Source organism: Vanacampus margaritifer, chromosome 5 (genome assembly GCF_051991255.1).
Source record: "Vanacampus margaritifer isolate UIUO_Vmar chromosome 5, RoL_Vmar_1.0, whole genome shotgun sequence".
Taxonomy (NCBI): Eukaryota; Metazoa; Chordata; class Actinopteri; order Syngnathiformes; family Syngnathidae; genus Vanacampus; species Vanacampus margaritifer.
The window spans coordinates 21,675,667-21,945,695 of NC_135436.1; the positions used below are offsets into that span (position 1 = coordinate 21,675,667).

General features: G+C 39.9%; 9 protein-coding genes and 1 non-coding gene across 20 annotated transcripts; 5 read left to right on the forward strand and 5 right to left on the reverse strand.

The window, feature by feature from the left end:
* The first annotated feature begins 313 nt into the window (after positions 1 to 313).
* Positions 314 to 125,060, forward strand: dscaml1 (Down syndrome cell adhesion molecule like 1). 3 transcript variants are annotated; one of them, XM_077566385.1, is made up of 35 exons: positions 314 to 625; positions 13,894 to 14,214; positions 25,733 to 25,879; positions 77,710 to 77,856; positions 77,944 to 78,222; positions 80,801 to 81,076; positions 81,157 to 81,456; positions 85,755 to 85,897; positions 86,163 to 86,292; positions 88,796 to 89,074; positions 89,213 to 89,341; positions 90,527 to 90,706; positions 93,485 to 93,690; positions 95,457 to 95,553; positions 95,628 to 95,756; positions 95,836 to 96,003; positions 96,084 to 96,154; positions 96,996 to 97,236; positions 100,364 to 100,510; positions 101,736 to 101,891; positions 104,390 to 104,529; positions 108,024 to 108,177; positions 111,287 to 111,404; positions 111,483 to 111,646; positions 111,741 to 111,839; positions 112,273 to 112,461; positions 113,461 to 113,589; positions 113,664 to 113,822; positions 113,917 to 114,072; positions 115,448 to 115,478; positions 115,580 to 115,698; positions 115,802 to 115,954; positions 116,152 to 116,346; positions 117,625 to 117,933; positions 119,846 to 125,060. In XM_077566385.1, exons 1-35 carry the CDS (start codon positions 583 to 585, stop codon positions 120,412 to 120,414), a joined length of 6,273 nt encoding a protein of 2,090 aa, XP_077422511.1. In that variant the 5' UTR covers positions 314 to 582; the 3' UTR covers positions 120,415 to 125,060. The 3 variants fall into 3 exon arrangements, 2 of the variants coding, with proteins under 2 accessions (XP_077422511.1, XP_077422512.1); XM_077566386.1 differs by having other exon boundaries at positions 115,802 to 115,876; XR_013294212.1 differs by lacking the exons at positions 88,796 to 89,074; positions 89,213 to 89,341; positions 90,527 to 90,706; ... (21 more) ...; positions 117,625 to 117,933; positions 119,846 to 125,060 and having other exon boundaries at positions 81,157 to 81,449.
* On the forward strand, positions 118,739 to 118,811 carry trnam-cau (transfer RNA methionine (anticodon CAU)). The gene has a single exon. It is a non-coding gene; the product is annotated as a tRNA-Met (tRNA).
* A 532-nt stretch (positions 125,061 to 125,592) lies between the features above and the next one.
* On the forward strand, positions 125,593 to 157,799 carry LOC144052383 (prolactin-releasing peptide receptor). Of its 2 annotated transcripts, XM_077566387.1 has the most exons (5): positions 125,593 to 125,974; positions 126,227 to 126,318; positions 149,871 to 150,339; positions 151,697 to 152,094; positions 153,589 to 157,799. In XM_077566387.1, exons 3-5 carry the CDS (start codon positions 149,877 to 149,879, stop codon positions 153,808 to 153,810), a joined length of 1,083 nt encoding a protein of 360 aa, XP_077422513.1. In that variant the 5' UTR covers positions 125,593 to 125,974; positions 126,227 to 126,318; positions 149,871 to 149,876; the 3' UTR covers positions 153,811 to 157,799. The 2 variants fall into 2 exon arrangements, with proteins under 2 accessions (XP_077422513.1, XP_077422514.1); XM_077566388.1 differs by lacking the exons at positions 125,593 to 125,974; positions 126,227 to 126,318 and adding an exon at positions 146,447 to 146,653.
* On the reverse strand, positions 126,320 to 132,273 carry LOC144052384 (uncharacterized). The gene is made up of 4 exons (XM_077566389.1): positions 132,030 to 132,273; positions 130,881 to 130,994; positions 127,900 to 127,942; positions 126,320 to 127,542 (listed from the first exon to the last, which is right to left on the reverse strand). Exons 1-4 carry the CDS (start codon positions 132,081 to 132,083, stop codon positions 127,400 to 127,402), a joined length of 354 nt encoding a protein of 117 aa, XP_077422515.1. The 5' UTR covers positions 132,084 to 132,273; the 3' UTR covers positions 126,320 to 127,399.
* gvin1l2 (GTPase, very large interferon inducible 1-like 2) lies at positions 133,180 to 144,451 on the forward strand. Of its 3 annotated transcripts, none has more exons than XM_077566382.1 (4): positions 133,180 to 133,325; positions 133,404 to 133,562; positions 134,402 to 141,518; positions 141,608 to 144,451. In XM_077566382.1, the coding sequence occupies exons 2-4, from the start codon at positions 133,520 to 133,522 to the stop codon at positions 141,750 to 141,752; spliced, it is 7,305 nt and encodes a 2,434-aa protein (XP_077422508.1). In that variant the 5' UTR covers positions 133,180 to 133,325; positions 133,404 to 133,519; the 3' UTR covers positions 141,753 to 144,451. The 3 variants fall into 3 exon arrangements, with proteins under 3 accessions (XP_077422508.1, XP_077422509.1, XP_077422510.1); XM_077566383.1 differs by having other exon boundaries at positions 133,439 to 133,562; XM_077566384.1 differs by having other exon boundaries at positions 133,203 to 133,325; positions 133,461 to 133,562.
* Positions 157,800 to 161,471: 3,672 nt separating the features above from the next.
* On the reverse strand, positions 161,472 to 168,368 carry gpr184 (G protein-coupled receptor 184). Its single transcript, XM_077564992.1, has 2 exons — positions 168,188 to 168,368; positions 161,472 to 164,352 (listed from the first exon to the last, which is right to left on the reverse strand). The coding sequence occupies exon 2, from the start codon at positions 164,345 to 164,347 to the stop codon at positions 163,340 to 163,342; it is 1,008 nt and encodes a 335-aa protein (XP_077421118.1). The 5' UTR covers positions 164,348 to 164,352; positions 168,188 to 168,368; the 3' UTR covers positions 161,472 to 163,339.
* Positions 168,369 to 178,465: 10,097 nt separating this feature from the next.
* On the reverse strand, positions 178,466 to 209,027 carry prkd2 (protein kinase D2). Of its 3 annotated transcripts, none has more exons than XM_077566396.1 (19): positions 208,208 to 209,027; positions 190,516 to 190,654; positions 190,312 to 190,443; positions 190,014 to 190,189; positions 189,192 to 189,375; positions 188,646 to 188,717; positions 188,486 to 188,503; positions 188,212 to 188,362; positions 188,013 to 188,124; positions 187,244 to 187,321; positions 186,863 to 187,175; positions 185,288 to 185,340; positions 185,107 to 185,179; positions 184,860 to 184,966; positions 183,386 to 183,547; positions 183,101 to 183,199; positions 182,442 to 182,709; positions 182,277 to 182,362; positions 178,466 to 180,974 (listed from the first exon to the last, which is right to left on the reverse strand). In XM_077566396.1, the coding sequence occupies exons 1-19, from the start codon at positions 208,526 to 208,528 to the stop codon at positions 180,750 to 180,752; spliced, it is 2,769 nt and encodes a 922-aa protein (XP_077422522.1). In that variant the 5' UTR covers positions 208,529 to 209,027; the 3' UTR covers positions 178,466 to 180,749. The 3 variants fall into 3 exon arrangements, with proteins under 3 accessions (XP_077422522.1, XP_077422521.1, XP_077422523.1); XM_077566395.1 differs by having other exon boundaries at positions 189,993 to 190,189; XM_077566397.1 differs by lacking the exon at positions 208,208 to 209,027 and adding an exon at positions 196,608 to 196,967 and having other exon boundaries at positions 189,993 to 190,189.
* An 813-nt stretch (positions 209,028 to 209,840) lies between these two features.
* On the reverse strand, positions 209,841 to 236,045 carry strn4 (striatin, calmodulin binding protein 4). The gene is made up of 18 exons (XM_077567014.1): positions 235,554 to 236,045; positions 226,115 to 226,218; positions 225,849 to 225,925; positions 225,622 to 225,700; positions 223,772 to 223,957; positions 222,680 to 222,857; positions 221,066 to 221,222; positions 220,515 to 220,610; positions 220,188 to 220,306; positions 219,906 to 220,081; positions 218,007 to 218,054; positions 217,698 to 217,819; positions 217,447 to 217,614; positions 217,229 to 217,369; positions 217,043 to 217,141; positions 216,867 to 216,953; positions 215,296 to 215,485; positions 209,841 to 214,094 (listed from the first exon to the last, which is right to left on the reverse strand). The coding sequence occupies exons 1-17, from the start codon at positions 235,866 to 235,868 to the stop codon at positions 215,316 to 215,318; spliced, it is 2,322 nt and encodes a 773-aa protein (XP_077423140.1). The 5' UTR covers positions 235,869 to 236,045; the 3' UTR covers positions 209,841 to 214,094; positions 215,296 to 215,315.
* Positions 224,201 to 242,137, forward strand: fkrp (fukutin related protein). 4 transcript variants are annotated; one of them, XM_077567015.1, is made up of 4 exons: positions 224,201 to 224,280; positions 229,118 to 229,272; positions 236,837 to 236,987; positions 238,296 to 242,137. In XM_077567015.1, the coding sequence occupies exon 4, from the start codon at positions 238,390 to 238,392 to the stop codon at positions 239,983 to 239,985; it is 1,596 nt and encodes a 531-aa protein (XP_077423141.1). In that variant the 5' UTR covers positions 224,201 to 224,280; positions 229,118 to 229,272; positions 236,837 to 236,987; positions 238,296 to 238,389; the 3' UTR covers positions 239,986 to 242,137. The 4 variants fall into 4 exon arrangements, 2 of the variants coding, with proteins under 2 accessions (XP_077423141.1, XP_077423142.1); XM_077567016.1 differs by lacking the exons at positions 224,201 to 224,280; positions 229,118 to 229,272 and adding an exon at positions 235,985 to 236,397; XR_013294274.1 differs by lacking the exons at positions 224,201 to 224,280; positions 229,118 to 229,272 and having other exon boundaries at positions 236,407 to 236,987; positions 238,296 to 240,146; positions 240,232 to 242,137.
* slc1a5 (solute carrier family 1 member 5) lies at positions 242,033 to 251,860 on the reverse strand. The gene is made up of 8 exons (XM_077567017.1): positions 251,189 to 251,860; positions 247,514 to 247,556; positions 246,654 to 246,713; positions 246,400 to 246,566; positions 246,009 to 246,242; positions 245,522 to 245,716; positions 245,298 to 245,432; positions 242,033 to 244,082 (listed from the first exon to the last, which is right to left on the reverse strand). Exons 1-8 carry the CDS (start codon positions 251,725 to 251,727, stop codon positions 243,881 to 243,883), a joined length of 1,575 nt encoding a protein of 524 aa, XP_077423143.1. The 5' UTR covers positions 251,728 to 251,860; the 3' UTR covers positions 242,033 to 243,880.
* Between the last annotated feature and the right edge of the window lie 18,169 nt (positions 251,861 to 270,029).

Below are 270,029 nucleotides of genomic sequence, written 5' to 3' on the forward strand. Positions count from 1 at the left end.
AGTTTGTATTTTCCAACCCAAATGGAGACAGTGGGACTCGAACCCGTACCTGCTCTGGATCGGGAACCAAATGGATCCTGGGCTTCCATTGTGCGCCCCACATAGGGTAAAAGTGTGAATGTGATGATTTTAGACAGACAGCAACAACTTCAACATGATTTGTATAGCCGTCACTTTGGAGTAAAGCATGCGTCGCGCGCGCGCGCGCGCGCGCGCGCCACGCCGCTTTTTACGCGCGTTTGCGTTCCATCCGCGATGCGCGCGTCTGCTTCGCCACATCTTGATTAGGACACCGGGGGTGGGGCGACCGCGCTCCGTCCCGGTAAGGGGAGGAGAGAACAGGCGGCAGAGGCGGTACTTTCTCCGCGCTTGGTTTGGCGGCGCCGGAGAGTGTGCGGGGACCAGGGCTGGAGAGACCTGCCGGGGGGAGGAAGCATCATCAAGATACCTGCAGTCCAGTCCAGCGCGGAGCCAGCCTCGCCTGCCTGGCAGACCTGCTGCGCCGTGCGCTCTTTTTTTTTTGGGGGAGTGGGGGGGTGGGACTGCACCACATTCCTGTGAACTATAACTGCTTCGAATGGCATGTGGCTTGTAACTTTACTTCTGCTGTATTCTTTGCAAGAAGGTAGGCAATGGGAATGGATTCTGTCTCTTAAGTGTCTACTCCGCACGCTGCATCTTTTCCGCGCATGCTGAAGTTAATGATCACTTTGATAAATGAGGCTGATCTGCGTTGACGAAACACAACAAAACGCATTGAATTTTGGGGAGAGGCTGGTAACTTTTCTTGGTGTTGCACGGCTGCTCGGGTGCCTCTTGCAGGTTTTCGGGTGACGTTGATTTGCTCGACGATATGAAGTCCAGAGGGTGCGAGAAGCAAGTTAAGAACACAAAAATCAATATGCACTTGGTTTGGAGGAGTGCGTAAAATGACCAAATGGAGTGAAAAAAAAAAGAAGCGCATCTCGTTCATTTGGATGTCAAAAGACAAGGTCCATTTGCATTTTTTTTTGCTTGGTGAATACGAGAGGGTATCGTCAATATGGAGGCTGTGAATAAGCAGGGGCAGGATAAGCATCACCCGGATGGCGCACGGTTTGATTGTCCACCCCTGCTCCGCTGTGCCCTCACTTTGGGGGTGTTTACGCACGAGCGTCCAATTGACCTTAAAGGCCTAATGTTTTTTTTTGTTTGCTTGTTTGTACTTTTAATTTCAATCTTATCTCTCTGGGGGGAAAAATGGGAGAAAAAGGTGGAGTGCTCCTTGAGCAATTATTTTCAACATTAAAACGTCATCTGAACAGTTTTCAATAAGTACAAAATGGTGCGTAAAAGCCCCGATTGTGTGTGCGCGTCCATGCATGCAGCAACAGCGTAGGGTCATGGCGATTTGATGGGGAGATGTGTGAGCTATAGGAGAATTAAAGAATTTTGTGAGATAATATGCTCAGAAAGACACTTTTAAGGTGATGCTTTGTTAACATTGTATTTTATTGATTAACAAGCGAACAGGAGGAGTGCGTGCATGCAGATGCAGTCGTTATCTGCCCTGCACTAATTATTCATCCTCCATTTTCTGTGGCTCCAGATTCCACTGATTGGCTTCGCTCTGAATGCTGCAGATGGGAGATTCATGCTTTTTGCTCGTCTTTAAAAACAAAAAAAATGTCATTTTGAAGCGATCGAGGCCTCCGGAGGCGTGTATAAGCTCGTGGAAAAAGGAGCCACATGTTAAATGCTTTTGTTTTTAAACGCTCGCCTCGTATTTGAATACATTGAATTTCGGATTGGCATTCGGGAAAAAAAAATAAAAATAAAATTGTTGTTTGCAGTCTAAATGGGCGCAGAAAGCGTGTTTTGTGGTTAAGGTTCTCATGGCCTTGGCAGTGCCCTCTGCCACGCAGGCTGCGGAGTTGTTTGTTTCTCTTTATTGGATTACAAGGTGTGTTTGGATCATACACATTGTACATCAGCCCCGTCCCGTGACTGGCCGAGATGTACATCGTGCGTGTGTGTGTGTGTGTGTGTGTGTGTGTGTGTGTGCGGAGCAAGGCTGGGGGCGTCAAACAGCCACCGGAGCGGAAAGGGTGCCTGAGATGGGAGAGATGAAGATAACGCAGTGGGAAACAAACTTCCATGTCAGTTGTTGTTTTTTTCCAGCGCCATGTTCCACTCATTTTGCACGATTCCACACCCTGCAGCATCACAGGTGCATTATGTGCGCGTGTGGTTCCTGTTTGATTAACTTATTAATGAGGAGCAAATGCAGATCTATGAATGCATGCATCAGTACTGCATGCGTATTTTTTTTTGTTGTTGCTGGGCCGCGCCTATAGAAGAATGGCACACACACTTTCTGCTTGCCTCTAAATCTCCTTTTTAAATAATATACATTCAATATTTATTTTTGATCTCATCCACATTCATAAACGTTTAAGGTGATCTTAAAAAAAAAGAAGCCTATTTAGACACGCTTGCATGCGTTCGGGCCTGGAAGGCCACACTATAAGCCTCAATTTTATATTTAAGATGTTAAAGTGCACTTACAATAAAAAATTGTGCGCTGTGGATTCTGAGGCCGCCTATATAAACAACACTTTGGAATAAAAATGGCCTGCTGTGACTAGATGGAGGTGTGTGCGTGTGTCTGTGTATATGGGGTAAGCTGCTCTTTGTAATTATTTAATCAATTGACAAGACTCAGTAGACCTTGTGAATGATTAACTGTTTTATAATAATCATTTCCGCACATTCCTTTTTAGTCTACATTTATAAGACAATTAAAACTTATTTATATCACTTCTGCTGCAATGTATCATCATCGCCCATCTAGTTCCCCTATTCGTGCATGCGGATTCAAAGTGGACCTGCGGTGTTTTCCACGCATGCGTGTTCACATGCGGAGTTGGAAAACACTTAATTGGAGATGAGTCACGTCGTGTTGGCTCGCCTCTTGACAACGGACCCTTTCTCGTGCCGCACTGTTGCAACTCTATTGGTTTTCAACGTATACAATAACAAACGTTACTATTACTAGATTGGAAAATAATTCGTGCCGTGACACGTTAAATTACTTATGAGGTCACACGAGAACATGACAAAGGCCCATTGTATAACTCCTGCAGATGTCAGCTTCCACTCGGGGGGAGAGAGAGAGGGGGGGGAGAGAGAGAGAGAGAGAAAGGGGGTGAGAGAGAGGGGGAGAGAGAGAGAGGGGGGCGAGAGAGAGAGGGGGGCGAGAGAGAGAGGGGGAGAGAGAGGGGGGAGAGAGAGAGAGAGAGAGGGAGGAGAGAGAGAGAGCGGGAGAGAGAGAGAGCGGGGGAGAGAGAGAGTGGGGGAGAGATAGAGTGGGGGAGAGAGAGAGAGGGGGGAGAGAGAGTGTGGGAGAGAGAGAGAGAGGGGGGAAGAGAGAGAGAGGGGGAGAGAGAGAGTGGGGGAGAGATAGAGTGGGGGAGAGAGAGAGAGGGGGGAGAGAGAGTGTGGGAGAGAGAGAGAGAGGGGGGAAGAGAGAGAGAGGGGGAGAGAGGGGGGAAGAGAGAGAGAGAGGGGGGAGAGGGGGAGAGAGAGAGAGGGGGCAAGAGAGGGAGAGAGGGGGAGAGGGGGAGGGAGGGAGGGAGAGAGAGGGAGAGAGAGAGAGAGAGGGAGAGAAAGAGGGAGAGAGAGAGAGAGAGAGGGGGAGAGAGAGAGAGAGACAAAGGAAAACAAAAACAAAAAAGCTCTAGTGGACGTGTCACTCTCAGGTTAACTCATCACTCAGTCGTCTCAGCTTTCTTGGTCAAGTGTTGGCTGGCTGCGTTTGGCAGCTGAATGGTGTCGAAAACGCACGCGCTGTCCAGCTGACCGTGCCAACCCGTCTCATACTCAGTCTGAACATTTTGTTTGTCTTGAAACAAAATGAGCACAAACTGAGACTGATTTCAGGCAACACACAATCAGATGATAGTGAATTTGGTTAATTTAGCACGTGGGGTTAATCAAACCTGAGACAAATTGCTGTGGCATAACCGGCATTGCTGTGCGTCACTATGACTAAATTATTGTGAGGCAAAATGAATGACAAATCTTTTCCACACATGAAAACATTATTGAAATGTAACATCGGGCTTTATCTTCATGACATAACACTGGGCGGATGCGGGTTAGGCTAGATGTTTTTTGTGCTGCACCGCTGTGGGAGTGGTCACATCCGACTTCAATTGTGGCTTCTTTCATTTCCGTGCTGCCCTGTGGGAAGTTAAAAAATGCAAAACAATGATTCTGAGGGTGTGATTCCTACTGTTCTCATATTTATGAATGAAATACGTTGCATTAGACCTGCTGTCTATTCTGCGCTACCGTAAGACATGATCCAGTTAAGCGTAGGTTTTATATCGACTTCCTGCCCACCAAAATGTCACTCCGCCAAGATCTATTTGGCAATGGAATTTCGGAACTTCTGAATAATCTAAGTGGGCCAATCACAAAAAGGAGTCATGCTATTATCACCAATTTCCCACGCACTTAGCATGAGTTAAACCAACGGCAACGTGGCTTTCATGCACCTGCTAGCATCGCCAAAATGATCAGAGTGATAGATTTTTTTCTGCAATTTATGAACATGCTTCTTCCGCTAACACTTCCAATTCCATCACTTCAAACTTGATTTGATGCTTGAGGTGCTTTCCCAAATCCATGACAAAAAAAATCAGAGCAAACTAAACTTTTTAAAAATAATTTTGCACCTGTTGCCAATTACGGCACAATTTTAGTAGGTCATGTGCAACCCTACTCCCCGAAACATATCTTACTTTATCATCCACCATTTATTGTGACCACAAGCGTGCGTGTGACGTAGTATCGGTCAAAACGTGTGACGTATATCCGGTCTTGTAGTCGCTTATTCCCAAAACCTGTTTCCATCGCCAAAATACGCATTTTCCTATTTTCGATACGCTTCAAAAACAACCCCCTCTAGGCGTAATTTTTTTTTTGGGGGGGGGTGGGGGTGGATTTTGAACCTTTTTTTTGTTTAATTTCTGGCGTTTCCATTTAGTTTCTTTAAATAATTAAAATAGGTGGATGGAAACCATGAAGATCTTCATGATGTCAGGCAGTCCAAACCACCCGGTCTCGGTCGGCTGCCCTGCTTGTTTTCACCCACAAGTGTAACAGGTTGCATCCTTTTCCTCTGGAGATTGACACATCTTGACAAACATCTAACAATCACGCCACCTCTTTGTGTTTTCCCGTTCCGCTCACCGGGAAGCGATTTATGGCCGCATCTCTGACAGCGCTCTGGGGGAATAATAATAATAAAAAATAGAATATACGCCTCTACAAATCTGACATTCTTCAGCGGCAGAAATCATCCTTTTGAAGTGGGAGTTGTGAATTTTTTAAATGCTGAACTGGCTGCCTAATGTTTTACTGACACTGCATAAAGTGTTTACAGGGGTTGTTTACCACCCTCTGCATGTGTGTGTGTGTGTGTGTGTGTGTGTGTGTCTGCGTCTAATAAATCTCGCCATGAAGGGAAATGGCACATTGTGAGATATGATTTCCAGCATTGCCAACCAACCCTAATATATATCTATATCTGCAGCTATTGTGTTGTCAATGAGCACCTCCTCCACCCTTTTCGAACATTTTTTTTTTTTTTGCGGGATGACTTAAATGCATGATCTATTATTTAGCTCGCATGCTTTTTGTGTGCATTTAATTATTGTTACATGCTTCACCACAAAAGGAAACTGACTTTCCTGTGTGTGAATATGCGCATTCAAAATGTTTTTTCTCGTACTTGTGTACATTTGAAGGCAATCCAAAGTGAGCAGGAGGGATTTCTTGCACAGTTTCCCAACGCACGTGATGAATCTCACTCTATATGTGCATGTGTGTGTGTGCGTGAATGCATGCAGATGAGACAGAAAAAAAAAGGCTGCATTATGCATAACGGCTCACCATAGGCAATATCCTTGCTTCTCCAGCATACATATTCATAGTCCATTTTCATAACCACTGCAAAAACAGAGGGGGGGGAAAGTGCAAATATATTTGAACTCACAGTGAACAAATGGAGAAAAAGTAGAGTAAGGGTTAAAAAATGGTGTCCCAGCGGGTTCCTCACCTCTAACGAGCCTGACCTTCTTTATTGTAATCATGGCATCCATGCTTGAAGAAAACAATCAAAATACAGTTCGTGAGTGTTCCTCCTTTTAACGGGGGAGGTGTGATGGAAGTCCACGGGCAATGGAAGGACACGTGAGGTCAAGTGTGAAACAGTAGTATGATTATCGTCCTTAGGATCAAAATATGGAAAATGTGACCTTAAACCTGAAAAGCAGTCAAAAAAACACTGCAAACTTTCTATACCCTATCGTTACTACAGGGAGTATCGAATTTTCGCGTAAGTCGGATTTCACCATTTAAGTCGCCATTTACATCAAAATACTTTGTATAAAAAACAAAAAGACATTAAAAAAATAAAAATAAATAAGAGGCCCTACTTAGTGTTACTGCTTAGAGGTGGATGGAAAAGCCAAAGATACTCCCGGTCACAAACATAGACAAGTGCTAGCGCTACCAGCTAAGCAGAAACACTGGGGACAAAATGGCGGATGAGGGACAAAATGGCGGATGAAGGACAAAATGGCGGCGGAGGCGCGGCCGTCGTAAAGTCGAAATGTCGTAGGTCGAGTGTGTTGTAACTCGAGGACTCCCTGTAATGAGTCAAGAAGGCTAGCAAGGGTTAAACTATTTCCAATTTTTGTAGTCGATGCTAAGGTGATGATAGTTGAGTTGATTTTAAATAACGCCGGGCGACAAACATTTCGGTGGCAAGAAAGTATTGAAGGCTGAATCTGAAAATGATATTGTCTTTCTCAATTGGCTCTATCTTTTTTTTTTTAATAGATATTCTATATATTTTGTCATTTTCAGACTCAGCAGACCAAAATTAGCCAGACCATTAAAATATTGTTGCCACTAAAATGTTTTTTTTTGTTGGCCAGTGTAATCAATGACGTCATTGATATTTTTTAAAGTAGTTGGCAAACCGCTGTGCTAGATATAAGCTCGCTTACTCACTCTCCCGTTGTCCCGGGTTTGCACAGGCCCAACCCCTGAATCGTTCATCCAATCACATTCAGACACTTCCGTTCATCCGTTATCATTAGGACACCTTCGCTGCCTTGCAGACAGTCAGAAATTTGAAAACTCTAACACCATTACCTGTAACACACCCGTTGGGACGCTACCTGCTAAAGTTTATGATAATGTTATGAATGAAAAAAATGTATTGTAGCAAACATGGAGTTGTTCGATCCAGGGTAAGAAACCCTGGTCCTCGAGAACCACTGGTCCTGCCTGTTTTCCATGTCTCCCTCCACCAGAACACCTGATTCGATGAACAGGATTGTTATCAGGCTTCGACGAAGCTGTGAGCTGATCATTTGAGTCAGCTGTGTTGGAGGAGGGAGACATCGAAAACAGGCAGGACAGTGCCTCTCGTGGACCAGGGTTTCCTGCCCCTGGGTTAGATGGATTGTTGCTAGAATTTTATAAGACCTGACAGTGTGTGTAACCGTGAAGATGTGATTTGTGATTGGATGAGTGAGTCAGGGGGCGGGGCCAGCGAAAGGAAGAAGAAGATCGTGAATGTGTCTGATGGATGAAGGCTGGCAGTTGAGCGAAACTCCATGTTTTTTTTCCCGGCAACTTGTAATCTTCATTTTCACAAAAAAGATATTACAAATCGACCACAACTTGTCTTTGTTAACACTATAGTTTATTGTTTGTCTTTTTTTTTACTGTAATAGGAAGGCATTTGGTTAATTCCCTGACAGCTGATATCACAATTTATGATGCTGCATCAAACTCATCGTGCTTTAAAAAAAAAAAAAAAAAATATATCTGTAGATAGAAGTAACCATGCTTCCGATCCACAGACTAGAGGCACTGCTGCCAAGAGTTCGATTCTATTTCAATTTTATCCGATTTGATTGACTTCAATTAAATCCAATATCGATTAATTATGGCACATGAATTATTCTTAAATTTCTAATTGTACATGATACAAATTCCTTAAATATTAAATTCCAAAGCAAATTTTGCGGAGATAGTAACTGGTCAAATGATGTAGTTTATTAAAAGTATTTTCTTACATTTATGAAAGACCTGACTTATTGTACTTTAAGACAATTGAAAACCTTTTTTAATTTATGTTTACAATTATTGAATTAGATAATGACAATATTTTCATCTCATCCTTACTGATATCAATGTTTGCGTAACACTTAGTGATTATTATAATACGTTACTTTCATTAAATTCATGTGAACAGTAAATTTCAAGAAAACAGTAAGATACAAAAAACGGCCTTTAAGATTCTATTTTTTTAAGAATTTATGGGAAAAGGAGATACAGACGCTCCCCACCTTACGAACGAGTTACGTTCCGGACGATCGTTCGTAAGGTGAATTTGTTCGTAAGTTGCTTCAGTGCTATATTTTGTATTATAATTTATGTTTAAAGCCTATATAAGTATATTGAAGGTTTATATAAGTATGTTTAAGGCTTGTACAAGTAACCTGCATTGGTTTGTACTGAAAAAAACTTTTAATAAAATGGAGAGAATACGTACAGTAGGGACACACACACAGTATGTACATGTACGTAATAAGATAAATAAAATGAAGTTTAACTTACTTTTGGAAGATGTACTCGATGCTTAAGGAGATGATGGAGGAGGAGGAAGAGGAGGATTTTATATCATGAGAGATTCTTCGTCGTCGCTGGAATCGGCTTCAAAAGTTATTTCCTGCTTCATGGGGACCGGCGTTTTCTTCCTCCTCCTCCTCGCCACGTTGCTCAGCCTCCAATGAGCTCTCACAGCGCCAAGCGTCGGTATTAGCGGCGGAAAGAAGCACTACGCGCAATACAAAATCGAACTTACAGCATTTCTTTCCGAACATTTTTCGACATACTGTACGCGCAGAAATGTTCGTATGTACCGTTGTTCGCAACTCGAATGTTCGTAAGTAGGGGAGCGTCTGTATATAAAATAATCGATTAATTGTTTTATGAATCAATATCGGGTTTGAAAAAGACAATTGATTCAATATCGATTATTCGATTTTTTAAAACCCAGCCCTACTGGCGATGATCCACTAAGCTATAACTGTCACTATAGAGGCGACTAGTTGCTTTAACCCCTTTGGCTTTTGGTTCCCACTGAATAAAAACATTTCAATCTTACTAAATCAGGATTGGTGTAAATGGCGGACGCCGGATACAACCTGGCAGTGAATGTTGATAGTTATCTGGTTTGTTGTCTATCGAAGGTGAATAATCGCACTGGCCGTGGGAAGCTGAGTATATCACACTAGAGACACATGAGTCACTGTCGCACCCCTTGATGAGAAAAGCATAGAGGAGTGTTGGCTTCATGTCTGACCCAAACTCCAATCCGCCATTCTGTTTTTATTTGATGTTTTTGAAAGTTGACTGCGAGGAGGCACGTGGTTTATGTTATCATTATGTTGGCACTTTCCCTGGAGGCCGTAATCTGCGGAGGCCTCCTTTCCGTGTGTGAACTCACTGACCTGGATTCATAGCGTAGGACAAAGTGATTAGCTTTGCCCATCATAAGCTGTTGCTTTGTGGAGGTTTTTGCCCTTCGCTTAAGCGTCCCGCTTTTCTATTTTGGGCTATTTTGGACGACATCACCGGATGGTTTATGGTTTGTTTAGATTTGAGCAGATTAAAGCGTTTGAAAGCATATCATGCCTAAGTGCAGCGGCTGGACAAATCTGAGGGAGTTTATCCGGTTTGAAAAATGAATTACAGGCTTCATAGCCGGGTTAAATCGTTTTTCTCATTATAAAATTTAGGGAGAAGCAGGTCACGGGGGTCATCTCTTAAAAGTTGCCACATTTGATTCTTCTAATGCCCAAATGGTTTTGTAAAATAGTTATGTTGTTTTAAAAATATTGCTATGTTTCTTGAAATGTTATTTAAAGTTCATTTGAGTACTCATAGTTCGAGGTTGAGGGTTCGAATCCGGGCTCTGGTCTTCCTGTGAGGAGTAAAAACTGCCCATACTGATGAGTTAATTAAAGCTGCCAAAAAATGGGTTACCAGGTTATAAGGTTAGCAATGGTTAAAACATTTTTTTTTTTACTGCCAATATTTTGAATGTTACATTAAATTTACTTTAATTTGAGTACTCAACACAACTGTCAAAAGTGGTGACCAGCTTCAGCTCCGCAGATCCCAAAACCAATCTTCACCTCAATCTGCTGTGTCAAAAATAATTAACCCAACTTTGGGGAAAAGTAACCCAATCTGCGCACAAAAAGAAAAAAAAGTCAATGAAACGGGCTGGGCTGTGTCTTCCTCAACCACAAGTGCCTTGGAGTGCTCTCCGTGGTGCTGAAATTGCAGATGAGCTGTACTGCTAATTTCAGTGGGTGGCGACTGGCGAAGGAACGATGACGTTGGCCCTCGCACCCGTACGCACGTTTGCCGTCTCACTCATTGCAAATTACAGCCCTACACATGAACTCTTCAATATTTACACATCCCAACACCTTTACAAGTAAGGGCCTCATCCCAACAAGTCTCATCAACCATATCCCGTTCCGCTTGACACCTGCGCATGCGTGGGGAGGTTGGACCCCGGGGCCTCTGGTGATTACTGACTGGATAGATTCTGTGTGTGGCAAATGTGTAAAAGGAGATTATGTGGGTTTAGCACTCTGCGTCTGGCATGCAAATTTATCACTAACGATAGAATGGCGGGAAAGTACGAGCAGTAGATTTGTGAATGGATTTAATCATAATGTTGGGACTTCATTTATTAAAACAAAGACCGATTTGGTTTTGGGACTTGAGCCATATTGAGTATAAAAAAAAAAAATCGACCAACTTTTCCCACGTGTTCGAAAGATTTTACTATGCTGCTCGTTAGATTTTTGATTCCACCTGGAGACCTTGTGTCACCTTATCAGCTCCTTCCAACCACTCGTGTCCAAGTTGTCTCGTCAGTTGTATTTAGTTGCCTGTTTTCTTTCGGCCTTCGTCGGTTCATGTTTCCCCAAGTCTTGTCATGTTTCCTATTATGGTGGCTGGTGAGTTTATTCCCAATTTTGGGTTGGTATTTAGAATTCAGTTTTTTAATTATTATTATTATTTTTTTTTACATTTGTTTGTGTAGTATTTTCAATTATTCCAAAGTGCTTTTGTTTTCAGTTTTTCCTTTTAGTTATTTAAATATTTTTTGAATTTACTCCTGTTCCCTCCCTGGTCTCCACATTCCACAATGCAAACCTTTAAAAGTAACAGTTTTACTTCTCCCCTCAAAATAAATATTAAAAACAACAACAACAAAAACATATTCAGTTGAACTCTTCAGGTTTTAAGTCACACATTAAAATTTTATTTTTTTTTTTATCTTGATCTAATTTTTTTTTTTATATCACAAGAACTTGACATTTGAACAGGGGGGTGTAGACTTTTAACTCATTCACTGCCATTGACGCTATACACGTAAAAAAAAAAACCCATTTGAACTATTTCTATTAGTTTAACATTTTTTTCCACTTTTGCTAACAAAAGTATGAAAACCTAGATTTTTTTTTATTGTACATTCAGAACAGATTTGGGATTAATCGTTAGTTAACTAGTGAAGTCATGTGATTAATTACAATAAAAAAATGTTAATTAAAAAAATATATAAAAATAAGGCGCGTCCGACGGTTAAGATTTGTAATCGTAATTAATCGCATGACTACAATGGTTGACTCACGATTAATTACAATTTTTATATCTGTTATAAATGTACAATACCATTTTTTTCTAGGTTTACATAAAAATGAAATGAAATGGAAAAAAAAGAATAGAAATAGTTCACATGAATTTTTGACGTCTATAGTCGTCAATGGCAGTGAATGAGTTAATATCCAATGTACGCATCTGAAGAGTCAGTCATCATAAAACATATTGACATTGGTTCTTTAATGCATACAGGAGATGATGGAAAATCTTCTTAAAGTGTCGATACGTCACAACTGTCATAAAATGGAAATACAAGGTTTTCATCAAATAGTGACAGTCAGATGTGTGGAACATATGTCTCTCGTACCAAAACCATTCATCCTCGTTCTCGCTATCAAGATCTTCAGCCTTTCACTTAATCACTGGTTATTAATGACACCCTTTGAGGGTGACGAGCTTTTCGAAATTAGCACCTAAATGACATGATATAGAGTCTTTCAATCTCCATTGACGCGTTTCAGCCGGCACCCTATTCTCTCCCGAGACATTGAGAATTAAAGAGATAGTGCTAATCCAGGCATTGTTGTCACAATCCAGGAAAAAGAGATTCATTTAATTCAGTATCATGGTCTGAGGGGAGAGAATTTGCTGGCTCCGGGGAGGGGGGGGGCTCCCGGCATCTTGTTCTGGCCCCCAGCCAAGCTTAGCTCAGCATCTGCTTGGCATCCAAGGCACCCCCACCTTACTTGCGAGGTTTGGGGCCAGTTTTCAAGAAGCGGATTTCCTAAGTGGACACCTAATATTTTGGATATTTAACTCTTTGACTGCCAATAACGTTTAGTAAAATCCTATGGAGGAGTGCCAAAGACGTTAAAAGACGTTTTTTTTTTTCAAATCAGAGGTGGAACTAACCATTTTCTATTGTTGATTACTCAAAAACGGAATAAGGTAGAAACAAACTTTCTTTTCTGATGAAAGATGAGAGTCCAATCTTTCATTTGGTAGTATGTGTGTTTCCATAGTCCAAACACATAAATTTCTGTGGACCTTGAAAGATCAGTCAAAAATGCTTAAATCGGCTGGCACCCCCCGGCATCCCTTTTCTGAAAACGTCTGGCAGTCAAAGAGTTAAAGAAATGCATAAGGAGATAAATGAAGGCAATTTGGCGCAAAGGTGGCCCTAGATGCCGGTGAACATGATATCTATTATATATGTCCTGAAAAGTACGTGTTAGGTCGAATCTATTTTTAAGGCTTGTTCTGTGATAGCACTTTATTGTGTATTTAATATTCAATGTATCCCAGTCGCACTTTATGCTTTGCCATCGTTGAATTTCCGCTGGGGGATTGAGGAATGTATTCACAACTTCAAAATGGCCCTTGTGGGTGAAGATCAAATATTAAGTAAATAAATAAATAAATGAAAAAATAGCCCCTCTGCATGCAGAGTGGTCAATCCAACAATATCTTTGTCATTGTTGAAGAATTTGAACAGACTTCATTCAAAAATCCGGCCAGGATTAATTTCAGTTTTGAATACTAGCAAGACAAAAGTCATTTTATTGTCTGCAAGCTTTGCTTGAAACATGCAACAAGCAATATGACCAAGCCCTCTCCTGTGTTTTTATCCTGGTATAATGTTTGCTGAACATAAAATGCCAAGTGAGTTGAAAAGGTCACACCAGCAAAATAACAAGTCGCCATTGGGAATACTTTTAAACCTACTGTCAAAATGAAGATGAACACAAGAGAATAAATTGTGCACTGTGAGCAGGTATTGCTAAATATTTGCAGCTCTTTTGTGGTTTGTTCTCTGAATGCTGTGCACGTTTCAACGACATTATCGTTCCCATCCTAAGTGGAAGTGTGGTAGTGACATTAGTACTGTGCGCTATCTGTTCCACCTCACTTTGCAGTGATGCACAATTTACATTTACTAACCTATATTGAGAAAAAGTGATTCCTACAAACGAAAATTTCAATATCATACAATGCAATCCATACAAACTACAACCACACAAAAAACCTCTCTGACAGTGTTAAAATCAAATCTTTTTTCATGATTTTTGGCAATCAGTCCGAAATTGCTTAATCCCTGCAAACTCGTAATGCGCGTGTCCCTTTCTGTCGTCCAAACAGTCAACAGTGAGGATGTTGTCTCTACGCGGCTGTACTTTGTGAACGCCTCCCTGCAGCGGGTGACCTTCTCCAGCTCCGTGGGGGTGTCCCTGCCCTGCCCTGCGGGCGGCGCCCCCCATGCCGTCCTGCGATGGTACCTGGCCGCCGGAGACGACATTTACGACGTGCCCCACATCCGCCACGTGCACGCCAACGGCACCCTCCAGCTCTACCCCTTCTCGCCCTCCGCCTATAACAGCATCATCCACGACAACGAGTACTTTTGCACCGCCGAGAACCAGGCGGGAAAAATCCGCAGCCCCAGCATTCACATCAAATCAGGTAAGGCTGGAAACTATGAATAATGACATCGATCGTCATTTGAATGCCTTTTAAGGAGTTAAAGCTGCTTAAGGCAGAAAATTGTATTTCAAATCGCTACTGCCACCTGTGGTCAAAAAATGAAACTACACAAACCCTTTTTCACATACTCAGTGCACACATGATGTCCCATCCGCAGACATTGGGCGGGAAATTCAAACCCAAACTGAAAACTTGCAGAATAAAAATTATTATTTTTATTTTTTTTAAGTAAAAAAAAAAAAAAAAAAAATAAATAAATATATATATATATATATATATATATATATATATATATATATATATATATATATATATATATATATATATATATATAATGCATGGCAGGTTAATTGAACACTCCAAATTGTCCCTAGGTGTGAATGTGAGTGTGGTTGTTCGTCTCTGTGTGCCCTGCGATTGGCTGGCAACCAGTTCAGGGTGTACCCCGCCTACTGCCCGAAGCCAGCTGGGATAGGCTCCAGCACCCCCGCGACCCTAGTGAGGAAAAGCGGCCAAGAAAATGGATGGATGGATGGATATATATATATATACTCCACAAACATTAAATTCAAAATTTTGAAGAGGCAGTAACTGGTTAAATGATTTATTTATTAATATAATTTTAAAATATTCTATATTGTCCTGTGGCCGAAAAATGAAACTACACAAACCCTTTTCCACATACTCAGTGCACACATATGATGTCCCATCCGCAGACATTGGGCGGGAAATTCAAACCCAAACTGAAAACTATTCAGAAACTTGCAGAATAAATTAGTATTATTTTTTTTTAAGTAAAAAAAAAAAATATAAAAAAAAAAAAATAATATATATATATATATATATATATATATATATATATATATATATATATATACTCCACAAACATTAAATTCAAAATTTTGCAGAGGCAGTAACGGGTTAAATGATTTATTTATTAATATAATTTTAAAATATTCTATATTGTCCTGTGGCCGAAAAATGAAACTACACAAACCCTTTTTCACGAACACAATGTGCACATGATGTCCCATCCGCAGACATTGGGCGGGAAATTCAAACCCAAACTGAAAACTATTGGTCAGAGGCTTGCAGAATAAAAATAAATAAATAAATACAAATAAAAATTAAAAAAAGTTAAAATAAATAAATATATACATATATATATGACTGCAAAGCTAATAATTTGGTAGTGTACCACACTGGTTAGCACCCCAAAAAATTCAAAGTAGCCACCACAGCTTTGGATAAATATCCTAAAATAATGCATATCATTCTAAAATGCATATCATACTAAAATCAACCAAACTTTTGTGCTTGCTATAAAAGTGGGTGCTGCTGACCTGTCTGCACTCGCTGTCAAGGTCATAGCTAGAGAGGGAAGGTGTTACTTTTCACATACGCACACGCACACACACACGCACACACAAACACTAACTCATGCCAGCATGCCTCCTGCCTCCCAGTCTCCCAGTCTCTCCATCTGTCCACCGACTGGAAAGTCCCCTTACCACACACACTCACGCACACACACACACACACACACAAACTCTCATATACGCACACAGAGAGCCATTTTCGTCAATCTGGCTCTTGGTGTGTCGCTGCCAGCTCTTTGTCGGGGTGTTTTGGCAAGGACAGTTTGAAAGAGTCAGCTGCAGACATGGAATAATGCGAGCACAATCACGACAACAAAAAAAAAAAGCTAAATAATTTGGACTGTGTTGATGAGTCCTGCCTGAAAAGGCATTCAGCACGTTAGACCTGCCACAAAAAGCACGTACAGTAAAAACACGGCCATATGTTCCCAAGAGACGTGTGTGGACAGTCCCTTTTTGTGTGACCTTCTCGCAAACCTTCATGTTGGGATGACCTTCCCTCGCCCAAAAATAATTGCAACAATTAATCAATTCATTGCAGAGATGACCGCATCTTCACAGCTTCGTAAGCAAGAACATGAGCGTGCACCTCATTACCTCCATACACACACACACACACACACACACATGCGGTTGCCATGGGAGACCTTAGTGCTTAGGTGTGGCTGGCCCCGCCTCAGGTGAGACGGCAGACTGACAAAGCCCCCCTCTCGTTGTCACATCTCTGGCCATCCCTCCACACTCTTTCTCAACATTGGTCCAATAATAGCACAAGCACCTAGCACTTGAAATGTTACTATGCGGACTCCCATTTATCATGAATTTGAATATACTTGGTTAATTCGGAAAATAGTCACAGCCTCTTTTTTTTTTTTTTTTACCTTACTAAATATATAAGGTTAGAAACTTTCCAATACAGATGAATCTGTTAACCACATCCCTTGGAAACATGATATTTAAAATCGAGCAAACCTAGATTGTTTTATTTCTATTTCAACATTTATCAGTTATATATGAAACAGAAAAGGGATGGGCGGCTATCTTTTTTTTTTTCTAGAGAGAGCTCAGTATTGTTCATTCTGTAATCTTACCGATTGGACATGTCATCATCATTTTTTCTTTTTTTTCTCTTTTTCTTTTTTTTGGAAGTGCATGTGCGGGTGTGAGTGTGTACTCATTAATTCAAACTAAAACCTATTAAAAATCCCAGACCGTTCACCTAAACCGAATACTTCAGAATCCAGCTAGAGTCGTGAGGTTGTCAGGAGACCCGAGGAAGGATCAAAGAAAAGAAAGGAAAGTGAAATCCGGCACCGACCAGACATCACCTACTACCCACCGGATGGGCGGCTATCATAATGGCTACCCTTTTTGGCTGTGTTAGCCTCATGGAGCCTTTCCAAAAATTTAAGCACATGCGAACCTTAAAGAGGATTAGGGAGGACATTTTTACAAACCGTAATCACTTGTCAGTGACGGAATTATCAGAGTATGAGAGAGGGGAAAATCTATTTCCCATTAACGTGAAGATTCAGGAGATTAATCGTTGGTGTAACAGCCTTGCAGAGTCAGTAGCTGCAGGACTAAGGCAACGTTTTGAGGCTTGGGCTACTAAATCCCACGCTTTTGAGCCAAGGTTCGAGGATCATTTGGACACCCTACACCTTCTTACAGGCACTTGATACAATGAAATAAGGACACCTGTTCAGCAAATTGATCAAATTTCCCTTTGTCCCGACCCAAATACACACCTCCTCGGGTCGGGCGGGCTGAGGCCAAGACAGCAGGTGTTGCGATCGTTTTTCCTCTCCATCTGTCCTCCTCGTCTCGTCTGCTGCTGACATTTATTTACTAATACAGTAAGCAATGGCTATAGTGGCCTGGGAATGACACACAATGACATCGGCCGCTTTCCTGTTCACTGACTAAACTAAAAGAAGCCATTCATTTCTCTGCACATTTCATTATTATTTGCCGTCTCTCTTTCCTGTGTTTTTGCCGCTCTCTTTATGAATAAGTAAATGCAGTATTTGGTTTCCCCGGCGTTAATTATTGAAGCGACAGTGATACAGGACTTGCCTCCCAGTGCGCCCCGTGCGCCACAGCCATGTTTTAGCTGGTTCCTAGGCAACCGGGCCGCATATAGTCAGGCATCAGTAACATCCTAATGATTCTGCGGTGCGTACGATGAGGGGGAGTGCAATTTACACACAAATCAGCCAGGTCGCCATTTGCATCTTTGCATTCGTTTATATCACACGCTTGCAGCTGGTGTACGACAGCGCTTTGACATACTGACGAAAAACAAGGAAGTCCATTGCTCGGTTGACATTGACTGGTGGCCGGTGTCATTGCAGCAAAACATTTACAAGCTGTGGAGCTGATTTTAAACACTCCATGATGGGGCTCAGCGGGGATTGTGGATTTTTTCCTGCTATTGACGAGCGGCAGCAGGGTCAATCAGGGAGTAAATAAATGATTGAAAGGATTAGCCGTACCGCGGCAGCCCGGGCTACTCAGTCGATCGGCGCTATTGATCGGCAGGTAGATGGTATCAGTGAAAGGCAGTGGCAGCTTGAGATGAAGAGCTGGCCTCAAGACTTGATTGCAATTATATGTCCTTTAGCTTTGAATTGTTTACAAATGAGGCGCACATTAGTGGCTCCCGTGTCGGGCGACTTAAAGCAAAAAAGTGTGTTACAGCTGCATTTCATTTAGGGCTATACTCTCATGTGCTTAAATGGTAAGTCAACCCCCAAAATTTTTTCCCCAATAATATATTCTATGCAGCCCCACTAGTCTAAATATGGTATTCTGATTAATATTGCGTTTGTGGAATATGAGTTAAGCAGCAAAATCCAACAGTTTCTATCAGTATCAGAAGGCGGCCATTTTGCCACTTGCTGTCGACTCAAGATGACATCAATGTTGCTCAGGTCTCGGGTAACAACCAATCACAGCGCAGCTTCAGAAAACAGGTGAGCTCTGATTGGCCGTTGCCTGAGCCCTGAGCAACATTGATTTATTTTTTATTTTTTTCAGGAGAGCTCAGTATTGTTCATTCGATTTGACATCATCATTGCTCTCCTTTTTTTAAAAAACAAATAAATTAAAAACAAATTAATAAAAATGTTTTTTTTTAAATATATATATACATATATATACATATACACACATATATATATATATACATATTTTTTTGTATGTGGGTGAGCATGTGCATGTGCGTGCGTGCGTTTGTGCGTGTGTGTATTCATCAGTTCACCTAAAGCCCATTAAAAAAAATCCCATACTAATAATATAATATAATAATAAATTGCCAAATGCCGTCAGTTGTTGTTAGGTCACCTAGCAAACACAAGTTTGGAGATAAAGGTATCCTACAGTCCAAAATAGTGGAAAGTTTTTCTAAGACTTTAGTCCAGAAATACATAACCGGAGTACATAACCATAAAGCATGAACATAAGTGTCTGTAGTTTTTTGTAAACATTGGAGACAAATGTCGGAGTCTGAGAGTCCCATTTTCTTAATCATATATTGAGTAATGTATGTTCTGTGAATAATTTTATATTGGATAAGTTGTAAATTTGTGTGTTTTGTCATTTTAAATGCGTTTTCACAAACTTGAATCCAAAAGTCAGGTTCCGGTGCTATAGACAAGTCTGTCTCCCATTTCGAGATGGGTAAAGACATTTCATCAGTATACGAAAGTAACTTATATATTTTTGAAAGTTTTTTTGTTGTTGTCGGAGAAAGCTTGTTAATATCTTTAGCTAAAACAGGCGGTTGGAGCGTACCCTGAAGTGTTGGAATTTTTTTCTTTATCATATTTTTAACTTGTAGATAATGTAAAAAATTTCCGTTTTTTATATTGTATTTTTGGAGCAAGGATGTATATGATATAAACATATTATCTGAGAAGAGATGGTGGAGATGTGTAATTCCTTTCTGCTCCCACACACCTAAATGAAACGGTTGGTTGTTAAGTTGAAAGTCGGGGTTATGCCATAGGAGAGAAAGTCCACAGGGCTCCACTTGGGCTTTTGTCAATTCTAGTGCCTTCCACCAGGCAGTCACGGTGGCGGAAATCATTCGGTTTTTAAAACAATTATGACGCTTAATCGATGTTGTAATAAAGAGTAAATCTCGAAGTCTGAGGTTATTACAATCCTTCTGTTCTAGTTCCAACCAACAGTTAGTGTCTCTGTTGGTGATGTCACCTTCAGTCGACGGCAAGTGGCAAAATGGCCGCCCCCCTGAGATGGATTTTTGATGAACCTCCAAACAATCATTTAGTCATAAACACGTGGATTTCAATCACATGACAAGTTTCCGCAAAGTTCCACGTTCCATGATTTAAAGGCAGCTTACAATTGAAATAAGGCACGCCTGTCATTTCCTGTATAAACTGTATAAACAAACACTTGGGTGGCCAGATTTTCATTAAAAACGGGACGGTTGAATACAGTAAACATCGAATACATTTCACCAAATTTAATCGGTAGTCAATCGCTATGACAACTATGTGATTGACATACACATGGCATATAAACGGGACGGTGGGACAGGACCTGCGTAATATCAGGACAAAACAACGAAGGTGGAGGAATTCGGGACTATCCCGGCCAAAACGGGGACGTCTGGTCACCCTAACAAATATAGCCCTTGCTTAGTCATGTTGGATTGTGGATCCATTACAAGTTCTCCGAGTTGACATTAGGCACACAAAAGTAGGCAGGGTTAAAGTAGGAGGTAAAAGGGTGCTGTTACTTTGCGATGAAAGACTCTTTAACATTTGGCAAGGACATTGCCTTTGGTTCCACTGGGTTCCAGTGACAATGGTAGCTGGCATAAAGCATTATTAATGACCAAGGAAACTGGCCTTCAGGCTAGGCGTTAATTATATCACTGGAGAGATGGGGGAGAGCGTGAACACACCGGAGGGCGGAGCATCTCACTGCATTGTGTGTGTGTGTGTGTGTGATTTGCATTGTTAAGCCATTACTGTCCTCATTTTGGAGGGAGGCCGAGCTGGTTGAATAGCAGTGATGGATTGGGATGCCAGCTACACTCGCCAGCATCAGCCTTTCTTGGGCGCATTTCATTTTTGTAATTGTGTTTTCCTTTTCCTACACATTACTCATCATACTCCTTTTTTTTTTGTCTATTGTCAAAATTGTAGAAGGCAAAATATCATTGACCCTTATGCATGCCTTTATATGAATGGCTGGTTGGCAAAGACAGTTTGAATTGAAGAAAAGAGCGTTCATTTAGCTTCAAGCTAGCATCCACCTGTTTGTTCCTTAATTAAAATTATGAAGACAACCTTTCTGAAACTGGGAAGTACTTTTTGAGTATCGATTAATGCGAAGGGCGTCTAGTTTCATACACACTTCTGGAATAACACAATTGTTCAAATTATTTAGAGTAACTTCTCCTCATCGTCGTCACGCCCTATAGCTTATCTCCATGCATGCTATATTTTGGTCATGCGCTACACTACTGACCATTTATTTATTTATTTATTCATTCATTTGTTTTTCAATAGTCATTTCCAATTTTAAAAAAACATACTGTAAATGTGATTAAAAAATAATAGCAATTATTATTATTAATTATTGGTAATGGTAAGTGGCACATAAATTATTATTATTTTTTAATTAAGAATAGCATCATACAAAATTACTCCATCTCAGTCAGTGGTGATCTATTTGTGAGTATTTAAATTAGAGCTGTCAAAGTATTATTTAAAAAAAAAAATCTGATTAATCACATTTTAGAATTTTGATTAATCACGATTAATCGCTTAAGGCTTTTTAATCAACATTTTTTCCCCGACAAATTTGAAGAGCACCGGTTATGTGTTAATTCTTTTGACATTTAATGTTATGAGGAAGTTTTCAAAATGTTTTGATCCACTGCACATGCTTATCCTCTTTTTCGAATCAGTTAATCACTTGCATAATTTAAAATAAAAAAAATATATGACCCCAATATTTTGACATGAACAAATATTCTAAATGTGATACACAAACATTTATTAAATGCTTGCAATTATGTTTATCGCTCAAACACAACTTGTGCTACCTTAAACGTAGCCATCCGCTGTCAAGCTAAAGGATAATCTATGGTCAAAATTAATAGTGCGATTAATCTGCATTAGTTCATGATTAATGCAATAATTTTTTTGTGATTAATTAATCAGTTAACGTTTTAACTTTGAACTAATTTAAATACGTTCAAACATACTCGCGGTTCCGTTTGAACATAATAGCAAATACGTTTGAACGTACTTGTAGGCTGAATGCTAGTCAATAGCCTGTTGCATTATGGGAAAAATGCCACACTTAAATCATGCACTGCAGATAAAACAATAAATCATAAAAGTTACACGTTTTTTTAAAACTTAATTTTCGAATGTATTGGTATAATAAGGGTGCTAAATGCTAAAGACACGTTTTTTTCCCACTCATGCATGAGCAAGTAATGACCTGTGGCATTATGGGAAAATATGCTTTTTGTAGCATTTAGCATTTGCGAACATATCTAAATACGTTTGATCACAGGAAGGCCGTAGATGAGATTCAAACCCGGAACCTCAGAACTGTGCAGCAGACAGGCTTACCACGATACATCACCACGCTGCTGCAAAATAATCCATAAATTCAACATAGTTCATCAAATTTACAGACAAATATCCGCTCTGATTTCCAACATCTCGGAATGTGACAGCGTTAACTGCCGGAGATGATTTGCTCAGCTACCGGCTACCGTTTTCATCATTAAGCCACGTCTTAATCACCGCCACCCTGGCACCGACTCACCGCCCCACGCTCGCCGTGCCATGTGCAGGCCGCGTGTTTGTGATGCCTGGCGCCTGCATGTGACAGTCGCAGCGGCCGCGAGCCACGCCGCGCTCCTCGCCGTCTCTGCGCATCTGCGCCGTTGTTCGTTGAAAGGCTAAAGGCCACTCACTGCGCATCCCCTTCAACGCAGCTCCCAGTCAGCCCGCCTTACAATCACAGCGACTTCAGACCAGCTCCTTTGTTTACAAGACCTACATTATGTTTTTCTTATGACAAACCTGAACTCTCCTTTTCATTTTTTTTAAAAATTCATTTTTAATAATGGTTTTCAGAGCTGATATAAAATTATACATAGTTGTTTTGTTGTTTACTAAGCAAAGATAATTACATAGGACACATTAAAGAAAAGGTCCATCTTCCCCGCTTATTCTTCTTTTTCAAAAATTTTTTTTTGACATGCATCATAGCCATACATAAAACTAGGGGTTTCAGGCGATTCAAAATATTAATCGTAATTAATGTCATGAATTCAATAGTCAAAACTCACGATTAATCTCCAATTTTATATCTGTTCTAAATGTACAATTAAATGTACAACAAAATATTTTTTAAGTTTTCATACTCTTGATAACATAAAAGTTAAAAAAAAGTTTGACTAATTGAAATATGGCTGCATCTTTTAGTCATTCACACAGTCATTTCCTAAAATTTAGTTAAAATTAAAAAGATTTAATGTACTGTAAAAAAAAACAAAAAAAAACGCAGAATGTGATATTGATTTGTGTTGAGGTAATTTCCCTGCCACTAGATGGCATAATTGCATTTGTAAGACATTAGCAACAGTTCAGTGCATTTTACTTTTCATATTAATAGCTATCTAGGGCAGCACGGTGGCTGACTGGTTAGCACGTCCGCCTCCCAGTGCAGAGGACGTGAGATCGAGTCCGGGCTTCGGCCTTCCTGGGTGGAGTTTGCATGTTCTCCCCGTGCTTGCGTGGGTTTTCACCGGGTACTCCGGTTTCCTCCCACATTCCAAAGACATGCATGGCAGGTTAATTGAACACTCCAAATTGTCCATAGGTGTGATTGTGAGTATGGTTGTTCGTCTCTGTGTGCCCTGCGATTGGCTGGCAACCAGTTCAGGGTGTACCCCGCCTACTGCCCGAAGCCAGCTGGGATAGGCTCCAGCACCCCCGCGACCCTAGTGAGGAAAAGCGGTCAAGAAAATGGATGGATGGATGGATAGCTATCTAATCTTTCTGCACATTTTTTATATTGTAAAATACGACTTGACCCCAGTTTCCACAAATATATGCATTATTATTATATACATTTATTACTGCAAAATTTTGACATGGACGTGTCTGCTGCGTCACGACTGGAATTCCCCCAGTACATACTTTCCAAGTAAGGGGCGGTTATTAATCACGCGTTAAAAAAAATTAATGGCGTTTAAGGGACTTTAAATTAACTCAAAATGAACACACTACTTTTGGCCCCCCTGCATAAAACCTATCCAGACTGAAGGACTGCATGATCCAAGTAGACCAAGAGAAGCTTATCCATGCTTTTATCGCCAATAGACTCAACTATTGTAATTGTCTACTGACTGGACTCTCGCAAAAGAGAATCAGATAGTTGAAGCTTATTCAGAACGCTGCAGCTCGGGTTCCGACCAAAACAAAAAGATCAGAACATCAAATCAATCCAGTCCTAAAGGCTTTGCACTGGCTGCCTGTCAGCTGTGGAATAGATGTCAAAATTCTGCTACGGTCGATAAATCACTGAATGATTTGGGTCCTGAATACATTAAATAAATGCTGATTAACGAGAAACCCAGTAGGACTCTGAGATCTGCAGACTTGGGTCAATTAGTGGAACCCAGAGTTGAAAGTAAACATGGTGAAGCTGCATTTAGATGTTGTGCTGCACACAAATGGAATAAGCTGCCGTTATCATTTCTTTTTAACTCGCTGGTCGTGATTGGGAATTCGCCCAAAAAAAAAAAAAAATCCTGATCATGTAAAGCAAGGGTGGCCAAACTCGGCCCTGCTTTGGATGTTTCCGTTCTCCAACACGCCTGATATATGATCATCTTATCAGCAAGCTCTGCATAAGCCTGATAACAATCCTGCTGATTGGAATCAGCTTGTGTTGGAAGAGGGAAACCTCCAAAACCGGCAGGACTGCGTCCCTCGAGGACCGGAGTTTGACACCTATGATGTAAAGCAAGGGTGGCCAAACTCGGCCTTGTGGGGCCGGAGTCCTGCAGGTTTTGGATGTTTCCGTTCTCCAACACGCCTGATATATGATCATCTTATCAACAAGCTCTGCATAAGCCTGATAACGATCCTGCTGATTGGAATCAGCTTGTGTTGGAAGAGGGAAACCTCCAAAACCGGCAGGACTGCGTCCCTCGAGGACCGGAGTTTGACACCTATGATGTAAAGCAAGGGTGGCCAAACTCGGCCTTGTGGGGCCGGAGTCCTGCAGGTTTTGGATGTTTCCGTTCTCCAACACGCCTGATATATGATCATCTTATCAGCAAGCTGTGCATAAGCTTGATAACGATCCTGCTGATTGGAATCAGCTTGTGTTGGAAGAGGGAAACCTCCAAAACCGGCAGGACTGCGTCCCTCGAGGACCGGAGTTTGACACCTATGATGTAAAGCAAGGGTGGCCAAACTCGGCCTTGTGGGGCCGGAGTCCTGCAGGTTTTGGATGTTTCCGTTCTCCAACACGCCTGATATATGATCATCTTATCAGCAAGCTGTGCATAAGCTTGATAACGATCCTGCTGATTGGAATCAGCTTGTGTTGGAAGAGGGAAACCTCCAAAACCGGCAGGACTGCGTCCCTCGAGGACCAGAGTTTGACACCTATGATGTAAAGCAAGGGTGACCAAACTCGGCCCTCTGGGGCCAGAGTCCTGCAGGTTTTGGATGTTTCCCTTCTCCAACACACCTGATTCATATAATTCTATAAACAGCTCTTCAGCAAGCGCTGCATAAGCCTGATTAACGATCCTGTTTATTGGAATCAGGAGTATTGGAATTTCCCACCCCTGATCAGGAAGCCTACAATTTAAAAAAAAAAAATGTATGCCCATTTTTGTTAAGTTAATCCCAACATAATCAGATTTTCCCTTTTTGACTGTAGAATTCATTTTTGTTTGCACATTAAATCACACTTGACTTGACCTTATGCGCTATATAAATAAAGCTGCCGTTCCTATATTGATGTGAATAACCTCACTGTTAGAACGATCACATTTAATGGCTATTCTGTTCTCTCCCCTTTTCCCGCACTAGTGTTCCGGGAGCCCTACACAGTCCGTGTGGCTGACCAGCGCTCCATGCGAGGTAATGTCGCCGTGTTCAAGTGCCTCATCCCCTCTGCCGTCCAAGAGTACGTCAGCGTGGTGTCCTGGGAGAAAGACACCGTGTCCATTGTCCCAGGTAAGGAGCGGATACCGTTTTTTTTTTTGTTTTTACAATATGCTCGGTGTATTTGATCAACATTCAAATGCCGGTGGAGTCAAACAGTGTTTGAGAGTTGGATCAGCAATTTACAAAATAGGATTTTACATCAAACCCTGTCATGGAAATGAGCTGTTCAACACATTTTGGCTGCTGTAATGAATTTTAGTAGGAAGATGGAGGGAAGGATTTAAAAAATGAACAACTCGGTCCAAAAGAAGATGAAATGGCTTTTGCCTGCTCGCTAACTGACACCGCTGTTGTTAACAGCCGTTTTCCGGGGATAAATCAGGATGTATTCTGTGTGTGTGTGTGAGAGAGAGAGAAAGAGAGATAGGACTTGTGTGTGTTGTGTGGCCCCGAAGGGGAGTGTAATTTGATGAGTGATGGACCCTTTTAGCTGCTCATCACAGTCACACAAAGCGAGCATACGCACCCTCGCCCTCCGCCGGACGATAACCGCGGAAAGGCCTCCTACACTGCGCGTGAGTGTGTGTGTGTGTACATGCTTAGCAGTTAACATTTGCTCCGCGGAGCGATGGCAAATTGTTGGGTGTCAGATGAGACTGTTTAGGTCAGACGATATGTTGCACTCCTGCTGCCCTTTATCTCTATCGCTGATACCGAGCATCCCTTTCATCTCTCATTAATGTGTGTGTTTGAGTGTGTGCTGGTTGTGTCTTTCACTTTAAGCACTCATTGATCTAGCACAACTGTAGTGTGTGTGTGTGTGTGTGCGTGTGTGTGTGTACATGTATGTGTGTGTGTGTGTGTGGCCTGAGGGGGTTTTCCAGTCTGGATCGATAAAGCTTGCTGTTGGATTCCCCTCTCTCTTGTCACGGATCCCTCAGTGTGAGAATGGTGAGACCCTCTCTTGTGTGTGTATTTGTGTGTGTGTGTGTGTGTGTGTGTGTGAATGTGTGTGTTTGTGTTTCAGAGCCGCTGCATCATGGCCCCGTGTGTGGTAAGAGCTCAGTGGGAGTGTGTTATTGATCAGCTGTTGGACGTATTCACTACGATGAACAAGCAAGAACATTATACGTGTGCGTGGACACACACACACGATTTATATGGATCTCCAACTAAGCTGATCAGTGTGTCCCTAAGCGTTGTCGTAAAATGTTGTATGGTAATTTGCATTGCATGTAACCATAATGAATTAGAGTGGAATAGTAATGTATTACCAAGAAGAATATGATCAATATAATCACGCCTATTCAAGCATTAAATCTTCCCATGAGACAATCTTGTAAGGTAACATTTACTTGACATTATGGAAAACAAATGAAAACCAAAAGAAAGATTCGAGTCTCGTCTGTCATCAAGGAAAAAAAGTATATTTGTATCTGTTTCTGTTTTGAAGCAATTAGCATTAGCATTAGCATTAGCATTAGACTATAGCTAAGCTTCATCATCATTATTATTATTATAAACCTGTTGAAAACACTGAGGAAAAGAGCTTGTTGCAACATGGCCCTGGTTGATCTCTTTTACTCTGCTGCCATCTGCTGGCCATTTTTTTGTAATAACTACCATTGCTTAAGCGACCTCTTCAGGTCAGAGGCTGTATCAAAGCCTTCTGTATGCTCTAGCATAAAAAATAGGGGCGTGCCCAAAAAAATCGATTCTCATAAGAATCGCGATTCTCATTTAGTACGATTCAGAATCGATTTTAAATGTCCCAAAATCTATTTTATTTAAATTATTTGTTACTGTCTTGCCTTTGTCTGTGTGTGTCTTTATTTGGAGCGCTGTTCATGTTGTACCCGATTTGGCCACTTAGGGGCAGTGTGGTTCCACGCGATCTAATACACTGTTAAGTTGTAGCCACATTAGAGAGTAGAAGGAAAAAGTCACAATCAAGTTATTCCAATAAAAGTTGTTTTGTTGCAGTGTGGAGCAGTCCTTTTGAGTGATAAAAGTGCAGCGTGTAGCGCGCTAATTAGCATTAGCGAGTCAGACTGGAGTAGATCATGAAGATTTTTTACACATCCATAATTTGAAGCAGAAATCATTGCCAATCCAATCATTTTGAATCAAAAATCGCGCTTAATCAAAAATCGATTCTGAATCGAATCGCAGGCCCAAAAATCGGAATCGAATCGTGAGACATTCAAAGATTCCCACGTCTAATTAAAAAATCATAAAAATAAAAAATGTATACGTTTTTTGGGACCATAGCGATATTTAAAATAGAACGTGTTTATACGTTTTTTGGGAGCTAATGAGTCGTTGCATCCCGAGTCATTAATTTTGCTGAATGTAATCAAGGTGATTTAGTCATATGCCTTTCCCTACACACAGCACTTTAAAATCTTGAAGAAAGTCTTCCCGGAAGAGTGGAATCTATATTCTCGTCTTTGTACATGTCTGTCTCCATGCAGGATGACAAGCGTTATCAATGACAGGGAGGTTCTCTTCTCTGTTCTCCGTCCATCTTTGACCCTCCCATATTTGTCTCTTGTACAGCATGATGGCCTGTGTCAGCACTTTGTCGAACACACAGAGCGAGACGATCACATGACTCCCCCCCCCCCCCCCGCCACGCACCTCGCATCCATCCATCAAGAGCAGCTTTGTGTTTTTCGCTCGCGCCCGAGATGCTCCGCCGGCTTGCCATCCATTAAGAGGTCCGTGTATGCCAAGGTGCGGACTTGACGGGATGACACGCGTCGCACGAACGGCCGTGTTGGTCAATAAAGTTGACTTTGAATGGGCTTTGATGAAGAGGCAGGCGGGTGTTTGCTGACAGCTGCCCTCACTGCCAGACGACCCCGCCTGGGTGTCGTGTCACTTTTTGACAGCCAAATCTGTTTGCGTTGGAGAGTTCACAGAGCAGAGTGTGTGTGTGACTTGGGGGGGGGGGGGGGGTCGACAGGCTTTCGGCGTGGGCTCGCTATCCCTGTTGCTACTCCCTCGCCGTGTCCATGTGATTTGATTGCATCCTCGCACTGTAGTTAGAAAATGGTCATCTGTGTGCTCGTCAGCTGGAAAGTGTTGACGGATGTGCCAGAAGGAACTGTGTTTGTCAGAGTGTGTGCGTGTCACTTATTTATTAGTAACCATCTTCAACTTTAAAATGAGCGTGAGTTTCATCTGGTCACCATGGTAACGGGTGCGAACTGGCAGGAGGAATGAGGAAGGTGTGAGGATGCATCACTGCTTGATTTGTATTAGTGCTTCACCACAGCACACGCGCACGCACACACATAAATACTGTCGGGGAAAGATATGTTTTTAATAGGAATGTTCGATACCCCGTTTTTCCCCATACAGATACTAGTAGGAGTATTGAAATCTTGAGTAGCCACCGATACCAGGTCCTGATATTACTAGTACTTTTGATACATCAAATTTCCATTAAATTAATGACAGTTGATTTTAAAGAAAGACCTATACAGTATACCCCAATATAGCATTTTTCCTAAAAAATGCATGAAATTAATTGCTATTTTTTAAAATCTTTTTTTGACACATTTTGCACACACAACATTTTTATGAATTTAAATAAATAAAATGAAACAAAGAAAAAGTCCCAATCAAAATATGCGATTGTACAGCTGCATTCAACCGACACTGGTATCGGCCCCCACGCAACTACCCGATACCTCGAAATAAGACTGGTATGGTGTGTTTGTATTGCACTTTTACTAGGCACAAATTTAATCCTGCATTGATGATTATGAAGAGGATGCTGATTAACGGATACAAGGGAGTGTTATAAAACTGCACCTCATGCGTCCTTATCAGTCCACGCTGGCTACATGACACGTGAGAACTCGCAGCTTATAATATGAATTATTCTCTTTTTCAATTATCACTTGCGGTTTTATCAACATCATGTAAATTGTTCCGGCAGTAATGGGGGTCTCCTAGGCAAGAACATGACAAACCTTTAAATGAGCTATTTTTAAAATCATGGCTAGCACAAATTTTGTGCCGAATATTAGGAACAACCTACAGCGCGGTACCTTGACCTTTGAGTGACCCGAGATATGAGCTGTCGCTTGTTTGATAGTTATTTTTGCTTTGACTTGCAAACAACAATTTAAGAAATGAGCGCTAGATGGTAGCAATGAACTCAACAAGCGGCGGTTTGACAGATTGCCAACAGTTCTTCAAGAAAAGAGGCTTTAAGCTTGTTTAATGACACTCCGAGTTGAGGTTTATTGTCAAATTGGACAAAAAACAAAACAAACAAACAACAAAAAATATATATATATATTTGTATTTTAGGGAACTATAAGACTGCTATTTTCTTAAAAAATCATGTTATAAAAATGTTGGCTGTATTAGCATTTCCATTTCTTTTAATGGCAATATTAATAGTATATCTAAGTCAAAAGTTTTGTTTTATATTTAAAACAAAAATGGGGATACACATCCTATTATTTCATATGAAGAGATCTAATTTAACTCATTCACTGCCATTGACGGCTATAGACGTCAAAAATTCATTTGAACTATTTCTATTAGAACCTAGAATCTTTTTTTTATTGTACATTTTGAACAGATATAAAATTTGGGATTAATCGTGAGTTAACTAGTGAAGTCATGCGATTAATTACGATTAAAAAAAATTATTGCCTGACGCCCCTAATTTTTAATAATCTTTTCTTTAAAAAAAAGATATATATATTTTTTAAATTACTTTGGAAAAAAAGAAAAGAAAGAAGAAAAGATTGTTGTGTCAGGCGATTAAATTTTTTCGTAATTAATCGCATGACTTCACTAGTTAACTCACGATTAATCACACATTTTATATCTGTACTAAATGTACAATACTTTTTTCCTAAGTTTTCATACTCTTGGTAATAAAAGTGGAAAAAATGTTAAACTAATAGAAATAGTTTAAATGAATTTTTGACATCTATAGCCGTCAGTGGCAGTTAATTGCTTGATTTGAGTCTTTAGTTATGGGATCCAAAACTCTTGATTCCATTGAATAAATACATTCTAAGGCATTTTAAATAGCACATTCATGGCGTGACACTTTTCCTCGAGAGGTAAACAAAAAGGAAGTTCCTCTATACGAATTACTAGTAAAAGAATAGCCTTAAATTGTTGGTCATGAAAAACGAATTAATCCATTAAAATAAATTAAAGAAGAATTGAGAGTGAACATCTTTCCTTCGCCTCCCAAAATCAGCTCTGGAAGATACCAAGCGGCGGCGTCAACTGATGGTTATGTAGATGGATTGATTTTGGTTAAGTTATGGACTCCACATCAGCATTGATTGGCTGATGTAGTGAGGAGAGAGTTGTGGGTGCGAACAGTGCAGCAAAGTGTGGCTGCTGTGCGCGTGTTTCTGCATTCATTGATCGGGCTTGTTTAATCCTCTGCGCACACGCACTCACACGCGTAAACACACACACACACACACACAGCCTCTGTCCCAGTCTCCATTTTGTGGCCACCCTGCAGAATCCCCATGTACTCTCACTTTCCACGCTTTTTTAACTCCAACCGTCCCCTTTCAGTATTGAACCCCCACTTCGAGATGCACTTATTAGACGATAAAGTGACAAAGCATCATCTTTTCCCTTCCGCTCCGTCAAACGCGAACGTTAACAACGGATAGGCGAGGAAAAAATGGCAGAATAGGCATAAAAAAAAAGGACAAAGTGGCAGGAAAGCGTGCTACGTGCTAAATTATGCAGGTGGCAAAGTGGGCATAGAATGGAAAGATGATGGACTGACTGCCGTTTGAGGAAGAGACCATGAAGAGAGGGGTGTGTACTTTGTGTGCATGTGTGCAGTTTGCAGTCCCCAGCCTCCCCCCAAGGGAGAACGAGGCAGCTTGGGGCTTGAAAGGGACTGTCCTGTCATTAAAGATGCATCCGACAAGAGCCTCATGCCCACCGCAAAGCAGCCCATCCTCCTTTGGAGCTTCTCCATTTATCTGTGCTACTGTTTGACCAGTAAGCATTTCCGTGTGTTTGTCTTTAGGATGGGAGCAGTTTGTTCCTCGCCTCGGTCGCGGGGACGAGGGCAGTCGGGTTGCTGTGGATGGGAAATGGGCGGTGTTTACTTATTGATGTGTGATTACGGGATGTGGTGTGTGTGTGTGTGTGTGTGTGTGAACCTGGCAGTGATGCGTGTTAGGTGGGTTATTTATTCAGCACTCCTGTTTGGATGTTTTACAGCGAGAACAGGTGCAGAGCGACTCTGAGTGCGCTCTGTTTGAGTGTGTGTGTGTGTGTGTGTGTGTGCGTGTGCATGTGTGTGTGGGAAGCATAGACTGCTGTCCAGCCACTGATCAGGCCGCAGTTTCTATTTGTGTTGAAAGGTTGAGTTGTCGCTCCCAAAGTCAGATTGATGGATAAAGGAGCAGATGCGTCGCTACTGGACATAGATACAGATGAGGGCTGTCACTATCGAATCTTTTAAAAATCGATTTTCCTATCGATTAATCATTCAAATGGATAGAACTATTCATTATTTGTTCTTTTGTGCATGAGCTTTATTAAACACCAATAAAATTAGCCTACGCTAATTGCTAAACTGTTAGCAATCGTGATTAGACTTAGCGTGCTAGCGAATACTATTTAACTCATTCAAACCCAAAAATGTGTAAATACATTTTTTTAATACTTTGTCCTTCACTCCCAAAAACGTATTTATACTTTTTAATGGTTTTTTTTTTCATGCTTCGATGCAGCTTCTGACATGAAGAGGTGGCGTAAAGCTATGGTATCTATACAAAAAAAACGTCCAGAAGGTGGCAGCAGAGTATAAGAGATCAGCCGGGGCCGTGTTGCAACCAGCTTTTTTTGCTGAAAAAGACAGAAATATCCTTTTTTTTCCTGATGAAAGAAGAGACTTTAATCTTTCTTTTGTTAGGTCCCATGGTTTTATAGCAATAGAACACAATATTCCGTGGACCTTGCAAAATCAGTCAAAATCCAGTAAAACAGCCGGGAGCGAAGGGGGTGGCTTCAGTGAAAATGGCTGGGAGTGAATGAGTTAAGGTAAACAAACACTAACTGTCATTTTGTTCACACATAAATCATTATATCTACGAGTTAAATTGAGTGGACATAACTACTAATTATTTATGACCTGTGCATGTGAATTATTAGACACTAACAAAATGAGCCTATGCTAAATGTCAGCAATCGCGATTAGCATTAGCGCGATTAGCATTAGCGCGCTAGCGGATACCATTCAATATAAACAAACAATAACTGTCATTTAGTTCACACATACTTTATTATATCTACGATTAGAAATGAGTGGATGTAATGACAAATTATTTATTCTTTTGTGCATGAGAATTATTAAACACTAACAAAATGAGCCTATGCTAAACGTTAGTAATCGTGATTAGCATTAGCGCGCTAAGCGGTTACCATTCAATGTAAGCTCATCAAACCCCTGGGGTTCAATCGAACCCAGGTTAAGAACCACTGGCTTAATATATTGGGCAATTTTGACTGACATGTAGAACATAGGATCGTATAAGATTGTAATCTTTAAGTGAGTTGATTTTTGTGAAATTTTGCACGAAATTAATTCTTGCTCTTAATACTGGTTTACCATTCAGCAGTTTTGTGCCATCTTTGAATGGGATTTTTTTTTATGTAAGAGAGCCCTTTGTCCTGAGAAAGTATCAGAGTAAAATCAGAGCATGTGGTTATTTTTTTGTTTGCTTCAAAAACTTTGTAGCTAAGCAGCGGATCTTTTGTACACGTGTGAGCATCAAAATACTCTTCTCTGCATTGGTTCAATAAAAAAAAGACAAACAAAGCTTTTATCCTTATTTAAAATGACGTATTTGTCCTATCTATTTGAAAATGCTTGGTCCTATAGTATGTGCCCCCCCCCCCATCGTTTTAATCTACCCACCCCTGATGTAATCTGATTACTTTTAGTGTCATAAAGGAGAATGCATTAATATATGTAACTTATCGACAGATACCCGAAGACAACAGGACATTATAAATTGGCATATACATGTATGCAGATAGATGGCTAGATGGGAACATGGATGTTTTGTGCGCAGACTAAAATGGCGAAAGCGATGGAGCGAGATAAGGGAGAGGAAGTGCGTGGAGGGGGGGGGGGGGTGTGTCTGTGCACGAGCAGAATTTCAATGGCACTCCAATCATGCAGGCAGTCTCGTTAGCCCAGGGAACATTTGCATAGTGCTTCGGCGAATTCATTTGGCCTTACTCGGAGAAGATGGCTCCCTTTCCTCTCTGCTAGTTAGTAATTCATTAGCAGCACACGGTCAAGGTGTGTACGGACGAGGGTGTGCGGCAGAGGCCGCCGACCGTCTAAAAGCCTTCCGTTTGTTACCGACCTGCCCGCAGATAGAAGATTACAGGACGCTGCCCTTGTTGATTATTACTGCTTGTGTTTGTGCGCTAATGCTAGTAGCGTAAACACACGCTAGCCCAATCTCTGTCAGATATTTCGCCAAGTATGCAGCCGACGTCGTGCATTGCTCATCGGCCGCCACGATGTCCTCGGCGACGCCCTCTTCCTCAGCCTCACTGCATGTACCACAGCTGCACAGTCCACGCCCCTCCCTCCTCATCCTTCTTAAGCCTTAGGAGCTAATTAGAGCAAAAATACATGATTGGGGGGGCTTCTCAAATCCATCATTAATGGATCATGACTCGCCGAAAAAAAAAACGTCACTTGTAAAAAAGGGGGGTGGTTGAGGGTGAGAGTGCATCAAGGATTGGAGGACACAGTCAAAAAATGAAGATGGCGTACATAATGTAATATAAAAGAGAGGAAATTGTGTTATTATAATTATCCACCCAGCAATCTCATGTTGCGTGGCAGAGCACAACCAATATGGCGGCGATGTGTGCGCGCCACGGCCGTTCGTGTAAACGAGCGTTCACCGGCGTCTCGACGATTTTCCGTCACCGTGTTTGGATGCGTCAAGTGACCTTTACAGGGCTGCTCTTTTGGACAGTGTTAACAGCCATACGCATTATCTGGACATCTAGGGACTAAATTTAGCTTGATATTAACAAGGGGGTTCTGTAAAAGTCTACACACCCCATGAGAAAATATCAGGTTTTTGCAATAGATCAAAAATGAGATCAAGATCAGTTAGTTAGTTTTCACAATCTATCAAACTGGCATATTTTGAAGAGGGCAAGTAAAAACAAATAATTGAGATGTGTTTGCATAAGTGTGCACACCCTCTTATAACCTGTTATGTGGCTTTATTAAAAAATATACTATTATAACTATATCTAACTACATATAACTAATATATTTACTGTCAAACTCAGGTTAAATGTGAGTCAGCCCACAACTGCCGCCATTTTAAGTGTCTCTGACTAGGGAGGTTCTAATAAGCTTTTCTTGACATTTATTTCCTTTCTACTAAAAAGCTGACATTTTTGTTTTAACACTAACTGGTATTAAAACTGTTCATAAATCCCTCCACTTTGAAAAAGGCCGTAGTTCCATCAGAAGAAAAATAACTATGATTAGATTAGATTGGATTTTAGTTGGGTTGTGTACAACAGGAGTCATTTGTAAAAACAAAAATTTTATGGTTCCAAAAGTTTTTAGGTGATTTTATTTTTTTGACATAATTACTCGAAATGCATTGTCATAGACAACCACTGCCCAGTAGGCATCCAACAAGTGCTCGTATTTACGGACAATTTGTCATGAATTTCTCATGAGAACATTTTGCTCTGTGTCTGTACATGAATCCATTTGTCTCTGAATTTTCAGTTTTGAGACTCTATGCATGAGCATTGTTGTTTTGACTTTAAACCTGGGAATCCCCCCCCCCCCCCACACACACACACACCATTTTTTTTATTATCCTTATGTCACATGATTAATAAATCTTTTTTTCCTCCACGCATCATCTCAACAGCTTCGCTGGGCTGAATGCAGTTCTTACTGTATATATCATACAACTGTATATCATCATTGAACTACAGTAAGATGGTCAAGCAAGGTGAAGCTGTAATATAAAAAAGTTGACTTACAAACAAATCATTTATTTACTTGCCCTCTAAGTGAATTTTTAACAAATCGAAGAAAATAATCTTTTTTTGTTCTGCCTTTTGCTCATACATGTATTTGTGCGTGTTTGGATTTTGCTGCGCTGTGGGGGAGGGGCAATATGAGAGCTATCCTGTTCCAACACATCCCCTCTGGAGCGCACTTAATGACCCGTGACCTGAAGATGTGCATGCTAGCGAGGGAGAAATGGGGGAGGAGGAGGCGTACAGGTAGCAGACGAAGAGGTGCAGAGTGGGAGGTGGGCGACGAACAGATGAAAAACCAAGCAAATACAGCACAATGTATTTGCTAGTGGCCCCTTACCTGACTTGCCTCGCTCGCTCTTACCGTGTTGCGCTTTGACATCCAACATGGTCTCATCTTTGGGCCCCGCCCTACTCTCTCATGACCACTTGTCCTGACCTCAGCAATTTAAACTGCATAGCTGCCTTGCACGTATGTGTGTTTGTGTGTGTGTGTGAAAGAGAGGCCTCTTTGACCTCCCCTGCGAGCAATGGCATCTCTATGCTTTATTAATAGCTAATCAATGGGCTCTCTGGGATATATAGGCTGCCCTGAGGACTCACACGTGCACACACACACACACACATACACGTGAATAGTTGTTAACTGCAAACAGCTCTAATCTAGTGCACCGTTTCAGGTTTACAGTCATAGTCAAAACAGGAAGTTTTGCTCCAATGCTGCTGGTCTCGGTCAGAAAAACGTGAATTGAGCAACTCTTCTAGCGCATCGACAGTTTGTAGATTTTTTATTATTATTTTTTTTCCCCATAGAGCTCAGTATTGTTCATTCGGAGTGTGAGTGTGTACTCATTAATTCACCTAAAACCTATTAAAAATCCCAGACCGTTCCCCTAAACCGAATACTTCAGAATCCAGCTAGAGTCGTGAGGTTGTCAGGAGACCCGAGGAAGGATCAAAGAAAAGAAAGGAAAGTGAAATCCAGCACCGACCAGACATCACCTACTACCCACCGGGTTACCAACCAGAATCTTTCACCAACCCCTCAGTTTGTAGATTAAACTGTCTTTTGAAGGCACCTCATTGGCGTATAGGAGACTTTTTGTGTTTCTCACTTAACATACAGTACTTCTATTCCCCCTCCTCTCTGCTTTCTCTCGCTCTCCCTCCGTACATTGGTTCTTGCTATTTGGGAAATGCTTTGTTCGTGTGCATCGCCAGTGTCTTGCAATGCCCAGGGCAAAGCAAATTTTTCTATTCCTCTCCTCTCTTCCTCACTGGAGACCTTGTTTGAAAATAACGATTTGAGCTTCAGACGTGTCTCGGGACAACAAATCTTTTTTGTGTGTGTGTGTGGAAGGTATAGTCCCTATCTTTTATTGAAGAATTTTACTGTATTTTGTCATGTTCATTCAAATCAAATTAAAACTGTATGATACAATTACTTTGGAGTCTTTTGTTGAGTGTTAATATTATCAGCCCTTTTTAAATTTAATTTCCCATTTTAGTCTTTATTTTAGTCCAAAAAAAACACTTTTTTTTGTCTAGTTTTAGTCAGCAAAAACTGTCAACATTTCAGTCTAGTTTAAGGCAGGACAATCATTTTTGCCCTTTTATATTTTTCACTAGATTTTTTTTTCTCCATTAAAACTAAAATGCATCCATATAATCATGCCTATTCTTTCTCCCGGGCTTTGTGCAAAGTGCACATTGGCTATTAAAACTCATTCACTGCCAGTAACGCCTATAAACGTCAAAAATTCATTTTAACTATTTCTATTAGTTTAACATTTTTTTTTTCCACTTTTGTTAACAAGAGTATGAAAACCTAGACATTTTTTTAAAAATAATATATATATTTTTTTAAAGAAAAGATTATTAAAAATGAGAAGGGTCAGGCGATTAAATATTTTTTATTGTAATTAATCGCATGACTTCAATAGTTAACTCACGATTAATCACACATTTTACATCTGTTCTAAATGTACAATAATTTTTTTCTAGGTTTTCATATTCTTGTGAACAAAAGTGGATTTTTTTTTCAACTAATAGAAATAGTTAAAATGATTTTTTTTACGTCTATAGCCGTCAATGGCAGTGAATGAGTTAATGCTTTACTTTTAACCTTTCAACATAAATCTACCTCCCGAATAGTCTGCTGTCATGTTTTTCTTTGTTTGAACTGACATACAACGCATTAGCTTTATTGTCGGTTAACACAATGTAAACGGTTTAATATTGTTGCGAAGTTACCGCTACCATCTTGGTAGCTACTGTTTGCTAATATCAAAAGGTAACGAGGCACAGCAAAGAAAACATCGTATTGCACCAGCATTATTTGGGGAAATAATGTGAAAACATGGCGTTCCCTTTTTGTTTCACCAGCATTCACATCCAACTGACCTTTGACTGGGAATATGTGTTTGTTTAGCGTGCCTCCGTGTTTGCGAGGAAAAGAGAAAACGGCAAGTGAGCTGAGATTTATTTATTTTTTCATATCCCAGCTTAGCTGACTAAGGCTCCCAGAAGACAAAGGATGGGAGGGTGCGCAGAGGGGAAAAAAAAAGGATGTAATTTGAATCTCATATACATTTCAGTTGAAAGTCATTGCAGCCTTGATGCCTTCTCGTTGGATTTGCGCACACAGGCGCGCATGCACGCACGCACGGACAAAGCTCTTGTGTACAAGCGCGGGGCTGACAGTTGAGTGCTTGCACTACAGATCATTCATCCTTGTTGACTACATCGCTTTCTGCCAAGTAGAAAAATACAATGTATGTCAGATGCAGCCACTCCACGAGATAAAATGCACTGGAGCGGCTTTGCTCACTTAAACACCTCCTATCACAACATTAGAAGCACTTCAGCACAAAGAATGGAAAAGGAAAAAAAAAAAAAAGCATAATGGCGCACTCTAACCTGATTCGCATTGGCACATTTTCCTCCTGTCCCCTATTTTTCTTGCTAGGAGAAATTGACTGCTGGGCTGGTCATAACATGTCACTATACTGCCACTATTTACATCGTACGTAGAATTAAAAACATTCATTAAGACGTTTAAAAGTCTTTCAGTTATACTGTAATCCAGAACCACATCTCTATAGTACAATGGGAGGGCAAAATATAAATAGAAGGTGCCTTACACACATTTTTATTCAACAGTGCCCCTCATCAACCGCCCCCATTCTCTGTGACAGCCACCCAACGCCACATTTGCTATCTGTGACTGTTGTGTGCGTGCGTCTGCATAAACAGTGAGCTCTTCTCTTTTGCAGGCTGACAAGTGAGTGCCTTGTTTATTTCTGTTGAGGGGCAAAACAGACGGGTATTTATTCCATTGCTCCCCTCCCTGCTTTTACAACCCCCCCCCCCTTTCCATCCTTTTCATATACAAACACAGAGTGATTGCTGAGATTTATGTGGCATTGTGCCAATATTGCATCCAGGTGAGCTTGTTTGACTTGTGAAACTGGGCGGGGGGAGCGAAATGCTCCCAGAAGACTGATATGTGATTTGGGGTTCCCTCAAGGATTGTTTGTTGCCTTCTTCCAATAAAAATGGGATGCCTATTTAAAAGCGGTCTTAAACATTGATGGCGTCTTTATTCTAAAACCAATACATTGTGCCTCACTAAGTCTTCACCAACATATAGAAAATATTGTAACCTGGATTGTAAAAATAACAGCATTATAATGGATCTTCCAAACGGAACAATTCTGCCCCACAGTTTAGAGGTAAAGGGTTTCAGTTTTTTTATTAGCCCTTTTCTTTTTTTCCCTTTTCTTTAAGACTACCCTCAAAAATTGTTGTTAAAGGGGAAGTCAACCCAAACACATTTTCCTTGAGAATAATATGTAATTAGTATTAGTGGAATATGAGTTAAGCAGCAAAATCCAGCCGTTTTTATCAATATCAGAAGACGCCCATTTTGCCACTTGTTGTCAAGTGAAAATGACATCACAGTTGCCCAGGTCTCAGGTGACAACCAATCACAGCTGAGCTTCAGAAAACAGGTGAGCTGTGATTGGTCGTTGCCTAAGCCCTCAGCAACTGTGATGTCATCTTCAGTCGACAGCAAGTGGCAAAATGGCCGCCCCCTGAGATGGATAAAAACGGCTAGATTTTACTTTTATAACTCATTTTCCCCAAATGTAATATTAATCAGAATGTCATGTTTAGACTAGTGAGGTCTTAAATAACATAAGGTTGACTTCCCCTTTAAGAAAACATAAGATTAGAAAAAGCATACACCACCAGAACTTCTGTGCTTTGACTCACAGTCTTAGGACTGCCGCAGTCCGAGCAATGTGGCCAAATGTGACTAGACAATTGCAACAAAAAAATCAGTTGCAAATAATAATACGGTAATTAAATTGCATGATATTGGCCTAAAAGGCACGGGCCCACCGGACGTCTACCCCGTATGGCTAGTCCAGCCCCGACGGTCGGCCACTCTTTAAAACTAGTTTCAGCATTTTCACCTTTTACAGTGGTAAACCTCTTCTCATCTTTGCATCGTGTCTTCATCATTGAGGTTAAAAAGGGCTTTATTTAAAAATAGCTTAGGTAAAGGCCCACTGCATTTGACGTTCTGCCATGTAGGAGTCGCCTACCTATTTTTTTTTTTCCACATGGTTGACACACCTGATCAGGGTTGGGTGTAATTGTGGCATCCGTTGGCAGCGGACATAAGTGTGTGTTTGCACTCCAGAAGTCGACGGCGCGTAGCAGCGTTCCACTAATAGGAAGAGTGGCGCTGCATATACGCAATGTGTTGCTGTGCAGGAGAAACCATTCTGCCTTCTACTCATCCGTGTGTATGTGTGTGCGAGATTCTTTGAAGCTAATGTATGTGTGCATGAGTTTGCACATTTATGCATACACATGCATGGTTGTTCATCTCTGCTTATTTATGCACACACACACACACACACACACACACACAGTTTAATCCATGTGTGTGTCTGAAAACATATGACGATGAAAGATAAGTGATGAGAGGAAGTTGTCAGGAAAGAGTGATAGTGAGAGTGAAAACAGAGGCGTATACTCTCCAGAGAGATGCACAAGAGGACCAAAGACGCATCGTGCCACCATAAGTATGTTTAAATTTTGAAAAGGCACTTAAGAGGGACAGCGCAGAAATGCATATTTCTCAAATAGGTTTGGGGAAGGTACATGTGGGAAAAGCTTTTTTTTTTTTGGGGTGGGTGGAAGAAGCAAAAAGATGTCCAAGAGCAGATTCGAGGAGAGACGTAAAGTGAGTGGAGGAGATGCGGGATCCGTTAATGGAGGTGTTTTTTGCTTCACTAATTTTAGGGCCCATTTAACAGAATGCGCCTCGCCCGTTCGCCCACCGTCTCCCTCACCCCTCCGTCTCACCCACTCCCCCGCCTTCCTTGCATCTTCAGTTAATTTAATGAAGGGTTGCCCGATTGCTTTTAGCATTAATATTCCAATACCAAGTGATGTAAATAATGAATGCAAGCCACCTCCTATTCTCTGTCTCCCCCCCCCCCCCCCATCCCAATGATGTTGAGCCCCATCTGTCGTCTCCGCGGTGGCACAGAGCACTCCCCAAGGAGGAGAAGCAAATGTGGGATAAGAGGGCAGGGAGGGAAGGCATGTTGGGACTGAGCTTCCCAACATACTGTACGCAACCTGATTGGGAGGCTTTTTTTCTGTCTAATGGTGACGTTTACCTTGAACAATTTTGAACAATTTTGTTGAACCTTCTGGCAATGGAAGAGCATTTATTTGTTCTTTCTGTCACTATATGTCACTGGCATAAATAGATATATATATTTAAAAAAAAGGTATAGTTGTAATGAATCAATAATTTCCAGCAAATTCATGGAAATTGGCTCATTTCCTGTGGCCCTACTCTGATCCCACAATCATAAACGCACAGTGATACGAGTGACCCGACTTTTGGAGTTTTTCAACATAAGAGCCAAATTTTTGGTTTTATGTGGAAAAAATATATATATATTTTTTTTAATGAGTTCAAATGAACTCAACTCATTTCACAACAAGCAGATGTTAGGCAGATAGTGACCAATTCTAAAAAATAAAAAATAAAACGCAAAATACCATAGATGGAATCACAAGTAGCATCAATGTCAAGTGAGTATCACATATAGACAGATATAACAATACATGCAGGCATATATTCTTTATCCTCTGTGTTGAAATCCTAATATTACTACAGATTACTGTACTGAGGAGCTGTGACAGTCTCCAAAAAAATCTTCAAAAGTTCTTTACAGTGTATTTAATTATTGTACATTTTCACAAAGTGCTAGTTTTTTTTAATTCAAATCACATTGCAAAAAAAATTTTGGGGTGGAAGGCTGGAACGGATTCATGGATGTCATTTGTATCGTGCAGGTGCTGCCTTTGAATCATTGTTCCATAGGAGCCTCACAGAAATGCAAAATAATAGTTCAATACTGTGATGAGAAGCTTCTTCAAAGATACTCGCAGAGCTGGTGGTGCCTGCACGGTTCAGTCTGCAGGCCTCTCGCAAACTAGTAATGAGCAGAGCTAATTAATTTAGGCTCTGCCACCAGATGGCTTAAGCCGCATGGCAGCAGCCGAGGGAGGTGCTCCTCTTTCCTCTCGCTCACCCTCTCTTTTGCTTTGAAGGCATCTGTCCATCTCGCCAGCCGTATTTTGGGAAGTGTTCGGCGACACCGTAGCTGTCGGAAGGCGCAACATTTGATCGATCATCAGCAAGCCTCGACGGGTCTCCCGGGGAGGCTTTCAGGTTGTTAAACAATTACGCGCACACAAGGTGGTCACCTCGACCTTCCACGCCAAGACGGAATGTCCGCGTGTGTTTGTTCCACTCGAGACGTGAGCGGATGGTTTTGTTATTCTTGGTGACATTTGTCTGCGGCTTCAATCACTCGCTACGCACACGCTGACACAGCACTGTCAGCCGGCCGCTAACCACTTAAATCTGTTTCTCTTACAATGCCGCCACAATGAGACCACTCCGGTGTTTCTGCAACCCAAGCCATTTCGGACTAGTTTCCTTGAGTACTTGAGTGGGAAAACACATTAAAGTTTTACCACGGCACAGAAAAAAAGAAGAAATAATGAAAAAAGGAGAGACATGACTGTACTGTTGCACGCCACCAAGTCTCTTTAGGCCTCATTTCCACAAATATTGTCTGAGGCATTTACTCAACTGCAGACAGAGGAGGCATCTATTTTATTATATTTTTAAATATAGTGCAACCTATATTCAACTGACCCGCAAGCAGCGGACCTCGGATTCAATAGAGAAAAATAGTGTCCAGTCCGCTCAAAATGCTGCTTTGTACAGAAGTCTGATAGTTACACAAATGGCCGCAATTAGCCATTTATGATGCACCACTAACAGACAGAGGTTGGTAAAAGTGTTTTGCTCTCTCTTCTCATAGATAAAAAGACAAGAAAACTAGAGCAGGCTAAAATAAATAAATAAATAAATAAATAAATAAAGCGTCTATGTTGCAACCATGCTAGCGATTCTTCAAAGGTAGGGGAAAGCATGGATGTTAGCTTAGCATCGTTGTAAGCATGTAGCTCAAAAGAGCGTGTTGTTATCAATGGTTGTGTTTTTTTTTGTTTTCTTGGTTTTTATTCAGGCACTCGCTCTTTTGAACATGCTAATTCTGGTACAGTACACAGTATTTTTTATTTTTTGGTAAACCCCATATCTATGGCATCTCATCGTAATAGAGGTGAAAAAAGGAAGTGCTAATGTTGTGGCTCGCGGATGTGACCAGATGCATGGCATTTATTTGTGAATAAATTAGATTTGTACTGTATTGTTTTTAGGGATACAATGAAAAAAAAACATTATTTTTTTTACTGTATTGGGTGTTTTAGACGAAAAAGAGTACTTCAATGTAACAGGAAATTGTCTCTAACAGCCGACCCCTTGCCCATATTAGTCCATTAAATCAAGGTTCCACTGTATTTATACTACAATTGGCATCAAGTGAAACTGGAATTTAAAACAAAAATAAAAAGTGGAAAAAATGCAACATAAGGGGAACAATCAAAACGTAAATAATGCACCGCAAAATCATCATTAAAGCCAATGCTACTTACACTTTAAAAACAGTGGTGTCAAAATAACCCAACTATGGGTAAAAAATGGACCAATCCTCTACTTGGGTCGATTTGACCCAACTTTGAGTCAAGAAATGTTTTTTTTTTTAGCGTAAAACAACCAATAAATATCGGTCATATCCTTTACTTGGGTCAAAACATTTTTGCGTCATTTTGTATAAAACAACCCAGAAAGTTGGGACATTGACCTACAAAGTGGATCGGTCCATTTTTGATCCATAATTGTGTTACTTTTGACCCAACTGTTTTTGGAGATCATCTGCGCAGCAAACTCGTTAACAACAGGTGGCTAGACACGCTTACACGTTTTGGTGCTGCTGTTTTTGTTGGCAATTGATAGCTTATTTTTCTCAGCCACACAGAATGACGAAAGGCTGCAGAATAAAAATGGAGAGAGTAGAGGACACAGGACTGTTGTGAGCGAGTGTTTTGCACAATAGTGATCATTATCTTAGCTGTTGAGTGCACACAGCACTTGGCAGTGTAGGGTTCGATGGGGGCGTGGAGGAGGGATGGGTTGGCAAGGGGGATAGGCAGTAGTCATAGCAGTAATACAATCATAGTCTTTTGTGTGAGCGAGAGCAGAGGGCGGCTCAGTGTCAGCTGTTATTGAGTGTTTATCCCCTAACGCCCCCTTCGAGCGCACACACACGCACGCACACGCACACACGCACAACGTATAGCCACATCACACATAAAATTGTTCCATTCTTGCATTCATTCTCAGCCACTTGCACATGTCAAATCCCCCACTAACCCATCAGTCACAGCTGAATAATGTGCAGTATTCAAATCAAAACACGGGTTTGCGTTAGCGTTGCGTTAACCAATGTTCATGCTAGCGTTTTTTTTTTGGTTGCCCCTGTTACCTAATGCAATCTTCAAAATTCAAAAACATTTCTAGAGTTTCTATGGTTTCAAATTGTAAACTTTTGGAGAAGCATCGCTATCAAGTCATTGCCTTAAAGGAGGGATATTTCCATCGTTGCCTCAAATTCATTTTTAAGACTGGAAGGCATGGGTGCTTTTATTGTGCCTTAAAGCAACAGGTGGGTGTCTCTTTGACCCTAACAACTCTTAAAACAATTTGTCTGCCACACTAACCTATAATATGATAAACTGGCGGCGGCATCTGTGTCATTTCTATGATCACCCAATTTGATCTATTTCATATTGTAGACATAGCCGCCCGCCAGCCACTCCCAAGACACAAAAATACAGAAATATATAATGTATTGTGCTTTACGATAATACTTAAAGTGGAAGTCAACCTTAAACATTTCTTGACAATAATATGCTATATGTGACATCACAAGTGTAAACATGAAATTCCGATTAATATTACATTTGTACATTATGAGTTAAGCAGCAAAATCCGGCCGTTTTTATCCATCTCAGGGGGGCGGCCATTTTGCCACTTGCTGTCGAGTGAGAATGACAGGCTATGACCAATCACAGCTCAGCTTCAGAAAACAGGTGAGCTGTGATTGGTCATTGCCTGAGACCTGAGCCACATTGATGTCATCTTCAGTCGACAGCAAGTGGCAAAATGGCCGCCCTCTGAGATGGCTGGATTTTTGCTGCTTAACTCATATTCCACTAACACAATATCAACCAGAATCCCATATTTAGGCTAGTGGAGCTGCATAGAATATACTATTGTCAAAAAAAATTGGGGGTTGACTTCCCCTTTATCAATTTACTATTTCATATGTACCAATGGATGAAATAATGACGCTTTTACAAGCATTGCGCGTCTTGCCGGGTCCATTCAAGTGACTAACCAGGAGCCATGTCTTTGAATTCATTATACAGTATGCACACTTTCCTCTTTAAAGATACCACACACTGCACAATATCAATCAAGGAACATGCAGGTTGCTACAGACGGGTAAATATGGTTAAGTGTCATTGTAAAATTGATGTGTACTGTATATACTTTTTTAATGTTTTGATCGAGGCCAACTGTTTATCACTCGCTTGAACCCGGGAATTGATCTTCCTTTTGTGTGAAAGCTTCTGTGTATTTGATGGGCTATAATTTGCCATGTTGTCAAACTGTGCAACTGGGATTCATATATTGAATCATTGGAAAATCAGCGGCCCGGACTTGGCCACTGGCAGAACCCGAGCGTGATCCGAGTGTGGAGCGGACACTTGCAGAGTTCAAATGATCCTACCTGCAATCATAAACACACACTGATACGGGTGACCCGACTTTTGGAGTTTTTCAACATAAGAGCCAAATTTTTGGTTTGATGTGATTGTCAAAAATTTTCGATGAGTGCAAATGAACTCAACTCACTTCACAACAAGCAGATGTTAGGCAGATAGTGACCAATTAAAAAAAAAAGAAAGAAGAAGGATGAAACGTCATTTAGCCAAATGCTAACAAACAACACAAAATACCATAGATGGAATCACAAGTAGCATCAATGTCATGTGAGTATCACATATAGACAGATATAACAATACATACAGGCATATATTCTTTATCCTCTGTGTTGAAATACTAATATTACTACAGATTACTGTACTGAAGAGCTGTGACCGACTCCAAATTTGCAGAGTTCAAATGATCCTACCTGCACTGTTAATGGAGGGGCAACAGAGGTCAAGCGAGGCCTGGGCAGAGCAGGGCCAGGCTGTTTTGGACCTGTAACAGAATAGTGCCATACGTCTCCGAGCTGGCATGGGAGGACCTTGAGATCGCCCTGGAAGAGCTGGACAAAGTGCGGGTCGAACACACATTTGTTGCATGGCGGCCTATTCAGGTCGTATAAATAATGCTTGACCTGGCCTTGAACTCTGAGCCAGAGAGAACAATCAGGAAACATCTCAGCCTTGACCTTCCACTACATAACCACACAGAAGCACCTCAGCCCCCCTTGGCCATCCTTCTTTCCACTCGGATTCTCTCTCCTGACCCTCTCTCATTTTCATTTCACCCCCCCCCCCCCCTTCATCTCAGCTCTACTGGGACCGGACCCGCTATTCCTCAGTGATAAATAAATGTTTCGCTTTGTCTGCTCATTAATAATGCAAACTTACTTTAAGTGCTGCGTTGGGGTGGGGGGCGGCTTCCATTCTTCGTCTTCCCACTATGTTATTCCCGTTCCCGGTTCTCCATCCCGTCGTCTGATAGAGGCAGAACGGGACAAACATAAAAAAGCACTCTGAATCTCCGCCGCTCTCCGCGAAGACTACCTGTGGCTTTGTGTGAGGTTTCGTCGAAGCAACAGGAGGCAAAGAAGACAACATGAATCTCATTCTTTATAAGATAAGAGTTTATAATAAGGGATCCGTTGCTTGGATTGTCGAAAAGAAGATGCCAAATGTTTATTGATGCAAAACTTCGGTTCTTATCACTTGATGCCAAAGAATCTTCCAACCTGGCGGACAAGTTGGGAAAGGGAAAAATTGTTTTATTTGATCACAGGTAATATAACATACAGACGCTCCCCAACTTACGAACGAGTTACGTTCCGAGCGATCGTTCGTAAGGTGAATTTGTTCGTAAGTTGCTTCAGTGCTATATTTTGTATTATAATTTATGTTTAAAGAGAATACGTACAGTACTGTACTACGTATGTTAGGGAGAGAGAGCGAGAGACACACACAGTATGTACATGTACGTAATAAGATAAATAAAATGAAGTTCAACTTACTTTTGGAAGATGTACTCGATGCTTAAGGAGATGATGGAGGAGGAGGAAGAGGAGGATTTTATATCATGAGAGGTTCTTCGTCGTCGCTGGAATGGGCTTCAAAAGTTACTTCTAAGAAGTTGAGGGTCGAGGAGAAGAAGATTAGGGTTGATGAGTATCTTCCTTGGAGGATTTACTAGAAACTGGCCGAAAGAAGCGATCTAACGACGATTGCACAGTTTTCTTCTTTTTTCATCATAAATGATGCGGTAGTACTGTATGGCATCATTCAATTGATTTGCAACCTTTGTGCAACGTTCAATATTTGGGTCTTGCTGCTCGAAGAGTGCGATGGCTTTATCTATGAGCGACAGGCGTTTCTTCTTCTTCCTCCTCCTCGACACGTTGCTGAGCCTCCAATGCTGGGTGAGCTCTCACTGCGCCAAGCGGCGGTATTAGCGGCGGAAAGAAGCACTACTACTACTACTAAAAGGCGCGCATACAAAATCGAACTTACAGCATCTCTTTCCGAACATTTTTCAACATACTGTACGCGCAGACATGTTCGTATGTACCGTTGTTCGTAACTCGAATGTTCGTAAGTAGGGGAGCGTCTGTACTCTTATACAAATCAAAACTTCTGAGGGTCATTCGGCTGTTTTAGTCGCTGATTACATTTTAAACACGAGCGGTCTTTTGGCCTTGGAGGAGTTCTGCATTCTTCAAGTGCCTTTTATTTCTCCTCATGTTTCTCCACGGTGATGAATCAAGGCAGCAGAATTCTCTGCGTGGGAGGATGTACATTTATTTTTCAGCCATTTCCTTACCTTTTCACTGTCAATTCTTCTTTTACAGGTCTAATTTAAATCATTTGTTTGTTACTGTTTCATGCCTCTGCTGTGGAGGTGCTGCAGGTAGGATGTTGCGTATTCCACTTAATGGTAGTAAATTAACGTTGCAAGGACCAAGTAGAAAGAACAGCATACCACCAATGAAGCGAGAAAAGAATTCCACCCCGCTGAGTTGTCCTCGGTCCTCTTCTGCTCTTCGGTTGTGTTAATTTGCCCACTGTATTCAATTTGATAATAAAACATTCCACTCCATGCTTTCTATCAAGGTGTTGCAAAACAACCAAAAAACGTACTTACAAAAAACTCCTATCATTTTATTAAAGGGACTACTGGTGACCTAATCATTTTTTTTTTTTTAAACGACTGTTTATGTCAATATTCAAAACAAAATGTATATTGCAAAAAAAAATAATTCTTTAGAATCGTAGGTCTAGTAATCACTAATTATATTGCATGGCTGTAGTCTCACTTTACTAGAGCTGCCATGTTTTGCCGCCATCTTCCTGCCACGGATGCCCAAAGGACAACTTCGCGAAAGTAGTTAGCTCAAGTATTGCATCGAGTGTCGGACCCAATGGGTCGACCGCCGCTTACTTTCCACAGCTGGCGCCTGCTGGTGGTCGTCACTAACCCCGGGATTACACCGCATGCGTGTCCGTTGCGTCTCCACTCCGCTTCAGCCATGTCGTGCCGGGGCTCGCCGCATGGATAGACCTATTTTGGATTTGGATTTCACTTTCCACTGGATTTCACTTTCCTTTCATGGATTTCACTTTCCTTTCTTTTCTTTGGTCCTTCCTCGGGTCTCCTGACGGCCTCACGACTCTGGCTGGAAGTGTTCGGTGTAGGTCAACGGTATGGGATTTTTTAATAGGTTTTAGGTGAACTAATGAATACACGCACACTCGCACGCACACACACACACGCACGCATACTCACCCACATACAAAAAAAAAAAAAAAGGAGCGCAATGATGATAACATGTCAAATCGGTAAAATTACCGAAAGAACAATACTGAGCTCTCCAGGGGGGGGAAAAAAAAGACCTATTTTCTATTTTTGTCGGACGACGCATCCGTCAAATGGCAAACTAGGAACAGGAAGACCGACACAGTTTCAAAATAAATAATTCCGGTTACTTTTCAGAATAAAATATTCGCCAGATTCTATTTCGCAATCATGTCAGCGAAACATTATAATGCTTAACGCACTGCAGCAAACATATCCCTAACCCTAACCCTAACCCGAGGAAAGATTTATAATGGTGGTGGATTATATATGACATGGCATCTCTTTTTTACTTAGACAACCTATAAATTGATGCTGTAATGAACGTCGTAGTAGAAGCTGTGGGAGTGGACGATTGAGTTCAATCAAAGGAAGTCCACCTCTCTTTCTGCTTCTCTGTTTGAGCACAGACTTTGTGTGTTTGTCATTGTTTTTTAATGCCACCTTATCACGTGCGATCACGCCAGACACGGCGGGAAGTTGTCAGCGACGGAGCTGCCGGACGGCAGCTGTGCGCAGCCGGTGAGTTTTGGCCATAAAATTGACGTGTCCGGAGCACGCAGTCGAGACGCAGCGGAGCGGAGCCGCAACGCACACGCATGCGGTGTAACTCCCGTGATTGGGGCCCGTCGCTTGTCACTTCCTGCTTTGCTCTCACAAGCTTTTACTAGCTTTTTTTCTTTTTTTTTTACTAGCTCCTCCCGCTAGCTGTTCTTGTTAGCCACTCCAGCCTATGGCTCTGACTAACTCTCGCTAGCCACTCTTGTTAGCTGCTCCGGCTAATTCTAGGCTAGCTCGGTCTTTCGTCGTCACTCGACGGGCTTCACGACGTTGCTCGTCGAGATGCTCGTTTGCTAACGCAAAATAATAATTGGTGTTAGGCTTGTGAAATGTCGTCTCTGCTGCTGCTGCATGCTCTTAATGCTATTCTTTGACCACTAAGTGGCGCTAAGGATCACTGAATATCCCTTTAAATGTATCGCTGTGCTTCTACTGTATATCCATAAAGAGTTTTAAAAAAATCGCATTTCCTCTGAGAATAGTAGGACAATATTAACTTGAGCGTGTATTTGTTAAATGTAACTTGACAGTCTAAAATGCCTCGGAGAATGTGTCAGCATTTGCCAACACAGACGCTAGCATATGTGCATGTGTGACTGATCGCGTGTGTGTGTGTGTCATTGCGGTTTCTGGGGAAGGGGCTGCTGTGTATGTAATGTGATTTGCGGGGTATGCTACGTGTCACAGCAAAAATCGTTGCATGGAGCCGTCGGGCGTGAGTGAGTGTTTGTGTGAGGGACAGGCCGCCTCGTATCACTATCGCTCACCCAGACGTGGAAAGACACGGATGTCGCTTCACACTGACGCTCGTCTGACTTCACTGTCCGAAAGTCTTCCGCCGCTCTGGGCAGATATTTGTGCTCTCGTGTGTCGTAGACTCACATCGAATCAAAGTGTGGCACCCAAACACTGGCCTAAAGCCCGTTTCCAGATTTCTTTGTGTAATTCCTTCTGTTTCTTTTCACTCTCTTGCTTCAGAATCTGTCTCGGTCCCTCTGGCAATTTCGATGCCTCGTAAAATGTAAAAGGTGAGCGAGCGGACCGGCGTGGCTTTATTTCCGGTTGTTGCAAGGCTACTTAAACTTTGATCGTGTGTGAATGTCAGGTTTTTGCGGTTGAAAGAAATCAATAAAATCTGAATCGTATCCACTTAAACGTGAATGATTTATTCCCCCAATGTGTGAGCCATTTTGTACAGTATAGCCACACTCGTTTTTTCTTACTCAGAACCGCAACCTGTACAACGTATGCGTTGTACAGGTTGCGGTATGGCAACGCTTGCTGCTCTGCTCGAGTACTATCATAGATACAATAAAAGAGAAAGTCAAGTTGAGGCCCGAAGAAACAAATTGAAAGCCGTAGATGTGCAGGTCAAGGTAAGGGATTCAAGCTCTGAAGAAATAACGAAAAATGATGACATTGGAAAATAATATAGCTTATACCAAGTTGTTGAAGTAGCCAATGAAAAAAACTACTCAATACTGAGAAACTAGTGAGTAACCTTTGATTTTTTTTTTTTTTAGTCATGGCATGAACTTCAAATGGACAAAAATATAAAACACACATTTAAATCTTCATATATTACCCAACAATATCGCTTTAACTGAAACAATAATAAAATAGACTAAATCATCTTATTTTTCTTTCTTTTTTTACGTAGCACAAGTTAAAGCTACTTCAACCACAATACATTTGTCTTTACACTTGTGAATGAGTATAATGGGCTCATCAAGCAGAGATTAGGAAGCAAGTTTGACATGGAGTTCTTGTAAATTCAAATGAACATTCATTTTGACCTGCTTCAAACTGATATCATTGTTTGAGGTTTAAAAAAAGACGGGATATAGTTGGCAGGCTCAAACAAACTACATTAAACCCGTCTCCATCATAGGTTCCACGTTTGCAGTTTCTTCTTCTAAGGCCTTGTTTATGTTGGGTGTAATTCCCCTTTCAACCACTAGATTATGGCACACCTATTTAGTTTGAGACGATAATTTTGAAAGAAGAAGACCAAAACAGGAAGTACTGCATTTCTGCCTAGTTTTTGTTGAAAATTATTGAAGGTCATCTGCTGTAATCCTGCATTTTACATATTGTTAGATAAGTTTGTTTGGAAAAAAAAACAGGATTAGTTTACTGTAAACAAACAGAGGAATCAGTGAATTGTTAGAAATTCAATATTTTTGTGTTATCTCTTGCTCTTTGTCAACATTTTATGTTTAATGTCTTTGTATCATTTTAAATGTTTAAAGACCTTTAAAAAAAAAAGTGCTGTAAATACTGCCAAAACATGCCTATTAAGCATTTAAATAGGATAGGATAGGATTGCTTTGGTTCTTATTTATGATTAAATCTTTCCACACACTTCATTCATACATCTGTATAATATACTGACATCTCAGAAGTAAGAATGTTGGCGCGGTGGGGATAAATAAAGTTCTTGTTATCCCATTGCTGTTGCGCACACATGATGGGATATTTCATTTTGGCGACAAAGATGGGAATTCTCGAGTTGCAAGTTTTGTATAAATTGTCCACTTGGAAGACAAGATGCTCTGCAGATCAATGCGGAGTAGTAAAGTCAACGGAACTGATCATTCGACTGACCTGTTGACTAATCGGTTCAACCCTTATGAGCCACAAACCGCGGGTCATCACATATATAGGCACGTTGTTTACCTTAATGAACCAATGTAATGACGGTCAAGCCAAAGTGTCTCTATTTGCAAAGAGACACAAATGCGCAATAATTGCCATCCTCTGCCTTCTGGGCCAACCTGCAGGCATTATTAGGGACTGAGTCACAAAAGTGTTGATGTGCAGAAATATTCATAATTCTCTGCTCCAATTCTGTTGCATGAATTCTGTCAGCAATGTTCTTATGGTTTAAGTCACGGCACAGGCACGCACGCACGCACGCACGCACGCACACGCAGTCAGCCGTCATGGTCTGCCAGCACTCACTTGTAATCCCTCAGACAAATTACAACGTCCTCTCCTCCCTCCCTCCCTCCCTCCCTCCCTCTTTGCAGCTGCAATTGGATTTGGATAAAGATGGCTTTTCCTTTTCTTCTCCATTCTTCCCCGCTTCAGCTAAAGAGGGATCTGCCCGGGGAGATTACACGCACACACTCACACTGCAGCGCGGCGGCGGCGACGTCGCATTTGAGGAAAAACATCTTCACTAACATCCTCTGCCTCCCTCCTGTCCCCCCCCCCCCTCTTCACTCTCCACTATAGCGAAAAGCTCCATAGCCTCGAGGTCAAGAGCCTCTATTGCCTTGGCTGTCTTTCACTGAATCACCTCTTCTTTTCTCCCACACATTTCTTCTCTACTACTACGACTACTACTGCTACTACTACATGATGTTGTATACCATCTCACTCACTCTACCACTCAAACTCCTTGTTATTGTCAACGGCGCTCATTGGGGTCAAAGGCCTCGCCACAATGCGATGTTGACTCTGAGCCTCCCCACGGAGCGCTCAGGAAAATGTCCTCCTGCTTCTCCCGAGATGTTCACTGCTGAACCCATGTATGATAATATCAAATCATCTATGTTGTCATTGTAGGCAGACTAACAGATATGAAAGATAATGGGATCTTCTGTATAACAAAGGTTATGTAATGTTTAATACTGTGGCCTCATGAGAAAGCCCCTGCTTTGATCCCAAAGCAGTCTTGCATGTCTTCCTTTCCATGTCTATTAAAAGCGATAAATTGTGATTTTTTTTTTGTCAAATATCAATATACACATATCACAAATATATTGTCATGCAATTGATAAGTGACTAGTAAAAGATGTCGTCCACCTTTTTTGGCACCCCTTGCTCTGTCCCTATACAGAATAAGTGGCATTGAAAATGGAAAAATTTATATAAAGGGGAAGTCAACCTTAAACATTTCTTGACAATAATATGTTATATGTGACCTCACTAGTCTAAACGTGACATTTTAATTAATATTACATAATATTGGTAGAAAATGAGTTATGTACTATTACTACTACAATGTACTATTTTAGCGTTGGACGATGCCTTTCGTCTTGTAAGTGTAGAGCTGCTTGCAAACGCTCGCCATTGCCCGTTCCCTCCTCCATCTAGCTCCATCTAACGTCTTCTACTGCCGCGTCAATGCTTCCCAACCACGGAGTCACCACCCTCATCTTCATCATCGATGATGATCATCGTCGTCAACAATGTGCTCTTTCAGCGATGATTTTGGTCTTTGAAAAAAACGGCTCGGGCGTGAGCTCCTCGCGACCGGCCGCCATTTTTCCTTTGTCTTCCATTCTCATCTCCTGCTCGACGCTCTAGCTCCGCCTCTACTGACGCCCACCCGATCTTGTCAAAAGAGAGTCATCGCTGCCCTCTAGGGGCCAAAAATAGTCATTAGGCACAACAGACCGGCTGGAAACTTTCACCACAGCTCCGGAAGCCTTGCCCGCACCCGTTTCCCAAAAAAAAAAATAAAAAAATTGGATGACGTCTTTAGACGTCATTGGCAGTGCTCCGTAGGTTTTTACTTGACGTCTATAAACGTCAATGGCAGTGAAAGAGTTAAAACCTGCACAATGCAATTGAAAAAAATGGGAGGAAAAGTAAAAATAAACCCAATGTGGTGTGTGCACACCCTTATAACTGGGGATGTGTCTGTGTTAAGCCCTTTTCACACTGCATTTAGCAGAGCGCCTTTGTCACACCCATTTGTTGTGTGTGTGGTGAGGGGCAGGGATTTCAGAATGGAGCATTGCTGGGTGGCATCACTGGCATGGATGGCGTCTGCTGCCACGGCAAGTCGTCTCAAATTAGAAAATGTTCTATTCGAGAGTGGAGGCGGCGGGGTCGGAGTGTCATTTTGGCAGGCTTATTTACAAATAACGGCATGATTAAACTATCCAAGTTCTCGCCAAACCTCTGCTGCTCATGTCCTCCATAAAATGAGCAACAATGGATGATACATCTTGCCGAAGCTGCTATGCTATCTCTTCCAAATAAGGGCACGCTAGAAACCGGTAATTTCGCGTTGTCATGCATCTCCTTCACACTGAGCAAGTGCAGTGTGAAAAGGGATTTGAAGATGAACCAATCACTTTCAAACTCATGTCAAATATGGCACCATTAAGAGCCTCTGGGAAACCCCAAATAAAGTTTAGTTGTTCTAGCGGGCTTTTTATGACAGCGTGGATCAGTGGTAGCGTGTTTGTCTCCCACCCCATCGGTTGTGGGTTCGATCCCATGCCTTTGTGACAAAGTTGAAGTATTCTTGAGCAAGATACTGAACCCCCAGTTGCTCCTGATGCTGCGTCATGTGTAAGTCGAATGTAAAGCGCTTTGAGGGTCTTGTAAGGTGGAAAAGCGCTATATACTGTAAATGAAGTACCATATATTATCCTCTATAGCAGTTATACTGCATAGTCCTACTTTGGTGGATCGGTTCCCATGCTTCTGTTAGCCACTAGACACCATAGGCTCTTTATTTGTGCGGAACATGCTGTGGGATTTTGCTGGCGTAACATAAAGAAGAAGGAGAGCCCATCAGGATGAAATAGATGTGCAGCACCGTGTGTGTAATATGATGAATGCAACCTCAGGGACTAATGTTGTGTGTGTGCGTGTTTTAGGGCTGCTGGTGCGGCTGAATTATTGAAGAGCGGAGGCAGCAGCTGCTCTTTAACCCTGAACCCCCAGACAAGACAACAATCAATATTTAAGCAGAGATGTCATGATACACCGCACACGTGCGCCCACCACACACATATACGCGCATACGATGGCATTCATACGAGAAGCCGCGCAGGCGCTGTCAGCGTGCGTGTGATAAATGGAGTGTGTTTTTCCGCGCATCAGGGGAGTTTGCAACGTGCGCAGCGTAGCCAGAGAAAACACTTTGGTGTGTTTGTCAAGTCGGACCTTGTGTTGTGAACCTGTGGTCAGCAAGCTTAGGTGCTGTCAATGCAAACATGCGACATTACATGCACGCAAACACAAGCCGGGTGTCTTTTCCGCGTCTCCGCTCTGTTCCCCGTCTCAGCCTTCCCTGGGCCACCAGCACTGGTAATGGGGAGGGACCTGTCAGCTCACTTAATGCAGCTAATGTTTGCCTACGCCTGGGGACACGAGCACAGCAAACGCACACGGTCCTGACACACACAGCGCTCCACTCTCCGCCACTGTCACCCACTCTGTCACATTCCCTCTCTTCTGCAAGCCCGCAGCCGCCCCACCCGCTCCGCACCCCCCAATGAATCTCCTCCAGCTTCTTCTACCTCCCTTCAACTCTCTTTGCATTTCTCTGATTTGTGTTTTTGCTTCCACACAGGGTGAGCTTCCATAGGCCACATCCATTATAAATGCCTCTAAAACAATAATGCAGCATTGAACCTTTTCGGTGCTTTATTTGTACCATGGAGCAAGACAAGGGGGACATTTTGTATTTAGACTACATACAGCACATACAATGGATTCTAGATACTAACACAAGAGATTTTATCTTTGTACTTACTCAATTCTCCCTTTCACAAAGACAATTGAGCTGGTTTTGTCCCAATTTTGCCCCTTTGTGACCAAAGACATCAAACGCCCAATTTATGTCTTATAAGTTTGTCCTGTATGAATATCTTTTGGTCTGGAGTGTGTTAAAGGGGAAGTCAACCTTAAACATTTCTTGACCTCACTAGTCTAAACGTGGCATTCTGATTAATATTACATATGTGGATTATGAATTATGAAGCAAAATCCAGCCGTTTTTATCCATCTCAGGGGGCGGCCATTTTGCCACTTGTTGTCAACTAAGGATGACATCACAGTTACTCAGGGCTCAGGCAACAACCAATCACAGCTCACCTGTTTTCGGAAGATGAGCAGTGATTGGTTGTTACCTGAGACCTGAGCAACTGTGACGTCATTTTCACTCGACAGCAAGTGGCAAAATGGCCGCCTTCTGATATTGATTACAAAAACGACTGGATTTTGCTGTTTAACTCATATTCCACTAACTCAATATTAACCAAAATTTCATATTTAGACTAATTAGGCTGCATGGAATATATAAAAATTTTGGGGTGCTGACTTCCCCTTTATTGTCCTGTTAAAAGGACCTGAAATGGGTCGGGGCAGACAATCTTAAATATTAAGTACCCCATTGTCATTGACGTTTTTCTGCAAGTCACACTATGCCTCAATAGACGTTCCGGCGTTTTCTATTGCATGTCTCTGGCACATATAGCTATTTGTTGAGGAAAAAGTAGACTCAATTTTAGATTCGCTAAAACCAAGTCTATGCAGTGACGCATGTCGACATCATCCACAAGTGGAGATCTTGCGGTTCTTTTAACAGTAAATGCATTTTGCGTGTGCCGATCTCCTGTATGGACTCCAGCGAGTCCTTCTACCATGTAGCACTGAATTTAAATGGTTTAATGAGGGGAGCCGCTTCCATTGGCCGGGACTCGACAACCACAAAGTCGCACATCAGTGCAAACACGCACTAGTCTGGCAAAATAGCAAAAGAAAGAAAACTCCACTCAGGCTACATTTAGACTGCTTTGGAATCTATTCAGATTTGAAAAATCTTTGCGTGTACCAGGTCTTAACATTTTCCAAATTAGAGTTGCCACTACTAAGACGTGCCACCCTTTTAGTGTTTGCAATAAAATGAATACCATCTTTTCTAGGCTTCAACACTTTGCTTCACACTAATAAATAAGACTGTAGGCGAGCCCTTGTAACCCAACATAAACAAATATGAGTGAATGGCGAGTACAGGAATTTGCAACAAGGTCAGCCAGGGAAGCTTGATCAAAATAAATAGCTTATAGAAACAGAAAATACCTGCTTTCTGTCCCTCTTTGCCCCCCTCCCTCGCTCCTTTCTCCATCCTCCTCCACTCCCCACTGCTGTCTTCTACTGAATATCAGCCAGGCACATCAGAAGGCGGAATCTCTCTTTTTTTTTTGTCTCATCTTTTGTCTCTCTTTCTATCGTCATTTCTGCTCCTTCCTCCCCCTTTCACCTGATTTCCTCATATGTCATCCTCCCTTCCTCCTTGCATCCCTCCTTCTCTCTTCTCTCTCATTATGCTGATTTTCAGTGCCGGCTTCAGTTGTTGGCCCATTAAAATTGAGCAGCAAACATTGCCTTCCTCCAGCTTCGTGAGATGTGCCTCGACTCGGATACTACCGCTAAGTGACATATAGAAGTTAACCTGATTCTGTGCTCATGTCATCATGGCATACACTGGATGGCCTTGACAAATGCCAATTGATTTCCAAAGTGCCATATCATGCCTTATTAGACCTCTCGTTGTAAAGGGAAGTGTGGGCATTGACGAGATGAGGTGCACATTTGAGACAAGCCACTTTTGCCATTACTTGAAGTACTGTATACTGTATGTATACAGTGGTGCCGCTATATTATGTATGTATACCTGGAAAACACATCGCTGACTCCTCAGTCACACTATAGTCAATTTCATATTTTTTCACAAATCTATAATATTGGTCAGTCCACACGTGTGTATTTATTTTTATTTATTTATTTTTTTACAAATTATTGACCAATCTAAAGTGTTAAAACAGGCTTGCTCTCTTTGATGACGCAATGTTAATGATTAAACAAACATGCCATTTTGGGGGTCTCCTGAAAAGTGACTATTTTGGAGGTACAAGGTTTATATTAGTAACATAATTAAATAGAATGTAAAGACCAATCTCAGGCATTGACCCCAGCGAGTCAAGCTCTGCTTCTGTGCACTCCGGTTGCCCTGATTTTAATGGGAATGAGGGGTGCCACTTCGATCGGCCAAGACTCGGCTGTGTTCCATCCCACAACGGCGCATTTACGCTGGGCACAAAACAGAGTCCAAATTGTTTAGTAAATTATTGAAGTCAATAAATAAAGTATCTTTCATATTAATTCATGCTTCATTTGCATTCTTTTTTATTGTTATAAAGATTAACTAATGGATTGTGTTTGTTTAAAAAGTAAATTAGTATATTAAATGTGATTCTATAAACCATGATATATTGATAAGTAAATTGGAGCGTTATGGTATTAGGGATACAGCCGTGAATTGGATCAGAAGTTATTTACAAGAAAGACGACAGCTTGTGGAGTTGGGGGAATTTAAATCAAAATGTTTGGACATGATATGTGGTGTCCCTCAGGGGTCAGTGTTGCGGCCAAAACTGTTTATATTGTATATTAATGATTTGTGCAATGTGTTATTTGCAAATGACACAACTATTTTAGTTTCTGGTGAGAAAATGCATCTTATTATGGGACTGCTGAAAGCAGCACATATTACTCTCCACCCTAGAAAATCCCCAGATTTTTCCGCAAAAATGCGGCCTGTACCGTAGATCGCACCGGGACAAATGAGGTATCAAACGATGCGGCTCGATCTGACTCGGTGCGGCATTACTTTTCTAGGAATTCCGAGTTACCATGGCGACGCAATTCCCCAAAAACTCCCAAAAAACTCCCATAGGAAATGAATGGAGAAAGGGGGGACAAATTACAGATCAAGCACCTTTTTCCAAGACACGCTGCGCGCGCATACATTGTCCGTCCGATATGAATTTTAGCTCATTTTGTAGCAATTTTTCCCATCTTTAGCTCAGTGTCGAAATTTATTTTAAGGAATGAAAGCTCTCCCCCCTGTGCGGGTTCAAAGACAGTGAGTGAAATAGCCTTCTATTACACTCTGTGGAGCAATTAGGCTTTGAGTGGCAGGAACCAAAAAAATATATTTCCAAAAGTCAAAAGTTTCACTTCAACTCGTCACCATGGCCACAATCTTTGCTCACTAGACATCAAATTCTCACATTTTGTAGTGACAAGTCTCTTCTTTCAGACAAACTAACTTTTATTTGGCTAAGGTGTCATTTAGTACCTTTATTTTCACTTTAAGCGAGGAGAAGTCGGACTAACTCGCCTATCTTTTCCATGTTAAATTCGCCTCCTTTTTCCCTCTTCATTTTGGATAAATCATAAGTTTTCAACCTGCTCTCATTTGGTCATTTTTCATCCGATTAAAAAAGTGAGAACATGCTCGCGTTCCCCAAACCCTTGCCGTTCTATCGAGCTATTCTATTTCTTGAATCTGCATCTTGAACCGTTAAGTCGTGAGAGGCTTTTGTTCGAGGTGTGCGTCTCTCATACAATATCAATGGAATGTGGGTGCGTGACGTCTCCAAGTCAAATGTGTGTGCGTGAAAAGTGCATTTTTCTTAAAGGGACAGTGAGATACTTTTAGTTGATGTTGATTATGGTTAACTTCCACATTTCTTGACCAATTCCAGTCATTTGAATTTTAAACTGTTCAGCTCATTTACAAGAGTCAGCAGTCCCATTCAAAATTTCCGCGGGAATTTTTCTCGTTTTGGATACAATTACCTCAGAATTTAAGAAAGTAAAAACATGGCTTGATACATGAGTTATCAATAAATTTAAACAAGACAAAATTAGTTGTGCTTGGTAATGTTAAAATAAGGAACTGCACAATATTGCAAATTTAAGGTGTAGATATAGAAAGAGTAAATGAGATTGAATTCCTGGGGGTCAAAACTAGATTATTTTTCAAAATCATCCAGCAGTTTGTGAAGTTTATAGTCACCCACTTGCATGCACTCACTGGCTAATTTTAGCTAGTCCAAAAATATAGTGTATCATAATTCTTGATCCTCATGTCACTTAACACCTGTTTAAAATTGTTGGGAGGGGGGGGGGGATGTATAACTTTTGTATATCTTTTCATGCGTCATCGGATAATCTCTTGTTTTGATGCAATGAAATGAACATGAGATGAAGGTGGCAACTCTCAGCCCACAAATCTGAGCTGTCATCCTTTCCGAAGCAGAAATCTGATTTTCGAGCATTCGGACGACTTGGGCTTTGTGCTCTTGTCTCCGTGCTTGCTGCTTGTATAAGGAGGCAGAGCATTAGCCACGTTACGACAGATGTCACCGTCCTCTGTGGAACTGCGCTCATCCATTATATAAACGCCACCATTCTTCACTCCCAACACCCATAATTGTTTCTCCTCACAGCAACCGCACCCTCTGCATCCTTGCTTTCATGATAACTTTGATTCACGTTTGCTTGTGCTCCAGTAAGGCCCGTTGCTAAATTGTTTGTTCAGACACAGGCGGCCATCTGTAACGGTAAAGTGGATGCGCGACGTTTGCCGAAAGCCGCGGCAAAACAAAGCCCGGAGACAGTGAAGGAGACATGGTGTTTGCTCACCGTGTTTATCTACACGAGTCCCTCATCGGGCCGCCACGGGACGCTGGATCATCTGACATGACCTCAAAACACGCCTGACTGGCCGCTCTGTGCGTATGCAAGCGTACGCGGGCGTACATGTATAAGCAACGGAGCGTTTGTGCTTGGCTGCATGTGTGACTCTACATATGCTAAGTATGTTTGTATGGGGGACAAAAAAATTCCCTGTCGAGGGATTGTTTGCGGCAGCGTCATCGCCGTCTCCTTCTTACTTCTCTCCAGCGTTGTTACTCTCCTCCAATTAGCCCTCTCGTCGCTTTTTGCGTCCCCTCCCCCTTGCTCTGCCTTTGACATTGGGCTAAAGTGGGACAGAGTGTAGCGGGGCAGTGAGGCAGAAGAGACATAGAAACAGTCAGGCAGGAAGGAAGGCAAATCTGCTGCTACGCCTTTGAGTGTCCCCCTATAACCCCCCCACCCCCTACCCCCCTTTCCTCCACAGGCCCTCCTAGACCCTCAGGCCTCGCCTTCCTCGTCTGTAGCTGCTTTTAGCATGTCACCACTGCTCCACTTTCAATCGGCAACATCTGTGTCTGGAGCCCCTTCACTCCCCATCATCCCTCATTACATTCTGCATCTTCGACTCCCCCCCCACCCTTCATCCTCTTTTTGGGTCTGTGTCACCAAGATGCCCAGCAACAGTGGCGAGGGCGCTTCACGGCCTTGGCGAGCCAGGGGAAGGAAACGCAGTACGGACAACGCGTCCTCGCTTCCCCTCCCCTGCCTCTCTGGCGTCCGTCCGCCCGCCACGCAAGGTGCAGCCATGCGAGCGCCGGCCGCGCTCCCCGGTGACCCCGCGCTCTCCGACACTGTGTACGTGTCACCGTGGCGCTGCTAACATGCTGTGGCACATCATGGCAACATGGCGTTGCAAAAGAGCGAGGGCGAGTGAGCCGGCGCGGCAAGCAGCATTGGCAGGGTTCCCATGCATGCTTGAAAATGTTGGCGTCAGTGTGTAAAAATGTGTGAACGTGTAACTTTTTCAGAACTAATGGCTGTAAACGGTCAGTGAGGCTTAAAACGGTGAGGTCATAACTTTTTCCACCTTGGTCTAAACAGTCAAATATGCGTAAAAAATAAAACCTCTCTAAATACAGTTGGGTCAAAAATAACCCAAATTGGGTCAAAAAGGCACCAACTCAACCTTTTGGAATATTTAATTAACCCAAAAAGTTGGGTCAAATGAATAACCCACAAATTAACCCAAAAATGGGGTTGCTTTGTGGATTATTAATTTTATTTTACTAAATTTTCTGGGTTAAATAATTCAAAAAGTTGGGTAATTTTTCTCCCCATTCAATTGGGTTATTCAATTTACCTAAAAAGTTGGGTCAAATGGGTTATCTACCCATTAAAAAAACCAACAACAACAATTTAGGTTGCTTTGTGGGTTATCATTCAATTTGACCCAACGTTTTGTAATAAATAACTCAAAAAGCAACCAAAATGAGTACATTTTTGACCAAATTCAGTTGGGATGTTCAATTATCTCAAAATGTTTGGTCAAATGAATAACCCACAAAGCAAGCACACAAAAAAAGGTTGCTTTGTGGAATATAGGTTTTAATGATTTTACTTAAATGATTTTATTAATTTAATTTGTTTGTTTCATTTTTTTTGCCTCAGCTCGCTTCACACTATTCGGCAGGGTTTGCAATATAGTCACATTTTAAGGCACTGCGAAAGGTTATAGATGATGTTAGAAAAGATACGTCAACACCACACTGCATATTGCTTATGCCTGACTTTACAACTAGATGGATTTGATCACAGTAGCGCAAGAAATCTTGTTTTCAGAAGATTTTCCCAGAGCACTGTGCCTTTCTCTACATAATGAATGACAAACATACAAAAAACAGACCTGTGCGTGGAATTACCAGTGCGTTGCTTTGTTTTGTATCCCCCCCCCCCCCCCCACACACACACACACAGCTGAATTAAGGTCACTCTGTAAGGAACATTTGCCGTGTGTGTGCATTGTGTGTTCATAATGCATTATCTATGTCCCGTTAGCCTTCTCATGACTGGCGAGCGTGTCTATATTTATAATCTATGAGGCTAAATAATTAAAAGCAAAAGCGACACAATAAACTGCATGTTGACAAGTCTGAAAAATATGTTTGTGTGTGTATCGGGGGGGGGGGGCATTTTTTGGGTGGTGGTGTGTTTGTGGGACTTAAATAGGATACAATGCACACTGACAAGCTTAAGACAAGAGGATAGAAGGCAAAGAGGATTAGTTTTTTTGTCACTCTTGCTGCTCTTGTACTTTCAGCACATTTTCACTGCAGCGCAAAATATTCAACTAGATCCATCCCTGTTTTCAATATTTATGTACCTCCCAATTAAGGTCACTTGTGACACTTTTAACTGGAATGCACGAAGGGTAGACTGGAAATCAAAACAGATGACCAGATTTTTCATGCTAATTTGCAGATAAATCTATGCACCTCTACAAATGAACACTACCGACGTCACACATTTAGTTAGCTAATACATAAACCGTTAACTCCTTCTTTTTTTTTTATAATGCCACCACAATAGTGTACCAGTGGTAGCAAATGTCGTGACAACAAAATGATTGTGACTGGGGTAGTGTAGTGACGGAAACGCGACGGATTTCTGTCCTGGCTGCTCAGTACAATACAGCTTAGTCAACAATCATAATAGCAGACGAATGAAAGGGAAAACACTGGGGAAAAGCTGCATTTAATATTAATGTGAAGAGACTCGCAAACACAAAGCAGTAATCTCTGATCGAGGGACGTGTCATTAAGAGTGAGGACAAATCTTCAAGTAGTAATCTTCTTTTATACTTTCCACACATCCATACAAGTTAAAATAGAAAACATATTTGTAACTATAGATTTTTAATCTCTTTTTCCCATAAATTCATTAAAAAAAATTAATTTTAATGGCCATTTTTTTGTATTTTGAAATTTACTGTTCACATGAATTTACAAGTATTTTCTTACATCTATAAAAGACCTGACTTATTGCACTTTAAGACAAATCAAAATCTTTTTAATTTATATTTGCAATTATTCAATTAGAATTATGAAAATATTTTCATCTCATTCATGCTGATGTCAATGTTTGTGTAAAGCTTAAGTGATTATATCACGTTACTTTCATTAACAAGCTAAAATTACAATTATGAATTTAATGTTTGTGGAGTTTTGATCATGTCCTTGATATTTAAGAAGAATTGATGCTCCATAATTAATCAATATCGGAGTGAAGTGAATCAAATTGAATGGGAAGAATCGAAATTGAATCAAAATGAACTCTTGTGAATTGAAATTGAATCGATTGTGGAAATTAGAATCAATACCCATCCCTATTTATAACCATTAGTAGTTAGTTAGTAATTAGTAGTTTTACGGCAGTGCCATTTTGACGATGGAACACATTAAAAAAATGTTTTACAATATTTCCTATGAGAAACTGGTTTTGAAATCTGATCCAATCAATCAATCATTAATCTGGACATGAACTTGTTTGACTTTTGTATTTTGTATTTCTCTCTCATTACTAATGATGATAAGACCATGAGTGGTTTTCTAGTTTTCCCTGATCACGCATAACTTTTTGTGTTAGCCATGGTTGCTCTGACTCCCACTCCGCCCCACTGTTATGTGGTGTTCCACATGGTTCCGTTTTGGGGCCCCAGTTGTTTTCACTGTATTTGCTGTCCCCGGTTCCCTGACAGACCTATGTCCCGCTATGCATTTTAAGATTTTGTTGTTGTTTCTTTCCTGTAAATGGTGTCACCCCACCTTACCTCTCGGAGCTCCTCCACCCCTACACATCTGCCCGGTTCCACAAGTCAGTGGGCCAGATGCTACTATAGGTACCGAGGACCACGCGGAGGCTCAGAGAACAGTCCCTCTCTTTGGAATGACCTCACGCTAAATGCTAGGCAATCCTTCTCTCTGTCCATTGAAGAGGAATAAAAAATATTTGTCCTCTTTGCGTGTTCCAAAACTTGAAGACAGATTTAATGTAAGAAAAAACACCTTTGCAAAAATGATTTTTTAATCTAACAGAGATCTCTGGACATCGTGACAGTCTCCAATTCATCACTTAACAGGTGGAATTCAGAGCGCCGAATGTGCCTCTTCCGCGTGTAAAATGGCTTCTTATAGTTAAAACCGACCACCTCTCTTTCATTTGTAGACAAAACATACTCTCTGGGTACTTTTCCATGAGCGGTGGCAAAAACAGAGTCAGGGGTGCGTGTTCGAAACAGATTCTGTTCTCAAGGACCAAATGTGTTTTCCCACAGAGAAGGAACTTCTAGACCAAATAATATGTCCCAGCTTAAGGTCAAATTATACTGAGTTCAACACTACTTGCTATCCACGTCCACAAAACATTTAGACAAGGTTAATATAAAGAATTAAAATGTTAACAATGTATAACAATGGTTAATATATGAAATGAAGTATTAAAAATGTTAATAATATCTAACACCATTTTTAAAAATCTGCACATTTTTGTTATTTGGCTTCAGCATCAGATCAAATCTATTGAAAATACTTTTCCTTTTCACTCCACTATACAATTAACCTCATGCTTTTCCATTACAATTTATTGTCGCTTTCTGTCCTAGGAATCATCTGAAAATGACACGATCGGGACAGTTCTAGTTTTTTAGGGTTGAAAATTGTGTGTGGACAGGAAAGAATATTCAGTCCCGTGTGAGAGGACCGAGGGAACTCACATATTAGAACAGGAGTCATATCCCAACCAAAAGAGGAAACAAGTTGAATGTATTGTCATTTATTCTTGCCGGGTCTCTTCTGTTCACAACCTCTTTATTAACCTCCATCCACCATTTTTACAGAACCTCTTCCGAGACCTCATGCAGGCCTTTGTCCGCCCTTGAGAGAAAGAAAGTGGCGGTAATATCACAGTCCTTGTGGCTCTTTCTCTGCTGACTTGTTCCCGGCAGCATTCGTCTATTATAGACTGCTTTGAATGTGAATAGAGGGGAGATAGGAGCAAGTGTTCATTTCATACCAGAGCGAGAGACAGAGCAACGGAAGAGGAGGAGGAGGAGGACGCTTGAAGCTCGTTGTCACGAGGTGTCGTTTTCCTTTTGTCAAACGCGCCACTCCTTCACACCCCTACAACAGAAAAGATGAATGCAAAATAAGAAAATGATAGCAAGGGACTGCTATTGATTTGACACGCGGGGTTCATTTTCATTCATCTGTCCTTGTAATTGGCTGTTAATATTGTGGGTTGGTTACTGGGAGAGGGCATGGACGGGGACTGACCAACTAATCGAAATCAAATCTACATCACAGTGTGTAGTATGCTGTAATTTGAACAAAAAAAAAAAAACTTCATATAGTAAATTTTGGAAAAAGACCTTGAAAAAAATATTGCATATTAAAGGGGACATCAACTTTAAGCATTTCTTGACAATAATATGTTATATGTGACCTCACTAGTCTTAATATAACATTCTGAATATGAGTTATGAAGCAAAATCCAGCTGTTTTTCTCCATCACAGGGGGCGGCCATTTTGCCACTTACTGTCGACTGAAAATGACATCAATGTTGCTCAGGGCTCAGGCAACGGCCAATCACAGCTCCCCTGTTTTCTGAAGCCGAGCTGTGATTGGTTGTTATCTGAGACCTGAGCAACATTGATGTCATCGTCAGTCGACAGCAAGTGGCAAAATGGCTGCCCTCTGAGATGGATAAAAATGTCTGGATTTTGCTGCTTAACTCGTGTTCCACTTACGAAATGTTAACCAGAATACCGTATTTAGACTAGTGGTGCTGCATAGAACATATTATTGTCCCAAAAATGGGTCGACTTCCCTTTTAAATTCACAATTGCAATTTGCAAGAATAAAACGATCCAAATCGTTCAGCCCCAGCATTGGAATATGAGTGTAATTTATTAGAATCCAACATTTTGTTTATTAATCTCACCCTTACCGACGCGTCATCTGAATTCACAAGCAAGCACACTTGGAGGGTGAAGGTGTTGATTACATGTTGGGTTTGAATGAACTCACCGTTGCGCAAGTTATTTTTCATCAAGTATGCGTGGGTGGGTGGTTGCGTGTGTGCGTGCACATACATGATGCAAGGAGGGGGGGTTAAATATGAGCAGCACAAATGAAATAGCTTTTAGGCCTTCCTAGCGCCTACTTGAAATCAGCCATAATGGACCGTTGGTAATTACCAAGTAAATTAACCAGCAGAAGGAGTGGAGTAGTAGGAGGAGAAAGCACAGCATGACAACATACTTTCTCTTACTGTGCCATATAATGCCGTGACAAGCTCCAAAGTCAAATACACATCGCTTCGGTGATGCTGGTTGACATTTGGTCCAAGCTTAAAGTGCCACCATCATAAAACCTGTATTGGTAGGGCTGTGCCTTGGTTGAGGGTTTTGGTGCTGATGGTGGCATAAAAGCCGGAGGTAAAAACGAGTGTCTCAAAAAGAACATTTTACAAAAAACAAAAAGGGAAATAGTATATATAATCAAAATACGACATTAACAGAAACCAGCAAATCTAAATTTAAAGGATCATAGAAACACAAGGAATGTCAATTACAAGCCACTAATGCTGCATTCGAGCAACGTGGGAAGTCAGACTTTTCTGATTTTAAACCAGGAAGTGGGTACGGTAACGCCTGCTTGAACTCGGAAATCTCACTTAACGAAGTAGAGGGAAAAAAAGTACTTTGATGCAATGGCGACCATTATGGAAACACATACCTTGACTGGTCAAACACAATTTACCCGAGTATAAAACGACATAGCTTTTGACTTCACGTAACACAACGTACGTGACAGTATGCCGAAAGTTTGCTGGAGGTCATCCACCATTTTGGTTATTTACTTTCGTCTCTTTCAGGCCGGAACTGGGAAACGCCAACTGAGATAAATCCGACTTCCGACCTTGCTCGAATGCAGCATAAGATCCAACAAAAGTTGGGTTTCCATCCAAATGTTTTGAATTTTTTAAGCAAATTTACTAAAAATGCACAAAACGGACATGCGACTTATGCCCGTATCCATATTGAGAGGGGACTCCGCCGCTGTAGGTGGCGGTATACACCATAGAGGTGTGATCCGCCAGTAATTTAAAAGAAGAAGAACGATAACAGGATGCGACTGCGCCGTGCGATGACATCGTATGAGTTTGCTTTTGTAATTCTTAATAAACCGTAGCGTTGCTTTGCTGTTTTCCATCTGAAATTGCATTAATATTCGCTTCTTTAATTAATTTCAAAAAGATTTATGTTTCGTCGTCCCCATAAACATACCTTATTTCTTATCGTCCGACATTGCTTTGTGACTACAAACGTCTTGGCAGCGTTTACTCGCAAAACCTGTTTCTATAGCCAAAATTCGCATTTTCCTTCAAAATGTAACCCCTCCATTCGTAAAAAAAACAGTTTTGGGAATTTTTGACCCTTTTTCTAATTTCTAGCGTTTCCATTCAATTTTATTTTCGCATTCCTTGAAATTTCTAATAAAAATGGGTGGATGGAAACCCAAATAATGAACGACAGAAATTAAGTAAATAAATACAAGCAAACTGACAAAATAACGAGGTGCACCTGGACAACACGAGTGGCTGGAAGGAGCTGATTGGTTGACACAGAAAACACACAAAAACACAGATTATAAATTATTTAATCGATTTGGATCGAGGCATGCTGTTGACTCTGGGAGTTTTTTTTAATCATCATCAGCTTTTTTCAGTGTCGCTGCGATTCCAGTTAACTATGAAATTTTTAACCACAGTACCAAAAATGCTTAACAGTCAGTGAATGTCTTTATGTGGCAGTCTGAAGCAACGTCGTTGCTGTCTGTGGTGCTGAATGGCTGCGGACCTTGAATGTGTTGACGAGTGCTCCAATTGCCCCGCATGCCGCTTTACTCATTCACTTATTCTGAATCAAAGTTTGATACTTTTAAATTAATTAGAAATGTTAAAAACGCAGTAACATCTGCAGGCATTTAGGTTTTCAGAAGTGTCTATTCATGTAAATAGAGAAAATGTATCAAAGATTAGTCTCAGTGAGAACACTTTTATGCAAATGCGCAAATTAACAATAATTTAACTGAACACTCTTTTTGGTGGTGTTAATTGATTATTGTGTGCACAAAATGCGTTTATTAAGTCAAATACATCATTCAATTGTTTACATACTTCCCCAGTTTATATTTGTTGTTTTTATGCTCTCCTTGTGTCTCCTTGTGTGATTTCTTGGAGGTGAGAGTACGATCAGATTTAAAGGCTCTGCCTGGTGTGTTTTAAAAAGATTTCAGGGGCCTGTGGAGGGCTACAAAGCATAATAAGAAAAGCTCCCAAATAAACAAAACAATGAGTCTCAATGCAGCATTCCCACACTGTTCCGTGGATGCTTTTAGTCACGAGAATATTCCAGTGCCAGTGCTTTTCTATTCTGCTGTTGATCCTGCTGTTATTTTACATTTCCGTCACCACATGGAGCAAATTGAATGTAACCTGCCTTGTTTTTCTCGCTTTCTCCGTTGCCTCATTCATATCGGTTTGCATCCGGACTTTAAGCCAGTGCGAAATGACCTGTTTCTCTAACAGATTGTGCATGTTGTTAGTGAGCATGTTGTACGTGATATGCTAGGATAGCGATCTTTTACTTTTCTTACTAAACTACATGTTCAAACACTCAAAAGTGATTGTGTGTACTCTTACCAACAAGTTTAAAAGTGGTGAAGAAGAGGGTTTTGCGCTTTAGGTGACTTTTTTTCACCATTGAAAATGTACAAGTTGGGACTGATGGTATTGGAAGTGTCAGTGGAAGAGGCAAACAAACATAATGCTGTGTTAAAGACAATAAATGGATCGTTACGATATTTATGGGGAAGCCAGCAACAGCATATTTTATTTTATGGCAATTTTATGTATCTGTCCCTGGGACCTGGGGGAGCACGCCATACCTGGAAAACTGTTTTGAGAGAGGCCAGCACTACTGGTCACACAGTGCACAGTTGCCATATGACATGACGCCTTCTTGTGACTGTCTCCAATTCAGCCCTGAGATGAATGGTTCTCAAAACTCAAAAATTTAAATTTTCATGGCCAACATTTAAAAAAAAAAAAAGTAGTGCAGTAACGTTTTCTAAGAATACAATACAGCTCTACTGTGATTCAAAATGATTCACTCAAAATGTAATGCTCATAATAGAACTAATAAAAACTTTACCATTTAAACAGACTGGATACATAATTACAAATAAAAATGCTCTCATATTATATCCAATGGTTGTTTTGGACCAAACCACCAACTCAATCAAAACTAATCATGAATTTAATTAAATGCAAGAAGAGTGGTTATTTACAGCCGTAGCGTGAATATTACCTAATCCCTACCCAGGTAGTAGCTCTCACTTTCAAAAATGCTGGTAAGTAAAACATGACTTCCTCTTGCGTGATTTTGCTTAATTCCTAATTAATTAGCCTTTGTTTAATTACTAAACAATACAAAATAAACTACAATAATCCGTTTATAAACCATAGTCAAAAAGCTTTTGCAGCAAACTCTATCGCAATATAAATTTGTATCCGATTAATCGATGGAATGATCGATAGAATCCTCAATTTTGGAATTTTTCCAGACCTGCAGCCTAATTCTCGTGTACCATCCATCTGGTTGCGTGAGAATGTTCTGAACCGCTGTTTACATGTCACGGTCATATTCAGCAGAAAGCAAAAAAGAGGGCGAATAAATAAGGACCGCTGCCTGCTGATGGTTGCCGCGTCTTGTTGAGTGGAACTTGTGCACTACAATTTGTTAAAAACACTCTGAAAATGTGGATTGTGACTATATTGCGTGCTAAAATCCAAAACTTTGCACATCATTTTTTTTTATGAATAGCCAAAGCATAAAGATGCTCTAATCTCCTTTGTTGTCTCTAATCCAGGCCTACTAATCAATTACCGAGCAATTCAGCAGTTTCTCTCCCCTCCTTGGACGTCCGTCACCATTATTTAAACGGCCGATTCTGTTTGTACCTCTAACGAAGGGTACTCTGTCGCACACACTCTGTCGCCGTGCACGTGATACGCACACTGGCACAAATAGTGCCATGCCGCGCCACCGCAGCGCCCCCCACCCAGCTGTTGTCATGCGAGTGTGTGGGCCCTAGCAACAGCGAGTGAGCGAACAAAAAAAAAAAAAAAACGCGAGATCCTGACGAAAGCAGGGAAATGGGTAAAAGAGAGGCAGAGAAAAAAAAAAAACGCTTGATGATGGGAAGCAGGAGGAAGGGAGGGGCTTGGGGGCCTTAGAGCATTAATAAGTGATGAGTCCAACAGTGTGAATTGCTGTTAGTTAGTATTGCTGCAGCGCCGCCTTCATTTGCATGGCAGCCCCCCCCTTCCTCACTCCCGACTTACGCCATTTCCTCTCCCTTTTTCCCTCGCTCGCCTTTTCATCTATTTTAGTCTTCCGTCCCTCGACTAGTTTGTATGTGAAAATAAATATATATTTTCCTCTTAATTTCTTTGGCTGCAGCCCTTGCTGGCAATTATTCATCGCTTCCTTTATTAACGTGAACATTTTCTACTTCCGCCTCGTGTCGCACCCTCGCCTTGGCAGTAACTCTTTTTTTTTTCTTTTTTCTTGGAGAGCTCAGTATTGTTCATTCGGTAATTTTACCGATTTGACATGTCATCATCATTGTTCTCTTTTTTTTTTTTCTTTCTTGCAGTAACTCTTTGAAAATGGCAGATATAGTAATCTATATTTAGCAGAATCTGTTTTTTTTTTCTCTCCCACAAATCTGCCCTCACCTATTTAAAAAAAACCGAGTTGTTTGGTCTCCCACTGAGAACTTTGGGGGAGACAAGCGATGCTTCAGGGCTCCCCAATCCATTTTTCCTCTCCCTGTCTTTCCGTCTCAGTATTTGCATGTGTGTGTGCACATACATAAACACACACACACACACACACACATCCAGCGGGGGCTTCTCTCTGCACTTGGCTTGACTCACCGCCTCGGGCCAATCAGCTGAACCAAACTCCATTACTTACACACCCACCTACTGAAGAAGAACAGACGAGAAGGGAAACAGGCAGAGATTGAAAGAGGTGGAGGGCAAAGGGGAGGATTGGTGAAGAGATGTTAGGAAGAAAAGACAAATTGTGATAAGAGAGGAGGAGGAGGAGGTCAGGAAATAAGGAGGATGTGAGGGCATGCTGGGATGAACCTCAAAATTCCCTTTCCGACCCCCCTGGTAGAATGTGAAATAATTAGAGGAAAGCAGACTGTGACGCATCGGCTTACAAAGATGCGTTCAACAACAACAACAACAACAACAATCCCGGAGGCGTTGGCAGACTAGACGGGAATTGATTTCGTCTCCCACGAGGAGATGAGAGCAAGACGTGGAGGAATCTCTTTCGCCCGTATGCCGATCTCGGGCCTGCAACCCCCCGTCTTCCCTCTCTGTCTCTCTCTTTCTCCATACCCTCTGTCACTCCTGGCGGTGTTTTGCTCTTTATCTCCCCTTCATCAATCTCCATCTGCTGCCCGCCTTACCTGTAAAAACGCCTCCTGCGGTGTATGGGAGGCAAATGTCAAATATAGGATACAAGAGAGGTGAATGGTCGTCAATGAAGTCACCACAGGCCACAATAACAATAAAGAGGTCGACTAACACGAGCTGGATCTACATTCTGCCTTTACAAAGATAACAATCATATGTGTGGGAATCTCAATATTCATTGATCATAAGATTAGAGTTTTTCATCTCAAAATAGATGTTTTTCCCTCTAACAATAGAAAATATTTGCATAGGCTACAACATGGCTTTAATACTCTCTTAAACAATTTATGAACTATGATTTTCATTGTATTTTGCTCGCACCACTATGTGCTGACTCCACTAAAGATTTGTTGGCTAACGGGTAAAAATTGAGCAAACAGAAAGTGTGCACGTTGATAAGATTTGAGCGTCCGTCATTCGGAAATCATCAACGCCCTTCCGTCATCGTTGTTGAAGAAAAGGATCTTTTTCTTCCGCGTGTTCGTTTTCTTTCGGGTAGTGAGAATGTTGGTTATCCGAATGCAGGCTGGAGATCGATGAACAGTCACTTCGAAGCTTTTATTTCTACAGAATATTCCGGGCACAAGCGAGTTCCCAGACAATAGCTGCAGCCTCTCGCAAGTGCGAAGTTACAGCGGACTCACAACATTCTTATACTATCTTGAAGGGCGGTACCACAAAAGCCCCCAGCCCACCCGGAGTTCACCAGACATGAGATAAGACTTTTTCAGACATCATTCAATACACATTGACTTCAACCACAGACAAATGGTCTATTGTTGTGGAAATAGAGGAGCCCCCCCCAGACAAACCGACACCCGGCATAAGATAAGTTTTACAAAAAAATCATACTAACACAACCGAAGGACCCCTTAGCGGTCTAACAATGTGCCTGACGTAAAATAAACCAACAGAGCACTAACCTAATGCTTTAACGTAGCAATAATTCCGACTTTACAACAGGAGGAAACGCAACATCCTTTGTGAATAGGACGTTAAGACGGAGCAAACTGCGGGTGCAAATGAAATGTACGTTTTTGAATAATGATTGTAACCCACCGCACATCACGCGATGCAGACAAACCCAATTTAAATTGGACCATCACCAAAAGATGGCATCTCACACCCGCACATTGAGTGATTTGATCTATGGATATGGATCTATAAATAGCCAACCTGAACAGGCTTTTGAGGCTGCACCCTACAGTACAATGCACTTTTATTAAAACATGAAAAAAGATAAATTAGCAGTAAAGGAAAAAGTTTTTGCATTTTCTCTTCTAAGAAGTTCACATGTATGGACACCTCCGTTATGTCGACCAATCTCTGCAGGAAAACAGTAAAACATTTAGAGCCCATTAATATCTTCAATAAATGACAAAGCATCAATTGAATGATCGTTATTTGATTAAGGCTCTAGTTTCTAATCGTGTTTTTATCAAGTTTACACAAGTACAAATGCGTACAGACATTAGACGGATCACAGTAGTGTTTCCTCAAACACTTTGTCCTCATTAATCTGTCCTCTAGCTCTTTTTCTTTCTCCCTTCCCATTCTTCCCCATCTTTGAATTTCCCACTCGTCCCCTCCTCCTGCCGCCCTCACGGCCTGTCTTTCTCTCCGCAGGCATGTTGTGACAGGGTGTAGCAGTGTGTTATACAGAGTTGCACTCGCCAAGTGCGCATTATCCTGTAAGGCTTAATACCCTGGTTGGAATAAAAGGGCAGGCTTGGAAATTACACCTTACGTCTTTTTAGTCACATAGAAACGGGGAGGTGTGTGTGCGTGCGATATCTATCCATCCATTTTTCTATCTAATCTAATCTAATCTAATCTATATCCACAATCTTAAAACTGTTTGGTCAAAACAACAAAAATACTTGAGTCAATTTGACCCAACTTTCTGTTGTCTGTTGAAAAATTATCTACTACAGCGTTGCCACAATTACTCTGAAAAAGTAACTTAGTTACTTTACTGATTACTTTTTTCTTTTTTTTAAGTAACTTGGTTAATTTACTGATTACTTCATTATACAAGTAATTTTGATTACAAATTACTTTATGAATTACTTTTAGCAGTTGCCTATCCCAGCTGACTTTGAACAAGAGGTGGTACAACCTGGACTGGTATCGCAAGCCAATTGTAGGGCACAACATTCACACTGATAGACTTATTTAGAGCATGACGTGTAATAATGTACACGTATGTGAATGTGTGCGAGTGTGTGTGTGTGTGTGTTCAAATAAGTAGCAGTGTGCGTATGTCATGCACTATATTTCCAGTCAGTCAGTCCACCTGTGTTCTACCAGTCTTGTCTCATAAAGAGACATGGGAACATACAAAGCAAACAACAGCAAGCATACACACACACACACACACACACACATATTCACGCACTTTGCGGTCATATCGGCGTAACCAAACAATGTGCAACTTACAAGGAAGCCTGAAGTGTGCACTGTCTAAAATAACCCTTTGGGGTTGTGTTGGAATAAAAAAGCAGCCAGGCAAGCGTAAAGAATCAAACACTTAAATTCACTCTCCTCATCTTTTCCCCACTGTTGCTCTCTCGCTTTCCCTCCTCCTCCATTTCACATACACACACACACACACACACACACACACTCTTCTCCTTTCTTTTTATTGACATGTGAATGAATCACGGCCAGAACTGGAATGAAAATGACACTAATCTGCAGTTACCGTAATACACACACACTCACACACATCAATTATTAACACCTACAATGACTCCCCTGGTCTCTTTTCCTTCTCTTTCTCATCTATCTTTCTCTGCGGTGCAGATCTCTCTGGATGGATGGGACATGTTAAAAGCTCTCATGTGTTTAGCTAAGTGCTGTGGTAGGCTCTTTTACATGATTTTTTTTTTTTATTATTCCTTTTGAAATCTGTTTCTCAAGAGTTTTCCAAGAGTCTTACAAAGGAGATGTTAGCGGCAAAAATCCCTCAAGAGCCACAAGTTCAGTATCCTTCATAATGTGGTTTGTGCAAAATAGACTTGTTTTTGCTTTCAGAGGATTCGTCTATTTCTGCTGTCTGAATGTAATAATAGATTTAATGCAACTTAATTAGTGTGTCCTGTTGAGAGTGAATGGAGGTGGGCAGCTTGACTGTTGCCATAGTGAGGATGTTGTTCATTCATGAGTCATACACCCATGATGATGCCACTCCCATGTAAGCTCACATTATCCCTCATCAGTTATTTGTATAAAAAAAAAAAATCTATATATATATATATAATAAATAACAAATACAAAAAATAAAAAATATATAAAAATAAAATAAAAAATAAAAATAAAATATAAATTAATAAATGTGTAAAATATTAAAATACATTCATACTACATTAAACAAAATATAGAGCAAGACATACAAATCTATAGTTTGCTGGCTTCCATCCACCTGGGATGACTTTGAACTTGATTCTGGAATGTGTTGGTGGAAAATGTTGTCCATTCATTTTGAGGAACATTTGGAGGTCTTAGTTTCCTGTTGCGGCTGCTGGCTCACAATTCCTTTTATGCTTCATGCAAAAAGGTTTGATGAGGTCATGTTTTTCAACATCAAACTCTTTCAAGTATGCAAACATGGGACTTGGTGGTTTACTGGGGCCCTGTCATGCTGGAACAGAAAAAGGGCCTTCCTCACATTGCTCGCACAAAATGTCTTTTGAATTGCGAATTCGGGAGGAAAACGCATATTTTGCTCAACTCCTGATTGATTAAAAAGAGAAAGATTGCAGTGTTAAAACTGCTAGCAAAATTTGAATATAGCTTCACTTCATTAGCCCCTCACCCTCCCGGGTGTCTGACATTTGAGTGCCCCTCAAAAATGTATACTAGCCGATTGTACAAAGGAATAGTCTGAAATAATCACAAAGAACACATATCCAGCTTCACCAGAATAACAGAGCTAGCATGACCAAGCTAGCAGTAACACTGTAAACAAACAGACTTTAATTCATTGGTAGCATGACTTATTCGTAATGGAGTTGTATGCGCAGTCTAACTGTGTGCATGGGTGGTGTTTTCTTTCTTTTCTTACTTTGCCAGACTAGTGCAGATAGAAGAGGAAATTTTCACTGTTCATTTGCCATTGTGAGGGAATGCAGCCGACTCCCGGCCAACCGAAGCCGCTCCCCTCATTTAAATTCAGTGCAAGGAGAGGCATGTGGTCTTCATGCCAGAAGGACTTAGTGGAGTCTATATAAGAATATATATATATAGGAAACCAGTGCACACATTTTAAAGAGGTTAATATTCCGGCGTCATACTGTTTTCGATTGGTTGTTTTTTCTCATGTGGCATGGTTTAAAAAAAAAATAAAATAGAGCTACAAGATGTGCTCAGGAATTACTGAATTTGTCACAAATCATTTTACTAATGTACAACTGTGAGGTCATACTGACCGTTGTAATTAATTTATTAAGAAATCTGGCTGCATACTTGTGTATTAGCAGTTCTGACCACATGATTAAAATAGTCATATTTCTTTGTCTGATGTGGCGCTAGGCATTTGGGGGCCCCATGAAAATCACTTTGGACCCCAATTTGAAAATACTAATGCCTTGGGCCCCTGTCAGTTATAGACGCTTAGATTTGTCTTCACTCACTTCCCCTTATCGTCCCTTTGTACCTTGTGTAGACCAATATTGTGTGCTTACTGAAAATACTTTTAAATCCATGTACAAGTTAAGCCATGGAAAATATAATACTCAAAAATATTATGTATCCTCCCCTCCTCTCTCCTGTCTACCTCAGGTAACCGTTTCTTCTTGACCTCATTTGGAGCTCTGTATATCTCAGAGGTGCAGAAGGAAGACGCTCTGTCCACCTACCGCTGTATCACAAAGCACAAGTACAGTGGCGAGACTCGGCAGAGCAATGGAGCCAGGCTCTCTGTTATGGGTATGCTACGTTTTCAGAAATCACATCTCATACAGAATCGACACATGAGTACCTTGCATTAGTTGTGTTTCTGCTTCACTCCTTCAGACCCTACGGAGTCCACCCCGTCAGTGCTGGACAATTTCCAGTCCGGTGAGGTGAAGATAGGGCACAGTGTGGAGCTGCCCTGCATCGCATCTGGCTACCCAAACCCCACCATCAGATGGTTAAAGGATGGGCGGCCGCTGCCGGCGGACTCCCGCTGGACACGCCGCATCACGGGCCTCACCATTTCGGATTTGAGACTGGAAGACAGCGGCAACTACATCTGCGAGGTCACCAACAGCTTTGGCTCCAAGGAGGTGACCGGTCACCTTAACGTCATAGGTGGGTAACACCAAAATAGCATTTTTAAGCCCCCCCTCTGGAACACTTAAATTCATTTCTTGGTGACCAATCAAAGAGCTTTGTATAAAGATTGACTTTTAAGTGGCTCAGTAGTTACACAAACAGTGACCAAAATGCCGTCCGATGACAGCAGAGAGGTGTGCAGGAATGTCGCATTTAAAGCGACAGCGTGTAAAATTTAGTGCCATCTAGTGGTGAACTAATAGAATGCAGTGGCCTAAGCTCGAAGCATTTTGAAGCATGTTGCCTCAGATAGAACACACTTCACCAGCCTACCAATTAGTACATTTGTAAAGTTCTTCTCCTTCAGGTAGCCGTAGAAGAAAGATGTCAGCCTCCTGTAAGACACGGCACAAACTAAGCACCCTCAACAAAAATATAAATGCAACACGTTTGTTTTTGCTTCCATTTTTTATTAGATGAACTCAAAGATCTAAACTTCCACATACATTTCTCTCAAATATTGTTCACAAACCAGTGAGCACGTCTCCTTTGCCGAGATCATTTCTCCCACCTCACACGTGTGCCATATCAAGATGCTGATTAGACAACATGATTAGTGCACAGGTGTGCCTTAGACTTCCCACAATAAAAGGCCACTCTGAAAGGTGCAGTTTTGTTTTACTTAGACCACCCCGCCCCGCCCCCCCCCCAACAAAACAAGACTGCATCTTTCAGAGTGGCCTTTTATTGTGGGCAGTCTAAGGCACAGCTGTGCACTAATCATGGTGTCTAATCAGCATCTTGATATGCCACACCTGTGAGGTGGCATGGATTATCTCGGCAAAGGAGAAGTGCTCACTATCAAAGATTTAGACTAGTTTGTGAGAAATGATATTTTGTATGTGGAAGAAGTTTTAGATCTTTGAGTTCATCTAATAAAAAATAGGAACAAAAACAAGTGTTGCATTTATATTTTTGTTCACTATAATATAATTAGTGATTATATAGACCTGCGATTAAAAGCGTATGTTGATGTGATAGAACTTTTTTGGGCATATTATGAAAATGTATAGTTTTTTAAAAATGTATTAACATTGAAAAATCACAAAAGAAATTTAATCATAACGTGAGAAGCTGATATAGCTTTCACACTTGTAGAGAAGTCAGGAGGGCAGTGGGGGTTGCGAAGTAGGCATGGGAAAGTCAATGGACATTGGGCACAAGGCACATCACGACACAGCCCACAAACATGCAGCGACGCGGCATATAGAAGCTCGGACGCACACACAAGCACACACAAGCTATAAGCCTATGAAGAGAATCATCTTGTGTCATTTGCAACCAGACACACACACATTCAAGAGCCCAGAGCACCTAACACCAGCTGCTTTATTGTTCACTGACATTTTCTCCCCCTTTATGTCACTCTGTCTGATTTTCATTGTGGTTTAGCATACACACACACACACACACACGTAACGTAAAAGATCAGCTCAGTGTGATATCGTCTTTTGCATTGTAATCGTCAAAATGATACAAATTATTGGTGAGCGGTACCAAAAGTATACTTTTTTTTTTTTTTTTTTTTACATGTTACAACACTAGACAAAGATAATGACATTTAAACATTCCCTCCCAGAAAAAAAAAGCAAATGGATTTTTGCCAAGAATTCTTTCTGTTGTAATGTTCATTACAGACGCTCCCCACCTTACGAACGAGTTACGTTCCGGACGATCGTTCTTAAGGTGAATTTGTTCGTAAGTTGCTTCAGTGCTATATTTTGTATTATAATTTATGTTTAAAGCCTATATAAGTATATTGAAGGTTTATATAAGTATGTTTAAGGCATGTACAACCTGCATTGGTTTGTACTGAAAAAAACTTAATAAAATGGAGAGAATACGTACAGTACTGTACTGTACTACGTATGTGAGAGAGAGCGAGACACACACACACAGTATGTACATGTACGTAATAAGATAAATAAAATGAAGTTTAACTTACTTTTGGAAGATGTACTCGATGCTTAAGGAGATGATGGAGGAGGAGGAAGAGGAGGATTTTATATCATGAGAGATTCTTCGTCGTCGCTGGAATCGGCTTCAAAAGTTATTTCCTGCTTCATGGGGACCGGCGTTTTCTTCCTCCTCCTCCTCGCCACGTTGCTCAGCCTCCAATGAGCTCTCACAGCGCCAATCGTCGGTATTAGCGGCGGAAAGAAGCACTACGCGCAATACAAAATCTAACTTACAGAATTTCTTTCCAAACATTTTTCGACATACTGTACGCGCAGAAATGTTCGTATGTACCGTTGTTCGCAACTCGAATGTTCGTAAGTAGGGGAGCGTCTGTATTTTAATTTTTTTATTAACTGGCTGATTAATCAATTATCATAATCTTGCTGTTCCTAGTAATGGACTCGACATTGGCCTAAAAAAAAAAGAGTCAATTTTGATCAGGCCCTTGTGATAAGCTAAACTCCACTTTACCTGCCAGCCAGAAATATGGACTGACTCTCTACTGCACCGGGTTATTTATAAAGATAATATTCAGAATAAGACAGAAAACAAATTCTGAATACTCTTTCCATCTCCATGCATCTTTCATCTTTAGAGCCCCTGCGGGTCACCTTGTCCCCCAAGAATCTCAAGACGGGCATCAGCAGCACGGTCATACTGTCTTGCGCCGTCCAGGGTTCTCCCCACTATACCGTGTCGTGGTACCGTAACACAGAGCCCGTCTTGCCCGACCAGCACTTCTCCATCCAAGGTGCTCACAACGAGACCTTGTTCATTTCGGCGGCCCAGAAAAGACACTCAGGCGCTTACCAGTGCTTTGCCACGCGCAAGGCCCAGACTGCCCAGGACTTTTCCATCATACTGCTGGAAGGTGAGTTTCATCAAAAGCATCAAAGTGTTCGGATATTGAGAAATGGACACATTATACTGGAATGAATCGCTTTCCCTCAGATGGTACTCCGCGAATTGTGGCCTCCTTCAGTGAGAAGGTGGTCGTCCCAGGGGAGCCATTCTCCCTGATGTGCACCGCCAAAGGAGCACCACCGCCGACCATCACCTGGACCCTGGACGATGAGCCGGTGGCTCGCGACCTGTCCCGCGTGCGAGCCAGTCAGTACACGCACTCCGACGGGAGCACCGTGAGCTACGTCAATGTCAGCAACCCGCAGATTCGCGACGGAGGATTGTATCGGTGCGCCGCACGAAACTCGGCCGGTAGCGCCGAGTACCAAGCGCGCATAAACGTAAGAGGTGCCTGTCTACTTTTCAATATCAGTCATACTCAAGGCTTCACACAGCCTCACCCCTACCCTCTCCCCGACCAATATCCTTGTCCTTTTACCCTTTAATTTATTTACCCTTCTCTCTCTTTATATGTTTTCTCTCGATTCCTGTTGTCTCACCTCAAGTGACCGCTTTATCACTAAAATATCACTTCCTGAAGTTTGTTTCTGGTGGAAACCCTTGGTTAGACCAATGATTACTAATCATTGAGATCATTGGGTGTCGGGCTGCAAGTAACAATTATCTTAATTACCAATTAATCTCTTGATTATTTTGGTGATTAATCATTGATTAGAATTTCAAAAAAACATATTTTAATTGTATTCACTTTATTCAAAAACGGCACATTTTGACACTCAAAAAAATAAAAAGACTATGCTATATTTTTTTTTTTGTTAACCATAAGTACAAGTCTGTTATAGGTTGATAAAGCAATTTTTAAGTTAATTAGAACCTCTCTAATCAGACAACTTAATTTGTTTTTGTTTTTTTTTTCTCTTTCAGGAGAGCTCAGTATTGTTCATTCGATTTGACATCATCATTGCTCTCCTTTTTTATAAAAAAAAAACAAATAAATTAAAAAAAAATTAATAAATGTTTTTTTTTATATATATATACATATATACACATATACACACATATATATATATATATATATTTTTTTTTTTTTTTTTTTTTGTATGTGGGTGAGTATGTGTATGTGCGTGTGTGTGTGCGTGCGTGCGTGCGAGCGTGTGTGTATTCATCAGTTCACCTAAAGCCCATTAAAAAAAATCCCATACTAATAATATAATATAATAATAAATTGCCAAATGCAGAAACATCAATGTAAGTTATCACGATGTAGTGGCTCTCACTAACAGACAGAATTAAGTAACCAGAATTAGGTTAAAAAATTCTATATAATTTGTTGTAAAATGCTCTCGAATACCTTTAATAGCTCTCAAGCTATTTTTAACACTTATGTTAATAATTTTGTGAAAATAACAGACCACATGGACAACAGACCATTAGTATCAATTTCTGAATGAGATTGACAATATTAGGACATACAAGTCAACAGTGACAATATAAAACTTTGTTCGGGTCCTTCAGCCGAGTATTTTGGTATTTTATTTATTAAAAATACTATTTATTTTAAAGTATTTTACTACATGGCATAAAAACACCCAATATAGTGCAAAATTATATTATTATTTTTTAATTTTTTTGTAGACTAAAAATGCCCAGCACAATACATCATTTATTTATTTATTTTATTTTTTTAAGTTTTAAACCATTTGACTGCTAACATAGCCGCCCCATATGTCCGTGCATTGCCTTCAATGGCAACACTGCCACCGCCAACATGGCCGCCACATTGACGCGTGTTTTAGCTTGCCCGAGACTACTTAAAATCTATTTAATGTATTCCAAGATGGATGGAGCGTAGTTTAACATTTAACAGTTTGTAAGAAAGGAAGAAGAGCATGAAGCAGATGGTTTGTCTTGTAGATGGATGTGATGAGAAAAGAGTAGTGTCTGTGTGTGGATCGAGTGATGGTAAATTCTGGTGACAGGACCGGTCCTGTCAGGATGATGACTGACCCTGATGGAAACGGCTGCATCGCTGTCTCACTCTCAGTGTCCTGTTCACTCTTTCTCGCGCTCGTGCTTTTCTATCATCCATTGGTGGAATGTGCCAGTGTGACAGGAGAGGGGTTTTTTTTCCAAAGAGACGTGCCGTAAAAATCTCTGCAGTGACAATGAATAGCATTGCTAGAGCGTTTTAGCCGTATGAGCAACAGAAAATGACACACATATGCATAGACTTACGAAAACAAGTGGTGCTTTCCCACTCACAGAAATTGGATCCACTCGACTTATCCCATTCATGTTGGGGGGCAACAGCTACAGCCACGTGAAAGTTCACGTGGATATACTGTATATCTCTATGTGTTTTTGTGAGTGTGTGTCTGCGTGCTCGCGAGACGGTGCTGCTGAATAATACATCTTTGGCTCGTCAAAGCTGCGACTTCAAAGCTCAGCACACACTGAGAAATGGAGACGAGTAAGCGAGGGGGGGGGGGGTTGCGAGGCAGGGCGGCGTCTAAGAGAGGTGGAAAGAGAGACAAAAACAAAGATGTACATGAGATGAACTGAGAGAAGAGAAGGTCAGCCAACAGGTGAAGGATGATTGAGGGTTGCCCGCTGTTGCCTTCTATTGACTTGAGACACATTTTCTCTCTCTGAATTGTTCACCGGTTTGAGTCTCACTATCTTTGTCTCATATTGTTGGAACAATAGGCAGCCGCGGACATTCTTTGTCACAACCACTTACCACTTTCAGCTGTAGGTACGCTTGCTCTATGTAATTTGTTCCAATACAGGCGTTCTATTGAAAGTTCAGGCTCACTGCCAGAAGAGGTTATAATCTCAGCAATCTTTACATCAAGTGTTTGTGAAGACTGTGTTGGGAAATCAGTTCATTTCACCCTGTATAAATGTGACTGTGATTATATACAGCAGAATTTAGGGGTGGGGCAGTACAGATTACCCTAATGCGGGGTGGTACAAGCCAGTGCAAGGCCAGACCCAAGCCTAGGTAAATGCAGAGGGTTGTGTCAGGATGGGCATCCATCTTAAAACTTAACTTAAAAAGAGAAGAGGAAAGTACAGAGCCGAGACCTGTAAGTGAGGATTTTGAATGTTAAAAGTATGACCAAAAAAAAAGCTAGGGAGTTGGATGACATGATGATTAGGAGAAATGTATATACTGTGTGTTGTGTGTTCAGTAGTCAAGGTGGAGAGGCAGTAAGGCTAGAAGTTTAGGGGCAGGGTTCAAAATTTTTACCGTGGTGTAGATGGGAAGAGAAATGAAGTAGGGGTTATCTTGAAGGAAGTGTCTGTCCTGAAAGTGAAAAGATGGTCAGATCGAGTAATGAGGCTAAAATCGAGGGTGTTATGTTTAATGTAATTAGTGGTTATGCCCTGCAGGTAGGATGTGAACTAGAAGGGTAAGAGAAAGTCTGGATGGAGCAATACGAAGTAGTTCCGAGCATCCCGGGCGGGGGAGAGACTCTGGATTGGTGCAGATTGTAACGGACAAGTTGGGTGAAGGAAACAGGGGTGATGAACAAGTAACTGATACATTTGGAATCCAGGGAAAGGAACAAGGTGGTGCACTTGGACAAAAGGATGGGAATGGCAGTAGTGAAAAACTTTCTTTCAGAAGAGGCACGAACACAGGGTGAGCTACAAGGGCGGAGGTAGAAGCATGCAGCGAGATTACATCTTGTCCTGACTGTGTCATCTGAAGGAGGTTTCTGTAAATTAGTGGTTGGGGAGAGTGTTGCTGGACAGCATAGGATGGTAGTGTGTAAGGTAACTCTGTTGGAGGAGTTGAATATAAAAAGGAAAAAGGAAGAGCAAAGAACCCTCTGGTGGAAGATGAAAACGGAAGGAAGGCTGAGACACTACAGCCAAAGAGATCCGAGAGACGGGTCGGAAGTACTTGGAATGTCTTCTGGTAGGAAAGGGTTACAGGAGACTTGGTGATCGAACTAGAAGAACAGGAAAGCATACATGGAAAGAGGTTAGCTAAGAAGTGAGACAGCGAGATGCTACGTAGCGCAAAGGCAGATTTGGCAAAGGCCAAAAAAAGATTCATATGATGACATGTAAACCATGTTGGACAGTAAAGACGATGAGTAAGATCTTTACAAGTTGGCCAGACAAAGAGTAGAGATGGAAAGAGTGCACCGGGTTATGGTGATTAAGGATAGAGACAGATACGTGTTAACTGGTGCAAGCATAGTACTGGAAAGAATACTTTGAGGAGTTGATGAATGAGGAAAATGAGAGAGACATAAGAGTAAAAGAGGCAGTTATAGTGGACCAGGAACGAACAATGTTTGGTAAAAAAGAAGTTAGAAGGGCACTAAACAGGATGGAAAAGGGAAATGCGGTTGGTCCTGATGGTATACCTGTGGTGTTATGGAAGCATCTAGGAGAAGCGTAGGTATTATCGAGGAATCGAGTTGATGAGAACCGTCAAGATCATTCGAATTCCTTTCTTTCTCTTCTTATCCCCCTTGTCCATCCCTTACCCACAACCCAATCACCCGCCCCTGTAACTCCTTCCCTCCAAAAATTCCACAGCTAGGTTCGGCACCATCAACTAATGATCTTCTTTTCCTCTCTTTTCTTCTTCTTCTGGTCAAACCTCTCTCTTTTTTCCGTCTCTTTCTCTATCTCCTTGCCCTTGCTTAATTTCTTTTGGTCAGGCAATCCAAAGATTCGTCCGTTGAAGAACATCACGGCTGTGGCAGGACGCAGCTCTTTTGTAAACTGCAGAGTGATCGGCTATCCGTATTACTCCATCAACTGGTACAAGGAGGGCCTTCTGCTCCCTGATAACCATCGTCAGGTGAAGTCAGCCGCATTCACCTCAGATTTCAAGACCAACTTTGGTTTCACAGCAAAGATGTTCAGTGTCCGGTCACAGTTCTGTTATGTCTTGCGCAAGACAAAGAGCAATTAAGACATTAACGTCATATTTGTACTTTTGAGCTATGGTGAACTGATCACAAATCTTATTTTCTAATATTACAGATTCTATCGTGTTTTTTGGATGGAGTGCAAGTTCTGCCTGTCTTTGGCCCTGACTGTTACTATTATGTAACCCTTTGCAGGTGGTGTTTGAAAATGGCACTCTGAAGCTTACTGATGTCCAGAAGGGGATGGACGAGGGGGCGTACATCTGCAGTGTGCTCATACAACCTCAGTTGTTCATCAAGCAGACTGTGTATGTCACAGTCAAAGGTAAGTCACGCCATTCCAATCAAGTTCTCTACTTCAGTGGTCACCTACCACACCGGTTACACTTTATTTTTTGCTTAACTTTTTTGTTATTATCACTATTTAATGTGGTATAGTGATATATGTTACCTTTGTTTTCCTTCTACAATAATATCACTGCAGCTTACTGAGCCCCACATGGTAGTATGGTAGTTTTAAAAGCCTTCCGTGCCTGCATGACCGTATTTTACTGCCCACCAATGGGTAAAATTTTGCATTAATTTAGCCCAAATTTAGCCACTATGTGACTTTGTCACTGCGCCAGTACAAGTTTCCTTAATAAGAATAAAATCAACACATCCTTGCTTTTTTAAATTTAATATTCAATATGTTGAGTTTTATCCATTGAAACAACGGGTGTCAAACATTTTTTTGTTGCGGGCAAGATTGTAGTTAGGGTTTACTTCGGAGGGCCATTATGATTGTGAACTCAAACGATTGATTGGCTCGTATTACATAAACACAACAAAGTGATGAATAGCTAGTTTTGAAATCAGACGTATTTTAGAAAGAAACATGAATTTGATGCAGTCAATTTGCTTGTGTGGGTAACATAAAATGATGTAGAGGGCCGGATCGGGCCCCCGGGCCATGAGTTTGACCCCTGCTGCTTAAACTGCTCAAACATCGTTGTTCTTTTCACCGCGCTACACACATTTATTTATTTTTCAGTGCGAGTCAAGTTAAATCCTTCCATAAGAAACGATTGACGAAGCGAGAAAGCAAAAAAAAAAAATCAACAGCAAAACAAATCAAACTTTATTTATACTTATTATTTATACTTTTCATAAATAAAAATGCAACTCAAAGTGCTGTACAATTAAAACATCCAATATCCAACCAAAACAAAGCCTCCTCTTAAAAATATCAACAGTATCTGCTGATCTGATGTCCTCTGGCATGCAATTTATTCCATAGTTGTTAACCATAAATTTTCAATTTGATTAAATACTGGGGAGAAAAACAAAAACACAACGCTACGCAGAAATAACATTTTCTTAAGACTTAAATAATAAAACCCAGGGACAATATTTTAAGCTATTTTCCTTACTAAAAAAAAATGATGTTTTTTTTAGGGGGGGCTGGAACGGATTAATGACATTTCCAGTCCTTTCAATGTGTAAAGATAATTTGAGTTACAAATGTTTTTGGCGCATTTGCGGTCGCTTGTATCACAAGGTATCTGTGTTTAAGAACTCTCCGAATTTTCCAACCCTACTTTTCAATATTGGAAAATTCATAAGGTTGTAGCTCAAAAGAGCAAAGGGAACAATGATTAGTAAGAAGCAATGTGTCTGTAGAGCAGAAAGGTTGTGAGTAAAGCAAGAAGAGAAGAAAGCGTGTATGCATTGCCTCTAATAACCCCTGATTAAGGGGCGGAGAGGCCTAGTGTGCTCTCGCATCCACTCAGCAATTACATGGGGCCCGAGTGCTATTGAATAGGATTTGTGCCAGAGCATGCCAAACACATGTGTACATGTGTGGCGGATGTGTTTGGATTCTACCTGTCACCTTGCGTGTTTATTCACTTTGCCCTCTCTGCAGCACCCGCCTTGTTGTGCACGTATTATGCGTCCTATCTCGACGCTATCGGCCGTGTTGAAAAATAGCGGCGCCGCGTGTTTGCGTACGTGCGTTTGCAAAGTGCGGCCGTGCGAATGTGTGCTCGTCATGTCTCTGATTTAATTAGATGAATTTTAATGAGGTCCAGATTAAATCCCCCAGATGTCTCAGCCGTAACCCCCACCGCCGCCACCCTCCCCAACTCTGAATCACCTCCATCGGTCTCCATAGCAACACCATTCTCCCCCTGTGGATGGGGCCCTAATTAGAGCAGCTATTACGGGTTGGCTTTATCAGGGCAGGGCGGGTTGGAGTGGAGAGGTCGGCGGGGGGCACAGGCGCAGTGGCTAGTGGGCGTAGATTGGCAGGCGAAAAATGGTTTGGAAGCTTTCGGGTAGACTAAAAACGGGTGAGCGGTTTGACATTAGTAAAGGTGAATTTATTAACTACCGGTATGTTTATTTTTTTTGTCTTCTATCTCTCTGGCTTCCCCGCTTGGTTCTCATGCAACCTCTACCCCACACACCCCGCACACTGCTGACTCTCCACCTCGTGTCCTTTCAATGCCCTCACATCTCCAAATCGGCACGTCTCTCCCCATCACATCGTCTCTCTATCCTCCATCCTTCACTTATTCATATCTGACTTTGAATCTCTGTCTTCACCTCTTACTCACCCTGCTCATTTAAACAACCATCAAAACTGTTTGATTCTCCTCTTCCCTTTATTTCCATTACTCCGTTTGTCTGTCGTCTCCCACTCCCCTGCCCTGTATTTCAACCCTGTTGCCTGTCCTTGCATTGTCTCAACGCCGCTCTGTTTTCATCACACGCCGCCGTCACTATCATACGTCATGTCACTATTTCTCTCCCCCCTCGCATTCATTCACCGTAACCCCGCCCAGTTCCTCCGCTGATCCAGCCGTTTGACTTTCCGCCGACCTCCATCGGCAAGCTGATGTACATCGCTTGCGTGGTGGCGTCCGGAGACATGCCCATCCGCATCACGTGGCGCAAGGACGGCCAGGAGATCGTGCCCTCGTCGGGCATCACCATCGACACCAAGGAGTTCATGAGCTCCCTGCAGATCTCAAAGGTGTCGCTGAAGCACAACGGCAACTACACCTGCATCGCCGGCAACGACGCTGCCACTGTGAGCACTGAGAGGCAGCTGACTGTCACAGGTGGGAAGAAGAAGAAGAAGAAGTAGAAGCAATACATGATCTCATTCTTTGACATGCATTTCATAAAAGAAAAGAAAAACGTTTGACTTCATTGATATTGATAAATGATGGACCGAAAACTGTATTTATTCCCTGTAGTGCCTCCTCGTTTTGTGGTGCAACCCAACAACCAGGACGGAATTTACGGGAAGTCGGGTATTCTAAACTGCTCAGTTGATGGATACCCTCCTCCCAAAGTCATGTGGAAGCACGGCAAAAGTGCATTAGGTACAAAATCACGTTCTTACCTTTCTTAGGCAATCACTGCCCACAACATGAGACACACCTGACAACATTTTAGGAGGTTAAATACAAGAACACTATCAAAAAGGTTGTCTTGTAAAGACAATTATGCTCACATTTGACTGACAGGACAGAGAGAGTTTATTTAATGTATTTGTTATTATCGTTTGCTTTCAGAGGGTGCTTGTGCAAGTGTACCTGAATAATGTATTCTACTTTTCACCCTGGGTCTGTCTTACGCTAAAATAGGAAAATGTAATTAGCGAGAAGAAAATCACAATATTCAATATAATTTAAGGGCACAATCAATCTAGTAGTTGAAACTGTATTTTGGGGACAGTTTCCACCTATTTTAGGGGCTAGACTTTCTCAAAATAATTTCAATTTGTGTGCTGAAAAAAGCAATGCAATTGACCAGCCGTATTAACAGAAAAAAGCAATTTCTGGAGAAATTATGCGTGAATGCTGAAAAACTGAATGAACAAATATGGAAACATGGAATGATATTGAAATATGTGGAATAATATGAAAGGATGTGCAGAGATATTTATGAAAATTGTTCAATATGTTGGGAAAATTTTGGAATGATATTGAATTATATTTGAAGACAGAATGATGTGGAATTATTTTGAATTATATGGAATGCTACTGTTGCAAAATGTGCAATATATTGGTGATTTTTTTATTTTTATTTTGGTGTACGGACATTTTCAGTATGTTCAATGTTATTCCCAGGGTGAATCGGATGTGGTGAACATTGAGAAATTTGAAAATGTGAATTTGTTGTTGAGTGTGCCATTGGAAATGAATTCTGAATGTTTTGATGATGTTGAATTGCGGGAAAACTGAGAACCTTTTCAATGAGAAAAGTAATACAATGGATTATATTGAGGTTAGAATGGTGAGAATCGGTTGAGAAATGTGCAAGTAGAAGCACATCAAATAGGTTGGAATAGCATCCGTGAATGCTCCCAGCATTCACAAATTTTAACAAGCATTGATATCACTTGCAATACAATTCCTAATTTCAAATTTTCACTAGTCAAATATCCTGTGCATACCACTCTTCCCATCTATTTCCAGACAGTTAAGTGGCATTCTACTCATGACTGGTCCCAGCGTTCTAACCTACCGCATATCAATTTCTCTCTCTTCTGTATTTTGGCTCAGCGGGTATCGGTAACCCACAGCAGTACCACCCTGTGCCTCTGACGGGCCGAATACAGATCATGAACAACGGCTCGCTGCTCATCCGCCACGTCCTGGAGGAGGATCGCGGCTTCTACCTATGTCAAGCCTCCAACGGGGTGGGCTCCGATATCAGCAAGAGCATGGCGCTCACTGTTAAAAGTGAGTAATTCAACTCTTATTGAATAATAGCCACAAAAGTACCCTTAGAAGACCACCGCAACACCCATGATCTGGTAGAAACCTCTCTCTCTCTCCAATAGAAAAATACTCTTGTTTTTTTGTATTTTAAATTTTAAATTTTAAATTTTAAATTTTAAATTTTAAATTTTAAATTTTAAATTTTAAATTTTAAATTTTAATTTTAATTTTTTTATTTTTTTTTTTAATTTATTTATTTATTTTATATATATATATATATATATATTTTTTTTTTTTGATTTTTTTTTTTTTTTTTGATTTTTAATGCTGTCAAGACTTAAAACTGAAGCCTGATAAAATACTGATAGGTAATTGTATGGCTATTAAAAAATAAAAAAGTAGCCCACGAGGGATCATCATCATTGCTCTCTCTTTTTTTTAATTAAAAAAAATAATGATAAATATATATATATATTTTTTTTTTTTTTGGATAAAATGATAAAAATATATATATATATATATATATATATATATATATATATTTTTTTTTTTTTGATAAAATGATTAAAAAAAAAATATATATATATATATATATATATATATATATATATATATATATATATATATATATTTTTTTTTTTATCATTATTTTTTTTAATTAAAAAAAAAAGAGAGAGCAATGATGATGACATGTCAAATCGGTAAAATTACCGAATGAACAATACTGAGCTCTCCAGAAAAAATTAAATAAAAAATACTCTGCATCACCTCTCAATCCCTCGTGGGCTACTTTTTTTTTTTTTTTTTAATAGCCATACAATTACCTATCAGTATTTTATCAGGCTTCAGTTTTAAGTCTTGACAGCATTAAAAATCAAAATGACTGATGGATATAAAGAACATCTCAAGTATGAAATACTGCAGATGCGATAAGTCTCCTGACAATATGAATCGTTCCCACTGTTTTATATACAGCCAAGTGTCGCCTTGAGATACGAGTGACTCGAAGTACAACTTTTTCAACTTCAACCTGTTTAGTGAATTGCATGTGTATTTAGATAGCTCAGTTTGGCTCAGTGCTAACAAATAGCATTTACAAATCAAAATCAACAAAACAAATCAAACTTGTATCTCAAGGCACCACTGTCATTATAACCTTTTGTTGGAGTTTGTATACACACCACAAGAGAACCTGTCATTAACGGGAAAGTCTATGTAAATGTCACTCTCAAAACCTCATTCACGTGGTGTGGACATTTTTCCCCCCTAGATTCTTATTTGGATTTATGAGGCAGCCTGTATAGACAAACAAGTAGGAGGAAGCCTGTGAAAACGGGCTAATTTAAACCTTGGTGTGTGTGTGGGCACAAGTGCATATTGGATAGGTTGTGAGAATGTCGAGCAAGTGAGCAATTGATCCCCCGAACCCTCGGGATCTGTCTACAGACAATCAAAACCACTTTAAGCTTAATCATTATCTGCAATCAATGGCGCGGCCTGCCCTCTCTGTCAGTAACTGCCCGCGTGATGAAAAAGCACGGCGGAGAGTCCTGGAGGGTGACGCGCACACGCCGCGCACGAGCCGGCGTTATGAAGTGAACGAGAGAGCGATATTAGCTTCATCACGGTGACCTTACCTAGCAAAATAGATGTTAAGGGATCATTGCTGGCACGTTTGACACAAGTGTACGAATACTTTCAGTAAGGGGTCTGTTGGACATTATTAACATTTTAATTCTTTATTTCATATATTAACCATGTTGAAATTTTTATAGATGTGAAGTAGGTCAAATAGTGTTGAACTCAGTATAATTTGACCTTAACCTAAGCTGGTACACATTGTTTGGTCTAGAAGTTCCTTCTCAGTGTTCTGTGCGAAAACACATTCTGTTCGAGAGAGGGAGCGCGCACTCCTACAACTATACTACATTAGGGGCTGTCGATTTAAACTTGTTTGTGAGATTTTGTTATGGGAAGAAGTACGAGAGGTGCCCTGAAAGTATATTTTGTCTAGAGATGAATACAGCTGCAGTCTGTGTACGAAAATAATATTATGTAACATATTGAGTGAAAACCAATCTGTTTTACTCATTCTTACTAGGAGGAGAAGGGGCGTTTTACTTCCAAAACTCGATACTATAAAAAGCCCTCTCTCCCAAGGGAGGGGGCACATGGGCACTTTTTAAATTCCACCTTTTACGTGATGTAAATTGTTTCCGTGACCGGAGAATTCTCTGTTTAATAAATCATCCTTGCAAGGTGTTTTTTCTTACAAGAAATCTGTCTTCAAGTTTTTGGAACATGCAAAAGAGGACAAATAATTAGCCTCTTTCAGGTCACCACCACCCCCCCACCCTCCTCTTGCTTTACTTGTGGTATTAGTGTTATTGATTGAACCGTTCCTCTCCTCTGCCTCCCTCAATTTTGTCTGTTTGGTTCAGCTGCGAGAGAGGAAAACGAGGCGAGGGTGAGATGAATAAGTGATGAAAACAAAACAGCCGAACCTTCCTCCTCGGGTCGATATTGTGTGTGCGGGAAGATTGAGCGCGCCAGTGATTTTGTGTACAGAGGAAGGCGGAGTGTATCGCTTTTGCCTCTTCATTCACCTAGACCTCCATGTTAACTATCGGAGAATGAGAGAGGAGGTTTATTGACTTTACCTCATTGACCGTCGCTCTTCATGGCGGCAACTTGGCCACTCTCGACTCCACCTCCGCTCCTTCACCTCCTTTTAAACCCTGCTTATTATCCACTCACGTTTTAATCCCGCCCTCCCCCACCCCACCCACCCCGCTCCAGTCCCAGCCATGATCACAAGTCACCCCAACACCACCATGGCCAAGAAGGGTCACGTTAAGGAGCTGAACTGCACAGCCAGGGGAGAATGGCCCATCATCATTCGCTGGGAGAGAGGCGACACGGTCATCGACCCCGACCGCAACCCCCGCTACTCCATTACCACCAGCCCCAATGAAAAGACGGACGAGGTGTTGTCCACTCTCAAGGTAAGAAACAACAGGCCTTTCAAAGAGCTCGACTGATGAAAGCAGACAGCGGCGACTTTATGACTCTGACTTGACAAATTGTTGCACTTTGTTTCCACAAGTCAAGGTGCAAGTTGCAGAAACAACACACAGTCGCTTTAAGTGTTTTCTTGAAGTAGGAGAATATAGTTTCAAAAATAACTAGCATTTGCAATTCCCTTCGCGATTGCGTGCGTGCGCGCGCGGAGAGATGATGTTGCTGGGGTGATGTGCCAAAGAAAGAAATGAATTGCCAAATATAACTAATATTCTTCAAATACAATGTGAGTGTCCTCCCTAGAGGCTGTGACACTGATTGAGGGCTTTTTAAGTGTGAGGCTTTTTACATTGCGTCTATCTATAGAGCGCTAAATTGCGTTTGTGGCACTGTTGGTGGGCGTGTAGCACGATCTATTACCAGGATTACGATCTTTTATTTTGATCCCAAATAATGGGTGTGAAATTGCGTGTCCGCTCACAACAAAATTGTGCGTGCTGTTGGCAACAGGTGTAAAAAGGGTGGAGCCAACCGTATTTAAAAGAGGGTTTCGCGCTTTATGTAGTTCTGGTGGTTTTCAACATTTTGGAAGAGCGCCGCAACGGCAAAGTTAAGTAATGGAATTAAAAGTGTTACTAGAAAAAGAAACAATCATGTGGGAAAATTTTGGGGAAGCCGGCAACCAACGTGGTAAAATGAGTATCAATTGGATGTACTATTAACTCATTGACTGCCATTGACGGCTATAGACCTCAAAAAAATTCATTTAAACTATTGCTATTAGTTTCACATTTTTTTCCACTTTTGTTAGCAAGAGTATGAAAACCTAGAAAAAAAATTGTACATTTAGAACAGATATAAAATTTGTGATTAATCGTGAGTTAACTATTGAAGTCATGCGATTAATTACAATTAAAAAAAATGTAATCGTCTTGACACCCCTAATTTTTTAATAATATTTCTTTCTTTTTCTTTTTAATTAGGGGCATCAGGCGATTACATTTTTTAATTGTAATTAATTACATGACTTCACTAGTTAACTCAAGCGTACTCGCACATTTTATATCTATTCTAAATGTACAATACATTTTTTCTAGGTTTTCATACTTTCACCACTGGTCACATGACATGCAGTCAATAAACCTTTCAAAATATACACGTCTTACTTGATTTCAATCTTTTTTGGGCTTCCTGCATCAACCCTCTACATAGTTTCATGGAAATCGATGAAGTGCAAAAATGTGCAATGTGTGAGTGAAAAGTGTGGAATTTTTTGGGGTTTGTGCGAATGTTGAAAACTTGAAAATCATTCGCATGGTGAACTCAATGAACTTAACATTTCAATGTTGAATGGGAAGGAATTGTTGAATATGTCATTGGAAATGAATTGGGAATTTGTGGGTCAAAAATAGAGATCGAGATTTTGCATGGGTGAAACATAAGGGGGAAAAAAAGGAAGAAGGAAAAAAAAAGGAAATCGATGAAGTCATTTTTGCATAATCCTGCTCGCTAACAAGTGAGCAGTGATGAGAAAACGACCTCTTGGCAGGTACATTTTTGTAACTTTTTTTTGTGTGACTGAAAATGAGAGCAAAACAATCAATATTAATTATTGATGCTGAGGTGTACCTTTTTCACATTGCAGCATTTTTCCAGACAAAAAAATGACCAACAGACCTTTGCAATAGCATTTAACCATCATTAGCTCCTTAAAGATGACTGTCTAATTTGCCTACTCGTCTACTTGTAGCTAAAACCAGCTGAGCGGGAGGACTCGGTCTTCTTCTCCTGTCACGCCATCAACTCGTACGGCGAAGGACGAGGCCTCATTCAGCTCACTGTGCAAGGTACTTATACTCGTCTTTACACAGCTGAAAATCAATACCTCCACTTGTTCCATTCACACCGCTTAATCCTTCAGAGCCCCCAGACCCTCCGGAGCTGGAGGTGCGGGAAGTGAAAGATCGCAGTATGAACCTGAGATGGACGCAGAGGTTTGACGGCAACAGCGTCATCACCTCGTATGACATCGAGTATAAGAACAAGACGGGTATGTGCAACAACCACAAACAGAGACGATTGGTTGATTCTTGAGAATTGAAAGGAAACCGTTGCCACCTTTTTGACAGATACCTGGGAGCTGAAGCACGCCACACGAAACATTTCCCCCACCAACAATCAGGCAAACATTGTGGACCTCCACCCGGCCTCCGTCTACAGCATCCGCATGTACTCCTACAACGCAATCGGCAAAAGCGAGGCCAGTAAGGAGCTCACCATCAGCACGGAGGAAGCTCGTAAGTACATCGCCACATGTGAGAAAAGATAGCATTTCGGTTTGGCTGGATGACAAATGGTAAACTGTCCGATTTTGCAGAGCCTGATGGTCCCCCCATGGATGTGATCCTGCAGCCGGTGACTTCCCAGAGTATTAGGGTTACTTGGAAGGTAATGAATGATCTTTGCTGCAGAGGTGGCAAAAGTACTCACACACTGTACTAAAAAGTAAAATAAATAAAAACAGTACAGACTCATTAATTTGTGCTACATTACCTAAGAAGGATTGCGCAACATCAGATTTGTTTTCAATAGTCACTCTTGTGATCTTGAATTGTAGGAAGACTGTGAATGTTTGGAATAAGAAAAGTAATAGTAATAGTAAAATTACCGAAATCGGTAAAATTTCCGAAATCGGTAAAATTACCGAAATCGGTAAAATTACCGAAATCGGTAAAATTACCGAATGAACAATACTGAGCTCTCCAGGAAAAAAAAAAGAAAGAAAGAAAAGTAATAGCCCACGAAGCGTGTATTTTTTGGAAACACGTTGAAGTTGGTGTCGATATAGCTAAAGGTTGAAAACCGGCAGAATAAGAAAAAATCTAATTAACAGAGCTGAGGTCCAGATTCAAATTATTAATGTTGCTGCTGTGTATTGGTCACCAAAATATCAATCAATCAATCAATCAAAATCTCAGCCGAAGTTGACTTGACCTCTCTCTATTTAGGTCGTTTTTTTACGTTTGTGTTTTGTGGAGGTTAAAAAAAAAAAAAGAAAAAAGAGCCTATGTTGTCCAAGTAATGAGTAGAAAATATAGAAGTAAATATCCATCAGAAAAAGTAGCGCTGTGGCGTTCATCTTGTCAACTTTTCAACCAGACAAAGAATAAACTGTCAGTCTCGAAACAAGAAACTCCAGACTTACCCACCCGAAAAATATCCATTCACTACTGACAACATCGTTACTGCTTTGAAAATACGTCGAGACTGATCTCATTCCATCCCGCAGTCTCCCAGGAAGGAGCTGCAAAACGGAGTGATCCGGGGTTACCAGATCGGCTACAGAGAGAACGGCCCGGGCAGCAACGGCCAATACAGCATTGTGGAGATGAAGGCCACGGGAGACAATGAGGTGTACACGCTGGACAACCTGAAGAAGTTTGCCCAGTACGGCGTGGTGGTCCAGGCCTTCAACAGAGCTGGCACCGGGCCGTCCAGCTCCGAGATCAACGCCACCACACTTGAAGACGGTAAGGAGCAGTCAGTCAGTCAGTGGCCACAACATTAGGTACACATACTTGCTGCCACATGTCAAAAAATGTCTAATGTTAGAAGTCATTCCGTTTTGTTCAAGGTCAACTTATTGAGCGGGTGGAGAAGCGAAACACCTCTCTGTATCAAACAATACACGTCTGCACCATGGCAATAAAAAAAAGGAAATGTTTGTTTTTTTCAAGTGTAAAAAAAGGGCCACTTTAGTGACCAGCTGCCGCAATTGATGCTTTTCAAACAGCACGGCGCCGCGCGAGCGAGCGCAAGAGCAAACTTGTCACCCATCCGCCAGCTTTGATTCACATTCACTGCACGTTCTGCGTCGCTTTTCTCGCCGCCCGAACTCTCCATCTTTTTTTTTTTTTTTACTCGAAAACCATCGCCTTCGCTCTATTCTTACAAGAATGAACGCTGTAATCCAAAGCGTTCGTACCCTGGCGGTGCACAAAGGAGTGTGATGATAAAGAGCCGGGTGATTAGATGGAAAGAAACAACTACAACTGATCTTATTGATGTTTTTTTTTTTTTAACAAGGCCAAATGTTTGCTCATTTTAGATGTGCCAGCTACTCTTTAGTGAACTGATTCCCTTTTGTTTGCCGATCAGACAAAGTTGTGTTACTCAAAAACAGTCGTGTAACTGATTAATAATTGAGATGTTTCAATACAACAATTATTGTAATGGAGCAAATACCACAGCATATGAGAGGGCTTTTTTCAAACTGACTGAGTTTTTCCTGGCTCAACTTTAGGTACAGGTCATAAACGTGTGGGAAAATGTTTTCTTGTCCAATGAAACCAAGGTCACATTTTTGGCCATAATTCCAAAAGTATGTTTGACGCATTAATAACACTGCTCATCACCAAGAGAATAGCATACCTGCAGTTAAGCATGATGGGGTCAGCATCATGTTTATGGCTGTTTTTCTTCACCTGAAACAGTCAGCCTTCCGCTAGAAAGCAAAAACATGTCAGGGAAAGCCTACAAGACCATCTGAACTCATTATAATTTCAGTTGTTTAGTTGTTTTTTTTTTTCGTTTGAGTTGTACAGATTATAAATCACAGTGGGAAACGTTTTTGAAAAGATTTATCTTGTTCTCTGTTTTTTTTTTTGGGGATACCACAAAAACCTGCCATTTGAGCAGGGGTGTGTATACTTTTTATATACACTGTGCTTGCCATCCGACACATCGGGAGTAGGAAAGCTCTTCACTTCCAACACGTGACTTCCAACTGTTTTTTTTGTTGTTTTTTTTGGAGACTTCCAACTGTTTCTGATTTAGAACCATTTCCTTAAAGTCGTGAAATTAGGCGGCCTCATTTTAGAGGGAGGGGCTAAAAAAAATGATAAGCATTGGTACTCTTTTCACCTACTAAACAAAACGTATTTATGTTAAAATACCATTCATAGTGTGTTGCTTATTGTCTTCAAAACGTTTTTTTTTTTTCCTTTCTCCCAAAACGGGCTTTGCACAATATCTGTCATCACTGCCTGCCGTCCTTTCCCCATGCAAACAGACATCCACCCATTTATGCACACGCCGAGAACAGTTGGCTGAGCCCCAATTGGTCCAGAGCAGGCAGATCCCTCCAGCGCTTCCCTGTGGCTGTCACCGTGGCGACAGTGATATTGACGGCCATTATGATAATAGTGATAACAACAAGCATACTAAAAATAATTATAATTACCCTGTCTGTCCGTCCGTCTTTCCCGCGGCCTGTTTCCTGCTGCAATTATCCGCAGCTGAGCGCTTTTGTTTCCCTGCACTTCTTTTCATCTTTTTCTGCCCTTCCTCTGCTTTTAACTCTCTTCCTCCCCTTCCTCTTTTCTTCCTCCAACCTCCCCTCCTCCTTGCAGTCCAAAAAAATGCCTTACGTTTTGTTACTTATCCCCCATTTTAGTTGTCTTATTAATGATCCAACAAATAAGCACATGTCCTCATTTCTACCTGCAAAGTGAGAAGCGACGCATCCTAATTATTTACACTTGTAGCCCAAAGGTCTTTTTCATGCAAGGCCCAGTTTCCTCACTTCCTCCGTCCTCCTCCCCACCTCCGCCCTCCACGCCAGCTGCCCAGAATAACGGCCCTGGCGGACTTGGCCCAATCTGGTGTCTTTCAGTCGGCTCTCTTCCTCTCTTCCTGCTCCTCGCAACCCCCGTGCACAAGTTGACTTCTGTTCGCCGACGACACTGCGCGTTATTCAAAGCCTGAAAAGTCAATGCTTCAGAGGCGACACCTGGATGAGTGAGAACAGGGCGAGGCTTGTGCAGAGAGGGAAGCTCCGATACATTTTTGCAAGGCCGTTGAATCGCCACTGGCTTGCAGCGGAAACGCCCATTAGGGCTTCGCTAATTAACCTTCAATGGGCCACTCGTTACGCACTCCTGATTTACTGTCAAACCTTGGCCAAGACTTCCTTTCAGTTTTCATTAAGATTATATTCTGCTGTACTGTATTAAGGGGACCATCCAGAATTGTACTTGTATATATATATATATTAGGGGTGTTAGAAAAAATCAATTCGGCAATATATCACGATATTACAGCGCGCAATTCTCGAATCGATTCGATATGCGGCCGAATCGATTTTTAAACATAATTTTTCTTTATGGGAATATTCAACAAAACGTCTTACTTAGGGTTAGGATTCTCACATTAAGCATGGAAGAATGTTATATTAATGGAACATTAAGCCTTAATATTTTATTTCAGTGCTGTTCAAACATGAAACAGGCTGAATTTACAGATAAATAAATAAAATTTTCATACAAATCTTACAGTCTTACATGTACAGGTTTACTGATTAGCATTTTCTAAATTTGAGTAAAAAAAAAAAAAAATCGCAATAATCAATTTATAGATTTGTATCGGGATTAATCGGCATCGAATCGAATCGTGACCTATGAATCGTGATATGAATCAAATCGCCAGGTACTAGGCAATTCACACCCCTAATATATATATATATATATATAATATATATATATATATATATATATATATATATATTATATATATATACACAGGTTATTCCCAATTATTGGCTTTGAAATTAAACTTAAGAAGCATGAGTTATTTAACGTGTTCCTACTGTGTTCTCAGTCCCCAGCCAACCTCCTCAGAATGTACGTGCCATCTCTGTCACCTCGGATGAGGCCGTCATCTCTTGGGCCGAACCCCCCAGGATGACCCTGCACGGCGTTCTGAAGGGCTACCGTGTTGTCTTTTGGGCCGTCTTTCCCGACGGAGGTCTGTTGGCTGCTTCTGTTTAAACCAGTGCAAGGAACTGTTTCTTTAGTTTAGATAGCTAGTTGTGTTGGACTAGAATTGCTCAATTCTATATTTATAGAGCACTTTGTTTTCTTAAAACCAGCAGTTGACCAATCATGTTGTGATTGGTCACGCTGTGATTGGTCAACTGCTGGTCACATGTCATATGGACACCATCTTGTTACCCTGCTGAAACCGAGTTGGCCAAACTCTCTCTATATATGACTCTGCTAGTTAATTGTACCACCTGCCACCTATAGGACGATCTTTTTTTTTTTGTTGTTTTGTTTCTGGAATAGAGAGATAAACAAAGGTACGGAAGCGTATTGCATTCACTTGGAGAAAAAAAAACGATTTTTCTGACTCATTTTTTAGAGAGCTTTGTTTTTTTGAGTATTTTTTTTTAATTGTCTTTTTTTTTCGGAATATTTGTTTCTGTTTTACTGATTTTTTTTTTCTGCCAAAAAATATTGAGAAAAACAGGCTGAAAAAAATTATTGAGAAAAACAGGCTGAAAAAAAATATTCAGAAAAACAGGAGGAAAAAATACTCAGGAAAACATTTTAAAAAATTTAAAAAAAAAAAGTTCCAAAAAACAGAAAAAAAATTATTCCAAAAAACAGAAAAAAAATGTGCTCTGTTTTTCGGAGTAATTTATTTTATTTTTTTTACCTCTGAACTCCAAGTGACTTGTTGCAGACTCGCTAATAGCGGAAGCGGACACTTTCCCACATAACTCCATATGCAATAAGATGGTCATGTTTACTTACTGGCTCTCAAAAAAGGAATGAATGAGTATATTGTATTGTGGTTTGTTCTCTAATCTCTGAGGGGAAACCCTTTAAAAAAATATTCAGAAAAAACAGAGAAAAATATTCAGAAAAACAGAAAAATAATTTTATAAAACAGGGAAAAATTACTCAGAAAAACAGCGGATTTTTTTTTAAATAAAAAAAATACTCAAAAAAACAGGGGGAAAATATTCAATAAAATAGAAAATAAATACTCAAAAAAACTCCCCCCAAAAATAAGTTAAAAAAAAACAGGACTTTTTTTTTTCAAGTGAATGCAATACCCTTCCGTACAAAGGTACATGATTTGCAGAGAATAATTTTCGTACCAATTAAGTGACATTAGATCATTTTCCATGCCTCTGATCTCTTGTCGGGAATCAATGCCTAAGTATGCGCTGTGCGTTCTTCAGAATGGGGTGAAATGCAGAACATCACCACAACCAAGGAGCAGGTGGAGCTCAGGAACCTGGAGAAGTTCACCAACTACAGCATCCAAGTGCTGGCCTACACTCAGGCTGGCGATGGCGTGCGCAGCAACGTGTTGTACATCCAGACCCGCGAAGACTGTGAGTCTACTCTCCATGTATTTTATCTTCACACACACGCGGAGGGAGCAATTTTATCCAAGGGTTTAAGACGTTTCAGCTGCGGTGTGGGAGGCCCAATTCGTGCGGAGGGGTAGCGGCTCTTTGTAAGGCTGAGGTAGCTGATTAAAACCTCTTTGCGCTCTGATGTGCCATTACCAGTGCTAATGAGAATTAAGAAGCCAAAAAGCGTGTGTGGTTTGCTCGTATGTGCGTGTGTGTGATGAGCCTAAGGGTGTGGAATCTGTGCATGTTGGAGGGAGGGGGTTGTTTAGTGTGTGTGTTTGTATGAGCGTATTTCCCAGCTTTGGCGTGCACGTGTGAGAAAAGGCGCTATTGTTTGCCGGCAAGTCTCGCCCGACACGCCGTACAAGAGAGAGATTAATTCTTTATAGCTTAGAGGGAGAATTAATTTTGTGCTTACACTGGTGGGTTGTGGATTACATCCGGATCCGCCTCTGCGCTCTCTCCCCGCGGCCCCCGACAAGAGAGGAGGCAGACAGGGGTAGAAGCGATTTTTAAGAAGTGCCATTTCAGAAAAAAAAGCCTTTATTCTTCTCTTCCTATCGCCTCTTTTTGTTGTGTGTGAGCCTCACTGCAGTTGCTCTTCAAATGTGTGCCCGTCCGCGCGAGTGTGTGTTTATCACATCTCGGCCGAGCGGCTGTTTTTTTTCCCGCTGATGTGGGCCGACACGGTGTCCAGGGGCAAACTCTTCACATACGTTCAACGTTATCTTTCTGATCCCTTTTGCCCTCAGTGCTCTGTGCGGCATATGGGAAAGTGTTTACAGTGGAGTTGTGCAAACAAAGCAATTGTCAGGCCGCTTCCCTCCGCCGTCAAAGCAGAGATGACAATGATTCACGACCGCCTTCTGCGGGCGTCGCTTTCTTTTTTTTTTTTTTTTTTTTTTTTTTTTTACATGGCCGTTCTTGTTGCAACGCTTTGGGCGCTTTATGGTCATCTTTGAGCCCTCGAATCCATTTTTGGTGACTGTTTTTCGCAGTAATTAGCCTACACCATCAACATGTCGACTCACTCTAATGTCTTAGATTAGGGGTCACCACTCCCCAAGGACCATATGAGTAGTCCGCGGGCCTAAAAGATTCGAAAAGTTCTAAAAAGAGAGCACCGGTGATGGCACATTTTAGTATATCCGTTTCCTACTTATTGTGAGAAATCATTCATATGATCTCCGTCTTTGTATAATGAGTAGCATTAAATACTAATGATGACTAGGGATGGGCAAGTAACAATGCCAGCTATTGGCAGACATTACCAATATCAGCCCCCTCTTCTAGACATTTTACGATCAGGAACTGGAAATTAGAAATTAAAAGAATACAAAATTGCCATTACCGGTAATTTAATTCATTTTAAGGAAAAATGCTATACTGGGAAATTGTATGTATCAAAAGTACTAGTGGTATCAGTCCTTGGTATCGGTATCGGTGACTGGTATCGGTCTGAAAAAAAAAAAAACGGTATCGAACATCCCTAATAATAGCATTACTAAAGGTAATTTGAGCTTCTTTTTTTATTAATCACGTAAGTCTGTATCAAACTGGTAGCCTTTTGCATTAATCAGTTCCCCAAGAAGTAGCTCTCAGTAGAGGTGACCAAAATAATTTTACTATTTTAACTCATTCACTGCCATTGACGGCTATAGACGTCAAAAATTAATTTGAACTATTTCTATTAGTTTAATTTTTTTCCACTTTTGTTGACAAGAGTATGAAAAAAAGTAGTAGTAGTGAAAAAAATACTGTACCTAATTTTTTTTATTGTACATTTTGAACAGATATAAAATTTGTGATTAATCGTGAGTTAACTAGTGAAGTCATGCGATTATTTACGAAAAAATAATAATCGCCTGACGCTCCTAATTCTTACTAATCTTTTCTTCTTTCTTTCTTTCTTTCTTTCTTTTTTAAAGTAATTTAAAAAAAAATGTTTTAATAATCATATTTAAAAAATATATATTTTTAAGAAAAATTAGGGGCTTCAGGTAATTAAATTTTTTAATCATAATTAATCGCATGACCACTAGTTAACTCACGATTAATCACAAATTTTATATCTGTTCAAAATGTACAATAAAAAAAAATTCTAGGTTTTCATACTCTTGTTAACAAAAGTGGGAAAAAATGTTAAACTAATAGAAATAGTTCATGATAAAATGACGGTGGGCCAGATCTGGATCTCAGTTTAAAAAAATGCTTGTCTAATTTCCTCAAACAGTGGCCTTGTCTAATTAATCACCGTGTACATGTAAATTTAATAGCACTAGAATATTACTAGAAAATTGTAATTGTACAAATAAAGGCATCCGCTATTTAATGCCTGACAAGCTCTACAATTAAGTAAATACATGATTTTGGATAATACAAATGTATCAAAATTGTTGCTGTCAAATGGGTTAATCTGTCCACGTTGGTATTCGTATTTGTATCATCATTCACTCGTTCTGTCTATGATGCAGACCCCGGCCCCCCAGCTGGCATCAAAGCTGTGCCCTCCTCCGCCAGCAGTGTTGTGGTATCCTGGTTACCTCCTCATAAACCAAATGGAATCATCCGCAAGTACACCATCTACTGCTTGAACCCTGGATCAGGCCAACCGGTGAGTTCAAAGGGGGTGCATGCACTGATTTGGAAGTGAACAAAAGAGATCATGTTTGGAACATGACATACGTTGGAGGAAGAATCACATGTATTTTAAATTCATCTTTTCTTTCTGTGCGTAATTTATACAATGCCGAGATAAAGGTGAAATTGATTCAATTCAAATGTGCATGGATGGTGTGCGCACTCGTGCACTTTTTGCTGCAGTCTCAGCACGAGGCGTGTGTGTGAAATGAGCTCCACTCGTACCGCAGTGTGTGCGCGTGCGAGCTCACCCTCCCGCCTTATTTGCATATCTGCGTCTCATCACGTTGCCAGGACAACCTCATCTGTTCATCAAGCGGCGCGGCAACGCACACGCACGCTCTCGCACATGCGACACGTCTATCTATCTATCTATCTATCTATCTATCTATCTATCTATCATCCATCCATCCATCCATCCATCCGTCCATCCATCCATCCATCCATCCATCCATCCATCCATCCATCCATCCATCTATCTATCTATCTATCTATCTATCTATCTATCTATCTATCTATCTATCTATCTATCTATCTATCTATCTATCTCTCCATTCATGCGTCCATCTGAAGCCCCCATGCAGAGTTCAGGATGATTACTATGTAAATGAGTGCGACTGGAGAGGAGGAAGGAAGGAAAAGGGATGGGAGGGGGGTTTGCATACACGCCGCGCGGGGAGTACTTTTGTTCTTCTTTTCATTATCTGGCTCTATTGTTCCCTAGATCGCCACTATCTCCCCGCCTAAGGAATATTTTAATATCCGTTTCAGCAACACACGCTCGCACGCGCCCCCCAATCCGACCCCTCAACCCGCCCCCACTGCCGTTTTTGACAAGTACAGTTTGCGTCCTGAACTGCATCCATTCATGACTCCCGCTGCTGGTAACTCGCTTCTACTCCATCCAGCTACGAGTGTGGAGACGGATACACAGAAAGGAGAGTCATTAAAGTAAATGTGAGTCAGCAAGCGGTTAGAAAGCGCAAAATAAGTACGTTTGTGTGGTTGGGTGGGGTGGGGTGGGCTTCGGGGGGGTAACTGTACAGGCAAATGGATGCAAGCAGAGGCTGAAAAAGGGATGGCAGATGACGAACACAGACTAAGGAATAGAAACATGCCCGTTTAGGTTCCGCTACTCGCTACACGTGAACAACATCATGAATGAACCTGCCGGAATAAAAATAAGCCGGCAAGCACAATTTTTTTGACCACATCAAAAACAACCGGACCGCCGAAAATGTAAATTCATGCCAAACTGGTGGGTTTAGTGATATTTAGATGGTCACCGCAGCAAATGACTACAAAATAATCCGAAATGGCACTATTAACTTTATAAAACATAGTTATATCATGCTTAAATAGAATGATAAGAATTAAACATTTTTGCATTATGATTAATTCATTGCAACTCATTTTCCTGTTGCGACTTGGCCACCTGGGGGCAGTATAAAACAGTCATGAAAACGCAAAGACGACTTTCAAAACTACTGTAAATGTCTCAGTAAACTGCAGTAACAATAGTAATTTTATTTATATACATATATAGTATTATAATGTTCTGAAGTGTTCGGTTTAGGTGAACGGTATGGGATTTTTTTAATAAGTTTTAGGTGAACTAATGAATACGCACGCACACATGCACATACACATGCTCACCCACATACAAAATAAAATAAAAAAATATGTGTGTGTGTATATATATATATATATATTTAAAAAATAAAATAAAAAAAGAGAGAGAGAGCAATGATGATGACATGTCAAATCGGTAAAATTACCGAAGGAACAATACTGAGCTCTCCAGAGAAAAAAAGAAAAAGAAAAAAAAATTGTATTATAATGTCTGTCTAAATGTGTTGATGCAGTTTATGGTCATATATCTGTAACTTTGTGACCATTGATGCCATTCATTAACCCCCATTTTGTGTTATCATCAAGCTAGCAAACTTCTTAGCATTATGTGATCTTTTCAAATACACGTCATTCTCTTTTTTTTTTATGTTTAATTTGACAGTAATTCAACCAGGAGTCGCATTAAATAACCTCTGCATGTTGTGCCAAATATAAAAATTTGCTTGTATCTGAGCAAATTCCTAAATCTTATCATTTGTATCTCAAGGCACCGGTAAAAGAAGGAATAATTGTTGAGGATCTAAGGAGCGACTGCCAGTCATTGTGTGTATGCATACAGAGTCAGTATGTGTGTTTTGAGAACACGGTGATGTGACTAGACAGCAGACACATGGCTGGGTTAAACACGCTGCAATTACGTATCCAGCTTCAGGTCATGTATGCCGTGTATGCGTGTGTTTTCACTATCATTCACTATGTGGGCTCAAGTGTGGATTTTTTTTTTTATTCTGCGTGTGTGTTGTGGCTGGGCTGCTTTAGATTGGCCTCATTAGCGTATGACATATCGCTCATTCTTTTTCTCCATTGCCTTCATCTGTTTTCACCCTGCCTTGGGAGCCAACACACAGTTGAATTATGCCCCCCCCCCCCAAAAAAAAAACCTCAGTATACCTTCCTCAACCCTCTTTGGGTTTTTTTTCGAGGGGAGACTTGAGGGCTTGTTTCACATTAAACGGATGTTCACTGAGTCCTTCACATTACTTCTGCCTCTCTAGTAAAGTGACAGTCTGACCCAGTGTTTGGAACCCCCTGGATTTTACTCACTGATTTTGTTACCACGACAACATGAAATGATACGCTTCTCTCTTTTAACCGGAAAAAAAACCCGAAAGGTTGAAAATAACTGCTGGTAAAATACAATATCTTCCTATTTTATAATTTAGTACCCCGGTAATTGTTTTAAACCTTCAAGTGCATCTTTCTCAAAATATACAGTAAACTTACTGTATATGCTATTAGCCTACATAAGGACCACATTCTAAGAGTGGTATCATTACCAAATGTTGGAAATGGTGTCAGTTGCAGCTGTGTACAACTGAAAACATCATATTGACAGCTGTTCTTCTTTTCTTTTTTTTTAATCAAGTGTGATTTTGTGCAGTTTTATTACAATAAACAAAATCCAAGCTTGTGGTTAACTGGCTAACTTCAATCAATTATTATATTTACCTAACAATTATGAATGGTTTCTTTAAAAGTAAAGTGCCGTATAGAAATAAATCCTATAGTATAACCATTTGTGTCTGGATTTCTTGCCATAGTTTGGCTCTCATCATTAGATCCACATCGTTTTTTAACTGTGATGTCGTACATTGGCGGTCTGTCTTGAATTAGGGTGAACCCACTTGTAATGTGCATTACCGCCACCTATAGGACTGGAGTGGTGCAGCATGAATTAAGCGACTAAACTGACCATGTTTAGGTCCGTGTGACCTTAACAGATGTCTTTTCTGTAATGTTACTATTCCAGTTATAGATTCCGTTAGCGCCGGTGTACTTAGGTGACAGTATCTGTCTTACGTCCTCTCTGTGTCCTCTCCTCTCATGTCTCCTCAGATGCCCAGTGAATACGAAGCCAACCCGGAGCTCGTCTTCTACCGCATCAGTCACCTCAACCACAGGCAGCAATACTTGATCTGGGCTGCGGCCGTCACCACTGCAGGACGCGGAAACTTTAGTGACAAGGTCACCGTTGAGCCTGCCGCCAAGGGTGAGGTTCCGCTGTGAGATAGCGGTAGATGTTAGATGACTTGACTTGCCCACTGGGTTGGCGGGCGAATATAGTAGAGCAACTCTTCAGTGTGCCATTCATCAAAATATGAGCATATGACACTCAATATTATTCATTCCATCTCTATAATGGGGCCTAGATTGATGGATTCAAGTTTGTGAAAATGCATTTAAAATGACAAAACACACAAATTTACAACTTATCCAATATAAAATTATTCACAGAACATACATTACTCAATGTATGATGAAGAAAATGGGACTCTCAGACTCCGACATTTGTCTCCAATGCTTACAAAACACTACAGACACTTATGTTCATGCTTTATGGTTATGTACTCCGGTTATGTATTTCTGGACTAAAGTCTTAGAAAAACTTTCCGCTATTTTGGACTGTAGGATACCTTTATCTCCAAACTTGTGTTTGCTAGGTGACCTAACAACAACTGACTTACCACATAAACAATTTCAATCTACACTTGTAGCCCTTACTATCGCTAAAAAAACAATTCTTGTTAACTGGAAAAATAAACAAACTCTGAATATCGACCAATGGTCTAACCTCCTCATAAATCACATTTTAATGGAAAAAATATCTGCCTCAAATAAAAACCAAATATCAAAATTTATAGAAACATGGTCTACGTATATAGAATTTTTTAACCTAATTCTGGTTACTTAATTCTGTCTGTTAGCGAGAGCCACTACATCGTGATAACTTACATTGATGTTTCTGCATTTGGCAATTTATTATTATATTATATTATTAGTATGGGATTTTTTTTAATGGGCTTTAGGTGAACTGATGAATACACACACGCTCGCACGCACGCACGCACACACGCACATACACATTATCACCCACATACAAAAAAAATATATATATATATATATTATATATTATTATATATATGTGTGTATATGTATATATATGTATATATATTTAGAAAATATATATATATACAGTATATATATATATTAAATTTTTTTAATTTATTTGTTTTTAAAAAAAAAGGAGAGCAATGATGATGTCAAATCGAATGAACAATACTGAGCTCTGAGAAATAAAATAAAAAAAAATATATATATATATATATATATAATGGGGCCTAGAGTGTTTTTTTTAATATAAAAATTGTCACTTGAGATATGAACTTCATAACAAGTAGCATTGGCAGATAGTGAACAATTCTTCAAAAAGAGGCTTCAAGCTGTTTTATAGCCACCCCCAGTTGTTGTGTACACTCAAACTAAATATAAAACAAAGACACTAGATATTGTGTACGTCAAACAACCACATAACTTTGCCTCAGTTAGCTTAATGCTAACACACAATGTAAAACCCCATAGACAGGCAAACCAATAGCATCAATGTTGTGTATAGCACTTTAAGCAACAGGTATTTGAACACAAATTGCAACACATGTAGACAGATAATATAACAATACTCACAGGCATATATTATTTATCTTTTGTGAAAAAAATCACTAGTCAATTGTATCTGTGCGTCCATTTTGTACTGCTCGTTCGTGGCCAAAGCATGCGCACCGGCAATCGCATAAAGGGGGCAGAAACAGAATAACAGCATTTCTTTCATTTCAGTGTGAAAAGTTAATGTGAAATATGTTTTTTTTTGTTACAAGTGGTCATGGTTATTTATTGGCAGAAGCCTGCCATTAACCATCACCTCAAAGAGCTGAGTCACATTCCCGGCAATCTTTTTCTTCACAGCACTTCCCCTTAATGTTTGTTGTGTGTTACTGCCTGTTTTCATGCAGCAAAGCAAGGTGCTCTATTGATTTCCAGGGTCAGAGGGCACCAGATAAACTGCTCTGAACTGAGGGAGGTGATTGCATGAGGTTAGGCGAAGAGAAAATGGCATGACAGGAGAAGACTTAGCTAATACACCAGACAACGAAGAGGAAAATCAGGCAAAAATAGTGGAGTTGGAATTAATAAGCATTACTGTCTGCTATGGTGCTTTTTTTCTGTTTGGTTTTTGATTGGTGGGTTTTAAAGGTTTGATAGTATGCATGTGTGTGATCGGCAGCTGTTAATGGCAGCATCCTCAGGCTTGCCCACTCGATACTTCATTCAACCAGAACATAAGTGCACTAGAGTGCTGGCGTTAAGAAGCCTAGCCAGGGAAAATAAGTGGGAGGGTGACGACGAGGCCCCCGATTGGATGCAACCCCCTCTCCACTATATCCTCAAAGCTCATTCTTTGTCACGTCCTGTATTATTCACATTCTGTACTTTGCCGGGCAATGTCATTTGTTAGGGTTTAGCACAAGGTATCAGCCATCACATATAGTCTGGGGAGACATATTTTAATCAATTTATTCACCACATAACTCCCAAGACATTTTTGTGCTTCCAACTAAGAGCAGTTTAAGGAAGGACCTTTTTTCAGTTACAAAATGACTGTGATGTTCTTTGCTTAGGTTGGTGTGGAAGATTACACAGCCATCTTGACCTCAAATATTTTTGGAATGAACTCAAGACATAACATCTCCGGTGTCAATAATTGGTTAGAAATTAGAATTAATTTGATCATGAAAATAATCACATATTTCACGTAAACTTTTTTTTTTTTTTAATCACTCCGCCATCAACTATAAATGACATTATGTCCTTATGGACAAATCAAATGTGACCCTTGGGCACAAAAGTTTGCTCACCCCTTACAATAAAGAAGATGATAATACTGATGAGTACGATGATTTGATTTCTACAATGATTCAGAGGGTTAGATTGACACTGTTGTCATGTTTAAGAATGGAATATGATGACTTCCACCACACATATTCAAAATCATGTTACACTCCATGCACCACAACTTAGACCTGCTCCTAACTGGTCTAAAGTGTAGTCTACATCCTGTCACCAAATTGTCAGGCGTGTAAAAAAAATTATAAAATACCCTAGGAACACCTAGCATGGTGCACCGCGATCTGCCAAATTTTCAAACACTCGTACCTAGAGCTGCCCCCACACGAAAATCAAGACGCGCCAGTTTTTACACCGAGGGCTGTGTACGAAAATAAAGCCTATAGAGTGATCATGTCTACTTGTCCATATTCTTTCAGCCCCTGCTAAGATCCTATCATTTGACGGTACGGTGACCACTCCATGGATGAAAGAGGTACGGCTGCCCTGCAACTCTGTAGGCGATCCGACACCAACCATAAAATGGACCAAAGACAGGTGAGAAACGAGACTGAATTCAATCATTGGCACTTCAATTAGAAGAATGGTGTAATGGTGGACGTTTCTCCCGGGCAGTGAGAACACGGCCATCCCCGTGTCTCTGGATGGACAGCGTCTCATCATGGCCAACGGTACACTGGTGCTGCGCACGGTCAAAGCTGAAGATTCTGGCTATTACACCTGCACGGCCACTAACACGCTGGGCTTTGACACCATCATCGTCAATCTTTTAGTGCAAGGTGGCAAACTGACAGCATCTGCTTGTTATTATCTGACGGGGGGAGATGGGAGAAGTTTAACGTGAACTATTAATTGCGTTTGTTTTATGTTCAGTTCCCCCAGACCAGCCTCGTCTCACTGTGTCCACCACCTCCACTTCCTCCATCACTCTGGCCTGGATACCAGGAGATAATGGCGGCAGCTCTATCAGGGGTATGCCGGTCTTTTTTTTGTTTTTATATATAATGTCAAATTTGTTGGAAAAGATCTACATAATATGGTGAAGAGCGATGGAGGTAAACAAGTGAAAATGAAATAGGCAGACATTCATGTGAATATTTACCGGAGTGTTCGGTGAAAGTTTTCTAGCTGATTTTACGTTATCTATTTAAAAAAAAAAAACATATTGATTAGCCTCATTAGCAAAAATTCTTTGTAAGCAGTATCCCACTCGAGGTTTTTCATTAACCTCTGAAAACTAGGCCGTCCTTCAAACTGAGCTTTGTTTGTGGTGATTCAGACAGACTAATACTGCCCCCTAGTGGAATGTAGATGTACCCGTGATGAAAGCCAGAGGATGCTCAAAAGTTAGTCAGTGAACGAATGCAATAGATTGATGCAATGCAATATGTTTTTGTGTGTGCAGGTTTTGTGCTGCAGTACTCTGTGGACAACACAGAGGAGTGGAAAGACGTGTTCATCAGCTCCACCGAGCGCTCCTTTAAATTGGACAACCTGCGCTGCGGCACCTGGTACAAAGTCAAGCTGGCCGCAAAGAACAGCGTTGGAGCGGGACTCATCAGCGAGATCATCGAGGCCAAAACTCACGGCCGAGGTGAGATGCGCCACAAAGAACAGAAAAACATTAATCAAGTGTGTTCTAATCAGCCATTCCTTCTGACCAATAATTAAATTATATAGGGGGGGGGGGGATGATTTAATCTAATCTTGATAGACCAAATCTAGAAAAATAAGTCATTTGGTAAAAATGAGTTGTGTATAAAATTTTTCTTCTGTTTTCATGATCATGTTGAACATGTTGCAAATGTTCCTGGAATTGTGGTCTACCCTGTCATTAAAGGTGACTTCCCCTTTAAGAAACCTCTAATGCAGTAGTTAATTACAGCTTAATATGTCCACGCTGTCATAGGTAGTGAAATTGATATTAAAAAAAATATATACATTTATCAATTCTAAATGCCAAAAAGTCACACAGTCAGCTTGCTAACTGATGCGTGTTGCTAAGTGAAACTCTGCCATGTGCTCATTAAAGAGGTTGTCATTAAATGCTAAGATTAGCCAAAAATGTCCACCCTGACAGAAAGCTCACATACAGTATTTTGTGTATGTGGGAGTTGGACCACAATACATTACAAACTTCAGCAACAATGAAATGTTAAAATCCTTCATATTGACCCCAGCTTTCATATTGCAAGAACTGCGAATTACAGTTTTTTGTAACACAAAAGAATATAAATTGCACACAATCTTATATTACTTTAGTGTGCAATTTAAAAGAAAAGTTTCCTTTAACTCAAAATCGGACAAGGAAATGAATATTTATGAACTAAACTGTAAGTGGCTGATTTCAAACTATAAATTCATGCAAATTATTTGGAAATAATATCATGAAGGCACTAGTCTTGCAGTAAACAAATGCTTCTCAGTAGGACTGAACAATTAATTGATTTTATTGTAGCAATGGAGTAGAATGCAATTTTTAAATCGCAAAGGCTGCAATTTTGCCTTGAAAAAATAATCGCATTTTAAATCTTGAGGGGAAAAGTTATTTTTCCTGCCCTCCATAAACGCCGGCGATAATGATGATTTCCAGAGCCGCAGTTCAACAAGGACCAACCCGTGTTTACCCACATCAACTCCAGCCACGCCCGCCTCAACCTGCAGGGCTGGGCCAGCGGCGGCTGTCCAATCGGCGCCGTGACACTCGAGTTTCGCCCCAAAGGTGAGCCAGTTACATCCATGTGGAAAACAACTAAATCTGATGGAAAATGCCTCAACACGGCCGCCTTGCTTAAGGTACGTGGGCGTGGCAGAACGTGCGCACCAACGCCACCAAGGACGTGTTCCTGGCCGAGCTACGTGAGGCCACCTGGTACGAGCTGAAGATGAAAGCCTGTAACAGTGCTGGCTGCGGCAATCAGAGCTCCCAGTTTGCCACGCTGGATTATAACGGCAGTGAGTTGACTGGCCTGCAACATTGATGCATTGATTTTGGCCCTCAACCAATCAACTGTCTGCTTTGATGGTCATCCCTGCTTTTTATGCTCAGGCACAATTCCTCCAATTAAGTCGCCCTTGGGAAAGAACAACGACGTCAAGAAGCTGTTTTCTATCGGCTGCCCGGTGATCCTGGTCACTCTTGGCGTGGCGCTCCTCTTCATCGTTCGCAAGAAACGCAAAGAAAAGAGGCTGAAGAGACTGCGAGGTGAGATGGGACGACGTAAACTAGGACGTTCTAGTGTGATGAGTTGGCAGTAAGAACAAAGCAGCCTGAAGCTTGAGCTGACTTCAAACAGATTTTGGAATCACGTTTTACCTCTGCCAAGGAGGTTATTTGGTTTGTTTGTTTTGTGTTTTGGGTACGACTTCCTGTCTAGAGTTGTTGTTGTTTTATTCTTGCGCCCACTTATTTTAAGACTCCCAAATCATAAAATCTATTTTTTTTTTTAAATACTGGAGGAAACTTCAGATCTGGTTGATTTAAAATGCTGGATGAGAGGCTCACATATGAGCCTGCAACTTCAATTTAACATGAAAAGTCCCTTTGAACCTTATGCGCCATCCATAGAATAGGTTCCATTTGCTTGTTGCAACTCTCTCAAAATGTATTTTAATTTATGTCTCTTTTCAACTATAAATCTGGTAATATATGTATTAAACTACTCAAAATATATATATGTTTCCCTCCATTGTTGTTTCATTTTGAGATTGAGGAATAATATTACTTATTTTTTTCAGAGGGGTTAATGTGTGAGGATAACAGGACTGAGTGGAGACCCAGTGACAGCATGAATAGTTTTTTTGTTTAGTTTTTTAGGTTGGGATAAACACATATGTAAAAATAATAAAAATTTAAGCCCATGCGTGTCCCACTTAAGGGCCAACATTGGCAACCAGAAGAACCCTGACATGAAATCAGCATTCGCCAGCATCGCAAACAATAATCCCTCAGTGGGATACAGGCTTTCAGAACTTAAATTATGAAATTATTATAGTTCATGGCAAAGTCTAATTTTAGAACACTGGGATTGGCAACAATTTTACACTGTTAAATAAATATTTGCAGCCAGATCAGTGCTTCTCAATTATTTTTTGTTACAACCCCCCAGGAAGAAGAAAATGTCCACCGAGCCTATAAATAGTATAATTTGTCTGTAAAATTGTTTTAAGTACACCTCTGCAGAGGAGCTAATACTCCTTGCGCACTCTTTGACAATTAGAGCACCACTGACACCTACTGTATTGGAGGTGTAATTACACATTATTATAGTACGGCCAAAAAAAACCAACATCTTCTCTGAGGTCACATCATTCATCCATCCATTATTTTATTGTACTTGTCCTAATTAAGATCACGAGTGAGCTTGAGCCAGTTCGAGCTCACTTTGACCCTGGACTGGTAATCAGTCAATCTCGATATACGAAAAAAAAGAAAAGAAAAAAAGACGCCTGCAAAATTATTAAGAGCCATCTTCTTTTTTTTTTGTTAAATGTTGCATTGGTCTCATTCCAGTAAAAAAAAAAAAATCTCATATTTGTATAACTGGAAAAAAAAATAATCTCATATCTTCTTTTTCTAGATGCCAAAAGCCTGGCAGAGATGCTGATCAGGTAAGGTGCATCTTCTACTCTTGTAGCCTCCAAAATACGCATAACCTGAACATTTGGTCCAATTCCAACACTGTGAATGTTTGTCCGCGTGTGTGGAGCAGCAAAAACAACCGAAGCTTTGACACCCCAGTGAAGGGGCCGCCTCAGGGCCCGCGTTTGCACATCGACATCCCGAGAGTGCAGCTGCTGATCGAAGACAAAGAGGGCATCAAGCAGATCGGTGAGAGGAAAGGCAGAAAGAAACAGAGTGTTGTTGTCCTCGCATCTGTGGAATAATAAACACAGGACTCGCTTATCTGAGCTGTTTCCTGCCTTTCGGACAGGCGAGGACAAGGCCACCATACCTGTGACGGACACGGAGTTCAATCAGACCGGGAACCCGCAAAGCTTTTGCGCAGGTGTGTCCGTTCACCACCCTGCTCTCATCCAGAACACTGGTCCTTTGATTGACATGTCAGACATCAGACCAGGAACCAGTAAGTGATCCTTCTCCTCGTTGGGCCTTCTCACCATCTGAGACAAACTTGAACTAACTGAAGCACTGAGCGATAATGCAAGTGTCGATATGACCCACATGTCTTCCTGGTTTGTTGAACCCCCACTCGTTGTGTCTTAAGTGTCTTTGGCCAACGTTTGTCGCTGGCTTGAAACGTCCTCTACGTTCCTTCGCCAGATCCGGTTTCGAGGAAGAGCGTCAAATCCGCCCACAGCATCAGGAACCGCTACTCCAGTCAGTGGACTCTGACAAAGTGTCAGGCTTCCACGCCGGCCCGCGTTCTGGCCTCCGACTGGCGCACGGTCAGTTCGCAGCACGGCATCACCGTCACTGAGAGCGATAGCTACAGCGCCAGCCTCTCGCAGGACACAGGTAGGCAACATATATGGCTGTCAGGTGAAATTTCACTCAAATACACAATAACTTTTAGAAGTGGACTTAATTTGGCATATTAAAAAATCCTGGGTTGTTTTTCTGACCGACTTGCTTAGGTTGGTGTCGATTTTGAGCAAATTGGCTGACTTTTGCCCAATGTTGGGTTAATCACTTTGACCTAGTTAGATTGGGTTAAAGAGGAAGTCAACCTTAAACATTTCTTTACAATAATATGTTATATGTGACCTGAAGGTATTATTTGATTACTATATTAAGTGTAATCTTTGCGTGTTCAAAAATAATTGAAAAATGAGATCTGATGAAGAAGCCTTCTTTATAAAGAATTTATTTTAAGAGCTCTTAAAAGACACAAGAGTAAATGCTTACATTCCAAAGGTGATGTTAAGCTTGAGTGTGTCAATATGAAAACACACAGTCGCTTTATAGATGAAAAAAGCATACTCCTCCTCTGAGGCTGGACAAAGGGTTAGTAATTATAATAGACAGACAAGTGATTTACTGACATGTTTACTCCATTTCCCCTACCATCCCGGATATATGATGTAGGCAGGTAATGATCTTGGACCTTCAGTTTTTACGACATAATGAGTAATAGCATGAGAACTTGACTCCCTTTCAGACACACACATTTCTTATCTCCATGAGAACTTGAAGGGAGTAAAAGTTCCAATACATTCCACAACAACATTATCACAGTGTTATTCATTACAATACAGTTATATTCCAATATATGTTTATAAGTAAATTCATAAACAGTAAAAATATAAATTGAAAATGTTAAATGTCTTCAGACCTCACGACCAAAAACCAGCCATTTTTATCCATTTTGGGGTTGGCCATTTTGCCACGCTGTCAACTGAAGATGACATCACAGTTGCTCAGGGCTCAGGCAACAACCAATCACAGCTCATCTGTTTTCTGAAGCTGCGTTGTGATTGGTTGTTACCAAGACTTGATTCCTGAGCAACACTGATGTCATCTTCAGTGGACAGCAAGTAGAAAAATGGCCGCCTCCTTAGATGAATACAAACGGCTGGATTTTGCTGCTTAACTCATATTCCACTAACACAATATTAAACAGAATACCATATGTTGACTAGTGAGGCTACAAAGAACATATTATTGTCAAAACTCATTTTGGGTTTACTTCCCCTTTCAAGATTGTATTTGAAGAACTGAAAATGGCTGCCATTTTGGACACACTAAGGAGGGAGAAAAAAAACATGTGACGCTGAAGTGACTTCCTCTCCGCAGATAAGGGTCGTAACAGCATGGTGTCGACGGAGAGCGCCTCGTCCACCTACGAGGAGTTGGCCAGGGCGTACGAGCATGCCAAGCTGGAGGAGCACCTGCAGCACGCCAAATTCGAGATCACCGAGTGCTTCATCTCCGACAGCTCGTCCGACCAGATGACCACGGGCACCAACGACAACGCAGACAGCATGACATCCATGAGCACGCCCTCGGAGCCCGGCATCTGCCGCTTCACCGCCTCGCCGCCCAAGCCCCAGGACTATGATCGCGGCAAGAATGTAGCTGTGCCCATCCCGCACCGCGCCAAGAGTAAGTATTGTTCTTTGAAAAATAAAATAAAATCTATGAAAAATTGAATTACGTTGATGCCTTAATTTTTAGTGACCTAATTTAAAATTGTATAAATGATCACTGCGTGCATGGTGGCAGCAAACTCAACTCACTTCACCTCACAAGCTGTAGCTTGGCAAATTGTGAACAATTCTTCATAAAAAGAGATTCCAAGCTTTTTATTGCCACCACTAGTTAAAGATAACTATCAAACTAAAAACTAAACAATGATGAATTAAAATTGTGCATTTAAAACAGGCACCTAACTGCCTTAGGAAAAGGCCATTAGCTTAACGCTAACACCCAATGCAAAACAGCCTAGACACTAGACAGGCTAACGAGTAGCATCTGACACTTCTTGTAACCCTTTAGGAGTTGAGTTTAAGCAACGGAGAGTTGAACATAAATGGTGCAAACTTCATTTGCGTCTTTATTTGCATGCATTTGATTTAATTTATGCACGTGGTCACAAAATGAATTAAACACATAAGGCAAGGCACCACTTTAGTTGCGCAAGATACAACATGCCTACATGCTTTGCATGACATGTCTAACACACTGTCATGTCTTGACGCTCTGCTTTAAGGGTTGGAATTGGGGGGTTAGATTACCATATGATTGCTGAGAGCGCTGCTCACCGCCCCATCAGGGGATGGGTCAAATACGGAGAACAAATTTGGCTCCATTTTCATTCCCTAATTTTAATACTGTACAGCACTTCCATCTGCTGGTAAGAACTGTAACTACAAGTTGAATTGTAGTCTTTTTAGGTTACTGAACACAGGCCTCGTTGGCGCAGTAGGCAGCGCGTCAGTCTCATAATCTGAAGGTCGTGAGTTCGAGCCTCACACGGGGCAACTGTTTTAAAGACGCCCTGAAAAACGTAAATGTATTGTCGGACGACTGTGTTGTTTTTGAACTACACTAAATTATTTTTCAAACTGTAATAGCAGATATTGGAGCATTTAATTTTCAGGATAATCGGAGAATAAAATGTGGTTGAAGGGACGGATTTTTATTTGCTTTTATTTTTTCAGTTTTAAACTATTTTATAAATTACACCATTGTTGAACCTGTTTACTTTTGGCCATGGGAAATGCAAGAGGTTCCAAGCAAAGTGTGCTGGAGTTTGAATTTGAAGTGTGTCACAAGACTGGTATCCCAAAAGATATATGTCAAATAAAATTACAAACTAGAGTTTGGCAATATGGTCTTAAGATAAAATGCCTTGTTTCCCCCAGAAAAATCAATCAATTCCCAATTTTTTTACCCTTCAATAAAAAGAAAAAGCAAATGACAGTGATATTATATAATTCAAATTTTAAAAAAAAAAGTGTGCCTTTAATACGTTTTAAAATGTCATCTTAACTTTTCAGCAATCAAACTTCAGTAAATTAACAAAGCATTCAACAACCAAAACTCTTACTGAGCGTACAGTAATATAAATAAAATGTGTTGCCTGCAAACAAAGTTAACCTTTGTACCTGAAAATTCTGCATAAAGTGTACAGCAAGTCAGATTCATGCCAGTTTACTAAAAAGTAAAGTAAAATTCAGGATGGGAGAGAGGAATGAGACACTGACAGTAAAACATGGTTGACACTTCCTGTTTTCTTTTCTTCTTACACAGTAATGTACCCCACCTAGTGGTTGAAAGTGGAATTACAAAATAGCAAAATAAAGAACAAAATTCAATAAATAATGGGACAAAAACATAAAAATAAATAATCTGTGGATTAGCAGGACTGCAAAACCCGGAACCCATGATGGAAGGTAATTTCCTGTATTTGTGTTTTATGTTTATTTAATTTATGTACACCATTTTGCTTGTGCTCTTGCTGAGTTCAATAAACCAAGATTATGTTTTGATTTTGCTCGACTTCACCTTGCAGGTGACTACTGCAACATCCCCCTCTACATGAAGTCAGACCCTTTCTTCCGAAAGCAGTCCGAGCACCATGACCCCTGTCCAGTGGTTCCCCCCCGCGAAGCCTCCATCCGCGGCCTGGCCCAGCGGGCGTACCACACCCAGGGCCGTCACATGACTATGGACTCTGCAAAGCAGCAGGCCCTCACCATGGGCCACTCTGGCCTTTCCAGCCTCACCTCCTCCGGGGCGTCTGCCGGAGGAGCCACTGGAGGCGGAGGAGGCATGTCCGCCAGCTCCAGCAGCTCCACGCTCCCCCAGAGGACTCTCACCATGCCGGGCTCCTCGGCCACGGGGGCCCAGAGCGCGGCCGCTGCGGCGGCAGCCACCACAGCCGCCGCCGCCGGGGCGTCATCATCCTCCGGTGGGGCTGTGGGAGCTACGGGAGGCACGCCCGGTGGTGCCTCCTCATCCTCTAAGATGGGAGGATCCAGAGACTCTCTTTTGGAGAGCAGCTCGTCAGGCTTAGGCAGACTACAGAAGCAGAGGGATGGGGGTGCGGGGGCTTACTCCAAGTCGTACACGCTGGTGTAGCGTGACATCGTGGCGGCTAACTACAAAAAAAAGATTAGCGGTCAAATGCGTGGTGAGGAAAACACAGACGCCCGTGGGTGCCTGCGTTGTGCCAGCAGGCCGTAGGAGGCTGCTCGGGCTCCCATCGACACCGCAGTAAGGAGGCGTTAGGGGGGTCTCTACAGCACAGGGGGTTGCCTTTCTTTCTTTCCTGATTGGTTTTTCTCCCCCATCTCTCTTCCGCCACCTCTTGCCAAAATATGATTTACCAGTCCACTTTGAACCCCACTCATCCAACGTATGCACAAAATCCTCTCCACAGGCTGAAAGAGGTTGGTTGCTTGAATTTCACGCTGGTTATGTTTGAGGTGCAAAGGAGCTCATATCACGGCATCGTGCCACGGCAGGATGATTTTAGCGTATGCATTAGCCACCCGACTCGGTGGCGTTTGCTCCATGAAATGTTTTTTTGTGGATTTTACAAGAAACATGCCAGTGAGGGAGTACCGGTACTCATTTCTGGCAATGGGGAATATAATCTCATGTGCGGATTCTCTAGCCTGTGTGTGTGCGTGTGTGTGTGTGTGTGTATATGTGTAAATATATACAGTATATGTACACGTGTGGCAGGCACACAACAACGGTGGACCTTTTTCAAAAGTCAATCTGTATGCTGAGCGTCCAAACACTAAAGCCCACAGTCCATTTTGTACTTATAAAGCTGCATTTTGAATTTATTTTTTAATGGTAGTATTGTTTGTAATTGAAAGAAAGGCAACGGGTAACATGTAACTCTTACGGTCCATCGAGGTGCCACAATCATTCTACAAGGAATCTTTTCTTTAAAGTCCCCCCGGCATCATATCCACTGTGATTAGCAAACACATAGAGGTGCATAATGAGAGAAATTGCCACTTCACAAGTTGATATTGATGTTGAGGTTCAAAGCAGACGGATGGGCTGTGTTCCCAAATCACTCCATAGCCACCATTTCGTGAGCTCACCATTTTGTAGTGCTATGTCAACTGTGTAGTGAGCATATGACCCCGTTTACCACATTCACTGAGCCCAGGCACAAATTTTACATTGGGGAAAAAAAAGCACCATGGCACGCCACCAAACGAGATTGTGAGAAAAACTCCTAATTCCACGGAAAGTTGTGATGTTATGTAATGCAAATTCTTTTCAAACAATATTGAATTGAATACATGATAAAGACAAGATATTTCATGTTCAAACTGAATAACTTGATTTCAAAATATATATCCATTCATTTTAAATGTGATGACTGCAAAACGTTCCAAAAAAAAGCTGGAACAGGGTTATGTTTAGCCATGTCTTACTGTACATCACCTTTACATTAAACAACACTCAGTAAGCGTTTAGAAACTTTAGTCCACTAACTGTTGAAGCTGTGCTAGTGGAATTCTTTCCAATTCTTGCTTGATGTACAACTTGAGTTGTTCAGCAATCCAGAGTCTCTGTTTTCGTATTTTGCGCCTTAAAATGGACAGGTCTGGACTGCTGGCAGGCCAGTCTTGTGCTCACACTCTTTGACTACAAAGCTGCTTGCTGAAATAAGCAAGGACATATCCCACAAATTTGTTAGCTGTAGCACAAAATATATTTAAAGTTAGTCTAACATTTTTCATTTCACTAATGAGTGTATTTGAAAGCCCCCCCGCCCCCCAAACTGTAACAATAATAAAATAATAACACAATTGCCCATAGATGCCACAAAATATTAGCAAATTTATATTGATGGCAATGGCACCAAAGCAATACTTTCTGTATTTATCATACAGGGCTTTGGCTTTTAAGCGAATAATGGAGGTGAAATCGTTCAATATGTGGAGGAACAATATAGTGATTAGGGAGCAGCGTGTGAGTGAATTAATCCGAACACAGCCTCGGAGTGTTGGGTTAGTGAAGAAAAAAAGAGCAAGATGACGCTACGGTGTGTTGAGTTTAGCTTTATGCATGGTGCTGTATCTCTTTATTTAAATGACATTTTATTTCTTCACCATTTACTCTCCCAAAGCATAATCCCATAACAAAGAATCAATTCCAAAAAAAAAAAAATTAAAAAGTTAAAAAATAGAGTTGCTCCAAATGTTTTGCAATGATCAAACGTAACAAACATCAGGGCTCTCGCAATAGATAAAGATATATATATATATATGTTTGTTTAAAAAAAAAATGTACATATATATATTTCTATTCAAATATATAACAAATATATGACTATTGAGAAAAAAATAACTATTAAAGCTGTTCTAATTGAAAATATATTAGAAAAGATCACAAGACAATCGCTCCGAAAGAGAAAAGAAAGATGTGACAAAGAGGCGAGTGACGTTAACGGGTAGCACAAGCTGACCGGCCAGCCGGGAGGGAGAGAGGGAAAGATGATGAGGCGCCGTCATTTCCCGCTCGTCCTCGTGTTTCAGGCTGCACGTGGACGCCGCTTGGAAAATAAAGTACAGTTAAGTTGTGGTGTGAGGTTGTGTTGCTAGGTAGAAAACAAACAGTGTGCGGTGTGCTTGGTGTTGAAAAAGAAAGATAAAGAGTCCAAACAAGAGCAGAGCATGCTGTGGGTGGGAAAAGTCTACACACCCCTGTTCAAATGGCAGGTTTTGTGATTAAAAAAAAAAAAGATACCAAATTAAATCAGTTTTAAGATTTTTTCCAACATTAATGTGACCTGGAACCTCTTGAGGTGAAATAATGTGGTTGCACAAGTGTGCAAACTTGGAGTCAGGACACACCTCCCAACATTTAAAAAGTGCCTCTGATCACCCCAAATAAAGTTCAGATGTTCTAGTAGGCTTTTCCTAACAGTTGTATTTTCTTCATATGGCACGGCTTGTGTTTCCCTCTACCTTGACTGAGGCCTCACTGCTTCTTTTCAAACAAAATTGTATGAATAGTGTTGTTTTTGCGCCAATCATACCTTCTTGAATTATGAGCATAAAATGCAACATCAGCATCTGCTACCTTGTGGCTGTTGTATGATCAGGAAGTAGAATCAAATTGCCGATATTTTCATGCAATTTTAAAGAAAAATGCAATATTGGGAAACATAGGCCTTTCTTTAAAATTATCTTAGTTGTTTTGTTTTTTGTACTGGAACATCCCTAACCATAGCACATTTATCCACATGTATTTAAGAGCTTTTACTGTGGTGCGGTTTTAATATCAGTTAGTGTGTTAGTACAAAAAAATAAATAAAATAAAGTCAAGAAAATCTACTAAATCAGCTAAACTATATTTGCCGTTAATCAGAGGCACTTTAAATGGTGGCAGGTGTGCAATGACTCTACCTTGACATGATTTTGAATGAGATTGGCTAATTCTGAACATGGCCACAACCCCAGATATGAGGGTGTGGACACTTATGCAACCACCTTATCTCGCTTGATAATATTTACTTCCCTCCTCGAAAATATATATTATCTGGTTGTAGGTGACTTTTTTTTTTTGTGTTTAATCTTGGTCTCTTTTTTTGTATATCACAAAAACCTGGCATTGGAACAGGGGCGTGTAGACTTTTGATATCCACTGTAAAGTAAGTGAGTGAGCCTGTTGTAATTGAATTGTCGGGTGTTCGCCTGACTTGATGCCATCACACCCAACTAGACGACATTCTGCATCACTTTGGCCTTTACGTTTTCACTTCTGCACGTACGTTTCGCAGAAATCAAACCCGTCTACGTTCTGTCAACGATGTTGGATGGAGTAACTCAACACGACCGGTCAAGTTGCCAGTTTGCTCAAAGTAATCAAGCTCTCATGGAAAAAATCTACCCTCTTAGACCCGAACTGAATTTGAAGTTAGCCTTATGACATGTACCTCTAATAGTTTTAGTGACAAATTAAGGACAGTTATTCGTTCGGTTTGAAAAATGTGAAACATTTTGGAGTAGAAAACATGAATAATGCCGCTATAGAATAATAAGCAAGTGATAAGTCTTGACAGGTTCAATTGTCATGTGACATGTCACAGGGTGGATTTTTCCTCTACATGTTTTGTCATCAGCTCAACCAATCAGAGCCCCTCTTCTTCCCACTGCTATAGATGTACATCATGTCTATTTCATCAATAGAAACCCTGTGTACATAGGAAAGTGTTTTTGTATAAATGAGTACTATTTTCAACATCTTCACTAGATACCAGGGCACAATGTAAACTTTAAATTGAAGTTATTGTAATGAAGCAAGAGGACTTAATGAAAAAGTATTTAAAAAAAAAAAACTCACACACACACATATAGAATTATACAGAAATTGCTTTATCTTGATTTAATGAAACATGTCAGGGTGGACCATGCACAATTCAAATATGATTTCTTCTTTTACAGGACGTTTGGTTGCGTTGTCTCCTTTGCTTTGATTTTGTTGAAGTTTGAATCCCGCTTGAGGACAGAAGCATTTGCATGTTGTGAACATTCTGCCGGTTGCCATGTGGCAAATGCTGAAACGAGGGGTCATGAAAACTCTTTGGAAAAGGCAGCGCTTGTTCCTTCATTCCGGTTTTGCGGGCAAACGTTTGCTTCGATTTGCAATTGCTTGTGTTGAACTCGACATTTTCTTTTTTTATGAAAATAAAAGCAGGAAAAAAATACTCAACACCTTGTGCAATAAAGCTATCTTTTTATGAACTGTGATGATATGAGTACTTTTTCACATTCTTGCTGTGATTTAAGTCAAGAAATTTGGGAACATACAAAGTTTAAAATTTATTTTATTTACTTTTTAGTTCAAGAATGAAAATATTTGTTTTAATTAATTAATATCATTATTTCTAAGCTCTCAAAATGGTATAAATGTAACATATTTCCTATGATGCATTACGTTCAGGCTAAAAATCCAACTCAACTAAATGCACATTGTTTGTTTAAGTTCTGCATGCTATAAATCAGGCATCACCAACGTTCCCAGAAAATCACAATGCCTCATTACTGGTGAGATATTTTTATAACGAGCAGCTCATCATATGGTCCTTGTGGGCTGCCTGGTGCCCACGGGTCAATCATGGCAAAGTTACAAATGACTAGTAGTTAGGAGAGAACTACATATGTAATATACTACAACAAGAATAAAATGGGTTTAGTAAATTGCATTTTATTAATAGACAGTCAAATTTTCAGGAGGGGGGTGGCGGGTGTTCTAGAAAAAGGGAGTAATCGTTGATTTTTTTTAAAAGAAAACAATATTTTCACTGCATCAAATAATAATTGATAATTTATGCATTGTATTATTATATATCATTTTATATTAGGCTCTTTATTGAATTTATTTAATTAAAAATGACTCACTAATTAAGTCATTAAACAACATATAAGGAGATATTATATAATATCTCATGAAAGTATGACGGCGGTTATCATTACAGACCATCGGTGACGGTAATGTACTTCTCAGTTTTCAGTTTGCTGACCAGGAGAAAAGAGATACCATGGCCTGTCAAGTTCCATTCTTGTACAGTAGGTGGCGGTATGCATCACGGTGTTGTAATACGTGGATAATGTTAATCTAAGAGAAGAAGATGAAGAAGAATTGTTTGTTCTCGTTCACGACGGTAAATTACGTTGTGTTACTTGAAGTTACTTACTTATTATTAACTAATTTATTGTTAATTGACAGTCTTTTAAATTACCCTCTTTAAATCATTCTCTACCCCCGATTATTGGTCTGCTTGTTACTTTTCTGGGAACAAAAAATACATGCATGTTGCTAAGCGCTTGTGTCTACGGTACAAAAGCAGTAGGTGTTATTTCGATTCTGTGTAAAAAAAATTAAGTAATACAGTATTCATTTATCTGTTTTACAGCCGCCACTTAATGCACGCTTTTAAGTAATATCATAATCTTCCACGAGAGGACGCCATGATGCAGATAAACGTCCACCAGGCAGGCTGCAAAGGTAGGTCATATTTCTGCATTTATTTCGTCAACGTCAATACATATATTATAGTTGTTGTTTTTTTTCATATTCATAAATCAACACATGCCTGTACATTCAACTGCAGGACCACGACATTCCATATTCCACAAGTGCTATGGCAGTGTTCAGAATAACAGCAGTGCAATATGAGAAACCAAAACATGAGGTGTATGAAATGTGGTCTTACTTAAAGAAAATAAAGAAAAGGGAACATAAAGCTGTTAAAAACAAATAATATGATTGTCTTCATTCTACTGTAGTTGTACTGTTTAGAAGCACTGTTAATATAAAGACTGTTTGTGAGAAATGCTTCACATTTGTGTTGCAAAGAGCAGACCGCAACAAGCCCAGGACATTTTAATTTCATTGCACATTCCCCATTGCTTGTATACACTGCTATTATTCGGAACATAAAACTACATTTAAAAAAATATATACTATACAAAAATTAAAAAATAATCTGCCTTCTAAAGTGCTGAAATAATGTGGCCTTTCTGTAAACTACATAATAAAATTGTTAAATTAATGAATTAAAGGAGTTTAATTAGTTATTAATATACAGTATGTTATCATAAATTATATATGATAATTCATTTAAAACATTTTTTGTGAAGGCAGAACCATTTGATGCATCGCTTGTGTTGGATCTGATAAGCTTGTGCAAGTGTTTCTAATGAAATGTCCGTTAAGTGTAAATGAAAACACAGTGATCTCAAACTTGCCACTATGGTAAAATGTACATCAGACTCACAAAGTATAAGATCAGTATAGTAAAATAGAAAAAAAGGTACTTAAATGTAATGTAAATTGAAATGTATTGCACGTTGAAATTGTACCTAAGTAAATGTAAAACAAACAAAACACAAAACTGACCTGTACTTGGGCAGTGATTCTTTTGTGTACCACTAGAAATACCCAAACCGCACTATGAGAATGACTGATTTAGATGTATTGCTGATTGTAACCCTGCGAAGCTATGTCGTTAACTGTAATGTACAGTCTGTACGAAGGTGTCCATCCATGTTGTGTGTGTGCGTGCGTCCAAACAAGTCCAACTGGTCTATTTGCCATTCGTTTGCTTCTTCTGCTGGAACTTCCTAAAATGGGTTTGGATAGTGGCAGCGGCCTTGTCCGCCTCCACGGGGCTGAGCGGGGGTGGGCCGGCCAGGTCGGTGCAGCACGTGCCGTTACTGGCATTGGAGTCTGAGCACCAGGAAGAGAGACAGGGTTATTTTCCAATGTTCTGTTTTCAAATATTTCTACAAGACGTATTCAGATATACACAAAGATTTGTATTCTTTGCGGTGCAAAGCTGGTAGGATTTTATATAAAGTAGATTTACTTTGTTCCAGAAACTTGCATCAATATCAGGCAATTTCCAAATGTTATTTAAGTGGTTGTCAGTTTGCCCACAAAATTACAACAACTAGAAAAATGACTTCCCCATGGGCCAGATTGGACCCCATGAAGGGCCGGTTCAGGACCGCTGGCAATGTGTTTGACACCCCTTATTTAACCACACTGATGTGTTTCTGAAATTTCTGAAAGATTGTAACTTACACTTTCTGTACACGCCCATGCTGTTCCTTCTAAAGCCATCGAGCTGAAAAACAGATCAAGACAAACTAAACAAATGCGTCGGATTATTTTTCAGTAAACAGTAAGGGTTCAAAAATATTTAAGGTACTTTTTAGGAACACATTTTTTGCCTGTTTTTCTTTTTTCTTTTTTTATGGAGATTCAGCCCTACTATGCTACTGTATTAATGTTGGTCATGTTGACGGTACTTGGGGGCTCATTATTTTAATAACTATAGTTGTGGAGTATAATACTAAAGCATCATTTCTATCCTATTCAGACAGCGGCAAATATATTCATATGTGATATAATTGATTGTGAGCAGAGTCACGGTGAACCAATTACATAACATGTCATGGAAAGGGGTAAGTGCTGTCAGATGAAGCTTAACTTTGACATTTACAATGTCCATGTCATAATTTCCAAAAGCATCATCTGTGATTCATTACAAATAATGAACGTTAACTTTTCAGAGTAAGGAAGTACAACAGTTTCTCTGATTCATTTGCATTGGCCACTTGTTGCTAGGCAGAGTTCCTAACTGCCCCATACATTTAGTATGGGCAATGTAAAATAGGCACTATTAGGGACCAACTGGGGGCTGATGATAATGATGATTTTGCAAAATGTTGATTTATTATTTATGCTGTACACTTAGGTTTCTGAGGAAAAAAAAAATCATTAAACAGGGGTACTGCTTGATTTAAGTGCCCTGATTATTAAGAAGGGTCCAAGAAAATCCCATATTAAATTTTTGGCACTGAAGTGGTTGTGCCCGAACTGATTTTATTAATAATTATAATTATTTATTTATTTATTAATGGTGTCCAAAATCACAGGCAGAACCCCTGGATGTAACCCCCATTAAAATTATTAGGGATCGGCGATTACTGGTATCGGGACCTTATTTCAAGGTATCTGTTCTAGGAACAGCAGCCGATGGCTGTTTTATGATCAGCAACTACAAATTTAGAAGAATAGAAAATTGTTGTTAATTTCATAGACTAGTTTTAAAGGAAAATGCTATATTGGGTTGTAAAGGTCTTTTTTTTTTCGAATATCTGTAAAAAAAAAAAATTGTATGCATCAAAAGTACTAATAGCACCAGTACTTGGTATCGGTATTGGTATCAGTTACTACTGAAGAGTAGTGTAATTGTATTGGTATCTGTCTGGAAAAAAAGACGTATACAGTATACCATATTATAAAGTATTGTTACTCACCACCTTTTTTTGATATATTTTAAAATTCTCATGAATTAATTTGCACTAATATAAATTAAAGTTACATTTTTTGCTCAATTGCATTTAATGACTCAAAAAATGTTTTGGAAAAATTTGATTTTTTTATTAATGCATTTTTATAATGTTACCCATATATTTGTACTGTACTTGTTTTCTTTTAGTTTCAAATAGATTACCAAAAACGCAAAACTGTGCTCTCTTGTCTGACACCAAAGTCTCCAGAGTGACGTCCAAAAGACGACGAGAATGCCGAGTTGCGTGAGCAGAAGCATCAGATACAAACTGTCGTGATCTGCATCAGTGCTGCTATGCGACCAGGATGTCCAAGCAAACATTGTTCACATTCTCTCAAGTGTCAAATCAGATGCAAGAAAAGTACCCGTCTTACTTGAACGAGAACGTGTCGTGTGTCATGGTGCCACGTGTGCGACTGGCCCTGTGTGTGTGTGTGTGTGTGTGTGTGTGTGTGTGTGTGTGTGTGTGTGTGTGTGTGTGTGTGTGTGCGTGTGTGTGTGTGTGTGTGTGTGAGACACTTGCAGAGTTGGAAGTTAATGACCTCCACACAAATCGCCTTGATTAGGATTTGCAGCCCAAGCACAGCAGAAGGCTGAATGCTAAAAGTTAAAGGCTAGAGCTGCTTAGCCCACTCACTTGGCTATGTTCCCGCTCTGATTGTCACACAACATAACATTGACCTCGACAACCGGACCCGAGGTCACCTTAAGCGGAGAAAAAAAAAAATGTAGCTAGTTTGTTAGCATGTGCAGTGTAGTTGAGATGACCAACAAAGCACACCTCTCACATGTTTTTGTTCTATTTTGGACCTGTGAGAGGCATCATGATGTCACAGGGGCGCTCGGATTGCCGGAAAAATACAATGAAGACGACACAGAAGCTAGGTAGCTAGCCACAGCTACAGTTATAGCTAGCTAGTCACAAACTCCTTTTCTTGTATTTTTTTTATTGCGGCTGTATGCTCTCCATTATTGCTTCAAGTAGAGCACACCCTTATTATGCAGCCAGTTAAATGTTATGTATCAAAGCCTGTTTGGACACCTGTCATCTCACAGGCTCCATTAGCAGGATAGAAAGTGCCTCCCCACTGAGGAAAGTCAGGTGTTTTCCAATACAAAATGGGTGTCGTGTTATTTGGTCTTCACTCACTTGTCGCTAGCCTACACTCATTTCGGGAAGGAATTTACTTCAAAGTAGCTACGCTGGTGTTAAAAGTCTAACATAAAGTGGATCTTTTTTTGGCCAATCATTGTGTCAGCCCCAAAATATGATTTGCATTAAATTAAGATGCAGGCTTGACAAAATATTCAATGTTAATATGAGGCTAGCATGTTGTTTTTTAATCAAGAACAGAACTGAAGGTGGTTACCTGGATTTTTACTCATGACTACATTTGTCTTTTAAAGAGGACGACAAGTCAAAACATTTCTTTACAATATGTTGTATGCGCCCCCACCAGTCTTAACCTGCCATTCTGATTAATATCGCCTTTGTGGCGCCTTTCTAGCCATCTCAAGGGGCAGTCATTTTGCTGCTTGCTGTCGAGCTGACGTTCGCAAGTATTTTCATGCTTGTGTATTTTGGATCTCTTTAGGAAAAGTCATCGCATTTCTGAGTGAACAATTGAAATTGAAGGTGACATAAAGGTGTTCAAATTGAAGCCAAAGAGAACGTAAGGGTAAATATGAGCATGACGTTTCGAACCTCATCTGCTTTACTGCTCCTGCGACTGTGTGACACCGAATGCACCTGCCAAGGCAAAGGCTGGGACACCATGTAAGGCAGAGGCTCCTGTTGGCCGGCAAAGTGCTCCCCTATCTGCAAACGCAAACGGCAGTAATTAGAAGCACAAAAGGTCAAATACATATTTGCTGTAATTTGAAATTCTAAATGAGATTGATGGGACTGCTATTTTCTCATGCATTATTAGTTGTGTTATTTCCCCTGATAGCAGATATTTCTTTCTTTTTAATCATTGTACACATTGGTTTTTGAAACATTAGATGCGTATGAAGATAATAAGAGAACCAAACTTACATTTAATAGAATGTTCCACAGCACATTACAAAGGTCAATTCATTAGGATTACTGTACTTACACAATGTAATCAATAAGTCGAACATTAGAAAGTCTACCCTGTTTAGCAAGTAAGGTAGGAAAACATAAGTAATAAAGTTTGCATTTACGTAGAACTGCACAGCATTCTATTTATTTTCCCTTTAGCCTTGCTCAACTATATGTACTACATATATAAAAGGGTAACTATTGTATGAGAACTAAAATGTCAGGAACAGCTCTTAGCAGGAGGTGGTACAGTTCTAACCAGTTAGTTCTTTGTCCGATTTTTTACAAATAATTATTGTCCTTTTTTTCACGTGGAGAAATGTAGCAGATCACATTTAAAGATGACAGCAAAGCAAGATCATAAATTTTTGATGTTGACGGCTGCAAGAATGATTCATAACGAATGTGTTGTCTTGTGTTGTGCCAGCCTATAAACGACTAGCTTAGGTAGCTAATTAAGCTTTTTTGGGGGGGCTTAGTCAATTCTAAATGTTAGCATAGTTATGGGAACGTGTTTTGATAGCTGAAAAGCTAAAGGTTTAAAAAAATAAATAAAATAATAATACTTTTTTTTAGCAAATTAATTAAAACAGATATTACATTACTGTACTGTTTTACTTTTACTTTTGCTTTTACAAATCAGTACTTGTACTTTTGCACAAATCTTTTCCTGCACAAGTATATTTACTTCTTACATAACTTGAACACTTTTGTCACCTTTGATCCAATCTTATTAAACCTAATGACATAAATGACAATATATTTCATAAGTCATTGTTATGGTCTTACCGATTCTACGACTTGAACTATCACGTACATGGCTGTTAGCATGGTGATCAACATCCTGACCGCTTGAGCGTTCCTCGCGATAGTCCGTCGTGTCCTTCCGCTCGCTGAAGGGACGTTATGGAGGCACACCAGGGCAAGATTGAAGAGCGGCGCCACAAGGACAATTGACTTGAGTATGGCAGCTCGCACTTGCTCCTGTATGCACACACACACGCACTTTACTCCCACAGTGTCTGACACACGAAGATAAACGAGCTTTGCAGGACATGTTAAAGAGCTTTGCGGGACGTAAATAGAGAGGCGGTAATCTTTTTCCTCTGCGCAACAACTTATCCGTCAGGTGTGCTAGCATCTTTTTCCACAGGGATGCAAACTCACACTACAGCGATTGATTGTTGTCAAAACTCACAGTTACTGACATGAGAGTTGGGTTAAAGACCGCTACCAAGGCCTGTTAATAGATTTGAAAACCAGGGATGCACTTTAACCGCTTTAAGACCGAGTACTTAAATTTGAGTACTCACTGTAACTGAGTACCAATGTAATTAAAAATACATATTTTAATGAAATATTGTTCAAAAACACAAGCATGTTTCAATGAAATATAACACAGAACTTCTCAATACTGATATTTTAGCATCCTACTGTATGTTTTTCTAACAGCCTTGCCACATATTTCATGCCTGTAACACATTTCAGTTATGGGGTATCTCAGTCTGAACAGTAGGGGCATTATGTAAATGGAGTACATACAGTTGTGTCACACTGCAGTGGCTTTGTGGGGGGAGGAGAGCATAATTTAAGTTACCTAAAAGTATCAGGGCCTTAGTATCGATGTATTTTTCGAGATTAAGTATGAGTACAGAAATGCAGTGGTATTGGTGCATCCTAAGTAAACATGAAAGACACTTGAGCATTTCAGTTGTGTTTTTTTGTCCATTTACTAGTGATTCAATGTGATTCTGAACATTTGTCACATTGGACTCATTCATTTTCCAGCCAGATTCCAGGAATTCTGGTATGTGCATTGTTATGACTGGACATATTTTGTGTCAGACAAAGAATGTTGACGCAACAAGTGGTGCCGCTTGTTCACTTGCATTTATGCGTGCAACGGGTGGACATATTGTACTTTGGATGGTGGAGATAGAAGACAACTGGAGGAATGTGTTTGACAGATGCCTATAAGAGCTCCACCGGTAGGCAACAGCTTCTGACTGAGTGCATGTGAAGGAATATGTACTGACTTTTCTTACAATAATGGCTAATTCCAACAAAATAGAAGAAGAGAGATAGGTAAGCACCGGCCGGGCATGCGGAATGTACACATTTCCCCAAAACATTTTTAATGAGGTTAAAACATTTTTGTGCCAGTGATTTTTATGTGGCGCATTTAAATAAAATCACAGGTTTCCACACAATTCCACTCAGAATTGGTGATGTAGAGAAGACAGAGAAGAAACAAGTAAATCAACAGGAAGAAGTTCATCATGTCAACCAAACTTTCAAAGAGGCTGAGCAGCAAAAGGAAAAGTAAGTTGATTTTACTTGTGTTAGATTTTCTTCATTATAACTATTATTTAATTAATGTTATTATTTAAGCAGTGGAGGATTTCTATAACACTAAATCTGTTATTCAATATGCAATGTGAGATTAAATATTCACCTGTCTGCACCAAAAAAAGTGTATAAAATGTTAATTATATGACTGTAATGTACGATTGGTAGTGTAATCATAGGACATTTAATTTTCCTATTTACACTGCCGTGCTAAAATCTCAATCCATCTTTTTTTTCTTTTTTTGTAGCAATGCTAAAAGTATGCAAGTATCTTTTTTTTTTTTTACATTTTTATCAATAATTGCATTGGCATGTGAGTACCTCTTCCACGGCACAGTGCTAAATTTTGGTTGCGTTGAATGATACACAATAAACAACACCAGTGGAGAAGAATAAGGGTTCTTGTATTTATTCCTTGGCATGTGGCAGTTTTATTGTTTTACTGTAAATGAGACTGAGGCCAGCGACTGCTGCAACAAAGAACTGTACTGCCAAATACTGCACCATGCATACAGTAGCTAAGGCATAGCACCAGGCTAAGTCGTCATTAGCATATCAGTTTATTTGGAATCTTAAAATTACCGGGCAATGACAAAATGATGGACCAATAAGCAACTAACTGTGGTTTACAATATGTTGCCATATGATATTGGCTCAACACACTTGGAACCTGTCCTTACTAAAGGGAAAACATTACTACAGTGCAGTAGAGTTGAGGTGGGCAAATTAGGTAGCGTGCAGTTGGAAATGAGCAAAAGTGTAAATTAGGTGTCTACAAAACAATTTAATTGTTTGTGCTTCATTCTAACCAGAGCCCGCAAAGAACAAGTCTGATGTTCTATTACAACTTGGCCTGGAGCCGTTTTATCCTTCCCAACTGGAACCAGCATCAATATTGGACCTCAGTACCTGGCTCCTGGACAACCTAACACCCCGAGAAAACAATGATCTACCTAAATCTTTCTTTCAAAGGCTTTGGCTGCTTCGCCCAGATGCTCGGAGTACTTGCTGCAAGGCCCTCTCGGATATTATGGACAGTCCTGATGAGAGGGCTGTTGATAGTGAAGGATTCCACTCCTCTACCATCAATCCTCTTGATCTAGTGACAGCTGTCTTTTTATGTGCCAACACTTTCCTTCAGCAGGAGATAACAGCACATATGCTGCAGTGCCAGTTTGCCGTACCCCTGATTCTTCCACATTTAAATGATGAAGAACCAAGCAGCTTCCTCCTTTGGCCTGTGAGAGGTGTAGTGAGGCTATGGCAGTCCCAGTCTGTGGATAGTGACCAAAAAGTCCAAGAAGCAGTTTTGGCAAGCACATCTATGCCAATGATATCGTGTGTGAGGCTTGGCTCTTGCAGTGTCTCAAAGTCTGAAGTGCTAAATCATGTATTTGGCAGTGAAACTTTCCTCCACGAAAAGATGGAAGGAGGACAAATACCGCGAAGACTCTCCAACGGTCTTGTGGAGACTGCATGGTATCTTCCTATAGGAGACCCTAACAGAGACTCTTTCCCAGTTCCAGTGGTCTTTTCTAACCTACGGGGAGATGCAAGCACACATAAGAAATGCCTCCATGTTCTCAGCCAAGTGTCTTCAGCTGTTATTTTTTTCTGTGAAAATCCTAGTGAGAACGAGAAGCAACTTATCGCCTCCTGCAAAGATATGACGTCCAAGCTCATTTTGATTGACCGGTCCGAGACTGACACTATAAAGGACAGAGCGGTGAGATTTGTTGGCAAGAACCTTCAGGAGGAGATAGGTCTTGCAGATGGATCAATCGTGTCAGGAAGAGCTTTGAATGCAGAGAACCTTGCTAATGTACTTTGTGATACCGTCAAACATTTGCTACCAGACCTGAGACTTGTAACACTCGAAGGAGCATCAAAGTTAGCAGAAGAGCTGGGGCTCCATTGCGATGAAGGGACAGTCTGTAAAAAATCAATGCACATGGCAGAGGAAGTTCTGAAAGGTTTAGATGAGGGACCTGCTGTGTTTAGGCAAAAACAGTTGCCACTGCAAGGTGGCTTGTGGAGCAGGTTGGCTGAAATTGAAAAAGAGGAAAGTAGAAACAACAAAGAAGGGAAAGTGTTTGATCCTCGATTGAAAAATGAGAGAAAAGACATTGTAGGCCGTTTGAGCAGATACAAAAAGACTCCATCTATGAAAAATTTTGCAAATGCTGTTTCTACCCCAGATAAAGTAGAAAGAATGTATTTCCTTAGTTGGATGAAGGTGAAACTTAGACTGCTGCAAATGCAAAAACAAATCAACCTAAAAGATCTCCTGATTAATCAGCAGACAAAAGAGAACAACGGCATTCCTGAACAATCAGAGCTTCAGAATGTAGCCAATGATTCCAGGGATGATAGTGACAGTTTTTGCACGGATTCAACATTTGAGGATGGTGAAATAGAACATCTCAGAGATTACGATCAGGAGGTTGCAGATTCAGAGAACGAAGTCAATTTAATGCCCATTTTTCAAATGCAAAACCATGACGGATCAGAGTCAATGCTAAGTGGACATTTTGACTCAAATGAAAAAGAGATCCCAGGTGAAGAAACACTTGAAAATAATGGGTCTTTTAACAAAGTGTTGAGAGAAAATAAAACCCTAGGTTTTCAGGGGAATGACTTTGATGAATCAACACTTGACAAGAATTCTTCTGCAGAAACAAACAACAAACAAACGTGCCAAGATGTGTTTGCTGAAGGTCAGCCAGTAGCTTGTTTGCTAAGGCTTGAGCAACATGTATATAATAATCTGGAGGTCGCCAACTCAGAGCATGACTTAGGTATGAAACATAGCTTTCAAACTGAAAACGATGAAGGAACAGAGTCTCTGCAAAATAAAAAAATTTTACCGCCAAATGAAGAAGAAATCCTAGGTGAAGATTTACTTGAAAATAATATTTCTTTAAACCCAGTGTTGTTGGAAAATAGAACCTTAGATGAACAAGGGACTGGCTTCAGTACATCAACCGTTCAGGAGACTTCTAGAGAAGAGCAAAGCTGCCAAGATGTATCTGATGGAGGTCAGACAGTTACATCTGCTCGGTCATTTTTGCTGAGGTTCAAGCAGCGTACCGACAATGAACTGGAGGTTACAGATTCAGAGAGCGAATTAGGTTTGAAGCACAGTTTTCAAATTGAAAACGATGAAGGAACAGAGTCTCTCAATAAAGAAGAAATCCTAGGTGAAGATTTACTTGAAAATAATATTTCTTTAAACCCAGTGTTGTTGGAAAATAGAACCTTAGATGAACAAGGGACTGGCTTCAGTACATCAACAGTTCAGGAGACTTCCGGAGAAGAACAAAGCTGCCAAGATGCATCTGATGGAGGTCAGACAGTTACATCTGCTCGGTCATTTTTGCTGAGGTTCAAGCAACGTATTGACAATGATCTGGAGGTTGCCGATTCAGACAAGGACTTGGGTTTGAAGCACAGTTTCCAAACCGAACATTATGAAGGAGCAGAGTCTCTGCAAAATGAATATGTTTTAGCTTCAAATAAAGAAGAAATCCTAGGTGAAGATTTACTTGAAAACAATGCTTCTTTAAATTCAGTATTGTTGGAAAATGGAACCTTAGATGTTCAAGGGACTGACTTCAGTGCATCAACAGTTCAGGAGACTTCCGGAGAAGAACAAAGCTGCCAAGATGCATCTGATGGAGGTCAGACAGTTACATCTGCACGATCATTTTTGCTGAGGCTCAAGCAACGTATTGACAATGATCTGGAGGTTGCCGATTCAGACAAGGACTTGGGTTTGAAGCACAGTTTCCAAACCGAACATTATGAAGGAACAGAGTCTGTGCAAAATGAATATGTTTTAGCGCCAAATAAAGAAGGAATCCTAGATGAAGATTTACTTGAAAATAATGCTTCTTTAAACTCAATGTTGTTGGAAAATGGAACCTTAGATGTACAAGAGACTGACTTCAATGCATCAACAGTTCAGGAGACTTCTTCTGGAGAAGAACAAAGCTGCCAAGATGCATCTGATGGAGGTCAGACAGTTACATCTGCTCGGTCATTTTTGCTGAGGTTCAAGCAGCGTATTGACAAAGGTCTAGAGGTCACTGATTCAGAGAGTAACGGAGGTTTTCAAACCCAGAACAATGAAGAATCAGAAGCTCTAAAAAATGCTTATTTCGACTCAACAAATCAAGAGGAGTTCCCAGGTGAAGAGATTCTTAAAAGTAATGTATCTTTGAATCCAGTAATGACAGAAAAGGCACCCTTAATGGTTCATGGGAATGACTTCAGTAATTCAACTGTTCACGAGACTTCTTCCACTGAAGAACAAACATGCCAAGATGCATTTGTTGGAGGTCAAACAGTAGCATATGCACAGCCAATTTTGCTTGAGCTTTTTAGAGATAATGATCTCTTGGTTGCTGATTCAGAGAGTCGGGCAGCTTTGAAGCACGTATTTCAAACCACAAACGATGAAGAACCAGAATCTCTGCAAAATGGACATTTTGACTACAAAAATCAAGAGGAGCTCCAAGGTGAAGATATTCTTGAAAATAATGTTTCTTTAAACTCAGTGTTGAGAGAAAAGACACCCTTAGGGGTTCATGTGAATGACTTCAGTGATTCAACCTTTCAGGAGACTTATTCTACTGAAGAACAATCATACCAAAATGCATCTGAAGATCAGGCAGTAACATCTACACAGCCATTTTTGCTGGAACTTGAGCAGGTAACAGATAATGATCTCGTGTTTGCTGATTCAGAGAGTGCTGTAGGTTCGAAGCATATTTTTCAAACCACAAACAACGAACAATCAGAATCTCTGCAAAATAGACATTTTGACTCCTCAAATGAAGAAGAGATCTCGGTTGAAAAGATACTTGAAGAAAGCATTTCTTTGAACACTTTGAATGATAATGGAACCTTCAATGTTCATATGAATGACTTCAATGACACAACCTTTCCGGAGACTTCTTCTGGAGAAGAACAGACACAACTTGCATCTATCGAACATCCGGCAGAAAAATCTAGACAGCCTTTTTTGCTGGGACTTGAGCACTTTTTACGCGAGATGGGTCTGATTTTTGAATTCACCCACGTCAGCCCTGGTGGTGGGAGCCATAATATGCTGCGACTCCCAAGTGTTGCTGCTGACTTGATCCTCAGTGGGATTCCGCTAGAACTCATGGATGGAGATGCTTCTAATATTCCCATGCGCTGGCTTGGCAGTGTTTTTGCAGAAATCAAACATCGCTTTCCTCGAGATCGCTTGAAGGTTCTGACAAGCCTTGGAGTGTATCATGCAAGAAATTCTGAGATCCTTTTGGCATTATTTGGGGTGAAATTTCCAGATGGATGTAAAAGATCAACAAGGGGGGTATACATAGTTGCCCTACAACTACCACCTAAGTTAAAAAATAAGCTGAACTGTGATTTTCTCCTTCTGATTGACGTCGAGGGTCTCTGCTCTGCAACAGATCATCAAATAAGCACCCAGGTCAGTGATAATGAAATGGCAACTGTTGGAGCTGGGATAAGTGAGGTTTTAATGCAAAATCTCTACTCACGTGCAGCTTCTGAGCTTGAGACAAGTCTCACAGTGGAGGTCAATGCTCTATTGCGCACTAGAGAATGTGGCTCCATGCCCATCTGCAAAGTTTTAGTCCAGGATCAAGGGATAAATACCACATTAGAAGCCACACAGTTAAAGCGCGTATCTAACATCCTGAAAACTAAGACTGAAGAGAGAACGCTTAGAGATACTGATACAATGATTCATAATTCAAAGAAAAAAAACTTAATTCCCTATGTTAGTCCTTGGTACAACGAGCCCCTCTCAAAATCAGTTGACACCCATCATAGTGAAGCTATACTGAAGTTCAAGCGTACCTTGTTTGGGGCACTGAAGGAGGCAGCCAGTCAGTCAGGGCCATGTGGTTGGACTGAATTCATGGGCCGTGTGTGTTGTGTTTGGGAGGCTGTAAAAGCAGAATCCTTCTCTGTTAGCCTGCAAAATAAAGACATCGCTTTGGTCTTCTCTATATTTTGCACTGAGCTTTTTCAGTGGGAGGACAGCTTGCTGGAACACATGGAATGCTGGCTTACACAAGCAACCAAGACAATTGATTCCACCGAACCAGATGCATTGAACCCTTCCAGCCAAAGCGACTTTCTGTGTGAGCTAAAGTATGAAGCTAAAAGAGAGGTTAAAAGGGAAGTAAACAAGCAAAAGTCAAGTGTGAAGGCCAGTTTGAAGGAAAACAAGCTTGACGTCTACATTAAGATACTCGAAACTATAATTTTGAGCAACATGATGGAGCTTGAAGATCGAGTAACAACAATGACAATCGAAAGGTTGGAAAGAATCAATGAGAATCATTGTTCTTCAACTCAGCTCAACAGAATCAAAACTATACTGGAAATTAAGCAAAATGCCAGGCTTCAGACACTTTTAGACAACAGTGAATCAGAAAACGAGCTCCTTAAAGATGAAGCTCTTCAAGAGGAATTTGAGGGTGTGTGGAAGGACGCATTGTCCAAGTTTGACTTCAGGGCTTCAACAACAGAAGATATTACCACCAGGGTGGTGAATATTCTTGCAGCAAACCTCAACAGCCATGGCCTCCAAAAGCACTCCAATAAACTTTCGGCCTTTGGCCAAAATCAGACCACTTGCTTTAGAGTGCATGATGAGTACTTTGGATACAGTAGCAGAATGAAAAACCTGTTTGAAGGCAACAACAAATCACCAAAGGCAAAAGCTCAGCAACTTGCAAGCAACATCATGGAGCATTACCAACAGTTTGTCACAGAAAAAGTCAGTTTACCACAAGACTTCTCCGACAGCTACATCACAGAACTGTTAGAAGTAATTGATAAAGCCTTGAAAGAAGCACAATTGGAAATCAAGACAGCCTTTGGGGTGGATCTGAAAGTCTTCGTATGTAACGCTGCATGCAGAGACTTCCAAAGAGTCCACAATCGCTTTGCCAAGGATGGAGAGCTTCTGAAGTCCATTAAAGCCAAAAAGAGCACACTCAAGGCGGAATTCATTTACCAGTTCAGGAAACGAGACCAGCGTCAGAGGTTGGCTCATAGGTTCATTTCTGATATCATCCAACCTACAGTGATGGACTATGTCTATAGACCTCTAGGAATGCAAATTGCAGAGGAGATCCAGTGTAAAGTCCCACAATATCTCTCCCCACTGGCCTTCCGTAAGCGATTGCTGGAGGATCTAGTCAATGAAGACAGCTTTGAAAGTTTCGCTGAGTACTTGCTTTCTTTTGACAGCTTCAGGCTGAAGAAGATCCAGGAGACAGTTGTGACTCACTTAACAGATTGGAATGTGAATACATGGAGGCACCAGCGCCTAGGAGAGATCATCGGAAAGGTTGCAGCAGCTGTGAGCCAAGTAACAACAGTAGGTACCAGCGCAGTGCTGACTGACACCAAGCCAATGCTGAAGCAAGTTTGCCTCATTCTGGAGGATGGAGATGCATGTATCCCCTTGGAGTGTCTGGAGGGACCACTCTACAGTATTACCACGGAATGGGATCACCTTGTCACATGTTTCATGGAGTTACTGGCAGCATTGCGCTTGGACCTTGCCCAGGCTTTCTCCCAACACATGGCTAGTGACCAACTCCTCGAGTGCCTTCCTACTCAACCAAGTGACTGCCTTTTCAACAAAGTCAAAGGCTGTGAGGCCCGATGTCCAATGTGCAGTGCACCTTGTGAAGTAGAGCAAACCGGGCATCAGGTTCACAAGGCCTCATTCCATAGGCCCAAATGCATGTTGGAGCCCACTTCTTTGATCACCCCTGAGAGTGCAAACCTTGATGAGCTGGAGCCACAAGAAGTCTCTGTGGCTTGCTGGGAACTCCAACCCATCCACCTAGACTGGGATTTTTCACCTGAAGAGACACCCAGTCCTTACTGGAGGTATGCTCAGATATCATCACTGGTCTTTTGTTTGTAACAGGCTTTGTGTTATGTGTGTGAAATAATCAACGTTTGTCCTTTATTTAAAGGTATGTCCTAGCCAGATTTAATGAGAGGTTTGCAAATAAATACGACCGGACGCCACCAGTGATCCCAGAAGAGTGGAAGGCGATAACACAGGAGGAGGCCTTGGACAGTTTGAGTGACAACTTCCTTCTCAGTGGACTGGCGTGAAAGTCGTCTTAGCGTAACTACTGTACATCCTATGCATTGTGTGCATGAAATGTGTTATTTTCTCCTACTTTTTTTGTGTTTTGTATAAAAGAAACAACGTTTTCTTGTCATTAGACAGCAACATACTTGGTTGTTGGTGGCTAGAGTGAAAATCTAAAAAAAAAATAATAATAAACATTTTATTAATCACTTACAAAAAGCTGATTTTTGTTATTTCATGATTAAAATGCTTTCATTATAATAATAATAATTATTATTATTTCATTTTTTTTTTTTTACACCACCAAATTGCTGATTTTTTGTCGAGTTCATCCTTCTTCCTTTGGAACATTCTAATGACTGAAATTAAAATACTCCAGCTGCCATGCAGGCCTAATATAGGACTTGCAGCATCTTGTGTCTTGCTCATGCACGACATTTACTGATGTGTGACATGTTCACTGCATGCCGAGCTAAGATATCCTATTGGCCCTTGAATGCCCTGAACCAATGGCAGGACAGCTTTTTCATGTTGAAAAAAAAACTTAGGTATCGGTATGGTATCGGCATCGGCCGATACGGCAAAGCTGGGTATCGGAATCGGTATCGGGGGGCCAAAAAACTTACCCCCCTCCCATTTTAAACAGCTGAAAAACAGAAATATTTTAATGGTCATCTAATTGAAGCATAATGAATGCAAAACCTTTTAAGGAATATGACAATGATAATGTCTAAAATGTTGCAAAATTTCAAGGATGGAGAAGTGGAACAGGATCTGTGTGGTGTACCAAAAAGCATTTTCTAGATTTGTTTTGTCACGAGCGCTGATCCTCACCAAAAAGCCACTAGCCGGCCAAAATTGCTCAGGATGATGCTCCCGTAGGGAGGTGTACACTCGCCACTACTGCACCGATGCGCAAATTACAGAAAATTACAGACCTCCATGAAAAACAAAATTGTGTACGACAGGCACGCATAAGGGACTGGCTGTTCCCCACCAGCACCTCCGCTTGATTGAACTGATTCTGAAGGAAGAACTATTCGGAGGAGAGCGTGGAGTAGATACAAATGAAGGTACAGTAAGTAACTAAAGTGACAATTTGGTTTTCAAAGTAGAGTGGAAATCCTTTTGATGAAAAAAAAAAAACTTATAGCAGTCTTTTGACTTTATTGTTCCATTTCAAACACTGGCAGGATAAATATAATTGATCATTTTCAATATTATTACAATTAGCAAAGATGGCAGCGTCAATACATTTTGAGCATCTGTCATTTCTCAACAGTTGGGACACTCTTCTGTCGTCGTCAATCTGTCAATATTTCAAGCTGAACCACGTTGTAATCGTCAATCCGTCATTAGTCAGAGAAATGGATGTCCAATAATGTATCCGTCGTTCGTTATTTAAATTGGCATTTTTTCAACGATGTATTAGCCCAGATCCGTTATTCCTCTCGTGTCTCTCTATATTTGCCTCGCTTACTTTGCCAATTAATTGCGTTTTGGGTCTCATTAGTTTGACTTTCATTATTGTTTTACAGATCCCTGTTTTTAACTTCAGTTTTCCATTCACTCTCTGCAAAATGATGTCCCTTCAGAATTCTGCGATGTATCAAAATCAATATCCACCATTTTTTTCTCTCTCTCTCTCTCTCTCTCTAATGCAGCCAAGGTTCTCGTCTGAATGGTACTTACTATTGAGTGCTTTGTCTATGTACTGAATTGATTTCCCCACTTTGTAGCAGTTTAAAATGGCTGCAAGAGAACATTTTAGAGTTTCCAGACCTTTATTGCGCACCCAACAATAGCTCATACATGGAGGCCCCTGACTGCAAGGAAATTGAAAAGAAATGCTGCAAAGAGAAGAGAGAGATTTATTTTCAAGGGCCTGTTAAAACTGGACAGACTTTCGGAATGTTCAAATGCAGACCTACAATCAGATAAAATTGGGGTGTTTTATTGTATATATTAATGGAGTTTAAAGCGATTGTTGTTTTGCGCTTTACCTGCACATGTGGTGTTTACTATCAACCATTTTGTAGCCTTTTTGCAGTCAGCAAAGGCACTGAGACCAACTGAACAGGAGTGTTATCATACCCTGCTGGTAACACAGCATGATCAGTGTGCTGCCTGGTCCACCAATATTATGGACCTATTACATTCAGTAATGCAGTGTTGCCATGACAATGCCAGAGAAGCTTCTTTTTTTTTGTATTCCGGAGCAGTGCACCATCCACAGGTTGGCATGTCTGCCTCGCAATTCTGGGTTCAAAAATCTTGGCTGTAGTTTCGCGTCTTTGGCAAAGTTGGAGTGAGCTACCTTGAGTGGGCTGCATAAAATAATATGTTATGAGTTCAATGCATTGGAGCTGTTACAATTGTCAATGAGTTGCTCAGTTTTCTGCCACTTAACGGCAATAAGGCAAATGTCAGTTAAGTAGTAGAAAAGGAAACCGAACAGTGAAATTCACGACTAAGTATTAAAAACAAAAACTATGTTGATGCCTTACCTCACCAAAAGACAACTTTTTTCCCATTGTTTTTCCTGTGGTAAACTCTATTACCTGTAGTTATTTTTGTGTTAGTAAAGAGTTAGTGACTCATGACTCACAATGTTTCATGTTATTTGATATTGTTACAGCTTAAGTGTATTTGATTTCATAATCTATTACAATCATATCTGAATTGACCATTTTGTACAAGAAATACAGTTTAAAAAGAACCCTTGGTTTGTTTTTATTACCGTATATTGTTTTTTGTGGTTCTTATTTATTAATTGTTTTTTGTGTCCTTTTAAAATACCAGCTTGTTCCTACTGTACAAGATTGATACATCAAATTTCTTCTTTTTGTGTCTAATTTTACACACATTTATTTGTTCAAAACACTGAACATTAAACATACAAATTGAGTGGGTGGGGTGGTTGGATAATACTGAAGCGGTCGCGTATTGTTTGGCCAAGATAAACAATCCACGGTGGCTATTTTACCATGACCAGTAACTCGCCATCTAGTTGACGTGAGCTTGCGATGCTAATCGACCGCTAAGCTAACGTGCTCTCGACGAATGCATGCGCGTTGCTGTCGCGTTCGCAAGCAGTTATGTTACAATTAGGCTACGTTCACACTGCAGGCAAATGCGACGCAGATTGGATTATTTTGCCTAAATGCGAGCTGATTTTTCCATATCCGACCTGGGTCACTTTCATATATGGTCTTAGAGAGGATAGGTATCCGAATTTTTGCGATGCGACCGCAGTCTGAACGGAAAGTAGCCTATAAAGATTACATTTGTGGTGGTGATATTAGTAATTTAGCCATGCAGAAGGCTCATTTATTACGCGCGGCAATGACGTGACGTCATCGCTAGGGAGAAAGAAAGGACAGGTCACCGTGAGATGAGGCGCTGAACAGGCTCGCCTCATTTTCACCAAATATTATTTCTACCTCTTCCTGCATCACTCCTCTGTAGATATGAGATGGTAAAAATATGAGCCCCGACGACAGGCCTTGACATGCTGGACGATACGTATTTACTTCCGCAAACACAGCTTTGTGGGTGATGTTGTATCTTTTTCTGCGCATGCGGGTCACTTTGGGGACGCATTACGTCCACACAGCAGACAGACTGAGGTCGCAATTAATAATAGGTAATGTCGGAATTGAACATTAAGACTTGCAGTGTGAACGTAGCCTTAGACCTCGCAGGATAAACAATACCTGGCCTGTTTTTATTTCCATTTCATTCCATTACAGTTGCCATATTTGCACTTTGTTTACATTTCAATTGTGGGGAAAAAAGGTGGTTTAAATATTGTGCTGCAATACAAGTGCTATTATTCCCAAGCACCAATCACAAATCTATTTTTTAGTAATTATTACCAATATTGTCACCGCAAATTTCTTTGAAACATCGTGATAGATTTTTTAGGCCATAAGTGACTGGTAATTATCAAGTCTGAATTATTGTCTAAATGTGCCCTGTCATTGACAGGCGCAAACATATTACATAACAAGGGTTATTATTATCGTAATTAATCTATGCTAATTTCCATCGGCCAATCTGTGCATTTGTATTATATGTTAGTATTAGCTAGAAGATTTTCATTAGACAAAATGATATGCAGTAAGCAATAAGGTAAACTACAACTCCCAAACGACTTTTCAACCTTCCTTCTTCCATCAAGCCGTAAAATAACTAAAATGTAAAAAGACTTTTTCAATGTACTTTTTTAGTGATTTTTATAAATCCAAATTTAAACCTAAATCATTTTATAGTTTTTTTTTTAAAGCGCTGTTGTTTTTATTTTATTTTGTTAACGAAAATGCTTTTTCAATTATAGCTTCAGTTAATTCGTTCATTTTCGTTAACTATAAAAGCATTGTTGGTGAAAAGTCAGTTAGTATGTACACCACCTATCACCCAACCATCAACTGCGATAGGCTCCAGAATGATAGAATAAAATCCTTATCTATTCCACAGCATAATCCATAGTTATTCTTTTTTTTTTAAATTTATCTTAAATTAATAAATTAAAATTACGAGGAAGATGACCTTTTTTTCCCCAGCATAATGCCACTTTTCCACACAATGCCAAATAGAAGTGTGTAGCACTTGGACCGATCTCTACAATGTAGACTTGACACTTCATTGGATTGCTGGTGTGTTTCAAGACGGGAGGGGAGCAGACAGACCTCTCCTCTCTTCTTTGAGTGAGGTTACGTGGGCTGCTTTTGGGTCCTTCCTCGTCGCATCAGTCACTCACTCTCTCCGAGTCCTCCTGACTGACTGACCTTCACTACGGCTGCACAAGTCAATCAATATCTATTTTTATTATATACTGTGTATTGAAGTATAAAACAGTCAAGAACGAAGACCTAAACATCAGCTTTTTCTACATCTCTAATTTGCAACGTCAACTAAGGTAAGTTATTTTATTTATGTGTGTGTGTGTGTGTGTGTGTGTTTTGGTTGTTATTGTTTTGTTGTTGTTTTCATTATATTTGTTGCCAATAGCATTTAGATTTTGATACATTGTGTATATATACATACCAACATATATACATATAGACATTTGTTTGTACACATTGCATTGCTCATTAAATTACATAAATATATATTTTATATGTATATGTAATTCAACTTTTTTCTCTCAAAATATTTTTTATTTTCTTGGGGGTTTTAGAGGATTTCATAAATTCAGGGCACTTAAAATTATGTTTTTTTCCCCCTCTCCTCTTTAATTATTTGACAGCACATATATAATACTCAATCCATGGTTGAAATGTGTATTATATTCTCATACCTGAAATGAACACTGACAGAAAGATAATCCATCCATCAAGCGTGCTGATGCGAGGAGACCGCAAAGCACTAATTGGCGGCACAATGATCCACCAGATTGATAATTGACCATCCAGGATTAGGAACACATTTACGCATGCCTCTAAAGGAATTTGTCAGATTAATCCATCAAGCAAATATTGTGCATATACTATCAAGTGAATCGATTCATTAGGAGTAGATGGGATGAAAAATAAAAAATCCCATCTCTGCACTGAAATCATTTTCAACATGAAGTGGCACTCACATGAACCTTGATGAATGCAGGCAGAATGAATTCAAAGAGTGAAAAGCACGAACATGGACGCCACCACAAGACACTGTTTGTGTGACAAGCCTAGTAATTATGTTAAATTCTTTGAAAAAATATTTGACGTTATTACACGGAATTGGCCTCATGAATTTGCATTTTTAATCGCAGGATTATTAACTCATTTGCTCCCAAAAATGTATAAATACGTTCTATTCTAAATATTACCATTGTCCCAAAGAAGTATTTATACTTTTTTTTAAATGCTAGAGCATACACAAGGCTTTGATGCAGCCTCTGAACTGCAGAGAACGGTTAAAGCAATGGTAGTTATTACAAAAACGGCCAGCAGGTGGCAGCAGAGTATAAGAGATTGACCGGGCCGTGTTGCAAACAACACAGTTTAAAACAGATTTGTGAATAATGATAAAACTTAGCTATATTCTAATGTTAGTAGCTGCAAATCGGATACAGATAGAAATATAAAAAAAAATTCCTGATGAAAGAAAAGACTCTAATCTTTCTTTTGGTAGGTTCTATGTTTTTATAGCAATAGAACACAATATTATGTGGGCTTTGCAAAATCAGTCAAAATCCAGTAAAACAGCCAGGAGAGAAGGGGATTGCTTCAGTGAAAATGGCTGGGAGTGAATGAGATAAAAACTACTACTACTATATTGTCACTATTAAGCAAAAAAAAAAACTTCAAATTTTGCTAATGAAAAATGATTTCATTAAAAAAAAACATGAGTACATACAGTACATGTATTTAAGACTCTTTCTAAATACATAATGCATGTTTGAAGATAACTGCTGAAACGTGCAAAAACTGTGAACTATGTACTAGTACATAATTATGCAGATAAGCGCACACTTGTTGCTGATTGTGCCTTCCCTCACCTGCACCTCATTATCCTCAGTTAGCGCGCATGCATTTAACATCACGTCTCACACTGTGTGTTGTAGCCAACTAGCACTATATTAGCCACGCATTTGACTCTAAAAGTATTTCCATGGATGAGTTTTCTTTAATTACGTGAATCAAATCATTCAGCGAAATATTTTCTATGCCTTGAATTATTGTGTGAAGGTTGCAATCATGGAGACGGACTGGCCTTTTTTATGTGCAAAAGACAGTATTTTGATTTCAAATAGGAGATGTTCAGTTGATCAAATCCACTAATTGGACGCGGAGACTGACCTAATATGCTCACGATTTAAAAATACAGTAAATAAATGCAAATGTCACCTAGCGATGAAGAGGATTGAGCTGTGCCACTGCCGCAGGGAGGATCGATAGCTAACAAGCATCTGGCCTTTAGTCAACCTGTTGGCCTGATCAATGCAATTGGCAACAGTGGAGAAGCATGCTCAGCTTTCACGGTCTTGGCCAAAGATCAGCCGCAACATGCACATGGCTGATGTTCCGTACTTCGACACATGATTCCTCGTAACTGTTTAAAAACGAAAAGCAGAAGCTACTTTGTTAAGGTCTTGGCTATGAGCCATGAAAAGCAGACATCATGCCCTGTGATAGCAATGACCCCCATCCGTATCCATGGGCACCACCAAATGATGCTGTGATAAGAGCGAGAGGCCTCGAAGCGCTATTTGAAGAGAAAGGCATGTTGTTCATGTCCTGCTGTATATTCTGCCTGGAAAAGCATTACACGCAGGGAAATGTCAGTGCCCTCAAATGAACTCTTAGTGAAAGCAACTTACATCTTTCCACTCTTATCTTTGCCGTTATGAATTATGTTCTCACTTCTGCCACTTTAGAGCTGAGGCATATTGGTTTGAAATGTCAATCTGTCTACAATGCCGTTCACGTACAACGCACTGCCTGCCTTGGTGGACTTGGATAATCATTGAGCTACTTTTGCATCTTCTGTATTGAGTCCCTGAGTCAGAATAAATGTTAAAGTTGAGAATTGCGACTTTTTTTTATTTTAACATAATGTTAATGTTGATCCAAAGCAAATACATTCTTGATCATTTTAGATTAAACTCACTAATGTTGTGAATGAATGTCTTATATATAGTTTCCAAACAAATAAAAGTAAATGTCCTGTTAGTCAACGGCGTTTGTATGGGGATTTTACGCCCCCTTGTGGAACCGTCCTGTATAGGCATATGAGGAGTGATTTCACCCATCTATCTTAAGACACACTTTTATTCATTGGCTTTTAGTTCAGCGTGAATTGTGTGGTCTTCGGGGTCTTTTCGTGTTTATTTATTTATTATTTTTGAATGAATTAATATATTTATTAAATGTATTTATTTTGCTGATTGTATTTTAGTATTTTGTTGACTTTTTTTTATTTTATAGTTGTCTTTAAAAAAAAAAGCCACATATAATTGAGGGCCACAAAAATGCATTGGGAAAATAGTATGTATTTAAACCCCACAACTTCTTCAAAAGATACTGATAAAGAAAACATCAAAATTGTTAGGTTTGGGCAAACAAACAGCAATTATCTATGGATTATAGATGTAGCCATGTACGCACACTGTTGACTCACGAAGCGCTCGTGCTTCTTCTCCACAGGCAAGGATGGACAACCTCATCAAAGGAGACTTGGATGTGAGCGCCAACATGAGCCACCAAGCAGAACAACACAGACTGGCAGGGGACAAAAGTCAAGCGCTCAATCAAAGTGACCCACTGGACATGTTCACCGGCATGGAGCTTCTGCTTCGTTTCAAACTCCTCTTCATGCCTCTCTACTGCCTGGTGGTAGTCATAGCCGGCGTGGGGAACTCCTTCCTTTTGACTTGCATCCTGGTGGACAAGAAGCTCCACAACGCCACCAACTTTTTCATCGGTAACTTGGCCGCTGGAGACCTGCTGATGTGTTTGAGCTGCGTGCCGTTGACCATGTCCTATGCCTTCGACAGCCACGGCTGGGCTTTTGGGAGGCCCCTGTGTCACTTGGTGCCACTGGTGCAATGCGCCACTGTGTTTGCCTCAGTGCTCTCCCTCACGGCCATCGCCGTGGACCGTTATGTTGTCCTAGGTAAGACTAATGATTGCAAAGCATGCCCGTGAAACTTTGCACACACGTCAGGTGTGGCAAAATCAACAATAGTTTATTACTTTATTATGCAAAAAAAAAAGCAGCGCCCCCTACATCCTGCATCCCCGATTGTATGTTTCACCTCGGGCACGGGTCAGCAACCTTTCCTGTCAAAAGAGCCATTTTAAGCAAAATAAATAACCAAAAATCTGTCTGCAGCCACAAAATATTTGAACATTGTGATGAAGGAAACCGTGTTAGGGTTAGCCTAATGTACTGAGGGCGTGCGAGGCATTAGAGTTGCACCATAACACAAAAATATGCAGCATCCAATATGTAAAGATTCATTTTCTTCTATTTTTGGATATATATTTACTTATTTATTTTTGGGCGGGTGTCATTTTTCAAACTTCGTTTTTCATATATTTGTAGACTTTTTAGGCCAGTCTGTCAATTTTTTTTCTATTTTGGAAATTTTATGGACATGTTATGTTCATTTTCCGCCACTCTTCTTTCTTTTTTTAGACATTTTATGGCTATTTTTGTTTTATTCTGCTTGTTTTGCTTTCAGTTTTCTGACATTTTTGACTTTTTAAATGTTTTCTTTTTTGCCTTTTTTAAAAACAAATATTCAGACATTTGGCAATTCTAAAGACATTTTATAGTATTTTGGGGGATTTCTTCTTTTGGTTTTGGACATTTTATGGTTAGTTTTTGAAATTTTTCATTCCTGGCTTTTTTTATTTAATTCTCTGACATTTGTGGCAATTTCATTGACATTTTATGGTAATTTCCTGCTTTTCCGCTCACTTTTTGGACAATTTTAGGTCATTTAAAAAAACTTTTTCATCTACCTTTCATCTCTTTTTCTAGCAACAAAAAAATATTTTTTGAATATTTAAATATTGAATATGAATATTTTAAAAATCTAAACAAATAATTAATTTAAAGAATATTTAATCAAAAATATATATATATATATATATACTAATTTCTACAACAACAAAAATGCTGCCGATCAACAGGGAGCCACGGCAGAGGGAATAAAGAGCCACACGTGGCTCCAGAGCCGCAGGTTGCAGACCCCTGACCTAGAGCTACAACAATTGGGAACCATATGTAACAGCCGAAGACCTACAAAAAAAAGTATTTTGGAACCAATAGGCAGGAAGTCCATCACTTTGAATTGACTTCAAAATTTGACATTACCATGAGTGGTGCTAATTGCTAAGCAACCAAACAAGATGTAGCCTGCTGTCTCTTTTTATAGCGGGTTGGTTGGCAGTGCTATGGTAATGGGGTAAAAAACTGCTGGCCAACTAAAATGAAAAACATTTCTGGTTGTCGTTTCATTCAGCTCACCCCGTGCGTCGGAGGATATCTTCTCGGGGCTGCGGCGCAGTGACGCTGGTCGTGTGGCTTTTATCTCTGACCTTGGCCGCTCCTCCGTCCTTCTACACTCGCTACTTGGACCTACGGCCCAGTGGCATCGACCTGGTCGTTTGCGAAGAATTCTGGCCGGAAAACGGAAACCTGCGACTACTGTACTCCTGCTTCATCCTAATCACCTCCTACATGATCCCGCTGCTGTCCGTGAGCATCTCGTACTGCGCCATCAGCGTCAGTCTGAAGCGCTATTCTGTGCCCGGGGAGCAGACGAGCAGGAGGCAACACTGGAAGCAAAAGCGGAGGAGGACCTTCTCTTTGTTGGTGGCCTCGGTGCTGGCGTTCGCTCTGTGTTGGCTGCCTTTGCAGGTGAGATGATGTCATCGAGCATTCTCATGAACTCGCCTATTTACGCTTCATCAAATCCATACACGGGAGGACCTAATGTCCATTAAAAGGACAATCTTTCTCGACGGTTATTAGAGAAGTGCATCATTCTGACCATTCAGACATTAGGTCCTCAATGAGCCATGCAAAAGGGCAGATCATCAGTAGAAATGGCAAAGCAGGTATAAGCATGTCTTCTTCAAGCGGAATTTGTGCCAAATGGGTTATGATAACCACATGGGGGTTGAGGAAGCAAAACAACTCCTATTTCCCCCCAAATGCCACTTCTTTATCAAGTAAACCTGCAAAGCTTTATGCAATCAAATATGCATTACCATATTATGCTGAGAATGTCCCATATCATCCGATCCCATGAAATAAGATGGTTTGGATTTGTTTATCACTTTGGTTTAAACTTGACACCATTTCAAATATGAATATCTGAGCTACATGTTTTAGGCGAATGAAATTAACTCATTCACTGCCAGCTGCTCTCAAAGCAGAGTTAACAATATTGGTAGAAGGTTGGGAGATTTTTGACTGATAATTCAAGACACACAGAATATTGTTTGATGCATCGGACATATTAAAAATAAGAGCTAACTCTCTTTGTTTACTAGTAAAAAAAAAAAAAAGAAGATTTTTTTTCTATGTTTTTTCTGTTCTTTATTACAGTACTGTACTATAAAAAATAGCTTTAGAATTAACAATGAATGAATTTCTGTAAGATCATGACATACTGTAAAAAAAAACAACAACTAAATACTGGCACAAAAACATTTATATTGGAGAATTCACAAATGACTGTAATTTAAACACAGCTAAACATTGGGATACAGTTAAAATTACATCATGTTAAAATAACGGGTTTTTTTGTCAGTACATTTTGTTTATGCTAAAATAAACCATATTACATTTTAACTTATATTACAGACAAGAATATTTGCATATACAGCAAAACCATGTTCATATAAAGTGTAAACTAAATGTATTATGTTCATTTAAAATTGATATACTAACGGCCTATTCATTAATTTATCAATATACTGTATAAAAACAAAGCTATTGTTTTTAAGGGGGGGGGGGGGGAATTGCAGCTGTGGTTAAAAAGCAGTAAAAAAAATGTATTGCTAATAGAAACAGCTTTACAGAACAACTTTTTACTTTTACTTTTTACTGGTATTTAATGTACAATGAACAAAACATGTATGTTAATTTTACTGTGATTGAATATACAATAAAAAGTAACTGCTTCTAAATTATACACTGTGTATATTTTTTTAACAGATTTTTTAAATTTTATTTATTTATTTATTTATCTATTTATTAATTTATTTTTTTTTTTAAAAAAAAAGGAATTCCTTCATTCATTCTATTTTTTTTTAATAGTGATTTTAAGTTAACTTTCATACTGTTGACATGAGTCTGGGTTGTGTCTGTCACTTTTTGAAGTGATCTTTCTTATGTCATCTGAAGGTGCTGAACCTGTTGTTGGACCTGGACCCGGACTGCGACATCATCGGCAAGCGCTACATTAACGTCTTGCAAGTGTGCTGTCACTTAGTGGCAATGAGCTCGGCGTGCTACAACCCCTTCATCTACGCCTCGCTGCACAGCAAGGTACGCAAACACCTGCGGGGCTACCTGTGCCTTTGTCACAGCCGACGGAGGGTGCAGAGAACCATGTCCCGGATTTGAACGTCATCTTGCTCCATCCATCGGCATCGTGAAGACCCGTTTACCACAAATCGTATGTGTTTTCTGAAAAACCCACGAGTGTTAATGGAGAAAAGAACAGCAAACGTGGGCAATAGTCAAAAAGGCCAGCGCGAACGTACTCTGCCCTACATGGACCTTGTGATCAAATCTTGTGTAACCCCTTGGAGCAGAAATGGCTGACTTCACAGAGCTAACCATGCGGCGAACTCACCACAATTGGATTATAATCACGTGCAAAAGACGGTCCATCCACCTCTAATATTCATCACCACATTTTTTAATCCTTAACTCATCGGCTTGGATTGTGACAGTTTTAGATTTTCATTTTTATGTGTGCTCTTGATTTGCGGAACATCTGTATACAATCCCCCCCCCCCCCCTAATTAAAACATTTAATGTATTATCTAACAGTATACGTCGATAATCACGTCTGAATATGTATGTACATTGTACAATTTTTGTAGGCGTAAAAAAGCAGTACTGAATTCAATAATCTTCAACAAAAACTAGAGTGAGTTGAAATATTGTACTTCCTGTTTACAATTACCTTCGAAATTAGTGTGAAACTCGATAGTGTGCCACCATCTAGTGGTCAATAGTGGTGTTACATCTTTCTTTCTTTCTTTTTAAGGAGGATACAGAACAAACTAGTTTTCATGAACTTGTGCAAAAACAAATATTCAACATAGAGTGGCTATGGGAACCTATAATGGAGGTTGATTTGTTGTATTGATTAGCTTAGTTAGTTGTTGCTAAACAAGTAAACAAATGGCTAATAATAATCAAATGTAATGCACACGCCAACAACTTTTTAGCTGTAATGTCACAAGTTAGTTGGTCAGGTATCAGTTTTTAAGAATCACGCTAGTGCACTTACTGTAAGTGAGGGGCGTGTCTTTGGTCAGAGGCTCAAACGTTAGGCGGGATTAGCGAGGCTACATTCTAATCTTGCTAGCAATTTTAACACCGCAGCCACAGCCTTGTCCGCACTCACAGTAAGACAACTCATCGTACAAAGCCGAATTACGGTACTACTTTTATGACTTTGTGGATTATTTCGTGCTTTATCTTGTCTTTCTTTTCCTATTGTGCAAAATGGTAGTTATCAAGAATAACAGTCCAAGACTCTGTGGATTATTTCCGTGACTGGCGTTCATCCAGGGTGTAGCCCATCTCATGCCCAGACAACTGGGATAGTTTCCAGTGATACGGTATAGAAAATGGATGGATGAATCTATTGGCAGCTCGGTGAACGTCGACCCTAATCTCTGAGTTTGAACCTTGTAATTAATGTGCCTGGAACCACGAGGAGAGCATGCAAACTAGAGGTTGCAGATCACCCGCAACACAAAAGAAGACAGAAAATGGATAAATAAATGTAGTAATTATTTGTAGTGGATGTGTTTATTTCTATTATGCAAGGCGGCAGTGAGCATAAATAACTGGCAAAACGGGCACTGGAATTAATTACAGCATCTAACATAATTAGTTCTTTGTTTGTTTACCACAAGTCGAGTACCACAGTGAGAGACGCTAACAATGTGACTTGAATTTTAATCACGTTTGCGTGTCCTCAAAAGCTTTTCATAATCTCTGTATAAAAAGTCTACACACCCCTGTTCAAATGCCTGTTTCTTGTGGCATAAGATACAAATTGAAACCAAGGTAAATAATTTCAAAACTTTTTTTCCCACCATTTATGTGACTTGTAAACTGTACAATGCGATTTATTTTATTTATTTATTTTTTTTGGAGAAGGAAGGTAAAAATACACTGAGTGTGATTGTACAGGTTTGCATATGTCACGAAAAGCCTACCAAACCAGCTGAGCTTGTCAATAATGTAGCATTAAAGAATGCCTTTACGGCTTTATTATTTTATTGTGTTTATGGACTTTATTTGATTGTGTCGTATCTATCTTGTGTGACCAGGAAAAGCCTACAAAAAAAAAAAAACTTTATTCAGGGTTAATCTGAGGCACTTTCAATGGTGGGCGAATTTGAATGTGATTGGTGAACACTGAAAACAGCCAAAACCCCAGTTATACGAGGGTGTGCACACTTTTGCTACCCCGTTCTCAGTGCTTTCTTTTTACGTCCCCTTTTGAAAATGTTTCATTTGAGATGTACAGGTTATAGGTCACATTAATGGTAGTAAAGTTTTGCAAATATTAACCTGGCATTTGAGCAGGGGTGTGTAGACTTTTTATATCTGACCCAAGTGTACAGTTATGGCCCCTCCTTCAGATTTGCACCAGCGTCAGCCAATGTTTTCGCCTCGCTAACAATCTGCTTGACTGCCCGTTGCCTGGCAACCGGCCGCCATGCTTATTCACGCTAAGTGAACCTTCAGACTGCATTTAGCGCTCCTCAAATTAGATTTGCGTCTCATGTTCTTTCAGGGAGGCCTTGCCTGACTTTTGTTTCTTGAAAAGAAGGTCCTTTATTTCTTCAAACAGCGTACGTGTAGCCGTATAGTCAGACGTCAAGTTTTTTATTTATTATCTAAAAAATGTGGTTTATTGTTTACAAAAATAATCAAATTAATAATTTTGCATATAGACGTATTTTCTCACGTTTTTTTTTTTTTTTTTTTTATTAATTGCTTTGTAAATTTGAATTATAAAATGGAGAAAAAAATAATGCATCCACACACACTTATGTCTTGTATGTATTTATATAATTTTGGGCCATTTTTATTAATTGCTCATTAAACCAAAACAATAATTGGCTGACTGATTAATTGTAGATAATAAAATAAAAACAGTCCCTATAACTAGGGGTGTTCCGATCAGAGTTCTAAGCTGCTGATTAAACTACTGAGTCACAAAATAATCTGATTTTGGTCAAAAAATTGACCTACCTGCTATTTGGGTCAATTTAACCTAACTTTTGATTGTTTTGTAATAAATCAACTCAATTTTCTTGCCCAATCGATAAGAACATTATGACAAATAACCATTTTATATACATATTTTAAAAATCACCCTGGAGTTATTTATGTGACATTTTATTAATTTTATAAAATTATTTTTTATAAACATTTAAATGATTTGCTTTTAATCCCTGTATTACATTGCCATTTTATCCATTAACAAAAAAAAAAAAAAAAAACATCAAATATGATTTGAACCAGCAACCTCAGAACTGCGAGCCAGACCGAACAACCACCGAATCACTGGTCTGCCTGTAATGTGTCATTTGAAACCATAATGTATAATAACGATGTGCATTCAGCAGCAGCATTCTACACACTATATCACTTGAATGTATTAAGTCAGCTTTATTTATGGAGCACTTTAAAAGCAACTGCAGCTTTAACAGGCAAACATGCTGTGTCCTTTACGGAGCTAATCATTCCTACAAATGTTCATATGCTCTACATCTGTTGTATATGCAATAAATCTGTTAGATTTAGAGTATACAGTATGTTAGTCTCACAACATGTACTGTATAAAGTCAGTGGTCACTTGATTTTAGTGAGATGCTTGGCAACGTTTGTAACCATAGCACTAATTAATCCACTCTATAGGTTAAAAAAAACAAAACAAGTTATGCTCATTAGTAATGATAACAATGATGCCATTTGTGTTGAAACTAAATAGTGTAAACAAACCATGCAAAGTTTAAATTGTGGAATATGACAAAAAAAAAAACTTTCATCGTGCCATTATTATAGTACTAATTGGGGTTCATCTCATTCTTCTCAAATCGTATTTATATAATTTTTATCATCATTTCAAGTTGGTATTTTGCATTATTTTGGATTCAATTACAACAGATACTGTATTGATGATATATTATTGTCTGTGAAAGTACAATAAAATGAGCCATCTTTACAACGTTGTATGTAGAATAGAATAGAATAGATCTTTATTTGTCATTGTGTACACAATGAAACTTATTTCAGCAGCATCCTTGCCTTCGGCACTACATCCTAAAAACATCAATCATCAACAAATAATAAAAGAAGCCAATATAAAGTCCATTTCAAAGCGGTCATGTGTAAGTGCTTTTATTAAGGAGGTTTTATACATTTATCTGCTTGTGGATAGAAACTATGCAGTAGTCTATTTGTGCGCATGCCCAGTGTCAACAGTAAACCGTTTGTGGCCAGGGTGTTTGGGGTCTTTGGAGATGGAGCTGGCTTTACTGTGTAGCCTGCCAGCATAGATCTCCACCAGCGGGGGCATTGTAATCCCTATCACTTCCTCCGCCGTTCTCGCCACCCTATGGAGAGTCTTCCTGCCCGCTGCTGTGCGGCTTACATGCCACACCGTGCAGCAATATGACAGGAGAACTCTCCACGGTGGCCTTGTAGAACCTGACCAGCAGGTTTTCAGGGAGCTGGGATTGCCTCTGATGGCCAATACGCACTGATACGAAAGTCAGTTATAATTTCTTTTGTTTTTGAAATGTTCAAATCCAAATTATTGTTGTAACACCGTTGTGTCAAGCGCTGGATCATTTCTCGTCTCGTTGTTGTTGTGGATCAGTTCTGCAAATTTAACGATGGTGTTCGTGTGGTGGCTGGGTGAGCAGTCATAGACTACGTTTACATGCAGGCAATAACTCTTTTAAAGGTAATGTAAGCACGCACAAAAACCCGAATATGCTCTGGGTTACTCCTTTCATCACCGGAATTCTTGCTCATATAAATGCATTGGGAATATCTCGAACGATTATGCTCGCTATTTTCTTCGTCGTCTTCTTTTATTCTTCTTTGCAGATTTGATTTGCAAGGAATCTTGGTCTATGTAGTCACGACTTGTATGCGCAGCTCCGCCCTACTTGCTAAAAGATACATTTGATTTATCCACTTAAAAAAATAGGTTAAACTTTTTTTTAAGAAAATATTATTAAAAAAAAAAAAAGTTTCAACTTTTTTTAAAGAAAATATAAAAATATATATATATATATTATTATTTTTTAAAGTAGTAACAATTATTGAAAATTAAAAAATAATAATAATTTGACTATTTTTTCTAAAAGAAAAGATTATTAAAAATGTAAAAAAAAATCAAATAATTCAAAAAATATATATAAAAAAAGATTAAAAATAATAATAATTACAATTATTTATTTATTTTATTTTTTAAATTATTAAAATATGTTGTTAAATAGAAAAGATTATTATTTTTTAAATAATTAGATTTTTTTAATAGAAAAGATTATTAAAAATTAGGTGCATCAGGCGATTAAAATTTGTAATCATAAATAATTGCATGATTTCACTAGTTAACTCACGATTAATCACAAATTTTATATCTGTTCTAAATGTACAATAAAAAAAATCTAGGTTTTCATACTTTTGTTAACAAAAGTGGAAAAAAATGTTAAACTAATCAAAAGAGTTCAAATGAATTTTGACGTCTATAACCGTCAATGGCAGTGAATGAGTTAAAGATGGTTGTAAACACGCCTGCCAGCTGGTCAGCACAGGCCTTAAGGATGCATCCAGAGACCCCGTCTGGCCCCGATGCCTTCCTCCTCCGGGTAAGTCTATTCTCCATTTGGTCTCTTGGTTCTGCTGATCAAACCGGGCAAAGAACTGATTCAGGGCGTTAGGGGGGGAGCTGTTGGTAGAGTTCGGTTTTATATCCAATGAGGGTTTTTATTCCTTGCCATAAAAATGCTCTTCAATACGCGCTTGGCTTTTCTGATCCCCCTCCTCAGCCTCTGCCGCGCCTCTCTGTATCCTAGTTGAGACCCTGATTCAAATGCAGAATCACGCTCTCTCATCAGAGTTCGCACTTCCTTCTTAAACCAAGGCTTCTGATTAGGATCGACCTTAATTGTCTTGATCTTGAAAGAACAGTTGCTGCATGTTCCTCCAAATCTGTCCCTGCTTCAAAAAACATCCCAGTCGGTTACATCAAAACAGTCCTGCAGAGCTGAAGTTACTTCCTCATTCCACACGTGCACTATTTCAATGGAGGGTTTCTCTCTGCCGACCGAGGGTCTATACTCTGAGAGACATCATTAAATCCTTTTCTACTCAAGTAGAATTGATTGACATTGAACTATTAGAATGTCCAAAACAATTAAGCGTACCGACCGGTCAGTTAAATATGTTTATCCCGCTGGCTACGAGTGATTCCACTGAATAAATTTTGATTTGATGCGTTGGAAAAGGGTTTACATGAGCTAGGAAAGGAAATACTGCATCACAGTTTTATTAAAGAGGAAGTCAAGCCCCAAAAAACAAATTCTTGACAATGTGTTCTATGCAGCCACACTAGTCTAAATACAGTATTCTGGTTAATATTGTGTTAGTGGAATATGAATTAATCAGCAAAATCCAGCCGATATTATCCATTTCAGGGGGCGGCCATTTTGCAACTTGCTGTCGAGGCAACGACCAATCACAGCTCACCTGTTTTCTGAAGCTGAGCTGTGATTGGTTGTTACCTGAGACCTCAGCAACTGTGATGTCATTTTCACTCGGCAGCTAATGGCAAATGGCCGCTCCCTTAGTCGTAACATCATGTATAAACAATGTCTGGTGGTTTTTTTTTGTGTGGGGCAAAGTTTGTATGACCAATTCAGTAAAGAACAATAATGCAGGTGATGGCAATGACGTTGATGCTACATTCCAGATGCATCCAGAGTGCACCACTGATCTGAATATATAACTGGATAGCCGATAGCCCGTACACGCCCGTGCAAGCCGTTGAAGTCACAGGGCGGCCATCTTGCTCCTCCCACCTCGCGAGCAGATTACTGTATAATCTATACGGTATTCGTACAGATTCGATTTATACAGCTCGTTAGGCAGTTAGTATAGGGCTGGGGGGCGGGGTTTGTGGCGGGGTGGTCACTATTTTTTAACAAGTAAAATAAAAAATGATTAGATTATAAAATATTAGATTTAGCAGAGGCATCTTTTGTTGCATTGCAGTTATAATTCTTTAATACAATATGCAAGTTTCCTCCTCTAAACATCATTAACATATAATTTATACATGTATTTAAATTGTGACTGAAGTCCTCATGTTTGTTTAACAAATTTAAAACAAGTCATGACTAAGTACTGTCTCAATTGTTCTCCAATTTCGATACTGTAAAAGGACCGTATGCCGAGAAACGTTTCTTCGGACGACCAATATGGCGGCCTCACCGCTTCAAACGTCATATATTCAGATCAGTGGAGTGCACTTATAGACAGACACTTATGCTTGAGCATTGTTTTTAATATTATGGATCCAACAAGAAGTCCAATAAAAGGAGTCGATCCTGGAGGCTTCTCCTCCCAGTCACTTGAGCCTCTTTGGTTTTGCCTTGTTTGTCAATAATAAAGAACTCTTGTCTCAGAATAGTTTGTCAATAAAACACTTTTAGCCCAACCCTGCATTATGGCTGAGAAGCACTTATTGATGGAGTCACATTACCACATTCAAGGCCAACCCAGTGCACACTAGCTTATGTAATAGAAATATTTTAAATATATATCTTCGTTTTGGGGATTTTTTTCAGTCAAAACTTATCTCCAAAATGATTTGTTTAAGAAGAATTGGACATATCACAAAATTAAAAACAGACACGTACTGATGAAATTAGTTGACCTCAATGCCTGATTGATTTCCATCATCGTTTTAAGTTCTCTATCTGTAAGAAATAAGAAGGAGTGTGTGTGTGTGTCTTGAGCTAATTGTGGCTTCCTTCACCTGTGCATCATTGTCGCTGATTGCATCATGTAGGTTATTTAACCTTACGTGTGTTTGTTGAAACATGTCGTTATCATGTCTTGATTATTGGCCTTGCCTTTTGCCTCACTTTTTCGACATTGCAGCCCTCACTGGTTAGTCATCCATTTACTGAAAACAAAGAAAAGACCAATACTTTTGTTTCACAAAATTTCAGTTTTTATTATTTTACTTTTAAAATCACATTTCCCATGAAATCTCAGGTCATGTTCAACATCTGTGTTGTCTTACGCAGGACTGTACATAAGCATAATGTTTAATTTCGGACATAACTACATGCATATCCTCCTATCTGTTGCATGCCAAATGTATTAGGTTTGTGAATTGCGTAGTGCCTGGCAATTCGATCCGTATCATGATTCATAGGTCACGATTCGATTTGATGCGATTAATCCTGATACAAATCTATAAATCGATTTTTGCGATTTTTTTTTTTTTGTGACTCCAATTTATAAAATACTCATCAGTAAACTTGTACATGTACACTGCAAGATTTGTACGAAAATGTAATTATTTACCTGACACAGGCTTACAAGCCACTGTATTTAACAAACAGGTTGCAGTCTGTTTCATGTTTGAACAGCGTTAAAATAAAATATTAAGGCTTAATGTTACATTAATATAACATTCTTCCATGCTTAAAGTGTGAATCCTAACTCTAAGTAAGACATTTTGTTGAATATTTCCATCAAAAAGTGATGTTTAAAAATCGATTCAGCCGCATATTGAATCGATTCAAGAATTGCGCAATGTAATATCGCGATATATTGCCCAATCGATTTTTTTTAACACCCCTAGTGTGTATGGTGTGCATGAATATGATGCAGTTCTCAAATAAGGCGGGGGGGGGGTGATGCCAGGGGAATATGTTTTTTGTTGTTGTACTACAAAATAAAGTGTAATTGCACCTCCACTACAATAGGTGGCAGTGGCGTTCTCCTGGTTAGGAGTACGAGCTCCTCTGCAGAGGTGAATGCACAACAATTTTATAATGTTAACAAGAGTATGAAAACTTGGAAAAAGAATTTATTCTACATTTTATTGTACATTAAGAACAGATATCAAATTTGCGATTAATTGTGAGTTCACTATTGAAGTCATGTGATTTACAAATTGTAATCGCCTGAAATCCCTAGTTTAATCGTCTAGTGTCTGCCAAAATGACACTAAATCAGTCGGCTAGCTTCTCTCCAATTGGAGGCGTTCATCTGACGTCACACTTCCAAATGTTTTCCACTTACCATCGCCACATACACGTCGAATGAGTTTGAAAACGGCGTGCGATGGATGGCCTGCTAAAAGCAGTGTGAAAAGGGATAGCATGGGTAGTTTTTACCCTTTGTTGCATCAAAATCCTCAACCTAAGGTGCTGGGTGGAAACAACCCAGCAATGGCTTGTCCCTTTCGCATCCAGAATTGGGTTTAGTTATTTCAAACAAATCGGGCTATTTTTAACCCAGCAGTTGCCATTTGTACATTTCAGTCCACATTGTGCCTTGAATAGTCATCCTTCCAGTTCTAAGGCTTCGAAAACAATGTCTCCCTAGAAGCAGCGAATGGCGTGAGAATGGACTGCTGCCGTGCACAAGGACACTTCGACATGGTCACCAGCGGTGAGGAATCGCACCCACAACAGCTTCATCAAACTTTTGTGCGTAATCCTGCTCTTATCCGCCTCCTTATCCACACTGAGCAGGATATGAGGGAGGTAACGACGAGACGGGACAAATATGGCAATGTGTCACTCTCACAGGATCTGGTTTCCTCGTCTTTGAGACCTGAGCAGAATACCAACGAGCACGTTCATATTAACTGATTATTCAACCTCGCCGTGTTGTTCCTGGACGGAACGCTCTCATTCATCCGCATCCTTTCACGCCTCTTGTAGCACACTTTGACGTCCTCCCGGATTCCGTTGCTGACCAGCACGTAGAGCACGGGATCCACCACGCAGTTGAGGCTGCACAGGGCGAGCGTGCACGAGAAGGCGAAGTGCACCTTCTGCTCAAACTCGCAATAGCTGCCGTACGGCCGCGTGTAGAAAACCAGCGAGCGCGCGAGCAGCAGGACGTGGTACGGCGCGAAGCAAACCGAGAAGATCCCGATCACCCCGAAGGACAGCATGCGCACCTTCCTCTTGACCTGCGCGCTCAGGCCCGGACTCTGGCCCACCGTGGCCAGCACCCTCCAGTAGCTGACGGCCAGCACCAGCAGGGGGAGCAGGAAGCCGACGCCCACCCGGAGCAGGTTGAACAAGGCCACGGGTTTTTGCATGGGGTAGGTCTCGTAACAACGGTCGTCTCGGTCGTCGTGGGCGTCCTTGAGGTTGTCGTTGAACAGAACCATCACGTGCAGCGCCGTCACCGCCACGTAGACGACCGCGCACTGCGCCCAGGCGTAGCACGAGGTGCGGCGGGTTTTGGAGCGCAGCGGGTACGTGACCACCAGGCAGCGGTCCACGGAGATGCAGCACAGCAGGTAGATGCCGATGTACATGTTGGAGTAGTAGAAGAACCCGGCCACGCTGCACGACATGACGCCCAGCTTCCACTGGTGGTTCTGGTAGTAGTAGTTGATCCAGAGAGGCATGGTGAAGATGAAAAGGACGTCGGACAGCGACAGGCTGAGCAAGAAGATGCCCAGGACGTTTTGCTTGCGCACTTGTTGCAAAATGGGGCCCAGGGTGAGGATGTTGAAGATCAAGCCGGAGATAAAAGCCAGGATGTAGACGCTCATCAGGAGGTCGCTAATGACGCTGTCGCCGATCTTAACGCACACCGCAGTGGAGTTGCCGGCGCCGGTGGCGTTCATTTTTGCTGGAGTCAAAAGGAAAAAGACACAATTAGACGGAATCACATAGAGTGTGCGCTTGACGTGTTCATTTGTTCCGCGTCGTTTGTTACTAGAAGCACTATTGTACGCACTCAATTCTGTAGAGTAAATTTTACTCTAAATCAGTGGTGTCAAAGTCCAGTCCTTGAGGGCCTGAGTCCTGCATGTTTTAGAGGTTTCTCGTTACCGCCCAACATCTATTTACCATTTAAAGGCATACTTGACTCATTTATCCATCCATTTTCTTGACCGCTTTTCCTCACAAGGGTCGCGGGGGTGCTGGAGCCTATCCCAGCTAGCTTCGGGCAATTGGCAGGTTACACCCTGAACTGGTTGCCAGCCAATCGCAGGGCACACAGAGACGAACAACCATCCTCACACTCACACCTATGGACAATTTGGAGTGTTCAATTAACCTGCCCATGCATGTCTTTGGAATGTGAGAGGAAAACAGAAGTACCCGGAGAAAACCCACGCAAGCACGGGGAGAACATGCAAACTCCACCCAGGAAGGCCGAAGCCTGGACTCGATCTCACGTCCTCTGCACTGGGAGGCGGACGTGCTAACCAGTCAGCCACCGTGCTGCCGACTCATTTATCCATTTTCAGCAATTTAGTATTTTGTCTAGAATAAATTTGATAAGTTCATTATTTTTCATGTACAATTAATACCTTTAAAAACTTCTTTTGACCTTGGCTATCGACTGAAAATGACGACCAATCACGGCTCACCTATTTTTTGGGTTTGGTCATGTGACATTCAAAAAACTAAACCCCGAACTGACTTAAGGTGGGAGTGGCATTAAACAGATTTGTCCTCACAAAATCGATTCCACTTCTGTGACATTTGAACTCATTCACTGCCATTAACGGCTATAGACGTCAAAAAATGTGAACTATTTCTATTAGTTTAACTTTTTTTTTTTTTCACTTTTGTTAACAAGAGTATGAAAACCTAGAAGAATATTATTGTACATTTAGAACAGATATAGAATTTGTGATTAATTATGAGTTAACTATTGAAGTCATGCGATTAATTACAATTACAAATTTTAATCGCCTGACGCCCCTAATTTTTAATAATTGAATCGCCTGATGCCCCCTAATGTTTGATAATCTTTTCTTTAAAAAATAAACAAAATAAAATATATATATATTTTTTTTAATGTCTAGGTTTTCATACTCTTGTTAACAAAAGTGGGGAAAAAAAAGTTAAACTATTAGAAATAGTCAAAATGATTTTTTGACGTTTATAGCCGTCAATGGCAGTGAATGAGTTAAGATACAGTGAGTAGATGATTCATGTCCAACATGTCAAAATACTTGAAACCAAACTCTGGGCTTTTTTTCCTGCTCATCTCCATGTCATTTTTCCAACTTTGCAGCTTGTAGTTTTCTGGGCAGACTTTTTGTCCGTTCATTGAGTAGAACACTGACTCGAACGCTGACTAATCTTCGTAATGCTCATTTACATGACGTCGCAGGAAGCGACACGCAGCTTCGGTAAATATATATTTAGGACCGGGCTGATCGTGCAAGACGTAGTCTTGCTTGAGCAAAAGCACATTAAGGACTTCGCTTTACGAAATGAATCAATCAATCGATTTAAGTCGCTGATGAGCGATGCAAATGCGCGGCCACAGAATCATGAAGCGGCGGGCTGATATGCAAAACTCGAACCAGATGTTAATTTATGCCGCTTCCTGGGAAAGATATTTTAAAGACAAGAATTACAAGTCAAAGCCATCTGTAAGCATAACGGAATAGCACTAGCAAATTGATTCTTACTGTCCACAACATTAGGTACACCTGCACAAGCCCATTAAAAAAAAACAAAAAAAAAAAACATGAATAGCACTCTCTCAAATTGTTTGTTATTCTTCATTTTACTGCTATTGTTTTATTGTTAATATCAATTTTGATACTCATTATAAGGATGCTATTTTTAGGTAAAGCTCTCATAAAAGTTAGATCTTAGAACCTTTCTCTGTATTCAATTATGCAGGCCTGCTCCAGATGCGTTCGTAGAGCCAGGAAGCATATAATGCCATTAAGGTCCACGCCAGAGATGCTCTGTCCGATCCAAACTTAATAATGGAGAAACCCATCTTTAGCAAATGCTAATATAAACTTGTGGGGGTGGGGTGGGGGGGGGGGGGGGGTGGGGGGGCAGGATGTCAAAAATGTTCCGATGAGATGAGTAAGTGTCTGGAAAGTTTTGCAGACAAATGACGTCTAAAATTATCCAACGGCCGTTTACTCATCCTTGCTCCCTTTTCTAAAGGGGAGCATTTTTGTGTATTTATATATTTCCTTTGTTGTCTAAGGTTTAGTTTTGTTGATGTTAAATCATGTTTGCATGTTTTTTTTTTTAAGAACATTTTAAGGCAGACTAGGTCTGCTTTTCATAACTGCTAGCCAAGCTTGACTTTGACTTCTTGTCCATATGAGCCAACTATGTGTTTGTTAATGTTGTAAACTCAACTATGTTGAGTTGTTATTTCTCAACCGAGGCCTGAGAAACCGACAATTTTCACTAGTTTCTCTCGGGCTTGCACTCGTAATCTAGATATACACGTGTGGAATTCGGACGTCAACAGTGATCCACACAACCGCATTATTGTAAACACAAACGATTTAAGTTAGTGTTGGATGTGCGCAAAATAATACGAGGTCTCCACACTGAAAAGTTAAAATAAAAATTAAAAAACACGAAAATGACAAAAGTCATACATACTGTTGTCATGAGAAAAAAAATCTGATTTTTTTTTTTTTTTTTAGGGAAAGCATTTTACAAGAAAAATGTTGCAATATTACACACACAAAAAGTTGTAATCTTAAAAAAGTTATATTGCTATGTTTCAAGATTTATGATAAATTGGGGGGGTTGATGAAAGAAAAAATCACAACAATAAAAATAAGTTGTAAAGTTATGAAGATAGTCAAAATATATAATAAATAAATTGTCATATATATAAATAAATAATAATATAATAATACATATGATAAATAAATAAATAAATAGTCATAACATTTTGAGAAAAAAGTTGTCATGAAGATAAGACTGGCTTGTTAGATATTATCTGGAAGAAATGTAGAAAATATGGAATTAAATATAATCTTTATGTTTCATGAAATGATTAGTCGCATTTAAAATGAATCTTCATGGAACCACTTTTTCTATTTATTTATTTATTTATTTTACTCTTCTAGCTGGTGCTCTTAAAGATAAAGGCTAGCTCAATAGAAATTGATTCAATTTCCACTGCATCTTGAAACCAAGAGTGCCATCAACAAAATAAAAAATATATATATATTACAAGTGTTTCATGAAGCTTCATTTGTCCATCACTGACATTACATGAATAAAGTTATGATTCAAGAATACAGCTATAATGTGAAAAGGAGTCCGTAATATTATGGAAAAAGTTTTAACTGCTCACAGAATAAAAATATGTAATATTAAGAGAAAAAAAAGTCCTTATATTGTATGAAAGTTACCAAAAGAAAACATTTGTAGTGTTAGAGAATGAAGTCAATGTTAGTAGATTAAAAAAGTGACGAGAATAAAGTTAGATGAAAGCATTGTGGGCCTTCAGCTCTTTTATCGTTTGTAACAAAATGATATTGATATTGAGCCGTGATCTTTTTTTCTACAGCTGGAAAATATATTTGAGTTCATGGTTCCCCCTTTCAAATCCCAAAGAATTGCTTCATGCGTGTCCTGGTCCAGTTCTACAGTCCAGTGAATGTTCAGGATTCACTCCCAGCTTTTGATAAAACAAAAAGAAACATTTTCTATCTGTAAAGGAAGCTCACCTGCTGCTGTTGGGATGTCCAAGCGTCTTCACTGTGAAGTCCTGGGGAGTGAAAAGTCAACTTCCAAAGGTGTGTGCAAAAAAGTTGGAAGAGGTCCAAGTTCCAAGATGTTGTCATGAAGCCGCAACTATCCGTCTTGGCGATTGGGATCGGGGCTTCACAAGCTTTTGTCTCTCATCTCTTATTTGAAGATCCTTTGAAATGTCGACGAGGAGTGTGTCGAGGTGGGAGTGCTAAAATAGGGGACGACCCACATACAGAGGAGGGACGTTTGCTCTTTTTTTTTTTTTTTTTTTGCACACGTGTATAGAGGAGGAATTGGTGTGTGGGAGTTGGGTGGGGGGGGGTCTGGGGGGGACCAGACTGCAACAGATGTGAGCTACATTTAACTTAGAAGGTGAACAGAACATGACATGTGATCACACATTGTGTTTCACACCAACGGCTGACTTCTCGTTAAGGCCCGCAAATGGGGATCCGAGTGACCACAATTTTATGACCACTTGGGTTCTCGTAATGAGATCCAACGTTATTTGATTTAGATTGTGACTTTTTTTTTAAAGGGGAAAATGTATTCATCCTGATGAATGTTTTTTTAAATGACAGAAACAAAAATTGTTATGACTTGACTTCTGTTTAAAACTACATTTTTGGAACCTCTGAATGATCTAAATGCTGTCAACCCAATTTTTATTTTTATTTTGTCAATATGTTCGATGCACTAGTCTAAATATGATATTCCGGTTATTATTGTGTTATTGGAATATGAGTTAAGCAGCAAAATCCAGCCGTTTTTATCCATCTCCGGGGGCGGCCATTTTGCCACTTGCTGTCAACTGAAGATGACATCACAGTTGCTCAAATCTCAGGTAACAACCAATCACAACGCAGCTTCAGAAAGCTATGAGCTGTGATTGGTCATTGCCTGAGCCCTGGTAACTGTGATGTCATCTTCAGTCGACAGCAAGTGGCAAAATGGCCGCCCCCTGAAATGAATAAAATCGGCTGGAGTTTGCTTCAAAACTCATATTCCACAAAAATGTAATATTAATCAGAATGTCATGTTTAGACTAGTGAGGTCACATATAACATATTATTGTCAAGATATGTTTAAGGTAAACTTCCACTTTACGGAGCCAATCACAAGAAGGAGTCATGCCACATCTATGAAAATTAAAATTAAAGGTGTGCTCCGGGATCAGTGGACTTCACAGCGCTTCTGAGCAGTCTGCCCGGATCGTTCTGCTCACTTCCTGGCATTCATCCGACTGCACTCCAGCAGAGATCCATCTTTTGTCTGTTCTGCTGAACTCTCAGGACTCTGTCATCTAATACCCAGTGCATTAAAGTCAATATATCCTGTATATTTCCCTCCTCTCCAGTTCCCTTAATTACATCACGGGGATAAATAAAGATTTTAGAATATGAGTCGAAGGGCACAGTCATAATAATAATAATAATCTTTATATAACTTCTCAACCAAAAGTCATAATAAATTCTTCCTTGCAGCTCTACAGAAAGAAGAGGGGAAAGAAAAAAAACATTTTCAAAAAAAAACTCTGCTGGCAGAGTTCAAACTGATAAATATTGCGTTTGCCACAACACCGAGTGCTTTCTTATATTTCGAGAGTGGGAACAGATGGGTGTATTTCTGACGTATGACTCACTGCTTGAGTCGGGCGGGAACACAGAGAGTTCAAGATGAGTGCGCTAAGACTGATTCATAAATCAGGCGGCAAAAGATGGAAATTCCTTCGTCCCTCACATGACCTCTTTGTGATCAAATCCATATGAGGAAAATGTTTCAATGTGCTATTAGCGAGGTGTTGGTTTGTCTAAATTATTATGCTTGCAAGTCTTTCCTTTTCTTTTTCTTTTTTTTTTTTTTGCTGAGGGAGACATTTAATTTGGGGGGGGGGGGATTTTTAAATTCAATTCAATTCATGTTTTATTCATTTGTAAAAGCAAAAAGACAATATAAAACAATATTGAAAGTAAAAGAAATGAAAAGGAACAGAAATAAGTAAATTATTATTATTATTATTATTAACTCATTCACTGCCATTGACGCCTATAAACGTAAAAAAATCTTTAGAACTATTTCTATTAGTTTAACATTTTTTCCACTTTTGTTAACAAAAGTATGAAAACCTAGACAAAACAAAAAGATTATTAAAAATTAGGGGCGTCAGGCGATTACAATTTTCAATTGTAATTCATCATATGACTTCAACAGTTAACTCACAATTAATCACAAATTTTATATCTGTTCTAAATGTACTATAAAAAAAATTCTAGGTTTTCATACTCTTGTTAACAAAAGTGAAAAAAAGTTTTAAACTAATAGTTCAAATGAATTTTTTAGTCCATAGCCGTCAATGGCAGTGAATGAGTTAAAGTGATTACCCTTTGGGGTCACATTTTTTAAAAGTAAAATACTGTGTATGGTTAAAAACAACAACAACAACATACTTTTCCATCAGACATAATGTGGAAAATAATCTATTCAAGCAGTCAAAGTTCCAACCAGCAACTTATACATATATTAACCAGAATAATTTGGGGAATGTTAAGTTTTGTGTAAAGAAGTAACAAATATTTTATATTTGTGTAAGTCAGGTGAGAGCCTTGTGAGTTCTTGTGGATTAACAGCTGCCATGGATGTGTACACCACACTTTTGCAGATAAACGGCAGACTTCGAGTCCATGTGTGCTCTCATAAACAAAACAAAAAAGAAAGAGAGAGAGAGTCTGTGTGAGACGAGCCATCATTTGCTCTTTTATGCTTACAATTGCACGTCATTTATCTATAATAATGCTATTTTTTTTCTTCACAAAAAGTTTGGAAATTTACTGCAGAATAAAAAAAAAGAAAAAAGTAAAATAATTATAACAATTCTTTCAAATATTTCCAAGAAAGTAAAATAATAGTCCAAAAACAATGTAATAATAATATATTTTTTAAATGAATCAGAAAACATTTTTTTTCCCAGTACAAATGAATAACATTAAAACAATAGTCTTTTTTTCCCTTTTTTTGGTATTGCAAGAATACTGTATTTTCATGTAAAACAAATGAAGTTGGATTTTTATTTCTATTTTTTTTTTTTTACAATAGAATTAAAACCATTTGTTTTTCAGGATGAGAGAAAGTCAGTTTTTAGAGAATATTTCAGATTTTTTATTTTTTTTTTCCTTTGAGCAATGAAGTTGTAACTGGTTGATGACTGAACAAAGCCAATGAAAAAGGTCATTTATGTTCTTTATTTCTTTCTCAGGAAGACACAGATGTGCATATATTGGTGTTGTTGATTACACCCCACCCCCCCCCCCCCCACTCTCAAAAAAAAAAAGAAGTGTAAACTGATAATAAAAACATCAATTTGCTGATTATTCCAAGTACCAAAACCACAGTGGGCTGATTGCTGATTTAAATACACAGTGCTTAAAATGCTTAATACATAGAAGTATTTAAAGTTGCTAAGAATGATGTGAGTAATTTAAAATGGACCCTGCTTGATTGCAAGTCCCATTTACCTCCTGGTGTTTAAACAGGCCACTGCCAACTCAGCCACGTCTTATTAACCTGATTAAATTATTTTGTATCTTTTCTCTCGCATTCGCATGCCACCAATTCTTCTTTAAAGGTTCATTTATCACTTGTTAATTTAGCAACGTAAACCACATACTACAATCCTAATATTTCACTCACTTTACTTTCACTGTGATGTCATTTCTGTTTATTTCAACTGAAAACAAACATGGCAACTTGTCAAGCAATATCCTCAGTACAGTAATGGAAATAATGGATGTTAGCTTAGCATCGCCAAAAGCTTGCAGTTCAAATGAATAACAAATGAAAATGTCAAGCGTTAACAAATCATTTTGTACAGTGGTGGGTATTTTTAGGCCATGAAAAAAGTACCTCAATGTGACCTACAATTGGTGGGAAGACCCCGAAGCGTAGTTGTGCTGTATATGAAACTTTTCCATCAGTTTGGGGCAACAGCTCTTTTCTGTAGCCTGAAAGAGTGTGTTTTTCAAATGAATCACTCCAAAAACTCATTAGGGTTAAGTGCAAACTCAGCAGCTGCCAGCCACAGCCTCTTAGTGTTTGGTAATGGCCAAATGGCAGGAAATGGCTCCACAGACACGACATTGAAAGAAAAAGTGTGATTCATTTGTGACCATGCCACACAATTATGGACTCTGCATGTATGCAATTTGTTGTGTGTGTCTGGTTTCATGTTTCTCTCTCTCTCCTCCCCTCTCTCCCTCCCTCTTTCTCCCCCTCTCCCATTCTCTCTCTCCCCCTCCACCTCTCTCTCCCTTTCTCTCTCTCCCTCTCCCTCCCCCCATTTCTCTCTTTCTCTCTCTCCCTCTCTTGCTCTCTCCTCCCCTCTCTCCCTCCTTTCTCCCCCTCTCTCCCTCCCCATCCCTTGCTCTCCCTCTCCATCTCCCTCCCCCCATTTCTCTCTTTCTCTCTCTCCCTCTCTTGCTCCCCCTCTCTCCCTCCCCATCCCTTGCTCTCTCTCTCCCTCCCCATTCTCTCTCCCCTCTTTCTCCCCCTCTCCCTCCCTCTTTCTCCTCCTCTCCCCCATTCTCTCTCTCCCCCTCCACCTCTCTCTCCCTTTCTCTCTCTCCCTCTCCCTCTCCCCATTTCTCTCTTTCTCTCTCTCCCTCTCTTGCTCTCCTCCTCCCCTCTCTCTCCCTCCTTTCTCCCCCTCTCTCCCTCCCCATCCCTTGCTCTCTCTCTCCCGCCCCCATTCTCTCTCCCCTCTCTATCTCCCTCCCTCTTTCTCCTCCTCTCCCCATTCTCTCTCTCCCCCTCCACCTCTCTCTCCCTTGCTCTCTCTCCCTCTCCATCTCCCTCCCCCCATTTCTCTCTTTCTCTCTCTCCCTCTCTTGCTCTCTCCTCCCCTCTCTCTCCCTCCTTTCTCCCCCTCTCTCCCTCCCCATCCCTTGCTCTCTCTCTCCCCCCGCCCCATTCTCTCTCCTCCCTCTCTCTCCTCCCTCTCTCTCCTCCCTCCCTCCCTCTCCTCCCTCCCTCTCTCCCCCTCTCTCTCCTCCCTCTCTCTCCCCTTTTTTCTTTCTCCCCCTCTCCCTCCCTCTTTCTCCCCCATTCTCTCTCTCCCCCTCCACCTCTCTCTCCATCTCCCTCCCCCATTTCTCTCTTTCTCTCTCTCCCTCTCTTGCTCTCTCCTCCCCTCTCTCTCCCTCCTTTCCCCCCTCTCTCCTCCCTCCCCATCCCTTGCTCTCTCTCTCTCCTCCCCCTCTCTCCCTCTCTCCCTTCCTTCTTTCTCCCCCTCTCCCTCCCTCTTTCTCTCCCTCCACCTCTCTCTCCCTCTCCATCTCCCTCCCCCCATTTCTCTCTCCCTCCTTTCTCCCTCCCCGTCTCTCTCTCTCTCTCTCTCTCTCTCTCTCCCTCCTTTCTCCCTCCCCGTCTCTCTCTCTCTCTCTCTCTCTCCCTCCTTTCTCCCTCCCCGTCTCTCTCTCTCTCTCTCTCTCTCTCTCTCTCTCTCTCTCTCTCTCTCTCTCTCTCTCTCTCTCTCTCTCTCTCTCTCTCTCTCTCTCTCTCTCTCTCTCTCTCTCTCTCTCTCTTCTCTCTCTCTCTCTCTCTCTCTCTCTCTCTCTCTCTCTCTCTCTCTCTCTCTCTCTCTCTCTCTCTCTCTCTCTCTCTCTCTCTCTCTCTCTCTCTCTCTCTCTCTCTCTCTCTCCTCTCTCTCTCTCCTCTCTCTCTCTCTCTCTCTCTCTCTCTCTCTCTCTCTCTCTCTCTCTCTCTCTCTCTCTCTCTCCATTGTGGCATTACATGCAAGATAGCATGGACAAATCCCTTAACTACATTACAATTGGAAATTGCCCAATGTCTTAGAACATGTCTCATGTCTAACGGTTGTGTACATTTAGCCTACAGTTGGCACAATCTGCCCACATTTAGCACATTTTCTTCAAATGAATAGATCTTGCTGATCGAGCTGGATTAGTTGTTTTTCAGTCTAATTGCTATCCTCTCCAAAATATGTCAGCAGGATTTCAGTGTGTAAGTCATAATATGCTAAATCATCTGTTCAATTGTCAAAATGAGTCCAGCGTATCACAGGAGATCAGTGTAGAGGATGATTGAGACATTCACGCCGTGCAAGGGAAACTATCCGCTGCGATGTGGATGAAAACCTTCGGCCAAACAGAGAGCAGCGTATGGATGCCCAAAAGAATGAGGATGATGGCCAAGAGGGGGAAGGCTAGTGAAAGTGTTACAGTAGTCGGTTCTTCATTTACGCTGTGTGCGAGATATGATTTTAGTTATTAGTTTTTCATAAATATACAGAATTTGGCTTACACTTTCTTTTGCTGCACTCTAATGTGTAAGTAACTTTGTGCGAATAAAAACTGTTGCAATTTCCTTGACTGTGAGTGGAGTATGTATGTATGTAAAATCTTTTTTTCCCCTCAGTTTTATATATAATTGTACTTTGTTAGCTGTTGTGAGAAAACATCTAATGATTTTGACTTGTGGTGCTCACAGAATGCCAAAGGGACGATGCATTTTGGGGGCACTGACTACTTGTATGACATAGAAATTGGATTTTGAACAACGAATGAACAATACTGAGCTTTCCTGAAAAAAAAGAAAGAAAAAAAAAAAAGAAATTGGATTTTGACACATAGGTGAGCTGTTTTTGGAGAGTTAGTTTGCGTAGCTATCGTCAGGCATATCATTTAAGATTTTTTCCCCCTAAACATCAGTTTCGTGACATGCAATGTAGACAGTGAGTAAGTGAGTAAGTTTTGTCTAGGGAGTTGTTGCAAGTTTGTTGTACAGGAACTAGTGGTTAAAAGCGGTTTAATACACGGCACAAACACAAGAAACCGAAACTTTGTGGCCAAACATGACGGCAGCTCAGAATCTGTCCAACAGTCACAGCAGCACTGTTTCAGCCAACAGAGGATAAAATTGGATTATTCCGAGCATATTACAATCACCAAAAATATTTGTATTATTTATACTATATATTATTCTATAATCACATTTGACCAATTTTGAATCCGAGCCGTACAGTTTCTCTATGTGGAATTTTGTTGCTGAGATTCACGAATTAAGACTTGCGAAGAAAATGTGTCACCGTGTTAAGAAGTGCACACAAAACAAAAGTAAGCTTAGGTCACTGGAAACCATTTTTGTAATTTGCGTCTTAAACTGGAAAAAACTGGGGGAACCTTGATGAAACGCAGTCGGTGTACTTTGAGTCACTTCCTCGAAATGTCTTCTTATGCATGCTGCTGTGAGAGAATCAAATTTGCGTTCATTATCTGTTACTGAAATTAGCCTGAGGCGTTTTAGTTGGACTAATGCTTTAGAGTGTAAAGGGCATCTTAAAAAAAAAAAATCTCCATTAACATGGGGACATTTAAACTTAAGACACTCATTTTATTTTTCTTCATATTACCAGAATACTGATTTGTTTTTTTACAAAGGTGAAGATTCTAATTGAGACTAACAAATTATTACATGTGGTGTTTTACTCATTTGTCCAAATTGCCTTGCACACGTTGCTTTTGTTTATTAGATTATGACACATAATTTAGACAATGTAAAAATTGTACAGAAGGGGATTAGGGCCAATGAAGAGAGAGTCAGAATTCTGAGAATAAAGTCAAAATTCTGACTTTTAAGTGAGAATTTTGAGATTAAAGTGAGAATTCTGACTTTAAAGTGAGAATTCTGAGATTAAAATTCTCACTTTAAATCGGAATTCTGAGATTAAAGTCAGAATTCTGAGAATAAAGTCAAAATTCTGATTTTTAAGTGAGAATTCTGAGATTAAAGTGAGAATTCTGATTTTAAAGTGAGAATTCTGAGATTAAAATTCTCACTTTAAATCGGAATTCTGAGATTAAAGTGAGAATTCTGAGAATAAAGTCAAAATTCTGACTTTTAAGTGAGAATTCTGAGATTAAAGTGAGAATTCTGAGATTAAAGTGAGAATTCTGAGATTGAAATTCTCACTTTAAATAGGAATTCTGAGATTAAAGTCAGAATTCTGAGAATAAAGTCAGAATTATCACTTTAAAGTCAGAATTCTGAGAATAAAGTCAGAATTCTCAATTTAAAGTCAGAATTCTGAGATTAAAATTCTCACTTTAAATCGGAATTCTGAGATTAAAGTCAGAATTCTCACTTTAAATCGGAATTCTGAGATTAAAGTCAGAATTCTGAGAATAAAGTCAAAATTCTGACTTTTAAGTGAGAATTCTGAGATTAAAGTGAGAATTCTGACTTTAAAGTGAGAATTCTGAGATTAAAATTCTCACTTTAAATCGGAATTCTGAGATTAAAGTCAGAATTCTGAGAATAAAGTCAAAATTCTGACTTTTAAGTGAGAATTCTGAGATTAAAGTGAGAATTCTGACTTTAAAGTGAGAATTCTGAGATTAAAATTCTCACTTTAAATCGGAATTCTGAGATTAAAGTCAGAATTCTGAGAATAAAGTCAAAATTCTGACTTTTAAGTGAGAATTCTGAGATTAAAGTGAGAATTCTGACTTTAAAGTGAGAATTCTGAGATTAAAATTCTCACTTTAAATCGGAATTCTGAGATTAAAGTCAGAATTCTGAGAATAAAGTCAAAATTCTGACTTTAAAGTGAGAATTCTGAGATTAAAATTCTCACTTTAAATCGGAATTCTGAGATTAAAGTCAGAATTCTGAGAATAGAGTCAGAATTCTCACTTTAAAGTCAGAATTCTGTGAATAAAGTCAGAATTCTCAATTTAAAGTCAGAATTCTGAGAATAAAGTCAGAATTCTAAAGTCAGAATTCTGAGATGAAAGTGAAAATTCTGACTTTAAAGTCAGAATCCTGCCAACCTTTTTTCTCTCTCTTCACTGGCCCTAATCCTCTTCCGTAGAGCTGACATGCAAACGCTCTCTGTTGTAAATCTCGGCAGATGAGGCCGTTCCTGGCTGCTTACTTATTAGCATGGATTCAGCTCTACTGCTTGTGATTGAAGACGCACATCTGGAGAAGTGGCGGACTGATGGCATAAGAACAAAAGGTAAGCAGCGCATAGAGCAGACATAAACACCAACGGCGAGCACCGGAAGCTGTTCAACAATGGCGGACGCCGCACGCATGCTTGGCGGCCCAGGAGTGCTCTTCTTGCTTGAGAGCGGACTGAAGTGTGCTAATCACAACATGGAAAACAATCCTTGTTCTTCACCCCCCACCTAGGAGACGCGTGTAGAATTGTCCTTTGGGCATCTTTTTTACAGGGATGTGATTTGACCAAAGTGAAATTATCTGAAAATTTAGCCGGGGGTCTGGGGGCCGCTGGCACTTTCAATGCACTCAACATGACAAAGAAATAGACAAAACAACAGCATAAATTTTCAATGTATATTGAACTATCCCATATAAAATGGCAGTTTTAGTCAACTCAAAATCAGTCACATTCAAAAACATTGGACTGCCTTTGCTTTTAAAAACTATCACTGAGAATATCATCATATCTAACTAATGTGATTACTAAGTTAACACAAATAATGTTGAAGAGTTCAAATTTCATGAACAAATAATTGTATCATGACCAAATGAAAAGTAACTCATATTAGAGCATACCACAAATGTCTTTGTTATAGCAGAAGATGTTATCTGTCGGAGTCATGTGCATACACAATGAACTACTACTACAAAAAAAAAAAAAAAAAAAAAACGGATTTTTTTTTTTTGAGGGGGAGATAAAAAAAAGCGGAATTCCGCGAATTAGCGGAAAAATCACATCCCTGTTTTTATGTGCTCTCATGCAAGTCTTGGAAATTAACATAAGTACAATTTGACAAAGATGCTGCACACCTGCTGGATATTGAAGATCACTACATGAATGTAGTGGCAGCTCAAATTGATCTGTCAATCAAGCACAAGCACTGAAAACTAGCTTTTAACTTTTCCATCTATAATTTAGAAAACTGACGACAACTCCATTATTTTTTTTTTTATCTGCTGGTGTGATTTGAAGACATACTAACAACTGGGTTCTTTGTGCCCATAATTCTGCGAGCTGAAAGTACATCGTGGCTACTTGATAATGAAACGCTGTCTGCCGATGTCTGAGCGTTGAAAAGAAAAAGAGAAACGTGCAACTTGACTGTGACGGTTACAGCGTGTTATTTTGTCAAAATACTTTGCTGGCATTTGTTTGTGGTCGTGTTTAGTTGGCATCTTCACTTTCACTTTTTTTTTTTATAGTGAATAATAAAAAGGACACACACAAAGGAGAATCCTTTTCTAGGTTTTTATTGTGCTACAAAGTCTGGCATTATCGTCATCCACTTTTTTTGCAGAGAAAATGGACACTACAGCAACTTCAGGGTACACATGCTTATAATGGACTATTATTATAAAAACAAGGCTATATTTTACACTGAATCTACCTCATTGTACTAAATGAATACATGCAACCTTAACAGGGAGAAATGGGAAAGCTACGCGCTACCACTGTTTCCTGGAAGAAACATTTATACTTTCTAAAGAGTGTATGATTGCGGTTTGTATTAATTACAGGAAGACGTGCTGTCGCCCAATCAATACTTCCAGTTGTACAGGACCATTACTGGCATGGAAATGACCACAACGGGGCAAATCTCGAGTCACTTGAAAGCACCTCATCAAATCAAGGAATTGCTATTTTTGATCAGTAGGTGGGACCGTGATTCGGGGGATTATACAACAAAATGACGAATCCAAACGTTTCTTTTTATGGATTATGATGGAGAAAAGTGATGGGAAGAGTTGTTTTTCTCCAGCTCTTCTATGAGTCAATATCACCATAAGGTGCCTCTGAGATGTCACCATTTCAGCAAACAAAATGAGATTTTCCACGAAAGCTTCATTTTCGGTGTATTATATCGATGGCATGCTACAATAAATGCTTCCAGACAATGTACATGCAAATAGCACAATGCGAGCTTGCTTGCATTTTTGGCTAATGTTAGCATAAATGACCTTCACTGAGGCTACATTCATAATTCCCATTTTTTGCCTGTAAGTAACATTTATCTTTTTTTTTTTTTTAAAATATTAACTCATTCACTGCCATTGACGGCTATAAACGTCAAAAATTCATTTGAACTATTTCTATTAGTTTAACATTGTTTTTCCACTTTTGTTAACAAGAACTAGAATTGTTTTAATTGTACATTTAGAACCGATATAACATTTGTGATTAATCGTGAGTTAGCGATTGAGGTCAAGCAATTAATTAATATTAAAAATTGTAATCACCTGACGCGATTTAAAAAAACAAAAGAAAAAATTATTAAAAATTTAAAATTTGTAATTGTAATTAATCGCATAACTTCAGTAGTTAACTCACGATTAATCACAAATGTTATATCTGTTTTAAATGTACAATAAAAAAATTCTAGGTTTTCATACACCAGTTGACAAAAGTGGGGAAAAAATGTTAAACTAATAGAAATAGTTCAAATGAATTTTTGACGTCTATAGCCGTCATTGGCAGTGAACGAGTTAATGTGAATGTGAACAATTTTGTTCGTATGTGGATATAAATTGTAAGTGTAATCTGGACGCTCAATTTGAGCTCATCCGAATTATACGTCATCAAACATTAAAGACTGATATATAAATTACATTGCAAGTTTATGAAAGGTCCTGAAATCAATTCATATTACACTGTGACAGAGTGGACATTTGACTGCAGTCATAGTGTGAAAATTAAGGAACAGTGAATATTACTCTACAATAGCTACTGATTCAGCCTCTATTGCAGAATGACAACATGCCAGTAGCTTTTGTATGTCACCGTAAACGGCAGTGGGTTTCTTAAAAGGCCAATTACGCCATAATGACAGGGTGGACAACAGACTTTTTTTCTTTTTTAATCAAATCAACATTTAATTTTTTTTTTTATTTCAGTATCATACCCTGGCTTGCTGTACAATCCTGGTCCTCGAGGGACCAAAACCTGGTCTTGCAGGTTTGAGATGTTTCCACACTCCGACACATCTGATGCATATAATCTGCTCATCAGCAAGTTCTGCAGAAGCCTGTTTAACGGTCCTGATCTTTAGAAACAAGTGTGCTGGAGGACGGAAGCATCTCAAACCTGCAAGACCAGGCCTGAGGAAACCTAATTTAACCACTTACTATAAGAATACAGCAGAGCAGTATGTGGTAAATGACAAAATCACACACGTCCAATTGAAAAAAACAAAAAAAAGTAGAAAATGCGGGAAACACATTTTAAGAGATTGGCATGTGCGCAAATGTTGGCTACTTTATAAGATCTCAGTGTTTCATTATTGTGCCCCATTTTCATGAGTGATTCTGACGATTACACAAAAGGCACTTTATAGTGATATTTATCCCATAACAATCTTGTACTTGTTTTACCTTATGAACTTTACAAACAATTTTAAACATTTCAAGAGAAGATGATTTGATGGAGGAAATTACCCTTGACAAATGGAGTGCTGTAAAACAGCTGATAATGGTGATGACTGTGTAAACACTGTTCGAAGAACAACTTCACCCGAACACCTTTCAGAGGATGCTGACCCGCTCGGTGAGACCTTTCATGTCCATTTCGTCCCTGCCATCGTCGTCGTCCGAGGCGGGTGCGGGGAGCGGGGCCACGAGGTGGGCGGGGTACGTCAGAGTGTACTGGTGAGCGAAGGATTGCCAGCGGCTGTCGTCGCTCTCGTGGGTGATGTAACGCTCGCCCAGCTTGGTCTCCAGCTCGCGCAGGTCAAGCCATGTTTGATAGTCCTGAGAGGGAAGAGAAAACTGCAATAAAGTTGCGCTGGAATTTGATCAAAAGTTGAGAAGGGCTTTTAGTGCGTCATTAAGCAAGTACTTTAGAGGCCTTCTGAGTGAGGGTGTGTCGGTGAGAACTCAAATGACCCAAGACTGTTTTCCTCAGTAATCATCACTTGATGTTCATCCAAGTCATTATCACATTTTTTAGCTTTTAAAATATGGATGTTTTTGCAATAATAATCATTCAAACTCAGCTGGGATAGGCTCTAGCTCACCCGTAATCCTAACGAGGAAATGCACTTTAGAAAATAGATAGGGAAAAAAAAGAAAAGAAAATGGATAGATGACTGTTGCAATGTTGGATGGATGGATAAATAGATATGCACTGAAAAGAAGTTGCTAACTTACGTCGCGTGAGAGCACTAGCTAACAGCTAGCTGGATGGATAAATAAATAGATAGATAGATAGATAGATAGATAGATATGCACTGAAAAGAAGTTGCTAACTTGCAACCTCACCCTGTGAGAGTGCTAGCTAACAGCTAGATAGATAGATGGATAGATAGATAGATAGATAGATAGATAGATAGATAGATAGATAGATAGATAGATAGATAGATAGATAGATAGATAGATAGATAGATAGATAGATAGATAGATAGATAGATAGATAGATAGATAGATAGATAGATAGATATGCACTGAAAAGAAGTTGCTAATTTGCAACCTCACCCTGTGAGAGCGCTAGCTAACAGCTAGATAGATGGATGGATGGATGGATGATAGATAGATAGATAGATAGATAGATAGATAGATAGATAGATATGCACTGAAAAGAAGTTGCTAACTTGCAACCTCACCCTGTGAGAGCGCTAGCTAACAGCTAGATAGATGGATGGATGGATGATAGATAGATAGATAGATAGATAGATAGATAGATAGATAGATAGATAGATAGATAGATAGATAGATAGATAGATAGATAGATAGATAGATATGCACTGAAAATAAGTTGCTAACTTGCACCGTCACCCTGTGAGAGCGCTAGCTAACAGCTAGATAGATGGATGGATGGATGGATGGATGATAGATAGATAGATAGATAGATAGATAGATAGATAGATATGCACTGAAAATAAGTTGCTAACTTGCAACGTCACGCTGTGAGAGCGCTAGCTAACAGCTAGCTGGATAAGATAGATAGATGGATAAGAGAGAGAGAGTGGCCAAAAAGGAGATAAAAATTTCGCTAACAATACAGCTAGTTTGAAAGGAGTGTCAATAGCAGCCTTGGGCGTTTCCATGTGTTACCTGTAAGTAAGTATGGCTGAGACTCTTATCAACGCTGTAGCGCTTCCTCATCTTAACTTGCAGCAGGTTGTTGATCAAGTCAATAGCTGGAAACCAAAGGCATCATATAAATAAAGCGCACACAACAACAACAACAACAACTCCGCCCTCTGCAGCTATGTCTACCGTCGCAGGAGATCTGTTTCCAGGGGTTGGAAGGGTACATGAAGGCAGCGTTGTGTATCTGGTCATTGATATCTTCATCCTCGTTAAAAGGGAACGTCCCGCTGAGGCTGACGTACATGATGACGCCAACGGACCACATGTCCAGCGAGCGGTTGTAGCCCTGGTTCAGTAGGACCTCCGGGGCGAGGTAGGCTGGCGTGCCGACCACCGAGCGACGGAACGACTTCTCCCCGATGATTCGGGCAAAGCCGAAATCACACAGTTTAACCTGGGAGGAGAAATAGGGCGTGTGTATGAGATGCACATTAATTGAAACTTCATGTATTGGACATTAATGAATAGCGATGTAGCCATAATGATGATAATGATATGAAAATTGCCGGGATAACATCGTTGTCATGTCACAATATTAAAAGCAGCAGTTGTATTCAAGTTGTGAAGTTCTAGCACCCTCTAGTGGTTAGTTATTATTGCAGTTTAATTTTAATTAAAAAATTCAAGCAAATATTTTTCAACGTCTCCATCCAAAAACACAGCATTGTGATACTTTGCGTCACTGAGCCAATAGGGGCACATGACAATGACATGACAGTCATAATAATAATAATTTTGTTTGAAAAATCCTTTATGATGAATGTTTCTCCTGCTTGTTTTCCTACCTGGGGAAAAGGATCAGCAGAGGCAAGCAGCACATTCTCGGGTTTGAGATCGCAGTGTACGATGTTCTTAAAGTGCAGGTGTCGCAAGGCTGCAAGGATCTACACAAACACATACGGACAGCATGTACTGTACAATAGGTCGGGCTAAAGAAGCCACAGGAAGCACACTTTCAGACGCCATCGTGTTTGACACCGCGAGAGCAAAAACCACAAGCAGTACACACACAAGCACTAGTACACAAACATAAAGATATAAATCCCCTTCGTGCCGGCGCGCATGCACACCTGAGTGATGAGAAATTTGGTGAGCCTTTCGGGCAGTCGACCTTTCTCGCTGGAGAGGATCATCTCGAGCATGTCGCCGTGCAGCTTCTCCATGACAACGAACACCTTCTCCGGCGTCTCGAACATGCACTCCAGATTTACGATGCCCAAGTGGCGCAAACTCTGAAAGTGAGTTTCCAATTATGTTGTTAGGGAGGACAGTGATGAGATTCACATTCCACCTAAGAGGGAGAATATAAGTCTTTGCAAAGAGGACAGATAAGTGATTAAAACCAAGTGGAAGTTAACTGTCAAGCTTCATGTGATTGAAGTTGTTGGACTGATTATAAATAACTTTTTAATGGAGAGATGCCGGTCTTTGCTGCCCCCTTCTGGTTATAAATGCATTGCACGTTTATCCAGACTTAAAAAAAAATAATAATAATAATAATCACCTTATATCTAAAACAAAGACCAAAGTACCAGTTTTTGTGACTATGGTAAACATATTTTCCTTCTCAGAGCTGATACATTTGAGAATGAAACATGGATTATGTCTTTGTTTCCCTTAATTGGTTGATTAAAATGTATTCATTTTTTAAAGGAATTATTCTAGTTAACTAATTGATTTATTGCAAATAATACAATAAAAAAATATAGTATTTTTTTTATAGACATTTAACATGTATAATATTTATTTTATAATTCAATTAACTATCAATAATACAATTAACAATTAGTATTCATTCAAATAAACAATTTTACACATTTTGTATACACATTTGTTTTATTATACCTCCTTTACAAATGACCTGGCTCATTTGTCAAACGAGGCCCTTGAGCCCAGATTTTGCCCATCCCTGTAGCATACATTTCTAATAATGCCCTAAATGAGTCCCAAAAGGTTTTATGTTTTTCAAAATATAATACTCATAATAGGTGGACAGGAATAGTGATAAGAGTGCCAATAAAACTGACACAAGAAACAATGTATTGTGTGTTTTGAAGTAGGGATGTAATGAGATCAAAACGTCACGATATGATATTATCACGATATTAAGGTCACGATACGATAATTACCACGATGTTGTGGGAAGGTTGGCGATACAAAAAAGGTCCCAATATTGTAAAAAAAAAGAAGAAAAAAAAGTTCATACTAAAAAAAAAACACACACACACACAATATTGTGCTTTTGTATATTACAGCAATTAAAAATATTATAAATATTATAAATATTATATATATATATATATATATATATATATACACATACAGTATATATATTGAGGCACTTACTTGCTAATGCAAGCACACATCGACTGTTCACAAGCATATTACGTTCCCCTTCATCCGACCATTAGCGTGGATTTTAAACATAGAAGGGCCAAAACATGCCTTATGAAAATTAAACTGCACTAAAAATATGGTGGCAGTTTTAATATCGCGATATCACCATATTGCCGTTACATCCCTATTTCGGCGGTTTGTGTTTACCTGCAGAATGGCCACCTCGTTCCTGAGCTGGCTCTCCTGCTTAGTCGGGAAGCGGAGCTTATCAATAACTTTGACGGCCACATCCCTCCCAGTCTTCCGGTGCTTTCCTGATGGAGAAATTTTGAATTTTAGAACTGTACCGATTTCTGCTAACAAACCAACAGATAGGGTTGGAGATGCATTTAGTTGTTGTTGTTGTTTTATTTAAGACAATTGAGTATTTGAATGTTCATGTAAAGGGTCGTACCTCCATACACAACTCCAAATTGCCCAGAACCCAGAACTTCATCCGCAAATATCTGGTACACTGTTCCAATGTCCTGCAGGAAGGCACATTAAAAGCATTAACAACCATATATGTTATTATTCATATGAGTCTTTTCCCTTTTTTTCAAGGATAGTGAAAGTGTGGACACAAAATGACTCACCACATTCTCTTGGATTTGACTGTTAGACACAGAAATGCTCACAGAAGCTTGTCCTAAAGAGCGAATGATGAAAATAATAAAGAAATACTTTGTGATGGGTGAAATTTTGATAAAGCTCTTACAGTAATAGCACCGGGGTGTCCCAACATTCACAATACTCATCCTCTTTTCCATATCGTTCCAGGTGTTATTCAGACCGACGAGAGGCCAACTCTGCAATTTTGGTAAACATATGCTTCCTTTGCTCCTGGCTCGCCAATTGACATCGGAGCAGCATTGCAAAATTGCCACCTGGCAGATGTTTTTCTGTTCCCGATTGCAACCGAGTGCCAGTTTGAGAAGCTTAATAGCAGTCGCAATGAGCCAAAGCAAAGTCAAATTTACGTTATCCATGACGAGTTTCTCGAAACGGGATGTGCCCTTGGAGCGGTGTGGCGGCCATAAAGCTTCTCAAACTGGTACTGAACAGCTTTAGGGGAGAGAAAGACTTAATGCCAGGCCTACATAAACTGCAAAGCCCAAGTTGTCAAATGCTGACGGGCCACACAACTGAAAGAATTATACCTGAATTGAAACTGAAAAAAAAAAGATTGTTTTCTATAGTGCATGGGGTCAGCAACCAACGAGCCATTTGTGGACAAATAAATAACAAAAAATGTGTCTGGAGCCGCAAAATTACAAAAAAATCTGTCTGGAGCCATAAAACATTTGAACATCATGATGAACAAAACGGTGCGTTAGTGTTAGTCTAATATAATGAGGGCCCAAGTTCTAAAGATCATAACAGAAAAATATGCAGCGTCCAATACTTTGAGATTCATTTTCTTCTACCTTTTGTCTTCCGCTTTTGGAATTTTTTCTGCCTTTTCTTTTTTTTTTGCTATCAATTTTCTGATTTATTCATTTAGGCAATTTTATATTAATTTTCGGGTGTTCTTGTTTTGCTTTTGGACATTTTATAGTTGCATTTTAAACATTTTATTTTCTGCTTTTTTAAAAAATAATAATAATAATTCTGACTTTTTTGACAATTCCAAAGACATTTTATGGTAATTTTCGGGATTTCTTGGACATTTTATGGGTACTTTTTGAATGTTTTCTTTTCTGCATTGAATGCAACTCTGACCTTTTTGGCAATTTCATGAAATGTTATACTACATTTCCGCTTTTCCTCTTCCTATGTAGACATTTTATAGTTACTTTTTATATATGTTTAGGTAATTTTTTTAAACTTTTTAAAATTTATGTTTTGTCTTTCTTTTTCTGACAACTTAAATATTTGGACTATATTTATATACTATACTAATAAAAAATTTTTTTTTAACTAAATCATTAATTCATTTGAATAATATTTAATCTAGAAAAAATAAAAATAAATATGTAAAAAATATATATTAATTTCTACAATTTTTTGGGGATATCCACAGGGAGCCACAGGAGAGGGGAAAGAGCCACATGCAGGTTGCAGATCCGTGGTATAGTGAATTTTAGGACACCCATCTACGCATTCAGCCCGTCTATATTTGCCAATGTCAACAATGTTCTTGGCAAAACTCTCTCAGTGGTGTGACTCACTATGAGTGGTGTTTCCCTGCGCTGAGGGGGCATCCTGGAAGATTACCGGCATGAGGGCCTGACGGATGGCGCTCCCCCACGCCTTGGCCACCTCACGCCCGACGCCGCTGTTTGGCGCCACTTGGCTGGGGGACGGGGGGGACTGGGGGGGGACATGCTGGGGTGACAGGGGTGGAAGGGTGTTGGGGTCCTCCCCCACAAAGTAACACATGGTGCCCGTGATGATCTCGAAACAGTGCGGGTTGGTACCGGAAGGAACCAAGGTGAAGTTGCCGGCCGGTCGCACCTCCAGGATTTCTGATAGAGGGATCTCCTACAAGGAAAACGGATCCAGGATGAGAAAAAAATGCAATGCAATGAAATTGAGCAATCTGGACTTACCTTGTAGTATTTGTTTGAGGTGTTGTTCTGGAAAAGGATGATGCACTTACAGTCCAGACGCCAGTAGTGTCTCTTTCTCTGTTGGCGTAGGGCACGAAGAGGGCATGTAAGAGGGTGATTGAGAAGGTTTGACAGTTGATGTCCAAGAGGAAGAGAAGAAGAATGGCCAGGTGATAGGAAGGCTAAGAGGTGGAGAAATGAAGAGTGACAGTGGAAGAAGTAAGAAAAAAAAAAGACAAAAGATGGCACAGCAAGCATTAGTAATGTAGTAAGATAAGATAAAGTAAAAACTATGAGAATGAGAGTTCAGTGCAAAGCTCCGCCAAATTTCATAGACTACTGTCTGGATTTTGTTTTCAAAATTCATTAAAATTAGACTGATTATCATCCGGGCTGATTATCTGCGGCAATATTTGTCATTTTGACGAATATCAACATTTGCCTTTAAAAAAATAAAAATAAAAAAAATGTCTTCATTCTTGCAAAATCAAGAAAAAATGTGCAAAAACCCTATTTCATAATGTTTATTATCAAAAAGAAAATCCTGAAAATCCTTAATCTCAATCCCTACACAAATTCTATAGAATTAAATGGAAATGATTCCGTAATCCAAATAATTGTGTTGAAATTGGTTATGTGCTATTGGCATAATCTGTTAACAAACATAAAAGGAAAAAAAGCTTATAAACTTTGGCAGAGGGAAAAAGCGCTAGCGAGACTGAGAAGCTACAGGAAAGGACAAGACATGATTTAGCAATGACAAAGGTACCAGTGTGTCCTTATTGCTGTAGTGAACCATCCATCCCTCCTTGATAGCTGTGCTGGATCGACGGGTTGTTTGCCTCACTGACTGGACCACCCTCATGAGTGGAATGTAAACACTGGGAAGAAGCAAAGAATGCAGGTGTTAATTAGACTATAAAGTTAGTGTCTATGTGTGGCATGTTTGACGTTTTTTGTTTGAAAACCTCTGGTCTGCACTGACTCCATCCTGGCTGCTGTCGGGTGAAAAGGAGCCCGGGATGCTGCAAGCCTCGTCCGAGTCGTCCATAGATGACTTGTCGTAGTCGCTGGTGTAGTCCATGGGCACCTCGGGGTCAGCGCTGGGACTCAACATATCTGGGAAAAAAAATCAACGGGATTGAGTTCAACTTTTTTTTTTTAAATTTAAGTTATGTGTAATACAAATGGCGGCTTTTTACTTGAATGACTGCCATTTAGCATGCATGCATGCAGACTTACCGCTATTACTTCTGTTTTCTGAGAAGATAAAGAGATTAGTGAGTATGAGTTGCAGTCCAGTTTTGTTATGTTGATTATTCATTTGTACAAGCGTGCAAATGTGATTGTTTCATTAACTCAGGCAGGGTTAGCATTATGGCACAGCGACATGTTCACCTACCTCCGATGGTTTCGCCAAGACAGTCGTTGGGAACTTTGTATGCACAGCGTTTATGGCAATTGAACTTGCAGTCTGAGAATAACACATACAAAAAAAAAAAAAAAAATTGAGGCCATATAGATAGAGATGCAGGTATCAAATATTTTTAGAATTGATCAGATAATGGCTGGACGGCTGGATTAGTGAATTGATTATCCCAATCAGTTAAGTGGATTTTTTTTACATTTTGCATTATTAACTAATTTGCTCCCAAAAACGCATAAATATGTTCAATTTAAAATGGTGTGTCCCAAAGACGTATGTATACGTTTTGTGTTTGTTTTTTGTTTTTTTTAATGCTAGAGCCTACAGAAGGCTTTGATGCAGCCTCTCAACTGCAAAGAACGGTTGAAGAAATGGTAGCTATTACACAAACGGCAAATAAATGTACTCACAATAAAATTAGTCCATGTAGAAAAATTAGCACTGTAAACCCTAACTCGACAAATTATTTCAGCCCTAACTATAATGTGACCTGTGTATGTTTATTATTGTATCTTTACTCACCTTTACACTGCAGGCCCTGCCTGAAGAGCCCTCGAAGGAGTCTCTTGCAGTACTGGCACACCGTCGGACGTGTGTACGAGTGGATGGCGAACGTGTGGGGCACTTTCACTTTGCTCATCAGGATCTTGTCCAAATGTACGGGTCGGCCCGTGTAGAAGCGCCGGGCCTCACTCGGCGTCCGGGGCTATGGTCGAAAGAGAGGAAAGAAAGGGTTTGTGTGTGTGGATGTTTTTCTCTACAATAAATCAAAGTATAAAAATTCATCTCCCTCAGTTCTTAAGCCGTTTTGTCTATCACTTGAAAGATGAAGACTCTGAATCAGAGACAGGCACAAAGTTTTGTGGTGAAGGATCATAAGGGAATTTTAAAATAGACAGCTTGGCCCGGTCTTCCATAGATGAGGCCGTAATAATTCATTATCATAAAAAAAAAAAAAAAAACTTATACTGTAAATTAATGTAATGATGTGCAAATAATTGTTTAATGAAATAAAATGACTGTTCAACAAATCAACTGAGTTATGAGATAAATCAATTAAAAAGGTATATACAAATTTTGTAATCAATGCATTAAATTAATAGTCTAGAAAAATCGACTTCTAAATAGTTTGTCTATGTGGGCTCTGTTTCTCGCCAAATGTCAGAACAGTGGTGAATTTCATTTTATACTTGTCCGGGAATGTTTTCCCCTCTTCACAGATTTTTATTTTATATATTGGAGGTCAAACAGCATTTTAGAGGCAGACTATGCTTAACCTTTTCCAAGCATGTCAGTGCGCGTCCTGTAAAGGTTTAATAGTACCATTTGCGTGTGTGAGCGTACTAGGCCAGAGTCCTCGGTGCAAGTAGATGTCGTCCCAATGCTGTAAACGGACTCGCTGGTGGAGACCCGCAGAGACTGGCTGCTGTTCACGGAGGTGGTGGACAGGCGCCTTTTCCGACCTCGACAGTTGTTTGGAATGCTGAATGCACAGCGCTTGTGGTAATTCAGTCCACACCCTGCAGGGGGCATCAAAGCACAAAGAACCAGGTAACATTACAACAACTGCCGAGTGACCATGTGTGAGGATGACATCTTATGACATCATCTTGCGGGTTAAAAAAAATAAAAGTGCTCTCACCATCACACTTGAGCCCTTGTCTGACCAGTCCAAACAACATCTCTCCACAGTGATCGCAAAAGGCCGGGGCCCGATAGGAGTGCACGTTCAGAGCGTGGGGCCGAATCTGGAAATCTTCTGATGTGGCTGCCGCTATGAAAAAGAAAAAACATTTAAAGAAAAGTCTTAACCGATTAAATATTTTTGTTTCTTTACACTACTTACCAGAAAGCACCACCTCCACCAGATCTCCCTCCTGAACGTCACCTGCAGTTTTAACCAGCTGCAGGATGTTGTTGGTTGATGTGTCGTGCTTAAACAGCAGAATCTTATCGTACATACCATAGAAACCACATTCTGGGAACTGTAACATACAAAAAAGAAAAACAACGTTTATCATCAGTTAATTATCTTGTGTGGAAGAAAAAAAACATCGTCGTTTTTATCCCTTTTCAATATAACAGTCTCAACGATCTCACATCCAAGATGATGCTTATAGGGCAAGAAGAGGAATGTTGTTATTTTTCCTGTGTTGGAGTCAGTCAAGGTTCGACCATATAGTCAAAGGTCAGCAATGTACAGGAAGCATAACACGAGTCTACGCCTTGGATGGACACAATGATACACAAACACGCCTCCTCTTCATTTACCAACGCACACTGCGTTCCTTAAAACAGCATCACCCATCGTTTTCCTCTGGAAAACACACATACGCACTGATATAAACACACACAGTGGCCGCCTTCGTTTGCAAACAGACACTCTTACAGCACCATATCTGATTTACAAGTCTCTTTTGTACTAGTGCCAAGCTACACAGAGAGGGCACCACACCCCAGTGATGGCTACTGCTCTTAACCACACATAAAATCATGCACAGCGGCCTTCTTTTTTTTTTTTTTTTTATGCACACAGGATCATTAACCTATTTATAAAACCAGCCATAAAGGATGCTATAGGACAGGGATGTGATTTGACCAAAGTGAAATTATCTGAAAATTTAGCCGGGGGTCTGGGGGCCGCTGGCACCCAGCTAGGTCCATGTTTTCCGTGTTTTTAAGTACTTTCAATGCACTCACATGACAAAGAAATAGACAAAACAACAGCATAAATTTTCAATGTATATTGAACTATCCCATATAAAATGGCAGTTTTAGTCAACTCAAAATCAGTCACATTCAAAAACATTGGACTGCCTTTGCTTTTAAAAACTATCACTGAGAATATCATCATATCTAACTAATGTGATTACTAAGTTAACACATAAATAATGTTGAAGAGTTCAAATTTCATGAACAAATAATTGTATCATGACATAATGAAAAGTAACTCATATTAGAGCATACCACAAATGTCTTTGTTATAGCAGAAGATGTTATCTGTCGGAGTCATGTGCATACACAATGAAATACAAAAAAAAAAAAAAAAAAATAAAAAATCAGATTTTTTTTTTGGGGGGGGAGAGATAAAAAAAAGCGGAATTCCGCGAATTAGCGGAAAAATCACATCCCTGTGTAGGAGAAGGCAGATATAAAGGGTGATATTTCACAGAGATGATTTCATTTTAGCGGAATCAATTACATGCAAACTTAGCAGATCTGGGTAAACATGGTTTTCCTCAGAATAATTCAAATGGATTCATATACACGCACATCATTTATCATTAATTGTTTCTCAGTCAAAGCAAATCCCACTTATCTAGATAAGTAGCAGCGTTAGCAAATTTAAGAGCATACAGTGGCTTGACAGAATTTAAAAATATGCAGTATAATCAGCACCATGTGCTTCCAGAAAATGTCTGCCACACGCTTGGAGGTTTGTTTATCAGCTGTGGGTAGAAGTTGTCCAGGCGGTGCTGACAAAAATACAGTATCCTACCGATCTAACTTTTGAACCCACCAATATACAACATATTGAATCAGATATGCAGATTGTGGTGTTAGCATGTGTGCCAGACAGTTGCATTTTCTGTGTGAAGTTCGTATCTCCTTGTGCTCGTGTTCATTACTCCACTTTACTCCAACCTCACCCCGTGACCCTGAACAGGAGAATCAATAAAAAATCAATGGATGCAAAGTTTGTTTGTATTTGCATTATTAGCTTACCACAGCTGGCATAAGCTGCGGAACACAGTCTAACAAAAAAAATAAAAAACACAAACACAAACACACTAAATAATGTAAAAACGACATGCATCAGATCCTGACATTGACACACACAACTGAGAGCGGCTACTAAAATGTGTAACTACAATCACCTACAGCCCTTAGAACGGCCCAGACTTTCCCTAGACCTACAAAAAAAAAAACTTCAACTTATAAGCAGCACAGTGTTGTTTGATTCCCAGCTCCCTTCATGCTGCTACTATTAGCGCACTCATGCCCAAACTGCCAGAGAAAGCAAGCTGGCCTTGTCCCGTCCAGGACTTCCAAAACATACACGGTGTGCTAACCACAATGGCAGCAGTCATGTCTTAGCGGCCCACACATCTTTGGTGTTTGTCTGTGGAGAATATTATAGCGTCGCCTCTGAGAAAATGACTGCTTTCTTTTCTTTTTCTGACAGCTACCGAGCGGCTAGAGAGAGTGATGGGAAATGTACTTTTGACTCAAGTCATCACGGGGGAAAGGGATGTTGTTTGTATTGCAATTATATGAGCTAATGTTAGCGTGTACATTGTAAGGTGAGAGGTTAGCAGTCTTGTTGAGAGAGAGAGCGAGAGAGAGAGAGAGAGAGAGAGCGAGAGAGCGAGAGAGAGATAAGCAGTCCGCAGCAGGCTGTATAATCCTTGCATGTACAGTACATGGTGTCATGTAGAGTCCTTGTCCTGGAGACTGGGCTGTGTCTTTAGCCTGGATTTGGGTTACCAGGGATCAGGTTTCTCTACTATACCTGCAGTTCTTCGGGGCCAATAAGGCCATTATGCCTGAAATGAATTATGAACAAGGCCTTCTTTACCTCCACCCCCTCACATGTTTCCCCTTCATCAAGATCTCCTTCCCTTTTCTTTGGATCCTTTCAAGCAATCCCTAATCTTCTTTTTTTTTACGCTCATCCATCTAGCTGTGCATATTTATGGGCTGAAATGTAATAAGGGCAAGAAACTTAAGAGACACTGAAAGTGGAAGGGGTTGGGGGGGGGGGGGGCAGATGTTAACAATGATGCGGACTAGCTGCTTTGATAAGTTAGCCAGGAACTTCCTGTCTTGTAACCTAATGTCACGTTAAAGCTGGCCAGTGATAGTTATCATCACTAATGACTTGACTGACCTACTTTCTTCCAGTTGGACATCGTGTTTGTATCAGGGCAGACTGGACTTCTTTAAACTTTGTGCAAAAAACAAAACAAAAAAAAAACTTCAAACCCTTATTATTCCCATAGAACGACCTTAGTATCATGTAAAAATAATAAAAAATAAAAAATAAATAAAAGTTTTCTCGTGTAATTTCTAATTAAAAAAAAAATCAACAAAACTCCCAAGTTAAGCTAATTTTGACACCACCGCCATCATCATCATCATCATCATCGCTTGTCCTTAGATGAAAACACATACGTAAGTAAGTTCCATCAAAGTTCAGAATCCCGAGAAACCAACATGGTTAAGATGTCCCACCCAGGCCATCCAAAACATACAGTGCGCAGCGTTCTAACCGCAACTGCCGAAGCCATGTCTTAGCAAACCACGTCTTTGCTACTCATATTATAGAGTCGCCTAAAATTTGGACACCTCTTTTTTTCAAATACTGTACATTACACAGCATTTTTTCACAGTTACATTTAAAACCATTAAACCTGGTTGAATGGCTGAACAGTTGAAGCAAACTATACAACTTTAAAGATTATTAACTACCTCTTGCTTATGTCTGAATTTGTCATAAAAATCAACACAGCTCAAACATGTATGGGAAAAATTCCCTTTGTAGCAGGGATACAATATCTGGGGAGGGGAAAAAAACTGTTGCTGAGTGCCGCTGCCAATAACGTCATCAAGGGCAAACAGCCAGTCAGCCTTTATTAAAAACACACAAAAGCACGCTCAAAAAAAAAGAGAAAAAAAGTCATATATCTCTGTGTGTACAATGCACACACAAAAACGGCCTCTCTCGTCTGATGATGTCACGGAAGCAACATGTCAGTGTGACGTCATGGAGTGCAGCTATTGAGCTGCAAATTTTAAAATTCTGTCATATACTGTATACAAATCTAATGCCACATTTAATGTGTGACCCTTGACCTCAAACGCTTGGTCATATGATGCAGGTCACAGACGTGTTGTGGAAGTGAGTCATTCTATTTCCCCTAAAAGTGCAACCTGGAAGCTGGCAAATGTGAAAAGACGCATTATAGAAACAATAGATTAGGTCGTTGTCATGATGCAATGTGACCAAGAAGACCAGCAAAGGCAACCGTCAGGAATACAATGACTGGTATGTCATGCTGAGGAAGCCACGTGCTTCTGCTTTTCATCCTCCCCATCACTTCCCCCTCCTGCAGCTCAGTGTGAGCCGCCGTCAAGCCGCACAAACACGGGCGCGCAAGTTCACACGATATCAGATGAAGGCAGCTTCACCGCCAGATGTACAACCCGCACATTACTGAAAATGAACTGTAATACAACATCACTGTGCAAAACAAGAAACTAAATATTAGGGTCAATATCACTATAAAGTCCCATCTGATCAACGAGAAGATTAAAAAGTACGCAGCATCAAAAAGTTGGCATTGTAAGCTTTAAAGTAGCACTAAGGAACTTTTCAACCTTAATCAAATATTTTCATAACTTTTCTGATGAAATATCGACTATAATTTTATGGTACCGTTGCCATGGCCTGAGGGGGTCTGTATCATTTTTACTGGTACTAAGCAACTTTGAGGAGGATGGTAGGAACACTGCCACACAAAAAACTACAAACGTGCCGACTGCTTTATGGCATTCGTCAAAAGCTACCCCGGATGAAAGTACAGTCAAGGATCAACAAGGAGTGAGCTAAAAAAAAAAACGCTTGCCCTCATAGGAAATGTGGTCTTCCTTCAGACATAACAATACCGTTTTTGTCCCTCGGGCGTCGCCATAATCAACGTGAACTGAATGTTCCTTCGTGTTGCTTTAAAGTGGTTGTGTTACACATTCAGCATTTAAAGTTAAGACTGAAGGTATATAAATAATGTGGCATTTGTTTTGATATTTTCAGAGGTTTAAGTTGACATGAGTAGAGATGTGCATGTGAATTTTGGTGACAATTCATAGCATTTTTGTGCCACTAAGCGATGGTTAGCTTTTGAACATTTACAGTTGTGCACTTAAGTTTCTGTGAATTATAAACCTTCAACTTCGAGATTTGATATTGTTATTTCAATCACAATCCAAAAAAATTTTTTTTTATTTTATTTGCGGAACCGGTTTGTTGACTAGTCGATAAGTCTACTTTACTCCTCAACATGTAATGCTTCAAGTCGACGATCGCTACTTACTACTCATCCCCGAGGCTATAATAATTCGTGGAACACCGAAATATCCGGCCAACACAATCTTCATATATCTTCAAAAGCAGTTTGTGGAAGAGCATAGCTAGCTTCAGCTATTCCAATTAAAAGATTCAGGCCAGCGGCTCAAAGTGAAGCTTCATCTTCATTGTAAGAATGTTGGCCAATAGCACACGGTTGTTGTCTGTGCATTAACGAGAATTTTGTTTATCGTGTATTTTTCTAGGTTTGTCCATTAAAATGTGTCTTTATGTGATATCGTTTTTTTTCAGGTGGGAAAAAAAGTTGGAGAACACTGTATTACGATGACAAAATGTCATTGAATAATTGAGTTCAACTTGACTTTCATTACATACTTGATTCCAAACAAATATTTAGTTGTTCAAGTCATACCTTGTAACGAGTTGTAAGACTCAATAGTCTAACGATAACGTGCTTCGTTGAGGGAAGTTGAGGGTTGTGGTTCACACTGAGATAAACGGATACTAGACTCTTAGATGCATGCAAAACCTTCACAGTTTGCAGTAGATCAGGCCTACATGACTGAGTGAGCTCAAGGTGAGATGTTGCAGGGCGCCAACGGGTACGGATCTGTATTTGGACACCGCAGTGTATCCCGGAGACGCTGCAGAATCTGTTGGCTGAAGCTCAACAAGACAAACTTTTTTTGGCCCTACATGGTGTACAAGGTGATGTGTTTCTGCAAGAGAGGTGACTCCAGCAACTGAAAACTGCCCCGAGTCACTTTATAGGCAAGATGGAAACACACTGCATCCATTCCAATGACGCATATTGTTTAAACATCCATGTATGTACGTAGAAGTAATCAAACCTGTTTACAGTTCCAGTGTGTGTTCATATTGGGTCAGGATCCTTAATCGTCAGGCTAAACTTCCCCTTGTTAACATGTCAGGCACAGGACTCGATAGAAGAAGAGCCGCATCTCTATGGAAGCCATCAGTGACGTTTCCGTAGCAACGTGCACGTGAAGACGTCAAAAGGACCTGCTGCCCTCATTAGATTCTCACCGCAACCTGGTGCAACGCAGGAATGTTTTTTTTTCCTTTCCAGCAATGGAACAAAACCAGATTGCTATTTTTAGGTGCAATGAGGTCACGCGATGACGATAATATGGAGCAGACAACATAAATGTTCGTCATTCCTCTAATGGAGTTCCTCCCACTGTCCTCGGTTGGAGTATTCACAGCGGACTGCGTTGGGACTTAAGAACACAAAGTGAACGCATGATTTGCTGTCTTTTCAAAACATGAAAGCAGAGACATGACTGTCAAAGGCTCATGACATCAGCACCCTGTTGGGCTTAGTAAGCCTTAGGGGAATGTGGGTAAACAAACAAATGAAAAGTGTGCGTGGGCAAGGCCCATTGAATGAATCCACTCTTGTGATGTCACAGAACCAGATGTCAACCACTGCCAGTCATCTGCGCAGTCAGTTTGGATGATACTTTGAATGTCAAAAGCAAAATGATCTTCATGGCTGCATTCAAACACTGTTGGGCTTTGACAGGGGAGCTCCATGATAAATAGTAGAGGGAATTACAACCCTGGAGAACCCACGGGGTCAAATTTGGCCCCTATAAATTCTGCTACTCAAATAACAAAGACCATTTTTTTTTTTTTACAAATTTAACTTCAAAAGTCCAGAGTGCCACTTCTGACCCCTGCACGGGGTCATCTAGTGGATGAATATTGCACTTACATGAGCCAGAGTGGTGGTGACAAGATGGCTGGCAACATGCTGTTTTGTTGCGCTGGAAATCAATCTAAACAAAACCATCTTATCAGCAAACCATCAGATGGTAAAATTGTGTTTTTTTTGTTAATCTATTTCATATCATGTTGCAGAATGCCTAGGAGTATGTTTTATATATATATTTTGATAAATTAGCAACTCTGAGCTAGTTTAAAAAAAGGTGGTTAAAATTGAAAAAAACATATATTTTGGTGTTCAGTGAATTTATAGCAGTCATTTAATGTATAATTCATAATTTTCCAAAGAAGAAAAGGGTTCTTGGGTTCTCCAGGGTTAAATGAATCTTAAACCAATACATGATGTGATAAGTGAGACTGAATGAAAACAATAGTGTTTTTTTTTTGTTTATCAAGAGTGTTACAAATTACACTCAATCTACCAAAATTCTAAACGAAATTTGTATCTATTTCTTATATTTATGTACCAATATGTAGATTATTGTGGTTGTAGTTTGTGCAGAGTTCACCAAATTATTAGGAATACCTCACAGTGCGCAGTTGTACGACCTTGCAAAAATGTCCATGTGCTTTGCTTGCAGTGTGCAGAGCAGTGTTGAGGGTTCACTCAAAAGCATGGCCCTCATTAGAATTGGTATGCATGCGCTCGCTTTTTCCACTCAAAGATGCCAGAGGGACCACAACAACAAATGGCCTGAGATGTCCTGTGAGTTACAGAAAAATGTGTTTGTTCTTTGGGAGCATGCTGAGCCGAGCAGAGATAACATCGCAAGCCGTGGAAACTCCAGTGTGATGCCCACATTGTTCTGTCATTTTTTTTGTTTAGTTTTTTTCTCATGATCAGTTCTGCAAATGAGATGAAATCTTTACTTAGTGCATGCATGTTGTGATGCAATCTATGAGAAATCTATCTGTGGAGAATTAGGGGATTTCAGCACCATTGTTTAGGACAGGACGCATTTAAAATATCATGTGAGCCCAATTTTGAATTGTAAAAAAGACAACTTGTGGAATATCGCTTTTGCTTAATGCTATTGATTTTTTAAAGTGACAGTTCTCCGTTGTACATGCTAACTAGTAATAAACATGAAAGGACTACACTCTGAATACATTTTGTGTGCAAGTGAAACTGCTGACACCATCCGATTTATATTCCCGACCTTGTGCTTTCTACATATCAAAGATAACTGTTTAAACCTAAGAGGTGTGAGATATGAGGATGTGAATACCATCCAAGTTTTGAGAGCAGGTTTTGGTGAGGTTAGACTAAAAAAGGCAGACGAAACATAAAAGGTACAACCAATAGGCAATTTTGACATAAAATTCATTGGAATCTATTATCTAAAAATTGTACACACCTCAAAAGTCATCCTAAAGATATTAACTAATTTTCAAGAAAAATTTGCCTCAAAAGCTCCAAAACGATACGCATAAGGCTCATTTGCTACGTGACTAATTATGCCCATGTGATTCAGCATTCAAGTTAAAAAGTGTTTTAGTGTTTTAATGTAGTAAAATGTTTATTATGGTGACAGTTTGACACGGAATAGATATATAAAATAAAATATATACAGTATAGTAAGTACACTGTACAATACACTTTATATGCATTAATTGTAATTCAAAGCATGTGGACTGTTGTTATACAGTACCTGTATTTGATTTTTGGATGGTTGTTTTGAATAAGAAAGAAAAATAAAAAAAATTAAAATAAAAAATAATAATAAATACATAAAAATAAATACAATTAAAAAAAATTTTTTTAATAAAAAATATATATGTATATATAATTGCTACACAATCCTTACCATGTTTTTTTATCTTGCACACAAGGAATAGAAAAAAAAGATAATTCATACCAAAACTAAAAAAAACTAAACCAAAATTAAGCGTTCAAAAAAAATAAAACTAACAAAGCCGCCCTGAAAACTAACCAAAATTAAATAAATTAAAAAAATAAAAGAAATCAGCCATAATGAAAATTCCTAAATTTTAATAACACTGTCCACACCAGCTTTTAGCTGCAGCGAGCTAGAGCGGTTAAACCAGGTGGACAGCCAGTCAGCCACTCCTCTAATGCACTAATCCTCGCTCGCCTCCATGGCAGTGAATGAGTTCCACTTCTGACAAGTTATGACTAACAGTAGGCAAGTATTAGCTAATTATGTATGCATCGAGTTTGAAGACAGGACAAAGAAGAAAAATGATGAGGATCAGAGTGGAGAAGCCATGAAGATGATCGCTAAGCTAACTTGAAATTAGCAGTAGCAAAACAGCAGGAACAATTTTTTTAGGTTAGTTAAATTTATAGTTAAATTTCTGATTGGAACTGGAGCCAACAAAAATTGAATGTTCTAAAAATTACATTACATCTTTGTTTTTGTTATTTTGCTTATATACATGTATTTAGCTTTGCTATTGGCCTATATAACCTATTCAGAAATACTTTATATTATTAATATATACATATATATATAGTTAATTTTATTCTGTGATAAGAATTTTAGAACAGGTCACCCAGTCCTTATGTATGGAGTGCCGTGAAAGCACCTGATCTAAAATGGTACTTCAGAGGCTATGAAAATATGAATGTGATTTGATTTTCTAACTGCGGTGAGGGCAATGCTTTGCAAAAGGAAAATAAACATAGTGTACTTATTTTGTTCTACTTTCATTTTGAAACTTATTTGTTAGCCACCGCCCAATTCTGGCATACCTTTAAAAGGTTGCTTGAAGGTAGGTTTCATGGTGATGTTAAGACTGGCTTGTGGTGGTTCAGGCCTGACTGAAAAATGCACCTGACTGGCTTTGAGTGTATCTATGTATCAATGCTATTTTGAATGTCACTTAGCATTTGGCTTGGCTCTATGTAGGTAATCTGATAGGAACCTTGGATTCAAGCCAACTGTTTGCGCCTATGAGCAACTGATAGATTCATAACAAGCCATTCGATGATCTCATTTGGCAAAACGTGCAATAACCATTCATTATTTTTCCTCTAATCCTACATTATTAACATCTTAGGTACCTGTTGTCCATGTACATAAAGATGGTTCGATATTTTGGTGGGGCATTAATAATTAATAATAGTGTAATATGCAGCGTTTCATGGGGCAAGCGGTACATTTGATGACTGTGCGTGACTGTGAATGAATGACAGCGTGACAATGCAGTCATTGTTGTCAAATAGTCAGCCTCTGAACATGGACTGAGAAGAATCCCAGGATGGAAACAGCTCGCCTGTAATAGAGCACCGTAAATAACACCATGATGACTTAAGCAGAAAAATGTATGCAAATGCTTTTGAGTGCTGAGGCTCAGGTGGTTGTTTTGTAATTCCTCAGAAACAGCAAACTACGGATGTTTGCAAAATCCCTGATACACACACACACACAAACAAGCTGAATGCCGAGGGCCACAATCGACACACATAGTTCAAGTGTGAATCATCCCATCGCCTTTCATGGACGCTTCATCTCCTCTATCTTAAGCTGTTGTTTCTTTTCCTGTGCCGTGGCTTTGGATCTCAATTGGAAGTAAACAAGAGCAGCAAACCTTGTGGGTCATAAATGAAATCCTGTCATATGACTAACGACTGTTTACATGAGTCGCCGTGGCCTCGAAAGGAACAAAAATCTGTGTTCTCTTGAACTTGGATCAAAATCCCAAAGAGGGAGTTATACTTAAGTAACACGGGTCTAATCAAGCCACTTTAAATTTGATTTCTATCTTAATTATTTGCTCTGTTTGTCTTCATGCCACGCAACAACAAAGCTCTCCTTGTGTTCTTCAAATGATTTTATCTATTTTTGACTCCCTGCCCAGTTGGTCAGATACCAAATGTTGCACAGCTCCGCTCAAAATCGGAAAAAGCATACTCCAACCTTCTACTCCACTTCCCAGCCCTTTGCTCGGAGGCTCTGCTTTGGAATGCAGATCTGTCTGTGAAGTTGAATGGACCCTCAGACTGCATGAATGACAACATTCTTGCATGTTTTCTGATTTTAATGCTCCTTTTTTTAACCATTTGTCAACAAAAACATGCTTTGTGAAAATCTCCATTTCTTTTTGCGCCGTACGTCAAAGTGAAAGTCAACGAGGAAGTCATAGGTAGAATTAGGCTCAATAATGGTTGGCATTCATCAATAGAGCAAAACTCTTTAATTAAAAGGGTGGAGAAAGTTTTGATCATGTAGGAGGAAGCAATTGGGTGAATATATGAAAAATACACAATGGTGGGTGTGTAAATGGGTGCAAGACAGTTCTGGGTGAGGCACAAAACTGGTTCGACCCAGACTGAAAATGCGGTTGTCCGGCTGCATCATCCACCACTTACAAAAACTGTAACAACCGCCGGCCTAAAAGTAACAGTTGAGGATTACAAACAAGGAAAATCTCCATAGATCATGTCATCTGACCTTCTCAACTACCGTTGCGCATCCTTGCTTGCGGTCTCCAGGCAGCCCGTGTGTGCTTTGAATAATCAAATGTGCTAGAGCTGACTGAACCTCCTCTGCAGAACAAAACAAATAGCAAGGGAACAACGGGCACGGTGCAAATCAAGTGGGATGACCGCTCACACGCACACAGTACGTCAAAAAGGATACCTCAATTTCCTTTCAGGGTTATGACAGGGGCTGAAGCCTATTGATAAGCCAAAGTGTTGACTCCGCCCTGAATTGGTTGCCGGTCAATCACAGGGACACACACCAGGTTGATAAAAGCCAGCTATGTGAACCACTACACAACCAATGGCAGCGATAAAGACTACCGTACGTAAGTGATTAGAAGTTGTCCGTTCTCTCAGGAATTGTGTCTTTGTACTGAGAGATGCCAATGAAATAAATGGATGACAATAAGTCCGGCTGATAAATAGGGGTGTTAGAAAAAAATCGATTCGGCGATATATGTCATGTTTTGGTTCTGTCATGTTTTGGTTTTGGTTCTGTCATGTTCAGTTTCTGCTTTCCTTGTGTGTTTTCCTTGTCTTGTTAATTGTGACCCTGCCCTTCCTTGTGTTGTCCAATCAGTGCCCTCAGCCACTTGTGTCTGGTCCAGGTGTGTCTTGTTGCGTCATTAGTGTTGGTGTATTTAGTCTGCTGTCTCTCCTCTGTCTGGGTTGGTGCATTGTGGTATGTATGTTTGTCCTCATGTCATGCTGCCTGTTTTCTGTTCCCTCCCAAGTTCAAGTTCATGTTTTGTTGCTGTCTGTTTTTTGTTCCCTCTTTTGTTCAAGTTCAAGTTCATGCTTTGTTTTATGTTTTTGAACTTTGGAAACCTTTTTGTCAATAGAAATTAAATCCCTTTTTTTTGGACTACACCTCTGCCTCCTTGCTCTGCCTTCCCGCATCTGGGTCCTAAAGCCCCCCCGTTTTGACAATATATCGCAATATTACAGCGCGCAATTCTCGAATCGATTCGATATGCGCTCGAATCAATTTTTAAACATCAATTTTTTATGGGAATATTCAACAAAACGTCTTACTTAGGGCTAGGATTTACACATTAAGCATGAAAGAATGTTATATTAATGGAACGTTAAGCCTTAATATTTTATTTCAGTGCTGTTCAAACATGAAACAGACTGCAACCTGAATTTTCAGATAAATGTTCATACAAATCTTACAGTGTGCATGTACAAGTTTACTGATTAGTATTTTCTAAATTTAAGTTTAAAAAAAATAGCAATAATCAATTTATAGATTTGTATCGGGATTAATCGGTATCGAATCGAATCGTGACCTATGAGTCGTGATACGAATCGAATCGCCAGGTACTAGGCAATTCACACCCCTAGTGTGTACAAGAGAAGTAGCCTATTCCGTGAAAAGAAACTATTAAAGATCTTTCACTCAGAAATTCTATGTTAATTTTGTAAGGAGAGATTTTGAAAAAGTTACGCAAGAGTTGAAGCACAAACTTACGACCTTCAGCTTGGGAGACCGCCACTCTACCACCTGAGCTATGCCACTCCTACTGTTTGCTTATATCCAAAAGGAGACCAAAAACATCATCTTGGAGTTACGAAGCTGACACGAACGACTGCATGACTCAGGGAGTATGGCTATCTCTCAACCTGAAGTTGTTCCTCAACCCTTGAGTTACTTTTTCTTTAACTCTCTTCCAAGTGTTAATTTTACTTTGTTAAAAGTGGGACCAAATAGGGTCTGTTTAGAGTAAAATTTACTCTACATAATTCACTGTGTATGTCCCCGGTGTGGCCCTATTGATGAATACAAGTTCCATTAGGATTAAAAATCCAACTGACAATTATACTGTACACAATAACAAAAGTTTCTATTCGATGTTTTTAGTAGTAAAATACACTTAGCATTCACACAAATCCATGGGAAAACGGCCATCTGTGTAAACGAGACTGACAAAAGCATCTGAGGACACGTCGAGGCATCAGTCTAGAATTCCCGCGACAAATTCAGTGGATCTAATTATCAGCGGGTACCAGACTGAATGCAAACTTAGTTTGTCACGCTGTTCCATGACCTCACTGTGTGTTTGTGTGGATTACACGTGCAAAAGAGTGAGGTAAACAGGAGGTGGCGTGTGTGCGATCCCAATCCTGAGGCCAAGCAGCTTCTCTTGGGAGGGGGATAAAACACACAAGCCTTCCAGAGCGGAGGTGGAAACAATGGCCAGGGCAGGGGCACAGCTGTGTTTGTGTGTATGTGTGTGTTTACACTCTAACCGCCAGCACCAATTAAATTTGTATGGCCTCCAATCAGCATGCATAAAAACAGGCCGGTAATGGAAGAATGGAAAGAGACACACCTTTAGTGTAAACCCAGCCATAGAGGAACCTAAATCAAACCTGTTTGTTACCTGAACTATGCAACATAACAACAATACATGTATAACTACTGTAATGGGTCATTCTAGATGCAGTCTATGAATTTTTGTTTTCATTTTACATTATTTTTAGCATTGTTGGTCACTATTGTGAGATATCCTTAACATGATCAGTGTCTTCACATAGTTGAATATTGAATATCATTTATTGTTAATAATGACAAATAATCTAAGGTAATTTGAGCACATTTGTTATTTCAGAAGTGTGTATCAAACTGGTAGACTGGTGCTATTAATCAGTACCAATAAAGTAGCTCAGTTTCAAAAAGTTTGGTGACCCGTGCTGTAGAATATTAGACTATTGTGTAAAAAAAAAAAAATAATAATAATAATCTTATTATTAATATTATAATTATTAAAATAAATAATAATAAATTATAATAAAATTGTTTGTCGAATATTTCTAATTGCACTTGTATAGCATTTTCTTATATTTAATTAACTCATTCATTCCCAGCCATTATCACTGAAGCATCCCCCCTTTACTTCCGGCTGATTAACTGGATTTTGAATGATTTTGGCAAGGCCCACAGAATAATGTGTTCCATTGCTATAAGGACATGGAACCTACCAAAAAAAAGATTAGAGTCTCTTCTTTCATCAGGAAAAAAATATATTTCTATCTCTGTTTCCGTTTTGCAGCAATTAGCATTAGAATATAGCAAAGTTTTATCATTATTCAAAAATCTGTTTAAAACTGTGGGGGAAAGAGCTTTTTGCAACATGGCCCTGGTTGAGCTTTTATACTCTGCTGCCACCGACTGCCCGTTTTTGTAATAACTATCATTATATTGCTTCAAGCATTCTCTTCAGTTCAGAGGCTGCATCAAAGCCTTCTGTATGTTCTAGCATAAAGAAAAAAAAACATAAATATGTTTAAGGGAGCATAGTAATATTTAAAACAGAACGTATTTATACGTTTTTGGGAGCAAATGAATTAAGGTAAACAAACGTTCCTTTCCATTGTCACTTCATTCATCTACCGATGAAGCAGTTTAGTTATCATTCTCAAACTAAAGACACTTCAACAAGAGTTTTCATCATCTGAGTTGTGTTTGGGAGAGAAGATGAAGAAAATGGTGTGCGACGTGAAAGAGGATGCACAGCCTGTGAGAAAAGTGACCAGGCACAAGGAAGAGGGAGTAGTGGACAAGGAAAGGAAGTATGTGATCTAAAGAGGAGGAAGCGGGAGGGAGTAGGAAGTATTTCCTCCCGATGCTGAAGTCAAGCGTTGTACTGAGAGTGAAATAGACTAGCAATTTAAACGATATATATATGTTTTTTTTTTTTTAATGATTTAACTCGGTTTTATTTTTTTACACTCGCATCTTTTCATCTTTTAAATCAAACCCGATTTTCCAATTCAAACCGGGTTTTGCTACACCGCTAAAAGACATCATTGCGGCCTGCCCAAAAATGAAAGCTGCAGCATGAGTTAATGGAAACACACACTGGGATTACAAGCTACAGTAAAAGTTGTAAAATTGACAGGAAAGTGGGCATTTGCTGTTGGGGTCATGTTTGGAAAGTGAAGTTAAGTGTTGGAAACCGGCGAGCGCCATGAGACGGGAAGTGGATGGAAAAACGTGCCAATGGAATACAGTACAAGGAGGGAGCCTGTGAATAAACAGAGACGGTGACTCACCCTTTCTGGGATGGGAGAGATGACAGTGGGCGACGGTGGGGGAGCAGGGGTGCACACTGCTGCACCACACAAGTTCTCTAAAACACACTAATGTAGGCATTCATGCGTGCACATGGACACTCGGGCACTCAAGCTCATGTGGTGCCCGGGCCGGGACAAGCCACCTATTGTCCACATCCCTCACCTAAATCCTCGTCTTCTAGCAGAGCTGTAGTTTTGTATTTAGGGGATTTTAGCATTTCTTGCCGAGTGTGGGTGTGCGGCTCATGTGGTAAGGCTTGAAAATAAACAGGCTGAGGGGTCTTTTTTTTTTTTTTTTTTGTAATCGTTCTCGCTCCAAAATAATCTCTGTGTACCACACTCAGCAGCACGGTCATTTACTTTTCCTGCACATGGCCAAGCTGGTATTAAAGCAGAAGCTAAACTCAATTTGGACTACGGTATCGATTACATCTGTTTGCTATCATAGTTCCTCCATAGTATTATGGAAATAATAAATACCAGGAGTAGCCTTGCATCTTTGATTTATCTTTGGGGATAAGAGAAAACTGGAGGGGAAAAGTCCAAACACAAGGAAACACTATCATGATGATATTTCATATTTATAAGGAAAGGAACCATATTTGGTAACCTAAAAAAAGTTATAAATATAATTGTGGTTAGCGATGGATGGATATGGGACCAATAGGTGTCCTGTGAACTTTTGCAAGACAATTTAGTATGTGTGAGTATGAAAAGTAATGCAGTGATGAAGAATATTGTCACCTTTGGGATCTTTGTTTTGTTGTATGTATTATGGAGGCTAACTTCTGGTTTGCACATGCTCAGAGAAGTGATCAGACCAGCAGTGAAACGAATGTTGATAGGAAAGAAAATATAACGCCTTTGTCTAATTTCTCCCACAAAATGCTCAAGAGAGCCAACAAAGACATGAAAAAAAAAGATTATCCTCCTTGCAGATTTGCAATTGCTAAGAAATTTATACAAAGCTGATCAGCGTAGTCTTTGGAAATGTGTCAATATGATTGCTTAGCAGCCTAAATGGCCGCTCCAAAGTTCATGCTCCAAACACTTCATCTTAAGAAAAAAAATATAACAACAACAATTCAATTTCTTACCCAGTCTATGGCGTTTTACATTTTCTTTGTTTTATTCATTTTTGCCTTTCAGACACATTATTACAGGTTACATCGATCACATAATATAATTTGCAACATTTACATCCGAAAGAAAGGCTGACGGGTAGAAACCATGGCTTATTAGTAACCCGTCCCCACTGATTCTTACTATACGCATCAGTCATATACATTGATTATGATAGTCATTGATTCATATCGTTATCAATCCCAGACTTAAGTCTTAACACAGATGCGTCCTTGCTCGACATTTGCGTCCTTGATCAGTCCTTTTTCGTTAGCGTTTAGCTAAATGGCCTTTGAAAAAGCTATGTGGCTGTTTTAAATATGCAGCATGTAATTTATCTTTGTTTACAGTATATTTCAAGGCACCACTAGTTTTGTACATTCAATTATTAAAATATTAAGTTTGATTTCAAACAGCATTTTTGACGCACACAAAATCCGAAAAGTTGAAGTTGGGTACAAAAAGAACACATTAAAAGTCCATAGTAACGTGGCTATAGACATTTGTGAGGCACTAGACTTGGAACTTTTCTAAAACACCTCGGTAACTTTTAATCTATCTAGACAGATGTTAGCTAATGATTTTATTATGATTTTTGCATTGTCTTAATATTTTGTTTCACTTTCTGTAATGTTTTGAATGTTTTGTGTGAAGCACTCTGAATTGTCTCCTACATGAAGTGTGCTATACAAATAAACTTGCTTTGCCTTGCTTTAAAGAAGTCTGAAAAGCAGACGGGACAAAAGAACACATTAAAATTCCACGGTAACGTGGCTAGACACAGCATCAATGGGGTGTGATACTTGTTCTCGGCGTACAATAAAAGTGTTCTACTTCTCAGTTCCCACCCGAAGCACAACAAAGCCTAATTGGGCTCGGTTTAATGGTAATTGTATAATAATCAGAAATTGTCGAAGTTTCCCAGCGTCTGGTACCAATTTCCTTGCTTGAATATGACGAAACATTCTAGCAACAGCGACACACACAAAAATACGAAGACAAAATTGCAAAATGTGTGTGTTGCATGTGCGCATGCGCGTGCGTACTCACCTTGGTGTCAACAATGGAGCAGGCAATTTGTTTGACGTAGGCCAGGTCTGCACTCTGTGGCATCAGCACCGACTCTCGCGTCAGGCCAATCTGGATGCTGAAGGACACCCCTGAAGGAGTCGGGGGCGCCAAAGGCATCGCGGCACCCCCCGAGACCCTCTGCCCCTGGGTCAAGTCCATCACGTTGAAGCCACCCTGGGGGGACACGGACGCCACGGGGACGGGGGTCACCGCGGGCGAACCGTGCAGCGAGTTGGCCCCCGGAGGAAAAAAGATCTGGCTCAGGGGTCCCGAGGGCATGCAGGGGCTGGCGTTGGCCATCCTCGCAACCTCCCGACCTGTGTGATGATGAAGCGCTCAGCGATCTCAGGAAAAGTCACGCATTCACAGGCTTACCCACGCAGGGACTGTGAGCGTAATCCCAGGAAGGGCTCCCTCTCTGCAGGAGTGTTTTCTGCCCTTCCTTCACGATGCCTTCTCTCCTTTACATGAAGCGTGAGAAACACACACCCTCACGCAGGGAGGGAAAACTAGCCTCCTCTTCCTCCTCCTTTTTCTTCTCCTTCCTTCTTTGCTGCCACTTTTTCCTCCTTGTGCTCTGCCGAGGAGAAAGTCCACACAACAAACCAAAAGAAACTGAAAGAATGAGAAAAGTTTCTTCGGAGTTACAAAATGGCCTCCCCTCGCACAGGAAATGATGAGAATAAAAACGAGCCACTGACTGTGCTCATTTTACGAGTCAGTTTCAGTCTCACTACTTTTTTCTCTTTTTTTATGAGAAAAGAAAAAGAGAGCCGAGTGAGTGAGTGACGGCTCCTCCCTCGCCTCCAAACAGGAAGTGCAATGACTAACACGCCCTCCAGCCAATAAGCTCCCTTTAAGGGCGGGGCTATCTTGACATATTGACTCCTTGCTCCTCCTCCTCTTCCCTTTCCTTCCTGACTTGCAGAATGATCCTCTTTCGCCTTCTGGGGGGGAACTCCACGCTGGAAAAACACGCACACACACATACGCACCCTCCTCCTTCCGTGGAAATGCATTCCCCACCCCCTCTTTGACACGCTTCAGCCAGCACTTTCTCAAGACACACCTATGCCCAAGCAACAAAACAGCACCACACCTACCTATTCAACTACACACTTGTTTCTGCGGTGCAGTAGAATGGGTTGAGCGTGGGTAAAATTTAGGAAAATAATAATTAAAAAAGCACTGCATCGGCCCCATAAGAGGCCGGCCCACCTGTATGCCAGATGGCCAGTCCAGCCACCTGATATTCAATACAAAAGCTAAATACTGTGTAAGTACACTAACCTTTGTTTGACATTTTAGATACCTATTATTGTTTAAAAAAAGAAAAAAGTGTGACATGTTCCGAATGTGTAATTGCGCAAAACATCTTCCTAAACACGTAAAAAATAAATTATTCACCATGCTTGTAAGCTAAACTATCTCATGAAATGGAAAAAGTCAAATGCAAAAAAAAAAAAATATATATATATATATATATATATATATATATATATATTTTTTTTTTTCAATATATCCAATGTTAAATATGCAATGTGAAATATATCAAATCTAATTATTTGCTAGGCCCCAAATACCATTTTTCGCCAGCCACAAGACACGGGAATTAAATTGTGCACGTGTACTTTATTATTCGACCGTGAGCATAACCATACCTATGTAAGATCATTTGAGTTGCTTTAGTCATTGCAAACAAGGTAAAAAAAAAAACAAACGACATGACACACATAGTTACTGTACAAAATCTTTTTTTATCCTTTTATCTTAATGACATACAAGCGACCAATAAAAAAAAAAAAAACTAGCTAAAATGCAGTTCAAAAATATATAATAAAACAAAATTAATAAAAGCAGGTCTCTTATCCCTTGTAGTTAGAGGAAATAGTTTGAATACAGCTTAATATGATGTACAAAGTATCACACAGTGATAAATTGCTAATTAAAAAAATAAAATAAAAACAATGAGTCCTTTACCTTTGCCTCTGACTGGTAACACATTTTTTGGGCATTTTCTTGAACCCCCCCAAACGCCCCATCCTTTTTTTCATTAAGGTCTTTTTTTTTTTTTTACAAGTTGTATAATGTTATCATCAATCACAAGCAAGTCCTATGCCTAGTAAAGGAGAATGATTCACTTATGTTACTAAAGATTTCTTACACCTCAAGTTGCATTGAGGATCAAGAGAGATGCAAGAAAACAAGAGATGTTAGACTTTTACAGCACAGAGAATGTCATAGTCCGCATCTACAACATGTGTTGTGTACACTTTGACACGCGTCTCAGATTCGTCTGCACTCACAGGGAGCTCGTTTCAGCCTTTAGAAAACAATCTTTTTTATTTTTTAATATTGTCTTCATTTGGGTGGCGGGTAAGCTGGAGCTGATTTACAAATTAACAAATTGCACGGCAACCTTTTGCCAAACTCACAAGCTAATTGTTGTGGGTTAGTCTAGCTTAAAGTTATGTTAACTCAACAGGCTTGTAAAAAAATATATTATTTCACAAGGACCTGCACAAATGATTGAAAACACTAATGCGTATGACAGGCGATTAGTTTGCATTGCTTTTATGTGAGTTTAAAACACTGCATAAACTAGTAATTTAACTCTGGTTACTCTAATGATGAAATAACTAGTATTACAATGAAAAAGTGTAGTAAAGTCATTATTTTGGTCATCGTCTTTGCTACAAACAGGCCACTACTGTTTTGATTGGGACTGATCAACTGTTTATCATTATCTGAAAATATTTTTAGGTTTGGAAATATTGGAAAAGGTAGAGGCCAGTCAAAAACGTAAAAGCGCTTCATATAGTGCTCCGCCATTTTCAGAGGACCGACACTTAATGTACTCGCATGTCCCCCCCCAGTTTGCCAATGCACAAGGTTGTAACAAATAAGCCCGGCGTTAAAAAAAAAAAAAAAAAGGGGGGGGGGGGTTAACCCTGTTTGTGAAAAAATAAATGCTGCAGTCCCCCCTAATGATTAGAAAAATTTAAAGGACCTTAAACAATACCCTGTTATCTTAAGAGTTGCAAGTCGGACAACTTTTATTACATCTTAGTTGTGGTGTAGGGCAAAATCCTCCTATCTCCAAAACCTTTACTTCTTAGGAAGAAAAAAATGGCGTATTTGTTGAGCCATTAATGTGTCGCATTTTCAAAGAGAGGCAAGCCATTTTAAACAGTTTAGATTGGTCAGTAATTTGTAAAAAAATAACATACCCACGTGGGGACTGACCAAAAGTTTTGACTTTGTGAAAAAATATGAAATTGACCAAATTTGGACAAAGGCTTTCATCCAACAGTTACAATATGGCAACATTATTCAACTTGCAACTATGAAGAGTTAAAAACATTCAGATTTGCCCATCCCATTAAAAATATTTAAACACAACTGATTATTCAATGTCTTCATAATTAAACAACTTTTGCAGAAATGCCCATCGCTACAAGTTAATAAACTAAAAGTTGCTTTTTAATCATAAATATAACCCTATAGAAAACTGTTCTCCATGACTGGTTGGGCTTTCCCGTCAAATAGCAGAACAGAGCGGTTGGACAATAATTTAGTGCTCTGATTGAACGTTACTAAGATAAACTGAAGTTCTTACACAGCACACCCGTTCATAACGTTTCTTCCTATGTGTCGTGACAAAAAGTGACTTATGATTTAAAATAAACATTTTATTGCCCAGTGGAGCCATTTTTTTTTCCTGGGAACGCCCCTGCACGCGTCATGCTACCACTGAGAGCATCGGGGGGGGGGGGTCTAATGTGCTACAGTGCAACTCGTGCACACCATACAACGGGAGGGAGCCTCGGGATGATGTCCTACTATTTTTTTTTTTTTTAAGTTTGAATGCAGAATGGTGACTGACATTTATGGAGAAGAAGAAAACAAAAACATGTAAGGAAGCTGAGGCTCTCTCACGCACACACAGCCCACAGATGAGGAATATAGAAATGTCAACATTGTGAAATGATTGGCAAGTCAATGAAATGATTCAACAGTGACATCAACACTGCAAGTCTCACGTGGGGAAAAAAATGTCCCTGAACTAACGCAGGCTTTCATAGCACCTTGATTTCACTAATGCACACACACGCTCCTCTGTACAGTAAAAAGCAGCAAATAACACAATTTGCTGGGAACGCGCAGTCTGGCCTCACACTGCACTCCCCAAACTTGAACTGTTTTCACACTACTGATTTACAAGAGCATCATCGGCCATTAAAGGGGAACTAAACCCAAACACTTCAAGCAGGAATACGTTGCATGTGCCAGCACTAGTCAAAAAAAAATGATATTGTAATTAACAATGCATTCATGGTATAAGAATTAAACAGAATTATTAATCAATGGGCACGAGTTTGGGGCAAAATCATTATCAACCATAGACATGAAGTGACACCATGTGTGATCAGAGGTACCAACTACCAGGGCTCTATCGAGATTGTCTTAAAATTAATTTTGAAAACAGTTTGTGAAAACAAATATCGCCACCGATTCTCTCACTCTGCGGAGCCATACGTCGTAACCGTCGCCTTACGATCTAGATTTTTTTTTTTCCGACGAGAGAAAATAGGTTAAATGGACTGCTGTAAAGGAACTGTATCAGCCATTTTCTTCTACTATCAATCAGTGATGGATCGAAGACCTTTGAAATAAGAGTTTGGTGAAGATGACGTAATCACAGTCATTTACAGTACTGGACACCAGTTGGGGAGTGGCTGCCGTATTCTACCAGTTTAATCAATAACAGAGTAAGAAATTTGTGATTTTTTTTTTTAAAGCAAATTGTTTTGGCGATTCCACATGATTTTGAGGTGGTGCTAGTGCACATAAGTTACTGGTATATTACAATGTAAGTTATATTACCAACTTGAATGATGGAGTTTAGTTGCTCAATCAAGATGGTGCTTTGTTTTTTTTACTTCCTGAAAACTAAAGACTTTTAAGATGCAAGGATTCCATCTTACTACCTCTATAGGTTTCTTTTATTAAATAAAGCTGCATAATAAACCGGAACTAGGAAAACTGTCAGTCCCCATAAGCCATTACACAAGGGCATATGTGTTGTTTCGAAGCATTTTTTTTTTTTGGAGTAATTACTTTATTAAACAGCACCTGATATGGTATTTAAACTACAACAGAAACTTTTGACATCTTGGGTTTAGTTCCGATTTAAATGAAGAGAAATTCACGGAGATAAACATTCCATACAACACCTATACAGTGAAAGTGGGTCTCGGCCAAGTTTAAATTAAAGCTATTGAGTTGAAACACTGGCATGTTGAACATTCTCGGACCTTGAATTAAAAAAAAAAAAAAATGCACACACACTCCTCATTGAGTCTTTGGAATGTGACACATGCACACACACAAATTCCACGATTTGATAACACGCCAACATCCGCTGGTCAGCCACACGGGTTTACACTTTGCATGTATGCGGCATGCAGTAGTCTACTTGGTGGTTCTCCTTAAAACACGAGCAGTTAAGTCATAGAGCACGAGTGCACATGCCACCTTGATATAACCAATCGGTAGACTCGGAATAAAAAAAAGAAAAAAAAAAGAAGAAAAAACGGAAAAGCGCACTGTAGTGTAGAAAAGGTGTGATCTTATTTGAAGCTGCAGATAGGAGCTTCTAGAGTTAAAAAAACAAAGCAGTGTGTTTTGTATAACAAGAAGTCACTGAGGCATAAAACAGTGAGGAAGTGAGGGGAGGTGACGTCCTGTGACAATAACCCAGCCAGTGGGGTGCAGGACAGTGTGTGTGCACGCGTGTGAGAGTGTGTGTGTGTGTCAAGAGCAAATTGTGTCCACCGTAGTCTCTTTCGGCACAGTCAAGAGTCTGAAAGAAAAAAAAAGACAAACCGTCATATTGTATTCATGTTGGTGCCCACTGAAGTGACTCTCAAATGTGATTCGCATGCCACAAGTGGTAAGTGGGCTCCCTCTCCTGGTACATAGAAGAATCACTGCTTGAGTACAGTTAATTGTTTTTTACTTTTAACTTTTTAACTCATTTGCAACCAAAAAACATAAATACGCTCTATTTTAAATGTGGTGCCCCAAAGACGTATTTATATGGTTAAAAAAATATATATGCTAGAGTATACAGAAGGCTTTGATGTAGCTTCTCAACTGCAAAGAACGGTTGAAGAAATGGTAGTTATTACACAAACCGCCAGCAGGTGGCAGCAGAGCAAAGGAGATCAACCAGGGCCATGTTGAAAGCTCTTTACTCACAATTCTAAATACATTTGTGAATAATGATGAAACTCAGCTATATTCTAATGCTAATTGAGGCAAAACGGAAACAGATAGAAATATATATATTTTTTCCTGATGAAAGAAGAGACTCTAATCTTTCATTTGGTAGGTTCCATGTTTTAGCAATAGAACACAATATTCTGTGGGCCTTGCAAAATCAGTAAAAATCCAGTAAAACAGCCGGGAGTGAAGGAGGTTGCTTCAGTGAAAACGGCTGATAGTGAATGAGTTAATTTTAAGTGGAACGATAAACAAAACAATCCATTCATACATTTTCTGAACTGCTTACCATAAGCCGCAAATTCCGCAAAAAATGCTTAAATAAAGATGAATTTATTTGCTTGTGTTTGTTAAAAAAATACATGGGAAGAGGACATCGAAAAAAATCACATCTTAAATCACAATCGCAATATTGAGAAGAAAAAAAATGTAATTACTATACATTATTCTTCAAAATTGTTCAGCCCTATGAATGACTATTATACTGCCCCTAGTGGCCAAGAGGCAGATCTCAAAAAACACAAAATGGCTTGAACAGATTAACAGCATGATTATGGTGGTAGTGCTATGAGAAAGAAGTACCAGTACATAGTTTTTTTTTTATGTGTACTAGTTGGTACCTCTGCTATATTGCATCACTGCATAGAAAGTAACTTATTGACTGTTTTTTAAAATGAAGTTTAAAGTAGAAGCTATTTTCAGCAGTAATAATGCCCCACATACTTGGCAGTAAATTTCATGATTTGTTATAAGTCTCGCACCCGCCACTCTCGCCTCACCAGATGGAACTGCGGTACTATCAGACAAAGATCTTGGCGAGTGCGTCGGCGCCGGCGCTGGCGATGAAGGGCTGCGAGCTGTGGAAGGCCACGTCGTGAATGGCCTCGTCGTGCTTCTTCCTGTGGGCTGTGATCTCCTGCACGCACGTCCTGTTGTCGAGCATCCACAGGCGCACGGAGCAGTCGTGGCCTGCAGGACAGGGAATCATATTTATCGATAAGGAATAGGGAGAACTCACATTTGTTGGGAGATTTGCTTGAGCAGTGCAAAAGATAACTGTAATGTTTTTTGTTTTGTTTTTTTCGTGTGGCTGACTGGAGTGGAAATGCATGTATTTACAACTTTTCTGTGCATTATCTAACACTGGATCTAATATTAATTTAGAATGAGAAAATACAAGAATACATTTTGAAAAAAGACAGATTTTTTATTTGACGTTAGAATCCATTGAGAAATTGTGATTTTCTGCACCATCAAAATAAACAATAACATTAATACTAATGCATATTTACGCTGTGGAAAAATTTGTGTTAACGAGTTAAGTTATTTTGGGGGGTTAGAAATTAACAACATGATTTTTTTTTTTTAAATGCATGTGATTTCAAAATGTTTATACAGGCTTTTTCACGCTGCACTTGATTTAATTTGAGTTTGCTCAAACAGAGTTTGCCCATATTTGAAAGTGCATGCAAAGCAGCCAACCAGGAAGTAACAAGGAAGGTTTTCCGCTGGTTAGCCTATTGCTGTTAGCACTCTGAAATCAGTGTGCCAGCCCCTCTACCATTGGACGCGTCTTCAAACATTACAGCGACAACGCTATCAAATTGAACATTAGGACATGTCGCGCTGCGGGATGCGGCCGCCCACCTTGCGTGTTGTACTCTGATGTGACACGGCGTTTCATCAGAGCACCCCATAGCGCCTACACATTGAATGGATTACTTGATGTTACACTGCACATTGCTAAGTGCAGTGTGAAAAGGTCTTTACAGGGTAAAAACCCATTTGAGTCGCCTTGTGTATGAAACGCCTTACCTAGCTTGCCTAAAACAAATTTTTCATTCGAGGATAATAATGTAAATGCACATTTTTTTGAATATTCTGTTGGAGATTGAGTGAAAGCACAGTCCTTGTTTTGTTTGTTTTGGTTTCATTGTTGTTTTTCCATATTATCTTTGTGCCTGCCAGAACATAATTTTTTGTTGAATAACAACAGTGCCAATATATTTTTGTAGAAAACCCCCCAAAACATTTTGGTGGTAGAGAATAATTAAATGTATGGGTTTTTCTTGCTTGTGAAAAAGAGTGTATATGTAAATTTTTTGTTCTAGTGTAACAGTGTGAATATTTTTATTATTGGTAATATATCACAGTGTGCATGCAAATTTTGTCGTGAATTTTATTAGGTTTAGCGTAAATGCAATTATTTTGTCTGAGTAAATGTTTGACTAATTAATCACACAATACATTTTACAAGTACTAAAAATACTGATTAATAAGATCAATTTCTTCAATGTCAACGACCGCTTGTTCTTAAAATAGAAAATTTAGGGATTTGGTTGCTACTCACTGCCAGAGATGAGGTAAGTGCCTTTTGGATCTGTAGTGAGACATGTAACTGCATCCAAGTGGGCCACCATGGAATGGACCACTTTACCTATAAAAAAAAAAAAAAAAAAAAGGGGAGAATATTTACATGCTGGTCCACCAAAAAAACATGACCATTAAATATAGAACTGTGGGTACCGGTCTTGTTGTCTAAGAAGCGTATGGTGCGGTTCTCGTGTGCAGTGATGGAGAGGGGCTCGGATGGGTGACTGACCACACGGTTAATAAGTTCACTTCCTGCAAAGGACAATAAATAAGCATTTCTCCATATGCATGACATCTTGATGCAGTTCATTAAGTGGGGGGCAGGTGTCTTGGACGTACCATCCTTGGTCTGCGTCTCTAGCGCTGTGATGCTCTGCTCCGTATTGAGATCATAGAGCAGAGTTTCGCCCGCGTCAAATGACACCACCACCTGGTTGGGGTCAGAAGCCACGAAGGCCACCGAGGTGGGCGTCCCGTGTTCTGTTGAGATTGGGGGGGTCGCCGCATGTTAAATGTGTAAATAATAAAAAAACCTCCAGTTACACACATGCAGCTACCTCTCTCTTTATTGATGACAGACAGGCAGGGGGCAGAGTTCCGCGGGTCCCAGATGCGAATGGTGCCGTCCGCCGAGCATGAGGCCAGTCGATGATGGACCTCAGAGTATGTGAGACCCCACACGCTGTCCTCGTGGCCTGCCAGCACGCTGCTCTCGATGCCAGGATCTAATTGAGGTGACAGAAAATGCCGTTTGCATCATAACAGCTCATTTGAAATGGCAACCGAATAGCGCAGCTGACTCACTGACCGTAGTTGTCGTAAGGATCCACATTGAGGTCTGGCATTTTCCAACACCGTACGCTTCCATCCAGCCCGCCGCTGTAGCAGGATTCTCCGTCTTCTCCCATGGTCAGTGACAAAACAGCACCACTGGACAAAGTGCAAAATGTCATAACAAAAGCATGTTACATACATTCTTGAGATTATCTGGGGATGATTCTAATTTGTGAAAAAAAATGCACAAATACGTCTCGTAATTCTTTCAAGAGGAATAAACAATCAGTTCCACATGATTACTGATCAATGTATGTGGGTGTTTGGGCATGTTTGGACTCACCTGTGCGCTCTAAACGTGTAGATGGGCTCAACATCTAAAGCAGCGTTCCTGTGGAGGAAAACATTGTTTAACTGCAGGCCATAAGAGGTCACATTTACACGACAGATTACATACTACGGTATATGTAAAGTTTGCATTAAATACAGAGGCACCTTGAGATCACGTTACAAAAAACATCTATCGCCAATCCAAGTCATATTTTGACCCTTTTTTTTTTTTGCCTTGAACATCTCTACATGATGAGCTACTAAAATAATTTTCATCCTTTGCTCTCAAAAACGTAAAAAACTTTCTATTTTAAATATTGCCATGGTCCCCAAAACATATTTATACGTTTTTTTATGTGTTTCTTTATGCTAGAGCATAGGTGTCAAACTCCGGTCCTGGAGGGCCGTAGTCCTGCAGGTTTTGGATGTTTCCGTTCTCTAACACAGCTGATATATGATATGTGTCTGCATAAGCCTGATAACGATCTTGCTGATTGGAATCAGCTAGTGTTGGAAGAGGGAAACCTCCAAAACCTGCAGGACTGCGGCCCTCGAGGACCGGAGTTTGACACCTATGTGCTAGAGCATACAGAAGGCTTTGATGCATCCTCTGACCTGAAGAGGTCGCTTAAAGCAATGGTAGTTATTACAAAAAATGACCAGCAGGTGACAGCAGAGTATACGAGCTCAACCAGGGCCATGTTACAACAAGCTCTTTTCCCCACTGTTTTCAACTGGTTTGTGAATAATGATGAAACTTATATATTATATAAATATTCTAATGCTAATTGTTGCAAAACTGAAACAGATACAAATATACTTTATTTCCTGATGAAAGAAGATACTTTAATCTTTCTTTTGATATGTTTTTTTAAAAATAGAACACAATATTCTGTGGGCCTTGCAAAATCAGTCAAAATCCAGTAAAACAGCCAGGAGCGAAGGGGGTCGCTTCAGTGAATTCTACCCCTGTTATGAAGTTTTTTTGTGTTCAAAAAAAAAAAAAAAACATTAGGAAGGTGACAATATTATCCTCATAGCTATGCTCTACCATTTGTGCTCACATATCTGTTGCCTAAACAGTTATAACACCGCAACACAGATGCAAGTTGTTAGCCCGTCTGTGGCATTTTGCATTGTTTGTTAGCATTAAGATACCAAAGCTGAAGCTATGTGGTTGTTTAAAACAAATGTGTAATTCTTGGTTTTAAGTTTCGTTCAACAGTAAACCTCAACTGGAACTGGCAATAAATAGTTTGAAGGCTCTTTTTTTTTGCAGGGATGTGATTTGACCAAAGTGAAATTATCTGAAAATTTAGCCGGGGGTCTGGGGGCATATAAAATGGCAGTTTTAGTCAACTCAAAATCAGTCACATTCAAAAACATTGGACTGCCTTTGCTTTTAAAAACTATCACTGAGAATATCATCATATCTAACTAATGTGATTACTAAGTTAACACATAAATAATGTTGAAGAGTTCAAATTTCATGAACAAATAATTGTATCATGACCAAATGAAAAGTAACTCATATTAGAGCATACCACAAATGTCTTTGTTATAGCAGAAGATGTTATCTGTCGGAGTCATGTGCATACACAATGAAATGAAAAAAAAAAAAAAAAAAAAAATCGGATTTTTTTTTTTTTGGGGGGGGAGATAAAAAAAAAAGCGGAATTCAAAAATCACATCCCTGTTTTTGGGAAAAATTGGTCTCCCTCTGCTGCTTGTTGTGACTCGAGTTGAGTCCACTGCCACCAAACAGGGCTTACATTTCAAATTTGTGCTTGCATCTAAGTCGAAGCAAAATATGGGCCAAACGGTGACTTGTATGTTAAAAAACAACAACCTATAAGTCAGGTCACTCGCATCTCAAGACACCAGTCTATTTGATTTTTAAGAAGGTTCCTACTTTTTGGAATGCATGGCCTTATTGAGGTTCCATAGTTTTAGTGTTCCATCCTCCGAGGCTGTGAGCAGCACCGCTTGGCTGGGATGAAACGTCAACGCGCGGATGGCGTCGAAGTGGCTGCGTAGCGTGAAACGGGGGTTCCACGTCTTCTTAAACTCTTCTCTGTTATCCTGCATCTGGAACACACGCACACAGTTACATCATCAAAGTGGGATCGGCTCAGTGATTCTGAGGGTTTGAACCGCATCCGGTATGACGACGGGAGCGAATTGTGTTAATTACATCCATGGAGAGATCGTTGTCATTGGCGACGGTGAGATCAGCCAGTTCACCCAAGTTCATGTCTCCGCCTCCGACTGCATCCATGATGAAGACATCCGAGGAGAAACCCAAGGCGCCACCTGCAGGATTGGAGTATGTGTATGTGCGTGTGTGTTGGTCCCGCCAACACGACAGTTCCAGAAACAGTCAAATATGAAAACAGAAACAAAAAAATATGGAAAGTGATTCTTGTCTAGCCCTTCATCCTGTTACTCTCCTGCTAGCTTAGTGGAAGATTAAGAAGTCTACTCTTCTTTTTTTCTTTTTTTTTTTAAGGGAAAGTCTTACCTTCGCCAGAGCGAGCTTGTCCTGATACAGAGGGGGGCGCGGCAGGTTTTGCGGGGAAGTCCGACATCATGCCTTGTAACTTGTTCCTGCGGTTCTCTGAACCCGGCGACAGGAAAGACACACAACACATCCAGTCATGCGGAGAGATGGAGGATGATTTTGAAGGCCAAATGCAGGCAAAAAGATAAAGACACCATACTTTCAACTAGATTTATATGTTGGCGGAAACGTGGACATGTAAAGGCTGCATGCATGATACTCGCACATCATGATACTCATGATGAAATGACCCCAGGAGAGAGAAAAGGGAGAGAGAGAGCGAGACTAGAGACAGACGACAGCGACACAGTGCTAAGAGTCACAGACAGAGACAAAGAGACAGGCAGTTGGGAAAAGAGGCTGGTTTTATTGACAAGAAGAGATGCTGAGACAATGAAGTAACTCATAAAAAAGGTGAGCATGTGGGGAAGTGGGGGGAGGGGGTATCAGGAAAGACAGATATAACGGTGGCAGGGAGGTTGGAAGTGAAGGTTGCTATGGTAGCTGCGTACCTAACTCCCGGCCGTCCCCAGAGATCCTGGCCTCTCCCGCCCCCTCCCCATCCTCCCCGGAGCCCAGAAAGTCAAATTCACTGAGAGCGTCTTCTGAGTCGTCCTCATCCTCCTCATCCTCCGGGTCCAAGTCTGTGGTCATGGGCTCTGAACCCATCTGAAGGAAAACAATTAGAATTCATAAAAATATCATCAGATGTTTCAAACATAAAAAACAAGAAGTTTGACTATTTCCAGGTGTTTACCAATTGGTTATTATGGTTGGTACAGTGGTGCCTTGAGATACGTTACGTTTAACTCATTCTATGACCATGAAAGGAAACGCCATTATGTTAAAAATATATAAACAATTGATGCAGATGCATGGTTTAACTCCAATTCAATGAATTGTGTAGCAACTTTTCCACCTTTGGCCACTAGGAGGCAGTGTAATACGGCTCTGGTCATGTGAACACAAACAAAGAATAGTACTGCACAACCTCTACAACTCCAATGGAGTATATGCCACGAAGGAGACGGGACTTCCGACTTTTGGGTTTCACACATCCGCGCTGTTTCCGGTTGCTGTTTGCGACATGTGGGCCTCGGTTGCACCTTTCCGTCTGGTTCTAAAACTGCGACTATCGATGCTAAATATTAGAATGTCAATAGCATTTTCAATTTATGTTAGCAATAAAGTAGCGGGCCAATTCTTATGGCAACAGCAGGCATAATCTGGGTACACACTAAGCAATTTATCCTCCCAAATATAGTTTCTGAATAGTGACAGCTTTGCCGGACGCCGCCATCTTGTAATCATGTGACTAGAGGATGTGTTTTGATTGGCCACCTGAATTTCTGCCCTCTTCACATAGCTCAAGAAGTGTGCACTTTTTTTCCTTTTGCTTCATCGGGTAAATGTTTTTAAACATATTAGATATTTGCCTCAAGGCCTTGTGAGGCAGAAAATTTTGCGAAAATGACATGCATACAGCGAGCTATCTGCCAAGCGGAGTCTTAAATACATTTTTGCTCCGGTGTGGGGCAGGTAGTTTCAGTAGTTTGATTAAAAAAGAGAAACTCATAATACAGATTTCTTGCATACAGTAAAAAATGAATGTTTACTCGTTTATTTTTCTTAATTTTGATTTCCTATTTACCACCTAAAGAAATTACATTGACAAGACAAAAATCAAAATGATTCTTTAGTATCAATTAGGTTGGAACTGGCCTTCTAAAAAGTGTTTTCCAATGTGTTTAATTGATCTGGATGAATATTTACTTTTTTAGTTTAACTAACTGAATCATTTGAAGATGTTTTTTTTTTATTATCAAATGCACTTGTATATTCCTTGAATACACTACAAATAATCACGGAGTTAAATTTTTTCTTGTCAACATTCTAAAATTATAAATATCCATTATGTATATTATATGAAAGAATGTCATTCATTTTAGTGTAAAGAACACGATAGCCTATTTTTAGTTTCAGAAAAAATGGTGGGATTTAATTAGTATTTCCTGGTCCGTCTTGGATATTTATATGTAGTGTTTATCACTTGCAATGTCCTTTTCTCTACTCCTCTTACTATGCTTACTTTAGGTGTTACTTCGGAATCATAAGCGTAATTGTACCTTAACTCGAGACTTTTTATTCTTGCGAGGGCCATCGATGCAGTCTGTCGCCATGCCTTGGAAGTCATCGTCCTCATCACTGTCGTCTTCATCATCATCCTCACATCCGTGCAGGAAGGGGATCTTGTCGAGCACCGAGCCACCGAGACGTTCCTTGGAGCTTTCTTTGCCTGCATTCCTACAAACGGATAAATCTTGTCAGCCTCTCCGTATTGACCGGATTCTTCTCAGCCGAAACAAGATACAGACGCTCCCCTACTTACGAACATTCGAGCTACGAACAACGGTACATACGAACATTTCTGCGCGTACAGTATGTCGAAAAATGTTCGGAAAGAGATGCTGTAAGTTAGATTTTGTATTGCGCGTAGTGCTTCTTTCCGCCGCTAATACCGACGATTGGCGCTGTGAGAGCTCATTGGAGGCTGAGCAACGTGTCGAGGAGGAGGAGGAAGAAAACGCCGGTCCCCATGAAGCAGGAAATAACTTTTGAAGCCGATTCCAGCGACGATGAAGAATCTCTCATGATATAAAATCCTCCTCCATCATCTCCTTAAGCATCGAGTACATCTTCCAAAAGTAAGTTAAACTTCATTTTATTTATCTTATTACGTACATGTACATACTGTGTGTGTCTCTCGCTCTCTCTCTCTCTAACATACGTAGTACAGTACAGTACTGTATGTATTCTCTCCATTTTATTAAAAGTTTTTTTCAGTACAAACCAATGCAGGTTACTTGTACAAGCCTTAAACATACTTATATAAACCTTCAATATACTTATATAGGCTTTAAACATAAATTATATTACAAAATATAGCACTGAAGCAACTTAGGAACAAATTCCCCTTACGAACGATCGTCCAGAACGTAACTCGTTCGTAAGGTGGGGAGCGTCTGTATACAAATATTCCGATTCTGGTTGGTTTTAATTGCCATTCACAGAGAAGTATTATTTTAACACTGGTTATTATTAAGTTTTTTTTTTTAGCACTGCACTGCATCACACTAAGATCGGCAGCTAAACACGAGTACTATTGATTAAACGAAAATCTACTTGTATGCGTATGCTTGTATCCTCTTTATTTTTACCTCTTAATTTGTTCTTCTATCTGTCTGACCAACAAGGATTCTCCACCTGCCCGCGTCTCAGGCTCCGGGGAGGATTCGGGTGGCGGTGGCCCGTTGGCCTCAGGGCTACTTCGCCCAAGCAGGGAGCGCACTCGTTTTGAACGCATGTCTAGTATGGTGTCCGAGTAGCCCACTTCCTCAAGATATCTATGTTCACAGGAAACATATACCCATCAACAACTCAGTCAGAAGTTGACAAGGAAACAAATAATTAATACAGCACAGCACATCATAGCCATACACTCATACTGTGAAATATTAGACCATAAGGATTATGCATTAGCTGCAGTATGGGCAAAGGTTTACTCCTACTGCTCCTTGGTGTGATAATGACATGATTTTCATTTGCCTTTGTGTCTATGATGTCATCTTTCAAATCCAAATACTTCAGATTTGTGCAAGTGTTGACAGGCAAGCAGGCATGCTTTGAAATACGTTCGCAGCATGAAAGTCCAGAAGGCGACGCTATGGTAAGTCTTTTAGCTCTTCTTTTTATTGTGAATTAATTTAAAGATGGAAACTCCCAATTTTTTGGTCATCTGAAGTCACAACTGAACCAGGCAGCCTTACCCAAATTAACAGTTGGAACCACATTTACATTTGTTAGGCTGATATTGAAGGATTTTGAAAATCTTAAGTTAAACAATGGCTCTATTATCAAAATAGCTGTTGGTTAATTTTGACAGGTCTAATTAGAATTTGCACATTGCATATATAACAAACGAGTTTTGGGTCTGAAATTGTGGAATTATCTTGATGATGAGCTGAAGCTATGTACTTCCTTATCGGGGTTTAAGAAAAAAACTAAAATGTAAAATCACTAATGCTTATGTCATAGACAAAATGTAAAATATTAAGGCCCTGTGGAGTCCGTGGATTACTTTGTGGATTATTTGTTTTATTGTATTTTTATGTGACTCCAATGTGATTGTATAGGACTGTGTTTTGAATTATGTTTAAAAGGATTTTTATTGTTTGAGACTATTTCATTAAGTTATATAGGGGTAGGTGTTAAAAAAAATCTATACTTCTTCCTACTCCTTTTTCAAACATGTGTATAGGTTAATTTGATGTTTTATAGGATTTTTAATATGTTTGAGTAGATGTATTTTTTTCTTTTCTTTTTTTGGATTCGTTTTTTTAAAATATATATAAGAAAATCTGATTGAATTTACCGGTAAACAATTTAAAAAAAATTTTTTTAGCCTGCCTTTGGGGAAAAGATAATACATTCCATTTGTGTTGTGGAACCCCGACTGTCATGACAAGTTTGCTCTATATTATTTATTTGGTTGTTACTAACATAACTATGAGATTAATTTTCAAAAATCATTTCCAGTTTAATTCATTTTGTAGAAACCTTATTTGGACGTACGGCGCAACGCTTTCAGTGCGAAGTGACGTAGAATGGCGGCTGGCTCTCTGCCGAGCAATGTGAAACGTCTATAAAGAAAGCAAGTTAAGCCTCCGTAGCATTCCTAAAGGGACGATCAAAACTCTTGAATGTGTCTGGTGAATGACGAGAGCACGGCGTGGGGGAGGCTGACTCTCCCGATCGCATGTTGTTTCTTTAGGAACGCTACGAGGCTTAACTTGCAGTAAATGGGGAGAGGATGGGATGTGAGGCAGGCAATGAACCACTGTTACTTCGATTATATGCTTTTTCCTTTGCCATTTGGCACCCACTGTAACTCGTAACCAAACCCCTCCTCTTTATGGTATTAATGTTTAAACCTCACAACAATGGAAAGTTACCACCGATGACTGATATCAGTGAATGAAATGAGATGGTCTGATGACACTAGACTTACTTGCGTAGTAGCTGACGTCCCTCCTTCCACGACATTTGATTGGCTGGCTCAGAATCCGATTCAGCTGGGCCATTGGGAACTGTAGAGAGCAAGATTGGGTGGGTGAATTAAGTACCAAGGAGGGGCTTGAAAGAGCAGTAAAAAGCATTGTAGCAGCAATGCAGGATGTAACAATTAATGAGGAGGAGGATTTAAAAATAGTAAAAAAGATAAGGATGTGAACATACTGGGTTCTGCTTCCATCTCTGGTTTCTTGTCCCCGGGACTCAGGTCATTTCCTGTCTTCAGCTTTTGGTGTTTAGCCCTGCATACATACACAGTACCACAAGAGGGCCCCGTTACAAAAGAATCATTGGCAAGCATAAAATCCATCCACCCATTTTCCATACATCCATAATCCATTAATTCATACAATCCAACCACCCACCCTCTAAAACGACATCTACCTGGCTGAAATAGAGCGTACTTGGACTTTCCTGGAATTCCATCTTACCGTTCTTGTTTGAGGGCGTATTCCAACATTTTAATCCGTCGTACTAGGTCCTGCTTCATGTTCTCTTGTCCTTTCCGCTCACCTTGCAGGAATGCTACCTGAGCCTGAAAACACACATTAAGTGACTTTTAGCAGAAGCATAACATTACGTGAATTTTGGTGCACCTGAACAAACGAATTAATCCATTACAAAAGCTGGATCAAAAACTCTTGCTTCTAAAGATAATAAAGCTCCATTTCAATTGATGCTATCAGAAAGTTATTAATTCAACAATAGAGTGGAACCCGGATTTAGGAGATTTCATAGATATGAGCCATTGCTTGGACAATTTTTTGCCAAAGTTAACAAACCTATAAAATTAAAACATTTATGTCGAACAAATCCATCCATCATCTCATATTATTTTGATACAGATTGCTTGTGATTGTTTAAAAAAAAAAAAACATGGCAGAGCACCTTGAAAAAAAAAAATTCGGCCCTTCTCCCATTCACTTCAATAAGGAACGCTGATTTGTATATAGAGGAGATTTGAGTTATAAGTGTGCTCACGGAATTAATTAAAGTCGTAAATCAAGGCACCACAGTATGTTTGTTATTCTCGATGTTGTTGCTGTTGTGCAGAACTGTATGATTTTCAAACCTTTTTAGGTCAAGTACCACAAAAAAAGTGGCAGACCACCTCATTTTGAGAAAAAAAGAGAAAAAGCCCTTCTTAACAGTTACAATCCACTTATTTCACTATCTTAACGGTACCACCTTCAGCCATCTTTGTCATTTACTACGCAACTATAAAACCATACATGTTTTAACCATAAATGCAAGTCACAGTTTGTTGTTTGAGAAACAATGTCATAAATTTTGAAATGTGTGCGTGATTCAGTTATATCAATACTGCATCTTTGATGGTGTGCATCTACTCATTAAAAATTTAGGCATTATTTGTTGCAATTTTAACAGTTTTTGTATGGAATCACAATAGATTGTACAGCAAGTCAGTACGTCTAAATAATGTATGGTGCCCATATCTATTTATAGCTATATAAACTATAAGTGCTGCTATAAGAAATAAATATTAAAATAAATAACAAGCACTGCGCCAATTGTGTTTGAACGAATGTAGTATTTGATAACCGAGATGAGGCTGTGGAACGAACACAAATAGATGACAAGGTTGGCAAATGGGTCTTATGAGAACTCAGTGAAGTACATGTTAAGTAGAGGGTTGTGGAAGACAGCTTTTATTTTTAAACTCGTCCTAACCAAGCCCTCAGTGCGCAGCTGCATGAGAGGGGGAAAAACAAGAAACACTGGCCAGATTCAAATGGTCGTGCACAGTCAGGACACATCCTTCCTTTATGCGCTTCCTTTCTCTTTTTCCGTCCGTTTCCTTCCTCGGGGAGCAGATAAAATACTTACCTTGAGGAAAGAAGTGGTCACAGACTCAGCATGTGTCAAACAATAAAAGAAAGGCCTAATGGAATTGAGGGAATACTGGTGCTGCCGAATGCGCAAGTCCTGACCAGTGTTGCATCAAATGTTAAATATATTTTGGTGGAAAGAGTCCAACAGACTGAGCTAAAATTTAAAGGGGACGTCAACCCCAAAATGTTCTTGTACATGCCCCTACTAGTTTAAACACAGCATTCTGATCAATATTGTGTTTGTGGAATAAGTTAAGCAGCAAAACCCACCCATTTTGACCCATCTCAGGAAGTGGCCAAAATGACATCACAGTTGCTAAGGGCTCAGGTAACGGCCAATCACGGCTCATTTGTTTTCTGAAGCTGAGCTGCGATCGGTCGTTACCTCAGCAACTGTGACGTTATTTTCAGTCGACGGCAAGTGACAAAATGGCCGCCTCCTGAGATGGATAAAAACGGATGGGTTTTGCTGCTTGACTCATATTACACAATATTAATCATAATGCCATGATGCCTTTACCTTCAACAAACTTTGAGAAACTATGCCTCCAGCAAATTAAGTTTACACATGCACTATGGCGTGTCCTGTATTTACAAAAGCGATGTTAACGTATATTCTGCCATCTACTGTAAGCATCATGTGAAAATGACAACAGCAATACTAATGCCAACATGGATACCGGATAGAAATGCACATATCCTCTCCAGACATCCTCCACTTCTTTACCACACTGTATGAAACTATAACATGAAGCACAAGTTATAATAAGGTCAAATTAAGCTGTTAATGTTAAAGGGGAAGTCAACCTGAAACATTCCTTGACAATAATATGTTGTTATATGTGACCTCACTAGTCTAAACATGACATTCTGATTAATATTACATTTGAGGAATATGAGTTATAAAAGTAAACTCTAGACGTTTTTATCCAGTTCAGGGGGCGGCCATTTTGCCAGTTGCTGTTAACTGAAGATGACATCACAGTAACTCAGGGCTCAGGCAATGACCAATCACAGCTCACCTTTTTTCTGAAGCCGAGTTGTGATTGGTTGTTACCGGAGACCTGTGATGTCGACAGCAAGTGGCAAAATGGCAACGTTCTGATATTGATTAAAAAAAAAATAAAATACTGTGGGATTTTTGCTACTTAACTCATATTCCACGCAATATTAACCAGAACGCCGATTTTTAGACTAGTTATGTAGAACATATTATGGTAAAAAACAGTCCATATTGAGTGACAGTGAATCTTTAAAAATAAATAAATAAATAAATAAATTATATATATATATATATATATATATATATATATATATATATATATATATATATATATATATATATATATATATATATATACTTATTATCAAAATTGAATAAAGCTCTGTGATTTATGGGCTGTATTGAAATCTGAAGTATTGTTACTAAATTGGGGGTACACACAATTGGACCTAATTTGATCTTTTTTCAACAACAAAAAACTATTAAATTTGGCTGCAGATTTGATCCATGTTTTTTTTAATATATATTTCCCTCACTGTCTCAGCAACTAATGCATTCATGATAAAATCTCATTTCAGGCTTATGCAGGAGATTGTTATTGATGAATGTATATACAGTAATTGGACTTGGTGGAAGTCTGCCCTCAACAGAGTGCGATTGAAGTTCATGATGATGCATCTCTAATCAAGGAAGACACGTCCTCCTCCAACAGATTAAGAGCGACAGACAGCAAGTACGAGCATGTAAGAATGCACAAGAGTTACTCTGTGTTAGTGTTGTGTTAGAATAAACACATTCACAGCCCTTCCTTTGCCTCCACATGCATACTCACTTCTGGAAGAAGTAGAACAATCTAAAAACACGGTCTCATGAGACAGCCACTTGGACTACTTGAGACTAAAAGGGCAGTCAATCACACAAACACACACCCAACACACACGGACAGTCATGTAACAACTGGGAGGCCTGCTGCGTAATCTGCCAAGGCAACCTCGCTGATTTGGCTGCCGAGTAATCCCGATTAATGCAATGTGATTTTACATGCTTTTCGAAGACTTTTGGAGATAATTGTCCGAGCCAGTTCGTAAACACTGGCAACATGATCATACGCCGATAACACAAAAGTTTGTTTTAGGCCAGACATGTCATTGGGGGATTATCGAAGGGCCTAGAGTACATTATTAATCGCTATGGTCGATGATAGCAGCTCGATGCTAGACGAGCCTTTCCAATTGCACCAAATTACAACGATGAGGCATATAATTGTAGGAAAAATGACAAAATAAATCAGTCAGTAACGAGGTAATACAATGACTGATTAACAGGCATACAAATAATATGCTAAACTACAAGCTACTAGGTTCCAAAATCCTAAACCTAACTATATCATGAGGTAGCTCAACAGAAAAAAAGGTTCTGATTTAAAAAAAAAAATCAAAATCAAATTAAAATAATTCAGATTCTGAACAAATTCAGAGGTCAGCATAACCGCCTCACAATTCCTGTGTGGAGTGCCTACATCCCATACACTAAGCACGTTACTAATACCAGTATCAGCACTGGTGCAGATATTGCATGTCTATAGAGCACTCGATCATAAAAATGCACCGATATTTCAAACCGATACCACCTCACCAGGCTGAAACATACAATACATTCTGGGTAGGACTCATGTCAGCCATGTTGAGATAAGTCAAGGTCAACAATTTTTTTCGATTGCAAATTATGCTAAGCACCTAGCTTAAAACCCTTTTCCGTGTTGCTCACCTCAAGCCACGCTCCCGTCGCAAAGCTGCAAGTCGTGTAAGAAGTAAACAATTGTTTTATGAAGTATCACTTCAGTTGTCATAGTTTTATTTTAGAACCTGTGCTATTCTCAAGAAACTGTTTTATATTTGTTTTTACTTGCTGTATTTTGTAGTAGCATATAGAGGCAACAGGGGCATCCATTTACCAACTGGTGTATATACACCAGACTCTTATTTTGGCTCTTATCTACGTACTCCTTTTCCAGAGTGCCCCCTTGTGTTCAGACTGAGACACCATAACTGAAATACTTTGTGTTACGGCTACATAAGAAGTGAAATGTACTGCAAGACTGTTGGGGGAAAAAAATTCAGTTGTGTGTTAAAATGTCAACTTGTTATTCTCTTAAGTGTTATTTGAGTGAAACATATGCCATGTTCATGATTATTTATTTATTTTCAAACTACAGTGGCTTAAGATAAATAATTTAGCACAATTGCAAGTCAACATTTTCAAATATGGTAACTGTACTAACGAACAGTCAAATGTGAGTATGCAGTTTTTAAAAATTGGTATCAGTGCATCCAGACCAAAAACATGCAGAAAATGGATGGATGATGGAAGAAATTAAACAACCTTGAAAATATATACCAAAAAAAACACAAGCTTGGTCAACTAAACCAGGTTGCCAATATTTCTTGCCAAACAACTTGATTTGCCTAAGGTCCAAACTGCCCTCCTACCTGCCCACGCACAGACAAGCCATCACCTCTGCGAGTTCACACTGCACCAATTTAAGGACCAAAAGGTGCTCCGACTATGGCAAAACGCAGAAACACATTGACGAGGGATCATACTAACAGACGCATTCATATATCTTAACTTGTCACAGCTCCAGAAAACCACAACATGCTTACAGTACGTCATTACGGAATGCCATAGCGTGGCGATAAAAAGACGTCATCCTGTTCTTCCTTCAACGCCTATGCCCAGATTCCGGTTCAGATTGAGACGTGCCTGTTCTTGTTAATGTGTGGGACCCGTGCCAGTTCACTACTACGGATTCATTTGACACCAAGAAGAAAACAACTTAACATCGACACTTCAAATGAGGGCTGAGAAAGAAAGGCGATCAACACAAATCCAAAAGAACACATTCAGGGGAACCAGCACTGAGGTAGAATGTTTGCACTCAGCGAGTCATCTAATACAACCACGCTTGAGCCTCTCTGGTCATTTTCTTTGTGTCATGAGGGGTAAACAAACAAAAGACTCAAGTACAAAAGGAGCCGTGATGCAAGCAAAGCCATCCTGCCACCTGATCTCTCCGTCCTGTGGGTGGGATTTCCTCCACGTGACCCACTGCTGCTGCTGCTGCTGCTGCTGCTGCTGCTGCTGGCCTGAACAAGGTTTGGAGTCGGCAAAAGCAAAAAAAGGGTCAAGGGCAGATTTCCTCCTCCACTGGCCACGCTCCATCTCCTCATCCACTCATCCTTGCATCCCCGAGAGAGCGTCCCAAAAAAAAAAATACAGCGCCAAACTTTTCTGGGCCACTGTGCTTCACTAGAGTGTGTAGTATTAGATAATAATAAGATGAGAATCAAATCATCCATTTCACCCATACTAAGACTTACTACAGAGATGGATGTAAATAAACTATTAATACAATAAATATATATAAATATGGAAGAGGAGCGAAGGAAGAAGGTGCGTTCCGCAATTGTGCAGTGCATATGGATATCGTATGTGTGTCATGGCTGAAAGCACAATTCTATTAATTACTGATGTGCGCCCAGGGATCCTGTGAGCCAAGCTAAACAGGAAGTGACATCTTATGGGCCTCCAGAAATATATTCTACACTACATTAATGAAAACAGAATGATATAAAATCGACGTTAAAGGGGAATTCAACCTTAAACATTTCTTAACAAGGATGTTTTATGTGACCTCACTGGTCTAAACATGACTTTCTGATTAATATTACATAATATGAGTTATGCAGCAAAATCAAGCGTTTTTTTTTTTTTTTATCCATCTCAGGGGCGACCATTTTGCCATTTGCTGCCTGAAGATAACATCATAGTTGCTCAGAGCTCAGGCAATGACCAACCACAGCTCACCTGTTTTCTTAAGATGAGCTGTGATTGGTTGTTACCAAAGACTTGAGCAACTGTGATGTCATTTTCACTCGAAAGCAAGTGGCAAAATGGCCGTCTTCTGATATTGACGAAAACGGCTGGATTTTGCTGCTTAACTCATATTCCACTAATACAATATTAACCAAAATGCTATACTTAAGACTAGTGGGGCTATATAGAACATATTATTGCCAAGATTTTTTTTTTTAGGTTGACTTCCCCTTTAACTCATTCACTGCCATTGACAGCTAAAGACGTCAAAAATTCATTTGAACTATTTTTATTAGTTTAACATATTTTTCCCATTTTTGTTAACAAACGTATGAAAACCTAGATTTTTGCTACATTTAGAACAGATATAAAATTTGTGATTAATCATGAGTTAACTAGTGAAGTCATGCGATTAATTACGATTACAAATTTTAATCGCCTGATGCCCCTAATTTTTAATAACATTTTCTTTAAAAAAAAAAAATCTTTTTAATAATGTTTTTTTAAAGAAAAAATTATTCAAAATTAGGGGCGTCGGGCGATTACATTTTTTAAACGTAATTAATTGCATGACTTCACTAGTTAACTCACGATTAATCACAAATTTTATATCTGTTCTAATACTACAACAAAATTCTAGGTTTTCATACTTTTGTAAACAAAAGTGGGGAAAAAATGTTAAACTAGAAATAATTAAAATGAATTTTTGACGTCTATAGCCGTCAATGGCAGTGAATGAGTTAAAGACCTTTTGATGAAAGACAAAATAATACACAATGGGAAAGCCTTCTTGTGTTATAGTGGGACGGAAGAGCAAGGCCACTACCACCTGTCTCCTGTGGGACATCCCACCTGGTCCAGTGTGAGGGTGGGGGTGTCATTCCTGCCTGGACAGCGTAGACACGCAACCACAGGTGGCCTTGCAAGTGGGGGAAAAAAAAGGCACGGGGTTTTCCTCTCAAGGCCACAAAGAGAACTTCTTACGAGAAGTCACGCCGCCGTAAGATGATAGATGGCGTCGACATACAACAGGAAGCGAGGATTCCTGTTTTACAAGGCATTAATGTCAAGTGCGGCTGACATGTGAGTCAACGCATGTTGGTAAGTACACAAGGACAGGGGGGGCCACGCTAACTGGCATGTTGAGCGCTCTGAAGCCAGAGGCGTGTGGCCATCGGGTGATCAAATGGAGGCGAGGCCATCTCTGTGTGCACTCACAGAAGATGGCGCTAAATGTACGCGAGAAAATTGCCGTAAAACACGCCATTAAATTACATGACAGGGCGCGTTGGACGTGGCTATGGCCTGTTTCTGGCGGCCATCTTCGCAACGGCATCCATAAGGGCATCGAGCGCAGCTTTATTGTTCATTCATATTTTATCAGGTTTCTATTTATACCCGCCACGATAGGAGAGCAGGGCAGCAAACTGAGTAAAAGTGTTAAGTAACAATGTGTTGTCACATGTTCTGGTTATGTTATATTCATAAGCAGCGTCAGAACAACACAAGAAAAATGGGACTCATTCAAACATTTTGTACATTCTCAGTGTGGTTTGGTTGTACAATACTCACACACATCATTGGTGTCAAACCAGGGTCATTTTGGGGTACTTTTTCGTGACTTGGAATTTTTTTGTTGTTGGTTTTAGATTAACACTTTTAATATATTTGCAGATTCTGCACATAAATAGAAAACAAAAAGATAGCAGTACCACAAATTTTCAGTTTGCACATGTATCCATCCCATGATAAAGTAAACTTACATAAGATTAAGGGATACATAAATGCACTCAAAGTTTTAGTGAGTAAAGTAATACTTAATGCATTATTTTAAGATGTGGGCAAATGAAAAAAAGTGTCATAATTTGGGATCTGATTTGTATTGAATGTAATTTGATTGCACATCGTCAACACATCACTTTTTTTATTTTATTTTATTTTATTTTTGCAGAGTATGACTACAAGTAGCCTACTTACGTTTGAGTGCTCGCCGATACAGAGTACTTGATATTGATAACGCCATTACGTCTGGGCAATTGTGATGACATTTTGCTTTTGCCATCAAGTATTGTTAAAAAATAAAACCTTTTCACCTGAAAATAACACTTTAGTATAAACGCTTGTCTCAATAACTGACATTTGAAGTTATTTTAACATACAACTGCATGTGTTTCCTTTCCGAACAGTCTTGCGACACACTTAATCCAAACGCAGCCTGTAACACAAAAGTGTTTCAGTTATGTGGTGGTTCAAACGGAACATTAATGGTACCTACTATGTAAAAGGAGTACAAGTCTGGTGAATAATACAAATATAAATATGAATGCTATGTTACCTCCGCGTTGCTAACTACACAACAGAAGGAGTAAAGAGGATTAGTAGACAGTTTCTTGAGAATACCACACCACAAATTACAAAACAAAACTGACAGGACAACAGAAGTGACACTTGATCACACCGTTTCTTTGCTTTACTTAATTCAACATGTTGCATAGGCTTTGCAACAAGAGCAGAGCTGATGTTTGCGAAATTGTGGCAACCTCCATCATCCATTATTTGCAGTGGGCTAACCAGGTGTTGTCATCCGTGTTTACCCTAAACTATGACATGGCTCATAATCAAGTAAATTATGTCAGGATGGTGTGTTGGTATTGCAGCATCTCTTTTTTTGTTTTAGTCTGAGCAGACTTATATTATTGGCATTGTAATATTGTGTATACCTATTGTAGCAGCACAAATTAAGAATCTCGTGTACCTATAAAAGGACGACACAAAAGTATACATACCTGCAGTAATCTCTGTAAATTGGTAGGGTCGGTCATTATTGATTGTGCACATTCAGACAGTTTATTCTAATGTTAGTGCATGTCTCATAGGGAAACTGACAGATTACATTGATTTTCTGGAAATATGTTTTATCACGCCAAGAGGTCCATTATCCAGAGTATTACAGTCTAAATCACGGTGGAGCAATAGCTCACTTTAACGTTAGCCTTTTAGCATCTTGTCATCTCTGTAGAGGGTGTTTGTACTGTATTGTTTCCCAATGCAGTGCCAAAGGGTAAGATTACTTTAATGGCGTGGTTCAATTCATGAAAACATTCCAAATGCAGGGGGTAAACAATAAAACAAAATTACCCGAAGTTCGTCTCTCTCCGCTTCCCAGCGGTATTTCTCGGCCTGGAAGCGTCCCCACTCGTACTGGATGAAGTGAAGGATCCCAGGAAGAGTCATTCCCGAATCTCCGTCCTGCTGTGATTCGCGGAGGTGTGACGATCCGGGTATGCCCCCGATCGCCGCCGCCGCTGCTGCCGCCGCCGCCGCTGCCATACCTCCAGTAGCGGCTACTGGTGCTGATTGGCCCGGTGTTGCTTTGGGCCCGTTTGGGTTGCGCCCCGCACCACCGCCTCCGAAGTTCGGGTTTGTTCCTCCGCCGGATCTGTCCGCCTCCATTTTATCCGTTCAACCCTTCGCCAGGTTAAGAACGCGGAAACGGGCAAAGTGTACGGACAATAAAAATGATAAAGCGCCAGTGCCCTCCTTGCAACCCAGCGGCACTTCGTTGAAGGCTACGCTCCTTTCTTCCCCTTCTCACACGCACAGAGCAAAATACTATGCCGTCGGTAAAATACTACGCATCCGCTTTTGAACCTTCACGATAAAACACATTTGAATCGCTTATTAGTCACACGAGTGCATTTTAGATCTGAATACTCCAAACGTCACCATAGTACATTACCTTGTGGTTTAAATCAACTTCCGACGAAGCAGAACTATTGAGTTATCGACATATAAAATGGAAACATTTTAATGTCACTCTTATTTTGGTCACCCTTAATCCATTTCCGCCTTCTTGTGTTTGCTACTGGAAATACCCAACTGTATATGACAAATATAGGGCCGTGTTTTCTGTAATACACAACTGCTACGTCGTCAGGGGAGATAGTTTCCTGCCATTTTGTGAACAGGGAAAGTTTTCTAGGTAAAGATGTTAGTACTCTTAACACGCAAATTGATTTCCGGTTTTAGGAAAATGTGCATTTATTCTAATGTCCACATTCAACGTATACTGTGGGAAACCCACATCCAGTAAGTCCCTCAGTGCTAGGCAGCGTTTAAATGAATGCGAAGCAAACAAATCCAAGGACAAAAATCGACATTAATGTAAATTTGATTAGTTGTTTTGATTTCGGTCTTAACTTTTATTTTGAATTACTCAAACCGGAAACAATTACGGCGTTAGTGTTTCGACGCTGACGCTCGAACGCAAGCTAGCATGTTGGCTAAAGGCTAAATACTGGGCAGCTGGTCTCAGTCTGTCCAACTTCCCGGTCGTAGCCTCATGCACAGATGGTTAAATATGTTGAGTCAATTCTGTTCACTATTAGTCTAAAATGTGATGGCATCCTCGTCCCTGCCAGGTTAGCCCAAAGAGCGAAGTTGCCAAAGCTGTGACCCACCTGGAGAACCAAATGTAGTGCTCATGTTATGAAGCTGATACCAGTCACGATGAAATGACATGCGAGCTACAAATTTGTGCAAAGAAGAAATAATGACTGCACTCAACTGTTGGTGAGTTGTGATTGTGAAAAAATAATTTAAAAAGATTTCTATGTGAAGACTCAGGTGCTACATTGGAGGGAATTATTGATCAAGTGGCCCTGTGATGCATGTGATTTGATCTGAATATTAGAAATTTAATACAATATTGTAAAACACTTTGTTTGATCAGAACCTTTCTGGCATGTGATGTGGAATTATTCAAATGTGTTTTTAAATTTAAATTGTATGAGGTTTCCCGACAAAGTGTAGGGGGGAAAAAAGTACATATTAATGATTCAATGAAAATACATTGCACAGAAAAGTTACAGGAAAAAATACTTACATAAAAGTGTGTATATATATATATATATATATATATATATATAGGGGTGTTATATAAATTGATTCGGCAATATATCGCAATATTACAGCGCGCAATTCTCGAATCGATTCGGCCGAATTGATTTTTAAACATAATTTTTTTATAGGAATATTCAACAAAACGTCTTACTTAGGGTTAGGATTCACACATTAAGCATGGAAGAATGTTATATTAATGGAACAGTAAGCCATAATATTTTATTTCATTGCTGTTCAAACATGAAACAGACTGCAACCTGTTAAATGCAGTGGCTCAGTTATAAGCCTGAACTTTCAGATAAATAAATATTCATACAAATCTTACAGTGTACATGTTTACTAATTATCCATCCATCCATTTTCTTAACCGTTTGTCCTCACAAGGGGGCACAGCAGCCTATCTCAGCTGGCTTCGGGCAGTAGGCGGGGTACATCCTGAACTGGTTGCCAGACAATCACAGGGCACACAGAGACGAATAACCATCCAAACCTATGGACAATTTAGAGTGTTCAATTAACCTGCCACACATGTCTTTGGAATGTGGGAGGAAACCGAAGTACCCAGAGAAAACCCACGCAAGCACGGGAAGAACATCCAAACTCCACCCAGGAAGGCCAAAGCCCGGACTTGATCTCACGTCCTCAGCACTGGTAGGCGGACGTGCTAACCAGTCAGCCACCGTGCCGCCCAGTTTACTGATTAGTATTTTCTAAATTTGAGAAAGAAAGAAAAAATCGCAATCAATTTATAGATCCGCATCAGACCTACGTGAGGATAGCGGTTAAGAAAATGGATGTATTTAGATGATTCCTTTGCATACAACTAGATGGAGACTACATACCAACACACTTTGAGAATTAGTAAAAGACAACATTTAAGGAATGGGCCAGCGCAGTGATTATCAAATTAAATCTGGTCCCCATCTTATCCACAACACTAGGGTACTTGAAAACATATGCTTTTCCTTTATGTTACAGCTTGGACTAAACGTCCTGTCCTGTGACATCAATGGGGACCTAATAGTTGGAGTTCTTCATTCAAGTACCGGAGACTTATTAGTCCTGTGTAGCCATGCGGATCACTTTATGTCAAGGTGTGTTGACCGGGGCCATCATCCTCAACCTCCTCATCCTTTACTATGTGTCTCGAGCTCAGCAGCAAATGATGGAGAAGAGGAAAGAACACGGCAGGGCCACCAGGAAGGCTGCCTTACCCGCCTCCCCTCTGGGGGGAGGCATAGGGGGACTGGTCGGGCCTGGAGTTGAGCCCGGAGTGGCCGGCGTGTCAAATAATCGCAGCCCACGCGTGACTGTGCTCCTGCGCGAGTTTGAAAACTTTGAGAATTATGTCGGGGAAGTCGCCAATTCCTTCCTGAGACAAAGACCTGAGCTTCCTTTCCTGGTTGTGGCCGACACGCCTCCGTACCCACCTTTGGAGCTCCCTGATGGCTCTCGCCTCCTGGTGCTCTCCCTGAGCCCGGACCAGCCACCGCAAGCGCACAGGCCCGAGTTTCACGTCCAGACGGAGTTTGTGCTCCTCGTACCGGACGGTGTGGATTTGGAGCCAGCGCGAGCTATTGAGAGGCTGATTAAGGAGCTGGAAGGCGAGGGTGGCGGTCCAGTGAGGCTGGTGGCTGCACCCGTTCTGGCTCGAACCGCCGTGCAGTGTCTCCACCTGAGGGTGAACCTCCGCGAGTGGACCGCCACTTACTCCGCCGCCGCATCCGGGAGCAGCGGCAGCGTGTGCACGGCCTTGCAAGGCGACGCCGTGGTGCTCATCCGCACGGAGGATCTGTTTAATCTGTCGGTGCCGCTCGGCCGGCCCCTGTTGCCCTCGCTCTTCATCCAGACCACGCTGAGGGGCTGGAAGGTGAAGCTCCTGGAGAGCCCGTGTTTTTCGGCCAACCACCGGCCCCTCTTCAGCTCGGCTCACAACCAGTGGAAGGCGGACACTCGCCTGAAGGAGGCCACGGGGAAGCTGATGAGGAGCTTCGGTCTGAAGCGTCTCCTGCTACCCGAGGGGAAGGAGCAGTGGCACGGCTGCAGCAAGGAAACGCCTCGCTGCTTCGGCACGGTGCAGGACGACACGCCGGACTTCCTCTACCTGGATCGCTGGACGCCTCCGTGTTGTTTGCGCGCACTTCGCAAAACCGCCAAATATGTCATCAACATCCTGGAGAGCTCTGGGGTGCGCTACTGGCTGGAAGGCGGGTCTTTGCTGGGCGCCGTCCGCCACCAGGACATCATCCCGTGGGATTACGACGTGGACCTGGGAATCTACCTGGAGGACGTGCCCAACTGCGATTACTTGAAGAACCTGGACTCCGGCTCGCTGGTGGACGCTAACGGCTACGTGTGGGAACGCGCGGTGGAAGGCGACTTCTACAGGGTGCAGTACAGCGAGGCCAACCACCTGCATGTGGACCTGTGGCCCTTCTACCCCCGCAACGGCGTCATGACCAAAGACACGTGGACAGAGCACAAGCAGGACACGGAGTTTCCCGAGCACTTCCTGCAGCCGCTCGTGTCCGTGCCCTTTGCGGGCATCAACGCCTACGGTCCGAATAACCACCGCGCCTTCTTGGAGCTCAAGTTCGGAGAAGGGGTTGTCGAAAACCCCCAGTACCCCAACCCTGCCAAGAAAAGATTGGACCGGGCCAAATTATGAGAGAATATTTGTGTAGACACTCCACAGTAAAATGACAACTAAAGGCTCATAGTTAAGAGGTTGTGAGAATGGACAAGGCCCAGCACGACTTGTCATGTACACAAACATCAAAATAGATCAGGCTTCCCCAATCCAGGTCCTGGAGGGCCAAAGTCCTGCAGGTTTGAGATGTTCCTATCCTCCTGATACATATAATCAGCTCATCAGCAAGCTCTGCAGAAGCCTGATAACCATTCTAATCTTTAGAATCAGGTGTGTTGGAGGACAGAAGCATCTAAAACCCGCAGGACTCTGGCCCTCGAGGACCAGAATTGAGGAAGCCTGACATAGATGAACAGGTAGGCTGTCCGTCCTTGAATGGGGAGTTGGCAATTTCCCGCCAAAATCACTTTTGTTAAAACTGTGAACATTCTTTGACGGTATAGTGCAGTGGTGCCTTGAGAAAGACTTTAACTCATTCACTGCCATTGACGGCTATAGACGTAAAAAAAAATAATTTTAACTATTTCTATTAGTTAAAAAAAAAATTCCCCACTTTTGTTAACAAGAGAATGAAAACCTAGAATTTTTTGTGAGATTTGTGATTAATCGTGAGCTAACTAGTGAAGTCATGCGATTAATTACAATTAAAAAATTTAATCGCCTGACGCCCCTAATTTTTAATAATCTTTTCTTTCTAATCGCATCAGGCGCAAATTTTTTGAGATTGTAATTAATTGCATGACTTAAATAGTTAACTCACAATTAATCACAAATTTTCTAGGTTTTCATACTCTTGTCTAAAAAAAAAAAAGTTAAACTAATAGAAATGGTTAAAATGAATTTTTGACATCTATAGCCGTCAATGGCAATGAATGAGATAATTTGATGTAATTTTCACAACAACCAAAAAAAACAACTGTCAGCCATGCATGTCCTTTTCTTCCTGCGCGTACCTCCTGAACAGCATTTACAGTTTCATGAGAAAGAAAGATTATATCGGCAAAACTCCAGCCCGATGATTATTTATGAAAAGTTCTAACATCAGTCAATATGATGTATAAGAAACCACAGTGCTCAATGACAAACAATCAGACTGAGATAGGTGTGACTGATGAGGTGTCAATCATTTGTCTCGTGGGGACACTCATTGCACACAGCTGGAGAGAACAAAGTCTAAACATTGACAATTGTTGGCGCCATATTGTCACCCAGCTGTACGTAATGCCACTATGCAATCCAAAATTGACCATAGGTGATATTTTACACAGAAGCCTCACAATATGTCAATCCAAGATGACCATAACGGCCAGTTAAGTATAAAATCAATAAAATGTGATTCTTAAGATACCACATACCTCATAAATCACGCCTTTTGACTTTGATTAGAGACACGTGTTGGTGGCAGGCATTTTACGAGCGTTTCAACAACTATGACAAAAGTTTTAACAGGGAAGTTGAAAACTCCTCTTTAAATGACTTAATTAGGAGGAAACACCGGACTATATGTGGTTTACAATATGTGGTCTAAATGTGTGTGTTGTACAGTAAAAATGACTGAACATTTTCACTAGATTGATCTGATTACTGTACAGTATGTAATGCCCTTACATGGCTTTACTGTGTATTCATCTCACCCCATTGCCATGGTTTGCACTGATTTTGATGTGAGGACCGTTTTTGCACACTTGAATGTATGTTACATGTTACTACAGTATAAGTTGTTTTCATGAAGTGAACTTCAACGTCTTTGCTGTTGTTGGGAGTATGGAGAAACATAAGCACACTATACTAAAGCTATGTTAGCGTATTCTTGTGAGTACTCTTGTCATAAATAAATCATCTACTGTAATGGTGGTCCTGCGCTTGAACACTAGGTGGCGCAATCCATCTGTGATGGGGCCTTTTCCTGCTGGGATCAAAGCTAATATGAGACTTGTGTCCTATATTAGATGATACAGTATGGTATATTTTATCACTGCCAAGTAGCATGCATGTTAGGTCACCTGATGTCATTCCTACGAGCATTTCCAAACGTGGATGAACAAACTCACAGAAAAACAGTGACGGCGTTTGAGCTTTTTAATTTGAAAAGGAACAGCCCTGTAAAAACGATGCTTCACAACACCATTAAAACATTTTAAAAAAAAATTGCCTACCCTCGCCTTGTGCAATATAAATAACGGAATTCCATGTATTGACAGCAACCATATTGTCCAAACATTTGTACCAACAGTCTGGAAAAGTTCACTTAGTTCACTAGTGAGACGTTGCATATTTTAAAAGATAACCACTGTAATTCAAGCAAAACTAGTGTGACAGGAGTGCCACACCCTTGTTGAGGGTGTTTGTAGTAGACCACAAGAGGGAGGGGGGGGGGAGACCTAGAACCCAATGGAAGCACCTTGTATACTTAGCATAGAAGCGTATCCCCAAAGGTGACCAGAAGCAGCACTGAAATAAAAATACAATTCAAGTATTTGATTAACGGAATTATTCTAGTCATATTATTGTTTAACTCGAGGTTCTAATAGCATAAATCGATCAAAAAAATAAAGCAAACAGAACCATTGGGCTAAAAAATTATGCAATCTTCCTCGGTAAGTCAATGGGAAATTTGGTTTTGAGATAAGAACAGTCTGCAAGCGGTTCAACCTGAGATGTAGTGACATTGAGGTCCGATTAAAAAAAAAAAAATTATCCACTACACATTTTGGCTTTGGTACATTAGCACATATATAAAAACAGCATTAGCATTATTGTTCTCTTTGTTTTCATATAAACAACTATATCAACAGAAGGGAAGGCATACAACGAAATAGTTTTACTCAAAGCATCTTTAGACACTGAGGAAAAATGGAGTGCACTACTTCACTGAAGCCAATGGAGGCGCTTTTCATTTCACTCTTAAGCACGGTACCCACATACCGATAATCGGACCAAACATGAGCATGTTTACCACCCTTCTGATCACTTTCAGCTAAGTCCACACTATTGAATTTCCTTAAAAGATTTTTGTAAGCGATCATCTTGTGGCGTGTATGTTATGAGCTATATTTCACCCTCAATTTCCTTGGAAACTTGTTGGTGAACCCTGTATTATGAGTAAGTCATGCAACCATGGCTGGCTAACATTAGCTTGTTGTCGGTGCTAATGTTAGCTTAGCTGCTACTTTGTTGGACGGTGACCCCTCTATTACGAGTTAGTCATGCTACCAAATAGCAACCGTGGCTGGCTAACATTAGCTTGTTGTCTGTGCTAACGTTAGCGTAGAAGTGTTCTTTGTGTGACTTTCTCATCTTTAATTAATCCCGCTCATTCATGTCGGTGACTGGCATGGCTTCAGTCAGACTTGGGGCTTGTCTCACGTGAGGCTAAAAACGGCAAACTCCTCCTTTTAAAGAACAGACATTCCCAAGGTTACACTACAGTGCCGATATGAAATCACACAAATAAAACATTTGGAATAGTTTTCAATTACAGCAGTTAGGGATGAAGATAATGAAAATGTTTGGCAAAAAAAGAAGAAGCTCAATGCTCATTTGCCATGAACCTTTTAAAGTCAATTAAAAAGTGACGACATTCGCTGGATATGTCGCATGGGCCAATGACATGACAGTAAAGGAGAGGAGATTTAAATTGTAACAAAATAACCTCCAATAAATTACTATTTGGGACATACTATACCTCACAGAAAATCGTTGGTCTTCTGCCATTCATATATCCCCAGAAAATATACTTAAGTCTACAGATGGATTGTCCACATGCCGGAATACTCCCGCTTACAATTTAAAAATGCTGTGCTGCATCAAGTACATCCTCGCTCCACAAACCTTTTTCAGATGTAGACAAGAGAGGAAGAGAGAAAAGTCCATAGTGTCTACTTGCAGTTTCCATGGTTGTGTTTTAACAACGTCAAATGGGCGTATTTGTGTTGTCTCTATGTTCGATGCCTTTCATCTCAATGAGTGGCGAGTGCTCAGGGGCGGGCGTGGCTGGGTTGGCCTCGGCCGGCCCTGCTCCTTCCTCTCGTTTAGACGTGCGGTCTACGAAGAACTGCAGGAGTCCTGCTCCAAAGGCATCGCCCTCCACGTTCAGTACTGTGCATGTGCGGTCACTAAAACGCAAAGACGGGATAAATTATTAACGGCAACCAGTTAAGAATTGTACTAGAAAACAAGCATAATTTGCTAATGATACTAAGTGGCAATCCTTTATGGACACATATACATAAAAACACATCCTACGTTGTGCAAAGGCCTTCTTAATGATTTATATTGTGTTCAATTAATTAATTATTGACTTTGAAATGTGCATATGTTGACTCTTTAACTCTTTGACTGCCAAAAACGTTAAATAACGTTTAGTAAAATCATATGGAGGAGTGCCAAAGACGTTAAAAGACGTTTTTTTTTTTTTTTTTCAAAACACAGGTGAAACTAACCATTTTCTATTGTTGATTACTGAAAAACGGAATAAGGTAGAAACAAACTTTTTTTCTGATGAAAGATGAGAGTCCAATCTTTCATTTGGTAGTATGTGTGTTTCCATAGTCCAAACACATAATTTTCTGTGGACCTTGAAAGATCAGTCAAAAATGCTTAAATCGGCTGGCACCCACGGTATCCCTTTTCTGAAAACGTCTGGCAGTCAAAGAGTTAATGTCTAACTTTTAAAGGCCGGAGGGTAGAGGCAAAATAAGATCAACTTTTTTTGTTCAACTCATTTGCTCCCAAAAACGTATAAATGTGTTCTACTTTAAATGTTGTATTTGTTCCAAAGACGTATTTATACATTTTTATGTTTTGTTTTGTTTTTAGGCTAGAGCATACAGAAGGCTTTGATGCAGCCTCTCAACTGCACAGAACGGTTGACGAAATGGTAGTTATTACGCAAACGGCCAGCATGTGGCAGCAGAGCAAGAGATCAACCAGGGCCATGTTATTGCTGTTTCAACTCAAATTGTTCGGGGTGGTTAGTTTTCTACTTCAAAATACAGTGTTGCCTTGAGGCACAAGTTTAATTCATTCCATGACCGTATGCCAAACTATCTAGACATTAAGAGTCATCTTTCCCCAGCCAATGAGATGAATGGATAAAAATAAAATAAAAATAGCACTGAAAAAATTGTACTTCATCAAAGCATGCCGTAATAAAAATATTAAATAGAAGGTTAAGAATTACACAGTTCTTGCCACAATTGTTGGCATGCTTAGAATCTAGCTGGTATCTTGTGGTACCTGGTTTTTGTCAATGGAAAATCCCAGTAAACAGCATTGAGTGGAAAATGTGCAAAAGAAGTACAAGCCGTATCACAGTGTTGTGTACTCACACGAGCCAATCAACAGCCAGGATCAGGGAGATATCATTGGTAGGCAAACTGACAGCTTCCAGAATGATAGCGAGGGTCAACACCCCGCCAGCGGGTATTCCTGCCGCACCAACACTGGACGCTGTGGCAGTCACGCTGGTTCGACGGCAGAAGTAGAAAGATATCAACAAACATGCAGAAAATTCACAAAATGTCATTTTGTGGTTGGTGTGTGTGATACCTACAGGATGGTAATGACTTGGATGAAGTTGAGAGAGTAGTCGTTGAGCTGAGCGATGAAAACGGCAGCCACGCACTGAAAGCATGCGGCTCCGTCCATGTTGACGGTGGCGCCGATGGGGAGGATGAAGCGGCTGATTTGCTTGGAGACGCCGTTATTTTCCTCCACGCACTTCATCATCAGTGGGAGCGTGGCGGAGCTGCGGGGTGAGATTATACCGGGATCATGAGTTTTAAGAAGGATTCGCAGATGTAAACAGAAACATGGATGGAAAATCCCCTCAGGACTGGCGTTCCACAAGGTTCTGTCCTAGGGTCCCATCTGTTTATCATATGCTTCCATTCATCTACAGTACTTTAGTCAAAAAAAAAGATTAATCGATAGGAAACTAGATTTTTTTTTGTTGTTGTTAGTGAGAGCGCTACATATTTTACAGATTTGATTTGGAGTGTTCTGCACTGCCACCAACTGTTGGGAATGTGCAAGTTCACCTGGAGGCTGTTCCAAATGCTGTGGCCAGAGCTGTAAAAATTCCCCACAGGAAGCTGTATGGGTTCTTCCTCGTGATGACAAAGTAGATGGCAGGCAGCACAATTAAGCCGTGAATGGCATGTCCGACAATGCAGCACGCTATGTACTTTCCCAGGCTGGCGAACAGCGTGCCAACCTCATCCATCTCAACAATCTTGCCAGCAACTAGAAACATGATACCGAAAGGGGCATACCTAAGGAGAGACAGGAAGAAATGACACAAAGCTTGTTAAGAGGTAGATAGAAATGATGCCAATGGAAAAGCGTCAATAGCGAGTAGAGCCATTGAAAAGCAATTGTAAAATGAAATGTTTTCGGACATCATGCAGCTCGTCAAACCCAAAACCTTACCACATGATCCAGGAGACCAGCACCATAGTGGCTTCATTGAAGGAGTTGAAGAACCTGATCAAGATCTCGCCTTCCTCCCCCAACTTCCTCAAAGCCACACCGAACACGATGGCGAACACCACCAGACCAAGAATATTCATCCCGTCCTGGTTAGTTCCAAAGGGAACCTACGCAGATACACAAGACCGTCAGGACACATTCAAAGAAGGAAACTCAAAGCAGTTTATTGCATGCAATCGTGTTGCCCTGCTCACCTTCTCCACTGTAATGTTTCGGGTGCCATTTATGTTCACCAGCTTGTAGCTTGTCGCGTACTGCAAATGAGAGACAATTTGCTTTGTCAGCTTGCGAAACATCTCCCTGTTAACTCATTCACTGCCATTGACGGCTATAGACGTCAAAAATTCATGTGAATTATTTCTATTAGTTTCACATTTTTCCACTTTTTTTTATTTTTAAACAAGAGTATGAAAACCCTTGTGATTAATTGTGAGTTAACTGTTGAAGTCATGCAATTAATTACAATTAAAAAATGGATCGCCTGATGCGATTAGAAAAAAAAAGAAAACATTATTAAAAATTAGGAGCGTCAGGCAATTAATTTTTTTTATTGTTATTAATCGTATGACTTCACTAGTTAACTCACAATTAATCACAAATTTCACAAAAAAATCTACACTTTTGTTAAGAAGAGTATGAAAACCTAGAAAAAAAATGTTTATTGTACACTTAGAACAGATATAAAATTTGTGATTAATCTTGAGTTAACTATTGAAGTCATATAATTAATAACAAATTTAAAAAAATTGCCTGATGCCCCCAATTAAAAAATGAAAAGATTAATAAAAATTAGGGGCGTCAGACGATTACAATTTTTTATTGTAATTAATCACATGACTTCAATAGTTAACTCACGATTAATCACAAATTGTATCTCTTCTAAATGAACAATAAAAAAATTAAAAAAAAAAGGTTTTCATACTCTTGTTAACAAAAGGGGGAAAAAATGTGACACTAATAGAAATAGTTAAATTTAATTTTTGACGTCTATGGCCGTCAATGGCAGTGAATGAGTTAATTAAAATTGTATACGGACGCGAGATGCAGTACTTACAGACTCAAAGGCAGCAGACACCAAGTTGGAGGGGAAGATGTTTCTGTTGCGAGAACAAAGAATTACAAACACATTGCATTCCTGAGCATCACACGATCCAGATTAAAATCAGATGAAGTCTTGTTTGCGATTTATTAAAAGCGCAAGCGATTCAATTTGGCTTGGCAGTGTCGGGCTTGCTAAAGCCACGCAAGTCAAGCAATATCCAACAAAATAGGAAGGAACTCGCAGTGTAACGAAAACCGATTTGAATCAGAAAATCAGTTTTGACTTAAAATATGTCATTGAATTTAATCACAATGAATTGTTATACTAAATGTAACATCTTTGAATCATATCGCGCCCCATGTGTTAAGCTATACTATGTATCTTTTATTGGAGAGATCCACAGTCTTTGAAGGACCTATTTCGATTTAAAAGCATCTCATTGTGACAACAGAAAGCTGCCCTGGGGATGATTGTGATAGAATCACAATGCCGGGGGGCGCGTTTAGACCATGGGATGTTTTGATCATTGTGAACTGTGTGCATGTGAGACACTTTTGTGCTATACAAATTAACCTGACTTGATCATGTGGAAATATTAGTTGTTCAACTTATTTGATATTTTTTTGCCACCACTTACAGGGTGTCCCAAAAGTCCTTATAAACTTTTTTCTTTTTTTCTATTTGGTTTCAGGAATCAAGCGTACAGGCAGCACGGTGGCTGACTGGTTAGCACGTCCGCCTCCCAGTGCGGAGGACGTGAGATCGAGTCCGGGCTTCGGCCTTCCTGGGTGGAGTTTGCATGTTCTCCCCGTGCTTGCGTGGGTTTTCACCGGGTACTCCGGTTTCCTCCCACATTCCAAAAACATGCATGGCAGGTTAATTGAACTCTCCAAATTGTCCCTAGGTGTGAATGTGAGTGTGGTTGTTCGTCTCTGTGTGCCCTGCGATTGGCTGGCAACCAGTTCAGGGTGTACCCCGCCTACTGCCCGAAGCCAGCTGGGATAGGCTCCAGCACCCCCGCGACCCTAGTGAGGAAAAGCGGCCAAGAAAATGGATGGATGGATGAATCAAGCGTACAGATGTGACACCACATTTAACAGCTTAGGCTAGGCTTAAGTTTTTTTTTGCCAGCATCATTCCCTTGCCCAAAGCTCGCCAACTGACATTGGAGCAGCGATCCATAATTGCCAGCTGGGAAGAAGTTTTTCTGCCCCACACTGTAGTTCGGCGCCAGTGTCAGAAGATTTAGAGAACAATTTCCGCTATCTATGGTAAGTTTTTCAAAACTGGATCTATTGACAGACAGACTGGCTGATGGAAAGGCTGAACTCTTAGAGCAGGCATTCACAGCAAGCCATGGAAAGTTTATCTGGGTCAACTTGGTTCAGCAGCTGCTTTGGAGAGTGATAAATGTTAACCTGTACCAACTTGAGGTTGTTAAGCATCATAATCTCCTGTGAACAACCTGAGGTCGAACAGAACGCTTTTAAAGGGGAAGTCCACACAAAAAAGAAAATTATTGACAATAATATGTTCTATGCAGCCCCACTAGTCTAAATACAGTATTCTGGTTAATACTGTGTTAGTGGAATGAGTTAAGCAGCAAACTGCAGCAGTTTTCATCAATATCAGAAGGCGGCCATTTTGTCACCTGCTGACTAAAGATGACACGGCAGTTGCTCAGGCAACGGCCAATCACAGCTCACATGTTTGATGAAGCTGAGCTGTGATTGGTTGTTACCTGAGACCTGGTCGTTGCCTGAGCCCTGAGCAACTGTGATGTCATCTTCAGTTGACAGCAAGCGGCAAAATGGCCGCCACCGGAGATGGATAAAAACGGCTAGATTTTGTTGCATAAAACATATTCCACAAATGCAATATTAATCAGACTGTCATGTTTAGACTAGTGAGGTCACATATACTTTATTATTGTCAAGAAATGTTTAAGGTTGACATTCATTCGGGAACAGTCAACACGGACGTGTCCGATGTGTCTCCAGGAAGTGTTACAATGGAAATAAAGACATGTTGAACACGTGAGAGCCCATTTTTTGTTTTGTTTTTTACGCTTTGTTGAACAGCAGTAGCCATGCTGCCACATGGGCTCTCTTGTGAAAAGACAGCAGGACGCCAACCGAGAGGGCTCGCTATAATAAGAGACACGGGTCAGGCTTGTTGCTCTATTATCATAATGTCCCAGTGTGAATCTGTGTGTATGCCAATGCTGGCTATTGACTGACCCCCCCCCCCCACACACACACACACACACTCTCTCCTTTTTGCTCAAGCTACCAAACCTGTAACTCTAGCTTCATTTGCAAGCCAAGTAGATAAACCATTGTTATTCTAGACAAATATAAAGTGTTATGCAAGAGAATAACTAACAGTGTTCATTTGAGGATACTTTCAATTTGATTTATGTCTCTCTGGTCCAGGGGAGAGCAACCTATGGCCTGTGGGCACAATTAATAATACATATAATTTGTGCATTATTTATTTCATAAAATTACACTTTAATGACATAAATACTGAAATGACTGATACCTAGTTAAGATTAGTTTTATCTGTTGTATACTGTTAGTGGGTTGTTGTTGTTTTTTTACACCAGTATGACAGGAATGTTAGTTCAAATATTGCTTGCATAGTTTATGAAGTTAATAAATGTTTTATGATAGCAACAGAATTGATTCATTCATGTCACATTACATTACTTCCGATAGGAAAATCTGTTAACATGTGATTGATAATTTGACATGTTTTAGCTCGCAAGTAACACATTTTATTTTACTCTGGAATAGTTTTTACATTATTAGTATAATGTACAGTACTATATTGAGATAACCTAAGAACTAATTATAATTAATTATAAATATACATTTATGGTTTTGGTTATTTCTTTTTTTAATAATGTACAAGTGCCTCTTATCTGTTTGTAAGGACATTGATCAAACGTTAGACCAATTATGTCCAATTTCTGTTCATATCGCACGTAGATTGTTGAAGTCATCAAACTATATTTCATCACATTTTGAAATGAAAAATAATCCTCACAAATCAAATTACAACGATCCAAATGAGCGGATGGCTTGTATTCACTGAGTAAGACCGCCATTTTGACTTGTGACGTAAAAAGCTTGGAATTGTCCAATACTCAAATGTGTGTTGGAAACTGCTTGCACTCTTTGATGATTTAAAGTAACTGTTGAACAACCATGCCGTTTTGGGGGTCTCCTGAAAAGTGACCATTTTGGAGATACGTTTCATGTCAAGCCACTTTTTCTATTCATATTCTTATGAGGACCTGATTAAAGAAGTGTGAAGTTGTTTCCAGTCAAGGACAACAAGGCTGTCTGACTTCTTCCTGATTTACTGAACAGGGCTGTCCCATCATGTCTTTGTTCACCACCTCACAGAACAAATGAGCTAGTTATTATATTCATTGTTAAATCTTAAAAACAAATACGTAAATAAAAAGAAGATGAACATGTGTGTGAGGACTGATGGGTGTGACAGGACCCCCCTGTGGGCCAGGAGTGTTAATTTAGCCTTTAGCTGATGCAACTACATGAGTACATTGCAGCAAGTGTGCCATATATACGTGCCATGTGGTTCAAAGCTCACGTGGGCTTACCGGACGAGTAGTAGGCAAGCATCTAAACTTCGATTGATTTCGAGGGTTTCACTCACCTGATCAAGTCTAAAAATGAGTCTATGACATCTTTGGGTTCGGGCACGCTGTCATCCAAGCCCGGCACTTTAGGTTTAGTCAAAGTCACCGAACCCGGTTTGATGATGAACGCCATCACAACCCCGATGGCCGAGGCGATCAACGTGGTCACTAGGAAGAAGAGCATCGCCCAGCCGCCCAGCTTGCCCAGGGCTTTGGGGTCGATGCTGGCCGCCCCGGACACGAGGCTGCACACCACCAAGGGGATGATTATCATCTTTAGCAGCCGGATAAGCAGCTCGCCGGGGAAGCCGATGTAGATCATTTGGGTGCGGGTGAGGTCCGCGTTACGCACGCCGAGGCCGATAAAGACACCGATGATTACGCCCGCCACGGTCATGATTACCAGGAGGTTGTCCATGACTATGCGCTTCACACGGCGGGACAGAGGCTCCGGCGCGCCGCGGTACGAACCGTTGGTCCGCGAGTCCTCGCCGCCGTTGGTCCGCGAGTCCTCGCCGCCGTTGTGCGCTTTGACCTCATCCAACCCGTCGGCCATAATTAGGACGTCTTGAAAGTTTCCCTAAGTAAGAAGTTCCAACTTTGAAACAGGAGTGCGAAACGTGAGGTAGTTACAACAGAACTCTTCTGCCGCTTGAACAAGCAGAGACTCACTGTACGTTACATAGCCGGAAAAGGGCACTGTGTGACGTCAAAAGGGGCGGGGCCCAATTGTGTACTCATTTTACAGTGCACCCACGAAGAGCGAAAATCCGCGCATCATTGACGACAATTGAATTGCATTGGGGGGTAAAGAAATTCTTAAAAAATACAAATAAAAAACAGACACACACACACAGATACACATTCAATATGAGTTGAAATATTAATGGGGGGGAAATAACCTTAAAAAAATAGCTCGCCAGCTTTAAAATACAGAAGCATAGTTTTATTCATTTAAAAAAGTATGTGTTGGAAATAAACATTCAAAGTTTGAACATTAACAATTGCAAAGTGGAAGTCAAGTAAAAAGTGTTACTTGTCATAATATGCCACTAGTCTAAGCGGCTGTAATGCAAAATGATTTGAATCGTGAAATTGGTGTCAATTTAACAAAATCGAATCGTTCCATTGTGTGGATTACCATGACCTGGGTGTATGAGACTCTACACAGAGATAATAATAATAATTTAAAAAAAAAAAAAACATAATTTCTAGGAAACACTTTGGTATATTTTTTATTATTATTTTCACAGTAAGTAACAATTTAATTATTATATTAGGCTAATAAAATTTATTTGCAGTAAATGGAGATCCAGTAGGAGAACTGTATCAACAATTGTGTCTTAATTGACAAAGATAAGTTCATATGCTATAGAGCAGTGGTCCCCAACCTTTTCTCCCCAAGTTTCATGATAATACAGTTTTGTTTAGTTTTTTTTTTTTTTTTTTTTTGAACTGGCAAACATTTGGCAACGACGGGGACTGGTGTTGACGTAAATTCCCAATATCCGACGTATATGCTCTGCTACAAAACGTAGATTTTTATTATTATTACCCTTTTATGTATCTGTGCAGCTGTGTACTAAATGGCACCGGGCCACGGACTGGGTGGCTGGGGAGTGGTGACCAGTGCTGTAGAGTCAAAAGACTTTCCTACATTATAATTTGAGCATCTTTGCAAAGAAATGCATCCCAGGCTGTAAGGCATTTTGATTAAACCTCTGCCTAATATTGCATCATACCAAATGTAAGCATGAATTGACAGCCACAGCATAAGGAATATCTCCGCATGTACATGTACATCGATTTTACATATGGTCAATCAGTCGTTCTCAAAACATTACTCAAAGTACAATAAAAAAAAATACTGAGTGCTCCAATACCACCATAGTGAAGTATTGTAGTGTAGTGTGATCAAAGTGTTTATGAAAATAATACTATTACAACTCAAGTCACTCTTAACATTATGTACATTTTGAACATTAGCACTGCGTCCAAATACTGTAGAGGAAAAGTATACTTGGGCAGTGAATCACTTTGCGAATATATGTTTTAAGCTAACATGTAATTACTTTTTTTCAAAGATAAGAGAGGAAACTTATGTCAGTTTACAACATTTACATCCTGAAATGAAGTAGCCTACTGTTGTTTTTATCTCAGTGAAAGATTGTGCATGTGTACCTAATGAAATGTCCAGTAAGTGTGTGACAAGGTTATTTTAGTTAACGGAAACTAACGAATAAAACGAAAACTAAAATTCAAAAAACAATTTCGTTAGCGAAATAAAATAAAAACAAAAATCCTTTTCAAAAACAAGAACTAACTGAAACTATGTTTTATGTTTACAAAACTAACTAACTCTAATGATTGCAAAAATGTCCTTCGTTTTAGTCTTTGGTAATTAATTTATTGCATAAGCCTTTGTGATTTTAAGTATACTTATTTAACTGGAAGAAGGACGTTTGAAAGTGTCACACAGAAGTGACATCATCTAGCAGCAGCCAATAGAAAAGCACCTCCTAGCCGACAACAAAATGCAACGCTGGGTAAGAAATTAGTTACTTTTCTAATTTTCCCATGGTGTTTATTAAATATTACGCGCAAGCAGAGGTGGCAAAACCAGGTCCAGAAAGTAAAAACCCTATCACAGTTTTGGCTTTAACCCAGGTGCTATCTAGCTAGCTAGCTCCCTGGCTAGCTCCCATGGTGCTCGTTTACCTGCTAGCTAGCATCAATGGCTAACGCCAAACTGTGGCAGGGTCTATACTTTCTGGGCCTGGATTTGCCACCTCTGTGCACAAGTAATACACATTTTAAAAAAGAAACGAAAAAGAAAACCAATACTGAAACTAACTAAAACTAAGCATTTTTTAATGAACTAAAACTTATCAAAACTAACAGAACCACCCTAAAAACGAATTAAAACCAGCTAAATTAAAAATCTCAAAACAAAATAAAAACTAAATAAAATAAAAATTCCAAAAATATAATAACCCTGGTGTGTGAAGATCTCTCGCATACAATATGTAAGTAGTATCCGTATGCGAAAGAACACCTGGAAAGAGCTCTACACACAGCATTTTGGCCTCAAAGGGTTTTCAAATACAGAAATCCCCCACCTCTGGTCAGTTTGTTCTCTTCATGGGCGCTAAAACAAAACAAAAATCCAACATTATCGTACTACTAAAATCAAAGAGTAATGCATGTGGACTCACCATGTCACACCATTAACATTAACGCAACATCTGTTGTGTAAGCCAAAATAAGGGGCCATCACTGAGAAGTGTGTTTTTATAGCTGTAGCATGAAAAAAATGGTTTTTGAAGGGCAATTGTGTAACTACAGATAATTAAACACCTTCCTCAAATAGACATTTTCCTTTCTGAAAAAGATGGGTAAACACATTAGTTTGACAATAAACTTAACAACTGCCTCTTTTTGAAGATTCCTTTATTTAACCAGGTCAGAAACTCCTTGAGATTAAAAATCTCTTTTCCAAGAGGCAACAAAAACATACAATCGTATTGACTATAGCTGCTGAACTGTTGCTTGTTGTGAAGTGAGTTGACTGAGTTCACTGCCACCATCTAGCGCTTGTGCCTCCACCTCGCTACGTCCGGACTGCCACTGAATGTCACTTAAGTGAAGCTGCCACTGGAAAATTTCACCATAATTCGGTCATCACTTTAAAATGGCTCGGGGATGTTCTTTTAGTAGCAATAATTTCCTGCAAGACCAGAGATCCCAGGCTCTCTCTGCACTTATGTTGTTGTTTTAAACTAGTCCTTTGTTCAATGGCACCATGTGAATGATCACTGATGCTTAAAAATAAAAACAACTCTGAGAAAGGACACCTTCAAACGCTTCAGCACATGAGTTTTCCAAGAGCAGGCCCCATTTATAACAACACACGCACACACACAAGCGCTCAGCATATGTGGCGCACGCATGTGTTTGTGTCATCAAATACGGGCAACGTGGACGAGCAAGCTACACAAAAAGATTTTGCTTGTTGCCTTATTTAGATCAATGTGAGGGATTAAATATTAGCAGTACCTCTCAGTATGAAACAGTGCAGTTCACACCTAATATATATATATATATAAAATATATTTATAAAATATACATTATTGTGCAGGTGCACCTAAAGCTCTGGAAATTGTCACACTCTATTCTATTATACTCGTAAATGAGAATAAAATAAAATAAAGTACTCTATGTTTTTTTTAAATACTTGTACGACAGTTACAAATGTCCATCCATCTGGATGGATGGATGGATGGATGGACTTGTACGACAGTTACAAATGTCACTTAATGAATTACCTTACTACAGTTAATACAATTTATATGATGGCAACTTGTTTTGTTGTTGTTGTTGTTGTTTACCTAATTAATTCTGCCTAGCAACAATTGTTCTCAATTTTCCATTGCAAATGAGAGAACTTTCAAATATATAAAACAAACTGCTCTGGCTGGACTATCTGTACAAAAGCTGTTAGGTAGGTCATGTGACCACCAAAAGTAGGACACACGTTAAAAAAAAAGAAGAAAAAAGCATGGAACAACAAAAGTTCTGCTGTCTCAGGTTTCACGAGCGGAGACGAACAAGTAACGCTCTGCCAAGGTGGAGGCAGAAAGTAAACTGATCTGTCCTAATCTTCATGTAACTTAATGCTTGTTATTTGGTCTCGATAAGCAGCATTGTCAATACAGGCCCTTCATTAATGCTTTTTATCTATGTTGTCCAGAAACCAAATAGAGTTTGCAAAAAAAAAAAAAAAAATGTACGTTTTCTTCAAAGGCTGTTTGCAATTGGGGAGGAATGTGCTCAGTCATGATGAGAAAGCAACTGAGGAGCAACTATGTGGAGGAGATGAATTAGAGTTATCGTTTGAAATCAAAAGAGCCCATTTATGGGTGATATAAGTGTGAGCTGACAGTGGCAAATCTAAAAGTACAAGCCCCAAAGTTTCTGTAAGACAAAACTGGAGCCTTTTGTCAGCTCTCCGTTTACACATGCAAAAATGAAGCGTATTAACAAAAGAACAATGCAACCACTGTGGAACATGGAGGAGGCTTGGCTATGTTCTATACCCTTGAATAAAATGGATAAAACGAAATCTGAAGATTCAGCACTCTGTAGAAGAAAATATGCTCGTATGCTCGTATTGCAAAAATTTGCAATATGGTGGCACTGAACTCAAATAACTTAACCAAAAGCAAACAATTTTAGATAGTGAACAATTCTTCAAGAAAGACTCTTCAAGATTATAATGTTGCTCACAGTTGAAGTTTAATGTTAATCTATAACAGCCGCATACTATAACTTTACCTTGAAGTCCACTATCTTAATGCGAACACATAATGGGAAATGCTATAGACGGGCTAACAAATAGCATCTATGTCACGATGTTGAAACGCTTCAAGCTAGTGGTTCCCAACCTTTTTTTTCCACTAGTGACCGTTTCAGGTTAATATTTTTGTGAACTGTCAACTATTCGTAGAGCATATGATACATATACTAGGGTCCAATAAATCGACCGTCTGATATGAGCTCTTTTTAAATGGTAAAAAAAAAATTATATATATATATATATATATATATATATATTAATCGGCCGATTGTTGAAGATTTTTATTTATATTTATTTTGGACTTTTACACATACAAATACTTTATAATGATATTCATTATGATATGCATTTGCCTGTCAATAAGAAAGCGCTGTGGTGTTTACAAAGACATTTAAAGCACAACATGTGTTTGCCAGCTGTTTTTCTCCCACAGTCCTCCTCTTGGTTTGTTTTGCTCGAGGACCCATAGTGAGTGTTCTCCACACTTATTAGTAACATATTTAAAAAATGCCTGCCAAGTTTAACAAGCCTCTAAGCTCTATTTATTTTTAATTCTGGAGGAAAACAAACAGAATAGCATCTATTATTTATTTATAATTGCTCTCTATTGAATGTCATGTCAAATCATGCCTTTGCAAAGAAATATTACCTTTGCATTCACTTCATCTTGTGACAACGGCATACGTTGTACACTCCCATTGTTTGCATAGCAATACAGTTACCTGCTAGAGCTCATTCTGTCACATGACACCTTAGCCTAGCAACTTTCCGTCTGAGACTATTAGACAGGAAGGAACACAGGACACAATATTAGGTACGCCATAAAAATCAACTTTTGTTTTATTACTGTGTTGGTACTTTACAGTGGTTGAAACCAATTAGGATTGTGGCTAATGTTATGATTATGGCCAGCCAATAACGGAGAGCTAGCTGCCTCATTTGCCCTTCAAACTCAAGCAATAGTCTTAATAATAGCTTTTTTTTTTTTTTTTTTATCCCTGTGAATCATTCCCACGTGGTCCAATGTGTCCAAATCTCCTTCCCCTTATGCATGCAGTGCGTCATATAGGACGTTCCTCTCCTGGATGTGACTCAAGGACACGCTGCCTTGATGCCATGTTGTCACTTGCACTGCATTGTAAACAGTCGGAAGAGGGAAGGATCAATAAGAGGCGAGAGAGAAAGGGAGGCTGTCATGATATCATATCAAATCGCAGTACATCATCCATCCACCAAAGCATGCTTGCTTATCTTGATTTCAATGTATATTTACATATATTATTATATGATTTGAATATGGATATGCCTGGCTGTTTGTTGGTACAGGGGATATAAAAAGTCTACACACCCCTTTTCAAATGCCAGGTTTTTGTGATAAAAAAAAAGACCATAATTTCAAAACATATTTAATTTCAAAACATCATCTATACAAATCAAATAAATTTAAAATAAAAATATTTTAGGGAGGGGAAGTGAAAATAAACAAAGAGGATAATGTGGTTGCATAATTGTGCACACCCGCTTGTAACTGGCATGTGTATAAAGTCCATCTGCAACCATTTAACATGCCTCTGTTCTGGTAAGCTTTACCTGACATTACTGACTACTATTTGGAACTGTACATAATTCCCTCTACATTGTCTAAGGTCCCAGTTTCAGCCAAGGAAAAACAGTCCCAAAGAATGATGCAACCACCACCCTGCTTCACTGCACTGATGGAGTTCTTTTGGTGATGAGCAGTATTGTTGTTTGATTGTGCTTGCACCAAAAATACCTTTTGGAATTATGGTCCAAAAGTTCAACCTTGGTTTCACTGGACCACAACAAAATCTCTGGGAAAATTTGTTATGATGCAAAAGATGGATAAAATGGATCTAAAAATCACTGATTTGTAATAGTCTGGTGAATGTGTGTGTGTTAAAAAAAAAAAAGTTTGAATAAAAAAACAACAACATTTTTTTATATCCTACACAGCTTTTACAAGATACTGTCATAAATTGTTGTGTGGTTCATAAGAAGTTTTTTTTTTCAATCTTATTCTTTAGGAATCTTAAATTTGATATGACCAATTTAAGTGATTTGAATTACGCTTTGAGTCAGTTTACCAAAAGTTAGCAAGATAGTTTTGGCAACACTTTGCTGAAGTTTATTGGGTCGGCAGAGGACAGGAAGGACATGTGACCTGTCGACTTAGGAACAAACAAGGAACACTCTCTTCCCTGCAGGCTTCACTGAGCCAGTACAAAACCGCATGAAGACAGAGCGCTGATTCGCTGAGAACCTCACACCCTTCTTGCCACGCCCTATTTTCCAGTCCAGGCTTTTTAAAAGACAGCCCTTACTCTGCAGTCATTTGATCTGACTTGACTGGCTCTCTTTAATGGAATCCTGCTTTGCTCTCACTCACAGGTCCTCTTTGTATGGGAGAGGACAGAGTGAGAACAAAAAGAGCAGTGAGGGAAGTAATAAAGTACAGTAATTGTATTGTTGCAGTAATTAGGTACAGTTTTCAGGTATTTTGATATGAAGGCTTGTTTTTTGATCACTTTTTTTTTTTATCCCTATATTTGAAAACTGTCAACTCCTTCCTTTGTCAAAACTTAGGGTGACCAGATTTTCAAAATTAAAAACCAGGACACCACATTTTCGCTGAATATCAAATATGCAATAAATTCTCACCAGGAACTATATTTATTTATAATTAATGTAATCGCTAGTTACTAGTCAGTCTGGTAACCAGTGGTTGTGCTAATGCTAAATGCTAACTTGGTTGACATTTCAATAGCACTAAAAAGTCAAATACAATTTAGCAATTTTTGTTCCTCATTTTACAACGTTAGCAAAGTTATTGGAATGTGTCATTTTGATAACATGAAAGTCGAGCCAAGCTAACTAGCTTGCTCAACATGGCGACGTAACGTGATTTTTTGTTTATTTTCAGCATGAGGACTATGTAGGCTATTGCAGAGAAGTTATTTTTCCATTGTCACAAGTTATTAAAAAGTAATTCACTGACAGCTTTACTTTAGTACTGAAGCCCATTTCAGAGTCTCCTTCTTTTTTTGTTACTTTACAAACAAGTACAAGAGTTCAATCTGCCTGATTGCCATGAGTCTTATTTGTAAAGTATCCATGTCATGTGTATCCAATAGTGGCACTTTTAGTCAAAGAAGAGCAAGAACCTTAAATTGAAAGTTTCCATTAATGTTACTCCAATAACACATATGAGAACACCGTCCTAGGACACACTACAGCTTTCTTTCTGTGGTGGAGGCATGTAATGCCAAGAATGTTTTAATAGTTTGGGATGTGAAACACGCAAGCCGTTGCTACAGTTAACATGCTCAACACAGGGGCCTTTAGAGGGTAACTAGAAAAACATGTAAAGACACAGCAACGATCTCGCTCCTGGGTCAAATACACATTTAAAAAAGGAACAAAAAAATTATGTTATGAAATAAGTAGGATTTTTTATTATTTTTTTTGCCTGAACATATTGTATCTTTGTCACACATTTTTGATTTTCTATTATCTCTGTCAAAAGCTGTGACTGGTTGGAATCCAAAGCAGGCGCAAAGCCCCAATTCTACTGAGCAGGAAAAATAGTAATACGTAAAAGTACAAAAGAAAAGATTAATAAACATGTAGGACGGCATGAAAATCCCATAATTTACAGGGAGAAACGTAGGCCAAGAGTACAAAAAAAAAACAACAACAAAACAAACAATCCAATATTAGACGAGCCGGGACAGAATGTAGCACAACCAAATGGCGGCTTTTTATCTTGACAGAAAATGTCTTTCTTACTGTAAAAGTTACATTTTGTACTTTAAAAGATTACACTCTTAAAACTGATGGGTTATAAGTATGGAAGTTAAGCGTCCTAAATTCCGTTGAAGGTCAAATATTTAGTAACAAAATGGCTGCGCTGAAAATATCTTATATAATGCCATGGGACAATTAAGCTTTAAAAATCACTGCTTTTTAACACTCTGCAAATCACGTGCTGTAGTACTGTACTATTCATACCCATAACCCATGACCCATCTGCAATAGCGTGTGCATTGTCACGGGGTATCACAAGTGGCACCTTGCTTGTGCCTCACATCACATGTTGCCTTTCACACGCATTGGGAATAAACAATGCCACAGGCTTGATCATAAATATTCCCAAATACTGTTTAAATGATGATGATGATGATGTTGGATGACAAAAAATGAAAAAATAATCTTGGGCCGCAATCGAGTAGTCAACCCAAAAATGTTTTCTTCACAATAATCTGTTCTATGCAACCCCACTAATTTCAACACGTTATCCTAACTGCTATTGCATTTGTGGAATATGAGTTTAGCTACAAAATCGACGTATTTTTATTCATCTCACGGGGCGGCCATTTTGCCACTTTTAACATTTTGGTCCAAGATATGCAGCTGCAGCTGCCACAAAGCGATCTACTGTTTAATTTGCTTTTTATTCATTCTCAATCAATCAATCAACCAATCAATCGATCAATCAATCAACATGTATTTAACCTGGATGAATTGAAATGAAGTTAAAGTCAAATCTCTAGACAAATTCATTGCAGACGTATTCCCATCTATTCTCATTCTCCCCTTAATGCTTCACTTCATCCAAAGATTTCCTTTCTAATAAACATCCTCATAATTTGACTCCTGCAATATTGCCAAACAAGCTCCCTCGATGGCCAGCACTATTAAAGGATTCACTTCTGCCTAAATTCTAAAAGGCATTTAAGCTGCTGCTGCTGTTATTAGTATTCTAGTCTCTCAATATTAAAACGCAACAGGCTTCACATTCACTGAGGTTGTTCATCATGATGATCATGATGAAGTGAAGTACAGTGAGCGTTTAAAATGAAAGCAGACCCCCCCACCCTCCCCCGCCCCCACTTCATTCCCTCCCGCTGTGCTCTCATGGAAGCCTAATCCCTTTAGGGATCATTCATGCTGGCTCTTTGCTACAATATTGTATGGTTTGCTGTCATGTTGATTAGATGCCTGCTGACACACTTGACCGCTATATTGTTGTGCAATGTGGAGAGCTGACATGACTGTGCTCTCCACTGAGAAGAACAACAGGTGGGACTGGGGACTACTGTACTAGCGTGCTACAAGTACTTCTGCATGATCCTCTTCCTGTGAACCAGATCCCGACTCCCCTAATCCTCCTGTTCATCGTCTGCAGCAGGCGAGGCTTATCTGCGGACGGCAACTTAATTATAACATTAGCTCAGATATATTTGTATTTTTAAAACAGTTTCCCTGTGAAAAAAAATAGAAATAATTTGTTCCTAGGTCAGACTCTTGTAAGAATAAAGCCTTCCAGGGGAAGTAAACGTTTTCTTTCCGCGAATATGTTCTATAAATCCCTAATTTTTGTCTAATTCAGGCGGCGGTCATTTTGCCACATGTCGTCGACAGAAAATGACATAACAGTTGCTCAGGTAGCGACCAATCATGACTCAGCTTGTGAAAAAGGATGGAAACGTGATTGGTTGTTAACTGTGATGTCATTTTGAGTCGAAAGCAAGTGGCAAAATGGCCGCCCCCAGTGATGGATAAAAACGGGTGGATTTTGCTGCTTAACTCATTCATTGCCATTAACGGCTATAGACGTAAAAAAAATTAATTTGAACTATTTCTATTAGTTTCATATTTTTCCCACTTTTGTTAACAATTTTTTTTTTAATTGTACATTTAGAACAGATATTAAATTTGTGATTAATTGTGAGTTAACTATTGAAGTCATGCGATTAATTACAATTAAAAAATGTAATCGTCTGACGCCCCTAATTTTTAATTATCTTTTCTTCTTTTTTAATTAGCGGCATCAGGCGATTACTTTTCTTAAAATTGCAATTAATCACATGACTTCACTAGTTAACTCAAGATTAATCACAAATTTTATATCTGTTCTAAATGTACAATACATATTTTCTAGGTTTTCATACTCTGGTTAACAAAAGAGGGAAAAAATGTGAAACTAAAAGAAATAGTTCAAATGAATTTTTGACGTCTATAGTCGTCAATGGCAGTGAATGAGTTAATGCATATTACACAATTAGAATACTGTGTTTAGAATAGTGGGGCGGCATAGAACAGTTATTAATGCTATATTGACCAACATAATGAAGAAGGCAGGTAATTTGGGGTTTTGTATAAATAGGTAAAAAAGCAAATGCTAAACTTGAATGCATGTGAAGCCAAATTAAATGTACCAGCATCTGTGCTTTGTGCTATATAATTTCGTCATCTTTTTTCATCAGACCTGAAATAATCTAGCTGACGGGGTGGTGGGCCCCCGGGTCCGACGCAGGGGTCAGATTGTCTAAGCCTGCCCCATGCGTTGGATGTGCCCGTGGGATAGGTGTGCAGACACAAGCCATCCCGTGAGAACTGCCATAGTGTACAGCTCCCCCAGAATGCAGACGCACACATTGATCTGTAAAGCCTGTCCGGCCAAGCATCCTTAATGGAGATGGCTAGCCGGAAAGCACCACTGGCTTCATACATTTAAATATAGGTGTGAGAAGGGGGAAGCCGGCTACAAGCTAGCCACAACACTATGGACACTTCCACAATGGCAATTTCCCTTTTCCAGATTGGTACTCTCTCCTGGCTGATGGGCTTTTTATTTTTGGTGGTGTTGGTCACTCTCCATGAACCCTACTGCCTTTATGTTGGTGTTGAATATGTTAATTTTGTTATGGAGGAACAAAGCCTTGAAATTCTTGATGGGTCGCAGTGTGTTACAGGCATGTCTTGGTCTGGTCTGCCATCTTGGCTGACGATGCCTCCTCGATACAGTATGTGAAGTGGTCAGTTTCTTTGATCTCTCCCTGTAGGTTCGTCAGGGGTTCCTGTTTGTTGTTTGTTCACATGTTTCGGCCTTTGTCTTGTTTTTGTTTTCTCAGGCCCGTCGTCTTAGCTGCCTCTTCAGAGTCATGTTAGCTTTGGTTGTTTCACAGAGTTGTGTCAGTTTTGAGCGTATGTGTTGGTGAGAATCATCTGCAAAATTGAGGTCCTTCGCCCCACTTAGGTGGGTGTGGCAATCAGTGGTACTCTTAACTTTAACTTTAATTCCTCTTTACTGTGACTGCGTGGCATAGGAAGCAATTCAAAATTGTGAGCTGGTGCCACTACGATGGAGCTTTTATGTGGGCAACCTCAAGGATGAAATACAATCTATCGATTAGACTGGAAATGGACATCACAAAGGAGAGGTTCATATTCGGGCATTGGAAACACAATCACTAGTTATAACATTGGGGACACTTGTACAATCAATACTAATGCTCTGTTTTGTAAATACAATTTTGAGATTATCTCATGTAATTTCAGAAACAACCTTTCACACAGATTTCACACAGAAAACTAAAAACTGATGCGTCACACAAAAAGAGTCAATTACAGAAATGCTCGATTACACAGCTAGCTTCAGACAATGAAGGGCAAAGAGAGAGGGCGTGGGACACACACCCTGAACCAACAACCATACTTGCACTTCTGCTTGCAGATTTGCTCTACTTAGCGTGACGTGTAACAATTCAGAGGGATTGCATCATTGCGATGACAAAAAAACAACTAAACGTGCCACCTTATTGATTGACTTCATTACAATATACTTACTCATCAATAGGCTTACAATATCATTGTTTAACAGCGGTCACACTGTGATCTTAATAAAAGCAGACGACTCAGCTGTTCTTAATATATTGAATTAACAATGTATTAAATTAGTGGAAGCATGGCATGTCCAATGTTAAACTAGACAGATTAAAACCCACCCAAAAGTAATTTACTGTATATTCAGGCACTTATTAGTCATGTGTTATTGGGACCCCTGATGGCCAAACACTGCACTACATATACAATTATTTTTTTAAACTGTTATGGAGCAAACAAGCCACTAGGAAGTGCTAGAGGAAAGGACCATAAGTAGGTCATTTTAGAATCGGAAGATATTTTCTGTCCCACACATGAATTTTCAATTAATCCATCCGCAAAATACATAAGCATGCACCTGCTGTCTTAATTATTGCTATCCTGAGACAAAATACAACTGTGAGGTGATTCCTAAATAAATACCAAACACCTCCTACACGTGAAATACAATGGTGTACAGTACAATGTTTTTAACCAACTTTTTTTTTTTGGTATTACTTGTTTATATCTGCCCTGTAATTGTTAAACTGTTTAGTTAGTACAGAAATATGTTAAATAACAGTAATGATGTTGAAGCCTGAAGTTGTGTCTCTCAACATACACACAATCCCGTTACAAGTGAGCTACATGACTTAGCACAAATGACATCATCAAGCTAATTGCACTGACCACAGCTAGAGCTAAGTGCTTTCCTTTATTTTTCAAATTTCTTACTATAATGTTTTGGAAGTATCACTCAAACCAAGGCAATTCTGTTACATTATGAGAAAATATGTTACAATCAAAGTTTTTATTTTCTTGGTCTATAGGTTTTGTGTTGACCAGTTAGCTTAGCACCTAACACAGCTAGCATTCAAAAACTCTAACATTAGCATTGATTTGTAACCCTGCTACCATAATTAGAGTAATGCTAAAATTAAATTAGTACTCAAATAAAATATAACTTAATATAATTGTAAATTCTTCAGGTGCCTAAGTATCAATAAAAGAGTAGCACTAAATATAGCACGTCATAAAATATATTATAAAAAGCATCCCACTGACGTTTCAATCAAATTTTGTAATGGTTTTATTCTTGAAAAATGTAAACCATCTAAAATAAACTGCACATATTTCAAAAACGTTATTTCCTAAATTGTCCAATTTATGAATCAGCCAAATACAAGATAGGCATACTGCTCAAACATGTGAAAAACTGTACACTCACAGAGCCCTAACATTAGCTACAGCAGCAAAATTGAATGAGCTTTTTTTTTCTTTTCTTTTTTACGCTGTCAGACATCAACCAATTAAACAACATGTTTATTACAGGAGTAGAACAGAACTACACATGGAACTGAATGCGTTCACCCTTCGATCAACTGTACGATGATACAGTAGGCCTATGTCTAAAGTGCGTCCAAAAACAAACAACAACAGAGTTGAACCTTAAATGGCCTCTAAAGACAAATGTGGCTGATGTGTTAATTACCTTTGGATCTGTGAGTCCCATGATGCACTGTCCTGATCTCATGATGTATCATCGTACAAAGCATAGCGGCAAGTTAGTGCAATGTGTTAATCTGATGCAGCAGCTGTGTATCTTGTTTATTTTCGTTTGACTGTAGTGTGTGCGTATGTGCGTGCATGCGTTCGTGTGTGTGTGTGTGTCTTCCTTTGTCGGTGTTAAGTAGTGTGAAAGTCCCACTATGTTACCATTGCATTGTCGACATTTGAACAGTTTACACTAATTAAGTAGTGTAATATAATTTTGTTCTTAAACATTTTACAGTATTTTACAGTGGTTGCTTGAAGTATGAGTTTAATTCATTCCATGACCATGCTCCTAACTCAATACATTCATATCTCAAATAATGTTTCCCCTTTGAAATGAATGGAAAGACCGTTAATCAGTCCCTCCAAAAAGTATATTTTAAATAACAAAATTAACACTTCACAATATTGTATAACATAATAAATATAATGCAAATAAACAGTTTGTGCCACTTTTTTTTCTTTAATTCATTGCACATCGTGCTGCTGTTTCTACTGCATGGGCCTTGGGCAGCTGAGGGCAGCAAAATGAAGACAAACAGCTGTAAATGAAGACAGTCATGACTCTTTAGCAAGCCGCAGTACAAGCAGTTGTTCTTCACAGAGGATAAAGAATATGCCTGTGAGTATTATTATATGTCTCTATGTGTTGTTGCACTGTTAGTGCTGAAAGCATCATGACATTGCCACATCAATGCTATTGGTTAGCCCATCAAGGACATTTGAATTGTTAGTATTAAGTTAATTAACAGCAACTAGGAATGGCAATAAAACAACTTGAAACCTCTTTTTTTATTGATCACAATTTGTCAAACTGATGATTGAGTTGTGTTCAATGTCACCATAAGGCGCATGCATCTTAAATTTGTCAACAACAACAACAAAATGGTCTGAACGACAGCTCGTATCTTAGAAAAGTAATAAGTTGGGTCATTCGTATCTCAAGGCAGCACTTTACTTGGGCAGGTCTACAACATCCTTATTTCACTCTTTGCACCGGAAAAGGGGAAGTAGTTTTACAATTATTCCATTTATCTTGTGTTTTAGAGTTTCAGACCATTGTTGATCAAATGTTTAATTGTTCTAGAGATTCATCGTGTGCTTTCACAACCGCATTTTTAATTAAAGTCCTGTTGGGGAAAAGTAAAAAGTTTTGGAAAAAAGTACACCACACTGGATCCCTGACCAGTTTTCTTCTTGTCCATCCATTTATGTAATTCATTAATTTATTCATCCTCACCAGGGTCACGGGTGTGCTGGAGCTTATCCCAGCTGTTTAGTAGGTGGGGTACACCCTGAACTGGACACCAGCCAGGAGGGACGTCCAGTTCTTGATGCTGCACAATACTTTCTCCACTTGACAAAGACTGTTAAGTTTGTCCTATGGTATGCCTTGGAAATTCTTTTGTACTCTTCTCCTCAAAGCCTATTTGAACGTGAACTTTATTTGAGGTTAATCAGAGGCACTTAAAATGGTGGCAGGTATGCGTTGACTCTCATTTAACATGAGGTTGAATGTGACTGGTTAATTCTGACCGCTATTCATTAGAGGGTGTGCACACTTGTGCAACTGCATCATACAGATGTTTTTACTTTTACTTCCCCTCTCGAACAGAGACAGGTTATAGGTCGCATTAATGGTAGAAAAAAGTCTTAAATGGTTTATCTTGTTCTCATTGTTTTCTATGACAAAAACCTGGCATCTGAACCGGGGTGTGTACTGTACACTTTTTCAACTGACAATATGTGAGAGACATGTTGTGTACTCGCATGTCCTCAATGACGTGTGTTGACGGTCACTTCCTAATGGTCTTTTGTATTTTTTGGAGTGGGGGGGGGGGCCTCTGAGACTTTGAAACAACTTCGCCTGTCATACCGGATTGTTCAGCGTGTAAGGAGCTAAATAGGGGCCGCGCATGGGAGTGTGTGTTTATGTGTGTGTTTTGACAGTAGGGTCTTTACAAGGGCCAATGCTTTGATGTGATTTACAGCTGACCTTCTGCTAGCCCTCACGCAACCGTCTCGGACACAATGGGACAGCAGGTGTTTGTACACACAACGCATGTTCACAATTGCTTACGGGGATTCCTTAGATTTGACATCTAAATTTGTTTGCCCAACATTTTTAAGATCAATAGTGATTTTCCCTATGAGGTGTCTCAAGTTGCCTAAATAAAATAAAAAAAAACAGTGATTGAAAACATTCAAAAATTACAGGGTGCTTGTGCATGTGAGCACGCTGTATATCTACAGGGTTTGAAAACCTAGTACATGCTGTACGTGTTGTGTACTTTTGCTTTTTGTCCAGTACGCTTGTCATGTTCTGTATCAGGACACACACATACACATTTTATTTAATTTTTACTAAGATAATAATAATAATAATAATAATAATAATAATCCAAAGAACACATGTTGAACAAATGATGAACAAATGAGTGATGAACTACAACTAATCGCCATGACAACAGTAAGGTACAAAAGGTAGGGCCATGGCCAGGGACACACTGATAAGAATAACTAATAATATAGAAATAAATACAATATAAAAGAGAACATTCTTAATTTGATCGCGATTTTATGAGAATTGAGAAAAAGGGAAAACCTTTTTTTTTTAAATTACATTGTAATATTCCCGAAATAAAAGGCAACTTTTTGAGTAAAAAGTCTCATCATAAAATGCTAATTTTGCAAGAACAAAGCTATAATAAATAATTCAAAATATGTCACAAATCTCCAAACATGGTTTTTAATCAATATGCACTTTTTTTTTTTTTAAATATGCATTTGTTTACTTTTCTGATTTACTCAAATGTATATCCCCTTAGGATAATTATGTAATCCAATATTACAAGCATCAAGGTGTCTCTATAGTATGTTAAGACATGAGGACAGTTGCGGAAGTGGTCAAGTTAGACTTTAGTGACCAACAACGCAATGGTCAGTGCTTTGCCACATGGACAACAACATCACTACTGAACACTTAGCAATGATTGTGCAAACATTTGTGGATCTTCTTGAGAAACAAGTGCACATACTGAAATCAAATCACCACTTGGAATTGAACAATTCCAAATTTGTCACCCAAAAATTCCCCATTTCATTCTCAATGAAATATTCAACATAATAACATTTCAAATTCAACATGTCTAGCTATTTCAATTCATCTTGGAAGCAAGGTTAAACATAAAAAATATATATACATACCAAAAATTCCACTTAAAAAAAATGTATTGCACATTTTTCACCAATATCATTCCACATGATTCCACTTTTTTTTCATTCAGCTTTACTCAAATTTTCTAGTTTTGTGATTACAAATGTGAATGATTTAAGTGTTTCAAGGACTTGCTGTATTTGAGGATCACATAAATGCCACAATGCAGTTCATTTTCTGTGCAGCATGGTGTGAGGTACAACTACACTGCATCTTACCGAATGGTCTTTTTAATGTTTTTTGCATCTGTTGTGTAGCTAAAAGGCAACAAAAAACATTAGAAACAAATCTTGGTATCATGCAAAACACTTCCACATCCCTGCAAACCAGACATGGGCTGACATACCATTCGAGAAACACAGGAAATTGTCCGGGGAAACGAGATTTCCAGGGCCTCTCAAGTGTCTCATTAAAACATAATTATCATTATTTGCAGTCCTAATTCACATGCTTAAAAACACGTCAAAATACTTAATCTATCATGGCTGTTTTGAGTGCACCACCCTCCCTTGTCATGCAATGGACTAACCCATCTTCTTACTGCGCATGTGTAGACTCAGGAAAAGGGCTTAAAAGTAAACGTGTTCAGTTATCCCACTGGATTAGAGACAACTCATGCGCTTGCCAGTTGCATTAGCGCCGCTGTCTGTCTACCTACACCTCAATCAAATACACCAAAATCACGTTTCACCACCTGCGCCACAATTTAGACCTGGTTCCAGCTGGTCTTGGGTTTAGTCTATCTTGAGGCACTAAATTGTCAGGTATGCTTGTAGCATGTCAAAGAAAACCCCCTCAGTCCGCCGGAAGGCCTAGCATGGTGCAGCGTTGTCTGCCAAATTCCTAAGCACGCTATCTAGGCATGAAAATCAAGATGTGCCAGTTTTTGCAACCAAGCGCAGGTGAGCTGTCTACTAATATAGAGCCCTTCGTGTTATAGTAACACTCCATTACGAATAAGTCTTAAGATACCATCGTAATAGTAATGACAATTGTCAGTTTGGTTACAGTGCTAATGCTAGCTTAGTATTGCTAGCGCTGCTATTTTGTTGACGCTAAATTGCAT

Bases quoted from the DNA above. Each gene is read 5' to 3' on its own strand.
- dscaml1 (XM_077566385.1), top strand. From the start codon at position 583: ATGTGGCTTGTAACTTTACTTCTGCTGTATTCTTTGCAAGAAG. The intron at 95,757-95,835 runs GTATGTGCAACA...CCTTTTTGACAG, and splicing joins CGAGTATAAGAACAAGACGG to ATACCTGGGAGCTGAAGCAC. The intron at 117,934-119,845 runs GTAAGTATTGTT...TTCACCTTGCAG, and splicing joins CATCCCGCACCGCGCCAAGA to GTGACTACTGCAACATCCCC.
- LOC144052384 (XM_077566389.1), bottom strand. From the start codon at position 132,083: ATGTTGATCACCATGCTAACAGCCATGTACGTGATAGTTCAAGTCGTA. The intron at 130,995-132,029 runs GTAAGACCATAA...TTGCGTTTGCAG, and splicing joins TAGTTCAAGTCGTAGAATCG to ATAGGGGAGCACTTTGCCGG. The intron at 127,943-130,880 runs GTTCGAAACGTC...TCTGTTTTTCAG, and splicing joins GGAGCAGTAAAGCAGATGAG to CTCGATGGCTTTAGAAGGAA.
- gvin1l2 (XM_077566382.1), top strand. From the start codon at position 133,520: ATGTCAACCAAACTTTCAAAGAGGCTGAGCAGCAAAAGGAAAA. The intron at 133,563-134,401 runs GTAAGTTGATTT...CATTCTAACCAG, and splicing joins GCTGAGCAGCAAAAGGAAAA to AGCCCGCAAAGAACAAGTCT. The intron at 141,519-141,607 runs GTATGCTCAGAT...CTTTATTTAAAG, and splicing joins ACACCCAGTCCTTACTGGAG to GTATGTCCTAGCCAGATTTA.
- LOC144052383 (XM_077566387.1), top strand. From the start codon at position 149,877: ATGGACAACCTCATCAAAGGAGACTTGGATGTGAGCGCCAACATGAGC. The intron at 150,340-151,696 runs GTAAGACTAATG...CGTTTCATTCAG, and splicing joins GGACCGTTATGTTGTCCTAG to CTCACCCCGTGCGTCGGAGG. The intron at 152,095-153,588 runs GTGAGATGATGT...TGTCATCTGAAG, and splicing joins TGTGTTGGCTGCCTTTGCAG to GTGCTGAACCTGTTGTTGGA.
- gpr184 (XM_077564992.1), bottom strand. From the start codon at position 164,347: ATGAACGCCACCGGCGCCGGCAACTCCACTGCGGTGTGCGTTAAGATC.
- prkd2 (XM_077566395.1), bottom strand. From the start codon at position 208,528: ATGGCCAACGCCAGCCCCTGCATGCCCTCGGGACCCCTGAGCCAGATC. The intron at 188,125-188,211 runs GTTTTCAAACAA...GCTTCTTCCCAG, and splicing joins GGAGTCAGTGCAGACCAGAG to TGTTTACATTCCACTCATGA. The intron at 180,975-182,276 runs GTAACACATGGA...CTTCCCTCTCAG, and splicing joins TCAGCCATACTTACTTACAG to GACTATCAAACATGGCTTGA.
- strn4 (XM_077567014.1), bottom strand. From the start codon at position 235,868: ATGGAGGCGGACAGATCCGGCGGAGGAACAAACCCGAACTTCGGAGGC. The intron at 226,219-235,553 runs GTAATTTTGTTT...GTGTGTTTTCAG, and splicing joins CGGAGAGAGACGAACTTCGG to GCTCAGGTAGCATTCCTGCA. The intron at 220,307-220,514 runs GTAAGACTTTCC...CCAATCCTGCAG, and splicing joins ACAAGCTCGCTCTGGCGAAG to GTGGCGCCTTGGGTTTCTCC.
- fkrp (XM_077567015.1), top strand. From the start codon at position 238,390: ATGCGGATCACTTTATGTCAAGGTGTGTTGACCGGGGCCATCATCCTC.
- slc1a5 (XM_077567017.1), bottom strand. From the start codon at position 251,727: ATGGCCGACGGGTTGGATGAGGTCAAAGCGCACAACGGCGGCGAGGAC. The intron at 247,557-251,188 runs GTGAGTGAAACC...TTCTCGCAACAG, and splicing joins TCATTTTTAGACTTGATCAG to AAACATCTTCCCCTCCAACT. The intron at 245,717-246,008 runs GTGAACTTGCAC...CTCACCCCGCAG, and splicing joins GCATTTGGAACAGCCTCCAG to CTCCGCCACGCTCCCACTGA.